This window comes from Mirounga angustirostris, unplaced genomic scaffold (assembly GCF_029215605.1).
Source record: "Mirounga angustirostris isolate CCGP_5_RB_7025 unplaced genomic scaffold, mMirAng1.0.hap1 SCAF_9, whole genome shotgun sequence".
NCBI classification, from domain to species: Eukaryota; Metazoa; Chordata; class Mammalia; order Carnivora; family Phocidae; genus Mirounga; species Mirounga angustirostris.
The window spans coordinates 85,733,000-86,021,357 of record NW_026991717.1 but is presented as its reverse complement, the minus strand read 5'-3'; the positions used below and the strand labels follow the sequence as shown (position 1 = coordinate 86,021,357).

General features: G+C 37.6%; 2 protein-coding genes across 3 annotated transcripts; both read right to left on the bottom strand.

The window, feature by feature from the left end:
• Positions 1-19,483: 19,483 nt before the first annotated feature.
• LOC123862422 (V-type proton ATPase subunit E 1-like) lies at positions 19,484-20,779 on the bottom strand. Its single transcript, XM_064569699.1, is given in 2 exon segments — positions 19,484-20,655; positions 20,658-20,779. Coding segments are annotated over 2 exon segments (678 nt in total). The 5' UTR covers positions 20,713-20,779; the 3' UTR covers positions 19,484-20,032.
• Positions 20,780-101,043: 80,264 nt separating this feature from the next.
• TTC6 (tetratricopeptide repeat domain 6) lies at positions 101,044-282,965 on the bottom strand. 2 transcript variants are annotated; one of them, XM_045901971.3, is made up of 31 exons: positions 282,000-282,965; positions 231,809-231,901; positions 222,655-222,864; positions 214,786-214,919; positions 209,637-209,831; positions 195,736-195,877; positions 188,333-188,437; positions 178,945-179,037; positions 176,755-176,829; positions 168,621-168,991; positions 162,784-163,246; positions 162,322-162,451; positions 161,289-161,461; positions 155,393-155,529; positions 152,081-152,250; positions 149,400-149,520; positions 147,851-148,001; positions 144,820-144,902; positions 141,586-141,662; positions 140,989-141,149; positions 137,170-137,304; positions 135,877-136,026; positions 134,694-134,834; positions 133,354-133,467; positions 130,414-130,533; positions 124,602-124,675; positions 114,137-114,347; positions 111,186-111,338; positions 109,954-110,124; positions 101,622-101,847; positions 101,044-101,180 (listed from the first exon to the last, which is right to left on the bottom strand). In XM_045901971.3, exons 1-31 carry the CDS (start codon positions 282,942-282,944, stop codon positions 101,044-101,046), a joined length of 5,661 nt encoding a protein of 1,886 aa, XP_045757927.1. In that variant the 5' UTR covers positions 282,945-282,965. The 2 variants fall into 2 exon arrangements, with proteins under 2 accessions (XP_045757927.1, XP_045757928.1); XM_045901972.1 differs by lacking the exons at positions 134,694-134,834; positions 135,877-136,026; positions 144,820-144,902; ... (15 more) ...; positions 231,809-231,901; positions 282,000-282,965 and having other exon boundaries at positions 141,586-141,646.
• Positions 282,966-288,358: the final 5,393 nt, after the last annotated feature.

Here is a 288,358-nt window from a genome sequence, read left to right as displayed (position 1 = left end):
TCTGAGGACAAGTACTTAGGGAAACACAAAGTCAGTGTACCAGAAGAATTTTAAGTGTCTGGCATCTTTAGCAACAGCAAATACAGCCCAGATCCATATTGACATAAATCCTCACAGGAGGAGCCTGTTCCCTCAGTTCCTTTTATCCAATACAACACAGATAGCTTCCAAGAAAAATTCCAACCCACACCAAAAGGGAAGAAAACATAGTCTGAGACAAAGCAAGCATCAGAACCAGACTTCGATATAACACTGACCTAAAGAAAATAGAAGCAAAGGGAATATTCCTTAATTCATTCAAAAGCATTACTTTAATACCAAAAAAGGAGATAAAGATATTACAAGAAACAAAAACTACAGACCAATATGGATACAAAAATCCTCAATAAAACATTACCAAGTTGAATCTGACAATGTATAAGAACTCTACACCAACACCAACTAGTATTTATTCCAAATAGGCAAGGCCTGCTCAACACTCAAAAATCAGTCAGTATAATCTACCAAATCAACACACTATGGAAGGAAAATCATACAATCATTCCACTGAGGCAGAAAAAGCATTTGACAAAATTCAACACCAATTAACAATTTTTTTAAGATTTTATTTATCTCTATATTTGAGAGAGAGAGGGTGGGGGGAGGAGAAGAGGGAGAGGGACATGCAGACTTTGCACTGAGTGCAGAGCCTGATGGGGGCTCAATCCCATGACCCTGAGATCATGATCTGAGCAGAAATCAACAGTTAGACACAACCGACTGAGCTACCGAGGTACCCGCCCCCCATTAACAATTTTTAAAAAAACCATTCAGCAAACTAGGAATAAAAGGGAACTTCCTCAATTTGATTACATCTACAAAAAACATAAGTTAACATAACATTTAATGGTGAATTCAGTACTAATCATTTGCCCTTCCCCAAGACTGGGAATGAGGCAAGGATTTCTCTTTCATCATTCCAATTCAGTGTTGTACTATAAGTACTAATCGGTGGAATAAAATAAGAAAAGAAAATCAAAGGTATACAGATTGAAAAGAAAGAAATAAAACTGTCTCTATTCACAGATGAGATTTTTTTTAGAAAATCTAAAAGAGTGAACAAAAGTACTTCTGGGACTAAGAAGCAAGTATAGCAAAGCCACAGAATATGAAGTTAATGCACAAAATTCAACTGTTTTCCTATATGTATGCCAGCAATAAACAACTGGAATTTGAAATTAATAATACAATACCATTTACAATAGCACTCCCCAAAATGAAATATTTAAGATCAACTCTAACAAAATATGTGCAGGACCTATATACAAAAAACTATGAAACAGTGATTTAAAAAAAATGAAAGATCTAAATAAATGGAGCAATAATGCATGTTCATGGATTTGAAGATTCAATGTTGATAATTACAATGTCAATTCTTCCCAGCTTGATCTAAAGATATAATGCAATCCCAACCAAAATTCCAGCAAGCTGTTTTATAAATATCAAAAAGCTGATTCTATATGGAAAGGCAAAAGACCTAGAACAACCAACACAATACTGAAGAAGAATAAGAACAACGTTGGAGGACTAACACTACTCTATTTCAAGACTTAGTGTAAGGCTACAGTAATCAAAATACCATGGTCTTGGCAAAAGGACACATTGAACAGTGGAACATAAGAGCCCAGATGAGACCCATACAAATATAGTCAACTAAACTTTGACAGAGGAGCAAAGACAATTCAATAGAAAAAGAATAGTGTTTTCAATAAGTGGTACCAGAATAATTGGATATCCCTGTGTAAAAAATAAATAAATAAACCTAGACATGGATCTTACACTTTACACAAAAATTAACTCAAAATGTATAATAAACCTATATGTAAAATGCAAAGCTATAAAACTTCTTGAAGAAAACAGGGAAACTCTGTGTGATGTTAGGTTTGGTGATGAGTTTTTAGACACAACAGCAGTAGCATGATCCACAAAAGAAAAAGTTGATAAGCTGGGCTTCATAAAAATTAAAAGTTTGTTCCTCTGGGAAAGACACTCCTGATCGAATGAAAAGACAGGCCATAAGCAAGGAGAAAATATTTGCAAAATACGTATTTGATTAAGAACTTGTATCCAAATTATACAAAGAACTCTTAAAAGTTGACAACAAAAAAACTAAACACCTCAATGAAAATATATGGACAAAAGATCTGAACAGACATCTCCTCAAAGAAGACATACAGATGGCACGTAGCACATGAGTGACCCTCAACTTCATTTGTCATCAGGGAATTTCAAATTAAAACAACAATATGATACCACTAAACACCTATTAGAATGACTAAACCCAGAACCTGACAATACCAAAAACTGATGAGGATGTTGAGCAACAGGATCTTTCATTCATTGTTGAAGGGAATGCAAAATGGCACAGCCAGTTTGGAAAGCAGTTTGGCCGTTTCTTACAAAACTCAATGTAATCTTACCATACAATTCAACAATTGCTCTTCTAGGTATTTTCCCAACTGGTCTGAAAGCCTATGTCCATGCAAAAACTGATATGAATGCTAATAGCAGCTTTATATATAACCAACAAAAACTGGAAGCAACCAAGATGCCTTCCATTAGAATAGATAAACTGTGGCATATGCATAAAATGGAATGTTATTCCACAATGAAAAGAGCTATCAAGCCACAAAAAGACATGGGTGAATTTTAAATGCATACTAAGTGAAAAAAGCCAGTCTGAAAAAACTATACTGTGTGATTCCGATTATATGACAGCCTAAAGAAGGCAAAATTTTAGGAACAGTAAACAGATCAGTGGTTGCCAAGGATGGGTGGGCAGGGGTGATTCAATAAGTAAAGGACAGGTGATTATTTTTTAGGGTGTCAGAACTATTCTGTACTGATACTGTAATGGTGAATACAAGACATTAAAGCATTTGACAAAGCCTATAGAACAGTACAGCACAAAGAGCTCAAAGTATAAACTTTTTAAAAAATCAATTTAGGAGGTCATAGGATCCCAACAGAGAATACAGGATAGACAAAAGCATCTAAATATGTTACAACATATGAAACAACCTCACTGAAGTGGGTAGGGGAATAAGGTGCTGACCTAAGTAACTCTGGAAATGAATGGAGTCTATAAGACTAAAGGCAATAGGAATTGAACATAAGCTCTAGCTGGTGAAACTTTTTTCCCATTGGAATATGGGTTAACAATTCTGAAAGCCCTGTATATGTATACTGGACTTAAACAGTTAGGTAAATGGATGGCAGAGGGTGGAAGGAGGACCAAGAAATAAGCAAGGGAAGAGAGCTAGAATGATCTGTGCAGTAATGGATTAGAGTTGGAAACATCAGAATGAACTCATTAGATGAACTGTATTATATGTAGTTCATTACATACACAAGCATTTTTAGATAAGTGTATATACGTTAGTTAGAATACATACATATAAGTCCTTGTTCTTTCAGCTGAGAGAGCCCAGTATGGAAGAGGATACCCAGTACCCAGATCTTGGTTTTAAATACCATCCTTCAATAAAAGGAACCAGAGCTCCTGGGAGAAATGGCTGATTCTAGGATTGCAGCAAGAAATACATGAGATGAGCCTGGAGCCTCTTTTTGTATCAAAGTTAAGGAGGTGCTTTAAAAAATGATGGCGGTAAGTCAAGGGATCCAGGAACAACTGAAAGAGCCCCCAGTGGAACTCTGAGCAACAAAGCTGGAACAATATAAGCAACAAAATTGATAAAGTAATATTTGTTTATAACTCAAAGTGTAAAATAAACACCCATGAGTACTCATGAATCCATACTGATATAAGTGATTGAATAAGTAAATAAGTTGGGGGAAATAGGCAACTTTCCCCAGCAGAAAAATTCCAAACACTTGTGCAGATATTCTACACTCAAAGAGGTACAGTCTAACATCCCACCCATTAAGTGTGGACTGTGCATATTGATTTCCCTTCTTCCAGGAGGAAAAAGAGTGGAGAAATCTAGAGCCACAAGGAAATTTCTAAAACTCATTTTAAAAAGCCAACACCTGGTTATGGTTATGATTTTTCCAACATAATTTTTCTGGACATAAAGAATACTTTTCATGTCTTTTAAAAATACAAAATATCTGTGCACTTCTAAAAATGTTTTTCAAATGAAAGAAACAAAATATGTAAAATATAGCAACCTATCTCACTGCCCCCACATTCTCTTAATACCCAACCACGCCCACAGAACAGTTGTAAACCCTCAAAGAAATGATCAACACCATGTGTCTCTAGATTTACCACTGAGTAGTGAACAAGGACAAAATTAATTTGGTCAAACAAGAAGTTACAATAAGCATAAAGTCCTCCTTTGCCTAAAAGAAAAGAACATTTTCATTTTAATACTTATCCAACCATTACTTAAGGAAAAAAATTAAATTAGATGTATTGGATTCCATGAGCTTCTCTGTATAGAATATACATAATTTATTCAACATTTTATAAAATGAAAATCTTAATGGATTAAAATAGTTAGAATTATGTATTTATCTTGGGAAACAGAAATCAAAAAAAAAAAAGTTAGCAAATGGGTATCACTGCTGTGCTTTTCCTTTGTTGGATCGATTATACTCTTAAAATGAAATTTTCCATGAATTTTTATGACTTCCTATAGACATACTGTTTAGTGTTGAAACTATTACCCAGGTAGAATTTTATAGCATTCTGTCTCTTTCTAGGGAAAGACTCAAATTGAGCCAGAGCAAAACCCAAACATAATAAAAGGAAAGCTACTAAGGGTTAATAAGGGAGACCAAGCAGTAATTTTATCTTTGATATTCTGCCTGTTCTGTTTTCAGAGTTCTAGCTCCCTCCCATTTATTAAGGCCAGTGCCCTCAGACTAAAATATAAAACCCACTCTTAGGGAAGGACAGTATTGCAATAATTATAATAATAATTGTTATTTTAGCTAATAGTTCTTGAACCATTGGTATCTGCCAGGCAATACTTTAAACTTCTTTAAGCTGGTAACAGCCCTATGAGGCAAGCATGGTTATCATCCCCATTTTACATCATGGGGATGGAGAAGCAGAAAGATGAAGTGACTGGCCAATGGTCACATAGCTAGTGAAGGACAGAGTCAGAATTTTAGCTCAGGCAGCCTAGCTCCAGAGCCATAGTGCTGTCCTGCCATGTATCTGAAACACACCTGAACATGTCTTCTCATTCTGCCACTTTCTATTTGACCACAAAGAGCTTCTCTCCCTCTGGCTCTTCAGTGAGTCCAACACTGCCTACCTCCCAAGCTGTGAGGGGAATTCAGTGAGAACAGGTAAGTCCCCTGCCACAGATCCTGGTCAACAGGAGGCATTTGATTACAGTTAGGCACCAGAGATATGAAGGTGTTAAGACAGGACCTCTGTCCTTGAGCTCACCTTTAAGAAGAGAAGTATTTCCTCAAGGGGGACATATGGACTTGTCTCTATCATTTCCACAACTGCATGCACATTAGATCCATCACTCAAGTGACCATTGCTTTGTTCGTTGACTTCTTCATGAGGTGGGAAGCATCCCTGGATCATTGATTTCCAGGCTTGTTCTTCTGCCTCCTGCCAACTACCCAGTCAGTGACAGCTTCTTAATCTGGTGAAAATATATTAGTATTATGCAGTACTTTAGAAGACTGAAAGATATTGAACATAAACTGAATATAAAGACAGCAGGGCTTATCAGCTCCAGCTTTCAAGTTTAATGGTGTTACACAGTGCTAAACAAACAAGACAATAGGCTCAAAATGGAGTAACTTATGCTGAGCACCACGTCACCAAAACCAAGACTTACAGTTTTGGCTCTCCCAGAAATGGAATCTTAAGCCAGTCAATTAAGAATGTCCTAATCAACACTAGATAAAGAAGCTGCCTGATAGACCCCTGCCATCTCCTAAATGAAAGTATCCTTGTAATAACCAACTTTTTTTTTTTTTTGCCTAGGATAACTTCCTTGTTCCAACTCCCTTCTCCCTCTAAAAGTCTTCCATTTTCTAGAGCTCCTTTCTCTCTGCTAGATTTGATGCTGCCTGATTTGAATCAATTTTTACTCAAATAAGGTCTTAAAATTTTTAATATGGGTCAGTTTATCCTTTAACAACAGAAAAACTCATGGTGGCCACACAACGGGGAATCCATCTCCCACAAGGACTCTCAAAGGGTTTTAAAACATCCCTTCCACCATTAGAAAAACTAAACAGCAACTGTGACAGAGAGAGCTGGTTCCCTTAAAAATAAGCACATATAGAACAGTCAAGATACAGAAGAGGTCAACATCATGAAAACAAGAACCAGCATGTGCAGAAGGTACAGCAACAAATCAAATTTCCTATATAAGTTGTTATTACAAAAGGCAGTGATTCATCTTTGATAGCCTATAGATTCTATTTTCAGAAACCTAGCCCCCTCCCATTTATTAAGCCCAGTGTCTTCATACTAAAATATAAAATCCACTCTTAGAGAAGAGCAGTATAACAATAATAGTAATAACTATTTAACTGATATTTATTGAATACTTGGTATGTGGCAGGGAATATTGTAAACTCATTTAAGCTGATAGCAGGCCTATGAGGTAAGTATTATTATCATTCTCATTTTACATCTTAGGAATGGAGACAGAATTTTGGATGAGGCTGCAGTGATTCGATACGATTTCATAAGGAAATGAAAGGAAACTTTCAAAGTGAATTACTCAAGGAACATTCATGTTTTCTTTTGGCTGGATAGCACTGAACAGAAGAGAAATCTATATTAAAGGATGATACCAGTGTTAGTTAGTAAAACACAAGAGTTTCGCACAGTTGGCAAGACTTTAGGGGGAAACAGTGCTATAAAAAGGAGAAGACCCCAAAGCATTTGTGGTCTTGGGCTCTTGGGCTGAAAGGAGTCTAGACAATGGCACCACTTCGCATTTTAGCAAATTAAAACTAGAAGATACAAATGCAAACAAAGTGATTCAGAATCAGGGCAGAGCCTCAAACGCCACTTTGGCAAAAGACCTGGGCATGATTTAGGAAAGTTTATACTGAAGACAAAGTATAGGATCATAGCGGGGCTAGTCTAGATGTCCATACAGGAATGAGCAGGGCCAGTATATTCAGGACTCCTTAGGTAGTGCAGACCTGTTGTTTCTTTCCTAGAGAGGTCAAAATCAGTAATAAATGTGAAATAATAGAAAAAATATATATTGGTCTCTGGCCCCACTTCCTGACACAGAGCTTGTAATAAAACCTTTGTAATTTCTTGAATGATAGGAGCATCTAACACCAAGCTCCTAAATCCCTTGGAATTTCCTTGGTGATAGGAACATCTTTTGTTCTAATGATGACTCTTCCCAGGATCCTGGAGGGGGGTCAATCACCAGAAAAACCAAGTTAGATGGCAAAACTTTCAGCCCCACCCTCCCATTCTCCAGAAAGGGGAGATGGGCTGGAAATGGAGTTAATAATTGATCATGCCTACTTAATGACGTTTCTGTAAAAATGCCAGTAATACTCGGTTTTGGGGAGATATGTTTAGGTGAACTCTTCTAGCAAATGGTGAAATCCAAACAAAGAGTCGTGGGAATCTCTGATTTGTAACCAAGCTGGATATAAATTATGGGTAACCTGGGGACCTACTATTGCGAATGGCATCTGAAGTGGGGATAGTCTTGTGGAACTGAGCCCTTAACCTGTAGGGTGTGCACTCACCACTCTTAGTATCAGAACTGAAATAAATTGCAGGACACCCAGTTGGTGTCAAAGAACTGGTTGCTGTGGTGGGGAAAAACCCCACACATCTGATGTCAGAGTATTGTATGAGTAGAAGAGAAACACAGGGAGTTTTTCTAGATGATACACTAAATGTTAATGTTTAATGCATTGACTTTGCTTCACCTAGCTCTCCCAACTCCGAGAAGGCTGGGAAGGAAACCCTACAAAGAACAAGGTAGGTGATGTAACAACTCTCAGGACGACTACTTTGCTCTTAGGAAGGTTTCAGATTCAAACAAAATAAATATTCAATATTAAGTATTGGTTAAATAAATAATGGTATATCTAAATAATAGAATGCCGTAGAGCCACTAAAATCAGGTTAGGAAAATACATTTAATCACATGACAAAATAGTCAAAATATAGTGTTAAGTGAAAAACAATTGTTTAATGTATAGCATGACACTGAGGATACAATAATGAATAAAGCTGACTGAAACCCTGCCTGTACATTCTCTAATCACAACAAAATATGAATATTATAGTAGATATTTGGGTAGTCTGCCTACTATCTTTTTGGAAACCAATCCTTCACACTGATTCTAATTTTTTTCAGTCCTTGATATTTACTGGTGGGCCAGATCCTCTCTCTACCCCTCTTCAGGCTTTGAGGTGGGCATGCAACACAGCTGTAATCCAGTATCCAACACAGCTAGAGCCAATCAGAGTAATCAGTCCTCTGGCTACATATTAAGCACATATAACCTAAACCAGGACAATCAGAATCATCACTGAGACTTTTGTCAGAGCCAATGTCAAGGGGATTTTTCTCCTTTTGCTATAATTGTTAAGTTTTTTGTTTTTGTTTTGTTTTTGTTTTGTTTTTGTTTTGTTTTGTTTTCTGTTTTCGCCAGTGTTGGTGTGGAGGTGTCTCAGTCTACCCATGCTCATCATGCCCACTACTTGAAAAAAAAAGCAAACTGAGAAACTGAGAATTGGAAGGAGGAAACCTCTTTTTTTCCTTTTTTTTTTTTTACTTAAATGACTTAAGGTCATTTGAGTGATGTTTCCTGCCACTGCAAAGGAAAAAAAAAATCCTAGCTAAAACAACATATCATGGGAATCTCTGCTTGAGTCTAGGTTTGACAGCAAATCCGATTGTACCGGTAGGACCATAGAAGCATCTATTTGCACACATTATTATGCAGAGAGAAAAACATCCTGCTAGACACAGAGGGGAAGAAATAAAAGGTACCGAAAAGCATGGTGTTGCTCCGCAGGCCCCATACATTTGTGCTTGAGCCTTAAAAAATGACAGATGCTGAAAAAGGGAGACGATTTTGTAAATTCTCTACTAAGCATGAGGGCCAAGCACTTTTGTGTGGGGGCCCCAGAAAGTAGCAGATGGGGCATGGAATTCAGTGTAGTATGACCTTCTGCCACGTGAGAAACTCAAAAACATTTGGTCCATTCTGGCACCTCAAGGTTTTGTGGGTTATGGAGGATCTGAAGACAATGCACTTGGCATTTTATCAAGGAAGATAAAGACATCAAGGCAGCTGAAGAACTGTCATCTGAGTCGTTTTGCAGGTGACCTTGGAGTGTGGAATACACACTTGTTTGAGAAGCCGTAGGATCATTCTTGGCCATGTCCCAAATAACATGGTATGATATGGAAGAAGGCTCAGGCTCTTACATCAGCTGGAGGGAGCAAAAGTCAGTGTGGTTTAAGATAATTACTGTTGCTTGAATTTTTGAATGATGATGTCTAGAAATTTTAAAATATGTTTCAAAGGCATATATCAAAATGCTAATAATGGCTATTTTTAGATAATAGAATTATGAATGAATTATTTTCCTCTATGACCCTTTTCTAACTCCCCCAAATGTTTTATAAATAAATTATATGTTATAATTTGATCAGCAAACACACAATGTTATTAAAAAAAAAAAATTATTGGCCCTTCATGCAGTGCCATTCAAATGCACCTAAGAGCTGGTAAATCTTCTCAAGAAAAAAATCTCACCACTTCAAGTTCAGAATGGAATGAAGAAAACTTAAGAACTTGGATACCCAAGAGTTGGAGGACAATTCTTCCCAGAAAAATACACTTTTCTTCATTTATCACCAAAATCATAAGCAACATCAGCAAACATCATTTTAGGAAGTCATCTGAAGATCAAAGAAATTGGAATTAATTGTATTGAATTCATGGGTCATTAAATTTTAGGTACATAAAATATAATTTATAAAGTTCATTAACGTGATGTCTATTGTTTGAATGACTGTAAATATGTCAATACAGATAGCTATATATGTGGATATAAATATAAGACATGAATGTATACTTAAAGTAGACACAGGCTTGAATTTAGGTATATATTTATCATGGCTTTCAGAACTATACTTGAGACCCAATCATATATTCTCCAGCATATACTCTTTAGTTTCTCAACTCAAACTTATCCCATCCCAAAGGTTTTCAGCATCTTAATCCTAATTCTCAGTGAGGAATTATTACCATCCAGACCCTAGACAATTTTCCATTTCATTTCCTTTTATGTTTGTTATGCATTCATAATAGAACAGTGGTATGCAGAGTTCAGGAAGATTTAAAAGAAAGGACACAAATTTTATTTAAAACACCAAAGATTTACAGCCAAATAAATAGCTGAAGGAAAACTATTAAATACAGTGCATATTATACTTAGAATAATAAATGTAAGATAACTAGTTAACTTTTCTACTTTGAAAAATCTGCAATTTTAAAATACATCAGCAAATGAGATTTAATAGAACTTTATTCGCAAATGAATTTTGTGGACACACATTACATCTAAAATCACCTGTTATAGTTCAATATAACACGCTCTCTGTATATATTATTTATATAAGATATATCTATAGATTAATTCCACAACTTGTAAGGAAAAGTAGTCCCAATCAGTGTCATAGCCAAAGCTTTTGCACAATTTCTAAAAGATACTATATCTTTATGAATTATGTTACACTAAATATCTATTATTTTTTTTAAATGGTATATACCCAAAATGTGCTAGTCTTCTCAAATTCAATTGCATATCATCTACAAATAAGGAAATGGGTTTCAGACTCATGCCCTCTATACAAGGATCTCACTACAATCTCAAGACAAAGAAAAACCCGGACGACTATGTTTCACACTCTGGGTCACCATTCATACAGCACCCTGCTCTAGAGCCACATGGAAACCTTTATAGAGATAGTAATTATTTCCTCAAGGATAGACGAGAATGAGAAACATCCTCTAGTTTAACGTCTGTTGATACTATTTTCCCCTCTTCCCATTACTGACTGCTTATTTTGTGTCTCATTATCTAATTGACCATTTTCTCTGGTCTTTAATAAGATTCTACTCTGTTTCTGGCAAATCATTTGCACTAATAATTTCCGACTCAAGTTCTCTCTGTAGCTTCATATGAATGATGACTTGTTGCTTTGCTAAGAGCTCATTTGCTGGACTGTAATTTTGGTTCAAGAAGAATTAACATTTTGTGAAACAGATGGCAGATAATAATTCATCACACCTTGAAAGTTTTGCTGCTATTGTGGCTGCTGGAATGAAAGCCAGGTTCATTAGACAGGTGTTCCATTGCCACTCGCTATTGTTCGAGGTGTTATAAAACTTTTCTCTCCTGCATGCTTTGAATTTTTTGCAAAATTTGCAATGCCCAAAAGGCTCCCTGAGTGGGGAACAGCAGGTTCTTGCAGGGTGAGTCTTTCTGTGTGAATACCTACCAAAAAATAAAAAGTGCTATTGCTGGACACATTCATCATGTCTTTGGTTAGAGAGAGAATTACATAATTTTTTCTAACTTTTTTATATATTCTCTTTGCCAAATCAAATCCAAGGCTTAAAACTACATTTCTAAAGCAGCCATTCTGACTCAGCAACTAAAAGTAAGGCTGGAAATCTTATTTCTGAAAAGAGCAACTAAATAGGCTTTCCCACTCAGAAAGGTGTTCACAAATTCAAATCTTCAAAAGCGTTACACTGCCTAGCTTTACACAGACTCGGAATATATGGAAATTTGACCTCAAAGCAACCTTTTGAAGATCTATTCTCTTTACCTTCCCAGGTACTATGCACAGCTGCCCACATTGTAGACAATGGCTGCACGAAGTGTTCTCACGCAAGGATGTGTGTGGAGAGGCAAATGTAGGGGGAGGGTTTCCTCCAGAATGATGCATAATAAGGGATAGGTTATAAGGTTTCAGCATTATCACAGAAAGAAGTAAGAGTATACATATGATTTGATCTGTTTTTATCTGTAAAAAAAATCCTTCCCATTATTATTTTGGGATTCAAAAATGAAGATTAAGAGGCGGATCTCACAGAGGTAAAAAGTAAACTAAAAATGCAAGCCATGCAGTCAAGGACATATGCAAGGACAGAATTCCTGGAGGAAGTAAAGGGGCATCTATGGTGAAAAGACAGGTATTCATCCTTCAACTCCCTTCCTCCGGGGAGAAAAGTCTAAGGCCGTCTTGTAGATTATCCCCCAGAGTTCCCCAGTGGGATGTGTCCTAATGTCCTACAGTGTAAACTGATGAACAACATGGCCTGTATTTCCTTCCGTCCCATACCTAACTCACATCCCCACTCCTTCTTCAGCACTTCCTTAGATCATCTTCAAAGAAACTACTTGCACAAATCCTCACCTCAGTGTCTGCTTCTGAGGAAACTCAGCTTAAGATGATGTGTGTGCTCAGGCAACCCTCTGAGCTATAAGAAACCCCGTTTCTCTATTTTCTTCCATGGTAGGCCGTATAGAATAAGAAGCAGTACAAAACTCAGTATGAGCATAGAAAAGAACTCTAGTCTTCTTGCAAAAGGGCTCTTAGTATAAGTGGAGATCAACCCTACATACACCGTGTATTAGTTTGCTAGGGCTGGCATAACAAATAACCACAAACTTGGTTCCTTCAAACAACAGAAACTTACTTTCCTCACAGTTCTGAAGCCTAGAGGTCCAAAATTAAGGTGTGAGCAGAGCAATGCTTCCTCTGAAGGCTCTAGGGTAGGATTCTTTCTTGTCTCTTCCTAGCTTCAGGTGTGGCTCTCGGCAATCCTTGGCGTTCCTTGGCTTGTAGCAGCATCGCTCTGATCTCTGATTCTGTCTTCACATGACACTCTTCCTTGTGTGTCTCCCTGTATCTTCACATGACATTCTGATAAGGATACCAGTCACTGGATTTAGCTCCCCACCCCCAATCCAGTATGACCTTGTCTTAACTTGATTACATCTTCAATGACCCTATTTCCAGACAAGATACCCAGGGTATAGATTGGAGCATACCTTTTTGGAGACGAAGTTCACCCCACAACATGCTACATCTACCAGCTTGACAGAAAAAGCAAGTCAAGTGGCCCTCTTTCCCCACTCATTCATACATGCTAAATATATGTTGGTGATGGTGATGATGATAATTTAAACAATCTACTCCAAACAGGAATACAGCTTCCGACTTCTATCTGCTTTGGATTTTTTTCTAAGCTAGTCATAGTCCATAGTATTTGTGCTCTGAGAATTCAGTGATTGCCTTGGATCTCTCTCTCCCTCTCTCTCCTGAGAATAATAAGAGTAATTTTGACAAGACAGTGCCTTCCCTAGATGATGAGAGAGCCCAAAGCAGCAGGTTGATGAGGTCCCTGACCTTAGCTGAGTCCTGTTTCCATCACTCTGAGAAAACGACAGCCAGGAAGAAAGCCGCCAGGTGACATTTCGCCATCAGCCCCTTGCACTGAGTGTGTCCCTTGTTAAAGACAATCCTTCTGTCATCTTTACAAGCACACCTGCGTTCCAAGTGTTTCCAAATACTCGCAGGTTCTTAAGTAATTCTCAAACCAGTCGTGGCATTTGAGCCATATAAATGTATCTTCAGCTTCTCTGATGCAATTTCTCTTTTGATTACTAATGAGAAAGCATTGCAAAGGAAAGGGAAGGCTAGTTAACAACCAGAGCAAAATGTCCATCACTAATTATCTTAAAGCTCCAAGATCCAGCATCCTGATTAGCACAGGTCTGGAAAAAGCACAGAGTAAAACCGGACATTTATTCTTCAATTAGAGAGCAGAGTAATTACTGCTTTCCAGACATCCTAAGGAGCAACACTTCAACTTCATCACTCCTTGAGCAGAAAAATAATTTAAAACACAAAGAAGTTCCCATTTAGGGTCTGTGAACATAGCATCAAAATGCTCTCGTTTGGAAGGCACTCCTGACTTTTTTCACCTTTTATCTCTTAATCAAATTAGTTGCCTGCTGAGGTAAAAACAAAGAGAACAGTTCACGAAATTATATATGCAGTGCTATCTCAACTATTCAAAATGTATACAACATTTGTAGAAGAAAACAACAAATTATTAACTTCAGTAATCTCTGAGATGTGATTATGAGTGTTTTATTATTTTCTTTTCAATATTACTGTGTTTTCCAAGGTTTTTTGCAATGAGCATATGTTATTAGTATTTTAGCATTATTGGTTTAATATGTGTTGATGTTTGTAATGTTCATAATGTACATGACACTATGTTTATATCGTACATGACACTATGCCAAGAAAATTGTGCATATTATCTCATATACTTCTGACCAAATCAAAAAGAAAAAAAAAAGAACCTAGGTAGAAAGTGCTATCTCCATAGGTAACTTGCCTAAGATCACTTAGCTGTCTATGATAGAGTCGGAATTCAGAGCCAAGTCTACATAATTCCATTCAGTCCCCCATGTGTTGTTTTCATAATCAGAGAAAAGGGGCTATTCTAAAAATAGTATCAAAGACAGTAAAAATAGTGGAATCAACTTGTATGAAACAAGCTTCCTAAAATGCAAATACAAAATAATACACCTACGGAAGATAAAAATCTGTAAAAAATAATGTATCTCAGGTTTACCCGATGTCATTTACCAGTCATTAAGTAGTCTTTCAGTATGAAAATGCATATTATCACCTGCACACCTGATGCGGTGCCCAGAAGTGAGTCAGTGACCTGAGTGAGTCGCCCTCCACCACTTACAATACTTTATGACCTCAATTTTCTTGTTCTGAGATTCCATGTTCTCAGTTGTTCATTCACCTATTAATTCAACAAATATTTCTTTTTTTAATTTTTTTTAAAGATTTTATTTATTTGTCAGAAAGAGAGAGAGAACACAAGCAGTGGGAGCGGCAGGCACAGGGAGAGGGAGAAGCAGGCTCCCCACTAAGCAGGGAGCCCGATGTGGAACTCAATCCCAGGACCCTGGGATCATGACCTGAGCCGAAGGCAGACACCTAACCGACTGAGCCACCCAGGTGCCCCCAATATTTCTGTGTCCCTAATATGCCACACACTATAGTGGGCCCCAGGTGAGTGCAGTCATAAGAGAGGCATGATCTGTGTTCTTACAGAGATCTCTGTCCTCCAACTTTGGTGCCTCACCCATGACTGAAGATAATAGTACTTGCTTTAGTTGGGGTTGTTGCTAGGACTGTATGAAACAAAAGAGAGCACCTGACCCAGCACTCAACATGTGGGAGGCGCTCAGTAAATTTTATTGCTGGTATAATCTCAGTTTTTCCAGCTATAAAATGGAATTTATCTTATTCCACTTGACTGGGTGTGAGAATATTGATCTCTATAATCCTTCAGTGATTATATCTGCCCTAGTCCAGAAAACACCTCAATTTTTAAAAGATGCTTTGGAGAACGGAAGATCATAGGGCAAGATGAGAATTTAGATATTTTATTCTAAGCTTATAGATTGAACTCCACTTACTTTTCAATTTTTTTGTTTTGACTCTCAAAATTTGCAATGCCGTATTTATTTTTTTAAAGATTTTATTTATTTATTTATTTATTTGATAGAGCACGAGTGGGAGAGCAGAAGCAGAAGGAGCAGCAGAGGGAGAGTGAGAAGCAGGCTCCCCGCTGAGCAGGGAGCTAGATGCAAGGCTCGGATCCCAGGATCCTGGGATCATGACCTGAGCCGAAGGCAGTCACATAACCTACTGAGCCACCCAGGCACCCCTGCAGTGCCGTATTTAAAACCCCCATTGTAAAAACTGATAATTCACTAGGAAAACTCCAAGAATATTATAAGTAGGCAAATTCTTATGATCTTAGCTTTCATAATATAAGAAAGTTAAGGGACACGTTTGATAAGAACAACGTTAAGCAAGTTCTTACTTTTTAAAGGCTTTCAGATGGGTATCTTGAGATCTAGGTCAAAGTAAGCTTCTCCACCAACCAGAAATATCTTCATGTACATGTGTCAAATGATATATACTTCTGTAATGCACATTCAATATCTTGTGAGCACAACATTTGAGAATATGTCAAGAGATTTACATAGATTTTCTCTAATATTCCAAACACGCCTTCTAGTAAAGTTAGATCTCTTCCATTAGCAACTGAAGCTGGGAGACATTAAGCAGTTTACCAAGTTATTCTAGTAAATGTCAATGCCTGAATGTGAACCCCCATTGTCTGACTTCACAACTTAACCTTTCTTGATAACACCACACCCATGCTCCAGCAACAGGAAATTCATTACTTCCCAAAGCAGCTCATTTCTTCTTTTAAAAGTGCTTTTAAGGGGCGTCTGGGTGGCACTGTCAGTTAAGCGCCTGACTCTTGGTTTCTGTTCAGGTCGTGATGTCTGGGTCGTGGGATCAAGCCCTGCGTTGGGCTCTGCGCTCAGCACAGAATCTGCTTAAGATTCTTTCTCTCCCTCTCCCTCTGCTCCTCTCCACCCCCTCTCAGATATATAAGTGCTTTCAATTCCCTGAGTTCCTTCCAACGTTGAACTGAAATCTGTTCCCTTCTGAAAGTCACCACTGTCTCTGGTTTCACCCTTCAGTTAAATTAGTTAATCTAATGCCTCTTCTGCACGAAAGCTCTTCAAATGTTCAGAAACACCTTTATTTCACCTCTTCTCCTTCTCTACCAAGTTTTCCTTTCTACAAAACTAAACAGTCCCATTTTTCCACTGCTGTTTAGATTGCATTGTTTTGAGTCCTACCCTCTTTCTACTCAGTTCCAATCATCATAGTCTTGTTTGTTTATGTCACTTTTAAAAGAGGATGCATAGAACTAAAAACAATACCACAGGTGGGATCTGAAGAGTCAGAGTTGAAGTTCATTATTACCATCTTTGTCCCAGATATTATACTTCTATTTATGTTGCTCAATAGCAGATTAGCTATTTCATTCCAGCCACTTCATGCTGCTGACTCACATAGTATTTACTGTAATTATAATAAAGCTTCTAGGTCTTTTTCACACGTGCAACTCCACATTTTCAACATCTTATTCCTGTGCTTTGCTTACATGAGTTTTTTCCGTGTTGAGCTACACCTCTTAGACTGGGAAGGCTGAAATGATGGGCCAAGCCTTTTTTGATTTGTTGCTGTCATTCAGTGGATTCCCTCTCCTTCACAGCTCCATTTTATCATTAACTTGACGTCCCAAATTATTGAGTAAAAATACTGACCACCCAGAGAAGAAAGTAGGGTTTGAAATTCTTCTCCTCACCCAATAGACTTCTTTCTAGATTGACATGAATTCACACATTAGCAGCTTATAGACAGGGTCAGTTTATCTACTTGGTGATTCACCTAATGGTACAAGTCTCTAGCCCATGTGCTCCTCCTGGATTCCTCCTCCACAGTCCTAGGAAAGATCATGACATATTATTCCTTGCTGACATCCAAACACCCCTTGTCTACTGCATGCCTCACACCCCCAGAATGATAACCTGGTACTCTGGGCCATCTCCTCTTAGAGGATGTACAAAGCCGTTGATTTCTTTCTGTTTCCCTTCTTTCCCCTCAAGGAATCACACTCACCAAATGCTTATCTTGGTGCTGGCTAAAGATCTAGACTACTGCTTTCTAGATATGGCTGGCTTCATGGGCATATTACCTGTATGCAGAGCCCCTGACTCAGAGAAGCTTCCCCATGGACTTAATGCCTTCCAGTCAGCCATCTTGAAATTTTTAACAATTTTATTTATACATTAAATTATACATTAAACATTAAAATTTTTATATAAGATTTACATGATGAATTTTATGTATATATTAAATTTTAATATTACATATGAAATTAAGTTTATATATTAAATTATATATTAAATTTCTAGATTTATATACTAAATGTAGAATGACATTAAATAATAAGTAAAAAAATAAAACACCACAAGTCAAGATAGAGACTACAGAAGAAAGGAAAAAGCTTTTATCTTAAACATGTTTAACAGTACTTTTTTCCTGCTTTTTGAACAAGGGGCCCCACATTTCTGTTTTGCACTGGGCCCACAAATAAGATAGCTGCCCTGTTTCCAGAATGGATATTCAAAATCTCCTGCCTAGTTGGCCAGTTACCTACTCAATCATAAATCAGTGCAAACGATATGTAGAACTGTAGCGTATCAGGTGAATATTGGCCTTGCTGCTTTCTGTTGAGTTGACATAGTTTCCCGCAGGAGCATGCAACATTATGGAACACTTTGACATACACTGAACAACCTCAGGCCTGTGTCATCAATTCTGCTCCTTCTCCCCACACTTACCATCTTCAAAACGTCATACTGAATGAATCATGAAACACTGTATCAAAAACTAATGATGTAATGTATGGTGACTAACATAAAATAATAAAACAAATTATAAAAACAACAACAACAACAACAAATCACACTGCAGGAAATCATTCTTGTTCTGGACTTGAAAGTCAAATAAAAATACATCATTTCCAAACAAAACGTAAAGTAAAAGTTCTACTAGAAACTTGCAAAAGTCCTGGAAATCAGTAGCTGATTTCCCGTTTCCCATAGAGACCATACCAATGTCAGACCTGTTGCATTTTCATTTCTTAACTTCATGCCTTGAAGAATTTTTGGTTGAAGACTCTTGGGGCACCAGATGCTTTTCTAAAGACAAGGGGCAGCGTGGGTAAATGTTATAAAATTATTCATGTATCAGTCCTCTGATGAAGGCCATGGAGTTCTACCTTCCAGAGACACTGATCTGTTGGTATTCTTGCATATATAGATTTAGGGATGTTCAATTAAAAAGCAATCACAACTCTGATTCTTTGTCTTTCTGAAGTGAGAAAAATAATTTTTTCCACTGCTCACCCTCCGTAGAGGTCAAGTATAATCTCAGCCTCCAATGCCATTCTTACATACTTACATAAGTACTGACTCACTCCTCAGCCTTGATTTCCATTCTGGCCCTGCCCAGGTCCCAGACCTACAATCACACAGAAAAGTCACATTCTCATCACTCTCAATGTGTGTCTCAACAGTAACATTTCCTTACACTAATATCCCTCTTCCTAAAATATCTCCTCTCTCTCTTCTTTAAGGTTTGAGTTCAAGTTCCCTTTCCCCGTGAAATTTTTCTCCTCTCTACTTCAAAGTTTCCTGCATTACTCTTTTCAAACTTTCCATTTTAAAGCCATATATCTCAACGTCTTAATAAGACCCAATTTACCTGTTTCACATTTAGAGAGCATCCATATGCAGTGAAAGCAGATTAGAAAATTTCTAGTTAGGTACATCTATGAAAGATTGAAATCTTCTAAATGTAATAAAAAGAACATGGCTCTGAGCTCAAATTCTGCCTTTCCTACTTTGTAGTATGTGGTCTTTGAAAATTCATTCACCTCTGTGAACGTGTATGTGGAAAGATAATACCCACCTGATAAGAGTGTTATAAGCATGAAATTCTCCTTTCGTTGATTTTTTTTTCCATGTAAACCTTTTGTTTTAATAAATAAGACCGATTCATGGCTTAGATTTAAAATCACATTTACAGATGAGAAATGCTTCTAGGCCCAGACAGGTTAACAGTGAAGCTACCAGTGCTGGCAGGAATGCATGCTCCCCATGCATCTGAAGCCTAAAGTGCAGAGACTGAATGTCAGAGAACACCATACACATCACCCTCTAGACTCGAGAACTGACAGCAAAAGACGAGAGGAAGAGCAGAGACTCGGGGAAGCTCCAGTAACCACCATCTGATACCCTCACCTTCATGCTACAGAAGCAAATGAAAGTTGTGCTACTTTCAGATAAGCTAAGAAGGACGTTTCCTGATCATAGTAAGTGAAACTTTCTCTCATGTTAACAATTAGGCCACGGGCATTAGCTACAGAGAGGATCCACTGATAAATGCAGAATATTAGAAGAGCGAAGGGGAAGCCACACAGATATCTTGTTTCTTCAAATATCAGAAACTTCCGCATGACAGCAGGTGAGCAGTGGATGAACTCCACCTTGCCCAAAGGTTTAGTCCAAAAACTTCCTGTTGGCATTTGCACCAAATAAGGCTCCCCGTACTTCTGGCAACATCTGCTGGGCTATGAGATCCAGCCGGCTTTCTAGGGTATTGGAAACTTTTATTTTACAATCCCCATTATACATCTCAACTCCACCAGCTATTTCCTCAGGCAGGTAGGCCTCCTGATCAATTTGGACATCAACATCTTTTTTGGTGGCAATTTTGTACATAGGATTTGCTTTTTGCACTGCAGCCTTTACCAGAGGGAAATCCTGCTTCCTGCAATGAACAATCATTCGGGGCTCTAACAATTGGTACAAACCCTGAAGGACCAGTCCATCCAGCAGCATCTGGTACCTGGTTGTATCTTTTACCACTTTGCTGAGTCTCTGTTTTGCTTCATTTAGTAGCTCTGTAATAAGGTCATCTCTTGCTCTGAGGACTCTGAGCCTTGCTTGATTCATCAAATTAGACATCTGAATTTTCTTCTGCTGCTCAATCTGCTTTTCTTTCTTCTCATAGTATTCCATAATCTTCAGTCTTTGGGTTTGCACAAGACAACCTTTCTCGACGTTGAACTCTTCCTCTCCCTTCGCATCTATTTCCTCTGCTTTCTCATTGGCTTCTTGTTAATAAAAGCCATCATATGCTTAATCTGCTTTTGCACGTCAGCATCGCTGAGGGCCATGGCAAAAGCTCTGTTAGGCCGGAGGCCCACTGGCTCTAGCTTAGGTTGGAAGGGGGCGGTGGAAGGAAAGGGACTCTCCTTTCATTTATGACAATCAACTAGTATAATACCTGACACAGAGCAGGCACTTACTAAATAATAGCTACCAATATTAGAAAGGACTCCACCACTACTCACTTGATAATTCATCAGTTCAGTTCAAGTCAGTACTAAAAATAGGTAGTGTTTTCTACCACCAATCAGTTTTATGGAAGATATCTATCTATCTATATATCTATAGATATACATGTATCTATATATCTATAGATATACATATCTATAGATATATATATATGTAGTTTTTGATGCCTCAGAAGGTTGTTGAAGACAATAATATTTGTTAGTGAAACAGAGAATATGTTGGTGAGAACTAAAATGAAAACAACTGCCAAGAGATCAGAAGTGGATGTGTGGGCGTGTTAAGCAAAGTCCAATATGTGCTAGGGTATCAAGAGTGACCTCATGGGTTCTTGGTCTTGGTCCCTATAGCAAGAAAGATATAAAATAATTTACATTTCTTCTGAGGATTCCTTGAGGACTATCTTGACGGCCCCATTCCTGTTGGCCAGATATTTTAAATCCCTACTGACCTGGAGCAGGTTAAAAATTATAGGACACAGATGAGATTTATGTGACAGCCTCATACATCATTTTTCTCACCTCAGTGACCTTAGTCCCCAGAATGCTATTTTTTTGTAAAGTGCATCAACACTCAAGAATTTAACAGGCTGTCTTCATTTTGCTTATCTCTCCAAAATCCTGCTCTACAAACTTTTTGGCCTTTCAGCTCCAGAAATTATATCTCAGGGATACATAAAAGTGTCAATGTTACCAGGCGGTCTGATGATGTATGGCATGCTTCCTGCTAGAGCAAAGGCAATGGAGAAGGTATTGCCTTGAATCAAACACTGACACAGGGCCAAAAATCGTGGCTGGTAATACATTCTCCGATGGAATAGGTTACAAATGTGCAGCGAGTTGTAATGATGCACGCGTGAGATGCACACCACACACCAGGAAGGCCAGGCTGAGCTTTAAGATGAGAATTTGGAAGAATCTCTCAGAATTGTTCTCATGTCAGCTAAGTTAGAATCTGGAACTAAAATGCATTGCATCTATGTTTGAGGCACTCAGGGGCAAGAATAAGGAAACATGCTCCTCCATCATTTGGCTAATTCCTCTTTATCCTTCAGAGCTCAATGCACCAATTATCCTCTTCAAGAAGCTTTTTGTGATTCTCCGCTGCATCCTTAACACCACCGCCCAGCGCGGTGACCACTGGCATCATTTTTGCCTCTGTCACCCACAGCCACCGCCACCACTGCAGCCTGGTCTGCTTAGATATCCTGGGCATGACTCCAATGAGGCAATATCACACGATTTTTAACTGTCACTTGCCACTCCCTCCTAGACTTACTTTTTGGCATCAGGAACTGCTTTTGTTTGTCTTGTCTCCCCGGTGCCTAATAAAGAGAGTTAGGAAGAGGAAAATCAGAAAGTTTTAAAATATATATATTTATAAACCCAACATCCCATCACTCATTACTGTGAAAAACCAGAGTAACTTTGGAGTCCATATCTTTTAGTAATACAAAACTCACTGGCTCTCTCTGGTTCTAATTCTGACACTGTGTGACATTAAGGATGTGACTTCGACCTTCTGCTCCTTTTCCATAAGTCTGGGGGGCTAGTGTTGTTTAACCAAAGGTCCCTTCGTGTTCTGTGATTTTATAAATTTATACAAATAAGTACCCAAATATTCCACTTTCTTATCTCTCTGTTGGTCTCTCAGTTAGAAAACCAAAAGTCCGTGTAAAGGAGAAAAGCATTACAAATAAGCAACTACCCGGGGATCTCAGAGGTTTGTTCGGTTTTTGCTCACTCACACTGTGAAGGCGAAGTTGCTTTATTCCGCTGCCAAGCTCAAGGAGAGTTACAGGTACAATAACCATGTTTGAATTTTAAGTGCTTTATCAATCAAATTCCCCCAGGGTTGATCTCATTCTAATAACTCACACCTTCCAACAAAAAGAAAATAAGAAAGACAGACAGCATTACATTGCTCTCCTGGCTGTATCGTCACATATTCCTTGAGTCAGTGTGTTCCCAGAGAAGGGATAAATACAGCCCAGGAAATATATAAAATATGTGCGATAATAAAATAATAAAATATGTGCAAGTCTCACCTATCCATTTATTTGCCATCCAGCATTCTACCAAGGGGGGAGACTCTAGCCAATCCTCACTGCAGCCTTTCCTCAAATCAGAGAACAAACATATAGGGAGGTGAGGAGGAAAACAAAGGATGATTTTGCTTTTCTGCTAAGCGTTATGTACAATGTGTCACCATCATTTTCTATTTTTTTTCACTTTATTTTTGCTTTTCTAATTCATGTTATTAGTAAAAGTTATTTCTTTTAAAGTTCCAGCCTATTTCACCTGGCAGATTCACTTGCCCTCACTGAAGAACCAAGACCAGAAGTGCATCTCAGAAGTTAGGAGCACAGGGGGCGACTCTGGAAGCTGTGCTGAAGACCCATAGATCTCAGACAGTGAAGAAGTCAGCCCCTACATTGGGACTGATTGTGCTTTTCTCATGTGGGTGTTGCTTTATAGATTTGCTCCTTCAAAGCCAATTTTCTGCTATATTAAATAACTTAAAAATCCTACATGTAAAACTTTTTATGCATTCAGTTCCCCTATTTAAAATTGTATCAATAGTAGAGTAAAAGTGATGGCCTTAGGAAAATATCAGAGCTGTGAGACTTAATAAATTCTTCTATTGGTACTTGTATCATTCTCCATAATAATTTTTTGGAAAAATATGAATACATTTCTGATAATAATGAGGATTTAAATTTTTTATTATCTCATAAGAGGGGGCGTTTATCATCCTATCTCCCAAAATAAGCAAAGGATCCTGCATGAAAATAATCCACCAATAAACCAGTGGTGTGCTGGTCTACCCCTCTCTGATTTGTAGTATTTGCTGTAAATACTTCTACCATGACTAATTTAAAGCTAGCAATATTTTAACGAACAGCTTGCAAATACTTTGTTATTTGAAAATCAACTCTGCAAGTCGGCGAGAACCAATACAAGCTGGCTCCTGCACACCAGTGTCACATAATTAAACAACCTAATAGGGGCGCCTGGGTGGCTCAGATGGTTGGGCATCTGCCTTCGGCTCAGGTCACAATCCCAGGGTCTTGGGATCGAGCCCCACATTGGGCTCCTGGCTCAGCAGGGAGCCTGCTTCTCCCTCTCCCTCTGCCTCTCTCCCTGCTCATGCTTTCTCTCTCTCTCTCTCTCTCTCTCTCTGTATCTCTGTGTCTCAAGTGAATAAATAAAATCTTAAAAAAAAAATTAAAAAAAAAACCCTAATAGTTCTTTTCAGAAAGTAAGCCATTTGTTCAAATAATGTCAATAAGTCAATCAGACTTTCAGTTGTCTGAATTGTTTCAGAATTTCTTACTTCTAGATTGTCAAATACTGACTTCCTGAAGATGTCCCCAAAACAACCTGTTGAAAGAGCAACATTGAGTGTATTGCTTACTGCAGTGCAGGAGATTGCTTCTCTGAATGATTTTTAGTAGCATTTCAGAGGGAGGAGAGCAAAGATAGGCCATGTAATGAAGCTTTAGGGGACTGGTTTAGGCAGGTTTTTTATACAGGTAGACAGAGGGGAACTTGATTAGGATAGGTCAGGTTTTTGACATAAAAGTTTAGGATTGGTGAACACAGAAAGGCAAGGGTTTCAAAGTGAATCTTGAAGAATAAAGTCATTTGATGTTATCTAACATCCTGAAAAGGGATATATATATATGTATACACACACACACACATATATATATATTGTGATGAGGGTAAATTGAGTGGCCTAGTGTTCAGACTAATTTGGATTTGGGGAATGTTCCTGAAACAAACAACAGTTACTTGCAATTTTATCTTCTTGGGCAAGAGTTTCATGGATTCTTAAAAATCATGCTATTGAGTTTGATCAAATAGGAAAATGATTTTCATGAACACAGCCAAATAATAAAGTTCTGTGTGGTTGTATCAGATTTTGATTCCCAGCATCAAAGGTCCATGAATCTGGAGGTTTCTCTGCAAGCAACTGGTGATTTTCCTGTCAAGATTAGGAAGGGGGTATTGGTTCTCCCCACACTCCACCCCCCACAGGTCATGGGAATACAAACAGCTGATGAATGCTTTGAAGACACGCACAGAAACCTGACAAGTATTCTAGAGCTCCAAAATATAAAAGAACAACAGAGTATAGGAAGGTTAGGTATTTGCCAGCCTGATGGAATTAGAGGATTTACAAGTAGTCCTTCCACGGAAGTGTTGCAAAATATCTACCACTGCCCTTTCTCCTCTTTGTGATATATACTAATCTCCTTTAAAATACAGATTTCTCAGCGCAGAGTCCTGTCTAATATTTTAGTGTGAATGAATCATTATTTCATTCATTGGTTCAATCTATCCATCACTCAGTGAAAAAATAAAGTGCCTATTAACTTTCAGACTGTAGCAAGCATGCCGTCACCAAGATCAACACAATTTTTTTTTTAATACCTCAGCTAAGAGGGAAAAACGGGGGGTACAGAATATTATTCTCACGGGTTATAGAATCTCCACTACTTGTGAATTTCCAATTTTAAAACTTTTTCATACGTATGAAAAAGGGAAGGCACCTGGGTGACTCAGTCAGTTAAGTGGCTGCCTTTGGCTCAGGTCATGATCCTGGAGTCCCGGGATCTAGTTCAGCATCGGGTTCCCTGCTCAGTGGGGAGCCTACTTCTCCCTCTGACCCTCCCTGCTCTCATTCTCTCTCTCTCACTGTCTCTCTCTCTCTCAAATAAATAAATGAAATCTTTAAAAAAAAAAAAAAGAAAAGAAAAAGGGAAAAGCATGTCAATCTTGCCCTCCCTTACACAGTGGGCGTACACATTTATTTCAGAATAGGATATTGCATTATTTGTTAGCCGCAGTTGCTTCCTTTTGATTTTCTTTTTGATCAACAGGATGATCTATCAATACGAGTTTTTATGTAGACCTTGTTAAAATTGTATAACTTCAAATTCTTTTTAATTTTATAGGGTTACATCAGAGAATATAACTTCTAAGATGTCTACTAAATCTTTACTTTTTTTGAGTTTTTAAATACTTTCCTGGAGCGCCTGGGTGGCTCATTTGGTTAAGCCGCTGCCTTCGACTCAGGTCATGATCCCGGGGTCCTGGGATCGAGCCCCGCATCGGGCTCCCTGCTCAGCGGGAAGCCTGCTTCTCCCTCTCCCTCTGTCTGCCTTTCTGCCTACTTGTTCTCTCTCTCTCTCTGTCAAATAAATGAATAAAATCTTTAATAAATAAATAAATAAATACTTTCCTTGTAGCCAAATACATGATCAATTTTTGTAATTGTTCCATAGATGAAAAAGTGATGCTTTTTCTCTGAAATGAGGATGCTTATTAATTGTATTCTTGAATTCTCTCTGTTCTTATTTCTGTAATAGGTGTATTGAAGTTTTCCACCCAAACAGTGTTTGGGTTTTTATCTTCTCGAATTTCCAATAGTTTTACTTGCTGCATAGAAGTTTTTGAGAGCTATGTCTTCCACATAAACTGTGCCTTTTATCATAGCAGTTTCCTATTTTTAGGTTTAGTGCCTTTAACATTAAATTCCACCTCTTTTGTTGTTAATATTCCAGTTCTGCTCCTTTTTCTTTGCATTGCCTGATTTTCTGTTTATTCTTTTATGTTTTACACTCATTTTGCCTTAAGGATATGTCTTATAAGAATCATGTGGCCACATTTTGGGTTTTAATTCAATCTAATAGTCTCTCTTTTAATGATAGAACACAGTGCATTTATAGTCAGTCAAATGACTGATATTTTGATCTTATCTCTTTCAACTTTCTTTATGCTCATTACTAATTTTTCATTGACGTTACATCCTTTTCTCATTTTTTTCTGATAAAATCTAATTACTACTCATTCCACTTTTTCTTTATTAATTTGAGATAACTTCCATTTACCTGCTTTCATAATTAGATACATTTGTCTCTACTGATATTTGAAATATGATACCAAATGTCATCCCCACAAACATGTTCTCCATCCGAATAAGAATATACTTCTACACCATTTCCTGTGCCCTCCCCTTGCCCCATGAGACATTTGGAATGCTTTTACTCTGCCCCCTCCAACCCAATTCTTGCTTTTATTGAGATAGTTTGCTACATTTTAGTACTTTTTATTCTAGACTATTGTTTGAATTTTCCTTGTAGTAGGTTCCTCCCATTGCAGGAGACCTGTTTAAGCTCTTACATGTTTCCAGACAACCTATCATTTTCTATTTAATGGAAAATTTAAATTGGTTCTCACTGTATTTTCTCTTCATCTTCCCTTATTTTACTTTCAAATGTGGTTCATTTCTTGATTGGTCTTTTACCAGGTGATTTTCTGAGAAGGAACACATGGCAGATAACATAGTCTTTTTATATAAAACCAAACCTTGTTTATGAAAGGTAGGCATGTCATACCTGATGGAATGAGGTTTATTCTCAGATATGACACTACATGTATGGACTCAGTTGCACAATCAATTTGCCCAATATTATTCTGGTAAAAGGAGGACAGATTTTTTACTGAACCTATGCAAATAATTTTATTGTTATTGAAGTGTATTTAGTGTTGAATATGAAATAGAAGTATTTCCGAATTTTGAGGATCAATGAAAACCAGATACCATTGAAATATTTATTTCATCTAAAAAAAACAAAGTTTACTAAATTGAGAGCTACTAATAGTTTATGAACAAACAGAAATTGTTCATATATCCATTAAAAAATGGGACAGAAAAAATAATGTAAATGACATTTCAAATAATCACAATTTATCTTTCCTTATCAGTTTATTTAGTCCCATGTAATTCACTCTTGTTTCACTGGATCTTGGACCAAAGAGTCTGCCTTCCTCATGCATATCTGCTTCAGGACTAAAAAGAGTCCTGAATTCCTCACTCACGTCCATTGGTAAACTCTGAAAGTTGTCTAAGCATTGAAAGCTCAGAAGTTTATATCTGTCTGTTCTTTAAAGTATCCACAGAGTACCTGGTACGTCCACCCCATGAGGCTCTGAAACTATTTTTCTCTGTTGAAATACATTTTACTAACTGGTAGCTTATAGAAGAGCCCTCAAGAAAATATCCAAAGGAAGCTGAAATTTGCTCAATAATGAAGTTGGATGACAAGGGTCGACTGATTACAGTGACCAATAGGATCAGGATGGAGGAAAATAATATCCTTTAATGGAGTATAGTACAAAACTATTTTTGTAAGGGTTTGATCAATGCTTTTCCTAAGAATAAAAATAATGATAAATCTCAAGGGTCTTCTCATAAAATGTACAATTTCTGAAAATTTTATATTAGAAATATTTGACCTATACAACCTTAACAAAGGAAGATGGAGCATGTCTTCTGATTTGACAATTACTCCCATGTAGTTCTTACAATAGCATCAAAACTAATTGTGAAATATGGAACATAGCAAACACTCCCAATTATTTCTACCATTCTTCTTTATAAGGTAAAATAATAAATCTTTTTAATTTTCCAGAGCCCTTTGGTTATCTCAAAGGTAATTTTAGGTGCAAAAGACATACTGATTTTATTTTTCTAATTTTGGGGTCTGAACCTGAGAAGGCAAAATCAAAAGAGTTATTAGAGATTTCATCACTTCATGAAGATAGCATCATGGATACTGAGACTAGTACTTGGTTATCTAATAATCAAAGTATCAATAAGGTATTTTAAGATACCATTCAACAAGGTAACATGATTGTAAGAAATTTTAACTCTTTCACAAGTGAGAAAGCTTTGTCCTTTATCTTTGCTTTTTTAAAAAATAATTAAGGACATTATAAAAGTACAGAGAAGAGAAAATTATTCTAATGAGATATGGAGTCTCTACTATCTGAATAGATTTCACAGAGGGTGCAGAATAATATTTTACTACCCCTTTATTAGGAGTTCTTAGACTAATTTATCATTTTAACAGGAAGAAACTGAATTCTAGTTTTTCATTAATATGATATTGGGCAGTAAAAACTTCACAAGCTCCTTTTTGTTCCTTAAATTATCATGAATAAATTCTTCAAAACAGGAAAAACTTTGCCAAAATTTTAATACATATCATAGCTTCTCTTCAGACTTAGTTATTATAATTCAAGGCAAATAAAATTCTATTTCCTTAAATTCTCTACAACTTGCTATACACACTCAGATTTTATCCTTCACTATTTTCTCTTATATTCTGGGACAAACTAACATTTAATTTAGGATAAATCACTTTCTTTTTTTCTTGAAAAACAAAAGGACAAAGTACATAGTTTTGTACTTTTCTACAACACATTTGTATTTCTTTCTCACTATGGCTTCTACTATAGTCTCAAGCAACTGTATTAATTATAACTTTTAACTAAAATAACTTGTATTTTGTAGAGCAAACTAGAAGATAGAAAATTGAGAAATGTATCATACTTAAAGATTTTATCAGTCTACAAAATTAATGAATACTGGTAACAAGACTTTCTCCAGCTATACATACCCTTCACAACTTCAGAAACTGGCAAAAATAAAACATTCATTAACATGAAGATCAAAAAGATATAGCCACTTTTTAGTGTATCAAAATCAGATACAAAAGGATATGAACTTGAAATTATGTTTAACAATCAAGGTTTCAGTATCAATAATACTTACAAATTATCTGTATATCCACTGATTATCCTATGGTTAATGCAATTTTTTAAATTCCAAGGTTTTAAGTTGCCTACAGATCTTGGAAATGATGTTCAGACTGACATACTACAAAAATAACTACTGTAATAAAAATGTCCTCAGAGCTATGAAGACAAATTTACATTTTTATAATCTTAAGCATTGTTATATCTGCAATGTTAGTTTATTCGGCTGGTAAGCCAAAGCAGGAAGTTTAGGAACTTCATATTATTCACGTTAAACTAGTCTCCTCATGACAAAACATATCCAAATCATGTTTTTTATATATATGCTGTATTACACTGAACACTGATAAAGAAAATTATTAAACCAGTCTAACTTGTCAAGAATCACCTTCATTATGTGAACTTGGATTCTTAATATGTCCTGAGCTAGCAGTTTCTGAAAGAAGGAATTTTTTTTCCTCAAAAGCCTAGTACATTTACAATAATAAAAGATTAGCTTCAAGGCCTGAGTCCTTTGTTTCATATTCGCCATGGTTCTCAAATTTTTGAGAATTCTAAGTACTTGTTTCATGCAGGTTATATCTATTGTTATTCGCCATATTAGCAGTTAAAGCAGCAATTTAAAAAATTCATTTAAGGGGTGCCAGGGAGGCTCAGTGGTTAAGCATCTGCTTTTGGCTCAGGTCATGATCCCAAGGTCCCGGGATTGAGCCCCGCATGGGGCTCCCTGCTCAGCGGGAAGCCTGCTTCTCCCTCTTTCACTGCCCCCACTTGTGTTCCCTCTCTTGCTGTGTCTCTCTCTGTCAAATAAATAAATAAAATCTTAAAAAAAAAAAAATTCATTTAAAAATAGTAAACAGGTTAACATAAATAGCATTTAAGATTTTAAATGACTCGGGGGGCGGAGCAAGATGGTGGAGGAGTAGGAGACCTGGATTTCGTCTCCTCTCAGGAATTCAGCTGGATAGGGATCAAACCATTCTGAACACCTACAAACTCAACAGGAGATCGAAGAAAAGAAGAGCAACAACTCTCTCATCAGAAAAGCGACCACTTTCTGGAAGGTAGGACCTGCGGAGAAGTGAATCTGAGGCAATATTCGGGAGGATAGACGGCGGGGGAGGGGCCTCTGTCGGCCGCTTCTGGCAAGTGATAGAGCCGCGGAGCACAAAATCGGGACTTTTAAAAGTCTGCTCCGCTGAGGGACGTCACTCTGGTGGCTAAGCGGGAGGTGGAACCCTCCGGGACAGTGTGGTCTCAGGACCCTCGGGGTCACAGAAAGACCGGGGGTGCCTGAGGGCAGCAGAGCTCCCAGGTAATGGAGCAGGGAAGCCGGCTGCAGAGGCGGAGCCCAGGCGCGGGCTCTCAGCTCGGGGTTGCCATAAACCGTGATCCGCGGCACAGTCGGGCCACCGCTCCTCCAGCAGGGACCCAACAAGCAGCAGATCCGGGGAGACTCACCTTCCTCCCCCGGGAGGAGCCACGCGGGAGGGCACCGCAGGGATCTGCTGGGTTTGGAGACTCCACCCGGGGTCGGGTGCCAGAGATAGAAACGCGCGGTCACAGGCCGGGTGAGCACGGAGTGCAGCTGGAGACTGGGGAGACGGGAGTGACTGACTGCTTCTCTCTGGGGGCTCACTGAGGAGTGGGGCCCCGAGTTCTCGGCTCCTCCGCGGCGGAGATTGGGAAGCCGCCATTTTCACTCTCGGCCTCCAAAGCTGTACGGAAAGCTTGCAGGGAACAAAAGCCCCGGAGAGCAAACCCGAGCACATTACTTAGCCGGGAGGGGGCAAGGGCGGGGCAATTCCGCCTCCGGCAGAGACATTTGGAAACCACGGCAACAGGCCCCTCCCCAGAAGATCAGCGAGAACAGCCGGCCAAGACCAAGTTTACCGATCAATGAGAACGGCGGAACTCCAGCGCCAGGGGAATACTGCACATAGAATTCATGGCTTTTTTACCATGATTCTTTAGTCTTTCAAAGTTAATTTTTTTTTAACTGTCTTTTTGTCTTTTTATTTCTTTTTGAATTTTTCTTTTTCCCTTTTTCAACCAACATCTTATCAATCCCTTTTTTTAAAAAAACATTTTTATTTTTCATTTTTAGAGTCATATTCTATCCCTTCATAGTAGTTACCCATATTTTTGGCTTATATATACAAGTTGTTCTCTCTTTAAAATTTTGAGATAGTTTCTTCTAACAGATTAAAATATACCCTAAATCTCTAGTATATGGTGTTTTCTATTCCCTTGCCTGATCACATCCTCTCCCTTTTTTTTTCTTTTTCTTTTTTCTTTTTTTAAATCCTCTTCTTTCTTTTTTCAAACAACTTATCAATTCCTTTTATAAAATTTTTTATAATTTCCATCGTTACAGTCATATTCCATCCCTTCATCATATCAACTCTTATTTTGGTACATATATAAGTTTTTCTTTCTTTAAAATTTTGGGAGGCACTTTCTTCTAAAAGACCAAAATACACCCCAAATCTAGTGTGTGACACTGATCTATATACCATATAGATCATATTTGATCACATTCTGGTTTTTTTTGTTGTTGTTGTTGTTTTGTTTTGTTTGTTTTTGTTTTTATCTTTATCTTTTTCTTTTTCTTTTTTTTCTTTTTCTTTTTTCTCTCTTTCCCCTTCTTATCCCACTGCTTCAGGTCTTTTCTGATTTGTTTAGAGTATATTTTCTGGGGACGTGGTTACTCTGCTAGCATTTTGTCCTCTCATTAATCTATTCTCCTCTGCACAAAATGACAAGACGGAAAAAATCACCTCAACAAAAAGAACAAGAGGTAGTACCGACTGCCAGGGACCTACTCAATACGGACATTAGTACGATGTCAGATCTAGAGTTCAGAATCATCACTTTAAAGATACTAGCTGGGTTTGAAAAAAATATGGAAGTTATTAGAGAAACCCTTTCTGGAGAAGTAAAAGAGCTAAAATCCAACCAAGTAGAAATCAAAAAGGCTATTAATGAGGTGCAATCAAAAATGGGGGCACTAAGTGCTAGAATAAATGAGGCAGAAGAGAGAATCAGTAATATAGAAGATGAAATGATGGAAAATAAACAAGCTGAGAAAAAGAGAGATAAACAACTACTGGATCACGAGGGCAGAATTCGAGAGATAAGCGATACCATAAGATGAAACAACATTAGAATAATTGGGATCCCAGAAGAAGAAGAAAGAGAGAGAGGGGCAGAAGGTATAATGGAGCAAATTATAGCAGAGAACTTCCCTAATTTGGGGAAAGAAACAGGCATGAAAATCCAGGAAGCACAGAGAACCCCTCTCAAAATCAATAAAAATAAGTCAACTCCCCGACATCTAATAGTAAAACTTATGAGTCTCATACACAAAGAGAAAATCCTGAAAGCAGCTCGGGAGAAGAGATATGTAACCTACAAGGGTAGAAACATTAGATTGGCAACAGACCTATCCACAGAGACCTGGCAGGCCAGAAAGGACTGGCAGGATATATTCAGAGAACAAAATGAGAAAAATATGCAGCCAAGAATACTATATCCAGCTAGGCTGTCATTGAAAATTGAGGGAGAGATAAAAAGCTTCCAGGACAAACAAAAACTAAAGGAATTTGCAAACACAAAACCAGCCCTACAGGAAATCTTGAAAGGGGTCCTCTAAGCAAAGAGAGAGCCTAAAAGCAACATAGACCAGAAAGGAACACAGACAATATATGGTAACAGTCACCTTACAGGCAATACAATGGCACTAAATTCCTATCTTTCAATAGTTACCCTGAATGTAAATGGGCTAAATGCCCCAATCAAAAGACACAGGCTAACAGACTGGATTAAAAAACAAGACCCATCGATATGCTGTCTGCAAGAGACTCATTTTAGACCCAAAGACACCCCCAGATTGAAAGTGAGGGGGTGGAAAACCATTTACCATGCTAATGGACACCAAAAGAAAGCTGGGGTGACAATCCTTATATCAGACAAATTAGATTTTAAACCAAAGACTGTAATAAGAGATGAGGAAGGACACTATATCCTACTTAAAGGATCTATCCAACAAGAAGATCTAACAATTGTAAATATCTCTGCCCCTAACATGGGAGCAGCCAATTATATAAGGCAATTAATAACAAAAGCAAAGAAACACATTGACAACAATACAATAATAGTGGGGGACTTTAACATCCCCCTCACTGAAATGGACAGATCGTCTAAGCAAAAGATCAACAAGGAAATAAAGACTTTAAATGACACACTGGACCAAATGGACTTCACAGACATATTCAGAACATTCCACCCCAAAGCAACGGAATACACATTCTTCTCTAGTGCCCATGGAACATTCTCCAGAATAGATCACATCCTAGGTCATAAATCAGGTCTCAACTGGTACCAAAAGATTGGGATCATTCCCTGCCTATTTTCAAACCACAATGCTTTGAAACTAGAACTCAATCACAAGAGGAAAGTCGGAAAGAACTCAAATACATGGAGGCTAAAGAGCATCCTACTGAAGAATGAATGGGTCAGCCAGGAAATTAAAGAAGAATTAAAAAAATACATGGAAACCAATGAAAATGAAAACACAACTGTTCAAAATCTTTGGGATGCAGCAAAGGCAGTCCTAAGAGGAAAGTATATAGCAATACAAGCCTTTCTCAAGAAACAAGAAAGGTCTCAAGTACACAACCTAACCCTACACCTAAAGGAGCTGGAGAAAGAACAGCAAATAAAGCCTAAACCCAGCAGGAGAAGAGAAATCATAAAGATCAGAGCAGAAATCGATGAAATAGAAACTAAAAGAACAGTAGAACAGATCAACGAAACTAGGAGCTGGTTCTTTGAAAGAATTAACAAGATTAATAAACCCCTGGCCAGACTTATCAAAAAGAGAAGAGAAATGACCCAAATCAAGAAAATCATGAATGAAAGAGGAGAGATCACAACCAACACCAAAGAAATACAAATAATTATAAGAACATATTATGAGCAACTCTATGCCAGCAAATTAGATAACCTGGAAGAGATGGATGCATTCCTAGAGATGTATCAACTACCAAAACTGAACCAGGATGAAATAGAAAACCTGAACAGACCTATAACCACTAAGGAAATGGAAGCAGTCATCAAAAATCTCCCAAAAAACAAAAGCCCAGGGCCAGATGGCTTCCCAGGGGAATTCTACCAAACATTTCAAGAAGAATTAATACCTATTCTTCTGAAACTGTTCCAAAAAATAGAAACGGAAGGAAAACTTCCAAACTCATTTTATGAGGCCAGCATTACCTTGATCCCAAAACCAGACAAAGACCCCATCAAAAAGGAGAATTACAGACCAATATCCCTGATGAACATGGATGCAAAAATTCTCACCAAAATACTAGCCAATAGGATCCAACAGTACATTAAAAGGATTATTCACCATGACCAAGTGGGATTTATCCCTGGGCTGCAAGGTTGGTTCAACATCTGCAAATCAATCAATGTGATACAATACATTAATAAAAGAAAGAACAAGAATCATACGATCTTCTCAATAGATGCAGAAAAAGCTTTTGACAAAGTACAGCATCCTTTCTTGATCAAAACTCTTCAGAGTATAGGGATAGAGGGTACCTACCTCAATATCATAAAAGCCATCTATGAAAAACCTACAGCAAATATTATTCTCAATGGGGAAAAACTGAGAGCTTTCCCCCTAAGGTCAGGAACGCGGCAGGGATATCCAATATCACCACTGCTATTCAACATAGTACTGGAAGTCCTAGCCACAGCAATCAGACAACAAAAAGAAATCAAAGGCATCCAAATTGGCAAAGAAGAAGTCAAACTCTCACTCTTTGCAGATACCTAGGAATAAATCTAACCAAAGAGACAAAGGATCTGTACTCAGAAAACTATAAAATACTCATGAAAGAAATTGAGGAAGACACAAAGAAATGAAAAACGTTCCATGCTCATGGATTGGAAGAACAAATATTGTGAAGATGTCAATGCTACCTAGAGCAATCTACACATTCAATGCAATCCCCATCAAAATACCATCCACTTTTTTCAAAGAAATGGAACAAATAATCCTAAAATTTGTATGGAACCAGAAAAGACCCCGCATAGCCAGAGGAATGTTGAATAAGAAAAGCAAAGCCGGCGGCATTACAATTCCGGACTTCAAGCTCTATTACAAAGCTGTCATCATCAAGACAGCATGGTACTGGCACAAAAACAGACACATAGATCAATGGAACAGAATAGAGAGCCCAGAAATGGACCCTCAACTCTATGGTCAACTAATCTTCAACAAAGCAGGAAAGAATGTCCAATGGAACAAAGAGTCTCTTCAACAGATGGTGTTGGGGAAATTGGATAGCCACATGCAGAAGAATGAAACTGGACCATTTCCTTACACCACACACAAAAATAGACTCCAAATGGTTGAAAGACCTCAATGTGAGACAGGAGTCCATCAAAATCCTAAAGGAGAACACAGGCAGCAACCTCTTTGACCTCAGCTGAAGCAACTTCTTCCCAGAAACATCGCCAAAGGCAAGGGAAGCAAGGGTAAAAATGAACTATTGGGACTTCATCAAGATAAAAAGCTTTTGCAAAGCAAAGGAAACAGTCAACAAAACCAAAAGACAACCGACAGAATGGGAGAAGATATTTGCAAATGACATATCAGATAAAGGGCTAGTATCCAAAATCTATAAAGAACTCATCAAACTCAACACCCAGAGAACAAAGAATCCAATCAAGAAATGGGCAGAAGACATGAACAGACATTTTTCCAAAGAACACATCCAAATGGCCAACAGACACATGAAAAAGTGGTCAATATCGCTCAGCATCAGGGAAATCCTAATCAAAACCTCAGTGAGATACCACCTCACACCAGTCAGAATGGCTAAAATTAACAAGTCAGGAAACGACAGATGTTGGCGGGGATGCGGAGAAAGGGGAACCCTCCTACACTGTTGGTGGGAATGCAAGCTGGTGCAGCCACTCTGGAAAACTGTATGGAGGTTCCTCAAAAAGTTGAAAATAGAGCTACCATATGATCCAGCAATTGCACTACTGGGTATTTACCCCAAAGATACAAAAGTAGGGATCCGAAAGGGTACATGCACCCCGATGTTTATAGCAGCAATGTCCACAATAGCCAAACTGTGGAAAGAGCCAAGATGTCTATCGACAGATGAATGCATAAAGAAGATGTGGTATATATATACAATGGAATATTATGCAGCCATCAAAAGGAATGAGATCTTGCCATTTGCAACGACGTGGATGGAACTGGAGGGTATTATGTTGAGTGAAATAAGTCAAACAGAGAAAGACATGTATCATATGATCTCACTGATATGAGGAATTCTTAATCGAAGGAAACAAACTGAGTGTTGTTGGAGTGGGGGGTGGGGTGGGAGGGAGGGGGTGACTGGGTGATAGACACTGGGGAGGGTATGTGCTCTGGTAAGCGCTGTGAATTGTGCAAGACTGTTGAATCTCAGATCTGTACCTCTGAAACAAATAATGCAATATATGTTAAGAAAAAAAAAAGAAGAAGAAGGTAGCGGGAGAGGAAGAATGAAGCGGGGGAAATCGGAGGGGTGGACGAACCATGAGAGACGATGGACTCTGAAAAACAAACTGAGGGTTCTAGAGGGGAGGGGGGTGGGAGGATGGGTTAGCCTGGTGGTGGGTATTGAGGAGGGCACATTCTGCATGGAGCACTGGGTGTTATACACAAACAATGAATCATGGAACACTTCATCTAGAACTAATGATGTAATGTATGGGAATTAACATAAGAATAAAAAAAATAAATATAAAAAAAAGATTTTAAATGACTCTATTTTTTATATTTTTTCTAAAACCAAGAAATTAGAAGAGTGTAATTGTTTTACAGTTTTGAAAATACCTGGCTTAAAAAATTTTTTTAATTTTAAAAATATCTGGCTTTGAGAATGCCTGGCTTAGAAGAAGACAGCTGAGTTCTCATACCTGCTTCTACATTCAATCTGTTGAGAAATGTTTTGGTTGAAGCATATGAAGAAAATCTGGCCTATACAGATTAGGAAAGAGAGGATCTCTCAGACCTCCCGAAGGGTCTTCCCCAGACCACTCTTTGACACCTGCAGCTTTAGAGCATATATCTTAGGCATCATCATTTTTCCATCCTAATCTAGTACATACTTCATATATAAAACAAATAAATATTTCACAGAACAATACTTCCCTAAGGAAAAACAAGATTCATTTTTTTCATTTTCTGTGAATTCTGGGAATATTCAGTTTGTATTAGCACTTTATGTATGTCTAAAAACCAATCAGAGCAGAGTTCCTTTAATTTAATAGACCTTGCAATCTAATGTTTTAATACCCTCCAGAAGTAAGAAGATATTTCATATTCACCCACAAGAGGTAAAGGTTTTTCTGAATCACAAACACACAAACACATAGCTTTTGGCCCAGTTGTATGACTTCAGCTGCAGTTCAAAAGTAAACCCAGAAACACAAAAACTCACCAGTTTAGATCTGAAAACTGCTGCCCTTCCCAATGGTCACACAATACTTTTCAATTGATCTGAGCTTACAAGGAGGCAAACAGAAAAAGATTAACAGATCAAATCTGTCATATCTCACCCTTCAGAGACTGGATCTCCATCATCCATTTGACAGAGATCACCAGTGGTCAGACCATAAAACCAAATTCCCAGCCATTGCCTCCACCAATGGGGAATGATTTTATTGACCATGTTGGAACCAGAAAAAAGCAAAACCACAAAATCAACACAGGGAGAGAGAAAGAAAAAAAGAACGAGAAACAGAGCATCAGCCAAGTTAAACTTGTATTGCTGCTTGGCATTTACTCCAGGGGGCCAAGAAAAGACGGGCATGAGTGAGCATAAGCAGCTCATGAGGTGACTTTTCCAGCAAAGCAGATCTTCTGGTGAGTGCACTTGGGCATTTCAGTGGATGATCTCTAAAATTGTCACAAGGATCATTTTCAAGAAGGTGCATGATTCTCGTGCAATTTAACATGAACATTTGTCCGTGATTTTTTTTAAAACTCCTTAAATAAGGAGAAAACCACCAAAATATGTTTTTTAAAGGTTCAACGAGAATTCAAGAAGGTAACTATCTACAGGTAATTTAATAAAGGAATGTTAAGATAAAATTGCTGGGTAGATTAAAAAAAACCTGTTTAATGTCTTACAGTACCCTACACTATATCCTTTGGGGTTTTCTGTTGCACCACACAGAAATTACTTTCTCTCTCCCAGACAAAAATCAGCACATTGACCTCAGCCACTACAGACCTGCAAAATAGCTCAGTTAAAAGAAAGTCAAGCCCAACACTGCATGGAAAAAGCACCCAACAATCTCTTCTACCCATTTTCAACTTTTGGACTATTCTTTTCTGACAGTTGTTACCATGCCTCAATACAACCTTTTTCATGCACCCTACTGGAATCTGGTGAGCCCTTTCAGTGTGCAGAGTTAGCTCTCTTTTTCAAATCTGGGACATTTCGTTCTACTATTTAGTTATTGACTCTTTTTCTTCAGTTCCTCTTTCTCCTTCTGGAACTCCTACAATGAATATAATGGGTCTTATGGATCCAACCTTCTTTTCCCCAATGATTTCCATTTCTTGATATTTTCCCACAAGTTTCTATCTCAAAAATTATCCTCCAGATCTGCCATTGAATCAATTCATTTCTACTTACAGAAAGTCTTGTTTGTGCTATACTTGAATCTCCTTAAATGCTCTGATTTTTTTTTCTTGCTTGAGTTATCTTCTGTCTCTTCCTACAACTCTGCTTTGCCAAGCAAGTGTTCTATTTGTACTGACTACTCACCTTTCTTCCACAAGGTCCCTAAGATCAGTTGTTATATTGTTATTGTTGTTTATTGATTTCATTGGAGCTCATGTCTGATGCTCTCCCAGCCTACTGCCTGGAAAGACTCAGCCCACTCCTTCAGCTGATTCTTGGCCTGTTGTGGGCTGGAATATCTGGCATATTTATACAAAGCTAATTTTGATCCTCCTTCTCCCTAGTCTGGGCAGAGTGTGAGGGACACAGACTTCTGCAAGCCAAGCTCTTCCCAAGAGCCTCTGCTTCACCCTAGGGGTCTTTAGTGTCACTTCCCAAGTGCTTACCCAGCCCACAGAGAAGACAAGCCCCACCCATTCTCCTCACCTGCATTCCCACAGCCCAAGACCTCGCTTGGATCCAGCGACCCATCAGCTCCCCCCAACCAGGTTGCTCAGGAGAGGCAAATAGATTGGAGTTGGGAGTGGAGGCAAAGGAAGTAGGGTTTCACTCACCATCTTTCAGAATTCTTTACCAGATATAACTTCTAATTCTTCTTCTTCATTGATGTTGCCTGTAGCCCCCTAAAGCTGCTGCTTGTGTTAGCCCGTGATGTTGTGTGTAGCAGTGGGGTAGCGGGGAGGAGGAGGTGAGTAGCAGGTTGTTCTCAAAATCAACTGGAAGCATGTAAAAATTAAACTGTGTTGAACTAGGAAGGCTAAACTATGTCTTCATTAAGCTTGAAAGAAGCAAAGTGGTCATGTCTAGACTCCCTACATTGCCAAATCTCAGGCTGGCATTAGAATTGGGTCACCCTCACTACCAGTTGTGTATCAGTCAGTGAACTTGTTAATCTAGGTTCTTTAGCCATTTTTGTTGAATTTCTACACTTAAGGGATAGGATATTTAAAGAAATGGTCAAGTCTAAAGCCATACTGAGCCATGATAGAGATTTTGGTGAAATGTAGGAAAGTTAAAACTCAGGCTTGACAGAATGAAGAAGCTGTTCTGGATTTGTTCTACTGGAGTTCTTTTGACTTGCTTGACTTTTTCTCATGTGCATCTGTTGCAAGAAATGGACCTGGGGCTACATCATAATGGGCAGGTCCTCATCCTGGAAGGCCTGGATCCAGATGCCATAGACCAGCATGTCTCCAGGCCTTGGAACAAACCCTTCACCTCTCTGATTTTAAGGTAGTCCTACTTTAGTGTCTTTCCTCTTTTTGCCCACTGTGTGCTGAAATCCAGCCAGCTGATTTAGTGTGTGGGTTTAAGGGACAGACACCAATAAGGTCTCTTGGCTATTTTGTCGTGGTCGTTGTGGGTTTTGTGTTTATTACAGTTTATCTCAACCACTTAGGTTTGACTGCTTTGGATTAAAAACATCTTATGACGCATTGTGGTACAGCTCAGCGTCCAAGGAAACTAGATTTAAGTTTGGAGTTAAACTTCCAGGATTTATAGGCTATCTGTACCTGAATTTCTCTCTTACATATCACCTTTGCGCTCTGATGCAGTTAGGAGACCGATCACTAATGATGCTCTACTTAAGATAATAAGCCTAGCTTTGTAAAGGGGGGGAATGACATATCCTTTAGGATTACATAAGGCAGCTCTAATGGCCCTAAAAAGATTTTATAGCTCCATAAAGAAGAGACAAATCTGAAGCATTATCAATATGATTAGAACCTAGAAATGGGTTCAGAGACTTTCCTGCCTTGTTCCCATTTGATGTCCACAATTATTCACAGATGCAATAAGAAGACAACCCTGGCTGAATATTTGAACAGTACCTTGATTCTGCTTTTTACTTTATGAACTGAAAACATTGCTTGCTTTTACTTTGATTTGCAGCTTTACTATCTTTTTGCTGTTTATAAAGATACAAAAACAAAGAGAGAATATAAAAGTCGCCCTTGGTCTCAATCATTGTTAGCATTTGCGGGATTCACTTTTAGTCTTATATATATACATATATCTAAAGAGCTCATTTATACCTATCTTTTCATTTTATTTAATTATTTGGGCAACATAGAGATAGCTTTTCATTAACATAATCAAGTTTTTTTTTCCAAAATCATATGTGAACTTGTATTTTCTAATTCTAAAATCCAATAGTGATATAAATATTAGTTTAATGTTCTTTTACTTCCCATTCTTCTGCCAGTAAAACCCAAGAATATGCACCTGAAATATCATGGTATTGTTTTTCATCCTGTCTTCTCTTTTATTTTTTGTTCTTGTATTTCATTTGGTTACCAATTTAAAACAATTACTTGGGCCCCACTCTACACATGTGTCTGGCCTCAGTGCTCTCATCATGGTCCTTTAGGACAATCTGGCTCTTCTATCCTTGTAAGTAACCTGTTTATTTTTCTTGCTTGAAAACTTTAAATTGTTTTTATATTAGAAATTCACATTTTCACCAGCCTATATGTAGGACTCCTCAACTTAATTTATTCTGCCTGGAACGTTTTCCTCAGTCTATAGTGTCAGGTAATTTTTTCAGATCCAGAAACTTTTCTCTATATATCTTTGGTTATACACTTAATTACAGTTTTTACTCTTCTCATTTGGTCTCATTCTTATGGGCACCAATTATTCATAGCTTCATATTCTATCTCTGAATCTATCATTTCTTTCTTATAGTTTTCTTTTTTTCTACATTACATAAAAGATTCTGAATTAACTAACCCCAATACAGATTTTAATTCTGCAATGGAGTTCTAATTTCTATGACTTCTTTTCTTAATTATGGCCATTCTCTTTTGATCTTTATCAAGTCCCCCTTCAAATACTCTTTCACAGATTTGTTTTGTCTTTTAATAACTGAAAGCACGTGCATCCTAAATTTTCTTCTTTTGCTATGATGGTCTTTCATACATTTTTTTATAACAATACAAATTTATTACCCTTCCAGTTTCTGTGGGTTAGAAGTCCGACATGGTTTCATGGGGCTAAAATCAAGGTGTCAGCAAGGCTGTGTTCCTCCTGGAGGCTCTAGGGGAGAACCGATTTCCTTGACTTTTCTAGCTTCTAGATGCTGTCTGCATTCCCTGGCTCATGGCTTTTCCATCCAACTTCAAAGCCAACACTGCAGGATCTTCAAACCTCCCTTTCACTATTTCACTGAATCTCCTGTTTCCTTCTTTCTGTCTCTTTTTTTGAGTAGAGTTGACACACAATGTTACACTAGTTTCAGGTGTATGACATAGTGATTGCACAAGTCTATGCATTATGGTCACCACAAGTGTAGCTACCATCTGTACCCATACATCTCTATGACAGTATCATTGGCTATTTCTCATGCTGTGCTTTTTATTCCCCTGACTTATTCATTCATAACTGGAAGCCTGTATCTCCCACTCCACTTCACCCATTTTGCCCAACCCCCTCTCCTCTCTGGTAACCATCAATTTGTTCTTTGTATTTATCGGTCTGATTCTGCTTTTTGCCTGTTTATTCATTTGTTGCTGTTGTTGTTGTTATTGTTTTAGATTCCACATACAAGTGAAATTATATGGTATTTGTGTTTCTCGGTCTGACTCAATTTCACTTAGCATAATACCCTCTAGAGTCATCCATGCTGTCTCAAATGGCACAAGCTCATCCGTTTTTATGACTGCCTAATATTCCATTGTGTACATATACCACATCTTCCTTACACATTCATCTATTAATGGATACTTAGGTTGTTTCCATATCTTGGCCATTGTAAATCATGTTGCAACAAATGTAGGAGTGCATGTACCTTTTTGAATTAATGTTTTCCTTTTGTTTAGGTAAATACCCAATAGTGAAATTATTAGATCATATGGTATTTCCATTTTAGTTTTTTTTAGAAACCTCCATACTGTTTTCCACAGTGGCTGCACCAGTTTGCATTTCCACCAATAGTGTAGGATTCCTTTTTCTCCACATCTTCACCAACACTTGTTATTTCTTGTCTTTTTTAATTTAGTCATTCTAACAGATGTAAGATGATGTCTCATCGTGGCTTTGATTTGCATTTCCCTTATGATCAGTGATGTTGAGAATCTTTTCATGTATCTGTTGGCCGTCTGGTGTCTTCTCTGGAAAAATGGCCATTCAGCTCCTCTGCCCATTTAGGGATATTTTTGGTGTTGGGCTATTGAAGTTCGAAGTTCTTTATGTATTTTGGATATTAACCCCTTGGATATATCATCTGCAAGTATCTTCTCCAATTCAGTAGGTTGCCTTTTGGTTTTATTGATGATTTCACACATTTTTTTTAAAAGTACTTTGTAGCAGTGGGTCTTATTTACATTACATAGAACTTTTGTAAAGGTTGTTTGGTGTTTTTCCCCCTTACTTATACATCTTGAAAGAGAAATTTTAACCAGGTCTGGTGATCGCCAAGCAGCAGGGGCAGTTTTCCCTTTGTTCCCACTCATGTTCCCAACTCTGACAGTGTCTCCCTCTCAGGCCTTCCTCTGAATATGGATGAACACAGCCTCTCTACATGTTTATCCGAGAGACTCTACAGAACCTCAAATCCTCTACATAAACTGCATTAATTCCTGAATAATCTGATTCTATGTAGGTCTCTTATGTGCACCCAGAGACAGTGTGTGTGTGTGTGTGTGTGTGTGTGTAAAACCTATATTGAACAAGTATGTTTCATGATGTGCTAAGAAGCCAGCAACCCCACCTTCTCCCCTTTCTTTGGGGCTTGTTCTCCACTGTTTAATATAAACTTTTAAATTGAAATGTAATATACATAAAGTTTACAAATTTTAACAGCAGCTTGATGAATTTTTACATAATGGACATGCCCACATATGCACCAACTAGATGGGAAATGAAAGCACCATCAGCACACCAGACACCTTCCTTGTGCCCTTTCCCAACCATTAATCCCACCCAAAGGTAATTACTACTCTGACTTATATCATCACAGATTAGTTTCACCTATTTTTGAAATTTACATAAATGGAATTACACAGTATGTGTTCTTTTATATCTAACCTCCTTTGTTCAAGATTATGTTTTTGAGATTCATCCATGTTGTAAGTAGTCAGAATATGTTCATTCTCATGGCTCTAGTACAGTATTCCATTATACAAACATACCACATTTTATTTATCCTCCTATTGATACACATTTGAGTTGTTTCCAGTTTGGAGATATAAATATGTTTTGGGGTACATATGCTTAGCCATAAGTTTTACATAGACAGAGTTTTGGCAAATTCTGCCAAAGAGTTTTTGTAAGCCATGGATGGAAGTTTCAGTTACTCCAAATCCTAACTTTTAGCACTGTCAATTTATTTATTTATTTTATCTATTCTTATAAGCCTGTAGTGATATTTCACTGTTTCATTTGCTTATTGACCATTTGAATATCCTCTTTTATGAAGTATTTATTCAACAACTTTCTATTTTGAGCCTTCTTTTTCTCATTGATATGTAGATACTTCTTATATATTATGGATATAGTTAATAGCCAGACATATGCATTGTAAAATATCTTCTCCTACTCTGTGACTGACTTTTTACTCTCTTAAAGTATTCTATATTGAAATAATCTCAGTCTTCAAAAGAATTGCAAAAACAGAGAGTTCCTGTGTACACCTCGTTCAGCATCCCCTAAAGTTAATATGAACATTTAAATAGTTTAATTATAGAAACCAGAATCTTAACATTGATATAATACTATTAACTTATCACAGATCTTCAGCAGAAGTTTACCAAGAGTCCCACTAATGTTCTACTCTAGGATTCATTGCAGAAACCAACATTTAGCTATCATATCTCCTAATCTCCCCTAGTCTGTGACAGTTACTCGGTCTGCCTTTTTCTTTCATGATTTGAAACTTTTGGAGAGAGTACCACCAATTGTTTCTCTGAATTTCCCTCAATTTGGGTTTGTCTGATGTTTTCTAATCATTTTTTTAAAGATTTTATTTATTTATTTGTCAGAGATAGAGAGGGAGAAAGAGAATGCACAAGCAGGGGAAGCAGTAGGCTCCCCACTGAGCAGGGAGCCCCATGCAGGACTCAATCCCAGGACCCTGGGATCATCACCTGAGCCGAAGGCAGACACTTAACCAATGGAGCCACCCAGGAGTACCAAGGATATGCATTTTAACCTTCTGGAGAGAGACTTTCAAACTATGCAAATATCCGGCTCTTCATTACACTTTCACCCATTAATTTTAGCATCCATCAATGATTCTCATATGCAACCATTATGACTTATTTCTGTATCTGTCCATCTTTGTATATATACATGTATATTACAAATCATCAGATCATATTAACATCTCTGATATCTCTGATGTCCACAATCTCTTTAGCTTTCTCAAATAGGCATGTGGCACAATTCTCTTCATGGCTGATCCTCTTGACGCTCCCTCTCTAAGCAAAGCGCCCTGCCACCCCAGAGTAGAGGAGGAACTTATACCATTCTGACACACCAGTTTAGACAGAACTTCAGTGATCCCTTTGCAAAATCCTGTCTGAAGAGTCCAGGAAATGTGGAATGCCTTATAAATCTGTCTCTGAAGAGCTTCCATTTCACACTCACTGTTGCTGCCTGGCATCATGGTACTCAATCAAAATTGAGGCACTGAAAAGCCCAGACAGATGGTATATATATATATATATCTTGTAGATTTTCCCAAGGTCCTGACTAGAGACAAAGGAATAGCTTTAGCCACATTAGAAAGCACCTGTGATCCAGGACAGAAGGAGTCTCCTGACTGTGGCAGTTATTTGAGATAGAACACAGCACTTGGGCAGTTGCTTTTTCCTACTACTTCCTTATGGTGATACACAGATCAAGGTTCTTTTTTTTTTTTTTTTGAAGAGAGCATTGCTCTGTTTATTTTATTTTATTTTTTAATTTTATTTTATTTAAATTCAATTAGTTAACATATAGTGTATTTATTATTAATTTCTGAGGTAGAATTCAGTGATTCATCAGTTGCATATAACACCCAGTGCTCATTACATCACTTGCCCTCTTTAATGTCCATCACTCAGTGACCCCATTCCCCCACCCACGTCCCCCCCAGCAACCCTCAGTTTGTGATCATCCACACAACAGAGGCAATCCCCCCAGATGTTGCCAAATCAGAAAATCATTTTTATGTTTCCATGACATTCTGCCTCAGCAATGGCATGTACTTTCATAAATATCTCAATGGGAAGGTTAGGAGGTAAATCAAATGTAACTAGTTGATCACCATCACACGTTAAAAATCTCTGTATGTATTTCCCCAAACACATAAAATTTTTTTAAAGGTTGTTTTAGGTTATTTTTAAGAAACATCCTCAAGATGGAGGAATATAAAAGGAGATGGAAATAATATCAAAAACATGCATAATTAGCTAACCTTTATTCTCTCCTGGGTAAATTCATCAAACAAGATGTATAACTGTTGGGGTTCCTGGGTCGCTCAGTCCATTGAGTGTCCGACTCTTGATTTCAGCTCAGGTCATGATCTTGGGGTTGTGGGATCGAGCCCTACATCGGGCTCTGCACTCAGTGTGGAGTCTGCCAAAGATTCTTTCTCTCCCTCTTCCTCTGCCCCTCCAACCACTCACCTCTCTCTCTAAATAAAATAAATAAAATTTTAAAAATGTATAAACGTTCCAATATCTGTAAGTGGTTTCTTGTAACTTTTTAAATTAAAATAAAGCCAGTTCACTCAATACTGTACCACAAGTTAGAGGACAAGTCCCAGTGAGTATGGGTAGTCAGTTGAACATTTGGGGGCTGTCAGGATTCATAGAATCTCTGCTTACTGGGACAGTTTACCAACTTTTTGGCTATGATGGAATAAGCCTTCTTCCACACAAGCAACGAAATAGGCTAGCAAACACGGTTACCAGTAACGATTACAAAGGCCAAGAGTAATAAGAAAAACTCTTGTTGATGGGCAGTTTGGTCTTCATCTCTTCCTGATAGACTGAGTTGCTAAAGGATGAGCTCAAACTTCTGTCTCCTTAGTTTTTACCTTGATAGACTTTCCATCCTCTCCTCTAAGCAACCCCTGTCCCTTATTTTCATCATGAATATGATAGACAGAGGAAAAACATCTTCTTAATTGAACACACACAGAGTAGATTGTATTTCTAACTGTATTCTTATGCACAAGAGCATGACTAAAAAGCATGATGTTCTAAATAGAGATGTTAAAACATTGATGAGCTGTTTACTTTCTCATATCATCAATTATCATGGCCAGTAAATCAATTATACTGATTGGCTCCCTACAGCACTGTGTAGGATGTATTTCTTCATACATTGATACACTGCCAGTTATCATTACTCTTTAATTATCATTTCATGGCCACTTTCCAGTGCCCAGTGAATTGGCAATGCTTCAAAAGTGAACTGGAATCAAATTTTCCTGTATCTATTTTTTTATTATTAATTCACTTACTTAACTAACATAATTTCCATTTACTAACCTTTATTCTAAGCACCCTTGTAGGCTTTGTGGTAATTATATCACAGTCCTTGCTTTCATGATAAAACAGAAATAAATATCATTTTAGCCAGTGTTTACAAAATGCTGTGCAAGAAGCATGATAAAATGGCGAAGTGATACAGAAGTAGAAATATGTGCTTCCACCCAAGATTAAGAAAAGTTTCATAGAGGACTTAGTACCTGAGCTTATCTGTAAAAGTAAGTAGGTTTTGAAAAGATGATAATGGGAGATGAGAGGACACTACTAGTAAACGGAATAGAATGGAAAAAGATAAGACTATCCAAAGAATGGCAAATGGCATAATTTGACGGAGGAGTGAGGTACTTAAAGACAGAAGATGTAATTTTGGAAATGTAGGCTTGAACCAAGTTAAGGAAAGCTTTGAATGCCAGCTAAAAGGTCTGGATTTTCTCTTGCAATCTCTTCAGCAAATAAAATCAACTTTCAGACTTTATTTACTTAAAAAATTCTGACTGAAAATTTCCCAATTATTATATCTGAAATTAGTTCTTATTGCAAGAAAAAAAATTGTTTTCAAAATTTACAGAGTTCATGTCCTACAATACCAACTGGGTGTTTTTTTTAAATAAATCGTAATCTTGTAGTTTTATGAAGTACATTACATGTTAGACAGCGACACCTAATGGTAATATGTTATTTTACAGCCAATTCTAGGAATCTGGAAGAACACCAACAAAAGGCAAAGAATGAAGTCCGGAGCGTCTTCCCAGCAGGAAGACTGCCCGGGACCACAGACAGGGATGTGATGAACTTAGCTAAGGACAGTGAGAAGAGATACAGGGTGTTTGGGAAGGGCTCAAAATTTCCTGATTACTAAGTTCCCACACAGCCCCAGTCTCCATCAGCACCTGGGACTCTCCGTGACCATGTTCCCTGAATCTGCCAGATGATGACCCGCTTAAAGCACTTTTGACTAAGGATAGTAAGAAAGTGAAAAATACTGTTTGGTTCTTCCAGGTCCCCAGGTATCAATGCATCCATGCCAACAAGACAAACCCCAAAGGTCCAATGTTTGTCTAACACCACACACAACAGAAATTTATAAGAACCGTCTTATATTCTATTACTGCTGTCTTTCTGAAAAAAGAAATAACGTGGCAAAGTGTCATAAAACGCCTTTGGTCCCCTGATGTTACTGTTCTACCACCTTCCAGTTCAAAGTCCACTGCAGCATCTGCTTGCAGATGGTCATAGATTTGTGCTGGAAGGACTTCTCTTCTGAGTACATCCTTCAAAAAGAGTGGGGAATGATCTCGGCCAGAATAAACTCTTCTGAGTACACGTGCATGACAAATCCAACCTATTAAAGAGGCAGAGTCTGTCACACTCATACATGACTACGATAACACTCAGAGCACACATTCCCTTGCCCATCCTCTAATATTGGCAAACTCAGGAAGTAAATGCTCAGTTTTTTAAAAGAATGGGAACTTAGTTGTCACTTACTCTCTGCCTGTGTTTAATATGAAGATCTGTCATCACTCTGACTAGAACTCCAGGCTGCAATCCAATGTATCCTAGACTGGAGGAGAAAAAGTAAAAGTTAGTGCAAAACCCCTAAGTTATTTTAGGTTTTCAGTTTGTCAACCTCACAGCCTTCCACTCACACTTTCAAGCACTACAAAAAAAGAAACACAAAAGAAGCCTATTTGCTTATATGATTCTAATTGGTACACTTCATTTCAGCTTTTAGCTCAAGTTTTATAATTTTAGCTCACACAACTTTGAATTATTTTTCTAATTAAGATACAACTTTCTGGATATAATTCATTTCCCAAAATGACATTAATTTAATGCCATGTATTGAATATCTGTTCTGGGGCCATCACAGACTTAGGTCCAAGGAAAAGGCTGACAAAAAACAAGCATACTTTGCTTCCAACATCAAGTGTTTGTTTTTCCTCTGCATTTGCATCCTAAGAAAATACTCTTTTTTTCAAGATTTTATTTATTTATTTGAGAGAGAGAGAGTGAGAGTGAGCGAGTGAGAGAGAGAGCATGAGCAGGGATAGGAGCAGAGGGAGAGGGAGAAGCAGACTCCCCGCTGAGCAGGGAGTTGATATGGGGCTCAATCTGGGGACCCCAGGATCATGACCTGAGTGGAAGGCAGTTGTTTAACTGACTGAACCACCCAGGCGCCCCTCCTAAGAAAATACTCGTATGCACATCACGTTTACTTAAATTTCTCAGTTGACTTATGATAGATTTATATTACATAATGGCTAAAGAATACTTCCAAAATTTTCAATTCCTATTGTTGTCTATATTGTAATCTCCCAAGAACATATAAAAGCTGGGGAAACATCAGAGGAAGAGGAGGTTTCATATACTGGGTCTATCCTAAGTTATATGGCCTGAGATTGGACTGGTAACACAAATGGAAATCATGTGTTGGGTCTGGAGGGTTCCAAGAAGAGTAATCAGGGTGGATGAGCCTCGACTGCTTTTCCCAGCCCCCAGAGAGACGGCACTAGAGTAGGTAGAAAGATCTGATGTCTCCCAAGGGGGCCCTGCCTTCTAATGGCCCTGCCGGGACAGGGCCCTTGGTGAGCTGTAAGGGGACCGGCAGGTAGGGCAAATTCTCCCAGAGAAGGAGCCTACCAGCTGCCCCCACCCCCCGCATTCTTTCCAGCTGGTTAGAGGTCAGCCTTCTCCACAAGACATATTCTAGAGAGACCGATTCTCCGTTTCGCTCTCCTGCTTCCCTCACCTCTGGCACAATAATGTTCCCAGCGAGAATCACAGAAAGATAGTGATGCCTTTTGTTCCCAAGTCTGTCCATTTCCTTTAGCATGAACCCCAAGCCCAATCTGTATTCTACTCTAAAACCACAGCTTGATAGCATCCCTCATAAAATTACAGAATAAGCAGCTACGTGAAGTCCATATCACATGACCATCCTGCATCTACAAGAACTTTGCAACCTTTCTTGGCCACTGTGTAGTGCATGTATTTCTTACGGAAAACCTACTGTATATTTTTAAACTCATTTGAACTTTTCTGTCTTTCAATTAAGGATTTTAACTCATTCCCATCTTACATGAAAGGAAATATACATACTTTGCCCCTTTCATCTGACTTTAGGCTTGCTATTTATTATTCTTTTTTGTTATGGATCCATCCATCCATAGTGGCTTTCCAGACACACAGTGGAGAAAAGCACCATCCAATAGAACATTCTGTGATGATGGAAATGCTCTATATCTGTGCTACCCAATTCAGTAGCCCCTGGCCCCAAATGACTATCGAGCATTTGAAATGTGATTAGTGCAACTGAGAAACTGGAATTTGTATTTTATCTTAATTTAAATTTAAATGGTCACAAGTGGCCAGTGGCTACCACATGGGATTGTGCAGCCTAGAAGCTTTTGTTAGGCTGGGGTTCTGGGAGTAGGCACCCATTGAAAGGCAGAAGCCTGGAGCATGGGCTGGTGTGGCTGAGTCTGGCCTGCTTTGTGGGCAGCTTCGGAGCAGAGGAGGGTCTCCAGATAGCAGAGAGGAGAAGAAAACTGCCATCTCAAGGAGGCTCAAGGTTAGTTTTCCGGGCGTCTTCTCTGTAGACCCATGGCATCAAAAGCATTGAAATGTCTCATGTCCAGGACTCTCAAGATTTCCACAGCACCAGAAAGCCCTCTCAGGCTTCAAGGAATTTCTAACTGTTGTCCTACTGCCGATCCTGGGGAGCCAGGCCCCTTCCTGGTGCATACATGGCTTCCTGTTCTGGCTCCTGGCCCTACTCAAGCCTCTCAAACTTCAGGAGACAGTAGGATCAGGCTGTTCAACAGGAACAATGCATAACAAGTAGACAGGCCAGCTCCCTCTCAAGTAGATCCAGAAGCTTCTACTGGCTTGGCCCTAAAGAAGACACAAAAATCTGTCATTTCACCATAATCTTTGAGGAGAGATGAGTCCTTTTCCATTTCTGTCATTCAGCTCTTCCCCAGAGCACCACAGGGCCTTCCAAGTTTTCTCGTTCAGTTGTTATAATACTCCAGAAAGGAGTGGGAATAGAAGCTCTCAAGACTGTCCTATTCCAAGACTCACCCCCAGCAAATTCTCTGAAAGTGTTGCATCTTTGCAATGACTTTGCAAATGACTGCACCAAATGACTAGGAAGTACTAAAAGCTAGGCCATTTTAGCCTGGGCCCCAGAAGTCTTTTTACCCACAGTTGGATGGAACTTTTCTGAAACTTAGCTTTTCTTACATCCCACTTAAGGTTATCTTTCCCTCCTCTAACCACAGAACCACAGGTGACCAAACTCTGCCCTCTGTGGCACCTCCCCGTCCATCTTCCTCTTTTATTTCACTTTTTGGAATATGCCCCATTTATTATGAACATTTTAGAACTACAAGGAGACTAAAGATCTTCTAGTCTAAGCCCCTAACCTTACAGGTGAGGAAAAAGAATCACAGGAAGTACAAACAGAAGACATGCATGCTGCCATGCTCCCATCCTACACACACAGCAGAAATCACCAATCATTTAAAGAAATTTTTTCTACTGAACCTGGACGAGGCCTTAAAATCTTGCTCAACAGAAGGCTCCAGGCAGTCTCTTCATATTTAATCACAAACATAATTGTCATCACACATTAAGCTTATTTGTGGATGTAGTGTTAAATGATGTCAAAGTAATCTGTGGCAGAACTGAAACCGAGACCTGAACCAATGTCCCGTCTCTCAGGCCACTGACCTTTCTGCCACATCACAATGCTGTCATGCTTTACATTTTCCTAGCAAATATTCCATTTGCGTGTAAATTTCCCCAAAATCATCTCATCGCATTTTTGGCTTTTAGCTTGATTAATACACTTACTGGGCTTAGAAATCAAAGCAATATAAAGGCACACCCTGAGAATTCGTGGTCTCACCCCGCCTCCATCCACCCCATCCCTCCACTTTTATTAGTTCCTTGTTTATCCTTCCACGGTTTCTTTGTACAAATACAAGCAAATTGAATATATATTCTCATTTTCTGCCCTGCTTACACACAAAAGGTAACATATACAATTTTAGCACTTCATGCTTTTTTTAAACTTAATATATTCTGGAAATGGATCTTCCTCGTTTTTGAGCAGGTACATAATCCTTTTACCTTTGACATTTAGGTCATTCGAACAAGATCCAATCTGCAGTACATGTCTTCTTAAGCCCTGCTTTTGTTTCCTCTAGGATTTGATGTCTCTCTTCGGGCAGTTCGCATCTAAGTGGTCCTTTCTGCATAAGTGTAAAGATCATTCATGGTCCTCCTCAGAATGTAGGTGAAGTTTTTCTATTATCCATCATGTAATATGGCCCACATTTTTAAAATAAACTTTATTAAAACCACCCCTCTGTTGAGAAACTTTTTTTTAATCACAAAGGCACATATAAAGTATCATAATGGCGTTGATCAAAGCTCAGGATTTTGGAGTTGCCAAGTATAAACCTGGAGGCTTCGAAATTAATTTTGAGGACTGGGCCCTGGTTATTGGCCAACACGCTGTCTGTTCCACTATTAGAAAGCCAGGGACCCCTTTGGCTTTTAGGGCCTTGGCAGAGCCCCTTTGGATCTGTGACTGCCCTAGAGTTGACCCACTTAGACTGGGCTCTGATTAAATGGACCCCAACGTGCTGGCCCACACTCTTCTGTCAATTGCCTCAAGTGAGCAGGCCTGATCTATCAGAGGGAAGTGCGGAGTCTGATCTGCGCAGCATCCTTGCACTTGCTGATCTTTATGACCTTCTATATAGGTACAAATGTGTTTTCCAGTTCCTTTCAATTGCCTGATAATAAAGAATGATCCTCCTCTCCAAGGAAGCCAACATCCCTATAGGGAAACAAATACCGAGGAAATTATATAAAGCAAAGGAACAGATTGGAGGATACATATCCTCATTTCCTTCACAATACTTCCTTGGATGGCAAATTTTGTTGGAAAATTTAGAAAACCAATTTAGGCACAGTGTGGATGGAGACGATGAATTGCAAGACTTTGAAGTTTGTCTTATTGATGCCAGAAAGGTGGAGACACCACGTGGAGATTATTTTTGCCTTTTTCCCCAGCACTGGTCCCTGGAGAGAGACAATCTGGAAGCCCAGTGAGGGGACCACACTGTCAGTGTTGCTGTATTTGCATCCTGCAGGGCCCCTGGATGGGGCAGGGACCAGTAAGTCCACCTAAATGCTAGACAAGAAAATTAGCCTTAACAACACTAATTAGTAATTTATTTCTTCCTCATACAGCTGAGCACCTAATGATCCAAATCTTGGGAGGGAGCAGGGTAGCAAGAGTTCCTTCCTGGACGATCCATCTTGACTTTAGAAATTGCTATTGTTTTCACATGACTCTCAAGTATTATCATTAGGTTGTGAGCAAAACTAATTTTCTTAATCATCCCCAATCTCCTCAACCTTCTCCACTAGAATAATATCATCAACTAGCTGTACAAAGCGGGCATCTGAGACTTAGTTGAATTAGTAACACCTCAAAGATCATTTATAGCTGCAGCAATCAGCCTCCAATTTCATCTAATTAGAGAGCAAGATGATTTCCCTAAATCCTCACTAATATTTTGAGTTGACAAACAATGAAGCAGTCCTGATAAGGAGAATAAATGGGTTTCATAAAGCTGCCGCTCTTTTGCTCCCTTAATAACCTGACCACTATGTCCCACATGCAAATTTTTTTTTAAAGATTTTATTATTTATTTATTTATTTGCGAGAGAGAGAATGAGAGAGAGCACATGAGAGGGGGGAGGGTCAGAGGGAGAAGCAGACTCCCTGCCGAGCAGGGAGCCCGATGCGGGACTCGATCCCGGGACTCCAGGATCATGACCTGAGCCGAAGGCAGTCGCTTAACCAACTGAGCCACCCAGGCGCCCCACGTGCAAATTTAAGTGGCAAAACAGAATATATGAGCATCTGTCACAACAGTCATTAGCCAAGAAACCTCCAAAGAAACTCCCCTGAATCGTCAGAAACACTTAAGCTTTGGGGCCATCATCCACCAGGAACGTTGCTACTGCTTTTATGCTTAAATTCTTAAACACTCAGGGACAGAGATGGATCTTGCTTGGTCCCTTATCATGAGACTACTTAAGTATTTACCAAAGCTAATTTCTGCCAATAAATTATGGCTCATTCCCCAAAGATGTTGTTTCTCGAAGATGCTATGGAGCATTTAAAAAGAACAGTCAATAAAATTTTATGGGGAAGTGGTGACCTGACTAAGCCTGCTCTCACTTGGTAAATGACAACTTCTTTCATCTGAGACAACATTTGTAGATATGTCTACTTTGAGCACACATAGGATATTAAAATAAACATAAAATTGTGGACACAATGTTGGTGAGTGTGCTCCATGGAACAAGATGGGAAATACACTGAATGGCAGGTGGAGAATGGAGACAAGAGCTGACTGAGTGCAGAGAGGGATGTGAATGGAAAGAAGACGGAAATGAAGAGAAAGGTTAAGGGGGAGAGAAACTGCTGAGGTTGGCTTGACAAATGGTGCATGACCATTTACTGCCCCACAAGGGGACCTGCGAGGTCAGGGCTTGGGGTGATTGAGTGTCCCGTGAATGTACCTGGCTTTGTCCCAAAGCTCTTCTTGCAGTGACTCCGGCAGGGTCCTTCTCCACCTCAGCTTACCTGGCAACATTCTGGAAGGAAAACGGAGAACCTGTATTAGAGAAGCAGTAAGAAAAGGGATGTCCAGTGGGATATTGGGAAATGCTGGGTTTCCTCTCCCTTAACAGGAGGTCAGGCAGGGTCCCCTTCACATCTGTCCTCAGCAAAATTAAACATGTCACCCACTCCTGCCATTTGCAACAAAAAGAATACAACAGGCAGGATTTGCAAATTGCTTCCTGGAAACTTAAAAGTGTCTCGTAATTTATCTTAAAGTGAATAGCTCACTTTGAGGTGTGCAAACTTCCATTTCCCAGAAAACTAGAAAAACAACTAACCTCCTTGATTTTCTGAGGGCTAGTAGTGCAGCTTAGGAAGGCAGAGGTCAGCAAAGCAAAGAGGGCCTGTCTGTTGTTTTCTCTCTACCCATAAGTGCCAATAGCGTCCCAGCAGGAGTTTGGAGACCTGTTTGCTTTTCAACCAACAAACGTGATGGCTCTTAAATGGTGGAGCCACATCTGAGCTCCATTGTGTGGGACTCTCTCCGGTTCCACACTTGTTCCCTGACCTCTAAGCCACACATCAGTCAGTCCTTTGTACTCTGATTAATCACTGAACTCTATTTTTCAAACTTCACAGATACTTGAGAAATGCCCAGAAGCTAAAGAGCAAGTCAGGGGGTCGTGCCTTCCTCCTGCTGACAGGAGGCTGGTGGGCTGCCTGCCTCCAGTGAAGCCATCCCTAACCTGGGGGAACTGAGGACCCATTTAATAACTAACCTTGATGAAGCACCTTCACTATATACCAAACAGTGTTCTCAACACTGAATGTGAATCAACTCATTTAGCGTGACTACTCTAGGTAGCTATCCCATTTTACAGACAAGGAAACTGACTCCTAGAGAGGACAAGTGGCTGAAGTCCTCACCACAGATGAGTGGGGGGTGCCTGTGTGTGGACTGTGGTTCCATCTGAACATCCCTCTGTGACATCGAGCCACCATCTGCCTGACTTCTCTCTCTCCTTTCCTAAGCTTGCTGATATTTTTCTTTAAGGTCATAGCCCCAAATGCTTGGTTAAAAAATGTTGTAATATCATTGTCATCTTCTACTAAATTTGTAATTTTTCCCAAATGTTATTGTGTCTTTCCAGTATTTTATTCTTTTTTTTACTTAAAAAAAAAAAGACTCATGTGGTATGCTATAGGATCTCCCTCTTTCCTACCACAGTCTATGCAGATAGACTTAACCTTGGAGACAGCCAGGTCTAAAGGTTTGGGGAGGTTGTGTGCATGCTTCTATGTACTTATCATATTATATCTGTATACTATTTGTATTTATTTATTGAAATACACGCATGCATGTGCGTGCACACACACACCTTTTTAACATAAAAGGATTATATCCAAGATACAGTTCTGCAACTTGCCATTTTCACTAAACAATAGGTCTTGAAGCTCTTTCAAGGCCTCTGTGTATAGATATGTCGTTCTTCTAAGAGATGCAAATAGTCAAACGTCACCTTACTGGTGGGCATCCCCAGCTATCCTATATAAAATAGCAGCCCACTCACTTCTGTCATTCTTGTCCCTTACTTTACTTTGTTTTCTTCTCAGGTTTTATTAAGCCAAGACGTATATTGATTTATTTTCTAGCTCCCTCCACTATGAGAACAGGACTTTGTGTTTTTACAGTTATAAACCAACCCATAGAGTAGCACTGCACCTAGGAAGCCCTCAAGACATATTTTTTGTATGAATAGCTGTGAGATTACCCTTCTAAAAGACTTTATCAGATTACATAACCACAAGAGTGTATGCATGTACCTTGATCTGCACAACTAACATTGTGTATTATACGATTTTTAATTTTTATTAATCTGAGTTTATTTTAATCCACATTCCCAAGAACTTCTTGAGTAAATTACCTGTCCAAATCCTTTTTCCTTTAGCAATCAAATTTGATGTCTTCTTATTTATATGTAGGAGCTCTTTATACACGTAGGCATGGATCTTTTGTTTCTTATGTGCTGAAAACATTTAGTCCTATTCTGTCCCTGTGCATCCCTGGTTAGGCACGAAAGCTTTAGCTGGCTCCCCAGGGAGCCCCGCTCTTAGGTGGAGACCGAAATTCTAAGGACCTGACACCACCACAAATTGGCTTGTTCTGGATGACCTGGACCTTCCAGAATCATTCAGTCAGTATCTACCATTCACTGAGCCCTACCCTGAATAAAGAAGATTCCCTGGATTGTGCCTCTTCCAAGGCCTTGCACAGTGTTGAATTAGCTGCTGTCCATCTCTCATCAAGTCAAGATAAAACATTTAAGGAATATGGTTGGAGGACACACTGCCCATCCAGGCCTTCATCTCTTCTATCCGGCCTAATTATCTCAGAGCCGAATTCTTGGCCTCTGCTCTCTTGGAGTCACACTAGCTGACCTCCACTTATCCAGCTTGCTGATTAACAGATGTTCCCCGTTCCCACTGAAAATGCACCGAGGAAAGCCCACAACCAACTGAATGCTAGCAGCTAGCAAATTTGGGCATTTCTGACTCCCCAGTTATTTGCTTGCTGGGGCTCAGTTGTGTTTTCTCTCAAATCTATTTATACTAGTTACTTTTGTTATTATAATTTACAATTTGATTAAATATTATATAAAGCGATCAAAATGGGGGTGAAAAGAGATCAGTTGTTTCTGTGAAAATTTAGTTGATTGCTTTGATATGCTCAGTAAATCAGGTGCTAAAAATTGTAGTCATGCTAGGTTTATATTAGACAACTGGAAAAAAATTGGGAAATTTCCAAAAATGTAGAAGTCCAGAATCCGTCCTCATTCAGATCACATTGTAAAGAAAAACCCCTGGCTCTACATCAAAAATCGCTAAATGACAACACCTTTAGTTAGAATAAAATGAATATCATATGCACCTTTTTTTCTGATTCCCTGCTTTAAGACACTTCTCTAGCAGCTGACCTACTCAAAGTGCTCTCTGTAGCTGTCAGTGGAAGCTTATTAGCAGTGCAGGACAGCAAGCCCACCCCAGACCTACTGATTCAGGATCTGCATTTTGATTAGTTCCTCAGGTGATTGTATGCACACTGCACTCTGAAAAGCCCCACTCTACAGAGTGTTTTCCTTCTGCTTTTATAAGGGACATTAAAATAAATCCATGGAGGTGAAGAATTTTCTACACACTGCTCAGCCCATGTCAAAAATTTATTTTAAATTTGATGCTAAGAAAAGCTTTTAGAGCTGATAGTGTCTTCCTCACAGACAGTAATAATTATAAAATCAAGCTTGCCTTTCTTTTTGCTTTGACCACAAGGAACTCACACACAGAGCTTTTACTCTGCTATGTCATCTGTTCTCGTCTTCCTATTTTAATTTATAGTTCTCCTAGTGTGACAGTTTTTATTATGTTTTATTATTTCATTGTATATGTTTCTCAAAATTTATTTACTTTATGCTTTCCTTAATATCATTTATGGAGAAAGTGGGAAGATGGAGAGATAGATACTCTTCAGTCTAGCACTGAAGAACCGAATTTAATCTGATCCCTACCTACCTTCCTGATCTCAGCTCCTGTTCCCCTATACATGAACAGCATATTCTAGCCCAACTGTTGACCCCTTTCCATTAACCAAACATTCTCTTCCTTTTTTCTTGAACTCTCTGATCTTTCAAAGTTCAGCCCAGAATTTACACCTCCCTTTTGTTTTTTTAAAAAAGATTTTATGTATTTATTTATTTGACAGAGAGAGAGAGAGAGACAGAGAGAGAGGGAACACAAGCAGGGTGAGTGGGAGAGGGAGAAGCAGGCTTCCTGTGGAGCAGAGAGCCCAATGCAGGGCTCGATCCCAGGACCCTGGGATCATGACCTGAGCCGAAGGCAGACACGTAACGACTGAGCCACCCAGACGTCCCTACACCTCACTTTTTAGTGGTTTCCCCTGGTCATCCTGGAGCAGAGATTCTTTCCCCTCTAAACTCCGAAGAGCGCTCTGTTGGTATCCCCCAATAGAAATTCACATTTAACCAAATATTGTGTCCATTTGCACAGGTGGCTTGTAAGAGTACTTTAAGGAGAGGGAATGCATATCCTTTGGGTACCCTGAAGTGCCTACTGCATGGTAAATGCTACCGTAATGAATGAATAAATAAACGTGTAATAGAACAAATTAAGTACATATGATGAGAATTTCATTTGGTTTAAAAAAAAAAAAAAAGCTTTGACAGAAGTAGCCATTCTGACCAGTAAAATAACCCATTATTTTTACATTTTCTGCTTTACTCATCATCCAAAGGAACTCCTAACCCAGGATCTGAAAAGTTGGGCATCTGAAAAGTTTACTCAATATTTGAAAGACAACAAGCACAAATGATGTGAATTTTAAATCAAGCCAAGTGGGTGTTGAGATGGGAAGTAGAGTGAGTCAGATGTTCCATGTACAGAATTTGGACGAGTAATAGAAGATATTTCCATTTTTCCCAAACCACACTGCTCACCTGGGGCTTCTGGCACCATTTCTAAAGACTCAAGGGCCTTCAGCCCAGATTTTTAGGGCCAAAAGTTCCCCATGGACTGTCTTACAAGGATCTGCCAGGGAATAAAGTGGCTGAGAGGCAGAGCAACACAGCAGCAGACTGACAGGCTGGCATCCAGCCAGTCAAGAAAATGGGACATCTGGGTGTGAGCCAAAACATCCCACTGACCTTGAGCTGAAGGGATGAGCCTCTGGCAAGGACCATTACAAGGCTCAGGCTCCCTAAGCAGAAGAGGAACGGCCCGTACGAGTGCAGGAGAGTGGCCCATGCCATGTTCGCCAGTCTGGGACACAGCAGTAATTAACAAAGTCAACTAACTTAGGGGACACAGGGAATAATAAAGTTGATCAGTTCTCTCTTCTATTGAGATCAATATAGTACTGTCTGAGAGAAATATCATTCAGGTTACAAACGTAATTTAAAAATTTCCAGTAGTCACATTAAAAAAGTGAAAAAGAAACAGGTGACACTAATTTTAATAATATGCTTAAAATAATAAAAATAAGCTATATTTAATCTAATATACCTAAACTATTAGCATTTCAATTTCTAATATGTAAAGTATTATGAATAAGATGTTACATCCATTTTACATACCAAGTCTTTGAAATCCACATCTCAATTTGGACTGACCACATTTCAAGCACTTAACAGGCACCTATGGCAAGTGGTTACAATACTGGACAGTGCAACCTGGGTACCAAAAATACAAAAGTGGTGAATTAAGCACCAATAAACAATGGGAAAGGTCCTGGATCAGTGGGACCAAAGTGTCTGGCTTATATTTCTACTCCATGGCTTAGTAGTTAGCTCTTGGCACTAGAAAGGCCATCTAACCTCGTTGAGCCTCTTCTCATCAGGAAAATGTTGATGAGTAATCTCTACCTTTCAAGTTTGTTGGAATAAACGTATGCAGAGTACCATGTGCAATATAGGCCTCTGGAGGACACTCAATAGTGACAGTGTACTGATAACATACCCAGAAGGACTGTAATGCTAACTGCAGTGAGAGTGAGAAACCCCTCTGAAGGGACGTAGAGCCTCACATTTTTCCAGGTTTAAAATCACAATAGTAGAAGAGGACTGTTTCATCCTAATTTTTCCTAACTTTAAAGTACCTTAGTCCAATAGATTGTATTCCTTTGATGAAAATACACAGATTGGAGGAATCCATATGTTGTTATATTATCATCTTCAAATCAAAGAACCAAAACAGTTTCAATGTGCCACAGAACAATATTTGGAGAAGTTGGAAGATAAATACCTTTCACTAAGAAATGTTTTACCTCATACTATGACTCACACAAAATGATTTCATGATCAAGAAATTTAAAGACAGTGTCTAGGGATGCCTGAGTGGCTCAGCTGGTTGAGCATCTGCCTTTAGCTCAGGTCATGATCCCAGGGTCCTGGGATTGAGCCCCGCATCATGCTCCCTGCTCAGTGGGGAGGCTGTTTCTCTCTCTCTCTCTCTCTCTCTCTCTCTCTCTCTCTCTCTCTCTGTCAAATAAATAAATAAAATCTTTTTAAAAATAAAAATAAGTAAAAGACAGTGTTTATTGTCAAGTGGTTAAATAAAATACCTGAAAATGTTCAGTCTTCTTGGGACCCAGGTCACTACTGAACTTAACATCTCATGTGCTTCATTGTCCTTTTGTCTTTGGTCCTTCATGCGTGTAGCTGGGGTCTTGGGAATTCAGTGCACATTTTTACTTATTAAAAAGTAGTAAAAATGTCTCAGAAGAAGGGGACGTGAGTAAACATTCAGGAAGTAGGAAGTTATTCTGTAAGTGGAGAGTTTCTTTATGTAGATTTTAATTAAAAAAAAAAAAAAAAACATTGTCAAGAGACAAATTGTGAAGAAACAATTTCCTGGCCTTAAGCAAAAAGAGAACAGAATCAACCTGGTAGGTGGAAGCAAGGCTTGGGCAATATAGGAATTCACTGTCCTCCAGAAAACTCTAAGGTCAAAATAATTACTAGAGAGCCTGGGGAAGAATATATGTTATGAAATAAAGACACAGGGTGCAGAAGAGCAATTTCTCAAATCACTGCTAGGGGAAAAAGGGAATAGTTTTCAAAGGACAAGCAGAGCAGGAAGGTAAGCATATGAAACTAGAGGGGAGATACCAGAACGCCTTCCTGGAAGGAAAGAATAATTAGAAAATAGCAGTAATTTCTCTCTTCAAAACAGAAACATCACTCCTCGGATGACCTGGAAGAAGCTGGGTCAAAGTCACTGCAGTCCTTGGGCGCCTGGGTGGCTCAGTTGGTTAAGCGACTGCCTTCGGCTCAGGTCATGATCCTGGAGTTCCGGGATCGAGTCCCACATTGGACTCCCTGCTCGGCAGGGAGTCTGCTTCTCCCTCTGACCCTCCTCCCTCTCATGCTCTCTGTATCTCATTCTCTCTGTCTCAAATAAATAAATAAAATCTTTAAAAAAAAAAAAAGTCACTGCAGTCCTTGGAGAGGTCAGATGTGAACTGTGGCTGACTGCTTCCACATAAGTGAAAAAGAGGGGCTGATGGACACTGAAGGCAGAGGGAACAGAACAACATCCTGTATGGTAAAGCAAAGAGGAATCTCGCTTATGAAGACATTTGGGACAGGGTTCTTATAGGCTGACATCGTTCACTAGTAATTGTTAGATACCCGTTGCATTCCCCTCTCCAACTCTCCACCCTTCATTTTTGCTTTTTTCTTTCCTGGTTGCCATTGACAAAAATTCAAGCACCAGCTCTTGACTCCTAAGAATGAGGAAATTCTACAGACCCAAAATATCAGATGGTTAGATTAGAAGGTACTGCTGGTGGAAGAAAAAAGACACCTTGGGAAAAATTCCTTCCATTTAGCAAAAGTCAAAATAGTATTTCTATAAGATCGATTATTTGCCACCTGTTTTTTTTTCTTTAGGAAGTTTTGAATGACACAAATTTTCCTAAGGACTTGTAAAAGTTGTTAGCCAGTTTTGGAACAAGTTTCACCACATGGCTTCTTGAGGTCAAAAGCAGTAAAGTGTGGCTCTTACAAAGGAACTCCTCTCTCATGTTTTTTGGCACAGGCCACCATGCGTGCCTCTGCAACCCCACAGGATGAAGCCAAGATAAACTCCCCACGCGGTCTCACTCTGCCGTGTTTATAATCTACACTTACTACAATGTCCTGCATTTCAAAATTGCCTAGGGTCTTTTTGGCAAGTTATTATCTATCAGAACATCGGGAATCAGTAGAGGAAGACACCACATAAATCAGTGGCTTTTAAACATTTTTTTTTTACCTTGACCCCACGGTACTAAATGGTTTTTATATCTTGACCTTGCACACACATTTATAAAATAGACAAAAATATTCACATACTGAATCAAGAGAACCACGAAACAGTACTTTCTTATCCTGATACACTTTGAAATTTCAATCCCAGCTCTATTTCATTAAAAAATAAGTAAAACGAACTCATTGCTGCCCACTATATTGATCCCTGCCCTTTAATGGGTCATACACCTGTTTGGAAAACACTGGCCCAAAGGTTGTGATTGCACTTCCCAAGTTGCAAGGCCTTCCACAATCTGGTCCCATCTCCCTGTTTTATATGAGTTCCCACTTCTAACACAGCTTTAAAAATAATATGATAGCTTCCTTTTATTGGGCACCTACATTGTGACAGTTTCTGTACTAGAGATTATATATATATAATCTCTAATACTCATAACCCTGTGATGAGAACTTGATTTCCTCTCAAATGACAAATGAAGAAACTGAGGCTCAGGGAATTTGATCCAGTGAGTGACTGAGCTAGAACTTGAACTAAAATGGGTATAATTCCAGAAGTCCCTTCTCTTTCCACAGGAACACACTGGCCTGTAAGTAGTGTGTCTCCCTACTGTCCCTCTGCTCATTTTGCCTGGAGCCCACACATGTTCATGCTGTTCCTTTATCTGGAAAGCCCTTCCAGCTCCTGCCTCTGGTATTTCACATCTGTCTACTCATATTTCTGGACCCAGCTCAAACCCTGCTTTTTCTTAAAAAAAAAAAACCACCCAAATGACATCAGTCCATGTTTTACTCCCTTCTAATTCTGGCAGATAGTAAATCTTGGAGTTTAGAGCTCAAGCACTGGAACCAGACTGGCTCTTTTGAATGCTAGTTCAGTCCCTTAGAGTCTGGTAACGGTATTAACCATCTGTGTCTCCATTTTGTCTTCTGCAAATGAAGACGATTATTGCTCCTACCCTTTAGAACTTTTGTCAAGATAAATGAGTTAATAGACACAGAGTGATTAGTATAGAAGCTGGTAGATAGTAGGTTCTTAATAAATGTTATCATTACTCCGTTGCACCACAATGAGATTTCCTATCCCTTAATTATTTTCTCAATATGTATATGTCTTACTTCTCTGACAAGAATGTAAGCTCTTCCTGGGCAGGACTGGACCACATTTCTATGTGTAGCTGTATCCCAGAGTTACATAGAACCAGGCATGCCATATGCATTTAACAAGTCAGAGTTAAGCATTTCAAAACTGGCCAATGCCAGATGAAGAACTTTTTTTAGCCAAGGAACAGCCAGTGAGCACCTGCTAGCCTTCATACTTCTGAAGGTAAATATTGGTGACCTTCGGCAATCATTTTGTTTTGGGAAACTCACCAGGATGGTTTTGAAGTTCCCCACATAGAAGAGCTCTTGGGGAGATCTGTGGTACAGATCCTGCTGTGTCCTGTTCAGTGACTAAGCAGATACATATTTCATAGATTATGTACTGAGACTGGGAGATGCAAAAATTTACATCTCTTTATTTTTCCCAAGCTGATGTTATTTTAGCTCTTGAACCTTTATTTCTACTTCATTGACTCTTGTCTCTTCAAAATTAAAGCTGTCATTCTAACTGTGATTCTCTCCCCCTCACTTCACTTTCTCTTCTTCATGACCAGGGTGGTCTAAGTTCCTAAGCCCAACTGGGGCAAGGATGGAGTGAGAAATAGGAAAATAAATTCTGGAGATTTTTGCCACCTGCAGGCTTTAATGAGCCTATGAACATGGCTCTAAGAGGTCAGTGTGTTATATTGGCCCCTGCAGAAAATAAGACATTTTAAATTCACTCAATACAGCCAATTTCCTTGCCCACGGTTTTCTTTTTTAACCTCACCCAATTTGATCCATTCTGCAAACATCTGCCCACCCCCCCCCCCGCCCCCCATAAGCACTTTGCTGTAAGGAAGTGACCTTTACAGCAAAGGCACAGACCTCCAGCCTGGATGACTTTTGCCACTAGTCATAATGGAAACACTTTTTTCTCTTGTACATAAAAGCACAAAACAGCAAACACAGAAAAAGTCACAAAGAGAATTCTCACAGGAAAAAGCATTAGGAACATCTAAAGAAAATCACATATCTTACTGTATTTATTATTTTTTCCAAGAAGTAACAGTGTGAGATCCCTTAGATACCTGCCTGTAGGGAAACCATTTCTGTTCCACTAACAATGCCCTTATCGATTTTGATGGCACCCAAACACTGCCCCCCCCCCTTCTAGAATTTTACCTGTTAAATGCTGGTCCTCAGAACATGGTTCTGCACTCTTAGTCCCATATTTGTTGGTCTGGTTCAAGGAAGATTGGAAGATAAAAAGGAAATATGGACAGAAATGACAGCTCCCTGAGAAGCAGCATATTTTTTCTAGAGAGTGACTTGAATAGGTTTCAGCTGAGGGATAAATCATCCTCAAACTCTCCTGCACTATCGATGGCTCAGGGAAAGTTCTAAAAGAGCCAGGACACTCAGTGGTTACTCAGAATTCTTGGAGTTATAACCTGGTCTGACTGATTGCCTGATTTCACTCCAGAATTTCTCAGTGTGTTATATTGCATGTGCTTATGTTGGTGCAAATAGAAATATATAAATCAGTGTACAATCTGCCAGGTCTGAGGATTTTACAGCATCCTTTGAAATACTGGTAGCAGACTAAGATTGTAAAATCATATTACTGGTAGGTACTGGCGTGATCAGGGTCATGCTAAATGTGAATTTGGAGAAATTTCTTTTAGGAACCACACACCCACTTTGGTTTTCCTTCTGAGACTGGTTCTTCCAGGCTTCTTGGGACATGTCTGAAGACCAGATCTCGTACCACCAGCCACAAGCTCAAGTGGCCAATCAGTTTGGCCTATTGCAAACCGAGCTTAGCTGTCCAATGGGACTTAGGACAAAGACAGATGTTAAGTACTACATGTTGGTATTACTTATGAAAAATAGTTATACATGTTAAGAAATCTTAAATAATGTATTTCACTAAATAAACAATTATTCAGTGATAACAATACAGAACCAAAGAAAACAAAACTTAGAGTAAAAACTTTCTGACATACCAACTTTATCTTGATATCTCTTTCTCACAATGTCCATGTAATTATTTTAAAAGTAAATTCCATTTCCAATAATAAATTAATGTCATCTTTCCTCTACCCTGCTGAAAGTTATAAAATCAGACCGACCTGCTAGTCAGTTTTCAGGGTTTCTAAATAATCCACCTGTTCTTCTAGATAGTATGAGTACTTCCTCCTGCAGTAAATTTTTTTTCAGCAAAATCATACTTTTGAGATTCTTCTTGTCAAAGCAGAGCTTTCCCTTTGAACTTCCTTTCCAGGAATTCTACCCAGGGATGAACTGGCACCAGTGTCTACTTTAAGCCAAGAGAAAACTATCCTTAACTTTTATAAACCAGAGGCTTATTTTCACAGAATAAGCATCATTTGATATGGAGTCAGAATACATTATGAGGAAAGAACTTTAAAGAGGTTACACTAATCTATTCACTAAAGCTTTGAAGCAGGGGGCTGGCAGGTGTGGGGGGGAAAGAAAGGACCTAATTCAGGGAGTTGATGAAATATGGATGGCCAGAAGCTATAGTCCTGTGCTCATGGAAAGTGAGGAAGGAGGAGGACTGGGTGTCCTTTCTCATCTCACTGGGTGTGGTGGGATATGGTCTGTCCTAGAATCCTGGCCTAAGCAGTTTAGCTCCCTGCAAGAGGTCACCACACTGTGATAAGGAGAAGGAGAGTGATGAACCATTCCAAAGGCTCAGAGACTACACTTAAATCAGAGACAGGTATTCCCCAAAATGGCGCCATGGCCCAGAGATTCCGGGTCAGCTTCAACCTGCATGAACAAGAACATGTTTGTATGAATGACAAGATGATGTCATGTCACTCCCTGGTGTTCAACTCTCCAGTGGCTCCCTTTGTTCTCATGATAAATCACCAAGAAGTTCCAAGTCCTATTGAACCTACAGATTTAGCCTTGACATATTCACAGGCTCCCTCTCAAGGGGCCTCCCTCTCCATCTTTGTGCTGCAGCCACGGTCACCTTTCTGGTGCTCCCACTCAGTTCCTGCTCCTCTCAGGACCTTCTCTGCCTAAAATGCCTATCCCCCACCCAGCCCCTCACCAACTCCAATATCATTTGTGTCATTTTTTCCTGGAAGCCAACCTGATCTTCCATCACCCTACACTTTCTCTTTAGGCACTTGATACAACTGCTATTAAATCACAATTTGTCTAATGGCTAAGTCTCCTGCATTAGACTGGAAGATGGATGAACAAAGGAACTAGATCTGGCCTGAATTCTCAGCACCTAAGACAGTGCCTGAGTCACAGGGGGCACTCTGTAAACCTTTGCTGAGTGAATACCTGAGAATGAATGAAGTTGTGCAGGAGAACATGGAGACACTTCAGTTAGTAACATGATGCATTTCTAGCATTCTGTAAAACCCCCGGATTAATGTTTCCTAAATACCCACTGTAATTATATAGGGAGATTTTATAAATTATAAACAAAATAGATCTCTTAACTTACAGAATAATTTTAGTCTATCTTCAAAGCCAAAATGTAGCACTTCTATTAACAATTGTGGGAGGCAAAGAGAAAAATACGTAGAAGGATTAAAATACTGTCCCATAATTCACGTGCTATGCCTTTCCACCATTTAATTTAGTGGATTAAGTCAATTTTAATTTAGTGGATTTTTAAAATTTAGAATTCCATGTGTGCTATTTCCTGTTTTGTTAGTGTAGGCAGCCCTCCTGGCTGAAATAGAGCAAAAAAAAGCAGTTGGGCCAGAATTCATCACGACCAAGGGACAGGACTGGAATAGGTGTCAGAGTGATCAAAGATAATTACCAAGTAGATATGATTGATCCTGATTTTTTCCCAAAGTGTAGTTGAGTTTCATGGAGAACAGCACTTCTCAAACTTTCATGTGCATTTGAAAGGGAATCTACTAAAACTGCTGATTGTGATTCAGTAAATGTGGAGTGAGGCCCAAGATTCTGCATTTCTAACAAGCTCCCAGTAGTCTATCTGGTTAGTTCAAGGATCACGGTTGCAGCAGCAAGCAAGGGCCTAGAACAGATAGGACTGGTCACAGGTTGGCACAGGTCAGATGGCACAATCACACCCTGAAGCAAAGGATTTTCCTCACTGAGAGGTAGTGTCGGAAAGTGCCAAATATAACATATTTTAGAGGCTGGTTAGGCCACTTGGAAGGGTGAACAGCAAAGACCAACTGTCACCAGCAGAGGGAAGCAGAGGGCAGGGTAAGTTGCACAGGACTCTGCAAGAAGCCAAACACCCGGAGGGCAATTCCAGTAAAGCTCCAACAGAACCTAGGTGAGCTGGCAGCAGGAGATGCAGGACACTGAGACTCAGCAGTGTGGAGCGAGGTTCACACAGATCAGAATAAATTCACAGGACCGAGCACTTTGTAACAGTGGAAGGAACACCCATCACTGAGTCAGGAGACCCAGGATTCAATTCAGGCAGAAGCTGAAACCCTTTGGGCCATTCACTCACCATCAGCTGGATTCCTTCGTCAGTAAAACAGGAAGAAGTGTGAAGCGTGGTCTCTAATGGGCCTTTCCAACCCTCACATTCTGTGATGAGTGCTTCTTATTCAGACTTTGAGGAAACTGGAGGGGTCCCTATCCTAGAAGCAGAGGATGGGGAGTCAGAGGGAGGACAAAGCCCGTGAAGAAATGGCTGGTCACCAGGAGGCAAGGCCCAAAGGGCATGTGGATGGGCAGTGATTGGTTTGGTCTAAAGGCCAAGGCTCTGTTGACGCTATGGGTTTTTTATTGTCAGTTTTTGTTTATTTTATTTTTTGTTTGTTATCAAAGATTATATGTAAATTGGTTTAAAAAAGCCAAAGAGGGGGGCACCTGGGTGGCTCAGTCAGTTAAGCCTCCAACTCTTGGTTTCCACTCAGGTCATGATCTCAGGGTGGTGAGATTGAGCCCCACATGGGCTTGGTGCTGAGTACAAGTCGGCTTGAGATTCTGTCCCTCTCCCTTTGCCCTTCTCCCTCCTCACGCTTGCTTGCTCGCTTGTGTGCTCTCTCTCTCTCTCAAATAAATAAAATCTTTTTTTAAAAAGCCAAATAGGACAAAAAGTCTTATAACCAAGAGTCTCTTATCCACCCTATCCTCCTCATCCTTTTCCCCAGAAACAATGTCTTCTATTTTACTATTTCTTCTCCATATTCACCTCCATATTTCCAAATAATATGTATAATATAATTTTATTACTTGACTCAGTAGCCTTTGACTTTTTACTATGGTGGATTAGGATATTAATTCAATCATACCATCTCTTCCCTTTCATTATTCTCCAAATATAGCATACTTATGTTTTAGATTATATCTATATTCACTGTTTCCATTATTATGACTATATATTATTCAATTAACCTACTATGTCAAGTAAAATACTGTGATTATACTTAATTTTTTGTACAACTATCTGTTCTTCCTGGAATTAATAATTGTCTTTTTTTTTATTTGCTTCGTTTCCTTTGACCAGCTGACTAAATTTCCCACACTCTCCAACAGCTCTGTAAAATGTCTTTTTCAAAGACAGTTTTTCACATTGGAGAATTGTCAGATTATTCTCAGTTTCACCTTTTTTGTATTGGATCCTGTTTTGTGAATTCCATCCTTCTTCCTGGGTTTTTTTCCTATTTTAGTGGAGCATATATCCTCTGGTAACATCCACCAAACCTTATGTCAGTGCCTCTCTGGACATTGTGGTTGCCTAAAACACATTCTCTAGTAGCTTTCTCAGGAAGAACTCACAGGGCCAATGCCTCTTAAATTATGGTAATGACAGCAGGTCTCTGCTCTTATATTTGAAGATAAATTTAGCTGGATTAAACACTCCTTAGCTTACATTTTCTTTCCTTGAGTATCTTAATTATCTTATTCCATTGTTTTCTGGCATAATACATTGCTCTTGAATAGTCTGATGAAAACTGATTTCCTTTCCCTAACACATGAATTGTCTTTTAGCCTAGGTACCCCAAGGATATTTTTCTTCATTCTTTCAAATTCAATATGCTTATTAGACTATGTATCAATGGTGGTCTTTTTTGGGGTCAGTTTTCCCAAGTATTTTCCCTTTTAATCTAAGGCTGGAAATCATCTTTTACTTCAAGAAAGTTTTCTTGAGTTATAGATTTTAGTTTTTTTTACTTTTTTTTTGTTTACTTGGTTTCCTTCTTTGAGGATTCCTATCATATGTATATTAGGTCTTCTTTACTTACCCTTTTATCTGTCACTTGCTCTCAAATCCTCTCTCTTCATTTCTGATTGATCTTTAAATTTTTTTTCCTTTTCTCTATTCTGTTTCTCTAGAACAGTATCCATTGTGTTTGTTTTTTGTTTTCCTCCTAATTTTGTCATTTCTGAAATTTTTCTTTTATTTTTACTTCTTTTGTAAGTTATGCTATTTCTCATTTAATGTTCCTTTTCTCCAATTATCTCACTCCTTTTTCTTATTCTGATTTCTGTTGTTCTTTCATAATTTCTATCAATTTTATCTTGTTTTGAAATGTTGGTTTATATTTGTCATCTGCCCTGTGGGTATATTTTTCTAGAATGTTTCATTGAGTGAGGACATTATTCTACTTCTTAGTCTCCTTTTTTTAATAACTTTGTATTATTTCACTCACAGCCTTTTTTTGGTGCTCATTTTTCAGACAGATGAATTTTACTGAACTTTTAGGAAGCAGGGATGAGTTGGTAACTTTTGTAGTTTCATGTAGAGTTCCTTCTTCTGTTGTTTTAGAAGAAATAAATGCACCACCTTGAGCTTTCTGGGATGTGCCTCCTCTGCTCCCCTCTCCCATTTTCATCAAAATTTCTCATTCCTTTGCCATCATTCTTTCTATTCTCAATTTGGATTCTACTCTCATTAGTTTCTCCTCAACGTAAAACTTCACCTCTGAGCGGAGCTTTGGGTTTTTAGTTTCTAAGGTTGGTAGAACTCAGACTATGCTAGATGCTCTCCTGTTAATTGCAGCCTTCAGCTCAAGTCACAGATGGAGCTCAGACTCCACTATGGAAAGTCTAAACATGTCTTTTCACCACCCTTCCCTGTGGGTCAGACAGGCCTGGTGCTGGTTCCATTCTGTATCCTGTTCCTCTCCCAGGGTTTCTTAGCTATAGGTCACTTTTAGAGGTGAAGTCTGAAAGGGAAAGTAACAAAAGCATAATTTATGAATCTCCACATAAAACCTGACAGAGCAGCTATTAACCTTGAGTTTTTAGGTTCTTAACAGTATTATTTCAAAAATTTAGCAACTCATTGGATCCACAGTTTTTGGGTTTCTATACTAGTTGTTCTATCTGAGTATCTGAGTGTGAGGGGAGTTTGTGATCTTGGGCTTCTATAATCCACTATTTCACCATTTGTGAATAGTATAAAGAATAATAGCCACTGAGTTATTGAAATGATAAGATGAGGTGATGTGGAAGTTGAAGCAGATGAAACTGTGATTTAACCTGATATGTAAAAAATTATTTATAAACTGTAAAATGATACAGCATTGCTAGCTATTTCAAAATGGATTTATGAAATATGTGAAAACCTACGGTTTTGTTTAACTGCATTGTTTTCACCTTATATGCTATGTATTTCTGTCTTTTCCCACCAAAATAAAGCTTCATAAGAGCAAAGATTTTTATTGAATTTTGTTCACTACCTAGTACAGTGCCTGACACACCTTAGGCACTCAATAAATACTTAAAGGGCTGGTGTCCAGGATCTATAAGGAACTTCTCCAACTCAACAGCCAAAAAACAAATAATCCAATCAATAATTGGGCAGAAGACATAAACAGACACTTCTCCAAAGAAGACATACAAATGACTAACAGACACATGAAAAAATGCTCAACATCACTAGCCATCAGGGAACTACAAATCAAAACCACAATGAGATACCACCTTACACCAGTTAGAATGGCAAAAATTAACAAAACAGGAAACGAGTGTTGGTGAGGATGTGCAGAAAGGGGAACCCTCTTACACTGTTGGTGGGAATGCAAGCTGGTATAGCCACTATGGAAAATGATATGGAGTTTCCTCAAGATGTTAAAAATAGAGCTACCCTAAGACCTAGCAATTGCACTACTAGGTATTTATCCCAAAGATACAGATGTAGTGAAAAGAAGGGCCACATGCACCCCAACGTTCATAGCAGCAATGTCCACAATAGCCAAACTGTGGAAGGAGCTGAGATGCCCTTCAACAGACGAATGGATAAAGAAGATGTGGTTCATATTTACTATGGAATATTACTCAGCCATCAGAAAGGATGAATACCCACCATATGCATCGATGTGGATGGAACTGGAGGGGATTATGCTAAGTGAAAGAAGTCAAGCAGAGAAAGACAATTTGTCATATGGTTTCATTCATATGTGGAACATAAGGAATACTGTGGAGGACTATAGGGGAAGGGAGGGAAAACTGAATGGGAAGAAATCAGAGAGGGAGACAAACCATGAGAGACTCTAGACTTTGGGAACCAAACTGAGGGTTACAGAAGGGAGGGGGTGGGGAGATGGAGTAACCAGGTAATGGGTATTAAGGAGGGCTCATGTGGTGATGAGCACTGGGTGTTATATGCAACTAATGAATCGTTGAACATGACATCAAAAACTAATGATGTGCTATATGCTGGCTAATTGAACATAATAAAAAAGAAATAATAAATAAATAAATACTTGATGAATGAACTAATCATTTGTGCTAACTTTGCCTTAAAGCATATTATGCAAAAGATAAAACAAATGGGCAAAAATTATATTCTTCAGCTGTTGTTGAATTAGGACTGTGTAACATGCTCTGCCAACCCATTTCCTTCACCATTTTAGTTTGCTTTGCATTCTTGCCTAAAAAATCACACACACACACACACACACACCGTGCTGTAGCGTAGGGACTCCACAACACCCAGAGTGCCAGAAACAGCTACAGCTGAAAGCGTGGCAGCACTGGCTTCATGCCTCCATCCTCTGGTCCGAGATATAAAAAATTTGAAACAATGTGGAGAATAGCTGGGCAGAGAACAAGGAACAGCATTGTCCTCCCACTGTTGTTTAGAGAAGTCTGGCAGTCTGTTTTTAAGTAAATAGACTTGCTCTAATGGAGCAATCTGTCAAAATAAGCTGGGCTGCTTAGAGGGGACAAGAAGGTGCAGCACCGCTTCTCTCTCCCCTGGGAGTTATTTATTTGCAAAGGATGACAAATGAGAGTGAGGCAGAAGCCTGCAGTAATGACACTCAAAGCAAGAAATATAATAGCGTGTGGCTTAGGATGGGCTCTCCCTAACTCAATGTATACATGGGTTTTGTGTGTTTAAATAGCTAGCCTTTCCATTTGCATCTCAAACGCTCCAGAGAAGGAGCAGACAAATGCAGAACCATCACCAGGTGGCTTCTAGTTAGTGGGTTTTGCAAGAGCAGGGGGTGGCACAATGAGCAGATTAATGAGAAGAAGCTTAGTCTCTGCAGGTTGTCTCCCTCTTTACTAATGGGAGGGGACAAAACCACCAATTTGCTTCATCACCACACAGTACTTGACACGAGTAACATATTTACATCGGGAGGTATATGCGGCAGGGGGTGGGGTGCAGAGGGGCGTGGGGGGCAATTACCAAATGCTTACATGAAAACTCATATTTTGGACTTTACCCACAATATTCACTACTGGTGAAATGACACAGTGAAAGGGCCAGGTGTAGGTTAACCCTTTTCGTTTGTGCCAGATCCTTGAATTCTTTGGAAAGAAGAAAAGGATTTAATGTAAACTACAAATGCTTTAATCAAGTCGCTTTCTTCGCGTACCATGAAAGCGTTTTGAAACATTCAAATAAAAAAAAATTCCCTTATTTTCTGAAAATATAACTTCTTAAAACACCAAGGACGCTCAAGTCCCATCAAATAACAAGGCACAATAAGAAGCTTAAAAGGGGTACGGATTAAGTTACATTTGTATGAATAAGCTCTTTTTGTGTTGTTCAGGTCTCAATCCTTAAATGATCCTATCTCGTTCAAGGAAGGTGCCTCCTCATTTAATTACACATTTATATCCTCAGTGTGGGTCCCACTGGGACCCAAAATGTCCCCAGGGCTCACCAACCTTTGGAGACAAACACCTACATCAGTGGTTACAATTCAGTTTGCTGGCCCATTGTCCCCTCCTGCAGGACCCTCCCCTCACCCCAACCAGGTGTTGCTGAGATGCCCAGGCCCCGTGTCACACGTGCAGATGAGAAGCCTGCACCTGCTCCCCACACCTGGGGAGCCACCGCCCTACTGCAGGCACCTTCTGTGGGGATGCCGTTCTTGTCCCGTTGGTGTCCCCAGGCTCCCAAATCTGCAAAGCACACCAGCTGCCTAAAGATGCTTATCAGCTTCAGGCCTCACAGGTCAGTGCCATGCTGGTTCTACAACAAAAGAGTGAGAGGGGCTCTCATTCCAGTGCCACGTCCCACTTTGTTTCTTGGGCCTTGAAACAGCCTGACGGAGGCCCCACATCTCAGAAAAATCTTTCATGAAGACATCTTCTGCCTTCTGCTTCTCTACCTGTCTCAGATTGAGACCAAGTCCCAGGGAATGGATAAACACCATTTTTCCATCACCCAAAAGGGCCCAGATGTCTTCCTTCCCAGAAATATTGAAGTACCCATGCAAATTAATTCCCTGAGGCCTTCCCTCCCATTTTACAAACTTGCCAAGACATATTTGAACTTTAATGTCCCGCCTTACTCTGTCTCTCACACCCAGGCACCAGGTCCTATAAATTTTTCCTTTACAAATCTTCACCCTGACCCTTCCTTTCCTTCTCATCTGCCACCATCTTCATTCAAGCTCTTACCTCTTTACTCCTGGCTTACCTCAGAAGTTCGCTAATTGGAATCACTGCTCTGCTAATTCAGCCTAAAAGCTCCTCCTAAAACAATAATCCGTCTTAAACACATAAACTTTTTGCTGTAGTTTCTGACTTTCAATTGGCCATACAAATCAAGTATGTTACAGTGGAGAGAATGTTAGCCTTGGAATCAATCACCCTGGGTTCAAATTCAAATCTTCTCTCTGTGCTTGAATAATGTCCATAACTTTAATTGCTTAAAGCCTAAATGTCATCACCTGTAAAATGTGGTATTAATATGTGCTTCATAGGTCTATTGTAAAAAAAAATTAAATCATGAACATGAAGTTGTTTTTTTTTACTGTGAACTACAAATGTGAAGAATAATGTTATAAATTCAAGTGCTTCCCTTAGAACTAAAGTCCTCCATAAGCTGGCCATCACCCACTCTTTCAACCTTTTCTCCAATTACTCCCACTTCCAGCTCTCCTGCCAGACTCATCTCACTGTTTCTTGTCCTTCAAATGTGTCTTTCACTTCCAGATAATGCTAGTTGCTATAACAGATGAACCAAAATGTTATTGCCTTAATACGAGAGCAGTTTATTGCTTGCTCATTTAAAATCCAACACAGGTATTCTCACTTGGAGAATCATCACTCCAAGTGATGATTCAGGGATTCAGGATCCTTCTCCTATGGCCCCACCATCTTTAACATGTGGCTTCTGGGATCACTCTAAAAGGAAAGAAAACATGGGGAATCGCACATGGGAGGTTCTTATGGGTCAGGCCTGGAAGGGGCGCAGATCAGAGCTGGGTCACAGAACAGCATCAAATGTGGTGGAGTGGAGTATCCGAGAAGAAGAGGACACAGATTTGGTAGACAGCCGGCTACTCTGTGTGACCACCTAAGATACACAACTAGAGAATATTGCCCAGAATGTATTCCCCAGGCATATCCTTCAAAGACCAGTTTAGACCTCACTTCATTCATGAAATCCTTTTAGAGCAATCTAGCAGATGATCTTACTCTCCAAACTTGAACTCCTGACACATACTGATTATACTATCCTTTGACTCATTAGCCTCCTTTTTGTTAAATCACAAAGATGTTTATCAGATCTCTTTCTTCTCAAACTCTCTGGAACATTTAAATCTGACAGATTTAATGAATCTATCAGAATCAATGAATCTTGATGAGACACCTCTCTACATTGATGTCCATGATTTTGGACCTTCTCCTGCCCCCAGTGAGCTCTATTGCCAGCTCAGTTCTTTTTTCCGCTGCATAACCGTGAGAGTCTCCCAAAGCAGCATTCGTCTGGTGAAAGTGGCTGGGAGGTTGTGGTTGCAGTCAGGCCTCAAACCTCAACGTCAAAGCCAGGAAGCTTCGTTTGGGAAAGAAGCCGACCCCCACTCAGACATCTTCCAAAGTGTCTAAAGCCTCTTCAGCTGTTAAGTTGAGTTGCATGATGTTAATAATTTAGACATAGAACATAATAAAGTTTATAGCTGTTGGTAGCCAATGATCCATGGTAAGACTATAGAAACAGTAGTAATTAAACATTTAAGGAAGTAAGGTGGGGAAGAATAGAAGATGTAAAAAATGTTTGTCCACTTTCTGTAGTGTTCATTAGTCAGACAGTAAAGTTTATATAATGTTTTCTCCCCATCGATGGCAACACGTGTACTATTCACCCTTGTCTGTTCTTCATTGCTTTGGGAGAACAAATGAGACTCTATGAGATGAAAATAAGAGTATGATTTGGAGATGGAAGAAAATTAAGAAGTTGGATTCATCAGTAATTGCTTACAGAACTCTGAAATATGAAAAAAAAAAAAATTACCAGAATTCCAAAAACCCACCTGTAATTGTAAAACAGCCTCCAATTCCCTCTCCTCTCCTTCACCCCCGGCACTCAGATGCCCAGAACTCACAGGACAGTTTGGAAATCCCTACTGTGAAATCTCTAGAGCAGCCCCCGCGGGTGGAGGTCATTGCTCCCCCACTGCTCGCAGCGGCACCTCGGTGAAGCCTCCGGGTTCTCCGGAAAGAGGAGCTGGCTCGGCCCATCCTTTTGAAGAGACACAAGCCTCACTTCTCGTTCCGCTGGTGACAGCATGGAACGGTGTAAACCAAAGGCTCCTTCACATTTACTCATGCAGCTCCGCTCCCGTCCTGTTGACGTTCCCTGAGCAGATGTGCAAGCGCCCAAAGACAATTAAATTATGATTCATACTCCAGGACGCCTGCTAAGGCAGGCTGCCTGGCCGTGAGCGAAAACATATTTTAGCAGGAGCTGATCTTTCCCTTTGGTTGAGGACCACGTCAGACCAGGCACGGCTTTGAAGTTATTTCTGTCTCGGTGGATCAGAGGTATCAAAAGCAGCAGCTCCACAAACCTTTTAACAAATATTTACAATCCTGCACTGAACAACCTCCACCGTACCTTAACCTTTACCGTCTTGTGCAATGCTTGCCAACCCTGCCGCCCAAGTCCCGCGCTGGCAAGAGAGAGGGCCGCGGCTCAGAGCAAAGAAGTACGAAGCGGCAGGGCAGCCGCTCTTCCCGGCGCGGAGGAGCCCGGGGCCTGGCGGCGCCGGCCCGCGGCGGAGGGCTCCCTGCCCCGGCGCCCACCCACCTCCGAGGGGCGCGGCTCCGCTCCTGAGGGCGAGTTCGCCTGCTCAGACCCGAGGGCGGAGGGACGCCACGGTGTACTCCCCTCGGTGAAGTCGTGCGGCTGCGCTGAGGCCGCTTGGCCCAGGTGCCCGGGGGGGGCTGCACGCAGCGCGGGAAGGACACAAAATGCTAGGGAAACTTCAAAGGAGGTGGTGAGGAGGCTGGAGGCTGGAGGCTCGGGGTTTTAGTTGGTCAGAAGGCTACAACGCTTCGCATCGTTTTTAATAGGCCTCCTCCCGTGGGAACTGCTCATCCCAGAATTCTTCAGTTGCTTCCTAAATGCTGTAGGCATTAATTACATGGATGACCGACGTTATTATTATTATTTTAATTTTTAAGACTTCTCACCGTAAGCACGAAGACCTCACAACAACAATAGATGGGAGACCAAAAAGGTGCCCGAAGGAAGCCGGCAGGCGGGATGCCACGGTGATGGAAGGGAAGGAGCAGGGGGTCCAGCCCCTGGCTTATCTCCATCCCGACTTCCCCGGGCGTTGTTGGTGGTGACGCCTTCCCTGTGGAGTCAGGCCCAAGTCGTTAAAGGAAACTCACAGCACTGGCGAGGTGCCCCAGGTGGTTTCAGTCAGCAACAGAGGCCTCCATCTGAGAAATGACCAAAGGCAGAGCTTTAGAGAAACAGATGGCGGCTGCTGACTTAAGAGCCACCGAGGTTTTGTGGTGAAGCCCTGCGACGTGGTGCCCGCAGCCCCCCAGAACTTACTGTGAGACCCTGAAGGGCCCTAGCAGAGGCCTCGAAGCAGTGATAAAGGCAAGAGCGCGAAGTATGCGCTCTACTGGTAATAGGACCCCCAACTCTTACCTCCAGCTCCTATAGCCCAGGAAATGCAAGTTAGAAGCATATGAACTCAGAGGTTTAGTGGCGGAGGTCGTGGCCTGGCATTTCCTTCGCTCATTCATTCGTTCCTTCGTTCATTCATTCATTCATTCATTCAACAAATGTTTATATTTCAAGGCACTGGGGTAAGTGCCTTGTGAAACCAAAAATAAACTACACATAGGTCTTGCATCTAAAAGCTTACACTAATCCCTACGCTAAGTACACAAATAGCTACAGTACAGGTTAGAATGGGTCATTATGTAGTCACAGATAAAGTGTGCATTGTCTCAGGTGGTGAAGAGAGATGATCTCTGTATTGGGGGAATTAGGAAAGATTCTGCGTGGGAGCTAAGGGTTGAGGTAAAATTAGCGCATGCAAAGGCGATGCAGAATGTATTCTCAAGGAAAAGCAGTGCAAGCGACGGCATTAAGGGAAAGCGTGGACTGGCTTAAAAACAAGAGCGAGTGGGTCCATTTGACTGGGCAATAGTGAATAGGAAAGGAAATAGCTGGACAGGTGATCAGGAAAGTGGGATCCTTAGGAAATGGAGGGGGGAGTGTGCCCGCTCGCGGGGAGTCTGATTTTCAGGATAAAGTCATGGGAAGTCACTAAAGATTCTTTAGCAAAAGAGTGACTTGGTAAGATGGATACTTCAAGAAGATGCAGTTTTATTATTATTTTTTTTAAGATTTTATTTATTTATTTGAGACAGAATGAGAGACAGAGAGCATGAGAGGGAGGAGGGTCAGAGGGAGAAGCAGACTCCCCGCCGAGCAGGGAGCCCGATGCGGGACTCGATCCCGGGACTCCAGGATCATGACCTGAGCCGAAGGCAGTTGCTTAACCGACTGAGCCACCCAGGCGCCCGAGAAGATGCAGTTTTAATAGCCAAGAAAACTCTTGTACACGGGACCAGGTTTATGATCAAACTTTGTAGTAGCTGCTGTTACGTAATACTCGGTAGCATCAACAAGCAAGGAGATCATCAGTTTTTAATCCCAGACTCTGTCTTCCTACTGCCCAGAATACTCTCTCAGGCTACCAAATTTTCTGTGTGCTTAGGGAGTAAAAACTCATGGAAAACAAGTCTATGCCAATTATAATTAGGAAGGTCTGCCTGCTGGAGGGAGGGGCAGGGCAGAACACAGTGAAGAGTTAATGATGATACTTAAAATGATTCTTACCCACCATTACCAACAAGGGGCCCAAGCTCTGGGAAGTCTTTCTGAATGCCCTACAATGTCTCCTCACCTCAAATGGATTGACGAGACTTCTTTCATAGCCCGAAACTTCCAGGTACATATTCTGAATTTACTCGGGTAATACAAAGTTATTAATGCACCACCTCGTTCCTGAAAATTGGTGAAAATATCTTTCTCTACAGGGGTATTTTCCTTGTTCATTACATATAAGTAATGGTAATAGCACACAGACATTGTGAGTCTTATTTTTAGGCATTAAATATATGATAAACTCTATACATGTTATTTCACACACTTTAAGAATAAGAAATGGGGGAGGCACCTGGGTGGTGCAGTTGGTTAAGCATCCGACTCTTGGTTTCGGCTCAGGTCGTAATCTCAGGGTCATGAGATACAGCTCCACATGGGGCTCTGCGCTCAGTGTGGAGTCTGCTTGAGACTCTCTCTCCTTCTCCCTCTGACCCTTCCCCTCACCACACTGTCTCTCTCTCTTGCAAATAAATAAATCAATCTTAAAAAAGAAAAGAATATGAAATGGGAACAATGGTCATCACTCTGTAAAATCTAACCGACACCTATTAGTTATATGCAAATGTGGTCATCTTTATTTAATTCCTACAGCAGTTCATAAATATTTGCTTTTAATTTCAGAATTGTTTTATAGTTTAAAAATAAAAATAGGAACTTAAAAATTAAACAAAGTTTTTTTCTTTTAAAAAAAGTAGAAAATACATCATTAATTTAGCAAAATTAGAAAAAATATACATGAGCAAAATAAAGAAAAATCTTTAATCCTTTAATCCCAGCATTCAAAAACAATGACTATTAATATTGCATATATTCTTCTACATACATATGTAAGCAGGAGCCTAGGTGCACATTACTTTGTAGTTATATACTGAAAAATATATTGTGAATATCTTTCTAGGGAAAAATATTTAGTTGTGATATACAGTAGTTGTTAATAGAGAAATAACATTTTATTGTATAAATATACCATAATTTATTTAACCTATATGTTTTTGTATGTTTTGATTGTTTCCAGTTTTTCCACTTTAAAGGCAGAACTTTTATGAGCATGCTTTCTAAATATTTGCTTACATTTGTTATCATTTCCTTAGAACAAATTTGTATAAGTCTAATTTCTTGGTCAAAAGATAGGCATATTTTTAAAAGTTTTGATGACTATTGCAAATCTTCCAGAAATCTTAGGCCAATTTAATTTTCTTCCTGCAATTAATGAAAGTGGTTATTTTCTTGAAAACTGGATAATATAATTATATTTTATCATTGATTTGAATATTTTATAATGTATATTATTCATGTGATTTCTTTCTTTTTGAGTTATGTTATTTGCCCATTTTAGAATTTGTCTATTTGGAATTCTTAATTCTTATGTTTAACAACTCTTCATATTTATGTTGCAAATATCTTTAATATGTTTTAGTTGACCATTTTTGTACTGTTTTTGATATGGTTTAAACTCTGTACATGGTCAAATCTATCCACCTTTCCTTTTTATGGCTTCTGGGTTTAAAAAATCTAGCACACTCAAGATTCTATAGATAGTCATCAAAACTTTTCATACTATTCTTATGAATTTTTGACATTTAAATTTCTTTAATCCATTTGGAATTTATTTTGGTATGTGGTGGCAAAGTAGTGGTTTGTTCGCATGTGTTTTGCAAGTAGCTATCCCAACACCAGTTGGTAAAACGTCCATTCCTTTTCACTGTGTCCCCCCTTTATTTACATACAAAATTTTCATAGATGAATGAGCCAGTTTAAGGATTTTCTATTTTTTTAAGTCATTCCCCAGCCAATACTATGCACTTTAATGATTTAGCTTTATAATACTTTGTAATATCTAGTATGGTGTGGTGAGGTCCTCATGACTGGTTTGTTTTGTTCAAACAGAAATTGAGCTAGTCTCACCCATTTATCATTTAACATTTTTCAATATGTTATGAAATTTTTCAACCATTTAAAGAGGCACATAGAATAATAAAATGAATACCCACACGCCCACCATGCATCTAAAGGTTCTTCTGAATTTATTTATATCCTGACTATGTGCAAATATATACACTTGTTTCTAACTTTTAATTAAAATCATTCTTTGAGGGATCCTGGGTGGCTCAGTCAGTTAAGCATCTGCTTTCAGCTCAGGTCATGATCCTAGGGTCCTGGGATCAAGCCCCATGTCAGGCTCTCTGCTCAGCAGGAAGTCTGCTTCTCCCTCTCTCCCTCTGCCCCTCCCCCTTGCTCATGCACTCTCTCTCCCTCTCTTGCTCTTGCTCTTCTCTCTCAAATAAATAAATAAAATTTTTTTATAAAATGTCTAAAATCATGCTTTGAATATTATGTTTACATTTTTTGTTGATGTTCAATATTATGTTTGTGAAGTTTATGCAACTGATATATATATAACCAGCTATATATATATATATCTAGCTCTATCTTTCATTTTCATTGCTTCATAATATTCCAATGTATGAATGGAATGTATCATTTAAATTATCTATCCATTGCCTTGTAAATGAGGTTTTATGTGCTTTCTTTTGCTATGAACATTTTTGTCCATGTCTCTGTATAGGTATGTAGGAATTTGTCTAGGAGGGATATATACTTATGAGTAGACTCACTGAGTTATGGGATGTATACCTCTTCAACTTTGTACTGGGTATTGTCCTGGTACTCTCCAGAGTGGCTGTATAGTTACTTTGCTACAATTAGCGTGCAAGAGTTTCCATTGCCCCACAGCCTCGCCAGAGTTTAGTGTTTTCAAGTTTTTAAATTTTCATCAATCTGATCAATTTCTTCTTCCACATGAACTTTAGAATTGTGTTGTTGAGTTCTAAAATACCTAGCTCAATATGATTTTTAATAGAATTTATAATTCCTGTATTTATTTGGAAAAAGTAGTACCTCTATATGTAGTGGAAACTCTTTGCATCTCAGAATATGACTTTTCTTTCCAGTATTTTCTTTTGCCTCTTTCTAAAGTTTTGCACTTTTTCATAGTCATGAACATTGCTTAAGTTAATTCATAGGCATTGCATATTTTATTGCTATTGTGAATGAACTTTTTCAAAAGTTGTTTTTTTAAGTCAAAATTTATTTTATTCTTTTATTGACTTTGAATTTAAGTAGATTAGTGCCCCCAAAAGATGGAAAATATGTTAAGAACAAATAGCTGAGCACATCCATAGCATTATCTAAAATGTCAAATAAAAGGTCAGCACTGAAATTAAATTTCAGTACTATTATAAACACTGCTGGTCCCCTTCATCTGATCTGCCCCACTCTCCAGGAGCCCTACTTAAAAAAAAAAAAAGTCACTTTCAATGGTTCCTCCTCCTAGCAGGCTAGTAACCTCGAAATGATCTAGAATTCATCACATGAAGGAGTGAGCAGAGTGTAGGCAATTCCCATGGGACCCTCCTCTCTAGGGCACTTTGCACCATCTTGCAACATCTTACCAAGTTTCACTAGCAGTTGTAAGGACAGTGTTTAACCCTTAGCTATATGTTCAAAACTCAAGGACACAGGGGAAGGTAGGAGTACAGATGGGGTTGTCCTACCTCAGTGCTCCTCCATACCTCTGTGAGAATCCACCTCTTCATCAACAGGAGTTATCAAGCTCCTGCTCTGGACCAAGGGCTGGGCGCAGTGCTGCTAGGGTAAGGGAGACAGTTTGAAAAGAGCCTAAGGCATAGTTCCTGTCCTCAAGGAGCTTACAGTTCAGCTGGAAAAAGAATTCATGTGCAAAGAGAATTAGAGAACAGTTCAGTACCTCTAAAGAGTCTCTCATTTTTCACTACTACTTTCAGCAGTATTCAATGATAGAGATAGACGGATAGATAGATAGATAATATAAAATATCTGGGGTATTTTAGTTTCTGTGTTACTCTGTGAATTGGAACAATGGAAAACACCACAACTGGATAGAGGACCTACTTTAATGCTGTTGTATCTCCTGAGTGACAGCCAGGTACAAAGGATGCCATTATTTCCCTGTGGGCTCTAAGTGTGTCCCACCTGCTATCACCACTCACTGGCCCTCCAGCTGTGGGTTGTTCTGGATTCCTCCCCAAAGATGTTGAGTCCCTAGCTCTGTTTAAGCAATCTCTGGTATGAAACAGTAAACTAACCTGCTTCTCAGAACCTTGAAAGGAGTAGAAAGAAGTCCAGAACTTTGTGTACTTGGGATTAATTTTACCTCTGTTTGAAAAAAAAAAAAAAAGTTCCTCCCTCCAGCCCATTGCCTTAGAATGACACTTGGAGTAACATCTAGTGAGAGAGAGATTAGTCTATTCAATTGTCTTGCATTATGGTGTACATCATTAAAGACCTAAATACAAAAGATATATACACAGTCTTGAAGATTAAAAGGAAATTGCAAGCTATTTTGGTTCTTCAGAGTGAATTAATAGTATCACATTCCTTAATCTTTTGTAGAGGATTTACAAAGTAGTTTCATAAATATGATCTCTTTTAATTCCCACAACAACCCAGTCGGGTAGGTTGAACAGGTAATATTATTCCCATTAAATCCATGGATCTTAAGGCTAGAAGGGACTTGAAGATCTATCCTGCAAATAAGAAAACATGTTCAGAGCAGCCAGGTTGACACAACTGGTAGAGATGGGACTAGAAAATCTCATTCTGACCACAAGACCCATTGCTTTTCTGTTACATCATGATCCCACATCTGTTTCAAGTAGGGAAAACTGAAAGGGATCATTTAGTCTGCAGATGATCACAAGGGAAGGAAGAACAAAGTGTTCAAGGGTTCCAAATAGTAGAACGGAGCACATCAACTGAGACCCTCACATTCAAGGTTATGGACGTGTGAGGTATAGAACCCCTTAGACCATGTGCCAGTGTGCTAGAGGAAGCAGCAGCAAAAAAACCCACAGTCAGACTCTCCAACTCCAAGGGAACATTGGTTTCCAGTCAATGCATCCCACCTGGCTTTCTCAGGGGATGCCTAGGTCTGGAATTTCAGAATCTTTGAGAAGGAAGGGCGTCTCTAAAACTGACTGTGCTACATAGGGCTCCAACTTTAGTCCCAAATCTTGAAATCCCATTAGAACAAATTCCACCTAGAAGGAAACCAAATTGTACAGTTTCCCCCCAGAATCCAAGCCACTGGATAGTTCCAAAGCAAGGACAAATTTCCAGCCCCTGCCTCCTCAGACCAACCCTTGGGTTGGCCCATAGATGTATAGGCAAGACTAGACAAGGTGACAACCCCACTGGGAAAGGGGAGAGGAACCATTTATTTTATAAGGAGACCCCTGCGTCTACTTTCATATTGAACAGCTGACATGGGAGACGCAAGGTGAGAGAGGTTGCCCAAGGATTGTATCGCAACCTCCTTGCCCCTTGTGAGTCAGGGTAATGTGTGGCCGCCTAGCTAAGCTCTTTACTTGGCAAGCCACCAGGCATTTGGAACAGACAACTGGGTCACCATGCCCCTGTGACATCAACACTGTTCAGACACTGGAGCAAGTAAGACAGGAATTTGATCCAAAGATTGGTTTTGGACAACCACACTCAGACTGGAAGGCTGAGCCCCTGAAAAAGATCTGTCTCGCCAGCTGGCCAAAATAAATATGTGCAAAAAGAAAAGAAAAGGGGAGAAAAGCAGATTATGAAAACTTTTTCCAGACGTGCAATTCTAAACCTTAAGTCCAGATATGCACTTTAGAAAAAAAAATGCCCTAGTCTTTTAAACTATTACATCTCTGGGAACAACTTTATTTTACTTTAAATTTCCTTTGATTCAGAAAATTGACATAGAGAGAGATCAAGGAACTTATATGCATTTATGAAGAGGCTTATTATTCGGAGCATTAAAGCACATTAATACCAGACTGAAATGCATGTCAGTTGATTATGACTAATACAAAACATGTGTGAATACCTTCTATATCCTGGTAGTTAGCACTGACTTTTTGTTGTAAATTACTAAAATCCATGTTCACATTTTAAAACGTTTCTTTTTTGAGAGGTTAAATTCCCCCCCCCCATGTTGTTTACTTATTTCAACAAACACACATCAAATACCCACTCTTTGCTGTGTAATTCATTACTGAATTCAAGACTCCTCGGTTTTTATGCCATGGCAAGGAAGAAGAGCCAGAAAATGAAGTTCCCCGTGGGGAAATAGCTTTGAGACCTGACTGTTCACAATGCTAATCTTCATATAACTTAGAAAAAGTGCATATTGAATTTGGAAAGGTTTTAATACTCCCATTAAGATGAGATGGGTATAGTTCTGTTTCTGCTCATAATGAATATTGTCATCTTCTTGTATTTTGAAATGGTAGCATGCATTGGTTGTTTTCAATTCCACAGTCTCAAAGACAACCTCAGAGAAACAAAATTGTCATGAATAATATATTAATTATTATGTGCTAGAAGTTTAACAGCAATGATATTAACTAGTAAGTAGACCCTTAAAATCTTCAATGATAAAGAACTTATCATCAAAGTACTATAATACTATGGAAAATGGAAAAGATATTCCTATAATTAACTGCTGTATTCCCCTGTTCCAGTACTCCTGGGCCTAGGAGAGCAGAATGTTCATAGCCTGTATTAGCATCCATATCCTAAATAGCTTTTTAATTGTTCTTCTTTGGTTAAATTATGTCACATAAAACCTCCAAGAGAAATGGAAAAAAAAGAAAGAAAGAAAACCACAGCAATGAACAAGACATATAAAGTTTCCAAATTCCTTCCATAGCCTTGCTGATACCTTGCCCATTACCAAGCATGCTTTCAAAGGAGCCACTCTGACCTTTCTCATGAGTATCTTTTGAGAATCACAACTGTCATAAAAGAAAAGAGATCTTATTAACCAAGAAAGTTCATGTTCCACATAAGCCTCACACATTAAATATTGCATAATCCATTCACTAGGGAGCAGTAAAGATCAATATTCTAAGTACGATGATCTTAGATAAGCTTAAATGAATGTTGTTTTTTATATTTGAATAATAATGAAACACTTCGAACCCTAAACTATGAGTAAACATTTTAATACAAAGCACATAAACACTTTCCTTATTTTTGACAATTTATTTAACTGTTAATTATGCCCTTGAGCCTGACCCATTTATACACAAGTTATACTATAAATGAAAGTCAAAGAGACACCTTTATTTGGGTTCCACACAGCATAACTAATTTTCCATATCAAAGGATATTTATGCTTCTTTGTGACAAATTGAGATTGATGGGCGAGGTGCTCAGGAATATCAATCTTTATGTAACCTGCCTGGGTTACTGTTGAATACCAAATTTCTCTATGCAAATAAATAGCTAAAAGTATCTTGTTTTGAAAATTCTCAAATCAAAGAAACGTGGATTATAGGGGATGAATAAAACAAAACTTTAAAAAATAAATCCACTCCTGTTGTATTGATGCTGGATCTATATGCTTCATATGTTTAATTATGTCTTAGTATCTGCTTACCCACATCAATCATGTCTGGCTCTATGGTAAAGTTCAGATTCATTACATTTCTTTAACAGCATCTAGCACAGTATGATGCCCATATAATAAGAACCTTTGATGATGGTTACAAACCCCCAGCAGAACTCCCAGTTACCACAAGAGTATCTTCCAAAAAAAAAAAAAGCATTTTTTAACAAACTTATAATCACCAATAACAACAGATTCTCACACTGACTTGTCACTATTAGGTATTCTTTCAGTCAGAAGGAAACTCTTCTGAGTAATGCAGTATTTCTCTAACTTGAAGGCACAGACAGAGCACCTACAGATTCTTTTTCTTTAAGATTTTATTTATTTATTTGACAGAGAGAGAGAGCACAAGCAGGGGGAACGGTAGACAGAGGGAAAGGGAGAAGCAGGCTCCCCACCAAGCAGAGAGCCCGATGCGGGACTCAGTCTCAGGATCCTGGGATCATGACCTGGGCCGAAGGCAGACACTTAACCGACTGAGCCACCTAGGTGCCCCCACCTACAGATTCTGATTCTGATTCTGGGGTGAGGCCCAAGATTCTGAGTTTTTAACCGCTCCCAGGTGAGGCCAGTGCTGCTGGTCCAGGAACCACACTGCACGTAGCCAGAACAGAGAATTATTTCTAGGAAAACAGTAAAAAGCCTCTGTACCCTACTGGAACATGCCTTGGATTTTCCTATAAAGATGCTCATCCCAAACACTACCTACCTGCTAAGCTAAGTTAAAGAACAACTTTCACTGCTGTGACAACAGATCCTTCAAGTGGAAAATATAAAGCATTGGGATGCCTGGGTGGCTCAGTCGGTTAAGCGTCTGTTTTTGGCTCAAGTGATGATTCCGGGGTCCTGGGATCGAGCCCCACATCGGGCTCCCTGCTCAGCCAGGAGCCTGCTTCTCCCTCTGCCTGCCACTCCCCCTGTTTGTGCTCTCTCTCTCTTTCTCTGACAAATAAATAAAATCTTAAAAAAAAAGAAAAAGAAAATATAAAGTACTAACAGTCTAGCCCTCATTTAAAGGAATTAAACATACCCTTCTCACACTGAAATATTCATCCATTAATCAAACATCAATGAAGTGCCACTGTCAGGCAAGGCAGAATAAAAAAGGGCACAAACCTTGTATTTAGGGAGTTTGCAGTATGGTAGGCAAGTTGAAACATCTTAACATCTTCCCAAAAACAGTTAACTATACCCCCACATAGACAGGAATCAGTGTCCCCCAACAAGTGGAAAGCTGAGGGGGGGTTGAGGAGGGGCTGAGGAGAGAGAGAGCTCACAGTTGTGTGAATCAAGACTACCGGAAGGGGGTGGGAGTCACCCTCCGAAAGATGAGCTGAGCTGAACATGCAGAGAGTGGGTGAGTGAGGAATGGTCCCACACAAAGGCACAGAGAGAAATTTGGGTGTTTTTGTTAACATTTTTATTTCTACAACCAAAATATTTGACATTTTAAAGCATGTTTTATTAAAAATGTTTTTTCAGGACTTCAAAGATTAGACTAGAACTTCTTTTTTTTTTTTTTTTTTAAAGATTTTATTTATTTATTTGAGACAGAGAGAATGAGAGACAGAGAGCATGAGAGGGAGGAGGGTCAGAGGGAGAAGCAGACTCCCTGCCGAGCAGGGAGCCCGATGCGGGACTCGATCCCGGGACTCCAGGATCATGACCTGAGCCGAAGGCAGTCGCTTAACCAACTGAGCCACCCAGGCGCCCCTAGACTAGAACTTCTTGAAGCTCTAGAGTTCACCAAGTGGGGTTTCTGAACCAGCAGCAGTAGCAATATCCAAGAACTCCATAGAAATGCAAGTTTTCGGTCCCCACGTGGGACCTACTGAATCAGAAACTCTGGATCGGGGCCTGGAATTCTGATGAAACAAGCCTTCTACAATAAAGTTGGAAAACCACTGGGCTTCAGTATAGATAGGAATCTCTCGGGAGCTTACTGAAATGCAGAGTCCTCGGCTCCACTCCAGAGATTCGAATTTAGTATAATTGAGGTAAGGCCTCTAACATGCATTTTTAATAAGCATTCTAGCCTATTCTGACCCACGTGGACCACAGGCTCCACTTTGAGAAACACAGAGTTAGAGTCTCAGAACAGGGTATAAAGGAAAGAAAAAAGGTGTGAAGAGAGTCAACACACAGGGAGAAAAGAAGAAAAAGAAAGTAAAACAGCTCTGTGTTTATCAGTATGAAACCAGCCAGTAAGGAAAGGGTTTGATACTGAATGCTCTGGAAAAAAAAAAATTAGATCCAGAAAGCTGATACCTAAGTAACTCACACATTTCATAAAGTTTGATGGACAGTTCTGCGAGGATTTTTTCAATAGCTATAAACAATTCCTCTTTTATAAGAGTAGGACTCTGAGTAGGACTCCTCTTGACATTACAAGTGTAGAGAAATCACTTCAGTTCTTCCCTGCTTGATGCCCGAGATAAGCCACTGCTGTTTTTAAAAGACTGTCATTTATTGCTTGTGGGTCACAGGAGAGCTGAATGGCAGAAATTATTCTTAAAGCCTTGTCCTACTTAGAAAGCTGGGTCAGCATTAGCCATTTCTTCTTAGAGCGTCCTTTCTTTTTCTCATAAACTTTCAGGGATAAATCTCAGAGAGACTTAGTATCTAGAAAATAAAGTTCTAGTGTAGCAGAAGCTACAGCCTTATAGCATAGTGAGGTTAGATACTAGGTGTTAAGGTTGAACTGTCCTCTCTAATCTTCCTCATTTTAAAACAAAATAAAACAAGATGAAATCAGAGAGGGAGACAAACCATAAGACACTCTTAATCACAGGAAACAAACTGAGGGTTGCTGGGGAGGGGGGTGCAGGGAGTGGGGGGATCGAGTAACTGGGTGATGGGCATGTGATGTAATGAGCACTGGGTGTTATATAAGACTGATGAATCATTGAACACTACATCTGAAACTAATAATATATTATATGTTAATTAATTTAATTTAAATTTTTTAAAGGGGGGAGGGGTGCCTGGGTGGCCCAGTCGGTTAAGCGGTTAAGCATCTGCCTTCAGCTCAGGTCATGATTCTGCAGTCCCGGGATCAAGCCCCACATCAGGCTCCCTGCTCTGCAGGGAGTCTGCTTCTACCTCTGTCCTTCACCCCGCTCACTCTCGTGCTCTCCCTTAAATAAATAAATGAAATCTTTTTAAAAAAATTAAAAAATAAAAAATAAAAGGAGGGGAAAGCCAATAAATAAATAAATAAAGCAAAATTGTATTGCCACTCTGGGTCTAGGTTATTCCAAACAGAAGATAAGACATGGAATTCCTGAAGTCCTCACAGGTGTCAAGAGACAGTGTTTCCAGGGCACAGATCTCCCCAAGACCTGCAGACCCCTGCCAGGTAACTTCTCTGTATTAGTCGGGGCCTCAGTGTCTGTCCTCCCGTAAGCAGCTTAGACTCCGGTACAGAGCCAAGGCCCTAGAGTCAGATTGTTCGACCCCTTAATTGATGTGTGACTTTAAGCAAATTACTTAATCTTTTTCCACTTCAGTTTTCTCCTCTACAGAATGGGCATGTTAATCACAATAACTTCATGGAGTGCTTGTAATAATTAAAAAGAGATAATACATATACAGCATTTAGAAAAGGTCTTGACAGTTTGTAAACACCTAAATGTTATTATTACACATATTTTATATAGCATATAACAGATCTAAGGAGACATGAAGATAGCACTTAAAATATTAAAATACAGGTACCACTGAAATTTCTTTGAGAAGTGAATTATTCTAGTAAAAAATCCTTTTAATCAGAATCAAAAACAAAACAAAATAAGAAAACCTCAAAGAGAGTAGCTCAGCCTTTTTTATCTGGTTTTCTTGGTATTTTCATTCCGAAATATTCCTGAAACAGCATTTCTCAAATTTCTCAGGTTGCCTGGGTTTGTATTATGGCTCCTTCCTTAAATATGAGACCTTGATGAACCACCTAATATCTCTGGACCCAAATTTCTCCATCTGTGAAGTGGGCTAATGGGCACCTGCTGTGGAGGGATTCTCAGGAACAAGGCTGCTGTGTTATGGTGGTGGCAGTGGTTGCTGTTGTCTCGTGGTCCCCAAGAACATAGAGTGAATGCTGACTTCTATGGGTCGGTGGCACATCCCCAATCAGCCATTCAAAGGGGAGAAATGTCTTCAAGTGTCATTCAAGTCTTGTGTTTCACTGTTAAGATTCATGTGAATTTTTAAGGTTCTATTCCATGACGTAGCTGTATCTTTTCATGTGCAGACGCTTAAATTGCTTTCCTGTTAAATTACTTTAATTTCTCCCTCTCTCCCTCTAGCACTCCCCAAGTAAAATTGATATTCTTTGGCTACCCAGTTATTTCCCCTGTGGTAAAAACATCCCAGGTTCAGAACCCTAGGAGAAAGTTCTATTCAAAATTCATATATTCACAATCAAGCTGCAACGAGAAGCCTAGTCTATTAAGCTATTTTCTGGATTGCCAAGGATTTTCGGTTCTCAAACACTCTTCCTCCACCTTGACGACTCACCATCAAAGATCCAATATAGTAAACGTACAGCATAGGAATTGAAAGCAGGAGATGCAATACAACAGAAGCCAGCGTCCCTCAGAGATGAGAATGTGACGCAGAGCTATTACACAGCTCATACATTATTCAGGGTCAATTACATCCAGAAAAATTGTGTTGAGATGTCTCCCACATTTCAAAGGCACAGAGTTGTACCACAGAATTTGCAAATTTTCTGAATAGGGCTCCAAGACCTGAATAAAATCATTGTTCTGTTATTTTTAAGGAAAGGAGACTTCATCTCTAGATTTTGTGTAATAAATCACCTTAACGTAGACACAAAAATTCTTACCTTGGTCTTCAAATTCAAAAGAGAAATTTGCTCCTAACTTATAAAGCAAACATACCTAAATGGCAGCCTCCCGGTCTAATAAATTCAGAATATTGTGATTTATAACAATATTATAATTTAGATTTATTGTAATTTACAAGTTTTAAAAAAACTTACTACTGTGTAATGGTCATAATGCCATAAATTCTGAAGTTAAATTCCCAATTACCTTTTCTTTCTTTAAACAGAAGTCAAGCTAAGTTGATTCATAGACTTATGAAGGTCTCCTTTGGGAAGGTTATAGAAAAAAAGAAATGTTTCATGCAATATAACTAGGGATTTATTTCTTAGGCCTTAGAACCACATAAATAAAAATCATACTTTAAAGTGTCAAATTATATATATAATATAAATATGTGTGTGTGTGTGTGTATATATATATATATGTATATAGTGGCATTAAATGGAATTGTCTAACCTAGTAGCCAACTGAAGTAAGATTAAGGAAAATTTTCCTATCTGGAATGTAAATGATGCTTTTTCCAGTTAGTGATTTATTCCTTCTAAGTGATGGTTATAAAATTACGAGTATCATCAGCATAAACCACTAGTCAGTTTAGATTCCTTTCTCTATTAAAATTTGTGTCATGAAGTTGACACAAATATGTTGAGGCAAAGTTTTCAGGGATTAAGTTTTTTTTTTTTCTTTTCATCAGAGGCTTTGTAGATCTTTCTACTTGCAGAGAAGCATCTCAAGTAAAGCAAAATCACCATACAAGTAAATTCAAACTAATGCCTTCTCCTTTTGCAAATAAATTAAAATTGTAGGGCTGGGAAGATAAAAGACTTCAACTGAATCATAGGTTTAAAAAGCAAATTTTATATTTTTCTTGGAAATTTAAGTGACTATGATCACTACACTATATATTTTAGAAAAAGATTTTTTTTTAAGGCTAAGTTTTTTCGAAGAGATGGTCATGGTTCAAACATGGACTGAGACGCTTTGTGGGCGGGGCCTGCCTGACGCACGTGGACCTCTAAAGGGGACGTGCCTGCCACCGCCAGATCTAACTCAGAGCCCCCTGTGGGCACTCAGGGAAAAAGAGCATGTACATCTTTCATGGTCTTAACTGTTGCCTCAAATAAGCTATTTAACCTAGGGGGCAGGGGACATAACTTTATATTTTTCCTACTATAAAATCTAGACATGCTCAACAATTAAAAAATAAATCCAAGAATGCGGGAGCCTAGAAAGTGAAAAATCAAGGTTCTCTTAAACCTCCCACGTATCCTCTACCAACAAACCCTACACCAGCAATCTACTCTCCACAGGTACTCACTGCGAAAGGCTGGTGTAAAAAATCATTTACAACTTTTATGAAAATGCAATAGGTATATTTTGTATATGTACAATTTTACAATAAAATGGAATTATACTATAAATGTTCTATATGTCCACATGGGAAGCCAAATTATCACTAGAAAGTTTCTTTGCTAGAATAGAATCTGAAAGAAAAGAAGCAGTTAAATTGCCTCAGTGGTTTAGTGGATTAAAGCTATAATAGTGGTATGCTTCCTTTACTTTATGGGACTTTACCAACTAATAAGAAGGTCAAGGGATGCCTGGGTGGCTCAGTCGGTTAAGGGTCTGCCTTCGGCTCAGCTCATGATCCCAGGGTTGGGCTCCCTGCTCAGCGGGCTCAGCTCATGATCCCAGGGTTGGGCTCCCTGCTCAGCGGAGAGTCTGCTTCTCCCTTTCTTTCTCCCTCTGCCTCTCCCCCTGCTCGTGCTCACACACTCTCTCTCAAATAAATAAAATCTTCAGAAAAAAAAAAAAAAAGGTCAAAAGATCAGAACATTCCTGTCCACTCTCTAGAGCACCCGTTTGGCAGACAGAGCCAAGAGCACACATGTAAATGTTTGTGGTGGGACCATCCCCTCCCCCTATGCTAGGTTCAGTGCACACCATGCCCCCTTGATTAGCACAAACTTTCTCACAGAAGAATCATAATTAAAAATTTGTTATAGTCTCTTATTCATTATCCTTGATTGGGTTATAACTTGATTTGTCATAGCATCACCCAATTATAAAAATTACAATGATCAGCCTGGGATGTTGACACATGATGATTTCAGACATTTCGCCCTCATCACCTTGACAGAGTTGTTTTTCACCTGTTATTTTTACAGAAGGTTGATCTCAATCATTACATCTGGAGGTTTTCTAACGTCATCTTCTAAAGTTATTCATCTTATCTTGTGATTTTGAGGGTGCTGTGGATGTATGTGTGAGTTAGGCACTGTAAAAGCTGTGGAGGCTGAAGACCTTTCTGCTCACAGGAAGTGTTAAGTAAGAGAGCATGATGTCATTGCTTTGACCTTTGAAGAGCCTGGGCTTGCCTAGAATCTCACGGGATGCTCTTGCTTTATCACAGAAATGAATAATCAAATGTAGCCATAGCGTGTTGGGTCATAATGTCCACAGGACACAATGTTCAGGCCTGGATTTTATTTAAGTAAGCTCATCAAATATTTATGAAGCACCTGCTGTGTGCCAGGAACTGTGGTAAGCATTGGTGATAGAGCAGTGAACAAGGGAGACCTAATCCTTGCCCGTGTAGAGTTTCTTACTAGTGGGGAAGACAGCCATTAAAAAAGGATGGACAGATATGAAGCATGTTCCAAAGAGTAGGTAGCAGTGCTGTGGAAGGGTAGAGCAAAGAGGTCTAAGCCACCCCCCAGGGAGGGGAAAAAAAGTCTCTTCCTGAGAATAAATTAGCCAGGCAAAAGTGGGTGAGGAGATGAAGAGATGTTGGACATTGGGAGCTCGGCATGGATGGTCATAAAATGCCTGTTATTTTTGGAGACCAATGATTCTAAGACATTGACTAACATATTTTATGCCATTAGAGAATCTCTCAGAGTAAGACCTTGTTATTACAAAATGCTCAGAATATAGACTGAGACTCTCAAAGCACATGATTATTGCTTCTGGTTCTGCTCTGCCTGTCCAGGCACCAATCAACTTCTGCTTCCGGTTCTTTCTCTTTCTCTCCACTATCTCAACAGGCACTATTTGTTTACCCTCCCTCACTCTGATCACTCTTCCAGATGCACTCATCAACCACCAGTACTGTGGATTACAGCGTGTCCCAAATTGTAATACAAGTTAACACTGGCATAAAGGAAGATTCTTTTAGGTAGAACAAGGACAAACTTTTCATTAGTTACACATTTATTTCTACAAATTCCTTCTTGTTAAGTAAATTCGATTAATAGTAGCAAGCCTATTTAATGAAATATATAGAGTAAAAATGAAACAAAGTTTGGGTAACATCATTATACTAGAGGTACTCTAAATTATTCTTTAACCTTTCTGTACCTCATATTTTTCTTCTATAAATGGGAATAACAAGACCTGTCTCAGTGACAATGGTGAAATAAAAATGTCCTTAAGCCATACCTGAGTTTCTGGTACATAATAGGTTTTTAACAAATGATGATTGCCTTTTTCTTACCTTTCTTACTGCCTACATAATAAACTTTCTACTGTCATTCCTACCTGGCTTTTAATATTAAAGATAAAATGTAAGATATTGTCCATTGACTATATTTCAAATTAAAAGCTCAAGATAACCTTACTCCTATCATGCATTTATCTAAGGCTAATTTAGATACACAGATACATAGACACGTTGACATAGATATAAATACATCCATACATATGCCAGTACAAAAGAAATGTTAAAGACTGAAAATCCTTTCTCTGCACTAATGATCATTAGGCAGAAGGCTTTGATGTCGGCACGATAAAGATTAATAGACTGTGAGTTAATCTTGTTTTACTTCTCTCTAGTGAAAAGAACCGGGAGGAGCAGTGGCTTTTTGCTTTTTTTTTTTTTTTGAGAGGGGATAGAGGGAGGCAGAGAGAGAGAATCTCAAGCAGGCTCCAGGCCCAGCACAAAGCCTGACACGGGGCTTGATCTCAAGATCCTGAGATCATTACCTTAGCCAAAATCAAGAGTCAGACACTTAACCAACTGAGCCACCCAGGCACCCCAAGGAGCTGTGGCTTTTAGAGTAGAATAGAGATTGACTCGCAGCTCCATCTACAGCTATGTGATCTTGATCATAAAATCTGATCTTTTAGAGCCTCAGTTTCCTCATCTAATGAAACCTACTACCTTGCAAGACTGTTGAGATGATAGAGACGAGGTATACGCTTTGCTTAAAGTAAATGCTAAAAATCATGATTATTACAGTTATTATTTTCAACTTTGACCCACAGCCAAACTATATAAATACCTCATTGCAGAAAAGATACTATTACTCTGACTCCATTCATGAGAAAAGAAAAGCTCTACATTCATTTCTTTTAAATCTTCGAAACTGTATCAGAGTTTGGCTATACATAACAGAAGCTGTTCTCATAATTTTAAGCTGAAAGAGATTTCATACAAAAAAAGCAGTGCTCACGTCATTGTTAGAAGGCCTAATGAAGCAGGTTCTAGACTGAGCCATCAAAAGAGCACAACAAAATTGGCCAAACCTGGGGAGTCTGCTCTGCCATAAAGAGAAAGGTAGAAAATCAAGAAATGGGCCCAGCAGCTATTGGCTCCAGGAAAATGTACAATTCACCCAGGATCAGAAAACCAGAGCCATCAGGGTTGGCTGCAGAATAATGTTGCTAGATAAGACACAGGGCGCCCATTTAAATTTGAATTTCAGATCAACAAAAAAAATTTTAGTGTGTGTCCCATACAATGCTCGGAACATACTTAGACTAAAAAATTTGTTGTTGATCCGAAGTTCAAGTTTAACTGGGTTTCATGTGTTTAAGTAGGAGTCCTGAATTACCCCTTCTTTATTTGAAAGTAAAATTCAACCAGCTGTCCTATCTGTTTATTTGCTAAAGCTCGAGTTCTGCTCTAGAGCCCCCCATAGCCTACTGTTTTAGTATCAGCAGAAGGGTGTCTTGCATGACGCTGCTTCAACTCAGCCTCAGGAGATTGTGTCAGATTGGCAGAAACTAAATCACATCCGCAACTCTGGCTGCAAGGACATTTGGGAGACGTAACTCTTAGCTTCTCAGTCTCTGTATTACGGCAGGCATGCGAGAAATGCAAAGGAACATATGACAAGCAAACAATTCACCACAGTAGCTACACGGTAATATTGATTCATTGCATTTGTAATTTCTTTTATTTTTACAGATATATCTTGAACATCTCTTCTTTTTTAGTCAGTATAACTATTAGGGATACAGCACTAAACAAAAAATAAATAAATAAATAAATAAATAAATAAATAAATAAATAAATAAAGTCCCTGTCCTCATAGAGCTTAGATTCTAGTGGAGAAAAAAAAAAAAACACTAAATTACAGAAAATAAAATTGAGAGTAAAAGCCACTTGTAATCCTACTACTCTTCTTCTAGCTTGATGTAACAAAAAAAGGTAAAAAAAAAATCTCTTTATTCTTTTCTCCCTCCAATTTTATTTCCCAAGGATTATCATCAGTAAAAGTTGTGTGTGTATGCTTGCACATGTATTATAAATAAGCTAAATGTGATCACTAAGTCCCATGATGGTGGGAAGGATACGCCTCAGTTCATCTGCAGAAGAGGTCAACATTACTCAAGCTAATAAGAAAAAGACAGAATCCAGATATCTCCTTCCTCTTCCCTTGAGGTCCTCTGTGCCTGATTTAGCTCCCATAGCTTTCTGGAAATCACTTTCTCCCTTGGTCTTCATCCTCTCTCCATCCTGCCTCTATCCTGCTGTCTCCTTTACTCGCCTTGGATCTTCTCAGGAAAGACAGATTCACTTGGAGTCAGAGTGGAGCATATACAGCACAGGGCAAACGTCTCTGCAGAGCCCTGATCAATTTTCATAGGTCCAGTTTTCATCTGGTGACGATAACATGTCCCCAGTCCATTATTGTGAGGATGGAGGGAGATGAAGGGGATAGAAACCTTTCTGTCACTCTCCCCACCTTATACCCCACTCACAGTTAAGTCTTAACTCCTCATTCTGGCTCCTTTGTCTAGCACTAAGGATTTTTCATGTCTGACTCTGATTATGTAAGCATGGTTTCCTGGTACCACTTCCTCACAAAGACTCTGCTCCAGCCACTCTCCAAACATGCTTTATTTTCCCATTTCTATCTCTGTCCTGACATCCAGTCTGTATGGAGGGCCTTTCAATCCAATGCCTCTGCCCATGGGCACTGACCCCTGCTCAGGATCCAGCTTCAGTGCCTCTTCCTCGGTGATGCTGCCTTAGATTCATTCTTGCAGAAGCTGACCCCGAGACCAGGATTTGAGGACCAGAGGTTTATTTGGGAGGAGGTTCCAGCAAGCTGGTGTTGGGAAGGAGAGAGTGAGGCAAGAAAGAGGAAAGCCAACAAAGAGTATGTACTGAGGAGGTTGTATGGTGGGCAACGGAATGGGGTGGGGTGGGGAGGCTCATGCTAATTGGAGAAGTCAGGGAGCAGTACCCCCCCAAGTCAAGAAAGCTAAAGTGTTTATCCCCCACCTTCCATCCATGGTTGCTGAAGGTGGCTCCTAGTGACGTGAACTCCCCTGTCGTTCTGACCCGGCTTATGTGTGGACTGAGAGAAATGCCTCAGGTGGAAAGTGCAGGTGTGTGCAGGACGCTGCCAGTATGCACAGAAGCGGGGTGCCGAGGGGATCTGGACAGGGGGGACATGTAGCGTTTTGACAAGTTAGACATGATTTGCACCATTATACTATTATGGCCTTTGGTTTGTATCAGTCCTGCCTCATCTTAGAAGTATTTGTGTGTGATCAGAAAAAAAATATTAAATTATTCATTGTCTTAGCCTGGGTTAGCCCAGAAAGCAGATCCAGAGGCAAATGCTTCTGTGCTATGACTTTATCAAGACGTGCAAACTGGGGAACATAGGAGCGGTGACAAGAGGGAGTGAGGCAGGGAAGGCAGAAGCAGGGACACAAGGTACGTTTTGAAGTTGGCTGCAGGGAGCATCCTCCGGGAGGCTGTATACAGTGTCTCAGGACACCCCACCAAGAGAAGGGAGGGAGAAGAATCTTTCTTCCCATCATCAGAGGTTCACCTGACAGGGATTTAGGCCCCTGCACATCAGTTGGGCGAGTACTGGCAGAATCCCGCAGCAATCCAACACCTCAGCACCAACACAGATGCCCTGGGACAGGGGCCATGCGAAGCCTGAGGCAAGGGGTTGTCTGTGGGTGCATGAGCTCGGTCTGCATCTCACCTGTGGCCTGGGCTGGGACAAAACTGTCTGGAGACAAGTGAAGGCAAGTGATCCAAAGTGGCTTATTAAATGTGTCTGACTCACCAACCAAAACAACTCACTATGGGTGACCCAATCCTCATTGTGGACCCCACATATGCCTAGAAGATTATCCTGAAATAGTGTGATGCATCTCCACAGTGGCTTACAAATGAAAATCAACCTTCTATTGTGAAAATTTGGTACACCAAACTTAAAAAAAGGAAACTGAGTAGATAGAGATATTCTTTCTGAAATGTCTGATCTCTGTGAAAACAAGTCTCTGAGGAGCTAGAGATATACCGGAAGAATGAAATGAAGAGGAAAATAAGTAAGTGAAGCAAATGTGAATGAAATCTTTCTTGGGCGCCTGGGTGGCTCAGTTGGTTAAGCAACTGCCTTCGGCTCAGGTCATGATCCTGGAGTCCCGGGATCGAGTCCCGCATCGGGCTCCCTGCTCGGTGGGGAGTCTGCTTCTCCCTCTGACCCTCCTCCCTCTCGTGCTCTCTCTCATTCTCTCTCTCGCAAATAAAAAAAAAAAAAGAAATCTTGTTCTTATCAGTAAGATAAAGAGAAGGGGTTCTCTGGTTCACTCAAAGATCCTTTATAGACATTCTATACAGAATTTTTAGCTGTCTTGGGGCACCTGGGTGGCTCAGTCGTTAAGCATCTGCCTTTAACTCAGGTCATGATCCCAGGGTCCTGGGATCCAGCCCCGCATCGGGCTCCCTGCTCAGCGGGAAGCCTGCTTCTCCCTCTCCCACTCTCCCTGCTTGTGTTCCCTCTTTCGCTGTCTCTCTCTCTCTCTTTCAAATAAATAAATAAATAAATAAATAAATAAATCTTGGAAAAAAAAGAATTTTTAGCTGTCTTTAATTTTTACTCATTAACTTCTTTGAAGAACTAATTATAAGTGTATACAAAGTTATTATATATGTTTATGAAACTTTCATCAAAGAGTCAAAAAGAACTATATCAAGGAAACGGGAAGGTCAAAATTTTTATAGATACTGTGCTGGAAGGGAGGAAACATGTAAAAGAGAAACGTGTTCATCTGGTGGAATAGTATAAGTACCAGGAAGAATACGGGTCTGTGTAGACATTGTTTACAGGAAGAGAGAAGAAATGTACTTAATTTCTTTATAGCCATCAGCTCTGTATTTATTTTTTTAAACCTGGATACTGTTAATACATTATGAGTACGTATTGATGAAAAGGTCAATGACACTTTTTCTATAATCATGAAGATTATATTATTTCAAAAGGAATTAATTTACCTTGAAGAAAATATTTTGAATGTTAATATTCCTTTAAAAACATCCCCATTTAAATGCTGCACCCTATGAAGAAATTGTTATTATTAGCTTTCTCAGATATGCAGAAAATGATCTAGATACTTTGTAATTAATATATAATATAAATATATTGTTAAAATGAATTGAAAGGTTATATAGATAACAAAACATAATGAATGCAATAATGGAGATAGCGCAACCTTTTAAACAACAAATAAGTTTCAATTTCGGGAAGAAGAGCTGTGTAGATTGCTGCAGAAACCATAGTCTCTGCAATCATATCACTGAGGCATATTCTTGAAGGTTGAGCGCTTGAATATAGTCAGCCACAGCTTCCTCAGTCAGACCTATTTTACCACGAACGTCTGCTCTAAGCTTATATACTAGGGGATCATCAGGCTTCAAAGACAGAGCTGTAAAAGAAAAACATTTCAAGATACGTTTTATGATAACCCTGGAAAATGGTCTCATGTTTTAAAAATAAAAATTGTATAAGAACTTTAGCATTGCTTATTTGGAAGCATTTTTCTTCAAATGCAAGTATTATTTGGTAAAATTAAAAAGATTAAATCTAAGAAAACTAACTTGAACACAGTACAATGTCTCTCCCTGAAAGGCTGGCATTGTTTATGTCTGGTTTCCCTAATGATTTTCTGTATCTCAGCTTATCCACGCTTTAAATTATTCCATGAAGGAATCTATACTGATGGCATTAAAGATACGCTATATAAAAACATTAATTCTTATGTAAGCTTACCTAGACAGATAGACCTGATGATTTTCTTCTTTTTATTGTCTAAAAACAAACATATCAACCACTGTGATTTTACCCCAAAGTTATAAAACAAAAATACCTTTACTTAGGTCTTCCTCAGCTAGTTCATATTGCTTTAAACAACAGTGTAAGTGTGCTCTGTTAAAATATACCGCAGCCCAGAAGGGACAGCTTTCAACCACATATGCAAAATCTTCTTTTGCTTCTTTGTATTTCTCTAATATTGTATTGGCAATAGCTCGATTCATGGTAGCACATTCATCTTCTGGATCAAACTTTAAAGCCATTGAGAAGTAGTCACTGGCCTATAAAATGTGAAGATGATGATAATTTGAATATATTTTAATTGGCAGCTATATAGCAATCTGAAGCACTTTTGCTCTTAATTTAAAATAAGGACATTGTCGAGGAATTCTTAATCTCAGGAAACAAACTGAGGGTTGTTGGAGTGGTGGGGGGTGGGAGGGATGGGGTGGCTGCGTGATAGACATTGGGGAGGGTATGTGCTATGGTGAGCACTGTGAATTGTGTATGACTGATGAATCACAGACCTATACCTCTGAAGCAAATAATACATTATATGTTAATAAAAAAAGAAGAAGAAGAAGAAGAAGAAGATAGCAGGAGGGGAAGAATAAAGGGGGGGAAATCGGAGGGGGAGACGAACCATGAGAGACTATTTGGACTCTGAGAAACAAACTGAGGGTTCTAGAGGGGAGGAGCGTGGGAGGATGGGTTAGCCTGGTGATGGGTATTAAAGAGGGCACGTTCTGCATGGAGCACTGGGTGTTATACGCAAACAATGAATCATGGAACACCACATCAAAAACTGATGATGTAATGTATGGTGATTAACATAACATAATAAAAAAATGCTAAAATAAAATAAAATAAGGACATTGGCATGCCAAGGAGGAAGTGGAAGCATTTCATCCCAGATAGAGTTGAAAAAGAGGTGCATGGGGCGCCTGGGTAGCTCAGTTGGTTAAGCGTCTGCCTTCAGCTCAGGTCATGATCCCAGGGTTCTGGAATTGAGCCCTGCATCCAGCTCTGTGCTCAGCGGGGAGCCTGATTCTCCCTCTGCCTGTGCCTACCTGTCTGCCTACTCATGATCTCTCTCTTTCTCTATGTCGAATAAATAAATAAGATTTTTTTAAAAAGAGGTGCATTGTCTAGACATTGTAAAAAACAATAATAAAACCAGCCAAAAGTCAGTTTGCTTTTTATTATCACCACGTGTTGGCAAATCTCGATAATGTCAGTGATAAAATACTACTCCTTGCTGAGGCGAAATGCTCCACTACTTACCCCTCAAATCCCACATCCTTATACAGCACCAGGAAAAGGTAAAATATAAATTAGAAAGGAAGGTCATAACAAGATAAAATGTTAGAAAATTAATATTTTTCATATAAAAGCAGAGTATCTAAGAGCTAAAAAGGTAAATGAATTTTCTAAATAAGATTCTAAACCATAACAAAAAGGGATAAAAACTTAGTGACACTATGAAAGTTATGAAGAAGGAAGAGAGGAAAATAATCTACTTGTCAAGAAAATCAGACTCTAGATCATTCTCTACTCATCATGGAGCTGAAAGGACCCTTCAAAGTGTGGTCTGTAGACTGGTTTTGGAGTCTCAGTCTGAGAAATCATTTACTACAGCTCTGTAAAGAGAGTAAGTACAGAAACTAAGAGTAAACCATTAGTACCATTTATAGCACTTTGACGTGGCTATGACATTCCAGCACATGAATATATTTCCACTAACCTGTTTATATTGTGTTTTAGTAACATATTGATGAATAATAAGTTAGAATTTTTAAATGGCCTTTCACCACAAATAGCTTCAGATGCTGATTAGACATCCTACTACTCAAGATAGGAATCTCTTCTCTAATTCCATGATGGATAAAAATTTGGCTTCTACTTTAAAACTTACTTCACTTAAAGGAAAAGTCATTTTTAACAATACGGGTTGTTCTCCGATTTTTTACTATTCAGTTTTTCCCAACACACCACAATCTTGTTTCTATCTATCTCCCCCTATTTTGTGAATTCCAGTCTTGCTAAGGCTGTAGATGTCCTCAAGACCAATGGACATTTTCTAGTTCTTTACTTTCGGCACATTTCTGTGGCATGGACACTTCTGATCTCTCCTTCCTTTGTAAAATTCTCTGTCCTTGGTATAAGAGTGTCTCTCTGGTTTTTCTCTTACCTCTCAGATCATTCTCTCTGTCTCCATCACTGAACTATTTTTCTCTATGTTTCCCAGGGATTTGATTTCAATTCACTTCCATCATGAGTGAAATGGAACACTGGTAGCATGGTGGCCAAGAGCTCAAACCACGGAGCCAGATTTCTAGGTTCAAATCCTGGCTCCACCACTTGTTATCTCTATATCTTTGGGTGAGTAACTTTTGTACCCAGTTTTCCTGTCTGTAAAATGGAAGTAACAAACAGAACTCTACTTCCAGTGCTGCTTTTAGGATTAAGTGAGGTTAATATGTAAAGTATATACAAAATAACCATATATATTCAAAATATCAATTATTTTCAACTCAATTATTATTGATATATCATTTCTTCCTAGTGTCTACAAACAGAGAGACAACATAACCCTAAGGCAATTCTCCATGAATTTTGCTGCCTCTGACTTTCAAGAGGCATTAGATCAAGATTGTATAACCCATCTCATTTTTGGATGAAACTATTCTATATGGCAGCTAAGTGCAATTAGAAGAATCTGTTAAGAGGGTGGCAGAATTGACATCTTTCTGTGAAGAGCTTAAAGAGAATTCACTCCCGAACAGAAGGCTGGATGATCAGAATCATCAGATCATCAGAAACGAGGCAAAGAAATGACTCCAAGTAGGGCCAAGACTTTCTTCAATAAGTAACTTAGGTTTCATTTTAATTAACCAGTAAATGATCAATAAAGGCCACACTATTCTACATCACAAAAGAATTACTTCAATCAGGTAGGAGCCAATGCCTACCTCAGCTAAGATAAAAGAATTCAGTAACACACAATAATATGCCTAACTGTGAATAATATAACTTTCTATTATGGCTTCTAAAATATATTGCTTAGAAAATAAAATCCTATCCATGAATGAAGTAACTTGAAGTATAGGAGTAATGGCTATGAAACAATTAAAGGCCAAAGACACCTACCACAATGATGGCCTTGATTTTTTAACAATTGGTCTAATGCCTTAATATCTCTAATTAATTAAAAAACAGACCCAGTTATTTTTTTAAAGTCACCATAGTTCATGACGCATGCACGTAGCTCATCCAAAAGTGATTTAAAATTATTAAGTCACTAATTAATGATAAAAGAAGCCAGAACATATCTAGATTTGCAGCTTCTAGGGATTATTTGATCTATTGAGGGACCCTTCTTCCTGCCCCTAAATCTTCCTTCCAGGACAGTTAGAAACAAAGGTTGAGGAGGTAGGGAGCAGGGAACAGAAGCCATTTCCTCCCCAAAGAGGCCTCTAGCATACTAAAATATAGCATAGCTGCATAACTACTTGCAAAGTCTGCTTAACTCTGGAGGGCATGTACACTGTGAAGCCCAAGCATCCAGTATATATCAAGACAGAGAGGAAAGAACACAGAACTTAATGTTGTCTGGTTACTACACTTCCCTAGTATGCTCACCGTACTACTCTCTGTAACAGTTACTTCACATTTTCTCTTTTCTCCTCAGAACTCCTAGCCACCCCACCCTCCTTTTAAGGGTTCACGCCACTCTTACTGATAACAGATACTCATATCCCATAGAGAAAATATAGTCAATAAGTAGAAATGCCTACTTGTCAAAATCTGCCTGTCTGCATTCACCTGTGCCCCAACTCTCTGCCTTCCCTCACAACATAATCCATAGTGTGTCCTGCTCCCTTCAGAGGTCACCCAACAACTTCCAGACTTTAACCTCAGTTCTCAAAGATTTCGATCCGGATTATCCCTGCCACTTTCTCCTGCCCCAACAATTTCTTCTTTTCTACTACATTTTTTATTAACATAGGAGCATGAATCACTATCCTTTATATTTACAAAATAAAGAGAACTTCTTACCGCACTCTACCTCATTTCACTACTTCTTGTCACAGAACTTCCTGAACCAGTTGAACTGCTCTAATTCTTCACCTCACATTTCCTCCACAACCCTTACCTACTCAAGGCTCTGTCTCACCACTGTCGCAACAATGTTCTTGCCAAAATCCTCAGGGACTTCCTCCAAGCTCCTCTTCCTTGACCTCTCCCAACAGCGTTTGACTCAGGACACTTTTCCCTTCTTAAAGCACATGATTCTCAAGGTGTTATCAGACTCTGCTGCTTTTCTTCCCATCATCCCGGCTGGATGCTCTCTTCTCGGCCTAGTCTCTGGCGTCTCCTCTCTGCTTCACTCTTAAACATTGGTCTTCCCCCAGAGCTTGCTCCTTGAACCCCTTCTCTCCACTCAGGCACTCTCAATCTCCTAGAGGCCTACACATGTGCTCAGACTGATAGAATAATGCTTATGTGAGACTGTATTCAATGTTCATCACTACTAATATTTTCTTGTTTATTTTCTATTTCTTCCTCCAATAAAAAGTAAGTTCCATCAGAAAAAAAAAAAAAAAGCCTTTCTTATCTTGTTTAGCTCTGCACCCTCAGGGTATTATTAATGCCTCATACGTGGCAGGTACATCATAAATATATGGAGATTGAAGGAATGGAGAGCTAAGTGGTATAAGGAAGTATTTGCTGAACTTTTCCAGCAAAATAGAGATAAGAAGCATAGCCTCTTGGTACATAAAGATGACCCAATGATCATTTTATTAAGGGATATGGTGGCAGTATTAGGTGGCACAAGAGAACACAGAGGTTACAGGTCTCGGAGAATGCAAGCAATAAAAACAGCTTTTTAAAATGAGTATGTCAGGGGCTCCTGGGTGGCTCAGTCGGTTAAGCATCTGCCTTCGGCTCAGGTCATGATCCCAGGGTCCTGGGATCGAGCCCCAGGTTGGGCTCCCTGCTCAGTGGGGAGCCTGCTTCTCCCTCTCCCTCTGCTTCTCCCCCTGCTTGTGCTCTCTCACTCTCTCTCTGTCAAATAAATAAATAAAATCTTAAAAGAAATAAAATACAATGAGTATGTCATCTTAGAAGGCAAGGGTTGTGAAAAGTTGTGAGAAACACAGAGCTTGTGGTAGAAGCCTTCCCAGACCAGCTAGGCTAGAGAGGACATTTTGTAAAGTCCTTTGTCATAGCATCAAAGGGAGAGCAACTTGGACAGTTACCATGGCTCATCACCCTGATTCCCATAAGAATCTCTGCTATTAGGCAAGGAACAAAATTTATCTCCTCCAAATGTGAGTAACGGAAAAGTAATTTGCCTGCCTTCGTTGTAAAAACAAGGATGAAAAATGATAGCTTAATTTTTAGAAAGAGAATAGAAACTCACCAGATAAAAAAGTATTGGTACAACGTAGACAAAAATTATAACATAACGTTTCAAAATGAACTAGAAAAAAATTGCTAAGGGAGCAATTGCCTTTAAGAAAAAATAAATCAGGGCGCCTGGGTGGCTCAGTTGGTTAAGCAACTGCCTTCAGCTCAGGTCATGATCCTGGAGTCTAGGGATCGAGTCCCACATCGGGCTACCTGCTCAGCAGGGAGTCTGCTTCTCCCTCTCCCGCTCCTCCCTCTTGTGCTCTCTCTCTCTCTCACTCTCTCTCTCAAATAAATAAATAAAATCTTAAAAAAAAAAAAAAAGAAAAAAGAAATCAGAAATGAAGGATCTCAGAAATGAGGCAGCCAGGAAGGTAAGACATGGAAATGAGATGAAACTAGAAAAAAAAAATTTATTTTTTAAAAACCTGAACTATAAGGTCCACAGGGGATAATAGAGATTTCAGAGAACAAAGGAAAGATTTAGAGGAGAAATGTGAAAAAGGCAAAGAAAATGAAATAAAAACTAAGAGATATAAAACATGAGAAAAAATAATTGGTATATAGAAGTCAAAGGGCATCTTATATATAATAATTGGCATTTATTCCCAATGAAGAGAATAATGAAATCTACATATTGAAAATGCACACTGTGTACTTTAAAACTGACTCCAAATGGTCAACTCTGAGACATATCTTGGCAAAACTTTTTACTTAAAAAAAGAAATCTTTGGTTATCTTGACAAAAAGAAGTCACTGATAAAATAATGAAAATCAGGTTTCCATCAAAAAGATCATTTTTTGACACCAACATACAAAACCAGAAAATAGGGAAACAACACTTAAGACACTCAAGGAAAGAAAAAGTGACTCAGAATTTTAAACCCAGACAAGCTGCCTTAAGTTGTAAACACTGCAGGCAAACAGCTATGAACATAAAAAAGATTCAAGGAATATTGTTCTCATGAGCCCTTCCTCAGGACTCTGCTAGAAGACCAATTTCAGGCAACTAAGAAATGAGTGGTTGGGAGGGAAACTTTGGCAAAAAGCCTGGTGATGAGAACTGAATATACTTAACTGGAGAACTAAGACTAAAATGTGAAATAAGGGTAACAAAATAGTTTGCAAATATTAAGCCCTTTGGCAGTGGAGGAATAATGAAACTCACAACAAAATGGGAGAATAGAGACAGAGTAGAAGGCTGGCGCCAGCTGACACTGTAAGCTTATACACGTTTAAGAATAAAAATATAATTTTTTTAAAGAGAAAGAATACTATTAACTAAAATCAACAAATGGATGAGGGAAGAGTAAGGGAAGAAGAGATTAAATGGCAATTTTATTGTTGTTCGTAATAGAGAAACTAAAGAAATAAGGAACTAAGAGTATAAAGGTATTTTTATAAAGGTAATCACTAAAGCAAAACTGTAAACCTAATTACCTTTGAAAATAATTAAAGTAGACCACAGAATAAAATATATCAAATACGTGTACAAAGGAAATATGACATTAAATAACAGAACGAAGATCAACCATGCCAAAATTTTATTATTATTATTATTAAAAGCTGAGTATTTTCAAATTGCCATCTAAAGCAAAATCTAACTCTATGCTGTATAAAAGAGATACAAACCTGAAATAAAGGATTCTGAACTGAAAATAAAGGGAAGGGCAAAGGAATACCAGGCAAAAGCAAACCAAATGAAATCAGAGGTTATGATCTTCATATCAGAATTTATTCCTAAGACCATTTTCAAGAAACAGAGGGCATTTGAAATGCATTCACAATTCATATGTAATGCATATGAATATCTGTATAAAATAATAATGTGGCAGCAATTTTCATAAAGTAGAAATTACAAGAGATGTAAAGAAAACACTAATTTTAAGGTACTTACACCTTTTTCACTCCAAAATAAACCAAATGAAAAACAAGTGTGGATATAGGCTAAATTAAAAACATAACTTATAAGCTAGATCTTATATGGATATTTTTAACTTTATATCCTTATAGTAGAAATTCTTTTTTGAAAAGGCTCCTGGAGCATTTTTTTTTTAAGTTGGCATATACAAGACCACATTAAAATTCAATAAACTCCAAAATTAGAAAATATAAAAGCCCTTCCACCTGGACATTTTAAGTGTCCTATTAATTTATTCTTTAGTCCAAGGGGAAATAACATTTCAGGTGTAACATTTTAGGAAAAAAACAAACAAACATTACAGACCGAAATACATAGGATACTGCTGGAAGCAGTACTTAGGGAAATGGCCTAACCTTGACAACTCATCACAGTATAAATTAAAGGGTGACAATAAGTGAAACTTCTGACTCAGAGACAGGCAAAGAACAAGATAAGTTGAAAATAAAGAACAAAAGAGTGAATATAAATAAAAAGTTAAAATTGAGTTTGAATTATGTAAGTGCATTACAGTGCAAATAAAATAAATTCAAAATATAAAAAATATCATCTAATAACCCAATACTTTCATTTCAGACATTCTAAAATGATTAAGATGTTATAAAACCAGAACTGACATCCTTATCACCTCACTCCCAGTCAAATGCTCATGTGACTAAAATTTAGGAAAGGTAGCAATTAAGATGAGTTAGATAATCACATCAGTGTAAAAGAGTCTTGAAGGAAGTCTGAGATTTGTCTAAGTGGGAGCAGAGAGAGGATTCTAGGCCAGAAGCTGGCAATAATGGACAGCAAGGCAATGGCCCACATTTGGGGAAAGTCCAGAACAATGTTTACTGGACAAGTGTTGAATGGTTGATGATAATGAGGAGAATAAATCCATAGAGATGTGAACATGTAATAAATAATCACAAACATTCTTATGAAAGAGAACTTTTTAAAAAAGAGCTAATGAATGATTAGCCTGTGATGTAAGGATTGCTTTTTGAAATTCTATATAACAAAGAAAGCATTTAGTGTCAAAAATAAAATGTTAAGGAAAACTCATTACCTGAGAAAACTGCCTATGGTGAAAATAGATATTTCCTGCATTAAAGTAAGCCAGTGAATACGTGGGGTTTAGAGAAATTGCTGCTTGATAGTCTTTCATTGCATTCTGTTGTTGACCCATAAACTCGTTAATCACACCACGATTTGTCAAGAATTCTGCTGTAGTATTGATCTGCAATATAATAGTATGAGTATTTAGCATCTGGGAACAGTATGTATCTCCAATTTCATGTCTGTAAAAATGAATGTTATGAAATCTACTTGTGGGAAATGAGTAATTTTATAGTGCAGGTGAAACCCCATTAGAGCAAATATTTTGAGAAAGGACTCGGTATGAAGTTGATTCAGTGTCAACCCTTTTGTTGATTTGGTTGCAATAAAACAAATAATCTTAGTGCTTTACTCAGTTCCTTTCCAAAGGATAGACATGGTTGGCAGGAAGCTTATTTGTTTGACTCCGTTACACTGGAGAATAAATTAAATAGTTAACATGCTTATTTGTCCAAGTAGTAGCAATTATCTTTCAGTTCTTTCCTTTTTTCGCATCTCAAAGTTTACAAAATCTGCCCATTTCTACAGAAACAGAATCCAAAAGCTATAAGAAAAGAAAATTTTCTGTCACTGTATACAAAACCTGAGGGTTTTATTTGCCATTTAACTACAGAAGAATCTAGGGATTTGTATTGTTCTTTCTTTAGTTCCTTTGAACCCAGAACATTTTTTTATGTTTTGCATTCATTTTTTATGACAAAATAATATTGATGTCCCACGAAACTATAAATTGCATTTACTGAAAGGAATCAACATTTATCATGAGTTTATATTTTGGATTTTAAATGTACTTCAGTTATAAAATTGGCAAGACATAAAAACTCTTCAGGAATCTCTTGGGAAAAAAAAAATATATATATAATTTTCCCTACAAGTTACTTTAAAAAGTTACAGAGAGGGGCGCCTGGGTGGCTCAGTTGTTAAGCGTCTGCCTTCGGCTTCGGCTCAGGTCATGATCCCAGGGTCCTGGGTCCAGCCCCGCATTGGGCTCCCTGCTCTGCGGGAAGCGTGCTTCTCCCTCTCCCACTCCCCCTGCTTGTGTTCCCTCTCTCACTGTGTCTCTCTCTGTCAAATAAATAACTAAAATCTTAAAAAAAAAAAAGTTACAGAGAAGATACATGACCCTATTCATTAATGGTGTTAATTGATGCTAATGATAATATCATCTAAATGGATTTTTACCTTTATGGCAGCATTAATATCTTGAATTGCAGCAAAATTATCACCCATCTGAAGACAGACCACAGCTCTTCCTTCATAGGCTAAGTAGCATTTTGGATCAACTTCTGTGGCAATGGTAAAGTGATTCCAAGCTTTCTGGAATTTTCCTTGGGCCTAAAAAAATTTTTCATTTACTTGAAGTAGGAAATTGTCCATAACATGACAAATGTTTATGGTTCTAACTTAATCAAATAAAGCCTTTAGTAAGGGTAAATTTATATTGTGCTAAATCTAAGCTATTTTAAACAAGGAAGTAGACTGTACTCTGAGTGCATTCAATTGACTAAATTACCTCTGAGTATTTATGCTAACATATTAATTAATTAAAACAAATCTCATTGTCAGAGTCATCTCTTATGCCAGTCTTGGACAACATACAATCATGGCCACCATATGAAACACCAATACTTCTGACAATCATCACCACAAAGTTTATACTGAACTCCACACACACAGGCAGAGATTGTATTTATTGCCTGGCATTGAATCTTCAGTTATACATTATATATATATATATATATATATAATGAACATAATAAATAATAAATGTGTTGAATAAATAAGAGAACAAACTAATAGTGTGAGACCTATTTTGATAAATTGTACCAGCATCTGGCATTTTAGGGTCATTATACATATTCCACGGAAAATGCATTCAAATCTACCAAGTTTTTGTTTATACAAACCTTAGCACCAACTGGAAAACAAGAAAAAAGTTAGAAGAGGGGCACTGTTAATTGAAAGGTATCTGAATATTTCGTAGAGAAGACCAGCTAGCAACTAAATACATCATCAGTGTAAGGTAGTGAGTTGATAAATCCACTGAGTCCAGAGTCTGTCCTTTATTTGCATAGGCTAAAAATCCAACTTGCCAGAATCTCAGAAGGTGAGAAGCTGACTCACATTAACCAAACTGAGCCCAGTGACTCTTGCATAAAACTAATAAGATAACTACACGCTGTTCTTTAACTGGTAAATCTTCTCCCTCTGGGCAAATTATGTGAAAATCAACACTGTCATAACAAATTCATTGGAGAAACAAGGAATATAAGAATATTAAGCTGCAAACAGCCTCACAATGGGATATCTGTCATCTGTTCCTGAAATCTGTTTTAGCTAACCTCGCTATCCCTAGTGCGAGGCACATAGTAGGAAAATCTGTTAAGTATTTGTTGAACAAATGGTTACTCTTTCCCTTGGGCAGAACTTGGATGAACCTCTTTCTCTTTTCTCAGTCCTTTCTTTCCTGATTCAATCCTTCTTCCTACTGATGTGTTTCTCAATCTTCTTTCAGGTTGATACATACCAAGTAAGATCTTCATAAAACAAAAATCTGATGTTGTTGCTTCGGTTAATTATATTAACATTTGTAACTGGCCCGCAAGGCCTTCACCTCCAGTCATTTTCCAATTCTCTAGCCTGTCCTACAACACTCACTTCTTATCATAACCCTCCATCCACTTGGGCCCTCTGTCTCTTTCACAAGACTTTCTAAAGGGTTGTTCACTATGTCCTAGCTTCAACTCTTAACTGACTACTAGTCTTTCACACTCAATTTAAATGTTAATTTCTCAAAAATTCCTTTCTTACCCCTTAAACAAATCTAGGTTTCCTTGTTATAAATTGTCCTAAAACCCATCCTTTTCCTTTGTATCACGAGTATAATTAAATAACTATTCCTATGGTTGCTTGATACTCATCTCTTTATTAGGTAGTAAACTCTACAGAAGAATCAAGTATATTTGGTTCACTGCTGTATCCCTAGGCCTAGAGCATTTCTTCTCCTATATTAGGGGCTCAGTAAAATGCCTACTGAATGCAATGAATGATGATGCTAACACATTTCATTGTATTGCAGTCAGCTCTTGCAGCTTTGGGAGTCATCCTGTCTCTTCAAGTTGACTGTAAATTTCTACTGTGATCCAATGATGGCTAATTTAGTCTCAAAGGGAAATCTTATTTCCCTTATTAATGAGTTCTTGGGCATATCCCACTATAACCACCAATCCTAACAATCACCTCCAATATTATTAATATTATTAGATCAGCCAAACTCATTTTCAAATTTTAAAAAATCAACTTTAATTGCAGATTATTAATAAGAATTTCTGCAGATTACGGTAATTTGAACACATTTTTTGCCCATTCTCTAAAATTTTGAATATTAAAAAAAAGAAGAAAATTTAAAATCGCTCCGTTCCTCTTCATGGAAAATATAGCACACTTAGCACTGTATTCCAAGAATGTCACTACATATTTATTAGTGCAAATAGGTTGGTGAGTGCATAGGTCAGGTCAGAGTGTTCCAGAAATCACTCAGAGACCTGCTTGGTAACAGACAGAGTAACACTCTCCCATTTTGCTGAAAAGACAAACACCTGGTCTCTTGCCTTCCCAGTATGGGCTCATTGCCATTTGGAAGATGACTTAAATCCCTATACAGTGGTTGTCTGATCCACTGCATGACTAAAGTCCACTTCAAAACTTTCGTACACTGTTTATTCTCTCTAGCTTGTCATTAATTCAACAGGACAATACCTATGGGGCCCAAGTATAAGTTAGTGAAACAAACGTTAGCCACGTTCTTATATATGAAACTCATCAGGCAAATTTCAGAAGTTGTATGTAAGAGTGGGGGTAAGGTAAGGCGGGGTACACGCATTAAGGAAACTCAGGTTCAAAGGGTCCACATCTCACTAGTAGGCCAGGTCCCTGGGTGTGGTCCACAGGTAAGCTCCCTGGAACTAATAAACCCCTGCAGAAGCTCTGCTCTGGATACTGATAGTAAGGGAAAGGTAAAATGTACATGACCAAAGAAATAACATATATCCCAATCACCAGTAAAGGGCTAAATATAGTCTTTCCCTTGTCTAAAAGGTGCTTTTATGGGTTAACATGTTGTTATACGTTACCTGCAAATTATAGCCAAGGCTAATTCTGGCTTTTATATATGTTGGATTAATGTGCAACGCTTTCAGAAAGTCTTTCTGTGCTTGTTTGGTGGCTTTCTCATGACCATATTCCATGTAAGAATTTCCCCGTCCAACGTAAGCATCCAGAAAACAGGGATTAATTTTAAGAGCCCAGGTGAAGAAATCAACAGCTTCTTCAAACTCTTTATTTCTGAAAATAAATGAAAATATTGATCCTTTCTGGTGAATTTTCTAAGTGCTTTTCTATATATAATTTTTTTCTTTTTTATTGTTATGTTAGTCACCATACATTACATCATTAGTTTTTGATGTAGTAGTGTTCCATGATTCATTGTTTGTGCATAACACCCAATGCTCCATGCAGAACGTGCCTTCTTTAATACCCATCACCAGGCTAACCCATCCTCCCACCCCCCTGCCCTCTAGAACCCTCAGTTTGTTTTTCAGATAATTTATTCATGAAGATTTGCATTGACCCTTATAAAAAAAAAACTTTTCATTTTTATTATCCATCATAGGAAGTAAGTTCATATAACCTAAGAAAGTCTGACAGGATCTTTGAAGATTTGGGTGAAAGGAAAAAGGGAGGTAAGAGCCATTTTTATAACAGAATATGTTGGGATGATATTTTAGAGTTCTTTTTTCAGAACTATAAATGTCTGAATGGCATTCCTGAACTTGTTTTTAACAGCTATCAGTGGCCAATACAGAAAAACATATGCTATTATTGATGAAATACGCTATTAAAACAGATTAAAATAAATATATTTATGTACTTAATATTTCCTTATACAATGAAAGGAACCAAATGTTTATCACACGGGAGGCCTTACTTCAGATCTTTTATAAAGGCAAACACTTTTTGTGGATACCAGGAAAGGAGAAAAGAGAAAAGGTAAAATGCATTTGATTTATTAACTTGTGAATAGATGTGACCGAATGGTAACTCTATCTCTCATCCTTAATTATTCTCTTGTGGTGGGGTGAGGGCTAGAGAACGAATCAGATATTTGTTCATGGGCGGAGAGAGTCACTTTTCCATTTTATATGTGTATCTGATAACTACATTCAGTCTCAACAGACACGGAAAACATCTAGGATCTTTTCTAAAAACTAGAACAAGGGAGCTAACATTGAGTAACTGCTTACTTATCAGGTACTGTGCTAAATGCTTTACCTCTGCTATTTCACTCAGTCCTTCCAACAATTCCTAAGCTAGTTATAATTTTCTACATTTTATAGGTTAAAAGAAAATGGCTCAGAAAAAGTTTGCGCACAGTAAATAACACAGTAAACGGCGTAGTGAGGCTCAGCAGTGTCCATATCTAGGATTCAGACTCAGGTAAACCATAACTCCAAACTTCATGCTTTTCCACACAGTCATCTGTACCTCACATTCTTCACCTTTACCATACCTGCTGCAGTTGGCACACAAGATTTGATATCTCAACAGGGTAGTCAGAAGGAAGGAGTGAAGCTCAGACCTAAACCTGAATGTGCAGATTAATACTAATTTTTCAAAGTTGTTATGAGAAACAAATGAGCACGCGTGAAAACCATTTAGCAAAGAAACTCTCAATAAAGATTATCATCTTCTTCCCATCCTCGCCATTACTTCTCAAAAAGGTTTCAAAATTTAATAAGATGCATCACTACTTTGCTAATTTTTCCTTTATAAAATACATGGAAACAAGGGAAACTGTTCTAGAGACTGTCATCTCCTAGATATTATGCAGGAATATCTCTTAAAGTAGTGTTTCCCAAACTTCAGCCCCTCCTTGGTGACAATTGCCCTATGTTCTACCTACGCTATCATTTACTGAATATTTTTCTCTGAGTCAAATCACTGTTTTATTTAACTCAATTTATTTCAAAAGACAACTTAATTTCAATCCCATAAATAGAAAATTAATATTTCATACCATAAACAGAAAGCAACCATAACAATAAACAACTATTGGAGTTGGATACTACAGTAGTCTGCAGAAAACTGAACCTGAGGACTGGACTTCAATTTCTCGCAATGTGATTGAATATTTTTTAATGCCTAAGCCATGAAGAATAATTGAGGTGATTATGATATTTACTCCATGTTTTGGCAAACACTACCCAAAGGTGGCGCATCAAGTGTTCAGCCTGAAGATTGTGCAAGAATCCGCAGTGAATACCAGGAACGCTTGGCTTCTGATAATTCAAACAGGCGGTAAGTGAACATTCACATATACGAGGCAGTTTATCTACCAAATTCTCTGTGGATTGTTACTAAGAAAACACAGGTTTACTTCCCTCAGTAGCTTACAGTGAAATTGTGCTTCTCTCCTGATAACTGGCACTATTGGAGAGGTGAGAGTTTGCTAAATAAGGGTAATAAGGCCTGAGGTTGTGTTCTGTTTACAGAGATCTTTCCCTCTGTACCTCTCAATCCCTTTCACCTATTTTCCCCTTTCCCCACCCCTGTCCTCGCTGGCAACCACCAACCTGTTCTTTGTATTGATGAGCCTGTTTCTGTTTTTGTTTGCTCATTTGTCTTGTTTTTTCAATTTCCACATTTAAGTGAAATCATACAGTTTTTGCCTTTCTATGATCTATTGCACTTAGCATAATACCCTCTAGGTCCATTATGTTGTTGCAAATGGCAAGATCTCATTCTTTTTTATGGCTGAGTAATTCCATTGTGTGCATGCACGGGCACACGCGCGCACGCTTGTGTATGTGTGTGTGTGTGTGTGTGCCCTATCTTTATCCATTCATCTATCCAAGGGCACTTGTGTTACTTCTATATCTTGGCTGTTATAAATAATGCCACAATAAACACACAGTTGCATAGATCTTTTCCAATTAGTGTTTTTGTTTTCTTTGGGTAAATTAATGGAATTACTGGATCATACAGTATTTCTATTTTTAATTTTTTAAGGACACTCCTTAATGTTTCCACACTGGTTGCACCAATTTATATTCTCAACAGTGTACCACAAAGGTTCCCTTTTCTCCACATCCTCACCAACACTTGCTATTTCTTGTCTTTTTGGTACTAGCTATTCTGACTGGTGTGAGGTGATTTCTCCTTGTGGTTTTAATTTGCATTTCCCTGATGATCAGTGATGTCGAGCATCTTTTCATGTACCTGTTGCCATCTGTATGTTTTCTTTGGAAAAATGTCTATACAGGTTCTCTGCCCATTTTAGTCTAATTATTTGGGGGGGGGTTGGTGTTGAGTTGTATAAATTCTTTATATATTTTAGATATTAACCCCTTATCAGATATATCATTGCAAATATTTTCTCCCATTCATTCTCCCATTCTCTGCCTTTTCTTTTTGTTCATGGTTTCTTTTGCTGTGCAAAACTTTTTATTTTGGTGTAGTCCCAATAGTTTGTTTTTGCCTTTGTTTCCCTTGCCTGAGGAGACATATCCAAAAAAAAATGTCACTAAGGCTGGTGTCCAGGAGATTACTGCCTATGTTTTCTTTTGGGACTTCCATGGTTTCAGGTCTCACATTTAGGTTTTAATCCATTTGGAGTTCCTTTCTGTGTATGTGTAAGAAAGCAGTCCAGTTTCATTCTTCTGCATGTAGCTGTCTGGTTTTTCCAACAGCATTTATGAGAATCTGTCTCAAAAAGAGACTGTCTTTCCCCCCATTGTATATTCTTGCCTCTTTTGTAGTAGATCAACTGATCATACAAACATGAGTTTCTTTCTGGGTTCTCTATCCTGTTTCATTGATCTATGTGTCTATTTCTGTGCTAGTACCATATTGTTTTGATCACTACAGCTTTGTAGTATAGTTTGAAATCTGGAGCTGTGATACCTCCAGCTTTGTTCATCTTTCTCAAGATTGCTTTGCATAACAAATTCTTTATCAAGAATAATTAGACAGTAATAATTCTGTATAAAATGCATTTAGCTGATAGGTTGTTGTGCTCAGTATTTCTATCTATGGGTAACAGCAAACTATTTACTTATGATGCATACCTATGGTGATTATGTAAACTGAAATTTCCACAGCAATCTCAGTTCTCTCATAGTTTTCTCATAAATCATTGAAATACTTCTAGTATATTAACATCCATTTGCATCATACACATTGCCCCACTCATACCCAGAAAGAAATTAAAAATCCTTTGTAAGAACATACACCAATATACGGTTTATAAAATACAATCTCACCTTTTGTATAAACTAACCAATTTTAAAAGAAAAAATGAAGCAATAAATTGAAGCTATTTTTCTATACCTATCTAGTTACCATCACTAAAGTTTTTTTTTTGTTGTTGTTGTTTAATTTTAGTTAACATACAGTGCAATATTGGTTTCTGGAGTAGAATTCAGTGGTTCCTCACTTCCATACAACACCCACTGCTCATCACAAGTGCCCTCCTTAATACCATCACCATCTAGCCCATCCCCCACCCACCTCCCTCCATCAAGCCTCACTTTGTTCTCTATCATAAGAGTCTCTTACGGTTTGTTTCTCTCTCCCCTTTTTTCCCCCTTTCCCATATGTTCATCTGGTTTGTTTCTTAAATTCCACATATGAGTGAGAGCATATGGTATTTGTCTTTCTCTGACTGACTTATTTTGCTTAGCATAATACACTCTAGCTCCATACATGTCATGCAAATGGCAAGATTTCATCTTTTTGATGGCTGAGTAATATTCCATTGTATATTTATATATACCCCCTCTTCTTTATCCATTCATCAGTTGATAGACAAATGGACTCTCTCCATAGTTTAGCTATTTTTGATAATGCTGCTATAAACATTGGGGTGCATGTACCCCTTCGAATCTGTATTTTTGTACCCTTTGGGTAAATACCTAGTAGTGCAATTGCTGGATCATAGGGTAGTTCTATTTTAACTTTTTGAGGAACTTCCATACTGTTCTCCAGAGTGGCTACACCAGTTTGCATTCCCACCAACAGTTCAAGAGGGTTCCCCTTTCTCTACATCCCTGCAAAATCTGTTGTTTCTTGTGTTGTTAATTTTAGCCATTCTGACCTGTGTGAGGTGGTGTTTCATCGTGGTTTTGATTTGTATTTCCCTGATGATGAGTAATGTTGAGCATCTTCTCATGTGTCTGTTAACCATCTGGATGTCTTTTTTGGAAAAGCGTCTATTCATGTCTTCTGCCCATTTCTCGACTGGATTATTTTTTCTTTGGGTGTTGAGTTCGATAAGTTTTTTATAGATTTTGGATAGTAACCCTTTATCAGATATGTCATTTGCAAACATCTTCTCCCATTCCATAGGCTGCCTCTTAGTTTTGTTGATTGTTTCCTTTGCTGTGCAGAAGCTTTTTATCTTGTTGATGTCCCAATAGTTCATTTTTGCTTTTTTGTTTCCCTTGCCTCCAGCGACATGTCTAGTAAGAAATTGCTATGGCCAAGGTCAGAAAGGTTTCTGCCTGTGTTCTTCTAGGGTTTTGATGGATTCTTGTCTCACATGTAGGTCTTTCCTCCATTTTGAATTTATTTTTGTGTATGGTATAAGAAAGTGGCCCAGTTTTATTCTTCTGCATGTTGCTGTCCAGTTTTCCCCATACCATTTGTTGAACAGACTGTCCTTTTTCCACTGGATATTCTTACCTGCTTTGTCCAGATTAGTTGACCATAGAGTTGTGGGACCATTTCTGGGTTATCTGTTCTGTTCCATTGATCTATGTGTCTGTTTTTGTGCCAGTACCATACTGTCTTGATGACTACAGCTTTGTACTATAGCCTGAAATCAGGAATTGTGATGATTCCAGTTTTTTTCTTTTTCAAAATTCCTTTGGCTATTTGGAATCTTTTGTGGTTCCAAACAAATTTTCGGATTGTTTGTTCTAGCTCTTTGAAAAATGTTGGTGGTATTTTGATAGGGATTGCATTAAATGTGTAGATTGCTTTGGGTAGTATAGGCATTTTAGCAATGTTTGTTCTTCCAATCCATGAGCACAGAATGCTTTTCCATTTCTTTGTGTCCTCTTCAATTTCTTCATAAGTGCTTTGTAGCTTTCAGAGTACAGATCTTTTACCTCTTTAGTTAGGTTTATTCCTAGGTATCTTATTGGTTTTGGTGCAATTGCAAATGGGATCGATTCCTTGATTCCTTTTTCTGCTGCTTTATTATTGGTGCATAGAAATGCAACTGATTTCTGTGCATTGATTTTATATCCTGCAACTTTGCTGAATTCATGTATGAGTTCTAGCAATTTTGGGGTGGATTCTTTTGGGTTTTCCACATAAAGTGTCATGTCATCTGCAGATCGTGAGAGTTTGACTTCTTCTTTGCCAATTTGAATGCCTTGTATTTCTTTTTGTTGTCTGATTGCTGAGGCTAGGACTTCTAGTACTATGTTGAACAGCAGTGGTGAGAGTGGGCATGCTGTCATGTTCCTGATCTTAGGAGGAAAGCTCTCAGTTTTTCCCCATTGAGAATGATATTTGCTGTGGGCTTTTTATAGATGGCTTTTATGATATTGAGGTATATTCCCTCTCTCCCTACACTGTGGAGAGTTTTAATGAAGAGAGGATGCTGTATTTTGTCAAATGTTTTTCTGCATCAATTGAGAAGATCATATGTCTTTTGTCCTTTCTTTTATTAATGTGATCTATCACATTGATTGATTTACAAATGTTGAACCACCCTTGCAGCCCAGGAATAAGTTCCACTTGGTCATGGTGAATAATCCTTTTCATGTACTATTGGATCCTATTGGCTAGTATCCTGGTGAGTAAATTTTGGCATCCATCTTCATCAGGGATATTGGTCTGTAATTCTCCTTTTTGATGTGGTCTTTGGTTTTGGGATCAAGGTAATACTGGCCTCATAGAATGAGTTTGGACGTTTTCCTTCCATTTCTATTTTTTGAAACAGCTTCAGAAGAATAGGTATTAACTCTTCTTTAAATGTTTGGTAGAATTCCCCTGGGAAGCCATCTGGCCCTGGACTCTGGTTTTTGGGGAGGTTTTTGATTACTACTTCAATTTCCTTGCTCGTTATGGGTCTGTTCAGATTTTCAAACAGTTTTGGTAGTTTATAAGTTTCCAAGAATGCATCCATTTCTTCCAGATTGCCTAATTTGTTGGCATATAGCTGTTCATAATATGTCCTTAAAATTGTTTGTATTTCCTTGGTGTTGGTCATGATCTCTCCTCTTTCATTCATGACTTTATTAATTTGGGTCCTTTCTCATTTTTTTTTGATAAGTCTGGCTAGGAGTTTTTCGATCTTATTAATTCTTCCAAAGAATTCTTTCAGACCATGCTTTCGGTCCTGGGATTCTGCCCCACTTTGCCACCTGAACACTTTAAGCCAGGCACATCCTCCATGGCAGTGGACTACTAAAAGTTCAGATTTTACACTCCATGGCTTCTAATACTTTGTGGTAGCCTCTGTAAGCAGGCTCCCTCCCCACCAATGCATCCAGAGCTATATCTCCCCCAAGTCAACTCCATGTCTCCTACCTTCCAAAAGTGGTCACTTTTCTACTTGTAGACTTGCAGTTTTTGGTTTTTTTTTGTAGACCGCTGATTGATTTCTTGGGTGTTTAGAATGACTTGATAACTATCGAGCTGTGTTCAAGGGAAGAGACAAGCTTAGGATCCCCCTACTCCTCTGCCATCTTAACTCTTTTATCAGCACTAAAGTTTAATGAGCACCTAATCCATTCAGACTAATTAAATAATTATTAAACCTTAAAGTTAGAAAGAGACCTTGAAAGACACCTAGCAAGCTCTTCAAAGCTGACAATGACTAAAAATCAAGCCCAGAGGAGGTGACATTGTCAAAACCAGAGACTTCCCAGCCCCCTGTACAAATAGAAGAAAAAGAAAAAGAAAAGAAAGAAACAGATACCACTATAGAAATAGCAATCTCATTTTTTGAATATGTATATATCACACAATATCCTAGATTGAAGCTCTTGGTTTAATAATCACATGGCAGTTAAACAACAGAAGAATGTGGTAAAGTATCTATGTTATATCAGGATACATATTCAGCAAGACATAAATTGTTAAGCATCAATTACAAATATAAAAGTATATTAAATTAGTTTTTCTAAAATAAAATGTTTCTATAAATCTAAAATAATATGATCACTGAGGAAGGTGCATGATTTTCATCGCAGTGTCCATAACTATGGACCATGTGCTAAGTGTGGCAGCGAGACCACAGACAGAAAGGCCCACTGCATTTTCCAAATTAATCACATACGTGACCAGATGTGCCCTACTGAGTTGTACAAATAAATCATAAATACCTCCCAAAACTAAAGAATGTGGCTTGCAGAGTCAAAGATTCAAAAATATTTTGTGCAAATATAAGAATAGTAAAATAGATATTCGGGGGTAAAAAGTGGATAGGACACGTAACTGAGTAAATCAGGCTCTCCGTCTGTGGCATATTTTTTTTTTCATCTAAAGGTGGCTTTCTCAAAGAGATCTAAAAATTAACTCTACCATAACACTCTTAGTGACCAAACTGGACAAGAAGTAGGATATTCAGCCTAAGGAATGTTGTCTCCTAGCAACCACAAGAGTGAGAGCCAGAGATATACAAAGGCATACTTCAAAAGTATGCAACCCCATGAGTTCAAAGATCAAAGTCCTAAAATTTAAAGATTTATTCCTTTTCTTGAATTTTCTAAATGGGAGAATTTTTACTTTCCCCACTATAAGACATCAATAATGAATCTCAGTACTTAGAAACCAAGCTGCTGTGGTGTAAGTATGTTATAGCTTACCTTGAAAAGCAAAAATACTTTTCCTGAAATAAATATAACCAATCACCAAACATTCCTTATTGTTAAATTCAGTAAAACTCAAAACACATGGAATTGGGAGTGTGAGTTATCAGGGCTTTACTGTTGATTTAAATTCTACTTTTATTAAAGGACAATAGAGATTCCAGTCGGCTGATGAAAGTTGGGTTATTTGGAATTGCAAAGCAGTATCAGCTTAAGGAGGCTCTGCCATATAGACCCAGTGATTACATTTCATAAAAGAGATCAGGAACTGACACAGAGAGAACTTTATTGTCTTTAATAGTTGCTAAACATAGGAATGAGGTTGACAGAAATTTTGCAGTCTTTTTTTTTTTTTTAATTTTAAGAGAATACAATGACCTCAGACATTTTTGGTCTGCGCTCTCCCACCAAAACAAACACGTCAGTCATCATTATTCCATCTCTTTTTAAGAATGACAATTACCTAAAGAGATGAATTGTACAAAGGTTCCTGGATTAACATAGACAACAGTGTGACTATGTTTTGCTTTCTATATAAAATTAGATGTCTGAGACAAGTTTAGGTTTTTTACTTCAATGACACCTTTCACAAGTACCAGTTATTATATTACTATGTTCATAAAATAAAAAGTCTGACTCTCATAGGAAAATGTAGCTATGTCCTAAAAGGGAAAAAAAGAATGCTTATTTCCTAAATAATTCAAACTATGTACTATTCTCTAAATTTGATGTTTACACAGCCTAGCCTACATAATTAATGAACATCCAAATTTCTCCTCCTATTTATTGCTGTTGTTTCATGAAAAATAATGCTGTAAACTATTACTTAATCAAACGTATCTTATCCTACCTTAAAATCTTCATGTGCTGAATCTCTATGCTTTTAAAAGCAAAATAACCAGAAATTAATTTTTAGATGCCAAATGTATATATAGAAATGTAAACCCTATAGTTAACAAAATCTATCTACTCTAATATTATCTGAGTAAATTTTAAACTGATCATCATTTGTACTTGAGCCTATTCTTTTCTCCGCTTCTATAACTTACTTTTTTTTCTTTTTTAAGTAGGCTTCACACCCAGCTGGGCGTGGAGCCCAACACAGGGTTCAAACTCACAACCCTGAGATCAAGGGTCAGGATGCTTAATTGACAGAGCCACCAGATGCCCCATTACTTATTTTTATAATAACCCCAGAAATAGGTAATAATATTTTAAGTAATATGTTTTTTGTAGATTTTATTGTATTTTGTGGATATTTACTGGTATTGTTGTAATTAGTTTTAGATTTAGAACTATGTTTTCTAAATGCAAAATTTTCTTGAAAATATATTATGTTTTGAAATCACTCTCTCTTCCAGGAAACAGGCTTTTTAAAAGTTAGTTCCATTTTATGAACAAAATTAATGAATTTGATTTTGTTCTTAGCTATTTCAAGCTATGCATGATTTTATTCTCTATATTACCAAGGACCTTTCCAGTAAATGGGCTTGTATCAAATGGGTACCCCAATGCCATGATGCAGGTATTTTCTTGAATATTTAATGACACATTCAGGTGTGCTCCCCATTTCTTTACAGGGAATCTTTGTGTCTCTCCCCATTTTTGTACTCTGTTAGTTCCACAACATTTTCCTCTGTTTCTTCTATTCTTCTATCATTATAAATGTGATGGTTCTACCCGCTCTCACATCAACATAAATTGCACTCCATACCTGTGATGGCACATGGCAGTGGCTTGACAAAGGCTCACATTAGTCTTGCTTATCAGTGCAGCTTGTTTAAAATCCTGAAAGAGTTTTATAAGTTTTTGTTAATTTTGCAACATCATCTTTTGTGCTTTCTTAAACTTCCTTCTAACTTTGATTCTATCATGAATATATTTAACACAAGCATTAAAATATACATCTTCCTAAGACTTTATTTTTCCTTTTAGTATCACAGCTAGTGAGAATGCATGGAGCATAGCTGAAAAGTCACTCAGAATCTTATGCTACTGGTCTCCCCTCTTCTTGTGGCTTTGCCCCGCTCTGTGTAATGAGATATTTCATTTGCTTTCATTTTATTGTTTTTTCCCCAGCACACACCACCAGAGACTTCCCCATCTAGATAGAAATGGAAATTCAGGGGCACCTGGGTGGCTCAGATGTTAAGTGTCTGCCTTCAGCTCAGGTCATGATCCTGGGGTCCTGGGATCGAGCCCCACATCGGGCTCCCCAGTCCGCGGGAAGCCTGCTTCTCCCCCTCCCACTCTCCCTGCTTGTGTTCCCTCTCTCGCTGTGTCTCTCTCTGTCAAATAAACAAAATCTTAAAAAAAAAAAAAAGAAAGAAAGAAAGAAATGGAAACTCACTTGGAGAGAAGCTTTGACATTACATGTCATAGGACACATAGGTACCTAGGTCCAGGGAAAGTGTATAACTGGGCCTTTTGGTGTGGATTAGCTAAGGCTGCTCCTACCTTTGGAGTCCACACTTCTGGGAAGTGTGTTGTTTTGTCCAGGGATCCTAGAAGCTCCTGGGAGAGAACAATGTAGACTTTAACCCCAAGATTTTGAGTTAGAGAAGTCAACTAAGATAGACCGGAATGGCCCAGGGGAAGAGGTTGTTAAGAGAATTACAAGTGCTAAGCCTGCAAAATGTCCTGACTTTGTGGCCCTAACACTCACTGTCCTCCCTTAGGCACTGGAGAGGAGCCAACCTTCATAGATGGTCTCCCTCTCCTTCTCCTTCTCCCTTCCCCTTTCCTTCTCTTCTCCCCTCTTTCTTCCACAAACCTTCCCAGGCTGTGCCACAGGGAGGAAGCTGGCTCTCTTGTGCGGGTAGAATGAGTTTTCTGCAACTACTGGCTGGAAGAGGGAGCAGTAGGGTCAAATGAGCACCCTGGGATCCTACTGGGGGAGGAAGGTATTAGTCACATAGACCAATCTGTGAATGCAGACTCCCCATTTAGATTCCTAGAATATATTTTGATATTAAATGGAAATATTTGGGAGAAAATAAAAAAGTTATTGTCTACTCAAATACAATCTAATCAGATATGCTGCCAGCTAACTCCCCTAAAAGGATTGTTTAGCTAAAATAGAAGCAAATTTACAAGTGTGAGATTTGTTACAAACATTCTTATTAATTTGAAGAGTTGTGGGAAGTGACCACAAACTTAAAAGATTGAGAATACCAAGTTTCATTTTGTAATCAGATACAATTTACAAATGTCAACTTGACTTTATATACACAACCATTATTATGCTATATGGTAATTAGGCCTTAATTATCAGCAATAGACATAAATGATGACTTAGCATTACTTAGAATAAAGCTAACAGAATTTTTATGATTTTTCTTATCTGCATGAATCTTTTCTCTGATATGGAGATCCTAAATAACAAACCACACGCAGTCACTCATATACAAAGCAAAATCCCAACTCCCATTCCCTCCACTGATGAATTTATTTGTACAGACCTTCACCCACACTGTCTCACTTTCTGTGTCAGAGAGTGAGCTCTTGACTTTATTCCTTCCTCTCTCCTCTGGAAACTTGCTCCATCATAGTCCTGCTGCTTTCTGTATCTTTAATCGTTGGCTCACTGCTCTGCCCTAATGTGCCTTCCCTCAATCCTCCCTCCCCAAAATCTACACATGGCCTTGTCATTGTAGTTTTTGTCATTACCAATCTCCTTGAAAGTATGGTCAACACTCACAGCGGCCATGTCCCCATATCCCCTCAACTCATTATTCTTGTTTAATAAGGCCAATTTTATTTTATAATTTGTAAACTGCCTCTGAAGGCATTTGTTGTCTATTTTTATTCTTATCCAAAGTAACCTTTATATACAATGCATAGGATCTAATAAAACTAGAAAATGTGCAAAGCTTATAGTGACCCCCCACCTCCCTTCTTGCTCCCCCTCTCCTTACCCAAGTCCACTCCCCAAGGATAATTGTTTTTACAGCTTGCTGGGTTTTGTTCTGCTATTTACCTTCAAATTTCTCAATAACATGAGTATTGTATCATGTTTGACTTCTGACATAGGCTAATATTTAGCTATCTTACACCATCACTCCATGTACTTCCTCTTTTGCCACCATCCCATACACCTATGGGCAATGCATTTGTTTGTTTTAGTCTCTGTTTCACTTCCCTCAAGTGTAGGATCCTTGGCTACCCATTCATTTTTAAGTTTGAGGTATTAAAATCTTGAGTGGTAGTTTTTGGTGCCCTCAACAGCTCTTCTCCACTATCTTTATCTTTGTGGAATTAATACCTTTTTATTCCTTTACTGTTTTCCTGGTAGGTTTTCAAGAGGACAAAGAGATAAATAAATGTTCTCAATCCAACCAGCTTAACCATTAACTTCCTAAACAATGTCAGTCTAAATGTTGCATTCTAGTTCCTGGTCAACGTGTTCCTATGAAGGTAGGACATACAACTTTCAATTAATTAATGGGTTTTCAGTATTTCTCCTACTTAACCACACTATTTATCAATCACTCCCACTAAAAAAATTTCCCTAGATAGGTTTTAAGACTCTGCTTTCCTTGGTTGTTTATCTAGCCCTCTTATTATTAAGTCTTACATTCTTTCACTGGTTCTTCCTCAACCTGCATCTTTTTTTTTTTTTAATTTAATGCTTCAAATCAGTATTTTTTACTTTACATTGAGAAAAAAATCTTTTTTTAATTTTTAATTAGTGTTTGCAGGGCATGCTTTTTTTCTTAGCTTTTTACTTTTATCTATCTATATCATTATATTTAAAGTATGTTTCCTACAGCCAGAATATAGCTAGGGCTTTTTTTTTTTTTTTTAAGATTTATTTATTTATTTGAGAGAGAGGGATGTGGGGAGGGGTAGAGGGAGAGGGAGAGAGAGTCTTAAGCAGACTCCACGCTAAGCATGGAACCTGACTCGGGGCTCAATTTCACAACCCTGAGATCAAGACCTGAGCTGAAACCGAGTCAAACACTTAACTGTGCTACTCAGGCACCCCTATAGTTAGGGCTTTTTAAAAATTCCAATCTGACCTCCTCATTATTTTAATTGGTATATTTTGACCATTTCTATTTAATGTAAATACTAATAGGGTTAGATTTAGGTCTAAATTTTATTTTTTGTTTTCTGCTGGTTTCCTCTGTTTTCCCTTTCCAGACTTATTTTGAGTTATTTTTATTTTTTAAAAAAATTCCATTTTAATCAATCTATGGTCTTTTTGACTAAGGAGGCCACATTTGGGCAGAAATCTGAAAGGAAAGGAGGGTATGGACCACACACAGATCAGTGGGAAGAGTGTTCTATGCTTAGGGAATAGCTTGAATGAGGACTCTGAGGCAGGAAGAGAGCCTGGCATTTCCAAGGAATAGCAAAAGGCCAGAGTGGGGTGACCTGAGTGAAGAAAAGAAGAACATTTGACAATGAAGGCAGATCAGTGGACAACAGTCAGATCATGTAGGGTCTTGGCTGGCATAGTCAAGAATTCAGATTTTATTCTAGATGTTACGGGAAGCCAATGGAAGGTTTTAAGCAAAGGAATAATTCGATCCTCTTTATGTTTTTAAGAGGTCTCCCTGGCTGCTGTGTAAAGAACAGCATGCAGAGGAACAAGAGCAAATGCAGAGAGGCCAGTTAAGAAGCTACTACAGGGGCGCCTGGGTGGCTCAGTTGGTTAAGCGACTGCCTTCGGCTCAGGTCATGATCCTGGAGTCCCTGGATCGAGTCCCGCATCGGGCTCCCTGCCCGGCAGGGAGTCTGCTTCTCCCTCTGACCCTCCCCCCTCTCATGTGCTCTCTCTCATTCTCTCTCTCTCAAATAAATAAATAAAATCTTTAAAAAAAAAAATTAAAAAAAAAAAAAAAGAAGCTACTACAGTAGTCCTGGGGAGAGATGGTTGAGGCTTGAATTAGGAGGATAGCAGTGGCAAAAATGAGAAGTGATGAATTCAAAATATGCTTTGATGGTAGAGCTGACTGGACTTGCTCGTGATTTAGATGTAAAGAAAGGGAAGGGTTAATAATGATTCCCACTAGACCATGAGCTCCTCTGTCTTAGTGATCTCCATGACTTTATGGCCAATGCCAGGTACTTGCCTTGTGAGAAAGAACATAGGATTTGGAATCAAGAAAGATCTGAGTTCAAATCTTGCCCCACTACTTCCTAGCTGAAAGATTTTAAGTACTAAATGGTATTTACTTGTTAGATAACACAGGCCCTGTATTTAATTCTCCAACAACTGAGGTCTTTTGCTCCCAAGCCCCATTTTCCTCACTTGTTCCACCCCAACACTGTGGCCCAGAGTTCCATAGCTTACTTGCCTACTCCAAACAAAGTTCTTTAGCTTCTCCTACCTGAGGGAATTCTGAATGGTATAACAACACCAAAACCTAAAGGAGTTCAACTCTTGAAATTACATTTCATCATAGTGTAAGTTGCCTAGAATAAGATTTCTCAGACACTTCCTTAATAATAAGTATTTCTGTGGGGGCAGAATCTCAAAAGATAACTCCAGGGCACATAAAAATAATAAAAGCCATCTCTAAAAGTGAAAAAAATGAGGGAACACTCACTACATAATATTCTGTCATCATTCCTCAGAAACACAAAAGCAAAACTACCATTATTTAACTGCATACTTGAAAATGCTATTTGATTTTTGCTTCATATTTCTTAATCTTAATTCCAAAATTAACTTAAAATAGATGATACAAATAAGATAAAAATGAAAATGGTGAATTTTGTTTAATTTTAATTAATAACAATTACCAAAATACATTTTAAACAACCTGTTTTTCTTTTGATACACTGCAGATGCTATTTTATTGCAATTCTGAGTGTCTGTTTCCACTATCTTTTTTTTTTTTTAAAGATTTTATTTATTTATTTGCGAGAGAGAATGAGAGACAGAGAGACAGAGAGCACGAGAGGGAGGAGGGTCAGAGGGAGAAGCAGACTCCCCGCTGAGCAGGGAGCCCGATGCGGGACTCGATCCCAGGACTCCAGGATCATGACCTGAGCCGAAGGCAGTCGCTTAACCGACTGAACCACCCAGGTGCCCCTGTTTCCACTATCTTAAAAGTCTATTCCCAGTAGCCTATTTTGAGCAGCCATTTTCTGCCCTATGCAAAATAAACAGATTTATTTTGATATATTTTCAATGGGGAATGAGGAAAATTTTGAATGAGGAAAAATTAGCACTGAGCAGCAAAATAAATCATTACACAAATCATTTTATTTACCAAATAATTGAGTTTTATGTGTAGCTAAGATACTCCCTGGGAGAAGGTGGGTGTATTGACATTTCATCAAATCAGAAACACTTTTTAATATATTAGCTGTAATCAAAACAAAGTAAAAATACACATTTTTTGGCAAAGATTCTATTATTCATTCAAAGTACTTCAATACAATTCTTGCTAAGGTTGTTACTGCTCATTAATACGGCCATTTGATACCAAGAAAAAATGGTTCACTAGTTTTCTGAAAAGAATGTGCAAAATCAAGTGGGTTCATTTTTACAAGTAAACAGGAAGGTTTACCTCCAATGCGAAACTATACTGGTCTAGCTCTATGTAGATGAGTCCACGATTAATGAAAGTGTTTAATGTCACAGTTTCTCCAGCATCAAGAAGAAGCACAATTCCATAATCTATTAATGCCTGAAAACAAAATAATCACTTACAACCTAGATTTAACTCTTTAGAGCCTTACCACATTGACTATGAACAAATGTGTTTATGACCAAACTAGGACCTAACATGGATTCTTTAATTTGACTTACGTTTATGACCAAAAATAATCATTCAGATTTAAAGGGTCCCATTAACTAAATATTACAAACACTATTATGTTTTAATAAATGGTCCACACTGTGCTCACCTTTCACATGTTATCTTTGGATCATCTTAAGCATTTTTATTGTATATGGTTTGGAAGGGGAGGGGTGCAATACCCTTCCCCCACTCAGTAGTTTCACCAAATGACTGTTGACATTAAAGCAGAGCACTTGCTACCTTTTAAAATTTAATTTCTTTTTAGTGTTTTATTATTTTTACCACTGAAACCCTGAAACCTAAGTTTTATGGAGGCAGAGCTTATCTATTTTGTTCACCATTGTAAAGCAAATAACTAGCTCAGTGCCTGCCTATAATAGGCAGTAGATAAATTTTTGTTGAATGAATAAATCATGAATCAATTAAAATGAATTTTAATACACTAACAAATAAGCACTCGTTGGAAAATTACTTCAAAATATTTTGAGGGGCGCCTGGGTGGCTCAGTCATTGAGCGTCTGCCTTCGGCTCAGGTCACGATCCCAGAGTCCTGGGATCGAGTCCCACATCGGGCTCCCTGCTCAACGGGAAGCCTGCTTCTCCCTCTCCCACTCCCCCTGCTTGTGTTCCCTCTCTCGCTGTGTCTCTGTCAAATGGATAAAATCAAAAAAAAAAAAAAAACCACTAGAATGTTTGCAATTTTCCTGTCACAGAATCCCAGAATGTAAAACTTGTAAGATGCCTTAGAGATCTACTAAGCAGCTGAATATGTGACTCAAGAGGAAACAAAAGGTGGGAAATGAGATGTCCTGAAGGTCAATGAGCACGATTTGGATCATGCCTCTCTTATTATTACTACCTCTTCAATCTTGGGGAAATTACTTAACACTAAGCCTCAGTTTCCTCATCTATAAAATTGGAATATTAATAACTTATCATATTGTTGTAAAAGTCCTCTTAAAAATATTTTGATTGTATGTTGGTAAAGCATTTAGCTCAGTGCTTGTCACCCAATAAGCCCTAAGTAAGTGGTAACTGTTATTTATATTAAAATGAGGTGGTAGGAAGCAGAATTCACCTTTTCTTAATTTTTTATGAAAGCATATCTTGGAAGAATGCCTAAGTGCATTTTCTGCACAAAGGTACTTGGGTTTTCTCACTCCAGTGATGGCAGGAATGCTGAGAAACAGGTGGAGGGAGACAAAAAGGGAGGAGGTGACACTGTTAAATGACATCCGGTCCACATGCTGGAGGTCAACTGGTTTTACAAAGCCACATAAAGACTGTTAACCAGAAGCAAACAAACCTGTGAACACCAATACAGGTTTCTACTTTCTGTGACTTGGGTGTGTTTCTAACTTCTCCCTGCTTCCATTTCCTCCTCTGTAAAGTTACTCAGTTGGAGGAAATGTGTTGAGTACCTGGCAGCTCTAAAATAATCAATGTGTTATTATTCTAGTTAGATCTCTAGGTAGTTTTTCATTTTCTCTATTCATAGAACACTGATTCTGCTATATATCAGAGATAACAAAAATGGGAGTTCCCTGCCCCCACCCAGTCCATTGTTTGTGGCTTCAGAGTTACCCGGAAAAGGCAGGAATGGGGGTGGGGAGCCATCAAAGACACCTGCTGTGCAGGTTACTTGATAAATGATCCTTTAATTAGCTCTTAGAATCTTAACAACTCCTGTGTTAAAAATTAGTTATTCATTTGTCAACATTTCTGGAGGAAACTTGATAGACTGGCTACCAGGAATTCTACAGTCTCTTAGGTAGAAACAATGGTTCTCAACTTCTTCCCTTCCACAGCAAATATGTTTCTAAATCTCCAACTGTTTTAAACAGACTTCACTGTCCAAATTTCAAGGAGGTTGGAGGAGTGTGTCCACAGAGAACAGCAGGAATGCAATGTAGTATCTTAGGAGAAAGCTTCATTGACTATGGAAGTAGAGAGAAATAAGAAGGGAAGACAAGCAGACGACAGAGGAAGAGAAGCGAGAGGATGGGACAGAACACTGAGAGACCAAGACCAGCTGACCAGTGAGGAATCTTGACTGGAAAAGGACCAAATCTACAAGGGTAGGGAAGAGAAGAGTAAGATTAGAAAACAGAAAAGAGGGTTTGCACAGGTAGAAGGTGGATCAGGACAAATAGAGAAAAAGATTTACTGCAGCCATCAGATGGAGCTTCAAAAGACACAGGCAACACTCGTCGCTGGTCTGGGAGCTGGAAACCATCATGGAAAACTCCCTGCTGTGTCTGTGGTCCGAGCGCTGTACAAAAAAGTCCCTGGACAAATTGTTCTAGCTAATGTTGAGATTTTGAAGCAATGATATTGCTAGTGATCACTGCTTAAAAATTCTCCAAGCAGTATATCAGTAGAAAATTCACTCAAATGAGAATTGTGTAATATATTTTAATTTATAAATGCCCTTAAATGCTTATAAGAGCATTGTAAAATTAATTTTCATGTGACATTGCAAAGATCGTATAAAAATATTTGCTGAGGACCAATAAAACATTAAATATTCTCTGAAATGGTTCTTTGGTTTCTCAAGTTTGTTGTGTGTGTTTGTGTGTGTGTGCATTTCCACAGGAATTACTTTTCAAAATTACATAACAGAAATAAGAAAATGCTTTACACATGCTTTAAATGTGTTTATAAATGCATACACTAACGTGTAGTTTAGTAAAATGGTCATCTTACCATTCGAAGTTCATTTATCTTGGTGTAACATAATGCTCTGTTATAAAATGCTACATAACTATTTTTGTCCATATTGATAGATGTAGTTAAATCTGTAATTGCTAGCTTATAAGTCTACAAAGAAAAAAATAATTAGATAAGAAGGGTTAATCATAATGGACTGAAATTTAATTGCAAAATATATTCTTGATTCTATCAGAATTTTTGGAACACTCATTTACCTATTCTGTGCATCATCTGGGAAATTAAGACAATTAAGTTAATCTTTCACAGAGTTAATTAAGATCTCTTGGTAGGAATTATTATAATAATGTTTCTCCTACCTGCAAATATAATTCAATATATAATTATATATATAATTTAGATGATTATCTTATTGCCAATATTGCTAATTAAGAAATAAGCCACATTGGCCAAACCTTGCTTGCTTCTGTCACTCATACTGTTATGTAACATAATGGTCATGTTTTCTACCCATGTTCTCTTTCACTTCCTCTTTGATGCTTCTCTGATACCCTAGATCATTCAGTACATGGAATTGACATGTAATACAAGGTCTAACCTTTGCTTTAAGGCATTATTTGCCATATATTTCACATGAAATAGTTACAAAGAAAGGTCAGAAAAGAAAAGTAGGGAGAAACAAAGTATTCCATGAAGTATCAGATATCAATGGTGCTGCTCACACCATTTGAGCCAGTAATTTCTGTTTAGGAATCAATCATAAACTCAAGCAATGACTTTATTCTCAGTGTGTGTAACTGTATTATTTAAGATAGTAAAAGAGTAAAACATTGAACACAACCCAAATGTCCAACAATAAAAATATACTATGGTAGAATATTATTTGGTCATTAAAAATAGTATCTTCAAAGATTGTGAGAAGAAAGGCACAACAAATTTATAAGTAGCATAATCCCAATTTTGGAAAATATATATCATATTTTCAGAGAAAGAAAAGACTAAATGTAAATAAACCAAAATGCTCTCAGGAATTATCATTTGATGGTGGGGATAATAGGTGATTTTAATCTTCTCCTTTATTCCCCTATGTATTTTCCAAATCCTTTGCAATGAATATACACTACTTTCTTAATAAGATAAATAGTAAGTGCTATTTAAAATATAAATATCAAAAATAAATAGCACTATTTTGTGCAAAATTATGAATTGAAATCCCTTTGAAGTACTGTGAAAGTATAAAGTGTTCTATGCAATTCTGCCCTTTGTACCACGGTGATTCTCCTCTCATGGAGAAAAAGAGGAAACAAGTCACAACTTGGCATCTGAGCATCTGCCCACTCTAAAATCTCAGTTAACAAGGCAAGAAACAGCCCTACCTTGTTGTAGTATTTCAGAACTCCTCTGTAGATATAGGCACGCACACTCTGAGGATAAATTTTGATGGCCTCATTACAATTCAAGATTGCTTTGGAGTATCTGCCTTTCAAACCATAGAAGGCTACTCGGCTTAAGTATGCCTTTTCAGAAAAAGAGCAGAGGAAAGTAGGAATGGATATTTTAGTAAAAGCATCAATTCTCCCAAAATATATTGTAGTTTGAACAAATCCATGCCATCCAAAGATGGTATAAAATATAGTCTTTTTTCCCACTCTCTTGTATTAGAAAATATTTCAAACAGGCACCTGGATGTCTCAGTCAATTGAGCATCCGACTCAGTTTCAGCTCAGGTCATGATCTCCGGCAGGGTAGTGGGACCAAGCCCCATGTAGGTTCCATGCTCAGTGGGGAGTCTGCTTGAGATTCTCTCTCTCTCCCTTTCCCTCTGCCCCTCCTCCTACTCATGCACACACTCTCTCTCTCAAATAAAAAAATAAATCTTTTTTTAAAAAAGAAAATATTTTGAATATATAGAATAATTGAAAAGATAGTACAATGAACATCCATACGACTACCATCTGGATTCAACAATTATTATTTTACAGTATTTGTTGTATCTCTTTTTTCTGAACCATTGGAAAATTAAGTTGTAGACATCATAATACTTTGCTCCCAGGTTTTCCATTATGCAAACATTCTCCTACATAAGCACACTACCATTATATATCTAAGAAAATTAATAGTATTCTCTAAAATCATCTAATATTTAGTATATTTAAATTTCACAGGCTTTTAAAATCAGGGTCCAATCAAGCTTCACCTATTGAATTTTGTATTATCTCTACAGTCTCTTAAAAGGCAGGAATAAATGTGATAGCTAAAATCAAAGTAAATAAAATTAATAACAGTTATATAAAATTATAATTGTTAATAGGTACAATAAAATATTAACAATATTTATAAACATCACAATTCACGAAGCACTTTTACATAAAGTATCACTGTTGGAAACAAAATTTTTAGTTCAAGGGGAAATACAGATATACAAATTATCAAAACACAGCTGAAAAGTAGGTATAAGTAACCGATTCTTGCTAACTAATAACAGTGACATATAAAGATTTAATAGTTTTAACAAATTTGACACACTCTCCAAATCACTGAAATTGTTCATTTAAATACCTGGTAATGTTTTGGATTGAGGGTAATGGCACGATTAAAATCCAGGACCGAACTATCCTTATGGAGTTTTACTTTACAAAGCCCACGTTGATAAAAGCCTTCTGCAAAATCAGGATTTGCTTTCACAGCTTTTGTAAAACAATCAAATGCCTAGAAGAGTATTTTGTTAAGTAATGAGTAAAATATAGTGAGTAGAATATATTAATGAGTAGAGTATATTAATTTAAAATGTTAATAAATTATAGTGTGTAATGATTGTTGAAAAGTTTTCACTTATTTTTGGTCATTTTAAATACATTTTTCCTAGTGAACTTTGTGAAGAAAATAAAAGTAATATAAGCAAGTCAGGTTTACTACTATAATTTATAGGTCCATTTAATCCCAGACTAATGTCAACCTAATCCATGTTGTTAGATAACAGTACTTTTAGAGGTATAATTTTAACTGTTATTCTTCATACTGTTTTTATTCAAAGAAAGTACAACCTGTACATTTATTTTTCATGAGGGCCCAAGATACATAGCTATGAAATTTCTTAACAATGGAACTCAAATTTTTCCCAACATTGTAAAGCAAAGGTTGGCTTGCTCTGGTGTCCAAAAGGGCTAAAAACACAGAAAAGATTTATAATTAACCTTACATTTATCGGGATTTCCTAATGGAACAACTAATCAAGTGCAACTCTTTTTCAAGTTTGTGGAGATGCAAGACCCTACGAATACAAAGCCTGGAATGGTGTGCATGTGCGTGCTGGTGTGTGTCTGTGTCTATATGTCTGTGTTTAGAGAGATTAAATTATTAAATATCCAGTATTAACCATTATAAAATAGTAATTATTTTATTTATCACATCACTGACAATTTTAAAATGGAGTCTGCTTGAGATTCTCTCTCTCCCTGTCCCTCTGCCCCTCCCCTGCTCACTCTCTCTCTAAATAAATAAATAAAATCTTTAAAAAAAATAAAAAATAAAGTGCCTATAATTTAATAAGTAAGGTCATGCTAATGTGATTAAAATATTCTGCTATAATAATTTCTTACAGTTAGATTTATTGTTGTGGTAGGAAACAGACATTAGTCTTTGGAATACTGTTGACAAACAAGCCTCAGATAAAATGTGTTGAATAAATAAAACAATAGAGTAGGCATCACAGAGTGCACACTGATTGTAATACGCCAACCTCTGTAAGAAATTTGGTCTAGTCACTCACTATATAGGTCAGAAACAGAATTGAATGCAAGCAATCAATTTCTAAAATCACAAATAATCTATGCTCCTAAATGCACAAAGTACCATTTGTACGTTGCCTTCCTCCATGTAACAAAGACCCAAGTTATACAGACAGTCTGCCGAAGCTGCTATAGCATTTGGTCCTTTATCAGAATGAGAAAAGATATCCAACGCCTTTTTAAACATTTTCACAGCTTCCTAGAATGATTTTTAAAAAAAGACAGAAGAGAATGTTTCTTTCTAGTATTTATTTAACGTGATGAACATGACACCTTAAACGTTAAAGGGAATCCTGAGCACACAGCCTGACTCTCATTTCACCCTAGGTACACAGGCCTGGTAAAGACACAGGCCTTGTCAGTGCACTGCCAGATGAGGACCAAGGAGGAGAATCTGCCGGCAGGGAATCCCACCAAGGTGCCTCCCCTACAATCCGCTACTTAAGCAGGTTTATACACGTGCACTTTTGAAACTATAATTTCTAAATTCTAAAGGTTATTTCCTTGTGGTCTAAAATCAACTTAAATTTATAGACTAGTTTATGATCAATTTTTTAGCAATTTTCCTGGAAGAAATACTGGACAGCTATTAGATGGTAAGGGATTTCCAATGATAATATCTGATGTGGTTTTAATCAACCTTTATTTTGTCCTACTGTGCTCTTAATGGGATTCCACTGGCACCAGGAAATAAACTAATATCAAAAATCACCCATTTACGTGCACCCCGATGTTTATAGCAGCAATGTCCACAATAGCCAAACTGTGGAAAGAGCCAAGATGTCCATCAACAGATGAATGGATAAAGAAGATTTGGTATATATATACAATGGAATATTATGCAGCCATCAAAAGAAATGAGATCTTGCCATTTGCAATGACGTGGATGGAACTGGAGGGTATTATGCTGAGCGAAATAAGTCAATCAGAGAAAGACATGTATCATATGACCTCACTGATATGAGGAATTCTTAATCTCAGGAAACAAACTGAGGGTTGCTGGAGTGGGGGATGGGGTGGGAGGAATGGGGTAAATGGGTGATAGACACTGGGGAGGGTATGTGCTCTGGTAAGTGCTGTGAATTGTGCAAGACTGTTGAATCTCAGATCTGTACCTCTGAAACAAATAATGCAATATATGTTAAGGAAAAAAAAAAAGAAGAAGATAGCAGGAGGGGAAGAATGAAGGGGGAGAACTCAGAGGGGGAGATGAACCATGAGAGACGATGGACTGTGAAAAACAAACTGACGGTTCTAGAGGGGAGGGGGGTGGGAGGATGGGTTAGCCTGGTGATGGGTATTAAAGAGGGCACGTTCTGCATGGAGCACTGGGTGTTATGCACAAACAATGAATCATGGAGCACTACATCTAAAACTAATGATGTAATGTATGGTGATTAACATAACAATAAAAAAAATTTTTTTTTAAATCACCCATTTAAACTATTTAGTCAAAATAGTTGAAATTCATTAATGAAAAAAATATTCAATTTTCCCAATAGAAATGACTTTTTATAGTAAACTAATAGATGTATTTATCTATATGTTTACATAAATATTTATGACTCTTTAGCCCATTTCCTTAATCATATTAAATTACTAAAGACACCATGAGATTTAGCATGGATATGCTAAGTGTCCTCTGTGCCCTCCACTTAGCTTTTACTTCTTCTATTTACAGCCCACCTCAATGTCCACCATTCCATCCTCACTCTCAGCACACGACCTTGCCATAGAAAAAAGACATCACCTTCTTTCTCCATTTCCCTCCTTTTTATTTTTCAATATATCTATATCTTTCTTCATTTCCATCTTTTTTTCTCTCCTGTCTTTGAATGGTTTCCTTTCTTCTCCTTTTCAGAGCTAATTCCTCAAGCTGTGTCCTTGACCTCAACTCCTTCTGCCCTGCATGAACACAAGTTATTTCCTTCCTCTTCTGGATTACTGCCCCTTCACTATCTCTTTGAGTCCATAGAGTCTTCCATCCCATTTAAATTAAAGTGAACACATCTTCACTTCCTCCTGCTTCCTCTCGTAGCTGATGTTCTACCTGTTGCTTCTTAATGACTCTAAAAAAGACCCCTGGGGAAGCTCTGGAGGGGCTTAAGATAAAGCATATTTACATTCTAAATAGAGTACTGCCACTGTTGTGTGGATAAAAGCTTGGAAGAGAGCAACATGGTTGCTATCATTCTAGCAAAATAAAAATATGCTTTTGATTGGGATAGTGACCATAGAAATAGAGAAAGGAAGTAGGATTGAGAGATATTTAGAAAGAACCAAGAGAACATCACTATTGATTGGATAGAAGAGGGCAATCAAAGATTACCCCAGGTTTGTTTCTACAGAGCAATGGGTAGGGGCAGAGGAGGTTAAATTAAGTATATGAGTATTCCAAAAAAGAAATTCAACATCATAAAGGTGTCAGTTTTCCCTAAAATAACCTAGAGATTGAATATAATTCAATCAAAATTCTGACAGAGTTTTTAACAGATCTTGACAAGCTGAATTTAAAATGTATATAGAAGAGTAAAGGCCCAAGAATAAGCAGGAATTTTCTAGAGAAGAATATACTGTAGGGACTAGCTCTACCAGATATCAAGAATTACAATTAAACTATAATAATTAACTATCATAATAATTAAGACATTGTAGGGGCACCTGGATGGTTCAGTCGGTTGAGCATCCTACTCTTGATTTCAGCTCAGGTCATTATCTCAGGGTCATGAGACTGCAATGGGCTCCATGCTCAGCAGGGAGTCTGCTTGAGATTCTCTCTCTCTCCCTCTGCTCCTCCTCCCCCTGCTCTCTCTCTCTCTCCCTCCCTCTAAAAATAAATAAATCTTAAAAAAGACATTGCACTATTGAGCCAGAGATAGAAAAACTGACCAAAAGAACAGAATAGAGAGCCCAAAATCAGATCTGCATATACAGGAATAGTTATGAGAGATGTACTGCTTCAGATCTTTGGGTTGAGAGAACCTCTCAATAAATGATACTAGAACACTTGAATATCCATATGGGGAAAATAGATATTTTATCACTTATCTCACACTCAAAGAAATCAATTTAAGTTAGAGTAAAGTCTTAAATGGAAAAAGCAAAACTTTTAAGCTTTTAGAAGAAAATATGGACCTTGGGATAGGGAAAAACTTCTTAAATGAGAATTTTTTTAAAGCCATGACAATAAAACAAAAAATGTATTTATTCTATTACATTAAAATTAAGAACCTCTATAAAACCAGCCACAAATTGCAAGAAGATACATGGCACACAAAACAACCAACCAAGGATTAATATACAGAATTTATGTTTTTAATGCCTAAAATCAATAAGAACAAGATAAGTAAACAAAAAATATGCTTAAGATATTGACGGGACAGGAAATATGAGTGGTTAATAAACATATAAGAAGATGTTCAATCTGTGCTCAAACAGAGAAATGTGAATTAAGACCACAATGAGACATCAGTCTTTATCTACCAAATTGACAAAAAAAAAGTCTGATAACCAATTATAGTAGAGGATAGAGATCAATAGGCATACACATACATGACAGGTAGGAGAATAAATTGGTACAACCCTATGTAATAATGTGTCACTTTCTTGAAAGTTAGATATTCACATTCTCTACATACCAGCAATTCCACTTCTAGGAATATATCCTAGAAAACTACTCCACATGTTAACAGAATACATGAAAAAGAATATTTACAACAGCCCTACCCTTAAGAGGAAAAGAAATAACCCAAATGTTAACACAAGAACCAATAATAAATGTTACAATTTAGTTTTATAAAAAAAAAGTATGTAAGCCATCATTCTAAACACAATATAAAAACTCAATTAATAGGTTTAGTAAATGTTACACAAGACTTTTCACCTTGTTTCTCTTGGCCTTCATTTGGGCTTTTGCTAATAGAGTATACATGGTGAGCTCAGGCCTGTTCAAAGTGATCCCATCCAAGACCTGGATGGCCTTGTCATGGTTTTCACAAAATGAATAAATGAGTGCTTGCTGTATAGGACTCAACTCAATGAGACCTAAAAGGAAAAAAAAGTTTATCAGTACCTTTGCCAAGTATCTAGGATTTAGATATAATTATTTTAAAGAAGTCAAGCAATTCAATAATTTACCTTTGAAATACGGATTAATAAATCAATACAATACTAACATGTTTACCACCAACACACAATAAGACATTCCAATTACAAACAACAACAAAAATTTTTAAAAAATGGAAGTATAAACCCTGGCATCTCCTATAATAATCTCTCACAAAACTCACTTCATTATGGAGCACTTAATAGTTGACTATGTACACGTGAAACTGAAGATATAAAGTTTCAAAATCTACATTTGATTAGAAGTAAACCTTTCATGTTATCCATACATAGCTATTGCAAACAGTATAAACATTTTTAGGAGGTATTTATTTTTTAATTAAGACAATTATAATTTTGCATTAATTATATTTACCTTTGTTCATTTCTGCTACTTGATAAATAGTAAACTTTGCAAGATCATAACATTTCATCATAAGAAGATATTGTCCTCTGGAAGAAATAATAACTTTTTAATTCTAAGCAGTTAAAAATAATTTTTTCTAAAATAAAATGTCTTATAACATGTCACTTACATTTTTACAATTACAATACTTTTATTCATACTTACATATGTATGATAAAAACAATGCAAAAAATATAAACATTTTATGTAGTCTAAATAGACCAATTAGCATGCAGATGTGATGAAAATTTAGGAAAAGCGAAGCTGAAAGAAAAATACTCAATTTTTTTTCCCCAATGACCTGTATTTTAAATTTTATACTCTAAGCCCACAGCTAACATAATACCTAGCAGTGAAAAACTAAGTTTTCCACTAAGATCAGGAATAAGACAAGAATGCCCATTCTTGCCACTTTTATTTAACACGTAAGTCCTAGCCACAGCAATCAGACAAGAAAAAGAAATAAAAGGCATCCAAATTAGAAAGGAAGAGGTAAAACTCTCACTATTTGCAGATGATATGATACTATATATAGAAAACCCTAAGTACTCCAAAAAAAAAAAACTATTAGAACTAATAAATGAATTCAGTAAAGTTGCAGGATACAAAATGAATATACAAAAATCTGTTGTTTCCATACACTAAATAAGGAAAGATCAGAAAGAGAAATTTTTAAAAAATCCCATTTACAATTGCTTTAAAAAGAATCAAATTCCTAGGAATAAATTTAACCAAGGAGGTGAAAGATCTGTACTCTGAAAATTATAAGGCATTGATGGAAGAAACTGAAGATAACACAAATAAATGGAAAGATATTCAGTGCTTATAGATGGAAAATTAATATTATTAAAATGTCCATGCTACCCAAAGCGATCTAGAGATTCAGTGCAATCCATATCAAAATACCAATGGCTTTTTCATAAAACTAGAATAAATAATCCTAAAATTTGTATGAAACCACAAAAGACCCTAAATAGCCTAAGCAATCTTGAGAAAGAAGAACAAAGCTGGAAGTATCATACTCCCTGATTTCATATTATACTATAAAGCTATAGTAATCAAAGCAGTATGGTACTGGCACAAAAACAGACAACAGACAACAGAAGAGAATAGAGAGCCCAGAAATAAACACACATTTGTATGGTCAGTCAATCTATGAAAAAGGAGGCAAGATTCTACAATAGAGAAAAGACAGTCTCTTTAATAAGTGATGCTGGGAAAACTAGGTAGCTATATGCAAAAGAATGAAACTGGACCACTTTCTTACACCATACAAAAAAATAAACTCAAAATGGGTAAAAGACTTTATCTAATGTAAAACCTGAAACTATAGAACTCCTAAAAGAAAACGTAGACCAAAAACTCTATTATTGGTCTTAGCAATATTTTTTGGCTCTGTCTCCTCAAAGGAAACAATAGCAATAATAAACAAATGGGACTAACTACATTTAACTAAAAAATAAAAAGTTTTGCACAGCAAAGGAAACCATTAACAAAATGAAAAATCAACCTACTGAATGGGAGAAGATATTTGCAAATGTTATAGCTGATAAGGGGCTTATATCCAAAATATATAAAGAACTCATACAACTCATTACCAGAAAAAAACAAATAATCTGATTAAAAATGGGCAAAGGACCTGAATAGATATTTTTCTAAAGAAGACATGTGGATGGCCAAAGGATGCTCAACGTCATTAATCATCAGGGAAATGTACATCAAAACCACAATGAGATATTACCTTATACCTGTCAGAATGGCTATTATCAAAAAGACAAGAAATAACAAGTACTGATGTGGAGAAAAGGGAACACTTGTGCACTGTTGATAGGAATGCAAATTGGTACAGCCACTATGGAAAACAGTATGGAAGTTCCTCAGAAAATTAAAAATAGAAATACCATATGATCTAGGAATTCTACTTTTGAATATTTATCCAAGGAAAATGAAACACTAATTCAAAACAATATATGCACCATTATGTCATTGCAGCATTATTTACCATACCTAAGATATGGAAGCAATCTAAGTGTCTATCAGTAGATGAATAGATAAAGAAGATGCATTATGCTAAGTGAAATAAGTCAGACTGGAAAAGACAAATACCATATGATTTCACTTATACGTGGGATCCAAAAACCAAATGAACAAACAACAAAAGGAGAAACAGACCCATAAATACAAAGAACAGTTGCCAGAGGGGAGGGGGTGGGGGGGTAGGCAAAATAGGTGCAGAGGAATGGGAGGTACAGGCTTCCAGTTATGAAATGAATAAATCATGGGATGGAAGGTACAGCATAGGAAATATAGTCAATGGTATTGTAATAGTATTATTTGGTTGGTAGCTACACTTGTGGTAAGCATAGAACAAGGTATAGAGTTATTGAATCACTATGTTGCACACCTGGAACTAATGTAACATTGTGTGTCAACAACACTTCAATTTTTAAGAAGAATATTACTCAGCCATAAAAATTCCATCCATCCCCTCCACCCACCTCCCCTCTGGTAACCCTCTCTTTGTTCTCTATAGTTAAGAGTTGACTTTTGGTTTGTCTCTTTTTTCCCCCTTTGTTTTGTTTCTTAAATTCCACATGTGAGTGAAATCGTATGGTATTTGTCTTTCTCTGATTGGCTAGTTTATTTTGCTTAGCATTATAACCTCTAGATCCATCCATGTTGTTGCAAATGGCAAGACTTCATTCTTTTTTGTGGCTGAGTAGCATTCTACTGTGTGTATATGTAAATGTGTATACGTAAATATAAATATATATATATTTACATATACACACATCTTCTTTATCCATTCATCTACTGATGAACACTGGGCTGCTTCCATAGTTTGACTATTATAAATAATGCTGCAATAAACACAGAGATGCATACATATCTTTGAATTAGTGTTTTTGTATTCTTTGGGTAAATACCCAGTAGTGGGATTACTGGATCATAGCATAGCTTAAACAGTTGTGTTTTGATGCAAGGATAGAGCAAAGAGAAAGACTTAGTTATTTTATAATATAAATTATCTTAAAATTTAACAAATACAATAGCTCTATCTGACTTGCTAGTTGGAAGACGGCCATTGCTGGGAGATTAAATGTAAAAAGAGGAGACAAGAAGGATCAAGAGAGAAGTAAAGATCCCAATAGCTAGATCATGTGCCACGTTATCCCAAGAAAAACTCCATTTCTATGTTCATACCTTATTATATATAATTGGATTCCATCTGGCTGAAGGTGGATAGCACAAGATAACTCTCTTACTGCCTTTTTCAGTTTATGCAACTGTTGAGTGATAAACAGAAACTTTGCTTGTAATAAATACTGATTGCTTCCCTCCTGATGTTTCCCTCCCACCCTTCAGCATAGAAATTTTGCAATAACATCTCCTAATACACACTTTTTAAGAATCATCAAAGCAAATAAGATACAGAGAAGTTTAAAAAAAGTTTATGATGCAAAGTCTTTGGTTCTTTAAAACCATCTATCTTTAATGTTGAAGAATGATTACACATATATATGTATATAATTTTACATAAATGTGATTATATCATACTTTATAGTTTGTTTTCCCTTTTCATTTAGCTTTTTGGTTTTTCTCCTTCAACCAGAATATCTTTTCCACTAAACTTTACTTCTGTTAATAAACTAGCATGCAAAGGATGGTAAAATAAAAACTAAAAGTAAATTCTACTTAAAAATAAGTGAGGTAAGGGGCGCCTGGGTGACTCAGTTGGTTGAGTGACCAACTCTTGATTTCAGTTCAGGTTATGATCTCAGGGTCATGAAACTGAGCACTGTCTCAGGCTCTGTGCTCAGTACATGGAATCTGCTTGAGATTCTCTCTCTCCCTCTCCCTCTGCTCCTCCCCATGCTTGCATGTGTGTGCTCTCTCTCCCTCTAAATAAATAAATGAAATCTTTAAAAAAAAAAATAAGGGAGGAAAAACAAGTTTGCACTTAATAAGTAAATGAATGAATAAAATAAAATACAAGAATAATGGAAATCATATGTTTAAAATCAATATATAATGCAAAGTAAACATTGAATCTTTCCTTAATACAGGTCACAGGAGAATAATCAGGATTTGTACAAATGTGGGAACAAAAACCTACTATAACTGGGAATATCACAAAAAGAGGAGTATAGAGACCCCAGCAAAATGAATCTGGGACATCAACAACTCCTCTCACAATGCTGACACAGTGATACAAAGAGGAGAATGCATAGAACTAACGTGTGCACAGAAGTAGGCAGTAGCTCTTGAAATGTACAAGCTGGTCGGAGGAAATAGTGGGTGGAGTCAAAAGAAGGAACCCAAAAATAGGGAGTTTGAAATGTGTTTAAATAAATTTGAGAATTTCTGTGGAACTTCTGTGCTTCTCAAGCTGACCCTGCTCCGCTTGGTGTAATTAATAAACCATCTAGTCTTATTATGTCTGCATTGTTCCACCTGTTCCAATATCTATACATTGAGGAACCCTGTTTGGAAAAGATGGAGGCTCACTGTCTGATCTTTATCAGCCCTCCTGGGTGGGACTTCTCCAGGCAGCCTTAGATTAGGTTCACTCTGGAGGCGAACCCACCTAGTAGCCATATGCGTTCTTCTATATACAAACACAGGGTTTGATCTGCAATTGTTTTATTTACATGGGATCATATTGTACACACTTAACACTCTTTTCTGAGTCTTGCTTTTCTTATTCAACAATATCTCATGGAAACCCCTCTAAGTCGACGGTATTGTTCTAAGCACTATTTTTATTGACTAAATATTATTCTATGGTGTGAATACAACACAATTTATTCAACCATTACCACGTAGAGACTTTTTCCCCCTCAGAATAATGAGACTTTGAATAGATGTCCTTATATCCTGATACCATGCTGGTGCTTTGGGTTATAAGTGTGCCCAGAGGGAGTTCCAACTTCCCCAGAAGCCATCAGCTCCATCAACATGGAGTTAAGCAAAAGGACCACACACCACAAGTATGTCCATCCCTTCCCCAACAATAGTCAAGAGCAAACTTTCCCTGGGGACAATACTAAGTCTGCCCTGGGTCTTCTACCTCCATCATCAGGGTGGGAAGGACTTTGTGTGGGACTCTAGTCACACTGGGTCCTGAGATGTGGACAATGGAGAAGACCCTCTAACCAACTCTCAGTGGACAAGCAGTGTGAGCAAGAAATAAACCTTTGTTATTTTATTACCATGATTTTTTAAGTGTTTTGGAGTTTTTTGGGGATGTGTGTGTGCATGTGTTAGTGTATGTATGTGTTTAACCATAGCACAAACTAGACTATCCTGACTGAAACCAGTGTGACAAGAGGACTTATAGAGGACAAGAGTAGAAAGGTAATAAGGAGCCAATTCCTGTGACTCTTATAGGCCTTTGGCTTTTGCAGGATTGGCTTTTATTCTGAGTGCAAGGGAAGCTATTAAAGGGTTGGGCAAAGTGAAATAACCTGACTTATGTTTTAACAGGATCATTATAGCTGCTGTGTTGAAAATCCATCAAAAAGTAGTAAAGAACAGAAGCAAGAAGACCAAGAGTTCCCTGCAATAATCCTGGTGAGGAATGACAGTGTCTTGGACAGGACGATTAGTGGTGGAGTGGTAAATAGGGATATCTATCTTGAAAGGTAGAAACAACAGTAGTGTTTATCTCTGAAAAGCCAGATTTGGTTGGAATCAGGGAGGATTTTTCTATTTATTCCATTGTTTGACTTCATAACACTAAAGATAAATTACATTTTTTATTTAAATAACTTATAAAATTTAAACAAAATTTAAAGGTAAGTGTGAATGAGTAGGATCTCATTATATGCATGGATCCCATTCTACAAACCCACCTGCTCACTATAGACATACACACACACACAGTCTAAACCAAACGTTAACAGTAGTTGTCTCTAGAGAATAAAATTATGGATGGTTTTCAACTTATTTGCATACATATATTACATGAAATAAATATATATTGTTTTTGGAATACAGAAAAGGTTATTTTTTAAAAAATGAAAGACAAAAATCCATGCCTTATAAGTAGAGGCTTTATACATAGGTAATTATAGTTAACTACATCTACTTAATATTTATTGCTTGAAAATGCATCAGTCTCTATAATTAACTGAAAACAAATACATTAATATACAAAAATTATATTGAACAGGTGGATATCCAGAAAATTAAAACTTTTTTTTAAAAAATCAAGGTTTTCAAGACTTAATACCTTCTGATAGGTTTCTGCTCGACAAATATAGCTTTGAATATGTAAAGGATCAAGTCTAATAGCCTCAGAAAAATGCCAAGTGGCTTCAAAGTAGTTATCCAAGTACAGCAGATGTATGAGGCCAATATTTATGTAAGCCAAAATAACAGTTCTAAAAAAAATGAGAAAACAAAATCTTGTTAGACATTTTAATTATTCCAAATGTTTCCCAATTTTGTATGAACCTAGTGAAATGCATACATCAATATATATCAGGTTTTTTTAATGTTTTACTAAAGCAAAGTAAATCAATTCACGATTCTCTATTAAAAACTATAAACACCTTTATAAAATCCTTAGTACAGAATCAACATGTGTAGAGTCTATGCTAGGAACAGAACTCCTGAAGTCCCCAGGCAATACTTTACTCTTCCTTGACTTAATCTTGACTTATCTTGAATTACAAGCTTAGTTTTTCTCAATTTAAAAGTTTCCACTTCAGGCTATGTTGCATTTGCCCTGAGTAACAGAGAAACAGTAATATTCCCAAAGCCTGGAGTTAAAAATCCTCTCCATGTAGGTATAACTCAGCTTCTTTTCTATGTCAAATAACTGTATTTTTTCTCTCTTACAATCAAAAAATTTTCAATATAGAAATGGTCTTAGAAATTACTTTGTCTGATGCCTCTATTTCAAAATGAGGAAGACTATATATCCTATAGCCCAGCTTTATTAGAAGCCTGGACCCTTTGCCTAAAAGACATCAAAGTTCGCGCTGCCCATTTTTTGGCTTTTTTGCAACTGAAACTCTTTTCCTTCCTTTCCTGGCTCAAAAATACCCAAAAGAAAACTACTGTGGCCATTCTGGAGCCATTCTCCATGTCTTTCCTGAGTCAAGCTTAAAGTTTACCTTATCTAAGCTAGATAAACAGTCTGCTGGTTGGCATGGAATTGGCATGCTTTGTTACTTTCTTGACACCTTTCATTTTAATGAATGCTTCACTGAAAAGAAAGGAAATTAATTCTGTGTTTTAGAGCTGAGGTTTCTGACTAGTGTGTGCAACTTTCAGTCTTTGTTTCTTACTGAACCTATGTTCTAATGGAATTGGTTTTTTTCTTTGGCTTTACTATGCAAAATGGAGTCGGAGGTTCTAAATAGAGAGTTCTTCCTATTGAGTCATATGTGCTGTGCATAGCAAAAACAAGCAGAATATTTTCTCATTATTTTAAAAGCTGGTGACAGTCTTTCATGAAGTTAACTTCAAAAAGCCCTAACCTGGGCATCCCCACACTGCTGTAAATAATTTTATGTTGTTATCTGCGGATTGGATTCCTCTCAAATGCATTCGATCTCTAAAATTTGCAAAAGTATCTGAAACAAGCCGATGTTGGAAACAGGTCTTATTTTAGAAGTAGTCTTATTTTCAGAAGTAGTATTCTGTTTCTAAGATGGCTTTACAATTATCTCATTTTACAAGGTTATTAATGATGTGGGGAAAGGACTTCTTCTTTCATTTTTTTCTTAACTTTATACAAAAGTGAAATCAATAAGACTATAAGGAAAACATACCTTTCTAGAGAAATAACAGTTTCAAAGTCACAGATTGCCAGCAACCAAAGTTTTAGATCTGCATAGAGTATGCCCCGATGTAGAAAACAACCAAGATTCTCATAGCCATCATTTATGAGAACTTAAAAATAAAAAATATATAGTTTATTCAGGTTCTGAACAAAAATATCTGAGTTATATTTTAGTCTTCACCCTTCCTATCACTTATTCTTCAAATTTTTTTTTAATTTATTCATTCGAGACACAGAGATACAGAGAGAGAGAATGTGAGCAGGGGGAGAAGCAGAGGGAGGGGGAGAAGCAGGCCCCCTGCTGAGCAGGGAGCCGGATGTGGGGCTCGATCCCAGGACCCTGGGATCATGACCTGAGCCGAAGGCAGACGCTTAACCATCTGAGCCACCCAGGCGCCCCACTTATTCTTCAATTTTAATATTTTATAAAACAGGTCTGTGATGAGTGTATTTATTTGATGAGTAAGAAATAGCATTCACATAAAAAATGTTATGTGCTATAAGTAACAATGTGGCTATCAAGTTTCAAAAACTCATTAAAACTGGAAGAAATCCTGGTGGTAATCTAGGATAGTCCACTCACTTTGTAGATGAAGAGATTAAGGTACAAAGGTACACAGTCATGTTGCAAGTCAATGGCAAAGATGGAATCTAACCTCTGATTGACTTCAGTGGATGGCAGTCAGAAGGGCACCCTTGCCCTTGATGGCCTGTTAATTATCAGGAGGGCATTGCTATTGGCCTTAAAACAGGCTCTGGTACAACTCCAGACTGGGGCAGATGGCAGAGATCAGGACACTACTCATCAACAAGGGAAGGGCAGCTCAAAGAGGCTACTCCAAGGCCAGCAGAACTTGGAGTTAAGGCAGGTAACTCATCTGTGCTTGTCCCAAATAATAGGAGTATGGGGCAAAAAGAATCCTCTCTCAGTTCTCCAGGTGTGTGTCTCTCATCTGTAACTGGTCTAGAGGTCATCTCATGTCTCTTCACTTACTAATTTTCCCTTCACTTTCAAAAGCATGTTAGTGAATTATATGGGTTTTCCACAACACTTGATCCATATCTTCTAAGCTTCTCAGGCCCATTCTGGCTGAGAAGGGAAAGTTTTGCCAAAAATGTGCATAATGCTCACAGTCTGGGATACAAATATTCACAGTACTAGACTTTGGGAAGTATATCTAGTGTAAGCAATGATCATATAGATTAAATAAATAATCACATGAAGGCAATCTGACTGCTCCATTCACAGTATGATTGGCCAGCAAAGAGCAAGTCAGCTGCAGTTTTGGTGGTTGGTCTAGGAAAATTTAAAAATTATTCCTAAGGAAAAAAATATTAGAATTACTTCACTTCTCTGTGCCTCCATTTCTTCAACAGGGATGAAAATAATACCTACCTCATAGCATTATTCTGCATATTAATTGAGACACTCCATATACAGCATTTAAATAGTGTTTGGCAAGTAGTAAAATGCCCAATAAATGTTAGATATTATTATTACTTGGAAAAATATCTTAAGGGTCCTTTTTGATTGTGGAAGATAAAACTCTTTAGGCTAGCTTATAGAAAAGGATTAAAGTAAAAAATCAAGCTGGTCTGCTCTGAATAGTTAAATAACAGGGATTTTGTATTCTTGTGATAGTCTAGAAAAGAGGGAGTGAGGAGTCAACAACTTGGAGAAGAGGGAAGTATGAGAAAGAGACTTTTAGAGATGACTGAAGAGAAAGGAGGTTGGCCAGATGGCAGATGGACAGGGCTGACAGACAGAAACAAACTTCAAGAAATAGGGGTGTGCTTGACCTTCAAATTTAAATGTCTCTGCTAAATTTATCCTTTGAACCCCAAGGTGTTCATGAACAGTAAACACAAGAATTGTGTGGATGAGCAAAAATGGAGTATCAATCAGGGAGCAGAAATTAGATGCAAAGATTATACAAGAAACAAAAATTTAACTTAGTCCTGCCTTCCAAAAATCCTTAGAAATAGAAGGGAGAGCACCAGAATCCTCTCAGAACATAAAATGGACTTTGAGTTACTTTATTTGAATATTCATGGGAAGGGTGGCCTCAGAAGGCAATCATCTTATATTGCCTTCCCTGAGGAGCTGTGCAATTCTCTTTATAAGAGTCTAGTTGTCTCTTAATCTCTAGATACTGCCTCATCTAGAATGATGGAATTCTAGTGCTTTGCACCCAGGGGAACACAGCCATGTTTGGAATGCTGGTCTCTGGCTAGAATTATCCAATCACAATGGGCTAATTTATTCAGCTGGGAACTGTGTACTGAGAACTTACTCTATGCCCAGAATTGTGTGGGGCATATTTATATACCAAGAATACATTGCTATAGGGTAAAGTGGAAATGGTTACTTTTAGCTATTGGCATCCTATCACTAAGGATTCTCAAAGTTCATTTTTAGTGTAAGTTACACACACATGTAAGTACAAACACATTCACATTCACTAAAACGGCATATAGGAACACTTTTAGCTAAACCATTGTAGCTTGTAAATACATATGAAAAAATATATATATATGTTAATATATACCTATATATAACTACATAAAAATATACATAGTTTATTAATCATCGCATATTAGTAGTACATTCTATGAAAGTGAACTGCTGAACTTCAAATTCTTATTTATGTGCAGTTGAAGGTGAAGTACCTGAAACGCTATAATCCTGTAGTGCTCTAAAAGGGCTACTCTTTCTAAATAAGCAGGCTCTATAATACAAAGCTAACCAGTTATTAGGATCTAAGTGAATTGCAACAGAAAAATCTTGAGTTGCTTGCTTATAAAATTGCCGTTTAAAATATGCTCTTCCTCTGTATGTCCTAGAAAAAGAAAAAAAAAATCATTTTACTATCTATTGCAAAATACACATTTTCTCTTTTTGGTAAATGTTCACAACTAATTTTGTATTTGAATAACAATCTGTGATTATTTCCACTTGCTTCCCAAAAAAGTTTAGTGATGATGCTAATAGCAAAAAAAAAAAAAAGAACTTTTTATAAATAATCCATTATACTTTATTGTACATATAATTATATGCTTATTAATAATATGCTATATGCTAATTATATGCTTAGTAACTATATTATATTTCTTGCACCTATCAGAGAGGTGTGTCAAAAAAGTAAATATGAGATTTACTTATTTTTATTATTTGAGTACCCAAAATGTTAGACTTTAATTTGTATAACATTGTTCTCTAGAAAAACCAAATAACCCATTTTGAAGGAAACGGGCCTCAGTGAGTGGAGTTGTTAGATTTTTCCCTGGCACTGAAGATACACCCAAATAAATGGGAGGCTGCTTTACATGGATGAAATGTATTTCATCACTTGTGTGATTGGATTTTATCTCTATTAAGTTCTGACTCCAATTCTGAAATTATCATTGACCTATATCAATTCCTGAAAATTCTATTTTCAGTCATTTAATAATGTAAAGCAAATCAGCTTTTAGAAATAAAATAGACAATTAAGGAAAAACAGGAAGTAGGTTACCTGCTGTGAAGAAGTTAAATCCAGTTTGGTGAGGTGGGGGTGGGGTGTGGGTAGGAGATAAAGAGATGTTCAAGAAAGTTATATTATGAAACCAATGATAATTTGGAGAAAAGAGTGCATACAAGACAGGTAACAAAGGTCTTTCAAAAGCACTAAGCATCTAGAGGGACACCTGGGTGGCTCAGTCAGTTAAGTGTCTGACTTCAGCTCAGATCCTGATCTCCCACTGAGCCTCAAGAGGGGACCCACCCCAGCTCAGCAGGGAGTCTGCTTGTCCCTCTCCAACTCCCCCTCCCCTTGCTCATGTTCTCTTTCTCTCTCTCAAATAAATAAACAAAATCTTTTTTTTTTTAAGATTTTATTTATTTATTTGAGAGAGAGAGAATGAGAGAGAGCAAGCACATGAGAGGGGGGAGGGTCAGAGGGAGAAGCAGACTCCCTGCCGAGCAGGGAGCCCAATGTGGGACTCCATCCAGGGACTCCAGGATCGTGACCTGAGCCGAAGGCAGTCGCTTAACCAACTGAGCCACCCAGGCGCCCCAATAAACAAAATCTTAAAAAAAAAAAAAGCACTAAACATCCTGAAACCCAGGATATTTTATCCTGCAGCAAAATGTTTTTTGCCTCATCTTTAAGAGATGTCTTATTTATTTTCTAATGAATACAAGAATTTTATATTTATTTTTAATGATTTCTGTTTGCTAAGAATAACCCTAATATTTTTCAGCATATACATAATTCTGAACTTAAAATTTACAGAATAAACCTTCAGTAATATTTTTGTAAGATGCCATTAAGTCATGTCAATTCTTCAAACACACTGACTTTTACATCCTTTCCTTATTTTGTTTCCATTGCCTCATACTTCAGATCCTCATCAACTCACATCTGTGCTACTATTTTACTCCATTCCTAGCTCTAGAGTAATAAGATTTATCAATAGGTAATAAAGATCTCTTTTCTCAAAAATTTTCAACAAACCTCTATTGACAATGGAAGAAAGCCAAATTCTATATAGTCTTCTGTAAGATAGTACCATCTTACAATATCTTGAATTAATCTTCTTGTTCTTCTCCAACTAATTTGATGCTGTTTGGTGCAAGAGTTCCAGCACCACAGTTAGCGAAGTTGTGAGTACAAAGGAAAAGTTCTTGAAGGAAATTAAAAGTGCTACTCCAGTGAACATTATGAATGATAAGAAAGTGAAACACCTTATTGCTGATAATGGAGAAAGTTTGAGTGGTCTGGATAGAAAACCAAACCAGCCACAACATTCCCTTAAGCTAAAACTAATCCAGGGCAGGGCCCTCACTCTCTTCAGTTCTGTGAAGGCTGAGAGACAGTGGGAAGCTGCAGAAGAAAAATTTAAAGCTAGCAGAGGTCAGTTCATGTGGTTTAAGGAAAGAAGCTCTCTTCATTACATCAAAGTGCAAGGTTACTAGACATAAAAAGAATATCACCACATTATTCTACTTAAATAAAGTTTAAAAAACGGGCAAAATTAAACTAAGAATGTTTAGTGATACACATACTTATGTGATGAAACTATAAAGAACTACAGGAGTCATTAAAATGGAAACCAGGACAGTGGTTACCCTCTGGGGGAGGCAAAGGCACAAAGGGGTCTCTAGGGTGCTGGAAATGTTTCTTGACCTGGTAATAGTTACACGGGTATTTACATTGTGATAAGTCATTAAGTTGTACATTTGTATACTTTTCTGGATGCATGTTTCATGTTACTATAAAAAATTTCAATATTGAACAAATTGTGAGTGAAAAAAAGAGCAGGTATGACTATATACACATTTTAAATCTCTTCAAAACAAAATTTAGATTAAAAGAAAAGCAACAGGGGTGCCTGGGTGGCTCAGTCATTAAGCGTCTGCCTTCAGCTCAGGTCATGATCCCAGGGTCCTGGGATGGAGCCCCACATCCGGCTCCCTGCTCCGCGGGAAGCCTGCTACTCCCTTTCCCACTCCCCCTGCTTGTGTTCTCTCTCTCGCTGTGTTTCTCTGTCAAATAAATAAATAAAATCTTAAAAAAAAATTAAGAAAAAAAAGAAAAGCAACAAAATGAGAATTGTATTATGCACCACAAGGTTGGAAAAACAAAGTTTATTATTGAAGTTATGATATTACAGAAATCTACATAAACAGTTCTCTGTGCTCAGTGAATAAAAAGGATATGAAAAGAAATTTAAAGAAAAAATATAGGTCAATATTTTAAAAATTGATAATGTAACTAGCATTTAGGAAATACAAATGAAACCACTCTAAATTGCCACTTTATGACTATTAAATTACCCACTACTGTTAGGATATAGTTAAAGATTTTCATTCACTGGTAGCAGTGAAAATTGACTTCACTATTTCTAGAGCTGTCTGATGTATTTCAAGCAATTTTCTTTCCTGGGAATGAATTTTTTAAAAATAATAATTTCAAAAATCACATCTAAAATAATTCTTACCTGGCTTGAGAATTTTGGGGATCTATATTTAATAGAGCTGTAAAATCTTGTATGGCTGAAATCCAGTTTTCATTTTCATAGTGAAACGTCCCACGTTTCAATAATGCATCTGTTCTTTTGGGATCATAAAAAATACACTACATGGGGGGTAGAAGGGAGGCACAAAAACATAGCACATTATGAAAAAACAAAAAACACAAGAAAAGTATATGATCTCATAGCAAATTAAGTGTACTACAACTACATTTTTAAACTTCAGATTACATAAAAGCAAACTACTTTAAGATGTCTAAACTTTCAAATTTGCATTTAAAGACCACGTCTTTAGTCTTTAGAGGTGCTTGGGTTGCACAGTCTGTTAAGCATTTGACTCTTGGTTTCAGCTCAGGTCGTAATCTGAGGGCCGTGAGATCCAGCCCAAGTGGGGCACTCATTTGCTCTCTCTCTCTCTCTCTCAAATAAATAAATAAATTTTTAAAGACCATGTCTTTAGGAAGAGCATTTATCATCAAATTCTAAAAAGGGGAGGTTTTCTGAGGGAGAAAAAAAAAAAACGCATATATAAGGAGCCAAGGCTTTTGCCCACTGAACTTTTTACTGATAAATCTTCTTTGGGGTGTGTGGGTGGCTCAGTCAGTTAAGCGTCTGACTCTTGATTTCGGCTCAGGTCATGATCTCAGGGACATGGGACCAAGCCCCGAGTCAGGCTCCACACTCAATACAGAGTCTGCTTAACATTCTCTCTCTCCCTCTCCCTCTGCCCCTCCCCCTGCTCTCTTGTAGTCTCTCTCTCAAATAAATAAAATCTTTTAAAAAACAAGATATGATAGATCACAGCATTTATCCTAATTAAAGATGATACATATTAGACCACATCAAGGCTGACTCAATCAAATCAAATATGTATTAATCTAGTCCCTAAAATGGTGAAAAGAAATGAATTGGTATTGGTTTATTCATTTCACAATGACATACAAGACAAGAGCAAACAGACTAAATCATTGTGTACTCTGTTGTAAACTCCTTGCCTATTGATAGTGGGGGTGAAAAAGTGAAGCACAAGGACTACTGAGTATTTTTAAAACAGGAGGAAAAAAAAACCTAAAGATTTTGAAGATTGTTTGACCTCAAGTGGCTGCATTAGTCAATGCATGGAGGAAGTGAACAGGAATAGATAATCTAGTGATTTCAATATTTTCAAAAGAGATTTTTGGTCACTTCTAAAGTAGAAGTGATCAAAACTTACAAGCTTCTCCTGAAGCAAAAGAATGTCAAGTATGTGGTTAACCATCATGGATTAAGAAACAGGGCAGCTGGCTGTTCCCTTGCTGTACAGAAGCTTTTTATCTTGATGAAGTCCCAAAAGTTCATTTTTGCTTTTGTTTCACTAGCTTTGGAGATGTATCTTGAAAGAAGTTGCTGTGGCTGATGTCAAAGAGATTACTGCCTATGTTCTCCTCTAGGATTTCAATGGATTCCTGTCTCACATTGAGGTCTTTCATCCATTTAGAATTTATCTTTGTGTATGGTATTAGAGAATGGTAGAGTTTCATTCTTCTGCATGTGGCTGTCCAATTTTCCTAGCACCATTTATTGAAGAGACTGTCTTTTTTCCATTGCATATTTTTTCTTGCTTTGTCGAAGATTAGTTGACCATAGAGTTGAGGGTCCATATCTGGGCAAAACAAAGAGGCAACCCACAGAGTGGGAGAAGATATTTGCAAATGACAGTACAGATAAAGGGCTGGTATCCAAGATCTATAAAGAACTTCCCAAACTCAACACCCAAAAAACAAATAATCAAGTCAAAAAATGGACAGAAGACATGAACAGACACTTCTCCGAAGAACACATACAAATGGCTAACAGACACATGAAAAAATGTTCATCATCATTAGCCGTCAGGGAAATTCAAATCAAAACCACACTGAGATACCACCTTACACCCGTTAAAATTGAGAAGGCAAGAAACAACAAATGTTGGAGAGGTTGTGGAGAAAGGGGAACCCTCTTACACTGTTGGTAGGAATGCAAGCTGGTACAGCCACTTTGGAAAACAGTGTGGAGATGCCTCAGAAAATTAAAAATAGAGCTACCCTATGACCCAGCAATTGCACTACCGGGTGTTTACCCCAAAGACACAGATGTAGTGAAAAGAAGGGCCATATGCACCCCAATGTTCATAGCAGCAATGTCCGCAATAGCCAAACTGTGGAAAGAGCCGAGATGCCCTTCAACAGATAAATGGATAAAGAAGATGTGGTCCATATGTACAATGGAATATTACTCAGCCATCAGAAAGGATGAATACCCAACTTTTACATCAACATGGATGGGACTGGAGGAGATTATGCTAAGTGAAATAAGTCAAGCAGAGAAAGTCAATTATCATATGGTTTCACTTATTAGTGGAACATAAGGAATAGCATGGAGGACATTAGGAGAAGGAAGGGAAAAATGAAGAGGGGGAAATTGGAGGGAGAGATGAACCATGAGAGACTATGGACTCTGAGAAACAAACTGAGGGTTTTAGAGGGGAGGGGGGTGGGGGATGGGTTAGCCCAGGGATGGGTATTAAGGAGGGCATGTACTGCATGGGGCACTGGGTGTTATACAAAAACAATGAATCATGGATCACTACATCAAAAACTAATGAATCATGGAATACTATATCAAAAACTAATGCTGTAATGTATGGTGATTAACATAACATAATAAAAAAAACTAATGATGTATGGTGACTAACATAACATAATAAAATAAAATTTAAAAAAAAGAAACAGGGCAGTTGGGAACATGGAAAAGCTAAATTATTTCAATAACTTCTAAATTCTCAATTGTACTACAAACTAGAATTTAGAGTGAAGTCAGGAGATGAAGATTACAATTCTGCTGCAATCAGGGGAATATTTTACCGGACTCTAGCCTCAAAGTACAGTTCGTCTATTTACTTCTTCAAGGGGATTCCCTGATATTCCCCAATATAAATATATAATTAAATATCTCTTAACCCCTCCATCATCTTTATTTCCTTCATGGCACTCATAAATTGTAACTATGCATTTATATATGTATTTATTTCTTTAATATCTGTCCTTTAAACTATAGGCTCCATGTAAGCAAGAAACATGTATTTTTTCTTATTATGTTACATTAGTCACCATATAATACATCATTAGTTTTGATGTAGTTTTCCATGATTCATTGTTTGCATATAACACGCAGTGCTCCCTGCAATATGTGCCCTCCTTAATACCTAACACCGTGCTAGCCCATCTCCCCATTCCCCCTCCCCTCTGAAACTCTCAGTTTGTTTTCTGGAGTCCAGAGTCTCCCATGGTTCATCTCTCCCTCCAATTTCCCCCCCTTCATTTCTCCCTTCCTTCTCCTAATATCCTCCATGCTATTCCTTATGTTCCACATATAAGTGAAACCATATGATAATTATCTTTTTTTTAATATTTTATTTATTTATTTGACAGAGAGGGACACAGCAAGAGAGGGAACGCAAGCACGGAGAGTGGGAGAGGGAGAAGCAGGCTTCCCGCAGAGCAGGGAGCCCAATGCGGGGCTGGATCCCAGGACCCTGGGACCATGACATGAGCAGAAGGCAGATGCTTAACAACTGAGCCACCCAGGTGGCTTTCTCTGCTTATTTCACTTAGCATAATCTCCTCCAGTTCCATCATGTCAATGCAAATGGTGGGTATTCATCCTTCCTGAATGCTGAGTAATATTCCATTGTACATATGGACCACATCTTCTTTATCCATTCATCTGTTGAAGGGCATCTCGGCTCCTTCCACAGTTTGGCTATTGCGGACATTGCTGCTATGAACATTGGGGTGCATATGGCCCTTCTTTTCACTACATCTGTATCTTTGGGGTAAATACCCAGTAGTGCAATTGCTGGGTCATAGGGTAGCTCTATTTTTAACTTTTTGAGGAACCTCCATACTGTTTTCCAGAGTGGCTATACCAGCTTGCATTCCCACTAACAGTGTAAGAGGGTTCCCCTTTCTCCACAACCTCTCCAACATTTGTTGTTTCCTGCCTTGTCAATTTTTGCCATTCTAACTGGTGTAAGGTGGTGTCTCAATGTGGTTTTGATTTGAATTTCCCTGATGGCTAATGATGTTGAACATTTTTTCATGTGTCTGTTAGCCATTCATATGTATTCTTTGGAGAAGTGTCTGTTCATGTCTTCTGTCCATTTTTTGACTTGATTATTTGTTTTTTGGGGTTTGAGTTTGAGAAATTCTCTTTAGATCTTGGATACCAGCCCTTTATCTGTAGTGTTATTTGCGAATATCTTCTCCCATTCCGTGGGTTTCCTCTTTGTTTTGTTGACTTTTTCCTTTGCTGTGCAGAAGCTTTTTATCTTGATGAAGTCCCAAAAGTTCATTTTCGCTTTTGTTTCCCTTGCCTTTGGAGACATGTCTTGAAAGAAGTTGCTGTGGCCAATGTTGAAGAGGTTACTGCCTATGTTCCCCTCTAGGATTTTGATGGATTCCTGTCTCACATTGAGGTCTTTCATCCATTTAGAGTTCATCTTTGTGTATGGTGTAGGAGAATGGTCAAGTTTCATTCCTCTGTATATAGCTGTCCAATTTTCCCAGCACAATTTATTGAAGAGACTGTCTTTTTTCCGTTGCATATTTTTTCCTGCTTTGTCGAAGATTAGTTGACCATGGAGTTGAGGGTCCATATGTGGGCTCTCTATTCTGTTCCACTGATCTATGTGTCTGTTTTTGTGCCAGTACCATGCTATCTTGGTGATCACAACTTTGTAATATAGCTTGAGAACAGGCAACGTGATGCCCCAGCTTTGTTTTTCTTTTTTAACATTTCCTTGGTGATTTGGGGTCTTTTCTGGTTCTGTACAAATTTTAGGATTGTTTGTTCCAGCACTTTGAAAGATGCCATTGGTATTTTGATTGGGATGGCTTTGAAAGTATAGATTGCTCTGGGCAGCATAGACATTTTAACAATGTTTTTTCTTCCAATCCATGAGCATGGAATATTTTTCCATATTTTTGTGTCTTCTTCAATTTCTTTCATAAGTGTTCTGTAATTTCTAGAGTATAGATCCTTTACCTCTTTGGTTAGGTTTATTCCAAGGTATCTTATGGTTTTTTTTTTTTAAAGATTTTATTTATTTATTTGAGAGAGAGAGAATGAGAGAGAGCGAGTACATGAGAGGGGGGAGGGTCAGAGGGAGAAGCAGACTCCCTGCCGAGCAGGGAGCCCGATGCGGGACTCGATCCCGGGACTCCAGGATCATGACCTGAGCCGAAGGCAGTCGCTTAACCAACTGAGCCACCCAGGCGCCCGGTATCTTATGGTTTTTGGTGCTATTGTAAATGGAATCAATTCCCTAATTTATTCACCAACATTTGTCCACTACATTGTACAGCGCCTTAGTTGATAAATATTTGTGAATGAATGAATGAATGAGCCAATGAGCACAGCTTCTTTAAGAGCAGATAGGTTTGCTGCAGAAAAGAATCAGCCATGTCTCAAGAGTAAGAAGTGGAAAATAAGTTTCTCTCTTGTTTGAAGGGAAGAAGCAATTTTCAAAAGTTTCTCTAGCCACTATTTCATGCTTCAAGAGGAGAGAGCTGGAAAAGTCATGCCCCCTCCCTCCCAGAGTTGTCTCAATGCTCCCACACCCAACTCTTTGACATAAATTCATTCATTCACTAATAATTTTAAAAAATCATTGACATAGTGTTAATATCAATCCCAGTACTGAGTGCTCTAGGTCCTAACATAATAAATTAGTTTTGATTATATAATGTATATAAATGAAATTCAATGATTCGCTATAATATCAGGATGAGAATATCATGATCTAAAATATATAAATGTCAGCATTATATGTAATACAACTTACTTTAGAAAAGTCATCAATGGCCAGTACTTTGTTTGATATTTCATACATCTCACCCCTCCTGAAATATATATCAGCATCCATGGGCTTGCACTTAATTGCCTGGGTATAGTTTAGAATTGCTAAAGTAATGTCTTTTCTTCTCCTGAAAATTTCCGCCTTTGACAAATATGCCTCTAAAGAAAATTAAAAAGGTAAAATTTAGTGTTACGGTCCTTTTATTAACTATGAAAATTTTAATCTCTCTCCCTCTAAAAATGTAGTCTTAGAGTGATGTTTCTCTATTATACTTTCTTAACCATTTCATTTAAGGGTTTTTTTTTTTTTCTACTTCAACAATGCAGAACTTGCTCTCAAAGGCTGATAAATACTCATTACTGTTAAAAGTATTTTCAATTTCAATCCTAAGTAACAAAAATTACCTTTTACCTTTTTGTATATCTGAAGTGTTTCATACTCTTTTAATGTTTATAGTAAAACAAAATTGTATGGACTTTGGCAGAAATAGGCATAGATCAAAAAATATTTATGAAGCTCAAGTTATATTCTAGGGGTATGTTGTGTATGCTGGGGATACAAAGATGAATGTGACATTTTCTCATTCCCAAAAGGTTCTATGTTTTTGGGTTCCATTCAAGCTGGTTAGAGGATGGTACATAAAGGCAAATGTACAGATTCCATCCAAGAAGTCACGGAACACTACAATGCTTCAGGGATTTGTAGTCAAGAAAAGCTTTATGAATCATGTCTATAACTAAAATTTTTAAGTTCATATCCTTCTTGTGGGATGAGCAGTAGGAACAAATTTATTGTAATGTACACAAGGACATTAGCCTTTCAAAGCATGATGAGTATTTTGGAAATAGTATAGGATCATACAAGTCCAATATATACAATATCAAGAGTAAATTTAACTTTTAAAAGCTATGACCATTTTTGGAGACTTATATCTATTAACTTATATATCTTTATAACACCACTAAATGACCAAAGCTTAGATAAAGATATAAGTAATATAAACGCACAGACAACCCACCTGCATTATTTTTATTATATTTATTTATATAATTCAAATCATCCAAAGCTTCATTAATTTTGTCTTGGAAAAGATAAATGAAATGTCGGTGCCAATAGGCGTTGAGAAACAATGGCTCCAAAAATATAGCCTAGAAAATATATGTATATAAATTCAATTAAAGTTGTTTTATTAAAGGAAAATATCCTATCAAATAAATTTTGCAAACACTATTGATCCAAGTGGCTTTCTATGTATATAATATAAAATGATACTTCCCAATCTGACAAAATGTAGTGTTTTTAATATCAGTTATTGAAAATGCCAATAATTATAGTTTCACAATCCCACATGTATACTGCAAATATTCATGGTTCAAAATTCTAGTAGAAATTATTATATAAATTATTACATAGATAGAATTATAATTATAAATATAAGTATAAATTGTTAGTATTGTTATTCTGATTAAATAAAACTTACTTCCTGTAGATCTTTCATGGCACTCTGTAACTTTCCCAGTTTCCTATAAATAGCTCCACGCCTACAATATGCAAATGCAGGATATTTTTTCTTATCATTTATTTCTTTAGTCAAGATCTCCACTTCGGATTCATAATGTTTAATAACTTCTGGAGAAAGACTAGACTTCAAAGAATCACTCAATTCTATTTTTGGTGGTTCTTTCATTCCTTCAGACAAGCCTTCATGGATAGATATTTTAATAACTTTCTTTTCTGTGGTTGTCTTCTGATGTTTATGATAAGAGAACATATCAAGAGCCCATGTTCGAAGGTCACAATTTTCTGGAATTCCTCCCTTACTTTGGACAAATTCATCAAAATTTAAACACATAGGTAGACTGGGACAAGGAATTTTACGTTCATATAATGGAACTTTGAGTAAATATTTCTTCTGTCCAGGAAGGATTCCATGAGATGTTGATCTGGTTATTAAAAGAGTGATTTTTTAAATTATAGAAATATAATTATTTTTATAATCAATAAATCAACTCAGCCACACATGAAATTACTATTTCTCTATTATTAAAATAAAATTACATGCTATTTTTATGCAAACCAAGTCCTCTCGTTCATCAAAACTGTAACACCATATGAAGAATCTACACAGAAACTCTATAGAGTTTATTAAAGCAGACGATTGTTATCTAAAGATGTAGCCTTCTTACAGTACTGAAATAAGGTGTTGATGCTCCTTTCAGATTTAATTTATACCCCTGCCCCCAACCAGAGAAATTACAATGGGGAATTGAAGAGGTAAACTGATGTAAGAAAGGAAATGCCATCCAAGAGGTTGGAGAGCACAGGAACTTGAGGAAATGGGAAGAAGGAAAGATTTGACTAGACAGTAAACTACTAAATTAACATCCCAGACTTCACCCTTCTTTAGTAGACTATGAAATTAGAGAATACCTAATACGCTTTCAATGGACATTTCCACCTCCACATTCATCTCTACCCATCTCTACTTTGCCCTCTGCCCAGGGGACTAATCTGTACAGATTACATCCATAAGATCCCTTATTCTCTGTCTTCTAATGGGGTATGTCCAATTAGAAATCCCAAAGAGGTAAGTAGGAGAGTGAAATCAAGGTATTTATTCCTCTGGTTCCCTCCTGAAGAGTTGCCTGAAACTGGCTATGATCCTTGACCAAAGATCAAATGACCAAAGATCACTACTTTTTTTAAGGAAACCCTTTCTACACAATTCCTCTTGAAAGTTCTGGTAATCACTCCTACTTTTTGTCCTCTCAGCCTTAGGAGTAGATAATGGCTCTGTTATTTTTAGCCCTGGATACTACATTATCATTTTTGGTTTCCCTGCCCTGACATTTTTGTAAATTGTCCTTTTATTATACTTTCCTAGAATTATCCTAAATTGAGAGTGCTCTTTACTGGCACCCTGACTGATAAAATAATTGGTACCAGAGGTAGACTCAGGAAATACACACACAGAAGGATCCTAGGATAAACTTCTTGCCAGGATCAAATAGGACACAAATAATCCATGGTATGTGGTGCTATCGAAGCTCCTCAAATTATCACCAGTGTTAGCAGGGGATGGTGTTCAGGTGGAAGGCAAGGTATCAGGAAATCAAATAGCTACCACTTAGTCATGACGATAATAGCAATGATTATAAAAATTGTGGAATCATTTTACTTCAGACCAAAAGAGAAGAACAGTACCTATTAAATACCCAAATTCCCTAAACCTTGTATACCAAGGTAATGAAGCTACTAGGAAAGGAGTAGGAAACTGAAATATAGGATGTGAATATTTGAGCAAGCATAAATGAGCCTGACAATTTTGAATCTCCAAATTCCACTCATCTTCTCTTAACAGAAGAGACTGGTTGAGGGACTGTCAGATTCCCCAGTCTGAGAGACTAAACCTCTCCTGTATAGATATCTTTCAGTGAGTACACTGAGACATTGCTTCATATGTTATATTAAATTTAATTTAAGCACTCCCCAAAATCACTCAGCTGTGACCTCCCGAACCCTTTCATGGAGCTACAACTACCACTGATCCGCCTCCTGCATACCTCCTCCGCATAGGTGGCCTTGGATCGGTGGCTGCTAACCCTAACCAGTGCAGCCTTGCTAGAACTTCCAAATATACTCTGAGTGATCCCCCAACTTTAGCATCAGTCACCTGGAAGACTCGTTAAATATACATTTCTGGTGTAGATTTCTAGTGAGATTTGGTGGACAGAATTTTTTAAAAGATTTATTTATTTATTTATTTGAGAAAGAGAGAGAGCAGGGGAAGGGGTAGAGAGGGAGAGTATCCAAGCACACTCCTTAGTGCAGAGCCCAATGTGGGGCATGATCTCAAGACCCATGAGATCAGGACCTGCGCCACAACCAAGAGTGCGATGCCTAACCAACTGAGCCACATAGGTGCTCCAGACAGAATTTGAAGTTATAGGGATCTGTGGCAATAACTAAATGACTGCCAAGTCCTCAGAAAATAAGGTAGATGGGCAGCCTGCTAAGGTGTTCTTTGACTTACACAGATGAAAAACTTTTAGGTCTTCTGGGCATAAGCCTAACCAGCTATAGTGGGGTTTTACAACCTCTTACGCAGCTCTCAGACCTCAGCCAGTTCATATCTAAAACCTCTCAGCTGACAGGAAGGCCAGACCAGGTTCCGCTGAGGAAGGATCTTGCAATGTGGCCTTGATGTATTTAAGGAATTTTCCCCAAAAGTTTCCAGAGGTCTAGGAAAGAGGAAACACCCAAACCTCCTGGGAATTATTAGATACCCTAAACTTATGCTGATCCACAGATACCCATTGTGGATGCCACTGAAGTCCACAGACAAATTAGGGAATTATGATGGTCAAGTGATATAAAAAATCTTGGCCTGAAACCATCTAACAGAATCTAGTGAGACATGGACCCATTCTGAGATAATTTCCCTAGTCCCAGAATGTGTAGTAGGAATGAATCAACTTCATAACTGCATAAACTATATACTGAAGAAGATAATAGTAGTAAGGATCAAGTGGAAATCTCTGTAACTGCCCCATTCCATCCTATACCACCATCCACCAAGATAGTATATCAAAAGCAATACCAGACCATCAGGGAAATTACGGATTAACAGCCCAAGGAAAATATGTCATCTCCTGCTTGTGGGGGAAATAAATTCCGCCTCTCTTGGGGGTGTAGCAGTGGCAAGATGGGCCAAGAAAATCAGAACTGAGACCACAGATTCACTTTCAGGAGCTAGTCAAGTTTGGAAGCTTTGATAGTGGAAGTCAGGACCACGGCCTGACTTATTCTAGAAAGGGAAGAGGCAATGCATTCACAGAAATAGGAGAGCCAATAGCAAAAGGGCTGGCCTGGATCTCAGATCAAGTATGTTACTCAATCCTGGAAGACAGAACATTTGCAGAGATCCGAGAGGCTAACAATTCATAGAAGTCCAGGTCAGAGAGAAGGCAATGAGTACAAGGGAGTCAAGGTGGGCCAGGAGCCATCAACAAACACAGCTTCCTGCCACATCAGTGAGCTGCCAAAGAAGGTCTCTGCTAGTCGCTGACTGGCTGGTCCACCAATACTGGGATCAGAGACCAAAGCAGAGAGAAACTTCCAGAGAAATGGTGAAGCAACTAAGTTACTGCAGACACATGGCATCCTGCCATGACCTAGATGAGGGGCCAGGCAACAGGGATAACCTATAGTAAGGGGACTGACAGAAAATGCATGGGTCTGGGTTTAGCTCAAATAGACTTTGGCAGGAGTTACTTTCCACAGTCAAGCTTTGACTTGATATATGAGTACATACATAGTCTGTTTTTAACCATTTAAGGGAGCCAGCAAGAATGAGGATGATTAAACAAGCTTAAAGGTCAGATATAAAACGGTAAGAAGGATAATTCTGTTTTAACCACAATAAGATTAGTGAAAAAAGATCTCAAACTATAGGAATAAAATGATTTTTAAAGTTTCTCCATAAACTTGTTTTAAAAATAACAGTTTTTTCATAGCTATACTTTTATGCTAAATTAGTTTAGATTAAGATATTTTTAAAAAGTAGTTAGGGAAGCTGTACTAATATATTATCCTAGACAAATACTCCCGTGGTTTGTTTTACTGCCTCCACCAAAAGGTGCATCCTATTACACCTGTTGGCAATATATACAAATATCAAATTCAGTTGTTAAAAGGCAAATAAATCTCTTTATAATCAAAGTGATAAAGAATCAGAATGAAGTAAAATACCACACAAAAATAGTGCTTCACCTGCTTATATCCTTTAGAGAGACAGAGTCACTTAGCTCATGGCCAAAATGGTGCAGTATTTTATCCTCTCTAGGACAGTAAAGATTCATATGCCTTGAAATCAGCAAATATATCAAAAATGTATAAGCAAATTTCTGGTTCTTATCAAAAACATTTGCCAACTTAAGAAAAACCTATCTGAAGTCTTCTAAAGATGAGCTAACAAAAACAGCTCCACACTTTTGTTGCAGGGAAAACTCAGGCATAAGTAGCGTGTAGGGTACTCAGGACTTGAATGGCATCCTCCCCTAGGGTCGGTCTCTGTTCCATCATGCTTACATAGGTTGTTCCCAAGTCTTTTCAGGGACAATAAGTCACCACATACCAAAACATCATTAATTTAACCGTTTTTCAGAACCAGCAAGTCTTTATAATAATGAAGTAAACAAAAACACTTACGACTCTCTTATCAACAGGAAAGTCTTTACTTTTCAAAAAGGCATAAATTTAATGAATTCTTTGTCATCTGAGGATATCTAGAGGAATAAAGCCCAGAGCTTTTTGCAAAATATTTTGTACAACCCTTCAGTTATAAGAAAGTTATACCCTGAACACTTAAATATGAGCATACCTGGAACTTCAGTTGCTGTCATCTTAGGTCCTTGCACATTTTTTAAAGATTTATTTATTTACTTTAGAGAGATCAAGAAAACAGGGCAAGGGGCAAAGGGTGAGAGAGACTCTTAAGCTGGGGCGCCTGGGTGGCTCAGTCATTAAGTGTCTGCCTTCGGCTCAGGTCATGATCCCAGGGTTCTGGGATCGAGTCCCACATCGGGCTCCCTGCTCTGTGGGAAGCCTGCTTCTCCCTCTCCCACTCCCCTGCTTGTGTTCCCTCTCTCGCTGTCTCTCTCTGTCAAATAAATAAACAAAATCTTAAAAAAAAAAAAAAAAGAGACTCTTAAGCTAAGTGGTGAGCCCAACACCGGGCTCCATCTCACGCCCCTGAAATCATGACTTGAGCAGAAATCAAGAGCTGGATGCTCAAAAAACTGAGCCACTCAGGTGCCCCATGTCCTTACACATTTTTAAACATACTAGATACTATTACTTCTAAGTAAGGAGAAAAATTATTTCTATATGTTGATCCCTGAATAAGGGCTCACACAACATAAAAAAACAGTTTGTCTATCTAGATTACTCAATTCATTAAGTCCAAATCTAAAAACAGTTAAATCTCAGCAATCTATTTCAACTTCTGAATGGGTGATATTTGTTTGGAGCAGAGGTTGTTTTTTTGTATTGAAAGATTTCATTTAACTATCAAATTGACTTAGTTTTACTTCATGTCCTTAAGTCAGCCCCAACTTTAAAATATAGTTTAAACCAGTCATATATTTATACTATTGAATACCCATATATTAAAAAGGAAGGGATTCTCCTTCAGCTAAGACTTTAACGTATTTTCAATGCTGAATAAAATAATAACTTCAGTTAGTGAAATTATAAGATTAAGACCAAAACCACAATACATTTCGTGAACTATAACAATTATTGATTAAACAAGACCTTTTAAGAACTTTTGGAGACTTGGCTAATTCATCATACACAGCTGTAAGTTTATTGTGCTTCAATCTTTTCTTCAGTCTTATCTTCTTTTTCTTGGGATAAACAATATAACTAATGCCAGCTTTTTTAGATGCTTCAATGAGAGAGAGAGACAGATCTCTCAAACTCCTCTTCTCCTGCATGTTATCTAAGATGGTATCTATATTTTCTTTCTCAGAGGGTTCCTCAGTTTCATTTTGCTGAGTCATCCAATGCTCCAACTGCTTTGCTTTCTGAAATATCATGTCTTTTATATTGCTTTGCATGTCATCCTTAATCTTTATTGGAGCTGTGGCCTCCTCTTTCTTCAATTCAACTGCAGATTTTACTCTCTTATTAGCAAGGAAACAAAGATAGAAAAACTTAAAATCAAGCTAGTTGCTATATGTTTTAAACTAATTCAGTTATAATTATTATTAATGTAGTTTGAAAATTTTAAATTGTATTCTTAATGTTTTTCAAAGTCAGCTTATAAAGTTAATAGTAAGTTGGTTAAAGCAAAGTACAATAATTTGGTTATGTGACATTTTGTTAGCTACATAAAAATAACACTATAAAGGAGATATGCATTAACTGTGATTTTATATATTCTTAATTAAAAGACAATGCTTTTTACATATGCAAATAAAGTACATACTCTACTTTTATTCTTAATGAAAAACAAATTGGTAGAATGGGTAAAAACTATTAAAATGCCTTATCCTATAAAACCAATTTGTGAGTCTATTTTCAAAAGCACTTTAACAACACTGAATTTCTATACAGTAGTATTCAAGTATCCTCTACAATAATTTAATTCAATATTTATAAGCTTAAGAACAGAATTCCAGCCTAATATTTTTATCTAATCATCAGAGAATCAACTTAACTTTTAATAATAACATCAATATTATAATGTACTAATAATTATAAATAATTTGCAGTAACTATGCATTAGTACTTGAAATTCTAACAACTCATTATTAATAAAAGAGATTAGTTCCAATCCTTTGATATAACATTTCCAGCTTATTGAGCCATTGTCACTAAATTAACTGCATTTAAGTTTGCTAATAAATAATCATTTGTTATACAAATGTTTTTCTTTATAGTGAAGTTAGGCTCAAATTCCAAACATAACAATTTCACACAAGCTAGTTGTATTCTTTAAGATGTACTAAAGTACAATAGAGATATTGACCCTCAGAACTTATCATACTTCCCCCATCTCAAGAAACTATATGTAACTCATTATATAATTAAAAGAGAATAGGGTAATACATAGACTATAGAATATATGTATGTATAATATAGGTATATATCAAGAAATATAGGCACGGGGTGCCTGGGTGGCTCAGGCGTTAAGCTTCTGCCTTCGGCTCAGGTCATGATCCCAGGGTCCTGGGATCGAGTCCCACATCGGGCTCCCTGCTCGGCGGGAAGCCTGCTTCTCCCTCTCCCATTCCCACTGCTTGTGTTCCCCCTCTCGCTGTGTTTCTCTCTGTCAAATAAATAAATAAAATCTTAAAAAAAAAAAGAAATATAGGCACATATGTATGTAGGTGTGAGATATATATATATAGAGAGAGAGAGTGCGTGCTGAGGAAAACACGTGCCTGAAAAAAAAGGCGTGATATATATATCTCAGGAAAACATGTGCCTGAAAAAAAAGTAGAACATAAGATACTCATACTCCCCACTTGCTGGCTAGATATGAATTACACGAAGAGGCCATATGCAGCTCTGTCGAACACTTGGGAAGGAATCACTGACAGAATCTATAATTATAAAGCAGAGCTGCCAGAACAGGCTTGGGGTTCTTTCCCACTTTTACTGAAATATTATTGACACATAACATATGTAAGTTTAAGGTATACAGTGTGATGATATGATACATGTATATATTGTGAAATGATTACTACAATAAGGTTAGTTAACACTTCCACCCCCTCACATAATTACCATTGTTTTTGTGTGGTGATAGCATTTAAGATCTATTCTCTTAACAACTTTCAAGTATATACAGTATTGTTAGTTATAGTCACCATGCTGTACATTAGAACCCTAGAATTTATGTATCCTATAACTGGAAGTTTGTACCCTCTGACCAACATCTCAATCCTCTCCTCTCCGTTGTAGCCCCACTGTCTACTCTATGTTTCTGCAAGTTCTGCTTTTTTAGATTCCTAATATAAATGAGAACAGACAGTATTTCTCTTTCTCTGTCATGTTGCATAATTTCCCAAAAGGGGTTACTTACAAAAGGCAAAATCTCCTTCTTTTTTATAGTTAATATTCCATTATTTATATATGTGTATATATGTATGTATATGTGTACACACACACACACACACACACTGCAAGAAAAGAAAACTGCAGCCCAACATCCCTGATTAATACAAATGGAAAATACTCAAAAAAATACTAGCAAACTGAATTCAACAGCACATGAAAAAGATCATACAACATGATCATGTGGGATTTATCCCTCAGATGCAAAGATGATTCAACATACACAAATCAATAAATGTGACATACCATATTAACAGAATGAAAGACAAAGACCATGTATGATTGTTTCAATAGACATAGATAAAGCATTTGACAAAATTCAACATTCTCTCATGATAAAAACTCTCAATAGATTTGGTATGGAAGGAACATACCTCAACATAATAAAGTCCATGTATGATAAACCCACAGCTAATATCATGATCAACAGTAAAAGACTGAAAACTTTCCTGCTAAGATCAGGAACAAGACAAGAATACTCACTCTTGCTCTTAGTACTGGAAGTCTTAGCCAAAGCAATCTGGAAAACAGGCATCCAAATTAGAAAGAAAGTAGTAAAATTGTCTCTATTTTATTTGCAGATGACATAATCTTATATAGACAAAACTCCAAAGGCTCCAGTGAAAAACTGTTAGAACTAATTAATGAATTCAGTAAACTTGTAGGTTACAAAATCAACATACAAAAGTCAATTGCATTTCTGTACACTAACAATGAATTATCTGAAAAAGAAATAAAGTAATTCCATTTATAATAGCATCAAAAATAATAAAATTAGTTAGGAATAAATTTATTCAAAGAGGTGAAGCATTTGTATACTGAAAATTAAAATACAATGATGAAAGAAACTGAAGAAGACACAAATAAATGAAAGATATTTCATGCTCATAAATCAGAAAAATTAGTATTTTAAAATGTCCACATTACCAAAGCCATTAATAGATTCAATACAATCCCTACCAAAATTCCAATGTCACTTTTCACAGAAATAGCAAAAATAATCCTAAAATTCATATGGAACCACAAAAGACCCTGAATAATCAAAGCACTCCTGAGAAAGAAGAACAAAGATGGAGGCTTCACAATTCCAGAATTTGAACTTTATTACGAAACTACAGTAGTCAAAACTGTATGGTACTGGCATAAAAACAAACACATAGACAAATGGAACAGAATCAACAGTCCAGAAATATCCCATGCATATATGGTCAACTAATATTTGACAAAGAAGCCAAAATATTCAATGAGGAAATGACCATCTCCAATAAATTATGTTGAGAAAACTAGATATTCATATGCAAAAGAATGAATTTTCCTATCTTACACTACTCACAAAAATTAAAGACTTAAATTTTAATTCTTAAAAAATAAAACTACTAGAAGTAAACATAAGGGGAAAAAAAGAAAACATAAGGAAAAGCTATTTCATATTGGCCTTAGTAATAACTTTTTTGGCTATGACACTTAAAGTACAAACAATAAAAGCAAAAATAAACAAGTGGGACTACATCAAACTAAAAAGCTTCTGCACAGCAAAATAAACAATCAGCAAAATGAAAAAGCAACCTATAAAATGGGAAAAATATTTGCAAACCATCTATCTGATAAGGGGTTAATATCCAAAATATATAAGGAATTCTTATAACTCAATAGGAAAAAAAAACAAAAAATCCAATTAAAAAATGACCAGAGCAACTGAATAGGGATTTTTTTCCAAAGACATACAAATGGTCAATGGGTTCATAAAAAGCTGAACCAGCTCTGCTCTCTGCTCTTGCTCTCCCTTGCTATCTCTTGCTATCTCTGTCTGTCTCTCTCTCAAATAAAAAAAAAAAAAAAAAAAAACCCACGCAATGAGATATCACCTTAAACCTGTTAGGATGGCTATTATAGGGAGGGTTTCCCATCCAAGATGACAGCATAGCAAGACCCTGAACTCACTTCCTCCACAGAACACACCAAATTACACCTCTTTTTTTTTTTTTTTAAGATTTTATTTATTTACTTGACAGAGAGAGACACAGTGAGAGAGGGAACACAAGCAGAGGGAGTGGGAGAGGGAGACGCAGGCTTCCCGCTGAGCAGGGAGCCTGATAATGGAGCTTAATCCCAGGACCCTGAGATCATGACCTGAGCTGAAGGCAGACGCTTAACAACTGAGCCACCCAGGTGCCCCCCCAAATTATACCTTTTTACAGAACAATTTCTCCTGAAGAACTGAGGGCCATCTGAACAGCTTCTGAACAATCAAAGATAGAATGACAAAAAAAGAACAGCAAGAGAGATGGAGACATGGTAACAGAGGGAACCTCCACCCCTGATCCTGCAAACAGCAGTGGGGAGGGATAGTACTGAGGAACTGGAAACAGATTCATCTATCCTTGGACACAGAAAAAAAGCCATGGTTTAAAAGAACAACTAGCATATAAAAGAGACAACACTGGAACTGTGCCAAATGGAGGAGGAGCATTGGGAAGCTCTCCAGTCAGAGGAACTAGAGAACAACACAGTTTACATCCATCCTCCATCTTAAAAGCCTAGACAGGAGCAGGGTCTGGATACCATAACTGTTGGGTCCAGTCATCACAGTGAGCTTATTACCTCATAAGCCCAGAGTCCACAAGTCCACACCAGCCCCTGTGGTGCTGGGGCACAGAAAATAAACCAAGATTCTTGTTTGTTTCTTTTAGTTTTTTTTTTTTTAATTTTTCATTAATTTTTTTAGTACTTTTTATTTGTCTTGTTTTGCTTTTATTTTTGTCCTTTTGGGGTTTTTTCTTTTTTCTTCTTTTTTCCTTCTTTTCTCTTTTTCCTTTTTCCTTTTGTTATTTTATTATTATTTTCTTCTTTCTGTAAAAAGCCATGGTTTAAAAGAGCAACTGACATGTACAGCCACGGATCCAGCCAGCCAGCAAAAGCCACCAAGCACACACAGTCAACACAGGGGACACTGTACACAAGACCATTCCCTCAAATTTAGGAGAAGTAGCTGTTCCATCTAGTCCATAGAAACAAAGGCAGAAAGTCAAGCAATATGGGGAGACAGAGGAATATGCTCCAAAAGAAAGAACAAAAAAAAACCTCAGAAAAAAATAAATAAATGAAACAGAGATAAGCAATATGCCTGATAAAGAATTTAAAGTAATGATCCTTAAGTACTCACTGGGCTGGACAAAAGAGTGGAAGAACTCAATGAGATATTCAATAAAGAGATAGACAATATAAAAAAAGAACCAATTAGAGTTGAAGAATACAATAATGGAAATAAAAAACATCGTAAAGGGAATCAACAGTAGATTAGAGGATGCAGAAGAATGTATCAGTGATCTGGAAGACAGGGTAATGGAAAGCATTCAAGATGAAAAGCAAAAAGAGAGAAGAATTTTCAAAAATGAGGATAGATTAAGAGATCTCTTGGACAACCTCAAGCAAACACACATTCACATGATAGGGGTCCCAAAAGAAGAAGAAGAGAGAGAAAGGTGTAGAAAACTTATTTGAAGAAATAATAACTGAAAACTCCCCTAACCTAGGGAGGGAAATAGACATCCAAGTCCAAGAGACACAGAGAGTTCCAAACAAGATGAACCCAAGGAGGTCCACACCACAGCACATAATAATTAAAATGTCAAAGATTAAAGATAAAAAGAGAATCTTAAAAGCAGCAAGACAGAAACAAAAAGTTACCAACAGGAGAAAACCTATATGGCTATCACCTGATTTTTCAGCAGTAACTTTGCAGGCCTGAAGAAAGTGGCATAATACATTCAAAGTGCTGAAAGGAAAAAACCTATAACCAAGAATACTCTACCCCCACAAAGTTATCATTCAGATTTAAAGGAAAGATAAAGAGTTTCCTAGACAAACGAAAGATAAAGGACTTTATCACCACTAAACCATCCTTGCGAGAAATGCTAAAGGGACTTCTTTAAGTGGAACAGAAATGGCCAGAATTAGACATAGGAAAATTATGAATAAAAAGATGTAAAATATGGCAACGTATGCATAAAATGTGGAGGTGGGAGTAAAAAGGGAAAAGAAAGAAGTTATTTTTCTTTTTCTGTTTTTTGTTTGTTTTTCAGAATGTCCTTGAACTTAAAAGGCCATCAAATTTGTATAGACTGCTATTTACTTTGGGTGTTATATATGAACCTATAGGTAACCACAAACCCAAAACCTATGACAGATACACAAAAAATAAAGAGGTAGAATGGCTATTATAAAAAAGACGAGAGATATCCAGTGTTGGCAAAGCTATGGGGAAAAGGGAACCTTGTGCACTATTGATGGAAATGTAAATTGGTGCAGCCACTACAGAAAACAGTATGGAGTTTCAAAGAATTAAAAATAGAACTACCCTAGATCTAATCCCACTTCTGGGAATATACCCAAAGGAAATGAAATCAGGATTTTGACGAGATATCTTCACTCCCTTATTCCTTACAGCATTAGTCACAATAGCTAAGATATAGATACAACCTAAGTGCTCATCAATGGATGAATGAATAAAGAAAATGTCATATATATATACATATATATATATGTATATATATATGCATAATGAAATATTATTCAGCCATTTAAAAAAAAGGAAATTCTGCCATTTGCAATAACATGGATGGACCCTGAGGACATCATACTAAGTAAAATAAGTAAGTTAAATAAGTCAGACAGTGAAAGACAATTACTACATGATCTCACTTATATGTGGCATTTTAACAACAACAACAACAACAACGCATAGATACAGAAAATAGATTGGTGGTTGCCAGAGGCAAGGAGTGGGTGATGGATGAAATGGGTAATAATAGTCAAAAGGTACAAAATTCAATTATAAAATAAGTAAGTCCTGGGGATATAATACACCATAGTGACTATACTTAAAATACTGTATTGTGTATTTGAAACTTGCCAAGAGAGTAGATCTTAAATATTCTCATCACAAGAAAAAAAAATGTGTAATTGTGTGTGGTGACGGATGTTAACTAGACTTATTGTGGTGATCATATTGCAATACGTACAAATACTGAATCATGGTTTACACTTGAAACTAATATAATGCTACATGTCACTTATAGGCCAATAAAGAATCTTAAGGATAGTGTGATTGTATAGGGATATAAAACAGAGGAATCAAAAGGCCGGTAAGAAAAGAGAATCTCAGAAATGACATAGGAAACAGGCTAACGTGAAGCAGGTTAAAAGCAAGTTACAAGCAAGTAACAAAGAATCAGGAAAGATTTGTAAGATTTCAGGGAGAAAACAAAAGCTGGAAGCTAGATGTCAATGCCATGGAGGTAAGAACCAGCTGTTCCAAAAAGCCTATGGATTATTGGTGCAGAGGAAAGTACATTGCATTTAGTAAGAGGGGGTGTGGGTCGAAGGTCTAGCTCTGCCATTTATTACTTTCTGACCTTTGCTTTTTCACACATGAAACAAAGATAATATCTGCTCGCCTTCCTTCTCTCGGAATGTTGTGAAGCTCAAGACCAGACTGGAATAGTGTCCATGAAAATGCTTTGAAATTGGGAGCCCAATACAAATGTAGGTCAATGTTATAATGACTTGACTTATAATATACCAGGTAAAGTCAAACTATGAACATGAGATACTCCCAAGAGCTGTTGAAAATCTTAAATTGGCACGACCAACCAATTTTACAGTAGCTACCAAATACACACTTAAATCCAAACTTTTAATCAGTTCTGAATGAATCAACTGACTACATTATTTCAGGAAAGCAAACAAAATAAGCATCAATAGTGATTATTACTAAAAATAGAAACATTTCCTTTGAATAATAAAAACTAAAAAATTATCATACCTTTAATTGTGGAGATGATGTGCTGAAACATTTTTGGATATTTTCAAATGATGCAGATTTTCTTAGGAAAAAAAACTGAAATAATCAAATGATAAATATGCATTGACTATAGATACTATTTGGTAAAGTAAAATATCATATGACAATTGACTGATAGCTGCTTAGGTAAATTAATGAAATGCTTAGGTAAATTTAATGAAATGCTAATTAAAATACACGTTCTTATTGGATGGATTTACTGAAAATCCATCAATTAATTTAGAAAACTGTATAATAATAGAAACTATCTTAAATTTTAAAATTCAACTTGATACAACAAACACTTAGCAAAGTGTTCTGGTTAGTGCAAGTGGCATATATGTATAAATGTGCCATAAATATCCTGATCCATGAGTCCCCTTAGCACAGAGGCTGCACAAGTGGGACCTGAAGCAGCTACTGTCCTCTGAACAGTCACCTCTAATTATAAGCAACCTCAACATTTTACTCCACCAGACCATACAAATACCATCACTTACAATGTGAGCTATTATACTGAAAGAGCTGGGAAATACTACTATACTAAATAGTGTAGAAAGTACAGAAAAAATTGATATGTTCCATATCCTCAACCAATATAATGGTGGAAACAGAAAGAAAAGAAGTAACTATAATCCAAAGCAGCTGTGGCACTGACTAAAGAGGGCACAAATGGACGCAGCGTGAAGAGAACATAGGGTAGGGAGAGGTCAGTTCTCAATGGGATGGCACCTGGATAGACTGGTTGGAAGAGGTGACACAGGGCGGGCCTGTGAAAGGTAGCAACATTTCCGTAGACTGAGATAGAGCTGAGAATATTCCAGGCCAATGGAACAGCCTAAACAAGCCCAGAGAAATGTCAAAATGCAGGGGGTTTTAGTCCCCAAGGACTTGGATGCAGGTGGAGTACAGGGTAGGTGGGGGCGACACAAAAGCAGAAGTATAGTGGGAGATAAGACAGAAAGTATAGTTGAGGCCAGGTTATGAAGCTCAATGAAGCACTTTGACTTTATTTGGTAGGTGGAGTTACAGTTTGAGAAATGAGTGACATAAGTATGCCTGTGTTTTAAGAATACAGCAGGAGGCAGTAGGAGGATGGGTTGGAAGAAGCAGCTACTAAAAATGGGAATATGTGACAGGTAGGTGTATGTAGTGCTACTACAATAGTCCAGAAAGCGTACATGGCATTCCAAACTAGAAAGGGACATTCCTTGGTTCAGCTATTTTTTATGTGATGGCTACTACTCTAGGCGATATGGATAAAACAGTGATGAAGAATGCTGTGACCCCAGCCTGGTGAGGCATAAAAAGATCAAACACACATAAGGACAAATATTTAGTAAGTGCTATAAAGAAAAGAGAAAAAAAAAGTGATCTGTATTAATTAGAAACATTATCCCCTCCAAAAAAAAAAAAAGGTATTAAACTGTATGGGGGATAAAGGAGGAGGCATAGACATATCTTTAACCTAGTTAACTAACTAGAATAGGATTTGATTTGTCCCACTGCCCTAAGACTTTGTACTATGTGCCATTCAGCATCAAGGGGAGCCATCAAGGGGAGCCGAGGCCTGAAGGCACTAATGGGAGAAAAATAAAACTGTTTTTTATTTGTCCCCCATAAAGTTCAGGACATCTATCAAACCAATTATGTATACTTCCAACTTTTCTTCTTCTCTCAACTTCTCTCAATCACTATCTCTTTTCTCTCCAATTATGTTTATTATTTAATTAACTTACTTGGATACACTACAATGATAACAAAATCATGAGCCTGAGTCTAATCACTGTTTAGAGAATTTAGTTTTACTGTTTCATGGCCATAACCAATCCCCCCATTTGGCCCAAACATTCACAAACATGTTTCTTTAATCATTTAAGACCTAGGCAAGAAGTGATAAATGAGCGCAAGACCAGAAATTTTCAAAATTTTAGGAAAATCAGATATTCTGCTATTAATTAGTAAGTAACATCTTCTAAGTGTCACAAAGGCAACATATTTGAAAAAGAGGAAATGTGTCCTCAGCAAAGACACCAGAAGTGAATGTTCTGAGGCATTTCCCTGACTGAGGAAGCACCAAGAAATAATTTCCAGAACTACTAGAAATAATATATCTGAGCTATAGGCAGATAAAGCAACCAACCCACAATTTAGAATAAAAATTGTACATACCCTAGTACTTCTGCTATGCTGATTTAAAATAATGACACTTTCCTTGGTTTCAGCTGAAAATCTCTCAGTTAAAATTTTGCTTGCTTGAATACTCTGTAATAAAAAGATAACAGTTTTAAATTATACTTTAAAAAGCTTATGATCGCTGTTAGTTCATAGCACACATTATTACCCAAAGAAAAATGTATAGAAAAGGTAGAAGTATAGACAACATTTACCAGACACATCAAAAGCCCAGCTATAGCCTTAGTATTTGACCCAAACCCACAATTTGGCTTCCGTGTTGACCGTTAGCCAAATAGATACTTCTACCTAATTTCTGGCATCACTAATCTTACAAGCAATCCGTGATACTGTGATCTCATAGGTAGCATTGAATCGATTTAGTATACAAATATCAGAATTATGTATAAGACTTATTTGGATTTATTGTCAATATAGGACTATTCACTGTCAAATACAGGTAAGCATTCTAAATTTTTATTGGACTGAAATTCTCTTTAAATGCCTTATAATTCAAACTCCATCAATTAAGTTATATATGTGTATTTATTGTTGTAAGGATGAACTGCTGCAATCATTACAATTATTATTAAATGTGTTATTCTTCTATCTTATAATCAGTGATTTGGATATAGAAAAACAACTAGAAGATCTAAGTTTGACATCTTGGTGTATTTATGATGAATTAAATCATGCTGCTACTTTGCTTAAATGTTTAGGTCTCAAACAACTAAAATTTCAAATTCAAAAAATATTTATTCAATAGAAAATTAGCTTTTTTTTTTAAAGATTTTATTTATTTATTTGAGAGAGAGAGAATGAGAGACAGAGAGCATGAGAGGGAGGAGGGTCAGAGGGAGAAGCAGACTCCCCACTGAGCAGGGAGCCCGATGCGGGACTTGATCCCGGGACTCCAGGATCATGACCTGAGCCGAAGGCGGTCACTTAACCAACTGAGCCACCCAGGAGCCCTAGAAAATTAGCTTTTAAAAATACCATGAGGTGGCTCAGATGATTAAGCGTCTGCCTTCAGCTCGGGTCATGATCCCAGGGTCCTGGGATCGAGTCCCACATCAGGCTCCCTGCTCCTTGGGAGCCTGCTTCTCCCTCTGCCTCTCTCTCTCTCTCTGTCTCTCATGAATAAATAAATAAAATTTAAAAAAAATACCATGAAATTATCACTGAGAATGGAGCAGATATGGAAAAGGCTATGGGTAATTTAGGAATCACCAGCATTGATTTTTATTCATCTTCTATTGTATTTTTATAATGCAGCTATAGCATAGTGTAAGGTAAGAGAATTACTAAACATAGCAGAAGGATAATTGGTCACTGTTGCTCTTCAGAGATAAACTACGTGATACACAAGAGACTATGGAACTATTTTGTCATATGTTTACACAAAATATTCAAATATGACGGAATAGCAGCTATTGTATATTTAAGGAAATGCTTTTAACAATAACAAGGACAAAAGCCTTAATACTGTATTTTACAGATATCAAAACAGCAAAACTTGCTAATTATCAATGGTTGCTTTTTTTTTCTTTTATTTTCTTTTTCCTTTTTTTTAGAAAGAGAGAGATGGGGAGGGGCAGAGAGAGAGGGAGAGAGAATCTCAAGCAGGCTTCATGCCCAGGGCAGAGCCCAACATGGGTCTCAATCTCACAACCCTGAGATCATGACCTGAGCTGAAATCAAGAGTCAAATGCTTAACCAACTGAGCCACCCAGGTGCCCCAATGGTTGCTTTTTAAAAAGAGAACATGGTTCATATGGAACCTTATCTTGGAAACTGCCAAGATAGTGACCAAACTAATGTGTCTTGAGAGAGCAACCATTGCTTATATGATATATGATGTAAAAATCCTCCTGCTCCACTCCAGAGATACTGCTAAAACTGGTATGCACCCAATAAAAGCTAGGATGCAGATAGAAATGGAACCAGTTTTGCTACTTTAAAAGTCAGTTATGACTCTGCTTCTAATTATGGCAGGCTAGGTAATTCTACTAAGGAAAACTAAGAAAGCTACTTATAATACAAAAACTGCAATCTTCAAAGCATCAAAAAGCCAACATGATGATGAAGAGATACTGAGCCAAAATCTAAGAAAAGGCAAGAACCTGGAAAAGTAAGCCCAGTATTCAAGATGCTTTTGTTCTCATGATGTTTGCCAAAGCAGCTGCAAGTCTGAGCTGCAGACTGACAACTTCTTGGGGCAATGGTGATAGAAATTGAAGCCCAAAACTTACCCGTGGCATGGAGACTGATTTATTTATATATATTTACATATATGTAATATACTGTATAACATTATACATATACAAAATATGCAAGTATCCAAGGCTACAGGATGCTACACCATCAGATTAAGATGAATAGATGTAGGGGTGCCTGGCTGGCTTAGTCAGTAGACCATGTGACTCTTGATCTCAAGAGATCAAGTCCTGAGTTCAAGTCCCATGTTGGGTGTGGAGCCTGCTTTAAAAAAAAAAAATTTTTTTAAACCTCTTAAAAAAAGAAAAAAAGAGTGAGGGGAAGTAAATCAGCCTTTGTGTAGACTTTCAGCCTCGGTTCCATCACAAGGGTGGTCAAAGAAACTCAAGCCTCAGCCTTAGACTAAGACTGTTTCTGAGTACTAAAAAATTTGACAAAAAATTTCTCTGGAGAAAGAAACTGTCATTCTTGGTCTCAAAGGTTTCCTAAAAATAATGTTTTAAATACAATAATAAACATTTAAAGACAGACACATAAAGAAATAAAACACCAAAACAAAATAGATTTGGAGAAAAAAATAAATATTCTAAAAAGAAAAACACAAAAGCAAATTTAAAAATACAATAAACAAGTTTAACAGTATCTTAGACACAACTGAAGAAAGAATTTATAAACTTGAACTATAAGACAGATCAGAAGGGAAATTATCCAGAATCCATCATCAAGAGGAAAAAGGTAGCTAATACCTATGACTAAAGTCCCAGAAAATGAAAGAGAATGAACAGAGGCAACATTTGAAAAGATAAAGATTAAAAATTCTCCACAGTTGATGAAAGACATCAAGTCACATATTCAAAAATCCCAATAATTCCAAAGCATAAATTTTAAAGAAATCTGCAGCTAGCCACATCATAATGAAAATAGGGAAGAAAAGAGAAAAACTTAAAAGTAGCCAGTTTCGGAGGAAGCAAGGAATCTGTTATCCTCAAAATTTCACATTTAAGACTTACTTCCCAATAGCAACAGTGGATGCTGGAGAATAAAATATCTGCAATATACATCATACCCAGGTATAATCTCTCTCAAGAATGAGCTAATATAAAGACATTCGAAACAGAAAAACCAATATTTTCATTAATTGCAGACTTCCTACTTCCCTTAATGCAAATTCTAAAGATATATTTCAGGCAAAAGGTAAAATGATTCCAGACAAAGTTCTGAGATGCTAGGGGAAAAAAAAAAAAGAAAAGAAAAAGAGAGAGGGATAAATATATGGGTAAAATATAAGAAATATTGTATAAAATGTAATGTTTTGAGGGTTTTAAAAGATAAAGATCTAAGAATATAACAAAGTAAAAACATATTAAGGCAAAAGGGGTAAATGGAATTGAAAGGTTTTAAAGTCATTGTATTTTCCTGGAAGAGTATAAAGATACTGATTAACACAAGATTTTGATAAGTTAAAGATGTCTATCCAGGGAAACCACCATAAGAATAAGAAATAGTATATAATCCAAAATAGGGTTAATAAAACACAATTTATCAAAATAGTTGAAAAAGTAAAAATAAAACCTGAATATATATCTAGACTACTGAATTTTTTTTAAAAAAGGAACAACAAAAAAGATAAATTTAAGAAAAGGAATAAAAGAAGAAAATGAAACAAACAAAGGCAGAGTTAATAAAAAACATAAATTATATGTCAGGATAAAACAAAAAATATCAGTTATCACAATATATATAAACATTTTAAATTTACCTTTAAAACACAGGGCATACAGACCTTTGTATCTACATACTATTTCCCATTCAAAGGAACCTTTGAACAAAGGATTCTTTGAACAAAGGTCTGATTCCAGTTAGGATGCATGAAAAGTGTCCTGGGCCATCTCTTTATGCCAGAAGTCCTTTTGGATCCTTTTTCTTCTAGTCATTGGGTATGAACAACCACCAGCACTGACTGACTTTTGGACCATCTTTCTAATGGATTACTCTGTCATCACCAGTTGTAACCAGTCCTGGTTACAAACCAATCTGAGTCTTGCTACAGTTCTTACTTCTGTTCAGAAACTTCTTTCTACTTTCAATTCCCTATACTCACATTTTCTAAATACGAAGAGAGAAAAATACATGCCCCTACTTATAAACATAGAATTTGGAAAATATTGTACTCACTACAGTATATTGAGTAATATTACATATTACTCATATTACCCCCCAGCTGGGTCAATTCAGTTAGAAGCAGATGCTACCAGTGGAGGCGACAAAGAGAGGGAGCAGTAGGAAACCTTCAGACCATGATGCAGCTGACACCTGTGAAAGGCGAAGAGAGGAAGGAGCAAGCAGGAAGAGCTTCAGATCACATTCAGCCAGGCAGATGGAAAGTTCCTGAGCCAAAACTGCCTGTTGAAACAATCCCACATCAAGCAGGTATGGGTCACCTCTAGCAAACCTGTTGTGTTCAGTCACTGGCTAGAAGCAGCCCAGAGGAAAAATGGCCTTAGAGCAAATGCCATGATAGATCTACAGGACAACAGCTGGAGGATGGCAGTCAAGATTATGTCAACAGATTCTCTTGAAGGAGATATGAGCATCACATTTTCATGGATGCCATGCCTACTTATGCAAATTAATATTCACCAATCTTACACTAAGGCAATCTTTAATATACTTTATGTTATGAACCTTTTTCTTTTAGCTCATTACATATTCCCCCCCAAAAATATTATCTTCTTAAATAAATGAAAAGTTTAGATTACACTTAAGAAAAGGAAATGCAAATATACACAATAATCTTTCAAGATTTAAATTACACATATACTTTCATCAGGAATTCCAAATAGAAAAATACACATCTGTATACAAAGATATATGTGCAAGTGTGGTTTGTGAGAAGGTTTGTCTTTGTTTTTTTTGTTTTTTATGATGCAGCCTCAGCTGAGATCCTAACTAAAACCACATGAGAGATCTTGAGCCAGAACCTCCTACTTAGGCCAGAAACTGTGGATTCCAGATCCTCAGAAACTGTGTGAGATAATAATAGTTTGTTTTAAACTGCTAAATTTGGGGATAATTTGATCTGCAGCAATAAATACAATATACCCTTCTAAACTGGGTTAGTGACTTTTAGCACCAGGAAGAGGTAAGGAAAAGGGTAACAGAACAAATGGAGAGAAGGGGACTTTTTTTGATTGGGGACAAAATTAGTACCTCTCTGGGTTCATAGGAGGGTCAAATGAAATAATACAAGTGAAGTGCCTGGCACAGTGTCTGGCTCATAGTAAATATTCAATAAATGAGAATCAACAGAAGTATGTTTTAAGCAAAAAACTCAAGATGCAGAATAATATAGATTACATGATTCCACACATGTAAAAATATTAATTTACATACACTTGCATTACATAAATGAAAAAAATGTCCGAAAGGATACATACAATACATTTAATATTAGTAAACTTCAGAGAAAAGAGAACTGGGAAAGGATAGCATTCAAGGTGGGTAGTGCTCTTTATGCCATACACGGCTGTATCATCTGAATTTTTTCTACACTAAAGTATTCATATACTACTCATGCAAGTTCTTAAGTAATTTATTAGGCCTTGTTACTCAGAACAGCAAAAACAATAATATTGCTAAAGAAAATAATGGTGGTTTAACAAAAGACAGAATAGAAAGAAAATTTTTAAAAGATAGAAAGCACAAAATAATAATAATAATAATAATACCAATAAATGATATGCTACTTAGATGGTTCATCTGAAACGAAACAAAAACAAAGAAAAACAACAAAGGATTAAAATGAAAATATTCCTGAACACAGACAGAAAAGAACAGAGGGCTAGCCATATTACAGTAGAATTCCAGCATTAAAAAAGCCAAAGTACGTCACTTAAAATTGATAAGAAAAAGAATTCATAATAAAGGTAAAACACTGCTAAATTCATAATAAAGATAAAACAGCTTCTAATCACCTAAAGTAAAAACTACTGGTACCACGTGGAGAAATAAATAAAACACAACCGCTGAAAAATCCCCAACAGTGTTTTTTATTTTTTATTCTTATTTTTTTAAGTTTATTTATTTATTTTAATAATCTCTACATCCAACATGGAGCTTGAACCCACAACCCAGAGATCAAGAGTCACATGTTCTTCCAACTGAGCCAGCCAGGCCTCTCCCCCCAACACACACACACAGTGTTTTATAGATCAAATGAAAGAAATATGCCACAGAAGAATGGAATTATATGACAATATAACAGCTATATCTATTCTTAATTGAGCACTTATTATTCATTAGGCAATATGCTATATAGTCTCTCACTAAATTCTCAGAACACCTATTTTACATAAAAAAAAAAAACTGAGACTTCAAGAAACTAAGATACTAGTAAAGATTATCCAGAAAGTAAGTGGGATTCAAATCCAAGATGGATTGGAAAGCCTATGCTCTGCTTAGTGCTGCCACAATGTAAAAATGGTTACAACTTATAATACCATTGAATTAATAGACAATATTGGAACATACAGAAAACTGGAAAGCAAATACCAATAGTACTTGGATGGGAAACTGGTATTCTAAAGAATATATTTTCTTATGTTAATAAGGATAAAGAATAAAATTAAAATAATGCCAAGTCAAAACAGTGTTTAAAAACTGGAAGGACCTCGGGGCGCCTGGGTGGCTCAGTTGGTTAAGCGACTGCCTTCGGCTCAGGTCATGATCCTGGAGTCCCGGGATCGAGTCCCGCATCGGGCTCCCTGCTCGGCAGGGAGTCTGCTTCTCCCTCTGACCCTCCTCCTCTCATGCTCTCTGTCTCTCATTCTCTCTCTCTCAAATAAATAAATAAAATCTTAAAAAAAAAAAAAACTTGAAGGACCTCAAGATCAAATGACCCATGAGGCATAGGTTGCCCTCATCCCAGCTGCTGGGGGAGGGGGTCAGGGAGGCTAAGGATTGCTTTGCTGAATGTTAACATACAGTGTAATATTATAGAAAAGAAAAAATTCTAATTGTCAAACAATTACCTTCCCAAAAGGTTCAAATGTTTCCACTGAGTTCTTCCGCATTTTCTAGATTATTTTTATGTTACATTAATTTCAGGATATTTAAAAAAAATGAAATGCTACCCAATTACCTTTATGAAGCAAGAATAAACCTAATAGGAGAGTCCAACAAAAGAAAAAAAAGATACTACATACATATTTCACCATGAATATATATTAAAAATAAAATATTGCATAATATTTAAGCATAATGCACCATGACCAAGTAATCTAAAAAACGTAAAGATGTTTCAACATTAACATTCAGAATCGATCAAATATTAATGTGATTCCATCCCTGCCTTGGTTGCAAAGAAGCTAAGAGGTAAATTGATTATTCCACTTCAAGCAACAGCATATATGGACAGAAATTTTTAATTTAATTTTACCTCTGACTCGATTACACTATTATCCTTCTTATGTTCTCCCTATGATTTCTTCAATGTTTTGTTTTATTGTTTTCTTTTTTTAATTTTTTTAAGATTTTATTTATTTATTTGACAGAAACACAGCGAGAGAGGGAACACAAGCAGGGGGAGTGGGAGAGGGAGAAGCAGGCTTTCCACTGAGCAGGGAGCCCGATTCGGGGCTCGATCCCAGGATCCCGGGATCATGACCTGAGCCAAAGGCAGACGCCTAACAACTGAGCCACCCAGGTGCTTCTGTTTTATTGTTCTCTGATAGGAGTTTTAGTAAGCTACCTAAAATCCCATGCAAATAAAATAATCCAAAATACCATTAAAAAATTATGCACAATAAAAAAAATTATGCATAATAATGTTCATCACAGAATTGTTTTAAGAGGAAAAAAACTAGGGCACCTGGGTGGCTCAGTTGGTTAAGCGACTGCCTTCGGCTCAGGTCATGATCCTGGAGTCCCTGGATCGAGTCCCGCATCGGGCTCCCTGCTCAGCAGGGAGCCTGCTTCTCCCTCTGACCCTCCCCCCTCTCATGTGCGCTCTCTCTCTCATTCTCTCTGTCTCAAATAAATAAATAAAATCTTAAAAAAAAAAAAAAAGAGGAAAAAAATTAAAAGGAAGAAGAAAGGGGAGTAAAGAGAAAAGGAGGAGGAAGAAAAAAAATTTTTATTATGTTATATTAATCACCATACATTACATCATGAGTTTTTGATGTAGTGTTCCATGATTCATTGTTTGCGTATAACACCCAGTGCTCCATGCAGAACGTGCCCTCTTCAATACCCATCACCAGGCTAACCCATCTTCCCACCCCCCTCCCCTCTAGAACCCTCAGTTTGTTTTTCAGGGTCCATAGTCTCTCATGGTTCGTCTCCCCCTCCGATTTCCCTCCCTTCATTCTTCCCTTCCTGCTATCTTCTTCTTTTTTTTTTTTAACATGTAATGTATTATTTGTTTCAGAGGTACAGATCTGTGATTCAACAGTCTTGCACAATTCACAGCGCTCACCATAGCACATACCCTCCCCAATGTCTATCACCCAGCCACCCCATCCCTCCCAACCCCCATCACTCCAGCAACCCTCAGTTTGTTTCCTGAGATGAAGAAAGGAAGAAAAATTTTTAACAATGAAAGAAAATGGACCAAAAAAGCAGACAGTAATTGTCTGCAGAAGAATAATAAGTGAACTTGGTTTTCTTCTCTTGACTTTTCTAAGCTTTAAAATAATCAATATAACATAAAATGAGAGCAAACAGTCTTTAAGGGAAGAAGAAAAAAAGAGCAATAACCGTATTGGGTGATGTTAAGCTTTTTTTAACATTAAATTAACTAAGAGTTCACTTTATTTTTTTAAAAAAAATAAGGCAGGCACTTAACAACTAAGCCACCCAGGCGCCCCTAAAAGTTCACTTTAAAAGCAAATGAAAATGACATGAAGATCTTCTAAACAACCTTAGTAGTTCTATATCTTGGAACCTCAGTCAAATAAAGTATTTTTTCAAAAAGAAAACAGAATAATCCTCTTGACTGGCTAAAGTAATATGGATAAGTGCAATGCTATAGTATCATCCAGTCATTCTCAGTTATGGCAATAGTTGTCTGGCAATTTACACAGCAACTGTCCAGTACAATTTAATGTCATTATCAATTATACAATTTAATTATTAAACAACAACAGAGAAAAGTCATTCTGTGTGTTACCTCATATTTTGGATATAGAGTTTCCTTCATAACAGATACTGGAACAGAGAATTTGGGTGGAGTTAGATTCCAAAACAACTTCGTACATCCTGGATAAGCAGACACCTTTGAAAATAAAATAAAAAGCTATTAGAAACTAACAAATGATCTCTAGTGTAAAAACCCCAACTCCCATCAAAAGTGTTTCTAGTGGCCTAGATAGTGAGTTGATGGTACCACAGCCCCTGAAAGTCTGGGAAAGACAAATTTTCATACCCATCAGATTAGCAGAAATGTAAAGTTGGCAATTCTAACTGATGCTGAGAATGTGGGGAAACTACTAGAACGACACTGGAGGCAAACTGGCCGTTTCTAGGAAAAGAAAAAATGTACATGCCTTATGACCCAGTAATTTCAATTCCAGCTATATATTTTAAGAAAATTCTTATACATTTCATGAAGAGATATGTACAAGGATGTTCATACAGCCATATGAAATAGCAAAAAACAAAGCCCAATCCAAATGTCCATTAATAGAAAAACAGATGAATAAAATATGGCATAGTCATATAACTAATACTATAAGGTTATTCAAGCCCAAAAATTATAAACCACAGATGGATCTTAGAAGCATACTATTGACAGTATAATAAGCAAATTTTAGAAAGATGCATACAAAATAGTGTCCCATATATAAATGTCTCTAGAACATGCAGAACTATAGTATTTATTGTTTAGTGTCACAAATACATCTATTAAAGTATAAAATCATGGACTAGAAAGACTGCAACTGTAACAGTAACTGCCCTTGAAAGAGAAAGAAGAGAAATGGAATTAGAAAAAAGTACAAAAGGACTTCTTATTTTTTAAATTTCTTTTATTTTAAAAAATCTGAAACAAGTATGACAAAAAATTAGCATCAATTCTTGATAAAGTGTCCCCAGGTGTATGTTAGTTTGGTTTCTATAATTGTTTTTTCAAAATAAAACTTAATCAGGCATAGGTGACTTTTTAGGGAGGTGAAATTATTCTATATGATACTGGAATTGTGGCTCTATAACATTATGCATTTGTCAAAACCTACTGAACTTTAGAGCACAAAGAATGAATTTTTGTGTACGTAAATTTTAAAAAATCATTTAGGAAATCAAGAGGAATCCCAGGATGGAATGCAGAATATAACAAAACAATCTAACTGTATTATAAAAGTATGAAACCACCTCACTGAAGGGGGTTGGGGGAAGTTGCTGACCTTAGTAGCTTTGGAAATGAATATAGTCTACAAAAGTAAAGGCAAAAGAAATGGTACATAACACTGTACTTTAGTTGCTGAAGTTGTATACCACAGAAATATGGGTTAATAATTCTGATACTTCTACACTGGAATTGAACAGTTAAGTAAATGGATGGAAGATGGTAGAAGCCAGGGTTATCGCTGTTTGGGAGTTTAAAAGAAAAGCAAGAGAGGAGGTTAGAATGATCATGTGGTAATGGATTAGAGTTGAAGATATCATTATGAACTCATGTTTAGCTTAATTTAGACATAGATGATTACACATGGAAATATTTACAGGAGTTAGTATACCATACATATTTCCTTGCTGTGTCACCTGAGAAGGCCTGGAAGCAACATTGCCCTGGTACCAACGAGTACACTGAATGCCTAGATCTTGGTTTCTAATCACATTCTCCAATAAAGGCAACTAGGGTTTCTTATATAAATGGCTGATTCTATGGACTGGGGCAAGAAATATACAAGATGAGCCTGTTTTTAAAAAAAGATCCCACAGTAATGGGATATGTAGAAGGGACATAGGAGACAACCAAAGGAACTCTTAATAACCAAAGCTCAAAATATATTAACAAAATAATAATAATAATGAAGTATTATTGGAGTATAACTCAAAGTACAACATAAATATCCATGAGTCATACTGCTATAAATAATTGAATGAATAAATAAATACGAATAGACAAATTTGCACAAATACAGATTAATTTTTTTGTTATACTCTGCCCTCAAGAAGGTAGAGCACAACTCCACATTCCAAAGACTACAGTATGGAAACAGGGAAAAAGGGAAACTACACAATGAAGAAACTTGGCAAACACTACCTTAGATGATTAAGGTTAACATCAACAGTGATAACAATGTTGATAATATGTACCTTTGATATGATGTGATTAAAATGGCACTTTACCTTGGTTGTCTTAATTCCAAAATCACATCAGGCAAATCCCAATTGGAGGACATTCTACAAAATATCTGACCACTACCCCCTCAAAGTCTCAGAAACTGTCACAGCCAGGAGAAACCTAAGGCAACTAAATATGACAACTAAATATAATGTGGTGTCCTGGATGGGATCCTGTAACAGAAAATGGACATTATACAAAAACTAAAGAAATCTGAATGAAGTATGGACCTTAGTTAATGATACTGAATAAATATTGGGTCATGGTACTGTAGGCTGTATTAATCTCCTAAGGCTGCCATAACAAATTACCACTGGGTGGTTTAAACTAACAAAAATGTATTCTCTCACTGCTCTGGAGACTAAAAGTCCAAAATCAAGTTGTAGGAAGGTCCATGCTCCTTTGAAGTTTCTGGGAAGAATCCTTCCTTGCTTCTTTCTAGCTTCAAGTGGTTGTCATCAGTCCTTGGCATTCCTTAGCTTGCAGCTGCATCATTCCAATCTCTGCCTCTGCTGTCACACGGTCTTCCTCCCTGTGTGTTTGAGTGGCATTTTCCTCTTATAAGGACCCTGTCCTATTGGATTTAGGGCCCACTCTAAATCCAGGATTCATCCCAAGACCCTGAATTATATCTGCAAAGACCCTATTTCCAAATAAGGTAACATTCACAGGTACTGTGGGGTAGGACTTGAACATATCTCTTTGGGGCCACTATTCAATCCAATATTATCATATTAATAACAGGGGAAACAGGATATGTAATATATGGGAAACCTCTATACTACCTTTGTAACTTTTCTGTACTCTAAAACAATTCTACAAAATAAAGTTCATTAACAATAAATAATAATAAAGCAAACAATAAAAGACAAAATTATTTTTAAAAATAGAGGCATTCGGGTGCCTGGATGGCTCAGTCAGTTGAGCGTCCAACTCTTGATTTTGGCTCAGGTGGTGATCTCAGGGTCTTGGGATTGAGACCCATGTTGGGCTGCGCACTCAGTGGGGATTCTCCTGGAGATTCTCTCCTCCTACCCACTCCCCTTCCCCTGAACATGCATGCATGCGCTCTCTTTCTCTCTCAAATGAATGGATAAATCTTTTTAAAAAATAGTTGGAGACATAAAAATTAATCAGGCATTCATGACAAAATCTTCAAGAAAATGTGGTAAGATTTTAAAAATAATGGCTGCTTGAATGCATGGTATTATTGGTAATTATATTTCCATTGACTTTTAATAACACTTAATTGGACTATTCATTTTCCCCAAAAAGATTTTTCACTAGAAAAATGACCTCAAATAATTTTAAAGCATTAATTTGCAAGCATTACTATAGCATTAACTATGAAACCTTAAGAGTGACATCTCCTAGAGTATGGATGTTACAGACTTTTTAGAGTAATATACAAAGACCTAAACACAGTAAATAAAGATCCACAATTACAAGGTGACATTGAGTCTTGACCACTTTTATTTCTAGTCAGGTATACTTAAACCATTCCATACACTTGATCACATTTCCCAAGTACCAACAGAGTATTTAGCAAAAAGCAGATTTTGCAGTTGCCAGGTTAATTTGTCCACCATATGAATTCAAAATTAAGTTTCCATCTCACTTGTCCTCTGTTTTGCTGGGCACACTGTATCACTTTATGCTGTATAGACCTAGAGCCAGGAAGTCATTGCTAAAAGATGAATAAAATCTTCCAAAATCAGCTGACAACTCTTCTTCCAAAGATGACCTAGAAATTAAGACAATCTCAGGCATTCAAATGATAGGACACATACAATACAGTAATTCCTTCCATGTAGTAGATAGATGTCCAGCAGGGTAAGCCTCCAGAATAAAATGATTTCCCTAGAAGTAAGCAAGATACAACCCTCCAAGTGGGAAGAGAGGAAAATGTATCACTAAGCAAGCAGAAACTTTGCTATTAAGGAAAAGCACAGGTGCACCTTCAGGAGAGAATTTATCAAATTAAACTAGTGAAGAAACACTCATTGTGGTAAATTGACTTCCCCTGCAATTCTCAGAACTTTCTAAGAACTAGGAAAAATGGTTAGAAATGACAGGGTTGGTAGCTGCTAGTACTTAACAGGAAGATCGAGATTGCACATCAAACTGAATTACTATTAAGCAACAAGCTTGACTTAGTGTAGTAACACCTGCACAACCCCTATGGTTACTATGTATATTACAAGCCAATACAATAACTCATGTTCACATTGAAGAGCAAAAATCAGAATATTCTGTTCACTAAGGGAGAGAGACATGCAAATTAGTTCCTAGGGGTAAATTAAGCTTCATATAAGTGAAACATAAGGATGAATGAGACTTTTCAAAATGTGGTCTGAGACTCTAAATAGCTCAAGACCTTTATAAGGGGCTTTTCAAGACCTTTTCAATACCTTTCCACAATTGAAAACTATTCACTCAATAATATTTAGAGGCTATTTGCCTTTCCTCTGTGTTGAAATTTGCACTGATGGTAAAAAAAAAAAAAATTTGAACAAAACTGATGGCACCTTAGCATGAATCAGAGCACCCGCTCCTTAAAAGTGCCCACCAGAAAGCAGGAAAGATTGTTAATTTTATTACATCTTAACTTTTAAGCACACATCTTTTTTTAAGTATGCATCAATGCAACTAAATGAGAAGTACACATAAAGTGTTCCTGTGGCCACAGTGAAGTAGGATGGTGGTTTTGAGGAAAAACCCATGTGCTACTGTTAGAGTTGTGAACTGAACTAGCGACCATTTTCATTTGAGAGGACAAACATCAAACTGTTCATTCAGATGAATATATGGCAAGCATTATCTTGAAAATGAATGAAGCAATCCTGTCATTTCAAATAAAACCCTTGAGAGTATTTGTGCCAATGAAAAAATTTAAGCTGTTAGCAAAAATGAGAAATTTGGAAAATGTGTGTCTCTCACCATGAGTCTGTCAGGTTCCCAGTGTGTAGGAGTGTTGACAACACCGACTCCATGTTTGGCTCTCCATCTTGTTCATGCCCACGCGAGGACCTCCCTCAGTACCACATGTTCCAGGTCCCATGGAACATAATCCTACTTGTTCACTTTTGTTTCTGTTGCCTTTGCTTTTGGTGTTAAATCCAAGAAATCATTGTTGAGACCAATGTCAAGGAGCTTACCATCTGTTTTCTTCTAGGGGTTTTATGGTTTCAGGTTTTACACTCAGGTCTTTAATCCATTTTGAGTTAATTTTTATGTATGGTGTAAGATAGTGGTACAATTTCATTCTTGTCCATGTCACTGTCCAGTTTTCTTAACACCATTTGTTGAAGAGACTGTCCTTTCCCAACTGTATATTCTTGGCTCCTTTGCCATCAGTTAATTGGCCATGTATGCATGGGTTTATTTCTAGGCTCTCTATTCTGCTCCATGGATCTATGTCTGTTTTTATGGTGATACCACACTGTTTTGATTACTAGAACTTTATACTATAGTTTGAAATCAGGGAGCATGATATCTCTAGCTTTGTTCTTTCTCAAGACTGCTTTGGCTATTCAGTATCTTTTGTGGCTCCACACATATTTCAGGATTGTTTGTTCTATTTATGTGAAAAATGCCATTGACTCTTGATCTTATTTAATGCTTCTGTTTTAGCTGACACTCCACTAGGCTTCCTCTGATACCACCGCAGTAGGGAAGGGGAGACGTGGTCATTACTACTACTTGAGGATAGAATTCCAAGATCCCCATGTGTTGCAAATGACAATATGGAGGAGGAATCTCATTAACACTCTGTTAAGATGAAAGTCCCAGCTCCACATTCAGCCTTCTTTGATTCCACCCTGGCAGGGTGTAAGAGTGCCTCATTATTTTCTGGCAAGAGTAAAGTTTCAATTTCCCACTAAGCTTTTGATGGTGGGGGTGGGGCCACTTTTTTCTGTGGTATTTAGCTGGAATGGAGCAGTTACTGTCTAAAAATTTTTCTGTCTTGCTTGGCTGTCCCTTTCCTGGTTTTTTGGCTAAAGAGAGTAGATTTTTGTTGCAGCTTTTTTTCCTTTGCCAATTTTTTGTTTCTAGGTTAACAGATTTCTCAGCGCCAAGTCTAGTATATGTAGCAAAAAAGAAAACCCAAGGAACTAACTCACTGCCATGTCATTTCTTGGGTGCCAAAGTTTCTAGTTAATGTGCTTTGTTCTCCACTTTTCAAGAGTCTTTTATGTTTGTAAATCCAGCATTTTTAGTTGTACTTAGCAGGAAGAACAGGGAGGAGTAAAGTACATTTTCTCCATCTTCCCCAGAAGTACAAGGCTTGCAACAACTTTCAAGAAACTACTACTTGTTAAGTTTTGGCATATTATCAAAAGAAAATATCCATAATTACATTAAAAATATGTTAAAATAATATTTTCCAACTACACAGCTGTGTGAGACCAGAATTTTCCTCATATATTTCAACCAAAACAACCTACCACAAAATTGAATGCAGAAGCAGACAGCTGTCTTCCAGTAAGCCACACATTAAAGTGATTGCAAAACATGTGAAACAACCCTAGTTTTCTCCTTAAATTTTTTGTTTTCAAAAATATAATTATTTTTCATAAAAACACATTTTATGTTAACATATTATTTTGTTACTGTTATTTTTAGTAAATAAACACTTAGCATTTTCTCAGTTTTAATTCCCAATATTTGTAAATGTCAATAGATATAACCGACACAGGGGCACCTGGGTGGCTCAGTTGGTTAAGTGTCTGCCTTTGGCTCGGGTCACGATCCCAGGGTCCTGGGATCGAGCTCCATGTCCAGCTCCCTGCTCAGCAGGGAGCCTGCTTCTCCCTCTCCCTCTACCCCTATCCCCCACTCATGCACGTGCTCTCTCTCTCTCTCTCTCTCTCAAATAAACAAATAAAATCTTTTAAAAAAATATATAACCCACACAAATATATTTTTTAAAGATTTTATTTATTTATTTGAGAGAGAGAGTGAGAGAGAGAGTGCAAGAGGGGGTAGGGTTAGAGGGAAAAGCAGACTCCCCGCTGAGCAGGGAGCCCGATGTGGGACTCGATCCCGGGACTCCGGGATCATGACCTGAGCCGAAGGCAGTTGCTTAACCAACTGAGCCACCCAGGCGCCCCACATAAATAATTATTGAGGTCCTCAGTGACTCCTAAGATTATAAAAAGGGTCCTGAAACCAAAAAGTTTGAGAACTGTAAGATAGAGAAAAGTGATATTTAAAGAAGTTCTTACTTCCTCTCCCAAGAGTTGTAGGTATGGTTTGTGAGCAAGCTGTCTAGGTCTTTGTGTCAAGTGAGGTAGTACCACTGATGGTGGTGGGAGGACGGGAACACATTCTTGATTGTGATCCACAACAGGAATTCCTTGCAGTATTCTATAGTATGATAAAAACAATATATTGGTTTTTGAGGTCACTGATGAGTCTCATTTCATATCTCTGCTGAAATAAACACGTTAACATTTGATATCTGTACTAGGCAGAAATTGTGCAGAAGTCAGATAATCAGAAATGGGAAATAATTCAAAATAATTTCTCTTTGGTTCTGTATACATTTTAGTAGTAACCTTTATGATGATTTTATTATATTGAAATAAGAAATTCACACTGTGAGGGGCGCCTGGGTGGCCCAGTCGTTAGGCCTCTGCCTTCGGCTCAGGTCATGATCCCAGTGTCCTGGGATCCAGCCCCACATCGGGCTCCCTGCTCCGCGGGAAGCCTGCTTCTCCCTCTCCCACTTCCCCTGCTTGTATTCTCTCTCTCACTGTGTCTCTCTCTGTCAAATAAATAAAATCTTTAAAGAAAAAAAGAAAAGAAAAGAAAAAGTCACACTGTGGAAGCTTAATTACAAAAGAAGTAAAAAGGTCTCTACTTTCTGATCGCTGACCTGTTCCCCACTCCAAGCCCACAGGAAATGGTCTCATCTCTTAGAGTGAGATGAAGTGTCAGCCCAAGCAGAACTGCCTTCTCACAGTGAAGTTTTCTCTTCTTGAATCATATCTTGCCAGGATGAACCAAAAAACTATGGCATTAAGTCTTCCCCTCTAGGCTACACACTATATATATGTTAGGATATACATGAGATACAAAACTTATAAACAAAGGCCTTAATTAAGCCAAAGAGATGAGTTAAATGAAAATTTGAAGGCAAAATGTGTTATTTTTAATTGACTTACAAACTGCTTTAATTGTGTATTAAATTGTGTATTAATTTTTACTAATTTTTGCACTTGCTATAAAAGAACTATAAAATGAGTACAAAATGGGCCTGCACCGACTATGGCTGTATCAATTTCCCATGGAAGTATTTAGAGCCAATGGTCCCTCTTTTTGATATACCATTATATGAACAATCACTTTCTGAGCCATGAAATGTGAAGACTAAGAGTACACAAAGCACCCAACTGACTAGTTACTTAATAAGATGCTGAAACCCTCAGATCCTACCAGATCCTATCATACCTCCTCTTAAAGAAACAGGCCCACCCAAAGCTAGGCTTGTGGAGATAGGGCTTGCCAAAGTAGAGTCACGGAGAAAAGCCTCCTAGCTCAACTCGTCAAATATTTTAATTCAAAGAGAAGATAAAGTTCAACTGCCATTATGGTGAATATAGTAGACTGCCCCTCAACTCCCAAATTATCCTCCTTCTAATGTGCTTTCCTGAACTACTGAGGTAAAACTCTCCTGCAGCCAGTGTCCTAGGTGTGATTTAGGATCCTCTAATCAGATGCACTCACTTACAATTTGGAAGGCAGAAGGTTCCCATGTTTTTGTTGGCAAACAGTTACAGCAACATTGAGTTCTACTGTAGCAGTGTTTCAGTTAATAGTACTTTGTAGGTTGCCTTTCCTTTTTTGGTGGGCGGGGGTGGGGGGTGGGGGGGGCGGCAGTGAGCATATCAAACAGAAATACTGTGGTTCCAGAGTCAAAAGCTGGGACAGTAGAGGCCACTGGATCCCTGAATCACAATTAAGATGTTATGTTGCCAGTACTGGCTGGAAGATTTACCACCTTCCTGACTATACTAGAAGGAGCAGCTCCCTTGGCAGCCAGTTAAGCGTGTTTTGTGAGTAATCTCTGGAAGCCCTTCCTGCTTAGAGCCCATTTTCCCAATCTTTCCATTGATTTTATAAGCATCAAATTCTCATTACTAACTCCCTTTTTGCTTAAAATAACTAAAAATATTTCTGTTTTCTTCAACTGAATCCTGACTGATACATATAGGAAAAACAAAGAACAGGGCAAAGTCTATTGGTTGCAATAGTGAGCCAAGAGAGCACATACATCAAGATCAGTAAAGTATTTCTAAGATCAGGAAGGAGAGGTGTGAACTTAAGAAGCCATCTTGAGATACTGCTGTAATTTTATCTAGCTCTATACCAAAAACAAGGTAGTAAGAGTCATTCCCATCTTATTGTCTTTTTACATTCCAAATGTGCACTAAAGAAACAGACATTCTGGTTGACAGGAAGAGAAGTGAAAGAAGTCATTGGACATTTTAGAGTGCATAGCTGTGTTCTGGTAGACATGTACGGAGGACCTTAGTGAAAGACTATGCAAGATTAGCAACTGTTCTATATGACAAAGATGAATCATTTACTTTGAAAATTTTCTCCAGACTTTCCCTACTTCCTTCTTTATTTCTAGAGAGAAGAACTTAATCCTTTCTAGAGTTCTCCCCCTTTGGAAAACACCATTTCAGATTGAAAATCTCTTCATAACCAACCTCTCCTTCACTCCCAGCAGTAATCACTGGTTCTGCTCCTTCTCCTTCCATGGTGTCTGTCCTGTCCATTCCATTTTCTCTCATCTGAGTCCTATGATATCATCTTTACTAGCCCCTTACCTTAGACTCTCCCTCCTCTAATCCATGCCATATATCCTGCCAGAGGTGTCATCAGTCACCCCTTTTCCAAACACTTCAATGACTACATACACTGTATAAACTCAAGTTCCTGAGCCTCGCATTCAGGGTCCTCCACAGTCTGGGCACCACCTACTTGCCAATCCCACTTCCCTTCCCTAACTCCTGGCCGAACCTACATTCACTATGCAAAAGGTGCCTAAGGGGCCGAGATTACTAAGGGGCAGTAGGGAAGACAGGCAAACCAAATGACAATACAGTGTGGCTATAAAAAATGATGAAAAGAAGGCTTTCAGATCGCACCTCCCTCATGACACCTTTATAAATCCCCCTCTACCCAGTCAAAATTCATCTTTCTTTCCCTAGTTTTCCTGCTGCATTTGATCTGATCTTTCATTGTAGAATATACTACTTCTAATTCTGTGTATCTTTTTCACAGTAGACATAGACTGGTCTGAAGAAAAAGGGATTCTTACTCATTTTCTTTCTTCTGTGGAGGCAAATGTAGTAGGTACTGAATAAGTATTGTTGTATATGGCTCAGCAAGAAAAGTTTCACAGCCAAAGCCAGTCCCACACTCTGTCCTGGGGCACTGAGAATCACAGGTACTGTGGTGGCTCTCAAAGGGTGATCCCTAACCAGCATCATTAACATCACATAGGAACATGCTAGGAAATGCAAATTCTTGGACCCCCATTATGCATAATGAATCAGAGTCTCAGGGTGGACCCGGTCATCTGTGTTTTAACCAGCCCTGCTGCAGACGATTCTGATGTACACTTAAGTTTGAAAACCACTGATGTACTGCAATCTTTCCTAAAACAGCCTGATCATAAGAATATTCTGGGAGCTTGTCAAATCTATGGCTTCCCAGATTCCTCCTCTAGAGATTCTAATTCAGTGGGTTAGGGATAGAGCCTAGGAATTTATACACTTTATCATAGGCTCCAAGTGATCCTTATCGGGGGGCAGGGAGCCTAAAATTCACTGATATAGTGAGAAGAGCTAGCTTTTGGAATGAGGCTAAAACCCAGGATTTTCGCCCCACTTGGGCCACTCGGTGTTCTATGTAGGGTAGGTCACTTTTCCTTCCTAGGTCTGTTTCTTTCTCTATCTATAGCAACAGTGATCAGGTCTTTCAGGGTCTAATGCTTAGAAATAACATATGTGAGAGTTTGCACATAGTGCATGCTCAGTAAGTGGTTGATATTACAATTTTATTGCTATCATTGAGGGTATTGAATGAAGGAAACATGCCCACCTCTCTCAGAGTGAGTTAAACCTCTTTCCTTGTCTCCTATGGACCAGAGATATAAAATGTATTTCTTATTGTAGATTGCTATCAAAGAAGCTTAGAAAACATTTGCTCTAAGCTGTGAGTACTCTTTTAAAATCTCTGCATACTGGGGCACCTGGGTGGTTCAGTGGTTAAGTGTCTGTCTCCGGCTCAGGTCATGATCCCAGGGTCCTGGGATCGAGCCCCGCATCAAGCCCCACATCGAGCCCTGCATTGGGCTCCCTGCTCAGCGGGAAGCCTGCTTCTTCCTCTCCCACTCCCCTTGCTTGTGTTCTCTCTCTCTCTCTGTCAAATAAATAAAATCTTTAAAAAATAAAAATAAAAAAATAAAATCTCTGCATACATACTCTATGAGCTACATAAAAGTGAACATGAGCTCCATCCTATGAAGCATAGAGAAAGGTTCTCCCTCCAGCACCCTTCTACCCTCCTTGGTACTCTAACAGAGAAGTCCCCCCACAACATCTTTGCTATCCCTTCCTTAGTGAATTTATCTTGCTCCTTGGGGTACAAAACCTGGAAGAGGCTTCACAGGATGGAGCTCACAGTTGCTTCTATACAACTCAAAGAAGATGTGTACAGGGATATTTTAAGAATGCTCATGCACAAAGTTTTGCCAAAATAATACTTACATGCAATAGAGTATTCTATTCGACACAACAGTTTTTTCAAGTGCTTGCAGCAAGCCACAAAATTGATTTCACAGCCCCTTATTGGGTCACAATCTACAATTTAGTTAATAGTAACTTATAAAGAATGTTGTTTGCAAAGCAAACTCCTAGATCTAGAAAAAACTTTTAGAGTTTGTCTTCTTGAAGATTACAAATAATTTTCTTTAGTATAGTCTTCAAAATTTGTAGCAGAAGTAATGAACACTTGGAATACTTTTTAAAAATTCAGGGACTGTAGGCTTAATAAAATAATAAATCTAAAGAAGAATAAGAATAAAACTATATAGATTTTCTTTTATTACAAAATATGATTAAGGAAGTGGGGGATTTTATTTTTAATCATTGTAACTTCATTGTTACATGCAAACAGTGACATCTGGTGGAATGACATTGCTTTGCTTTAAAAAAATTTCAGCTTTCACATATTGAGTTATGAAATCAGATAAATGTCCAAATAATTCCTTTTTTATACTTCCATATAAAATCAAAAATACACTAATCTAGTATCTCATGAAACATGATTTATTTATTTTTTATTATGATAGTGCATAATAAAATGACTTCTGTAATCCCAATCTGTATTTTTTAAAATATGCTTAAGGCTTACCTAGGTATAAGGGTTATTTATTAAAAAATGGATATAATAGAAGTCTAATTGAGGTTACTATTGATTCTACTTCTAACTCTGCCACCAACTGTGATTTGGAGTGTGAAATTTACCTCATCCATAAATATGAGAAGGTTAGGCTAGAAGAAGGGTAAGATCCTTGTGCTTCTGTGACATACCCCCAGCTAGACCTCAGACAGGAATTAAGTCTTATGTGCTTTGTGTATCTTGGGTCATTCCCTGGATTATGTAGCAAGGAACAAGGCCAACTAAGGGATGGGGGTGGGGCCAGGATTAGACCTAACCATTGAGGAATGGAAGACAATGCAGGAAATGGGGCATAGTGGGGGAAAGTCAGTTCCAGATACCCACGTTGGAAGGAAACATAGAGCAGAAGATAGAACACAATATTCCAAACATAGTAGGACAGACCACAGGTGGTAGTGCACTAGAAGTGGCATCAGAAAGTTCTGGCTTCAGGGGTGCCTGGGTGGCTCAGTCGTTAAGCGTCTGCCTTCGGCTCAGGTCATGATCCCAGGGTCCTGGGATCAAGCCCCGCATCGGGCTCCCTGCTCCGCGGGAAGCCTGCTTCTCCCTCTCCCACTCCCCCTGCTTGTGTTCCCTCTCTCTCTGTGTCTCTCTTTGTCAAATAAATAAACTCTTAAAAAAAAAAAAAAAGAAAGAAAGAAAGTTCTGGCTTCAGATAATGACATATTCTAGTGGGGAGCAACCAGTAATGGGGAAAACAAAACCAGGCAGTATTCAGTGGAATACTGCAATTTCAGTAATTAGGCAATTAATATCAGAGAAGTCCACCACAGTTAGCAAGGCCCCAGCCTTGGCCCAGTACTCAGAAATAGGATTTCAGTTGTCAAGAGGGAACAAGCAATGTAAGAACCTCCACCCTAATATAAGCAGAAGCCCTGCTTCCAATGCTGGGTCACAATGGATCAATAAAATAAGAATATCTCAAATTACTCAATTAGAGCTTCTCAGATTCTTTCTGGCTTATATCAAGACTGGTTCTGAAAACAAGATAAGAACAAGTATTCAAAATGAAGCACGAAAAGAAAAAGTGAGAGAGGGTCTTCACAAGTTCACAAAACAGTGGGATATAATGGAAACCACATTTAGAATCAGAGAATCTAGGTCTGAATCTTAGCTTACCAGCCCTATATATACATGGACTAGTCATCGAATCTCTGAACTACATTTTCTTCATTTGGGAAATGGAATGGTTTTATCTGTTTATATAGAGTTGTTGTTAATACTAAATAATAAAGGGGCGCCTGGATGGCACAGTTGGTTAAGCAACCACCTCTTGATTTCGGCTCAGGTCATGATCTCAGGGTCCTGGGATGGAGCCCCATGTCAAGCTCCAAGCTAAGAGGGGAATCTGCTTGGGGACTCTCTCTCCCTCTCCCTCTGCCACTCCCTCCATTCACGTTCTCTCTCGCTCTCTCTCAAATAAATAAATCTTTAAAAAAATACCAAATTATATAATAAATGCATCTCAACACATTTTCTATTAGATAATTTTCTGTTTTCATGTTCAAATATCACTACAACATTTAGAAGATTCAGATAAAATCTTTGAAATGCAAGCACACTTTATATAGGTCGTTTGTAAACTGTAAGTAGTAGAGATAGTAATCAAAATAATTACTCATGTGTCTGTATTTCAGTTTTAAAATAAAAATCCTCAAAGGAATATAAACTGCAAAAACAACATCTTTAATATCATTTTTGTAAGATGTATGTATATATATTATATGTGCATGCACAGAAAAAAAAAAGCCTAGAATTATCTTTATCATATAGAAAAACCAGTGGAAAAGGCTGGCCTCTAGTATAATAGTTAACAATCACAGAAAAAATATGTAGAGGCAAAATTCTCAGAACCTGGTGCATCCCACCCCCCAACACCTTTCAGGATTCTGAATGACTAAATTAGTAATATAAAACTGCATCTTCTGGTACTCCTACTTAAGACCTAAACATAGTATTCTAATGCCTCCAAGATGAGCAGTCAAGAAATGCCAGGTAAATCTATCTGATATTAACTTTGGGCAACCAGAAATGACCTATCTTCATTCAAAGTGAATACACAGAAAAATCAAATATAAATTCTATGAAGAGAGTCTGAAATGTATAAGAAAGAAATATAGCATCCAAAAGTTATATGAAGAACATCCTTTTGAAAAAAATTTATTATAGACCTCAAAAAGTATTTTTTAAGATTTATTATTTGAGAGAGAGAAAGCATGTGAGCAGGGGGAGGGGCAGAGGGAGAGGGAGAGAAACAGACACCCCACTGAGGGGGGAGCCCAACTCAGGGCTCGATCCCACCACACAGAGATCATGACCTGAGCCAAACTCAAGAGTCACTGCTCAACCAACTGAGCCACTCGCTATCTCTCTTTCTCTCAGATAAATAGATAAAATCTTTAAATAAATAAATAAAATGGTAGGTAGAAGAAATTTTTAAAATTTATACCACAGAAAATGAAACAATTGATTTGGAACAAAGGTTTGAGAGATGAATGTAAGCAAAGTGATGATAAATGTAAAGGACAGATAATAAAGATCCAACATATGGCTAATTGATATATCTGAAGAAAGTCATTAGATAAATAGAATGGAAATACTACTTAAAATAAAATAGAAAAAGTCCTAAACTGAAGAAGTGTATTTGCGTATTAAAAGGGCTTTTTGTGTATCAGGAAAAATTAATTAAAAAGCAATCCACTCCCAAACATGTGTTAGTGACATTATTTAAGGCAAAATTTAAAGTCCTAGAAGCATCTAGGAGGAGTAGAGAGGAAACAGATTACTTGCAAATAAAATAAAAACAGGCTGGCTTCAGATTTCTATTTCATAATGTTAGATATCAGATAATGATACAAACAAAAAAAAACACATGGATAAATATTGGCTAATATGATAGATTATAGGAAATAGCAAGAGAAAGAGAATATAAAGTAAGATGACAAGAATAATATCAAGTATATCTGATATAATAATAAATGAATAAGGAGTGATCCAACCTATTATAAGAAAAATTTTGATTGGCTTAAGAACTATTCTAGTCTATGCAATCTACAAGGGACACAACTAAAAAAGATTAAAAATAAAAGGGCAAACATATACCATATAAAGCACACAAAAAATAGGACAGAGTTTCATTTTTTATGGAATTAGTATACAATCTATAATGAAAACAAAAGGACCACAGCTAACAATCTCTTCCTTCCACACACATGCACAAATTTGTATATAATCATATATCTGTTTATATATTTAGTTCTACCTCCTTTCAGCACACAGAGCACTACCTTATTCTTAATCAAGGTTGCAATGCATCTCATCACTGGATGTGCCATAAAAAAATCTTCCATTGATAAACACCCAAGTTGTTTCCAGTTCTTAACTATTATAAGGACAATGAACATCCTTCTGCATGTATCTTAGTAAATGATAGCATCAGCATATAGACAGTATTTAAAGCCATGGTCTTGGATAAGATCATCTTGGTAAGTAGGGGAGAAAAGAGGTCCCAGTATAAGTTTGGGCACTCCAATATTTTGAAGTCAAGAGATGAGGAGACACCAGCAAGGGAGACTTGAGAAGACATAGTCGGGGAGGCAGAAAGAGAACCATAAAACAGTATAGTACCAAAGGTCAAGAGATTAAAGTGTTTTAAGGAAGAGTTAATGCAACTGTGCAAAATGCTACTAAAAAGTCAAGTTGAGGACTGTGTATCTTAACAGTAAATCTGATCATGTCATTCTTCCTCAAAAAACTCTATCAATGGCTTTCCAATACACTGTGATTAAGAATCTCTCCCCCAAGGCTCCATATACATGCCCTCACACACACATATAGGGCATCTATGAAATCCTACATGATCTTATTTGTGCCTCCACTCAGCCTCCATTGCACCACTGCTCCTCCTGTTCTCCAATGCTAGACTTCTTTCCAATTCTTAGATGAGCTCCAACTGTCCACAGCAGGGACTCTCAAACTTCAACAAGCATTCAAATCATCTGCATTTCTGACAAGTTCCCAAGTGATGTTGATTCACTCTTCAGGTTGCAATGTAAGTTATCATTTCCTCAAACCTCCAAGATAATCAGGAAATCTTCCAAGTTTCCACAGCACCCTGCACATCTGCATATTAATTGTTACATTCCTGATAAGTAATTTACCACTGTTCTTTTCTGCTAATCTCTACATTCCCTGAGGGCAGGGATTATGTTAGCACATGCTTCCCTAGTGCCTAACTCTATGCCTGCCACACAGTAGGTACACAAAAAATATTTGCTGATTGATTTAAGTGATTATTCAGATCTGTTTTCCTTGACATGAAAAGATAATTACAACACAGTTTAAGAAATCAGGTTACAAAACATTAGGTACACAGCATTATCCCAGTTTTGTTCTATGCTATTTATTTGCATACAGAAAAGTCTGGAATCTGAACCATGAGAGACTATGGACTCTGAGAAACAAACTGAGGGTTCTAGAGGGGAGGGGGTGGGGGGGATGGGTTAGCCTGGTGATGGGTATTAAAGAGGGCACGTACTGCATGGAGCACTGGGTGTTATTCGTAAACAATGAATCATGGAACACTACATCAAAAACTAATGATGTACTGTATGGGGACTAACATAACATAATAAAATTAAATTAAATTTTTAAAAGTCTGGAATCATATATTTAAGAATGTAAACAGTACTATCTCTGGATGGCAAGATTTTGAATAATTGAAGGGTTTTTTGCATTTTCTTGCATATTTGCTAAAGTACTGTTTTTATTATTATTTTGTAACAAAATAATAAATGAAATTAAACATTAAATTCTGACAATTAACTTTGGTTTTCCAACTGTTGCAGTTGCCACTGTTTTAATGTATAGAACTAATAGTCTGTCCACATTTTTTCAAAATGTGACTAAGATTTTCTCTTGTAATTTGAAGCCAAGTGGAGGGTTAGGTCTGGGATCTATAGCCTAAGCGCTGCTTACCACGAGGAAGCTGGCTATAAGGTGAACCTGACTTGAGAAGGTCAGCCAATGTTTGTAGGACAGCATTTTTAGCCAGCTCTCTCTTTATTGATGGTGGATCAACAAAATACACAAGCAATTTTACATAGACAAGTCAGTGAAATAGAACGTAAGTCCATAAATAGACTCAGTAACACACAGGAATTTAAGGTATGAGAAGTTGGCATTTCAAATTAGTAAGGAAAGAGGATTTATTGAATAAATGATATGAAATTGACTAGTCATTTGGGAAAAAATAATGCTTATTCTATCAAATTAATTACAGATGGATCAAGGAAAGCTATGGTATTACCTGAAGAAAATATGAGAAAATACATTTAAATTTAAGTGTAGAAAAGCCCTTTCTAAGAATTATACCAAGACTAGGGCACAAGGAAAATAATTGCTATAGTTTTTACTACATAAAAATTAAGACTTCTGGATAGCAAAAAATACCATAAACAAAACTAGAAAGCAAACAACAAATTAAAAGAAAATGTCTAATATCTATGACAAATAATTTAAATCTTTAATATAAAAAGATCATTTATAAATCAATAAAGAAGAAATGAATGATGACTCAACAGAATATGAATTGATAGTTCTCAAAAGGAGAAAAATAGCCAAAAGACATCTAAAAATGTGTTCACCTTCACTAAAAGTGAATAAAAATATGATAATAAAAAGATATGTTTCTTCATCGGATTAGAAAAAAAATCAAGAAGATTGACAATTAGCTGTCTGATAAGGATGAAAGGAAATGAACAGCATCATAAATTATTGAAAGCAGTATAAGTCCATATAATTTTTCTGGAGAGAAGTCTGGCAATATGCATCAAAAAGTTTAATAAATTTTTCCACATTTGGAGTCTTCTTACATTGCAGCTTGGTTAAGTTAGTGAATAATATGAAAATATTTAAATGTTTACACATAACCTTGGGTGAAAAATCAAATCTATAGAATGCAATACATGGTTTAAACACATGCACATACAAGAGATGTTAGACTATTCACCAAACTGTTAACTTAATCTAAGGGTTTAAACACCTTTATTGATTTACCTTATTTTAAAACCCCAAATCTAAAATTCCATGCTAATTCTAACTAAGCAACTATAAACTTCTCTTTAGAATATAGAAACTTTAAAAGCAAAATTATAGGGCGCCTGGGTGGCTCAGATGGTTAAGCGTCTGCCTTCGGCTCGGGTCATGATCCCAGGGTCCTGGGATCGAGTCCCGCATCGGGCTCTCTGCTCCTTGGGAGCCTGCTTCTCCCTCTGCCTCTCTCTCTCTCTGTCTCTCATGAATAAATAAATAAAATCTTTTAAAAAAATAAAAAAATAAAAGCAAAATTATAATCAATATGAAACATTTTTATAGTTCTCATCAAAATTGCTATCTAGCAAGATAAATGTAAGTTTGAACAATATATTGCTATTTTAAATAAACTTAAGTGTGTACCTATGCTCGTCCATTAAAATATCCCTGGCGTTTGCCACAAATAACAATTACTATATGCAGAATTAGGAAAGCATTAAAACTATATTACCACAAATATTGTTATGCTTTGTAGTTAACTGTTCATCTCACAGAAAAACCAAAAACCACCAAATGAAAGGGTATTCATTTTGTGTTTACAATTACCTTTCTTGAGAACACTTATTAGTGCAGAAAAAATCATACATTTCTCCAAACTTGTAGGCTCAGCAGACAGATATATTTTGAAAAGGTTAAGCTATGTTTAGAAAGGTAATCCTCAAGAGATGGATGCCAGAGAATTAAATATTCAGTACTTAAATTAACTTCTTATTTGGTACTTAGGAACAAATTGCCAAGAATTATCATCATCAAATAGAACATTTATTGACTCTGTTGGAAAAAGAACGATCTACTTGAAGAAAAAAAAATTTAGAATTGGAAAGAAACCAGTATTTTTAACACTTTGCATGACTAATAGAAGCTATAACGCCTCAAAATGTTGCTTAGCTTACAGTGCTAATGGAAATTACTCAAAATAGTAGTTTCATGATTACTAGATTATGTTTATGTCTTTATTTTCCACTCTCAGCTTTAGCTTTTAAAAGATATTCCAAAGAATGTCATACAGAACTGTTACTTTCTACCAGAGAAGCAGGAAGTTTTGAAATTTCCAAAATTCTTCACATACAATTTGTTTCAAAAATTTCAAAACACTTGCTAAATCAAAACTAAAAAACTTACATGTATAAGCTTATGAATAGCAAATAAACCCTTGAAAAATATCTTTGCCTAAATCGAAAATAAACATGAGAATGACCCTCTTATAGGAATTCAAATTGAATTTCATTGTGATTACTGAACTCAGGGAAACTGGATGATTTTAAATCATGAAAGAATGCAGTAAAGTGTTACAATTTTTACTAAAAGTCAAGTTTGAGGAAATGAGCTCGGAATATACCATGAAAAGAGTGGGTAAGTTACCAATAATTCTGTGATAGTTCATGTAATTAAAAGTGGTCTTTTAAAATATTCTCATATTTTAATGAAATACTTAAAATACTTAAAATAGTTCTATTTATATTTAATGTTTTCAATATTCTCAAATGTGTCATAGATGATTTTTCAGGATTCCTATGAGCTCTTCTGAAAGGCAAGAGACTTATGAATATGCATTTTCAATGGGCAGGTGATATTACCCCCAAAGGAGTGAAAGTTGGTGCCTGGGGAGGGGGATGATGAAAACTTACTCTTTCTATGTATATGGCATATATATCCACACACATATATATGTGTGTGTAAATAGATATAGTACTATAAAGAGATGCAACGTATATCCAGGATATTAAAATTTAACGGGGAAAGGCAATTAGGAGGAAAAGTCTAAAAGTCTTCCTTAAAGGGATGGTAGTGAAGAAGAGTTTGAGAAAAACTATGTTAGACACATCTAGATTTTTATCATTATCCAAAGATGAGAACTTGAGCAAGCAACCTGATATTATGGAGTGTACGCTTCTTAAAGAATAAAATGGAAATTATGACTTCTTACAGTTGAAGATTTAAAAAGAAAAGATGCAAAGCACACAACACAATGCTAAATAAATGTGACCTCCATTCCCTTTTCTCCTCTTTTTTGAGGGTGCTATAAATTACATAATCTCCACAAAAGAATGCTCAGATGCCAAAGGAAAGTGAGACATGAAGAGAAATGGAAGAAACTCCAGAGGCAATGACTTTTGTACATGATCCCTGGACTCAAGTATGCCCAAAGGTGGTGTGAAATCTAAAAGACTGACTTTGAATCTCAAATCTGTGATTTTCTTAATTGTATAAGCCTAGCAACATGGCTTGATTTTTATGAGCCTCAATTTTCACATCTGTACTCCACAGAGTTGTTACAGAGAACAAATGAGCTAATGTATGGGACACCCGTTTGTAACTAGACACCACTAAACTAAAGTTACCTTATGATAGGCCACGGTTCATGTTGTTAATAGCAGGAAATGAAGACGGTGTCCTAGACTGTGTATGTACTGGGAAGGGATGAAAAAGGACAAAAACTGCTTCTCTCTAGTGTCTAAAAACAGACTGAGTCTTCAAAATCTAAACCTCAAAGGCAGAATTTCTTTGACAGTTTAAATCTAGTTTAAAAGAAAATTACCAGTGGAACTCTTACCTGTCTCTTCGTTCTTCATCTGTAAAGTGATTATCTAAGAAAGAGGTTCCCAGTATTGCAAGCAAAGTATTATGACCTTTCTTGTCAGCTGTATGGTACACTCGAGAAGCCAAGTGCAAGTTAACAGGCAGCTCCTGGGCTGGGACAGTGGTGCACAGATCATGAAGGGTAGGAGAGGGGTAGTCTTGCAGAATTCTGCAACAGAGCAAAGAAAGTGGGCTTCTTTGATCATTTTCGGTCTTTTCGGTATAAAATACATTGACATTGACAGTTTAATTTAGGCTCTAAAAGGGGTGTCTAAATGTATAAGATTTAAAACTATAATGCTGGTTTATAACAAATTTAATATCACCATTGACCAGATCTTCAAAGTTATACATCCAACTTTCTGCTGAAGATCTCAATCTATATGACTTACAGATACCTAAGAAACAACAGGTCTAAAAGCAAACTCATTGTCATCTCACCCCACATCTCTTCTCTCCTGATTTCGGTAACTCAGTTGGTGACATTATATCCAGCCATCATGCATTACATCTTTGCTACTCTGCTCAAATGCTAATGTCCCTGAAGAAGTAGAACGATGTAGTGCATTATCCATTAACCAGCATCAATGGAACCCAGGTCTCTGAAGTTTATGCAGCATCTTCCTTCCCACTATGCTAGAACTTGCCTGTCTCCTGCCTTTCCAAAGTAGAAAAGAAGGCATGAAGAGCTTTCTTTTTTTTTTTTTTAAAGATTTTATTTATTTATTTATTTGACAGAGAGAGAGACAGCGAGAGAGGGAACACAAACAGGGGGAGTGGGAGAGGAAGAAGCAGGCTTCCCGCCGAGCAGGGAGCCTGATGTGGGACTCGATCCCAGGACTCTGGGATCATGACCTGAGCTGAAGGCAGACGCTTACCAACTGAGCCACCCAGGTGCCCATGAAGAGCTTTCTTAATTACCATTGTCATTTGCCATCCAATCAACAAATACGTATCAAGCACCTATCATGTACCACTAATACTATTCTGCGCTAGATGATTTATACACATTCTAACTCCCACAATGAACTTATTATATGGGAGGTATTATTATCCTTATTTTAGAGCAGGCTTATTTTGGAGAGGTCATAAAATTAGTAACTACTAGGATCTAATACAATGCTGCTGACTATAAGCCAATATTTTTTCCTCTTACTGACTGTTAATGGCCCCTGAGGTGGAAGTGGCCCCTATCTAGTATGACTCCATCCCTTGGGGCACCTGAGCGGCTCAGTCGGGTAAGCATCTGCCTTTGTCTGCCTTCGGCTCAGGTCATGATCCCAGCGTCCTGGGATCAAGCCCCGCATTGTGTTCCCTGCTCGGCGGGGAACCTGCTTCTCCCTCTCCCTCTGCCTCTGACTGCCAATACCCCTGCTTGTGTGCTTGCTGCTCTCTCTCTCTCTCTCTCGGTCATAATAAATAAATAAAATCTTTTTTAAAAATTTAAAAATAAATAAATAAAATTATACTCTTCCATTAACCAAATGATGACCTTTTCATCAAATCAAATCAACTGAACTTTAGATCATGTTCTCTAGGACCTCCAAGACACAGCTGACAATATCGATGACCCTTCCTGAAATTGCTCTTTCTTTGTGAGATTTTTTAAATCTGTGCTGTCCCAGCTCTCCATCTACCTCTCAAATTCATCATGATTTGATTTAGTCACTCGATTTTCTTTCTCCATCTTCCAAACAGGGGATGATTTCTGAGGTTGAACTCCCCTTTGTACATGGGCAAAGTAAGTTTCAGTGTTTCTATTTGCTCTTGTGCTGAGACCTCCCAAATTTCATCTCGGTGGCACTATCTCACCTAGATCCCTGGCCTGAAAGATACAAAACGCTGAGCCATCTTTGACTCCTCTTCCCTTCACTTGCACATCCTAAGAAAAACTGAGCCTCTCCAGTGCCCAAGGCTGCTACTTCTCCCTCCTCACTTCCAACACACTTCAGTCCAGGTCCTCATCACTTCAGCTTGCATTCACAAGGGTCTGAGAGTTGGATTGAGCACTGCACACTCTGTCTCTTCCTCTCTTCAATTCCTCCTGCAAAATTCTATTGCATTGGTCTTTAAATTCTCCTTTGCCCGGCACAACACTTCTCTGTTGCTTGCTGCATTCATCTAACTTCCTCTCTCTAAGTTTCAAGGCTCTTAATATCTGGCTGTACTTCTAACACAGGGGTTAGGGTCAGACTGTCTCTGTTCAAATCCTGTTTAAAATTATCACTAGGTCATAAGCAAGTCAATTTATTTATACCTTGGCAAATTGGAAATAACAACATTAGCACATCCTGGATAAAGTTACTTTAAGAAGGAAAGGAGTTGAGAACAAACTGATGGTTGCCACAGGGGACGGGGTGGAGGGGTGGGCAAAGTAGGGGAAGGGGAGTGAGATATACAGACTTCCAATTATGGACTGAATAAGTCATGGGAATGAAAGGCACAGGAGAGGGAATATAGTCAGTAGTATTGTAATAGCGTTGTGTGGTGACAGATGGTAGCTACACTTGTGGTGAGCACAGCATAACATACAGAATTGTTGAATCACTAGGTTGTATACCTGAAACTAATGTACCATTGTATGTCACCTATACTTCAGTTCAAAGAAAAGAAAGAAAGGATTGAATGCATTTAAAATAGTGTCTCTCACATGGCAGATATTAGCTATTATTATCTGTCTCCAGGACAATTCATGGGGACAGCAATACCTGTCAGTTCCTTCAGTTATGGATCAAATGCGGCCTATCCTTTTGTCCATGTTTAAACATCCTTCAAACAATACCTCCAAGACAAACTTCTCTGCAAAATTTGCTGGGTTTTTTTTCTTTTTTACAAATATCTCTTTTCATACATCTCCTTCTTCTTGTGCCACCCCTTCTCACCCTTTATCTAATGGGTTAATGCTGATCTGTCCACCAACTGCTCCATGTATTCTAGATAGTAGCATAGTATAAAGAATTTAGACTTTAGAGTTGGCTGGGCCTGGATCAGAATCTCAGTTCTAATACTTGCAAGCTGTATCACTGGCTTCTCTGAAGGTCTTCTATAAGATGAAAATAAAAATCCCTAACTATTAAAAAAAATTCCTAACCATTGCCTTTGTAAAATTGATAATAATAAACAGTCCCTGGCCTGTGGAAGTCTCAAGAAATGCTTGTTTTATTTTTATTTCTGTTGTCATTAATTTGTATTGGGCAGCACCTAACCCATCGCTATGCACAATATGGACATTATTGAATCACTAATATGAGTAGCATAGGGCTCAACAAGAACAGACTAAAATCTGTACACGTTTGAGTAGGGTGGGGATTGGGAGGAGGTAAAACCAAAGCATTTGGAAATGCCTGAGACAAAGAAACCTAACTAAAGGAGTGAAAATGGGGGTCCAGAAAGCCAGGGATCCTAAGAAAGTCTTAGGACTGGGGGAAAAAAAAAAGGGGGGAGAGAGAAAGGTGAGCTCTGAAGTCAAGCTCATCTACATCATCATTGAGTCTAGAACAGTCCTGGCTAGTGGAATGTACTTGAGATTACATTACCAATTTTTTTTCCTTGAAAAAGCACCACAACCAATCTGAATTCCTATGCTCCCATCATACTCTAATAACAGATTTGCAAGTGAATCTCCCTAGGTCATTGAGCTAAATAACATTATATTTCCAAGAGATGGCTGAATTTCCAAGAAAACAATTTAATTTGGGAGCTAGTCACTGGTGAGAAAAGTGAGGTAAAAAAAAAATTGTTTAAAGAAAAAGGAGCAGTGACTAAAAGATTTTCAGAAACATTTTTCCAAAATTCTCTTTCATTATACAAATTTCTTAATTCTCAGGTTTTCATTCCTCTGCATCTTATTCTTACTTCTCTTTAATGGAAATTTCTCATTTCAATTTTAATGAATTAACACAGTACTATATATATCAAAAAGATCTACAAATATTTTTGGCATGCTCGACAAAGGCTATATGTTTTTATAGCACACTCTCCTTCAACAGGACTATTTGTCATTCTTTGAAACACTAAGACATAAAAAAGAAAAGACTCTGACTCTGTGTGTGGCCACACTACTTTGCTTAATGCACTAAATGCAAGGTTTTTTAGGAAAAAAAAATCAAGAAGTTTCTGCTTCATTGATAATCTGACAGTAACTATTTATTGAAGGTAAAATACTTGTTGTCTGCTGTCACTATTTGTTTTAATACATAATCTTGCTAACTAAATGAGCTTAAAGCAATGCAGATAAGCAATGGCATGTACAGGGTCACTTAAATGCCAGTTCGACTCTTTCATAAACTTTGGAATTCTTTTCCCATGAGTCTATTCTCAGCTACTAAATTGTGAGTAATATCCATTTACAAAGTTTAGGCTGGCCATAAAAAGGTTGTCTTCCATGTCCAGCACACCTTTCAATGCCCTAAGCAACAACAAAAGCTAATAATTAAAGCTTCTTTAAGCCCCAATAAAGGGTCAAATGCAGAAGAATCTAGAATAAACCAACCCATAAAAACCTAGTGGTAAAATAAGGAGAAAACCAGTTTCAACAAGGTGATTGGCAAAAGATAAACCCCTAAATCTAAATTGCATTCACACATATTATTCAAAATTGTGGGTGTATCCCTGCATAAGAATCTCCATTAAAAATTGGGAGGAGGGAAAATAAAACATGAAATGACAGTAGAGAAAAATAAGGTCATCTAAATTACCAAACTAATTGGCCTATGAACATTTTGTGTTGGGTTGAATTTTATTTTATTTCATCATAACAAAATTAACCAATATAGTAAGCAGTTAATCCAAATTAGTCATTACTGTGACCAAAAATATCAGATCTAACATTTAATTTTCCTTAGTCTCACAAAGAGCTATTTTTAATTCTAGTTATATCATTGTTATATCATTAAACTAAGTACATTGGCCAAAAAGAGTAACAGAAAGAAGTGTGAAGTAGAGAACATATATCCCAACCATAATATCTCACACTAACTCATCCTGTGGGAAAGTTTAACTTAGACCTCATATATATGAATTTCTAAAATATTTAATTTTCCTTTAAAAATGCATTTTCAGGTATCAATGCTATTAAATAACTTCTCTTCAGGCAGTAAAATTTGTAAACTTAAGGAAGTTACTTGTTTTTAGGTAGTTTTTGATCCCACTGGGGTTTTGGACACCTTCCTTGTCTCTGTTGTGGAATTTCTAATTTACTTTTTTGTGTTCGCTTAACTTCTTTTCCTCTGATTTGCAAAAATTCTGATGATTTCACCTTTAAGAAAATATAAAGTAGGCTGTTAATGAAAGTTGTAACATGAGAATTAGATCTTTCTCTCATATTTAATGGTCTATCTTATATTTAAACTCCTAATTTCTATGTATGTTTTATAACATAATATAAATCCTAAAGGTGAGTTGGTATTTTCCTCTAAATCCTTTTCTAAATTTTTACATATACACCTTCATAGCAATAAAAATATTAGTACCATATTTATCTATAATATTTTATTTATTGCCTGGGGCACCTGGGTAGCTCAGCAGTTAAAGCGTCTGCCTTTGGCTCAGATCATCATCTCCAGGTCCTGGGATCGAGCCCCAGAGCCCCATGTCTGGCTTCCTGCTCAGGAAGGAGTCTGCTTCTCCCTTTTCCTCTGCCCCTCCACCCCACACTCTCTCTCTCTCTCTCTCTCTCTCAAATAAATAAATAAAATCTTTTTTTTTAAAGATTTTATTTATTTATTTGAGAGAGAGAGAATGAGAGAGAGCACATGAGAGGGGGGAGGGTCAGAGGGAGAAGCAGACTCCCTGCCGAGCAGGGAGCCCAATGTGGGACTCAATCCAGGGACTCCAGGATCATGACCTGAGCCGAAGGCAGTCACTTAACCAACTGAGCCACCCAGGCGCCCCATAAATAAAATCTTTTAAAAATGTATTTTATTTATTGCCTTAAAACTATTAAAGAAGAAATATAAGATTTTTCCCTCCATAGATCTACTCTTGTTTTTTTTCTAAGATTTTATTTTTTTAAGCAATCTCTACACCCAACGTGGGGCTCAAACATAAAACCCAAAGATCAAGAGTCACATGCTCCACCAACTGAGCCAGCCAGGTTCCCTTTGGTTGGTATTTTTAATAGAATTTGCCCTTAGTCTTAAAAGTTTGGCATGACTGGTGGTTGCAAGCACAAGCCAAAATGAATTTTAATGTTTCATATAACTGTTTTGAGGAATGTTTACCAATTTGTACTTCTTAGAGTTGTACTGTTTTCTATTTCTACTGCTTGGGAAAAATCAAATGCATTTCTGTCTCTTAAATAATTGCCTTTTAATCATTATAGGTATTAGGAGTATTGTTTTCCTAGATTTCTTAGAAAATTTGCAGAATTCATGGTAATAGGTCATCAAAAGATTTTTTTCTTGGTGGGATGTTCTGTAATTTTTTTTTTTTTTTTTTTGAGACTAGATTTAAGGAGGAAAGCAGGGAAGCTTTCCTTGGGGAAAGTGGAGAGATATGGTTGAATAAATAGGAGGAGGCCAGATAAAGGGAGGTTCTCGTAAATTAGGTAGAGGGTTTGGGCTCCCAGCAGCAGAAAGGAGAGAGCTATTGTGATTTCTTTGGTAAAGAAGTGATGATGAATAAGGAAAGTTCAGAGTACAGACCATCTATCTCACCACCCAGTTAATGTTTGAATTTCCCCTACAGTTTCTCCACCAAGTGGTCATCCACCCTGGCTTGAACATGGTGGGGAACAGGGGACTTGGACACATCCAAAAGCAGTCATTTTCTCTCTGAAACTCTCCCCGTTGTTTTTTGTTATAGAGCCTCACAACTTTCATCCACCAGTCTCAGTTCAAACCATCATACAGGGACAGTCTAGCTCCTTCCATCTGACTGACAATCAAATATTTGAATACAGCTGACTCTCCTGGGCCTGCTTTTCCCCCAGATAAACATCACCAGTCCCTTCAATTCTACCTTATGTGACATGTTTCTGAGATACTGTGCTTTGTCATCTTGAATGCTCTCTTCCAAATGGTCTCCAATTTGTCAGTGTCGCTCCTAGGATTGGAAACCCAGATCTGAACATGACATGTGAGGTGTATGTGATCTGGTCAACCAGGAGAAAGATGATCCTCTTTTATGGTATTCGTCAATCAGTGCAAACTATGATTGCACTTGTCTTCCTCTCACAAAACTAAATCAAGGCCTAAAACTCTGAAGTCTTTCACATTTGCTCTGAGTCATGTCATCCCATATCTATGCACTTAGCTTGTGGATCCAAGGGCAGAATCATACACACATTTATCCCAATTAAATTTTATCTGAGGTCTGACCAACCAAATCTTACCATCACATTTGGATGTTATCTACAAATACAATCAGTAAATCTTCCATATTCTCACCAAATTATTGGGAAATATGCTGAAATGGACACAGTCTTATCACAGTCCACTAGGGACTTTCATGACTAGCTGTGCATCCTTTACATAACTAATTACAAATCCATCTAGCAGTTCAACTGATTGCAGTCTTGTCTACAAAACTGTCATTGGGAGGCTTGCATAAATGGATTGCTGAAATCCAAAGGCTAATAACAATAACTAATGTTTAATGAGCTTTCTTGTAGGCCAACCTCTTCGCCATGATAGCCTTGCACTGAACTCCAGGTCTGACAGTTTTCTGATGCTCAGTCTAGTAAGTCTAAAAAAGAAGTAAGATTGGTCTTTTGTGGCTTATCCTTAGGAAACCCATCCTGGCTCCAAGTGATTACTGCTTCCTCTTATAAGCCATATATAAAGTGTTCTTCTAAAGTTCTTACAATTCTTTTAGTGATTCATTTAATCATTCCAGAGTTTTGTCCAAGATCAGTGCATACATTACAGAAACCATCACCCTTATCCTTAAAAAAGTAAATCTCAGATTTGCAGTTGCCCGTGCCCAGGCTTCTAGCTCCCCTCCCATTGTAGCATCTCCTCAAAGCTGCTGCAGGCAGGGGGGCAACAGGCTTCAACCTATCTATCTGAGCTGACAGGCTCAGATACCTAAGTTAACTCTTACAATCTTTTACCAATCTGGGGCCTCAAGTTTCTTTTATCACTTCTTTTTCCCTTCTTTCTAAATGAAAGATTATTCTCCTTGTCAGATTTAAGAGAAGCAAAGTACAAGTTTATCAGCTTCCTTTTCTCTTTGTCATATTTCTGTTTACTTAAAACCTCAACCTTTTTTCAAAATTAAATTAAGGCAACTCTGTCATCTGTTGTCATCACACTATTCATCCATAATGATGGGGTTATCCTTCCTTTTTTTCTCTCTTTGCTCTTAAACTAACATGAAAAAAAAAACTTTTTTATTCTTAGCATGATTCACAGGTCTCAACCCATTCTGGATCTTAGGCTTTTGGATATAATTATTACAGCCACATGTCACTTTTACGTTTATCTATGAATGTGTATTTCTTCTTTCATCTTTGTATATTTTTAAAACTGTGAATGCAATAGATTACTCATAACTGTTTTTGTGAGAATCTGAGGGGATTAAGGGCATCCCGCATCTCTTAAACTTCCTTCCATTTAGAATCTCAAGACATGTGGTATCTATATTTTTACAGACTTTTTAACCTTTTCCCTCCTAATATGTTCAACAATCCTCTCACAGGCCCTTGTGTCAGACATTTCTTCACGGTCACCATTACCTCATTTCTCTTTTTCATTTAATTTATCTAAGTCATGTTGGTCATGACTGAGAAGAGAGTTCCAATAACCTTTATTATACTAATGAGCTTCTAAGAAAGAGCCGAGATGCCCTTCAACAGATGAATGGATAAAGAAGATGTGGTCCATATATACAATGGAATATTACTCAGCCATCAGAAATGGTCAAAAAAGACTAATCAAGGGTGCCTGCGTGGCTCAGTTGGTTAAGCGGCTGCCTTCAGCTCAGGTCTGATCCCAGGATCCGGGGATCGAGTCCCATATCGGGCTCTCTGCTCATCGGGGAGCCTGCTTCTCCCTCCAACTGCTGCTCCCCCTGCTTGTATTTTCTCTCTCTCTGTCAAATAAAGAAATAAAATCTTTAAAACAAAACAACAAAAAAAAGACTAATCAAATTCTCTGGTGTCTGCTGAATGAGACCTTCTGGCATATATCTGAGCAGTGGAAGTCCTGCACTACTCCTTTAACACACCCCTGTGCTAGTTCCATTTGCTGTGTCAAAAGAGGTCTTCTTCATACAAATGGCTAACAGACACATAAAAAAATGTTCATCATCATTAGCCATCAGGGAAATTCAAATCAAAACCACATTGAGATACCATCTTACACCAGTTAGAATGGCAAAAATTGACAAGGCAAGAAACATCAAATGTTGGAGAGGTTGTGGACAAAGGGGAACCCTCTTACGCTGTTGGTGGGAATACAAGTTGGTAAAGCCACTTTGGAAAACAGTGTGGAGATGCCTCAAAAAATTAAAAATAGAGCTACCCCATGACCCAGCAATTGCACTCCTGGGTATTTACCCAAAGACACAGATGTAGTGAAAAGAAGGGCCATATGCACCCCAATGTTCATAGCAGCAATGTCCGCAATAGCCAAACTGTGGAAAGAGCTGAGAAGCCCTTCAACAGATGAATGGATAAAGAAGATGTGGTCCATACATACAATGGAATATTACTCAGCCATCAGAAAGGATGAATACCCAACTTTTACATCAACATGGATGGGACTGGAGGAGATTATGCTAAGTGAAATAAGTCAAGCAGAGAAAGTCAATTATCATATGGTTTCACTTATTTGTGGAACATAAGGAATAGAATGGAGGACATTAGGAGAAGGAAGGGAAAAATGAAGGTGGGGAAATCGGAGGGGGAGACCAACCATGACAGACTATGGACTCTGAGAAACAAACAGGGTTTTAGAGGGGAGTGGGTGGGGGGATGGGTTAGCCCAGTGATGGGTATTAAGGAGGGCATGTACTGCATGGAGCATTGGGTGTTATACAAAAACAATGAATCGTGGATCACTACATCAAAAACTAATGATGTATGGTGACTAACATAACATAATAAAATAAAATAAAATTTTTTTAAAAACCTAAAAAAAAAAGGAAAAGAAAAATTCTTGCTCTTTGCTGTCCAAATGCTCAGCATGTTAAACCTCACTTTGAATCAGTCTCTCAGACAGATAATGAGGTGGTAACAAAATACAGGACTGTAATAGATTGAGTGAAAAAGAATTTCTCAGGATATGAGCTGAGATATGTATACAAAACCAGGCAGCAATCATTAATAAAACTCATTCTTTGGCCTCAAAAAAAAAAAAAAAGAGGTCTTCTTATACCCCCAGTCTGGCCTGCCTTGCTGGAGTACATTATTCCTCATTCCTGTGCCAGGGATGCTAGAGACTAATTTTATGGCCTCAAATGTCCAAAGTAAAGTTCATGGATTATAACTGATCTTGACATGTTAATGCAAATAAATACAAGACACTTGGTGGTATGAGTCACGGGACTATTGCCTTTCTATGGCATTTCTAATATGTCCCACACTATGCCAAAACAATAAACCATAAAGTCTCTTATGGTTTTCTTTTCTCCTCCTCTTGAAACACTTCTGGTTCTGGTTTAGAGCTCTCTTAATCCATTCTCCCAAGTCTTTCTTGTCCAACATTCCTTCTGGTTTTGTGAGGGACACTCTATCCCTAGTCATTTTTGTTTGTTCTTATACTTAACCAGATACCTGTTAATTGTTGTTATGAAAGAGCACTGTTACAAAGGTTTGTAAAGAGTAAAGGTTCCAGAATTAGACCATCTCATTTCAAGTCCTTCCTTTACAACTTAACTAGATGTTTGTACTTGGACAAGTTATTTATCTTCTTTATGACAGTTTCTTCAAATGCAGTCTTGTTAAGAAATCTATTTTTAGAAAAAAGTAGGATAATATATGCAAAACACTTAGCAAAGTGGTTGGCATGTGGTAAATAATAAATGCTAATTACCTTAGGGAAGGGCTGCCTCTTTTTACTAAAAATAAATTTCTATAACTTCTTAATAATATTTAACGGCAGCCACAACAATCCAAAAGAATTAATGTGGAACTTTTCTAATGAGAGATTTGAATTCCTGCCAGGCCATCATTGTTAAATCACTGTCCAGAAATCCAGGTCATTTTTTTACACATTTAGTAGCTAACTATTTGCCTCTCATGCCCACATTTTATTTCCAAAGTCCCAATGTTCAGATAGAAGTATGGGTGAAAACACTGTCTACGCTCACCAGCCTAACACTTTTTCATCAAGATGCCATGGTCTTTAAAGATACTGTTTAAGGGACACCTAGGTGGCTCAGTCGGTTAAGCGTCTGCTTTCAGTTCAGGTCATGATCTCAGGATCCTGGGACTGAGTCCCAAGTTGGGCTCCCTGCTCAGTGGGAGCCTGCTTCTCCCTCTCCTCCCCACTCATGCCCTCTCTTGCTATCTCTGTCTCTCTCTCTCTCTCAAATAAATGAAAAAATCTTTTAAAAAAAAGGAAAGAAAGAAAAAGATGCTAAGGGCTCCACACCTAGAAGGTGTCAGGCTGAAACACAGGATTCACCTGGAGTAGTTAGCAAAGAGTGGGTTCACTTAGCCTTGGCAGGATTCATTTCATACCCCCAAGTGCATGCTTTAGAAAGATAGCATAACTTCTGATGGGGTCCATAACCCATCACAAGATAAGTCCCTTCTCCTTCACAGCAGTCGTGGATTTTCTCTGGTCAATTATTATTTGTGCATCTTCCTTATTAACCATTATTCCCAATAGATCAATATGCTAGCATCATGCAAGATGAACTTAAGAAAGTAGGACTTGAGAAATGAAGAAAAGCCAGGAGGCTACTGCATTAATCCAAACATAAGGTCACTAGGACCCAGACTAGGATGAAGGCAACTGGAAAAGAGAAGGAAAAAATTACAAGCAATAATGTTAGGAGGAATCTAAACCTTGGAGACTAATTGTGGGTGAAAGGCAAGGGAAGGGGAGGTCACAGATAAACCCAAGGTTTCAGAGTTGGGAGTTTTGGGCACAAGTTGAAGAATGGCCAGTTGACATGGGTGAAACATTTTAGCAGGAACATGGTCTTCAATGGGGAGAGGGGACCCAACAGAAGAGGGAAGGTTGTTTACCCAAGAAGTTGTATCCATTTGAATCAGTTAGAGAGAGGACCCGTGGTGATAATCCAGATAATATTTTGTGGTTCAGGGAAAAGTGGCTTTTTTTTTTTTTATCCTAATAATAATGCACCATTTTAGGGGCGCCTGGGTGGCTCAGTTGGTTAAGCGGCTGCCTTCGGCTCAGGTCATGATCCTGGAGTCCCTGGATCGAGTCCCGCATCGGGCTCCCTGCTCGGCAGGGAGCCTGCTTCTCCCTCTGACCCTCCCCTCTCTCATGTGCTCTCTCTCTCTCATTCTCTCTGTCTCAAATAAATAAATAAAATTAAAAAAAAATAATGCACCATTTTAAATAAACTCATTAAAGTCAAAAGGTAACTCAAATTAAAGAAACGTACTAAGTGAATAGCAGTAAGGCAATACACAGATATGGTAAAAAATTATTTAAATTATACATATATAAAATGAATCTGAGAAACATTCTCACAATAGGAAAAGACTTAGGGTTAGGATAAACCTAAACAGGGCAAAGTTTTAAAATATACAAAATTCACCCAGTCCTGGTCTCTGGGTTACAGTTTCTGACTCCCTCAAGATGGTAATGTGAGGGCTCTTGGTCAATTTCTGAAAGCCCTGAGGTTCCTTCCCTCCTTGCAAATGTGTCTTCTCTCCCCAGAGTTGTAATTAGGGTTAAGACTAAAAGCCCTCAACACAGGGATGTCCCCTTTTCGCAAATGAGCAATTTGCAAATAGAAGGCCCTTTTTCAGGGTGAACCCACCTCCATGCTGTGGCCCTTGCCTGGTCCATTTCTTCACACTTGCACATCCCCAACAATCGTAACTCTTTCCAACACAAATAGTGCTTTACCTTTAAAGATGCCCGTTTGGCTGCTTTGGAATCACCTGTGGGCTGTTCGTCTTTCAAAGGTTTACTGGATTCATCTGCTGGTCGAACTTCCAGAGTTTCCTGAGATTTAAATACTGTGCTTTCTGCTTCGGAGACTCCCCACTCTAATACATCCTCTTGTTCAAGCTGGAAAATACTTGAGATAGCTTTGGGAAGTTCCTCAAGCACATTCTGTGGGAAAACACAGATGTACAAGAATGTTCTTCTTATTGGTCCTTCCAAAGTTTTAAGTCACACAATGTTTTTTCTAACCACAAAATGATGATTAAAATGCATGATTGAAATTAAGCAAAGGTAGTAAGTTTCCTCTGAAGATTTAGAAAGAGAAATTCAAATTGACTTAAGAACAATGTAAAGCCTAGCAAATTATTTTCTCTGGCTCGTGTCTCAGAAAATATAGCTCCCCCACAGTTACTATGCACCAACTCTAAGGAAATCATAAGACACCAATCTTACCCTGACTTCACCCCATACTCACATAGATCAAGGCCCACTGAAACATCTGACCTCTGAGGTTCTTTGGTCCTGAGAAATGGGATTTCTGCTAATCAGATGCTCTTCCAGAAGCCTGACTCCACGTCCTCAAAGAAGAGCTGACCCAGAGGCCTCAAGAAGACCACCCAGATATCCCTGCTCCATACCAAGCCCTAATGAAAAACTCTCACAAAATATCACTCTTAAAACTATTGTGTTCCTTAAAAATGTCTCACTGACTTAATCTCACCAAGTCTTAGGTAAAGTATCTTTATAGCCATATTTGGATATTACCCAATTTTAAACCAAAACAATTTGGGATTATGGAGTACTGGCAGTTAAAGCTTTACTGCCTCAAATTAACAGATGATAAAACCATTCTGATTTATATAAAAATCTGAATTCTAGAGAATGACTTGAAAATGCAATTACATCACTTTGTTCTTTGATACATTCATTTGCGAATAAGTAAAATAAAGGGTAAAGATGTCATACAGCACCAAATACTATATATCTTTATTATGCAAAAAGGGATGGCTAAACCAAGAAATTTCCATTTGTAAAATGAAACTTTAAGCCAGAGCTCATATTTCTATAAAACTACTTATTGGATGCTGCTATGAAAAGAGTAAAAGCTTTGCAACTAGATGGGACACTATTCAAATCCTGGATCTGTCAATTAATGAAAGTGTGATTTTGGTCAAGTTACTTACCCTTCTTAGCCTCATTCTCCTCATCAGTAAAAAGGGGGTTTAATAAAATCTTTTTCATAAAATAGCAGAATAGATATATTTGGGAAATATGTGTTTTGGGCCCTGTGCTTTCTATGGCAAGCTCATTCATGACATGCTCCATAGATTTGGCCCTGTTAATCACTCCCTTCCTTTTTTTTTTTTATTTTATTATGTTATGTTAATCACCATACATTACATCATTAGTTCTAGATGAAGTGTTCCATGATTCACTGTTTGCGTATAACACCCAGTGCTCCATGCAGAACGTGCCCTCTTTAATACCCATCACCAGGCTAACACATCCCCCCACCCCCTCCCCTCTAGAACCCTCAGTTTGTTGCTCAGAGTCCATAGTCTCCCATGGTTCTTCTCCCCCTCCAATTTCCACCCCCCCTTCATTTTTCCCTTCCTACTATCTTCTTATTTTTTTTAACATAAAATGAATTATTTGTTTCAGAGGTACAGGTCTGTGATTCAACAGTCTTACACAATTCACAGTGCTCACCATAGCACATACCCTCGCCAATGTCTATCACCCAATCACCCCATCCCTCCCACCCCCCCAACTCCAGCAACCCTCAGTTTGTTTCCTGAGATTAAGAATTCCTCATATCAGTGAGATCATATGATACATGTCTTTCTCTGATTGACTTATTTCACTCAGCACAATACTCTACAGTTCCATCCGTGTCATTGCCAATGGCAAGATGTCATTCCTTTTGTTGGCTGCATAATATTCCATTGTATATATATACCACATCTTCTTTGTCCATTCATCTGTCAATGGACATCTTGGCTCTTTCCACAGTTTGGCTATTGTGGACATTGCTGCTATAAACATCGGGGTGCATGTACTCCTTCGGATCACTACATTTGTATCTTTGGGGTAAATACCCAGTAGTGTAATTGCTGGCTTGTAGCGTAGCTCTATTTTCAACTTTTTGAGGAACCTCCATACTGTTTTCCAGAGTGGCTGCACCAGCTTGCATTCCCACCAACAGTGGAGGAGGGTTCCCCTTTCTCCGCATCCCCGCCAACATCTGTCGTTTCCTGACTTGTTAATTTTAGCCATTCTGACTGGTGTGAGGTGATATCTCATTGAGGTTTTGATTTGGATTTCCCTGATGCCAAGCGCTGTTGAGCACTTTTTCATGTGTCTGTTGGCCATTTGGATGTCTTCTTTGGAAAAATGTCTGTTCATCTCTCTGCCCATTTCTTGATTGGATCATTTGTTCTTTGGGTGTTGAGTTTGATAAGTTCTTTCTAGATTTTGGATACTAGCCCTTTATCTGATATGTCATTTGCAAATATCTTCTCCCATTCTGTCGGTTGTCTTTTGGTTTTGTTGACTGTTTCCTTTGCTTTGCAAAAGCTTTTTATCTTGATGAAGTCCCAATAGTTCATTTTTGCCCTTGCTTCCCTTGCCTTTGGCAATGTTTCTAGGAAGAAGTTGCTTCGGCTGAGGTCGAAGAGGTTGCTGCCTGTGTTCCCCTTTAGGATTTTGATGGACTTCTGTCTCACATTTAGGTCTTTCAACCATTTTGAGTCTATTTTTGTGTGTGGTGTAAGGAAATGTTTGCGAATTCCTTTAGTTTTTGTTTGTCCTGGAAGCTTTTTATCTCTCCTTCTATTTTCCATGTCAGCCTAGCTGGATATAGTATTCTTGGCTGCATATTTTTCTCATTTAGTGCTCTGAATATATCACGCCAGTCCTTTCTGGCCTGCCAGGTCTCTGTGGATAGGTCTGTTGCCAATCTAATGTTTCTACCATTGTAGGTTACAGATCTCTTCTCCTGAGCTGCTTTCAGGATTTTCTCTTTGTCTTTGAGACTCATAAGTTTTACTATTAGATGTCGGGGTGTTGACCTATTTTTATTGATTTTGAGGAGGGTTCTCTGTGCCTCCTGGATTTTGATTCCTGTTTCCTTCCCCAAATTAGGGAAGTTCTCTGCTATAATTTGCTCCAATATACCTTCTGCCCCTCTCTCTCTTTCTTCTTCTTCTGGGATCCCAATTATTCTAATATTGTTTCATCTTATGGTATCACTTATCTCTCGAATTCTGCCCTCGTGATCGAGTAGTTGTTTATCTCTCTTTTTCTCAGCCACTTTATTTTCCATCATTTGGTCTTCTATATCACTAATTCTCTCTTCTGCCTCATTTATCCTAGCAGTTAGAGCCTCCATTTTTTATTGCACCTCATTAATAGCCTTTTTGATTTCGACTTGGTTAGATTTTAGTTCTTTTATTTCTCCAGAAAGGGTTTCTCTAATATCTTCCATGCTTTTTTCAAGCCCAGCTAATATCTTTATAATCGTCATTCTGAACTCTAGTTCCAACATCTTACTAATGTCCATATTGATTAGGTCCCTGGCAGTCGGTACTGCCTCTTGTTCTTTTTTGTTGAGGTGATTTTTTCCATCTTGTCATTTTGTCCGAGGATAATAGATGAATGAGAGAATAAAATGCTAAAAGGGTAACAATGACCCCAGAAAAATATACACAAAACAAATCAGAAGAGACCTGAAACCAGGGGAAAGAGAAAGAAAGAAAAAAAAAGAAAAAGATAAAAAAAAAAAAAGAATATGATCAAATATGATCACGCTGGTAAATAGATCAGTGCTACACATGAGATTTTGGGTGTATTTTGGTCTGTTAGAAGAAAGTGCCTCCAAAATTTTAAAGAAAGAAAAGCTTATATATGTACAAAAATAAGAGTAGGTATGATGAAGGGGTGGAATATGACTGTAAAGACGAAAATTATAAAATATTTTATAAAAGGAATTGATAAGATAAGAAGTTAGTTGAAAAAAGAAAGAAGAGAAATTTTAAAAAAGGGGGGGAGAGAATGTGATCAGGCAGGAGACTAGAACAAAGCCATACACTAGAGATTTAGGGTATATTTTGGTCTGTTAGAAGAAACTGTATCCCAAATTTTAAAGAGAGAACAACTTTTTAATATATATATATACCAAAAATAAGGTTAACTACTATGAAGGGATAGAATATGACTCTAAAAATGAAAATAAAAAAGATTTTTTTGAAAAGGGATTGATAAGATGTTGGTTGAAAAAGGGAAAAAGAATAATTCAAAAAAAGAAAATTAAAAAAATTAACTTTGAAAGACTAAAGAATCAGGGGGAAAAAAGCCATGAGTTCTATGTGCTGTATTCCCCTAGCACTGGAGTTCTGCCATTCTCATTGATTGGTAGACTTGGTCTTGGCTGGCTGTTCTTGCTGATCTTCTGGGGGTGGGGCCTGTTGCTGTGGTTCCCAAATGTCTTTGCCAGAGGTGGAATTGCCCCACCCTTGCGGGGGGCCGGGCTAAGTAATCTGCTCGGGTTTGCTCTTGGGAGCTTTTGTTCCCTGCAGGCTTTCCGTACAGCTTTGGAGGAGGAGAGTGAAAATGGTGGCCTCCCAATCTCCACCCTGGAGAAGCAGAGAACTTGGGGCCCTACTCCTCAGTGCACCCCCAGAGAAAAGCAGTCAATCACTCCCATCTTCCTGATCTCTGGCTGCACTCTGTGCTCACCTGGCCTGTGACCGAGCGTTTCTATCTCTGGCTCACCACCCCGTGTGGAGTCTCCAAACCCAGCAGATCCCTGTGGTGCGCTCCCATGCTGCTCCTCCTGGGAGAGGAAGGGGAGTCTCCACAGATCTGCCACTTGTTGGGTCCCTCCTGGAAGGGCAGTGGCCCGACTGTGCCACGGATCATGGTTTATGGCAATCCTGAGCTGCGAGCCCACTCCTTGGCCCTGTCTCTGCAGCTGGCTTCCCTGCTCTGGATACTTGGGAGCTCTACCACACTCAGACACCCCCGGTCTTTCTGTGACCCTGAGGGTCCTGAGACCACACTGTCCCAGCAAGGGTTCCACCCCCCACTTAGCCACTGGAGCAACGTCGCTCAGCTGAGCCAATTTCTAAAAGTTCTGATTTCGTGCTCCGCAGCTCTATCACTTGCCAGAAGCGGCTGATGGAGGCCCCCTCCCCTGCCGTCTATCTTCCCAAATATTGCCTCCGATTCACTTCTCCACACATCCTACCTTCCAGAAAGTGGTCACTTTTCTGTTCAGAGAATTGCTGCTCTTCTTTTCTTCGATCTCCTGTTGAGTTCATAGGTGTTCAGAATGGTTTGATCCCTATCTAGCTGAATTCCTGGGACCAGATGAAATTTAGGTCTTCTATTCCTCTGCCATCTTGCTCCTCCCCCTCCCTTTCTTTTCAATTGCCCTTCTTCTCCTGGCTTCAACACACACTCCCAGGGTTCTGGTTTGGGAGAGTGAACAGATGAAGGTACCACTCCCCAAAATAGAAAATGGAGGAAGAGGAGCTTGAGGAGAGGGCAATGGCAATCCTGTAGCTGCAAATGACCCTTTTCAGGACTCTGCCCAGCCTTCCTTCTGCCACCAAACCTTTACTGATCCTGCCATTACTCTGTGCCATGCCTCTGTTTTAGCATGCATCACACTGTATTGTAATTGTCTAAGTAATCATTATCATAATCATAATCATTGACATATATGAGCATTATCTCATTTAAGCTTAATCTTCACCACAACTCCATGAAGCAGGAACTGTTTGCAACCCCATTTTGTGGATGAAGAAACTGAGGCTCAAAAAGTTAAGAAACCTGCCCAAAGTCACACTGAGAGTAAGTAGCAGTGCTCTGTTTGAACCTAGACAACCTGAATCCAAACTGCACTCTCTTACCCTCTTTCTCCTATTTCCAATCAACTAACACTTCTCAAAGTGTGGTCCACAGACTCCTGACAATCTTTGAGACCCTTTTAGGGGATCTGCAATGTCAAAGCTATTTTCATAATAATACTAAGCCTTATTTGCCTTTTTCACTGTGTTGACCTTTGCACTGATGATGGAAAAGCAGCAGTGGGTAAAATAGTGAACCAATACTTTTCATATGATTAGAACATGAGATTACAAAAGTATGCAGGGGTTAAAGAGCCATTCAAAGAGCAAGGTAGACCAATGCACTTTACTGTAATGATATACAATAAGTTAATTTATCTTGTTTCAGATTCCTCATTGCAACTCATCTTTAAGAAACTACCACTTGCACAGTTTGGGTGTATTAATAAAGAATAGTATCCATAATTATGTTAAGAAGCTATTAAAATATTATTCCCTTTTTAATCTGTATGAGACCCGGCTTACATAGTATATTTCAACCAAAAGAACATACACAACACATTTAATGAAGAAACAGATCTGAGACTCTAGCTCTCTATTAAACCAGGTATTATACAGATTTGCAAAAAAATGTTCTTGCTAAATTTTGGGGGGATACTATTTTTTTCTAAAACAATATATTATATGTTCATATGTAATTGGCTTATTATTTTAAATGAATGAATAAATATTTTATATTTCTCTCAGTTTTAATTTCTATTATGGTAAACATTGGTTGATACAATCCACATAAACAAAAACTCCTTTGAGTCCTTAAAATATTTTTCAAGAGTTTAAAGGCATCCTCCAGTAACTGGGTGATAGACATTGAGAAGAGCATGTGTTGTAATGAGCACTGGGTATTATATAAGACTGATGAATCACAGAGCTGTATCTCTGAAACCAATAATACATTATATGTTAATTAATTGAATTTAAAATTTTTAAAAAAGAATATTTAAACTCTAAAAAAAAGTTTAAAGGCATCCTGAGACCAGAAAGTTTAAGTACTTTAAAATGTTAAAGTCTGAGAATTCCTTAAAAAAGTAAATGTGTCTTACCCATCTTTACTTAGTGCATTTATACCATCTGCAAATATCTGTGAGTAAGTGAATGAGTAAATAAATGAAAGAAAATTATATCCATTTTTTCTCTGCTAGGTACTTAGTCTCTATTTAGAATAATCATTAAACAGTATTATACTGTGTCTCTTTATATATTAGTCTACTCCATAAAATGAGTTCTTCAAGGTCAAGAACTGTCTTTTCTATCATTGTATTAACCATGTCTAAAACAATGCTTACCACATTGTAGGAAAAGGAATGAATGAATAAACTCTTTGTTTTTTTAATAAGTATGTGAGGCAGTCATTCTCCATGATGATTCAAAAACTATTATATTTGAAATGGTGGGTACTTAAAGAAAATAAGTTGCATCAAAGAACTAAGAGCCCTCTGACCTGTGGCACTGAGATGTTCACAAGTGAGGCTGCCATGCTCTGAGGATAGGATGCCAGCACAACCAGATGACAGCATGTTGGCTCGTGTTCCCCAGATAAATCTCAACCCAGGAAACTTCTAGAAGTCTAAGGGACAGGTAGGATGGACAGATAGAGTTCTGCTCTCTGGCAGAGTGTCTGGAATGAAAGATATCACAGAGAAGCCTTTTTACCATGGCCAGGTAGCAAGTTAAAAGGTATTTTACCCCTTAAAGAGCCAGTGGCCAGGAGTGCCTGGGTGGTTCAGTCAGTTAAGCATTTGACTCTTGGTTTCAGCTCAGTTCATGATTTCAGGGTCATGAGATCGAGTCCTGCATCAGGCTCCATGCTCAGTTCAGAGTCTGCTTAAGACTCCCTCTCCTCTCTCTCCCTCTGTCCCTCCCCCATGCACTTTCACTTTCTCTCTCTCTCTAAAATAAATAAGTAAATCTTTAAAAAAAATAAAAATAAAAAGCCAGTGGCCAGAAGAGGTCCAGTGATTGCTTGTAAATGTCAAAGCTGAGAGAATGGTTCCCACAGAATTACAAAGAAATCAATATTTTTGTTTAAATCTTTATTTTAAATAGTCAAGATGATGTCTAAGCTAGGTAACTGATATTTGGCCTTTTTCATATTTTCCTGAAAAATGTTATCTTTTCTTATACTTTACACAAGTGTAGTGAATGGTTTTAAGTCAGATGGTATTAATGAAGAATTTCTATTTTTCTATACCTGATTAATCTTTTATTTTCAGTTTACTATACCTATTAGAAGCTTACATATCAGAGGTTTCGATATCTACCTGTAAATGGTGTTCCCTAGAGGAAGCTACCCCAGTTGTCAGTTTTAAGTCCAAAGCATATGTGGGAAGGCTTCAAAATTGATGTACATACATATTAGCATCACACATGCGGGGGTCCTGAGGTAAGAGATGAGAATACAAAGCAGAAAAAGGCATGGTCTCAACCCAGAAGCATTTCAAACTCTGGTAGTTCAACCAGTTGCGGAAACTCTAACATCATAAGATCCATGGCTTTTGTGAAAAGATTCCATATACTTTCTAACCATAACATATGATGATAAAAATGAAGTATAATCTGAATTTTTATATGTGTGGACTCATATTTTCAGGAACTAAAGGAGCTTGCTATTTAACAATATTTTACAAAGGAAATGATCATGGTGCAATGATTTGTTTTATGTAAATGTGGATTTCTATACACAGGGAGACATGTTCTATCCATAGGGAATATATTCCAGATTGCTTTGAATCCTATAAATACTTTGCCAATGATGGACAAAAAGGAAGCTTTATTTCTGAAACAAACTTCAGTCACCAACAGTCCATATTTCTCTACAAAATTTTCCCTCATCAATGCTATAAACAATTTTGCTAGCTGAATAAAAAATAAGGTGATGCTTTCTTACAAGCTAATAACCTTTAATTAACTCTCCAACTACCTTCTGAATCTAAATGCCTAGACCAGAGGAATTGTTAAAATCTTTCCCTTCAGAAATGAATTTGAGGCCTTAGCTCAGAAGGTCTATGATACGCAGCAATGGTGAGCGAAAACAACCAAGAGTCCCGATGTGATATTGGATTAGATGTTCTTACAGCTAAACACACTTCTAAAATAAATTAGGGGAGGTTTTGTTTTTTAAACTATCTAGATAAGCATTCAAGCAACAAGACACAGACCACCACTTCAATATAGGCAAGGAGGATTTTTATTAAAAACTTTACCATTTGAGGTTCCTCAAGATTTATCTGTAATCCTTGTTCTGCTTGCACTTGAGACGGCTTGTGACAGTACACTTTCCCCATTAAAGATATATCCTTAAAGAAGAAAAAGAAAACAATTAAAATAATGCCAGTTTTTAAAATCATAGAGGTGTATTAGTCAATGCAGCAAAATTCCAGGCATTTCATCAGTGAGGAATATATAAAAGAGAAATTTAAGCTAGGTAATATTATGTAGTAAATAGGAAGTATAAAACAAAAGATACAATAAAAATATTTTGTCCATTATTCCAATTTCATGGCTTTTTAAATTATTGATATCTATAGATATAACATCAGATTTAATAAGACAATTAGGTAAAGGTACAGATTCTGTAAAACACTGCCATTAAATGGCTGCACAGAAAGAGAAAATCAAAACTAAAATTTAATCTAACCCAAAGCAAGAAGGAATATGAATATACTTTAAATTTTAATGAGTATAACTGTTAATATCATTTTTATCATTACTAATGCTAATTGCTATGATAAAATCTCATTTAGCTGAAGTGGTAAGAAGACCACAACATCTAACAACGAATAGAAATAAAGAGACCCAGCTCCTGCCCAAACTGTAAAGTCACAGACCAGGTATCAACAGGCAAGTTATTTTACTCCTCTTCACCTCAGTTTTATCATCTTTAAAATGGGGATTCAACTACATAACTTTTGACAGCCCCTTTCTCCTCTAGACTTTAATAACATCAATAGCAAGATATAAACATTCATTGTAGTTTAACACACTACTTTTTCTTTGCTTTATTGAGAAGATCCAACTGAGGCTGTTAGCTTCTACTTCAGCCTTTCTAACACAAATAACTATAAAATTGGGCAAAATATAAGAACAACTCTTTTTGGACTGGACAACAAGCAGTGTACAACTATAATGACTACGATAACGGAAACCAAAAAAGGTTAAGAGGAAAATCAACCCAGATTTCTGCCCTTCACAATTCCCAGACCACAACACAAGGTGGGGGGAAACAACATAGAATCCAAGTATCTCACTAAGTTGAAGAAACAGATATTAGAGTGAGGGAAAGACAAAGAGGATAGAATCTGTAGGACATAGTATGGAGAGGAAGAAACAGCATAGAAAAAGAGCTCCAGAAATCTGCATCAGGTATTCAGTTATTGACTGAATACCAATCTGTTCATACAATAGTGAAACCCATGAGGGCAGACTGCGGGGGGGGGGGGGGGGGGGGGAGGAGACAATTACCAAAGAACTATAACCACAATTTCCAAAGCTCACACAAGGCTGGGAATCATCAGCTCTCCCACCAGACAGGCTGAATACATGGTACATTCATTATAAACTCAGAAGGGTCAGACATTAATAGTGGTACTAAATTAGCTCTAGATTAAAGGCTTCTTAGGACTTTAACAACATTATAAAATTATACTTGAAAATATCAAGCCAATCTTCAAGGAGTTTAACAGACTATTAGAACAAACTCCAACACTTTTTAAAGGAAGACAACAAAATCCCATATTCCACAACGTAAAATTCACAATGTTCAGCACTCAATCAAATTTTACTAGTCACACAGAGAAGCATAAATATGTAGCACATAACCAGGAGAAAAATCATTAGAAAAAAACCCAGAAATGATAGATATACTGGAATAAGCAGATAAGGATCTTGAAATTTCTAATATAAATATTAAAGTGTTCAAAGATGTAAATATAATGAGGAGCAAATGGAAGATATAAAAACAGAATCAAATGGAATATCTAGATAAAACACATTATCTGAAATAAAAATATCACTGAGTGGCATTAATAACACAGTAGAATTATAGAAGAAAATATTTGTTAACTTGAAGACATAGCAATAGAAACAACATAAAATGAATCACAGAGAAAAATAAAAACTGAAATAAAATTAATACTCAGTCTAACATAATATTTAATTAGAGTCCCAGAAAGGGCAGTGTGAAGGGAGCAGAAAATATTTCTACCAAAAAATGGCCAAATTCTTCCAAATTTGATGACAGCTATAAACCCGAGGCAAAGATTTCCATGAATTCTAAGCAGAAATACACAAAGAACACCATGCCAAGCACATTATAATCAAATTAAGAAAACTAATAATAAAGAAAAAAATCTTATAGGCATCCAGAGAAACATTAACTACAAAGAAACTAATAATTCCTGGCAACTAATTACCACAAACTAACATTGCAGGCTCCTATCAGAATTACGTAGGCCAGAAGACAATGAAGCAAAAATATTTAGAGTACCTATACTGAAAAATACTGTCCACATAAAATTCTATATCCAGCAAAAATATCTTTCAAAACTGATGGTGAAATACTTTTTCAGCAAAAAAAGGTGAAAAAAATCATTGCCATCAAACCTACATTACAAGAAATGTTAAAGGAAATTCTTTGAGTAGAAGCAAAATGATATCAGATCAAAACTTGAATGCACACAATGGAAATAAGTAATAGAATTATTAAAAATGTGTGTAAATAAAAAAGATTTTCTCTTTTTAAAGATTTTTAAAAACATAATGGATGGTTTAAATAAAATTAATAATGTATTGTTTTACAACATACATAGATATGAAGCATGCATTAATAATAGCACAATGATGGGAGAAAGGAAAAGAAATATATTTCTGTAAATTTTTTATATCATATGTGAAATGGCATATTATGTATAAGGATATAAGTTAAATATGCACAGTGTAAACTCCATAACACCCACTAAAACAATAAAGAGGTAAATAAGCTAATAGTACAAAATAGCATAAAATGCTTAAAAATATAATTAAAAGAAGGCAGTAAAGAGGAGAAAAAAAAACATAAACAAATGTAACAAATAGAAGCCAAATAGCAAGATAGTAAATGTAAACCCAACCTTATCAATAATTACATGTGAATGGCACTCCAGTTAAAAGACACAGACTGTCACTGCAGAAAAAGACAAGATCCTGCAATACGAATGCTATAGGAAACCTACTTTAAGTATAAAGACACAAATAGGTTAAAAGTAAAAGGATGAAGGAAGTTATAACATACAAACATTAATCATAAGAAAACTGGAGTGGCTATATTAATATCAGAAAAGGCAGACTTCACTTCAAACAAGAAATACTAGCAAGATCCTTTCATAATAATACAAGAGTCAAGTCTCTCAGAAGACATACAAGTATGCACTAATGACGATGCTTCAAAGGACATTTTTTTAAAAACTAACAAAACTGAAAAAATAGAAAATTTCATTATTATAGTTGGGAATTTCAAACCAAGACTATCTGGCTCCTGAAACTTAGCTTTTCATTAATATACTAACTAAAGACACCTGGGTGGCACAGTCATTTAAATGTCTGACTCTTGGTTTCAGCTGGGGTCATTATCTCAGGGTCCTGCGATTGAACCCGGAATCAGGCTCCACACTCAGCATGGAGTCTGCTTGAGATTCTCTCTCATTCTCCCTATGCCCCTCCCACTTGTGTTTCCCCCACCCTCAAATAAATACAGAAATCTTTAAAAAATAAATAAAATAAAATAAATACACTAAATAACTAGTAAATGTGAAATCCTGCAAAAAAAAAAAATTCTTTACAACCTTTTAGGTTTATAAATATATCATTAAAGTATAAAAATCCAACAATAATGAACACCAAATTCAGGATATTGTTCACATCTGAGGAGGGAGAGATTGATTGGAAAGATGTACATAGGGGATCTCTACTTTACTTGTAATTTTCTATTTGTTTAAACAATCTGAAGTGAATATGACAAAAATATTAAATTTTGAAAAATCTGAGTGATGAGCACTTGTTCTACAATTGAAAATATTTCATAATAAAGAAATTTCTCAACACATTTCATGTAGGTAATGTAGCAATATCAAATGTGGATTAAAAATATCTTAATAAAGAAACCTATAGTTTACCTTACTTGTGAACATAAATGCAAAAATCCCAATTAAAATATTTGCAAATGAAATTAATCAGCATATTTAGAAACAATAAATCTGGACCAAGGAAATTTTTTCCCAAAACTGCATGGATAATTCATTCCTAGTTTATAAAATTAACAGATTAACATGGAAATTCATATGATCAACTCAGTAACTGCTGAGGATAACCTTCAATAAAATTCAACACCTATATCTGAGTAAAGAGTAACTAGAAATAGAAAAAAACTTAACCCCACAGGAGATATTTGCAGATTCCTGCAAAATATATTTCATGATAAAACATTAGACAGATGAGGCCCAATGCAACATGAAAAGAAATAGTACATGTATAAATAACATAAGGGAGAAGACCAAAATGTTACAATTAATAGATTATGTAACCATATATTTGGTGGAAAAAAGAAAATTAACTGAAAAAAAAACTAGCAGGCCAAAGCATATCCAATAAATTCAAAAAATAACATTTCATACCAGCAATAACCAGTTAAGATTCCATTCTTAAAATAAAAACAAGCTACTAATATACAAAATGAGTGAATCTCAAAAACTTTATGCTAAGCAGGAAAAGCCAGGTTAAAATGGCATCAGAATAGCCAAAAATAGCATCTCCAAACCACCCAATAAAGTAAATATAAAGACAAAAATATATGAAAACCTAAAGTATTTGTCTAGTTAAAATCCAATGCCTGGGCTTTTTCAAGAATAGTTTCTTCTTTTCCATGGGCCATACTTCCTTGTTTATTTGCATGTCTCATAATTGATTGTTGAAAGACTTACAGCAACCCAGGGAGCACTTATTCAATGATTACTAATGAATGTAAGCAAGAACAGTGAGTATTTTTAGTGTTTTAACTTGCCCTATTCCCATAATCTGCTATCCAGCTAAACAGTAGCCTTGAAAAATAAAGATAACAAAATAAATATTTTAGTAACTTTCAGCCATATGAATGTGTATTGGTTGTTTAGGGTCACTCTCAACCTATCAATAGTGATGTTATCAACTGGAAATGCCTGTGGGCAACCACCTGGGCCCACACTATTTGTGGTGGGCCCCCACAGACATTTCCCCAGCCACAGCAAATGTGGCAGGACCAATCCTATAGTTCTTATTATGACTACAAAATGTTCCTCAGCAACAACTGTCAGGGAACTTTGAAAAAACAAGGTTTATTACTTATGAATTCTAAAGGGTACATGGCATGCTCAAGAGCACACAGTGAGTTTGTGAGGAAAGAGAGAGAGAGGGAGAGCGAGCGAGTGCATGGACCTGGGGTTCTGACTTTACTGGAGTTGAGGGTGGGATACCCAAGGTTTAGCAGGTTCACTCTTTATCAGTGAATTTAAAATATAAGTGTGGGAATTAAAGCACGGGAAGGAAAATGCAAGCAATCAGTCAAATGGTTATCTAGGCAACCAGAACTTTCCAAAAAAAAGGAAATTCATGAGGAAGGTATCCTCGCTCTTTATTTAGTTGTGTAGTTGGCAATGTGTTTATTCAAGATGGATGTCTTTGAAATGAATGCCTCAACAATCAAAAGCTTAATGTCAGGTACTTACATTACAATTAAAAAAACCTAATTGTCAGGTGCCTATAGTACATTGATATGCACACCACAGGCTGTACACATGCTCAGAAAAGACTAGAAGCCCTAAGTTTTCACCTCTAACAACACTGAGGTTCTAGGCAAGCTGGAAGTTAGGACTAACGCGGGGTTGTAAATTGTCTGCCTGAGTAGTAAGGTATGTCCCAACACACAAAAGAACCCCTCGGCAAAATCTGAGAGACACTGGTTCCAGGCATTCAAGAAAACCTATATTCAGTCATTACCTGACCACTAAGCTAACCAAGCAGAGACTTCAGTGGCCACACACAACAAAGAAAACAGACTTTACAAAATTAGTTCAAGAAAGTCACTAATTTTTTTAAATGACAACAATAAAAATAAGAACAAGAGAAAACAGTAATAATAACAAACCCTGGGGAAAAGAAGGATCTTATTTCCACAATTATCACATTACATAATTTTAAATGTCCAGTTTAGGGGTACCTGGGTGGCTCAGTCAGTTAAGTGTCTGCCTTCAGCTCTGGTCATGATCCCAGGGTCCTGGGATTGAGCCCTACATTGGCCTCCCTGCTCAGCAAGGAGTCTGCCTCTCCCTCTCCTTCTGCCCCCCCCCCCAGGCTCATGCTCTCTCTCTCTCTCTCTCTCTCAAATAAATAAATAAAATCTTTTAATAAATAAATAAATAAATGTCCAGTTTATAACAACAACCAAATATATATATATGTACATATATATATATATATATATATATATATATATATGAGACATGCAGAAAAACAAAAAAACTAGATCCCTGGACTCCTGGATCATGACCTGAGCTGAAGGCAGTCGCTCAACCAACTGACTACCAAAACAGTGCCTTAAGAAATGTGAGAAAAACTAAAAAAACTTTGCCAAGATACAAAAATGGACTTGAATCAGAAATCTTGGATTTGGGACTAAGAAAAAATCACAGAAAATTTTTAAAAGAAATACAATTACAGTAGTCCCTACTTATCCATAGGGGATATGATCCAAGATGCCTAAAACCATGGGTAGTACATACATATATATATAGCGTTTTTTCCTATACAGATATACCTATGATAAGGTTTAATTTATAAAGTAGGGACCATAAGAGATTACCAGCAATAACTAATAATAGACCAATTATAACAATATACTGTAATAAAATTCATGTGTATATGGTCCCTGTCCCTGTCAAAATATCTTACTGTACTGTACTACCCTTCTTGTGATGATATGAGATGATAAAATGTCTATGTAAAAAGGTGAAGTGAGGTGAACAACGTAGGCATTGTGACACAGCATTAGGCTACTATTGACCTTCTTTTTTTTTTTAAAGATTCTGTTATTTATTTGAGAGAGAGTGAGAGAGAGCATGAGAGGGGAGAGGGTCAGAGGCAGAAGCAGGCTCTCCGCTGAGCTGGGATCCTGATGTGGGGCTCGATCCTGGGATTCCAGAATCATGACCTGAGCTGAAGGCAGTTGCTCAACCAACTGAGCCACTAGGTGCCCTACTATTGACCTTCTGACAATATGTCTGAAGAAGGATCATCTGCTTCCAGACTGTGGTTGACTGTGGGTACTGGAACTGCAGAAAACAGCCCCCAGGAAAAGGGGAAACAGCTGTTGTCTTTTGCCTAACATGTATGGTAAGTTCTATCTCATCTCCCTGGGTCAGAAACGACATCAAGTAACATATTTCTCCATCTCTTATGTGGTCTGGCACAGTGTTGAGCAAATTTTTAAATACCTGAAAATTTACAAGGCCATGAGCAGTCCAACTTGACAATCTTGGATGCATTTTTCATGTGTTTCACAGAGCAGTTTCTACCTCTGGTGTCTAACTTAGAATCCAGAATGTCAGAGCTGGAAGGAACTTGAAAAGATCAGTGAAGTCTGAAGGAAGCCCAAATTTCAGCCACTGAAACCAGAGCTCTGAGCCCCAAAGTGTGCTGAGTAGTATTCAAAACAAACAGAGTCCACGGCCTTTCCCCTAAACTGCTTCAAGCAGATGGACCCGCAACAGAAGCAGCAGGGTTCCTCTGGCCTGTTAGGCAGGCCCAGTATTTTTTTCAAACATCTTCAAAAGAAGAGAGGTGGGGAGAGCAACTTCCAGCCCTCCCCCCCCCCACTCTTCCTCCTGCAATCCAGGTTCTTCCCCCAAAGGACATTGGCTGCAAAGACATGGACCCAAACAGTGTTTTTAACACTGTTTTTAACCCTTTCACAATTACATCAGCATTTATTCAAGGTGCCCTGCCTTTACTATGAAGTTCAAGTTTCAGACAGAAGGAAAGAAAAGGCATTTTTATGGCCCTAAACAAATACTTGTCCACACAGGTTATTCTCTTGAGAAACTGCCCTGATTTGCATTGACTTTTTCTTGCTTCCCGCAGGCAAAACCCTGCCGGCATTGGCCTGTAGAATCCTGCTTACAGGCCCAAGAATGTGTCAGGGCTGCTTTGCAATCATTCTCAACCACATTTGACTTTTTTTAAAAACATTTTATATTATTGTTCTGGATGGCTGGACCCTGTATTCAGTAAACTGCCAATTCTAAAAAATATGATTAAAAAACCAGAATTTGAATGGCTGCCATATAAATTAAATATCAAGATTGCTACAAACACTATAACTAAATATGTTGCTAGCTTTTCCACAAAGTCCTAACAGAATATAGTCCATCCTTAAGCCTATTCAAAAAACAAAACAAAACAAAACCTACAAATATTTCCAGAATCACTGTGTTTCCAGTAGATTTCCACTTTTTATATCACTTTTCTGATAGGTGCCCTATGCCATAAAACTATACAGAACTTTTAGAAAAAAATTACTGAAGCATTCATGAAAAGCTTGTTTAATCCAGGTCATTCAAGACAGATGCAATCAGAAAAATATTTCCAAAATATGATCAAGCCTGCAGGTCAAACAATGCACTATCCTTTACTCCTCGACATTCATATCAAGGAAGGCAACACATACCTGGGATTTTTTTTTTTTCAGAAACCTATAGATAAATTTTAGTGAATATGCCTGCTTCTAGGTTATGGTATCTACCATATCAGATATGACATTTCCTTTGAATTAAGCACTGACTATTTGGTGAATTAGTACCAGCTATGTGACCTCCATTGTGCTACAGTGCTTTAGGGCCAGGAATCCAAGAGAAATATGAGGGAAGGTTCTTTTCCTCAAGAAGTTTACAATCTAATTAGGAAAACTAAAATAATTGTTTTAATCCAAAGCAATGTATTCAAGCAAGCATAATTATTATGCACAGGATCCAAGTTCAACAGGGATTCATTCAGTTTATAAAGAGAGATGAGGTTAAGAGTATAAATACCAGAATATGCACCAGTTCCAATTATGCCATGAAAAATAAATTTGGGGAAGAGATGGATTGATGCTTGGGCTGGAGGCAGAGAAAGAGGGAAGGAAGAACAGTGGTTCTCATTTCATATCTTACTATAAGACCACCTGAATAATTATATGCCTGTGTCAATTGACTCTGGAAGTTCTTATACCTCTTTAGTTTATTTAGTTAACAGGAATTTGTAATACTAAAAATTCCAAGACACAATCTGAAGAAGGATGAAAACATTTTTCTTATCGTTTCTCAAATGACACTAAATCTGAGAAACTATCAGTTTTTGCTATCCCTAAATCAAATAATAAGTTCAATTAATTTTCTTAAATGTCTTCTATTGTAAAATCATTCAAAAAATTTAAAACTCAACAAGTTAACATACAACTAACCTATCTTAATATTCAGCAAAAAATTTGTAGTAACATACATGCAGATCTTATTACAAAAAAGTTCTGGCAGCCAGTGTCCAAGATGGTCCCCAGTGATTTCCACCTCCTGTTATGCATGCCCCTGAGTAGTCCCCTCCCTCAGTGAATAGGGTTTACTTGTGTAATCAATAAGATATAGCAGAAATGATAGTATATGGCTATGTGATAAAAGATACTGCAACTTGCACCTTGCTCTCTCTTAGATCACTCACTCTAGGAGAAACCAACTGTTGTGTTAACACTCAAGCAGCAAATGAAGAGGCAACATGGTAAGAAATTGAGATCTGCTGCCAACTACCAGCACCAAATTGCCAGTCTTGTGATTGAGATCCTTCAGCCCCAGTCGAGTCTTCAAATAATGGCAGCCCCAACAAGATCTTGATGACAACCCCATGAGGACCCTCAAGCCACAATCACAGTTAAGCTGCTCCTGGATGCCTGACCCATAGAAACTATATGAAATAACAAATGTTCATTATTTTAAGCTGCTAAGGTTTGGGGTAATTTGTCACAAAGAAACAAATAACTGAAAGGGTTCTCAAGGTAAAACTCTAGCTCTTCAGGTATTTCATGACATTTCCTAGAGAACCTAAGATCTCTAGATCACATAACAATTACCATATTTTTAGGCAATTATGTGTTTTCTTCCTTATTACCTATTATTGCATAATTTTTGTTAGCCTTTTTGTTTAAGAAAATCCATTAAGACGTGAAGTATTTTGTGCTGAATTTTTAATCAAAACAAAAATATGTGCATTAGCAACATATACTTAATATACACTTCTTTGTCCCACATAATTATTCCACAAACATTATGAAATATTATCATCTAACATTTCATTACACATGTTAGCAACTTTAAAAGACATAAAGACATATGCCATTTCACTCACACCTGTCAAAATGGCTAAAATCAACAACACAAGAGAAAACAAGTGTTGGTGAGGATGTGAAGAAAAAGGAACACTTGTGCACTATTGGTGGGAATGCAAACTGGTGCAGCCACTCTGGAAAACAGTATGGAGAGTTCTCAAAAAGTTAAAAAGAGAACTATCCTATGATCCAGCAATCTCACTACTGGGTAAAGAATACAAAAACTAATTCAAAGGGATACATGCACCCCTATGTTTATGGCAGCATTATTTACAATAGCCAAGATATGGAAGCAACCCAAGTGTCCACCGATTGATGAATGGATAAAGAAGATGTGGTATATATATAATGGAATATTATTCAGCTATAAAAAAGAATGAAATCTTGCCATTTGCAGTGTGGCTAGAGCTAGAGAGTATAATACTAAGTGAAATGAGTCAAAAAAAGACAAACACCATATGATTTCACTCATATGTGGAATTTAAGAAACAAAACAAAGGGAAAAACCAAGAGAGAGAGAAACCAAGAAACAGACTCTTAATTATAGAGAACAATCTGATGGTTACCAGAGGGAGGTGGGTGGGAGGATGGGTGAAATAGGTGATGGGGATTAAGGAGTGCACTTGTGATGAGCACAGATGATGTATGGAAGTGTTGAATCACTATATTGTACCCCTGAAACTAATATAACACTGTATGTTAACTAACTGGAATTAAAATTAAAACTTTAAAAAAAACACATCCCATGAACCGCTGCTACAGTAGTTGTAAAAATTACTGAATCACAGAGAAATAAAGAGCTTACTAGAAGCAGGTGCCATAAGCCCATACCAAGAAATGGTTCTTTGTCCTATTATGAAACAAAGCCAATGAAGGAAATTCTGTAAGTCCCCTAACACAAGTCTATAAATAATAACATCTAATCTATGTTTATATTTTAGGCAATATATACACATACACTTTCATTAGTTAAGATGAATAACTAATATCACCCACAAAGGAGCATTAATTGTCAGCCTTAAGTTATCCTTTCTCCACACTAAATTCCAGCTCCTCCAAAATTTTCTTGTATGGATCTGGGAGTAAAAATGATAAAGTTTCAGAAGAAATATACCCATAAGAAAAATATCCATAAGAATATTCTTGAACCCTCCTAATCTCACACATGATTTAATAACAAATAAATACTTCAATAATAAAATTCAGGTCTCCAAGAGTAAGAATATTTTAATTTATATCATTCAACAAATATTTATTTAAGGAATGACTACTAAGTCCACGGAATTATGCAGGGTGATGTGAGGAATAAAAAGGAGTAACCTTGCCTCCAGGTTGTTTATGATCTGATAGGACAGATTCAGCATTCATTTGATCTATGCTACTAAAAATAGAAAGACAAGTAAGACTTGATTCTGACCACTTAAGTATTCATAGTCTGGACAAACATATATATTGGCATGTACATAAATAACAATAATTCATGACATAAAAGACACAGTAATTAAATTTGCACCATGGAGTTAGAGTGAGAGGGCAGATTAAATAGATTTAAAATAGAAGGCAGTATTTCCATAAAATAGGCCTTAAGAGAAATGTAGTAGTTAAAATTTCCCAGTGGATGCAAAGGGCATTTCATGTGGAGAAAGACTCCTTGGTCATATTTTCAAGTCCTTTCTCTTCCCCTGGGGTAGGCACACACATGCCATTTACTACAGATAGGTAAGATGAGGATGGAAGGTATCTTCGTATTTGTCCCTTCACTCCCTACAGCCAAGTCTACTTCCAAGGGGTGGTGGTGAACTCTATGTTTGTGCATACTTGCTTCTCTAATATAGCTGTACTGACAGCCAGATTCCAATTTAAAGGGGAAATCACTCTATTCATTTGGTTTATATGAAGTTGTGATAACTTGTACCACATTACCTATGTCCTTAATTTTCCTCCTCTCACTTTTTCAACCAATAAAATTCATCTCTGGGTGGAAGCAAAGAGCTTATCCAAGTCTTCAAGTGATTTGATCAATGTTCTCAGTTGGGAGCATCAGAAACAGACTCTTTTCATGTAGGTGGCATTGAAAGGCTGGCAAGACTCATAGAACCAGTGGGAGAGAAACCAAAGGAGTCACAGGATTAAGAAGCAGGAAGCATCATAATAATGTTATAGCAAGAATAGACTTGCCAGCCTTCCTCATGACACAGTGGCTCAGAATGAATCTTTACAATCCCTTTCTCAAGCAGACGTGGTATGTTCAGAAGTTTTTAAAAGTTCAGTGGATATCTGGTGTGTCAAATCATACTAATGGCCTCAATTATTTACCTCTCACTCTATCCACACACTTTGCTATGTAACCTTCCAGTTTTCCTATCAAGAAGCAAAATATATTTTCCTATCTCTTGACTCTATGTGACTTGCTTTAGCCAATAAAATGAGGCAGAAGTAATGCCAATTCGGAATTTAGGGCTCAAGAGCTCTTGAATGTTGTTCTCTTGAGCTTCTATTGTCACTATAAGGAAGGTATGCCTGGGGGCACCTGTGTGGCTCAGTCAGTTGAGCATCTGACTCTTGGTTTTGGCACAAGTAATGATCCCATGGGTCCTGGGAACAAGCACCTCATCAGGCTCTGTGCTCAGTGGGGAATCTGCTTGAGATTCACTCCTTCTGCCCCTCCTCCCACTCATGTGCTCCCCCCACCAAATAAATAGATAAATCTTAAAAAAAAAAAAGTGTGTCTTGTCAAACCAATGGTTCCAGGGTGAAAACACACATGGAAGTGCCTGGTCTATATGTGGGTTCCAGAGGGGAGACACATGAAACAGAGCTGTCCTACCTAAAGTCTCCAGCTGAGCCAACAACACATGAACAAGCCAAGTGAACCACAGACACATGTGCAAGCCCAGCCTAAATCAGCTGATTCCAGCCAATCCACAGATGTGAGAGCTATAATAATATTGTCTTAAGCCAGTGGACTTGGGGTTTTGTTTGTTATACAGCATTAGCTGACTGACACATCTGGTAAATGTCCATTGGATGGCAAGGGAAAAGTATCAAGCTAGTAAAGTCAAATCATGAAAAACCCTCTATGCTATCTATGTTTTGGAGTTGGACTTTATCCTGTGGTTAGTAGGGATTCAACCAAATTTTTAATGAGAAAATAACACATTACAAGTGTTTGGTGAATAAACTTTTGTGGAGGTAAGAACTGGAAGTTGTTCCTGAAGATGATGAAAGGATCCAAGTGAAAGTTGATGAGGGTTTAATTTAAGGTACAGTCAGTATAAATAAGGAGAAGGTTTAAAAGAATATTCCTTACTGGCATGCCTGAGTGGCTCAGTTGGTTAAGCATCTCTTGATTTTGGCTCGGGTCATCATCTCAGAGTCATGGGACTGAGCTCTGCATTGGGCTCCACACTAGGCATGGAAGCTGCTTGGAATTCTCTCTCTCCCCCTGCCCCTGTTCATGCGGGCATTCTCTCTCTTTCTCTCTCTCAAAAAAAAAAAAAAGAAAAGAATATTCCTTATTAATTCTCATTCTCCATTCCTTAAGGCTATTATTACAGATCAAAGGAAAAGATTAATAAAAATAACCCTCAAGTTTTTGAAATATAAGTAGCCATATCTTGAGTCTAAATGGGATTCGGATATGTTTGGATGTGTCTGACAAAGTCTAATGGGATAGACTTCCCAAAATCTCATTTGCATAAACATGGAGAGTTACATGGGGAATGAAGAAAAAATCCCAAGGAATGAAAGAGCTAGGCATGATGCATGGAACCCCATTAGAAAGCGATGGTCTTCTGAGACAGGTGATAATTCTGCCTCTCAGATTTGTCTCCTGGTCCAGCCCAGTGGGATTCATGTCTGATGCATAGTAGGTATGTGATGGGGGGTGGGGAGGGAAACCAGAAAATGAGGATGGATGCTATAAGTAAACAATGAAAGAATTAACTAACTTAACATATTCCACTAAGGAATGAAGAAGAGTCGTCCTCCCCCAACCCAGTCCTCTTGTCTTAACCAGGGCTGACTTATCCAGTAGACTCAGTGCCAGGGGGTGGGGGGGGCTGGGAAGAGGGGCATGATATTTTAAGGACCTACAAAGATGTTTTCATTTTAATTCTTTTAAAATCAGAAGAAAAAAATAAATGTAATAGTGATGAACATGTAATAATGAATTCAGCCTTTAATATTTTTTATGGCATAAGCATCCCCAAAGGCAAAAGTATGTAGGGCTTATAAAAGTCATAATGCAGCTCTGGTGCCACCACAGTGTAACTTTGGAACCCTGAGAGCCCTAAACTGTGGTGGAGATTATCAGGATGGGGGTTGGGTAACTGTCCTTCCCCCACCTACCCTCGCAGAAGACATGAGTAGTAAATCACAAGGCAAGAGGTGGACAGGGAATTTAGCAGATTGAGAGCAAAGGAGTTTGGGATATCTTTTCTCATTTCCTCTTCCCTTCTCTCCTAAGGGAGCCTCTGCCCCAAAACAAGGCATCCCATGAGAAGTATGACAAGAGAGCCACCACCTGAGAGAAGGAAGCAATCTGCCCCGTAGCTTGAACAGGCACTCCACCTGCATTGCTTGAGAAAATGGCTATGGGGTGATAGGCACTGGAGAATTCACACTATCAGAAATGCTCTTTAAATCAGTGGTTTTCAACTTTTTAAAAGCAGGATCCTTTTGTCAAACAAATTCATACTTGGACATTCAGCCTATAAAGTGGATCAATAGGAAATGTTGCAGTAAGGTAAGGGCTGATGGGAGGACCAGTGTCCTGCCCACTCATTCCTTCCCCCCCCTCCACAGGACCTCAGGATTCTCTGGAACACTAGAAATCACTTCTTGTACTAAGTTAATAATATAGATGGGCTCATCTAAGAACAAATTTACATTTGGAACTCATTTCATTTGTAAACTGCTTTGTAATCAGATGTTCATTTTGCTCCCACAGATTCAACTATTTATGTGGGGAAAGGGGGAAGAAAAAAAATAAATCTATTTAAACCAAGGCTCTGGTGTGTCCATGAGATGACAAGCTTGACTCGTTGCTGCCTGGGTCAGTCTCAGTTGCTGGTGCAGCCTGGGAGTATGAGCATCTCACCTAAGGAAAATGATTCTGGTTTTAAGGTGTTGTACAGCCCCAAACATAAACCAGCCAGGTCATCTTGGGCTCAGTCTAGCTCCCCTGGGCTTGCTTGGAGATGATGTAGTTGCCTCACATGGTCCCTTTGCCTTAGAGATGTTCAACGATAATTTTGACTGTTCATCATTTTCAGCTTATGTGCTGATTTGGGAACCTGCACCCCTCATAAGATAAAACTTCACATTAACTTCCATCACGGCCACTCTTTGATTTTCAGTAGTGCCACAAATGCCACCGTTTTCGCAAGCCTTTATCTATGTTAATACCATGAATGTCATGTCTGACGTAATTAGCATAAGTAATAAAGTAAAAATTTTTTTATTCAATAATATGAATACGAGAGGTAAGAATTTAGATTAACACTTGAAATCAACTTGTAAATCTTGGTAATAATCATCATATAATTTACATTTCAAAGAAAAACAAACTCTGCACCACACAATGATTATAGCTTTGTGAGACTAATACCTAAATTTCAGAGTGGAAACACAGATATATTCTCAAAAATTTCATGAGTTTCCACAATCATTTCATTTTACCTACATTTCAAAAGTGGAGATGAAATAAGAACTTTTCAGACATTTTCTTTATCCAGGGCTTTTATAAAAACAGAAAGCCAAGACTAACCAAACCAAAATTACCTCCACCAGAAGCTCCACCACCTCACATACACTTTCAAATAACAATGCCAATGTTCTCGAGAACAATGTTCTCACTTTTATTCAAAAGAGGAAAATATGATCACATAAAATGACTGACACACTTTCACAACATGATATAAATCAAGAGTTGGCAAACGATGGCCTACCAACCAAATCTGGCCAGCTACCTGTTTTTGTTTGGCCCATGAACTAGGAATGGTTTTTACATTTTTCAATTTTTTTTTTCTAAAAGGTCAAAAGAATATTTCATAATAAGTGAAAATTATATGAAATTCAAATTTCAACATTCATTATATCATTTTTAATTTCATCAATAAATACTTGTGGAAATTTGTCTTCTCTCATTATATAAATACCTATATACTATCCTTGATTTTGCCTGTTGGCTCACAAAGCTTAAACTATTTACTATCTAGTCCTTTACAGAAAAGTTTGGTAACCCCTGATGTAAATGACTGATAAGTAATAAGAAATCACAACTCTGTGGGAAAAATGCATTGCTAAAGAAGACCAAAGGAATGAATTTTTCACTCTGGAATTTCAGACAAAGCAAATACTGTTAAGAGTTGGTACATATCACAAAAAGAAATCAAACTATTTCCTTATGTAGAGTTACATGGGTTACACTGATTTTATCACCTCATTACATACCATATTGTCTGAAAAACAAGATAAAGTGGGATCTCCTCTCAAAATTAAGTTCATTGAAAGTTTAAGCCTAAGAATTCAGCAAGCACTATATTTTATCCTTCCACTTCAATTTAAGATTTTTATTAATGAAAATAATATCTTACAAAATTAGTATCTGTGAAAAATCTACTTACTGACAGGTAATATATTATGTAATTTTCAATTCATGAAGCATACCAATGAACATTGTATTTTTCTTCATAAATTGCTCAAATCATTCATACTGGAATAGTTTCCCAAATACACTAGGCCCTTTTTTGTCTCAGCATCCTTATGCTTGTCCTCCATCATGAATTCTCTGCCCAAATAACCCCCTACAATAGTTTTCTTTAGGTAGCACAGGTAGATAAGCAAGATATTTTAGAGTTTGTCGGAGGAAAGGAGAGGGGTCCTTTTTTTAATTAGATAGCTTCCAAACTTTCTAAATCTTTTGAAAACTATTTTTTTACTGAAATGTCTCTCCTTGAACATTCACTCAGAATTCATTGTCTCCACATTACTTGTATTTCTATTTATTATTTATGCCATTATATCCAACTGGAATGTGATTTTAGAATCAACCACCTAGTTCTTTACAGATTTCAAGAAGCTGGTTATCTTCTGGTGTTCCTCACCTCTGGAATGGTACTGTCAAGTGCAAATGCCAGATAGGAGGAGCCATCTTTGACACTTCTCCTTCCCTCACCTCCCAAATCCAATTCATCACCAAATTGTTAAACTGCTACCTAAATATTTCTGGAACCCCCACTGTAGCCTCTTAACTATTATAAAACACAACCAATCTAACCACCTCCCACTATAGCCATTGATTCCCCACAAAACAGTCGGGAAATCCTCTCAAATCAACTGTCATAAATACACACATATTCCGACATCCCTGACTAGTTCGTTTAACCATAGCCCAAGCAATCATAGCCCTATGTGGCTCAAAAAATTATATTAGAGTTTGAAGCCTGTACTCCCACCATAAGTGGATCATAAGTGTATAACGTGTACACAGTAGCTGCTCAAAGATATTTCATGATGGAATTAATGCTGCACAACATCTTATTATTCTTTGTATTCTCCGGGTTGCCAACTACTTTAAAGGAGTCCATTTTGGAAGTTGTACACTTAATTCTCTGATTTTTGGAATATCTTTTAGAATTGCCTTCAGAGACTATATACCATCCACATGAGAAAAACTGTCTTTCTTCTTCATTGCTACACCTGAATTTTTTACCCAGAGTGGTTTTACTCCAAAGTGTTCACCCATTTGATTCAAAAGACATTGCCTGACATATGGTTGTTTCAAAAAATTCAACCCACCCCTGAAGGCTAGATAGTTGACAAAAGATAAGCAAAAGAATGTACCATGGATGATGAATGCTAGCAATTACTGAATGCTTGCAGTATGCCAGGTATTGGTGAATATTTTACAAATATTATTTCACTTAGTTCTCACAAAAAACCCATATGATAATGGCTATTATCATTCCAACTTCACAGATTAAAAAAAAAAAAAAAACATAAGCTGTACCAGACATTCAATGAACAATTAAAAGCTATTCTCCTCAGATTATTTCAAAAAATAGAAGAGAAAGGAAAGCTTTCAAATACACTCTATAAGGCCAATATTACCCTGATGCCAAAACCAAAGACACCACAAAAAAAGAAAACTATAAGCCAATATCTCTGATGAACATAGAAACAAAAATCCTCAACAAAATATTAGCAGACTGAATTCAACAATACATTAAAAGGACCACTCATCACAATCAAGTGGGATTTATTCAAGGGATATAAGGATGATTCAACATTCTCAAATCAATCAACACGATACAACGCATTAACAAAATGAAGGATGAAAATCATATGATAACCTCAATAGATGCAGAAAAAAACACTTGACAAAATTCAGTATCCATTCATGATAAAAAATCAACAAAGTAGATTTAGAGAGAACATACCTCAACATAAGAGAGGTCATAAATGACAAACCCATAACTAACATCGGATGCAATGGTTAGAAACTGAGAGCTTATCCTCTAACATCAAGAACAAAGATGTCCACCTTTCCACTTTCATTAAACATAGTATTGGAAGTCCTAGCCACAGCAATCAGAGAAGAAAAAATAAAATATGTCCATATTGGTAAGGAAGAAGTAAAACTGTCACTGTTTGCAGATGACATGATACTATACATAGAAAACCCTAAAAACTCCACCAAAAAACTATTAGAAGTAATAAATAAATTCAGTAAAGTTGCAAGATACAAAATTAATACACAGAAATTGGTTGGTTAGTATATACTAATAATGAAGCAGCAGAAAGAGAAGTTAAGAAAACAATTCCATTTACAATTGCTCCAAAAATAATAAAATACCCAGGAATAAACTTAACCAAGGAGTGAAAGACCTGTACTCTGAAAACACTGATGAAAAAATTGAAGACAACACAAACAAATGGAAAGACACTCCGTGCTCATGGATTGGAAGAATTAATATTTTTAAAATATCTATACTCCCTTAAAAGATCAGGGTCTGGGAAGATCATGGACTAGAAGGACCCTAGGCTCATCTCATCCCATGAATACAACTAGATAATTCGATGTAATAAATAGCAGGCCAGATGAAACAGAGGAACAAATTAATGACCTAGAAGACAGAGGAATGGAAAGTAACCAACTGAGCAAATGAGAGAAAAAAATTTTATGTAAATTGAGAATAGTCTTAGGGAACTCATTGACTCCATCAAGCATAATAACATTTGCATTAGAGGGATCCCAGAAGAGGGAGAAAAGGGGGCAGAAAATTTATTTGAGGAAATAATACCTGAAAACTTCCTTAATCTAGGGAAGAAAAACAGATATCCTGATCCAGAAGGCACAAAGATCCCCAAAAAAATCACCCTGAGGAGGTCCACACCAAGACACATAGTAATTAAAATGACAGAAAGTACTGATAAAGAACAAATTTTAAAAGGAAGAAGAGAAAAGAAGACAGTTACATACAAGAAAAACTCCATAAGGGTATCAGTGGATTTTTCAGCAGAAATTTTGCAGGCCAGCAAAGAGTGGCATGATACATTCAAAATGCTGAAAGGGAAAAATCTGCAGCCAAGAATACTCAAGGCTATCGTCAGAATAGGACAGATAAAGAGTTTCTCAGACAAATAAAAACTAAAGGAGCACATGACCACTAAACCAGCCCTACAAGAAATATTAAACTCTTTGAATGGAAAAACCATAAGTGAGAGTATAAGAGTAAAAAACACAAATGCAGTAAAAATAAGTATCTCTGTAAAAATCAGTCAAGGAATTCATAAAATAAAAGGATGCAAAATATGACACTCTATGCCTAAAACATGGGAGTGGGGGAGAGGAGTAAAGGAAGGGTTCAAACTTAAGTGACCATCAACTTAATATAGACTGCTATATGCAGATGTCATATACAAACCCAATGGTCACCACAAATCAAAAACCAGTAATAGATATGCAAAGAATACAGAGAAAAGAATCTAAGTATATCACTAAAGAAAGTCAACAAACCATGAAAGAGCAAGAGAAGAAAGGATCAGAAATAAACTACAAAACAACCACAAAACAAGTAACAAAATGCAATAAGTATATTTCTATCGATAATTACTTTGAATGTAAATGTACTATAATCCCAAAGCAATCTACAGATTTAATGCAATCCCTACAAAAATACCAACAGCATTTTTCATAGAACTAGAACAAGTAAACTAAAATTGGTATGGAACCACAAAAAACCCAAATGGCCAAAGCAATTTTGAGAAAGAAGAACAAAGCTGGAGGGATGTACTGATTTTAAGATAAACTACAAAGCTGGAGTAATCAAAACAGTATGGTACTGGCACAGAAAGAGACACATTGGAGCAGAATAGAGAGCCCAGAAATACACCCACACTTTTTAAAAAAATATTTTATTTATTTATTTGACAGAGAGAGACACAGCGAGAGAGGGAACACAAGCAGGGGGAGCGGGAGAGGGAGAAGCAGGCTTCCCGTTGAGCAGGGAGCCCGATGCAGGGCTCGACGTGGGGCTCGATCCCAGGACCCTGGGATCATGACCTGAGCCAAAGGCAGACGCTTAACAACTGAGCCACCCAGGTGCCCCTATATCCACACTTTCATGGTCAATTAATCTATGACAAAGAAGGCAAAAATATACAATGAGGAAAAGAGAGTCTCTTGAATAAATGGTGCTGGGAAAACTGGACAGCTGTATGGCTAACTACATGCAAAAGAATGGAACTGAGTCACTTAACACCATACATAATAATCAACTCAAAATGGATGAAAGACCTAAATGTGAGCCCTGAGACCATAAAAATCCTAGAAGAGAGCACAGGCAATAATCTCTCTGACATTAGCCATAGCAATATTTTTCTAGATGTGTCTCCTAAGGCAAGGGAAAACTAAAGCAAAAATAAACTATTGGGACTACATCATAATAAAAAGCTTTTGCACAGCAAAGGAAACCATCAACAAACAAATGGTGACCTATTGAATTGGAGATATTTGCAAATGATATATCTGATAAGGGGTTAATATCCAAAATACATAAAGATACATACAGCTCAACACCCCCCCAAAAAAAGAAAAAACAGCAACAAAGAAAATGGGCAGAAGACCTGAATAGATATTTCTCCAAAGACATACAGATGACCAACAGACATGAAAATATGGTCAACATCACTAATAATTAGGGAAATGCAAATCAAAACCACAATGAGTTATCACCTTACACCTGTCAGGATGGCTAGAATAAAAAAGATAAGAAATATCAAGTGTTGATGAGGATGTAGAGGAAAAGGAACCATTGTGCACTGTTGGTAGGAATGTAAATCAGTTCAAACACTGTGGAAAACAGTAGGGAGGTTTCTCAAAAAATTAAAAATAGAAAATATCATATGATCCAACAATTTCATTACTATTTACCCAAAGAAAATGAAAATACAAGTTTGAAAAGATACATGCACCCCTATGTTTGTTGCAACATTATTTACAATAGCCAAGATATAGAAGCAACCTAAGTGTCCATCAATAGATGAATGGATAAGAAAGATGTGGTGTGTATATATACACACAATAGAATATTACACAGTCATAAAAAAAAAAAGAATGAGATCTTGCCATTGCAAGAACATAGATGGACCTAGAGGGTGTTATGCTATGTGAAATAAGTCGGACTAATAAAGACAAATGAGTTCACTTATATGTGAAATCTAAAAAAACAAAACAAACAAAAAGCAGAAACAGACCCATAAATACAGGCAACAAACTGACGGTTGCCAGACGGGTGGGGGTGGGAGGACGGGCAAAATGGGTGACGAGGAGTAGGAGATAGAGGTTTCCAGTTATGGAATGAGTAAGTCACAGGAATAAAAGACACAGAATAGGGAATATAGTCAATAGTACTGTAATAATTTTGTGTGGCGATGGTTGGTAGCTATACTTACGGGGAGCATAGCATAAAAATAGACTTGTTGAATCACTATGTTGTAAACTGGAAACTAAAAAGGCAGCCTTCAGTTTTGGACTCCAAAGCAGAGCGATTTTGTAGTAAAGTCCCTTATAAATGCCCATAAATAAAATGTTGAATGGTGGTAGGATCTATTGGACTAATGTTTGTCTTTGCATTTCCCAGGAATCCATAGTCTTACTTCATTATCTTTTGTTGGTCCCTTTTCAAAGTATTTGGTGTCCTTCATGATGCTGAGTCATGCTGAGTAAGTCTGAGAAGAATTGTTAGAAAAAGAAAAACCTAGGACAGGGGTACCACATGCCTTCTTTATAGATATAGTATATAGTTCAAGGGAAAGCAGGTTACTTCAAAAATTGACACAAAAGTAGTTCTGGAAGGAAAGATCAATCCTGGTTGGTTATTCATATTCTATAAATTCAAGATATCATGACTCATATATAAATAGTATGGTAGCAAAGTAGCAATATAGAAATTAAAACAGGAGGTTTTATTTTAAAACTGCTGGAAATATCTTAAAATACAAAAAGTTAAAGTGAAAATAGAATTAATGTGAGAGATTATCCATTCTATATTTAGATTTTTTTGTTTTCTAGTCTTTGCTCTTCTGGGTATCATTCAGGTTTTCTATTTAGATAAACATATTTCTCAGTTTATGTTTTGTCACAAATTTTCATCTGTAACAGTATCAAAAGTCAAGGGTGGTGTTTGGCCATGATTCTTGTTTTTCCATCCACAGGATGAAACTGATCATATATGCAGTATTGATCCAAAAGTTATTTAAGGAGCAAGTTGATAAATGAAAAAGTATAATCTCCAGATTAACATTAATAGATTACAGTCAAGTATACATCTAACATCATTCTCTGCGGATTAGAAAACAAAATTTTTCAATAACTCAAGTACCTGACTTACCCCTATTTCTGGGAGCACTATTATTCCAATTTAACTTTTGTCTAGGTACCAACCATCCTTTCAAAGAAAATTCTTATAGATCTTCTTCCAGACTAAAAAAAAAAACAGGAGAAAAACTATTTATCCCTGAGCTGCTTTACTCCCTGACAATTCTATCAGTTCCAACTTCATTTTCTTAAAATTATTTTCACTATCTTCTCAATAAAAAGAGGATTTCTAAAAAGTATCTGTAGAAAAAGTTATCTTAGACAAACTTTAACTATAAGAAGACATTGCTTTTAAATAAACATTTTTCTAACTGGGAACAAATATAGTAGAAGTTTACTTTGGACATGATTTGATAGACCATAAGAACCTCAAAATATATTCTACAAGACAGTTATTTATTATTATATCTCACTATTATAATGCATATAGTTAAGTTGCCAGTATGTAAATGTGTGCATGTGTGTAAAAAAATAATAAATATTGATAAACTGACACAAGAATGTCTTGTAAATATTTTACTATTTCATCAAAAACTCTCTATGAAATGTAACCACAGTTTACAAAAATAAAAGCCCAGAAGCAAAACAAGTCATACTGTAGAACCTCAGAATGATTTAGGAGTTGGAGGCAACAATCTCCAAAAGTTAGGGTACAACTGAGGCTGAAAATGCCTCCCTAGATTCCCCTCCATGCAGCCAAATCTCTCTCCCACACCAGAGCAGAAGACAAAAAGGGCTGAAAGTAAAATATATCGACAGGAATGTTTACTTCAAACACAAAGAAAGAAGCAAAAATTGAGAAAATTCTCCCAGAAGAAAGAGGAGACAATGAGGAGGAAAATAAGAGAGAAATATAAAAAATTAAAAGAATTACTCCAGAGGACCAACATTCAAATAATAGAAGTTCCAGAAGGAGAGAATTGAGAAATCAGAGGGGAAGATATTTTTTTAAAAATAATAAAAAGAAATTTCCCATCAATGACAGAAATGAATCACTGGAATTGAAAAGGCTACTGAGGGCTCACCACAAGTGAGTGATAAAAGAACCACATCATGTCATTGTGAAATTCCAGAAAACTTGGGGTAAAAAACTTTTAGAGAGAAGGTGGGGGAAAGGTGACTGAAAAGGAACAGAAATGAGAACATCATTGGATTTCTCACCTGCAACCACAGATGTTAGAAGATGAAACAATACTTCCAAAGTTCTGAGTAAAATGATTTCCAAACTGGCATCCTGTGACCAGCCAAACTATTATTTTAAGTGAAATTAAAATAATAAAATTTTCAGAGGTGAGATCTTAAAAAAAAACAAGTACCTCCCACCTATCCTCTCTTGATAGTAAATCAAGAAACGAAAATATGGGATGCAATCAATCTACAATGAAGGCAAGTGAGAGGGCCACAGCTAAGTAGTGGCCCAGAGGGCAATCAATCCTGGCTACACCAGGAAAGCAAAGAGCTCCAAAAGGAATGTCTCAATAAAAGAACATGAGGGGTGCCTGGCTGGCTCAGTTGGTAGAACATGTGACTCGATTTCAGGGTCATGAGTTCAAGCTCCACATTGGGTGTTGGGCCTACTTTAAAAAAAAAAAAAAGAACATGAGAGATTATTTGATGTGTGTAAACATATTAAGAGGATATTTATGCTTGTATCAAAGAGTTTAGGGAATGGGGGGCCTGGGTGGCTCAGTCAGTTAACCGCCAGACTTTTGGTTTCAGCTCAGGTCCTGGTCTCAGTGTTGTACAATTGAGCTGGGCATCCAGTTCTGCGCTAGGCATGGGGCCTGCTTAAGATTCTCTCTCCCTTGGGGTGCCTGGGTAGCTCAGTCGGTTAAGCGTCCGTCTGCCTTTGGCTCAGGTCATGATCCCCAGGTCCTAGGATCGAGCCCCACATTGGGCTCTCTGCTCAGCAGGGAGTCTGCTTCTCCCTCTCCCTCTGCCCTGCTCCTGCTGTCTCTCACACACACTCTCTCTCTAACAAATAAATTAAAAAATAAATAAATAAATAAAAAGATTCTCTCCCCCTCTCCTTCTGACCCTCTACTTGCTCTCTCTTGCTTAAAAAAAAAAAAAAAAAAAAAGAGCTTAGGGATAAATTAGTAATGTATACATAGAAAACTAACTGAAAGAAAAAAAAAACCTTTGCAATCATTAACTCTAGCAAGAAGCAGTTATTGTATAAAGGAAATGTTACTCGTGATGTCTTCCTAGATATAATACTACAAATACCAAAAATTATGATTAAATATATTGAGAAGATACGAAACTGTATGTACCATGGGGTACAGGGGGTAAGTAGTAGTAAAAGCACTAAACTGTCATGTTCCATAAAGGAAATGATAAATGCTATCTAATATGAAGAAAAATTAGGGGGCACCTGGGTGGCTCAGTCAATTAAGCATCTGCCTTCAGCTTAGGTCATGATCCCAGGGTCCTGAGATCGAGTCCCGCATCAGGCTCCCTGCTCAGTGGGGAGCCTGCTTCTCCCTCTACCTGCTGCTACCCCTGCTCGTGCTCTCTCTCCCACTCTCTCTCTCAAATAAATAAATAAAATCTTTTTTAATTTTATTTTATTATGTTATGTTAGTTGTCATACAATAGAGCATTAGTTTTTGATGTAGTGTTCCATGAATAAATAAAATCTTTAAAAAAAAAAAACTAGAAATAGAAGCATTTAATATGATTTAGAAATATAAAGATATATAGAAGGTGAAACAGGTAAAAAGTTAGATAGTAATTTTCTATGGGGAGTTGGAACGGGAGGTATGGAAAGGTTTGCAAAGGAACTGCTGTTATAAGCCTAGTGGTGCTATATGACTTTCTAAACTATATTTATGTATCACTTTGACCAAAATTAAGTTAAAAATGAAACAAAACAGTAGCATTAAGCCCATTTCTTCTCCCATCTTCAATTTTTCTCTCCCCTAGGTCTTTCCCCTCAGCACACAAATATCCTTTCAAAGAGAATCCTTATAAAACTTCTTCAAATATAGTCCAATTTCTTTTCTTTCCATCACAGCCAATATTACTACAAATTATTCCCTAAGCAGGTCCTCACCATCACTCCTCCATCTGCTGCAATGGGATAAGTTGAACCACATGAAAGGCTGATTTGGCCATTTTTTACCTATGAAAAGAGCATTTCATATGGTTCAACCTAGTGGTTTACTGTCATTGCCACCACAAATTCTGCAGTGTTTACAACTTGAGGCAGCTTGTCTGGGTTTAAAATTCTGACTCACTTTTTCTTTCCTTGAGTGTCTTAAGTGTTGTTTCCCTATTTTCTGGTGTTGTATGTTGGTGTCAAAAAATGATCTTTTTGATGCAAACCTGATTTTCATTCTTTCATCCATGACTTCTTTTTGTCAAGATCACCAAAGATTTTTTTTTAAGTAAAATAAAAAGTTTTGCCAAGGTACATCTCAATACACAGTGTGCATTTTCAATATGCAGATTTCAGAAAAGTCTTGGTGAATTCAGTATAAAAATTTTTTTGTTTCATTATTCTCTTCATTGGGAATAAATGCCAATTATTATATATAAAATGCCCTTTGACTTCTATATACCAATTATTTTTTTCTCATGTTTTTTATCTCTTAGTTTTTGTTTCATTTTCTTTGCCTTTTTCACATTTCTCTTCTAAATCTTTCCTGTGTTCTCTGAAATCTCTATTGTCCCCTGTGGACCTTATAGATTAGATTTTTTTTAAAAAAAAATTTTTTTTCTAGTTTCATCTCATTCTCATGTCATACCTTCCTACCACCTAATTTCTAAGATCCTTCATTTCTGATTTATTTTTTCTTAAATGCAATTGCTCCCTTAGCAATTTTTTTCTAGTTCATTTTGAAACATTATATTGTAATTTTTATCTATGTTGTAGCAATACTTTTTTATCTGGTGAGTTTCTATTCTCTTTCCAAAAATTAAGCTATTATTTTTCATCCTTGTTTTTACAACGAAGGCAGGCAAATTACTTTTCCGTTACTCACATTTGGAGGAGATAAATTTTGTTCCTTGCCTAATAGCAGAGATTCTTATGGGAATCAGGGTGATGAGCCATGGTAACTGTCCAAGTTGCTCTCCCTTTGATGCTATGACAAAGGACTTTACAAAATGTCCTCTCTAGCCTAGCTGGTCTGGGAAGGCTTCTACCACAAGCTCTGTGTTTCTCACAACTTTTCACAACCCTTGCCTTCTAAGATGACATACTCATTGTATTTTATTTCTTTTAAGATTTTATTTATTTATTTGACAGAGAGAGAGTGAGAGAGCACAAGCAGGGGGAGAAGCAGAGGGAGAGGGAGAAGCAGGCTCCCCACTGAGCAGGGAGCCCAACCTGGGGCTCGATCCCAGGACCCTGGGATCATGACCTGAGCCGAAGGCAGATGCTTAACCGACTGCGCCACCCAGGAGCCCCTGACATACTCATTTTAAAAAGCTGTTTTTATTGCTTGCATTCTCCGAGACCTGTAACCTCTGTGTTCTCTTGTGCCACCTAATACTGCCACCATATCCCTTAATAAAATGATCATTGGGTCATCTTTATGTACCAAGAGGCTATGCTTCTTATCTCTATTTTGCTGGAAAAGTTCAGCAAATACTTCCTTATACCACTTAGCTCTCCATTCCTTCAATCTCCATATATTTATGATGTACCTGCCACGTATGAGGCATTAATAATACCCTGAGGGTGCAGAGCTAAACAAGATAAGAAAGGCTTTTTTTTTTTTTTTCTGATGGAACTTACTTTTTATTGGAGGAAGAAATAGAAAATAAACAAGAAAATATTAGTAGTGATGAACATTGAATACAGTCTCACATAAGCATTATTCTATCAGTCTGAGCACATGTGTAGGCCTCTAGGAGATTGAGAGTGCCTGAGTGGAGAGAAGGGGTTCAAGGAGCAAGCTCTGGGGGAAGACCAATGTTTAAGAGTGAAGCAGAGAGGAGACGCCAGAGACTAGGCCGAGAAGAGAGCATCCAGCCGGGATGATGGGAAGAAAAGCAGCAGAGTCTGATAACACCTTGAGAATCATGTGCTTTAAGAAGGGAAAAGTGTCCTGAGTCAAACGCTGTTGGGAGAGGTCAAGGAAGAGGAGCTTGGAGGAAGTCCCTGAGGATTTTGGCAAGAACATTGTTGCGACAGTGGTGAGACAGAGCCTTGAGTAGGTAAGGGTTGTGGAGGAAATGTGAGGTGAAGAATTAGAGCAGTTCAACTGGTTCAGGAAGTTCTGTGACAAGAAGTAGTGAAATGAGGTAGAGTGCGGTAAGAAGTTCTCTTTATTTTGTAAATATAAAGGATAGTGATTCATGCTCCTATGTTAATAAAAAATGTAGTAGAAAAGAAGAAATTGTTGGGGCAGGAGAAAGTGGCAGGGATAATCCGGATCGAAATCTTTGAGAACTGAGGTTAAAGTCTGGAAGTTGTTGGGTGACCTCTGAAGGGAGCAGGACACACTATGGATTATGTTGTGAGGGAAGGCAGAGAGTTGGGGCACAGGTGAATGCAGACAGGCAGATTTTGACAAGTAGGCATTTCTACTTATTGACTATATTTTCTCTATGGGATATGAGTATCAGTTATCAGTTAAAAGTGGCGTGGACTCTTAAAAAGGGGGGACAGGGTGCCTAGGAGTTCTGAGGAGAAAAGAGAAAATGTGAAATAATTGTTACAGAGAGGGAACGGAGGGGAGGAGAGGAATCTGGAAAAAATGTGTCACCTCAATTTTACAATGTAACAACTACATGAAGAAAATTTGTAAATATCACAATTAATCTGTATGCTGAAAATTGTTCTCCATTTTCCAAAAAGTGATAAAACCAGGGCCCTATGGTTAGCCTTAAAGAACATATGTACTAAGTATTAGTACCTCCATGTACTAATACTGGTGAAAGAATTGCATCATTAGGTTTTAAAAGCTGTCCAACCAGTTCTCAAACTAGCACCCCATCCAACAGAAGTTTAATTAGGTTTGGAGTTTTGTTTAAACTGACAGCTGTGGTTCAAAAAGCCCCCAAGGTCAGGGTATAATTTGCATCTTAAATAATCAAATTGCCCAAAGGAATTCTGTGGTTCTGTGGTGGTTATTTTTTATTCTGATTTGCAACGAATCTAGTTAATAGCTCTCTTCTACGAATATGGTTCTTTCAAATGCAAAATATTGCATCATGTGCTTTAAGAAGGGAAAAGTGTCCTGAGTCAAACGCTGTTGCGAGAGGTCAAGGAAGAGGAGCAGTTATTCTTCAACTGTTCACCTTGCAGAAATCCTGCAACCTGGCGGATCTAGCAGACCAGAAGCAGGATATAAGCAAAAAAGGCCTTAGAGCAGGCAAAAGAGATGTCAGCAAAGGCCCACACAGAGGAAGCTCACACAATATCCCATAGGAAAGCTTTTGAGGCCCTCCCTCAGAGGCTATTTACTCTCACTTTACAAACAATATTACCAGGCTTATTTATCTAGTTTCGAAGCCTAGGGCAGAATAGAAATAAGATATTAGGAAGAGAGCTATGGGAGAGGGGCTACTTACAACACACTGAAATACTGACTGCAAAACAGAGACAGCTGTCAGCCTAATGGGAAGGAGGAAACAAAAATTATAAAAAGAAAACAAAAGAACTCAAAGCACAGCTGAATCTAAGGTGTAGGGCAAACACTTCACTCACCCAGTAAGACCCTGGACATCACTAGATCATAGGCTAGTGAAAGGAACTGACATCCAAAATGGTGTCCTTTGTCCTCAAGAAAAGGATTAACTTAGCACCTGAGCTAGGTAACTGGAAGGCAAGGAGAACAAATCACACCTGCTTTTACAAAAGGAAACAGTATAAAAGATTTTAGAAAGTGTTTCTTCTGAAAGAGTAAAAATTAAAAAGGGCATATTTATCCTTAAGGTATTGAACACGTAATTATTAAGAAAATGATTCATTTGCCAAGGGACCCTTAGATGGCAATTATAACGTATTTAAAAATCTAGGTGAAATAACTATTGAGTATTTACCCAAAGAAAATGAAAGCATTCATTTGAAAAGATATATGTATCCTATGTTTATTGCAGCATTATTGACAATAAGCCAAGATATGGAAGCAACCTAAGTGTCCACCAGAAGACAAACGGATAAGAAAGATGCGGTGTGTGTGTGTGCGCACGCGCGTGCGCATACACGTGCATGCGTGTGTGTGTACAATGGAATATTACACAGCAATAAAAAGAGATGATATCATGCCATTTGATACAACATGGATGGACCTAGATGGTATTATGTTAAGTGAAATAAGTCAGACTGAGAAAAACAAATACCATATGATTTCACTCATAAGTGGGATCAAAACAAAACAAAACAAAAACCATGAATAAACAAGCGCAGCCCTGGAAAAGAGAAATAGTTGGGCTTTGTTCTCTGATCTGAGGCCTTCATCTTTCCCAGTTTTCTGCTAGGCTCCTTCCTTCTAAGCCACCACCAGTTAAGGAGAAGTCCCTAAGCAAAGTCACTTCCGTTCTTCTTATCTTGGTCTAAGAATTTCCAACAGAGCTCAAGAAATACTATTTGCATAGAAAATAACACTTAAAGGGTCTTATTATCAGAAATAATTTTGGTATTAAGGAGGGCACGTATTGCATGGAGCTCTGGGTGTTCTATGCAAACAATGAATCATGGAACACTACATCAAAAACTAATGATGTAATGTATGGCGATTAACATAACATAATAAAATAAAATAAAATAAAATAAAATAAAATAAAATAAAATATGAAAATAAACAAGCAAAAAGCAGAACCTGACCTATAAATATAGAGAACAAACTGATAGGTGCTGCAGGGAAGGAGAGACAGGGGTTGGGCAACATGGGAGATACAGGCTTCTGGTTACAGAATAAGTCATGGAACAAAAGGCACAAGCATAAAGAATATAGTCAGTGGTGTTGTATAGTGACCCAGGATACCTATACTCGTGGTGAACACAGCGTAACGTATAAAGTTGTCAAATCACTATGTTGTATACCTAAAATTAATGTAACATTCTGTGTCAAATATACCCAAATTAAAAAAAAAATCTAGGTGAAATATATATTGGGTTATAGAACCTAAACTCTATATGTGTTTCAAGTAACCGTTATACAACTTATGGCTTCAAAGAGCCCAAGAACAGGGGCACCTGGGTGGCTCAGTCTGTTAAGTGTCTGACTCTTGGTTTGGGCTCAGGTTATGATCTCAGGGTGGCAGGATCAAGCCCTGCATCTGGCTTCTCACTCAGCTGGGAGTCTGCTTGTCTCTCTCTCTCTGTTCCTCCCCTGCTCATGCTCGCTCACTCTCTCTCTTAAATAAATAAATAAAATCTTTTTAAAAAAAGAACACAAAAGTAGTAGTTAGTGTATCTGGAGTTTGGTCTCTCTGCTCCACCACTAACTGTATGTGGCCTTGGCAAATCAGTTACTTCTCTGAGACTGTCTCCTCCTCTGTCAAACGAAGGGTCTGGAGAGATAGCTTTGAAGTATCCACCAATGTTTCCCTCCAACCCACACTCCCAATATTCTCCCTTAACTCAGCTTGGCCATTCAGGGCCCATGGACTCAGGTAAAAAGTGCCATCCCAGAACATAAAATGATAAAACAAGAGTCTTTTTCTGGCTTTCAGGTTTCAATAACCTGAGAATCTTTTGGAGCCAAAGAACACTGAACAATGACAACTGATCTGGTAAAAAATTAGATGAGTTTATTTGAGTAATATATCCTCACTCTGCAGCTAGAAATTAATTGAATTCCTGGGACAGAGAAAGCTGGTGGGGAGGTGATGAAAACATAGATGCTGCTGGGTCCCTGTGAGGTCTCATACCCAGCTCTCCATGGCTAAGCCACTAGAAAACAGGAGAAAGTGTTCTGAATGGAGAGAAAAAAAATTGGGGGGCCATTTCCCATGGAGAATCCAAGAAGCAGCAAGATCCCAGAGAAGACATGGCCATGTGGGAGTACTGAAGCAGATGGAGCATTATATAACCTTGCAGAGTTTACCAGGCCCCAGCAAGTCTTGAGAATAGCAAAATGACTTCTGTATGCCCAAGAGTGGCAAACACAGATGGGACAGCTAGGGAAACTGAAGGAGCCTCAGAGATGGGAACAAGAGGCAACTTAGCAGGGACCTGTGTGGACTGACAATGGAGGGGACACCTATCAAGCAAGTGGCATCTGTTGCCTGTCACCAGGAGTAGAAGTCCAGATACTTTTAACCCTGTTTTTTGGTATTAAAGACACCAGAAAACAATGCAGTCAAGCTCTGGATGGAACAATGTCACATAAAGAAGACACAGAGCAAGGTCAGCTTCAGTAGTGGCCATCAGTCCATCCTGGCCAGCAAGTCCCTCTGACAGCCAGTGCAGGACCAGTGGCCTTCACACTCCCCTCCTGTGATGCAGAACTAAGGACCTCATCCCCTCCCTATAGGAGATAGATATAGTACAGGACTGGCCAGGTACCATATGACACACATACTAAGCAAAACAAAGATGCACACATTGAATCTGAAACAGGAAAACATATTTCCACAAAAGGCTACCAGCCCAGCACTAGCTGTTGGGACTCTTTATCTCTTGGTAAGGAAGTGTTCCAGGCCTAATGGGCCAAGTGGGGGTCAAAAGACTGCATGCACAAGACTTCCTTTCCCAACAAGACCTAAGTGGACCTCCAGATGGAAGTATGGATGTTTTAGCAGAGGTCAGCATGGCACATGAGCTTAAGGAACTCTGTAAATATCCCAGGGATGGAGAGGGGAATCCCCAAATTGCTTAAGACCAAATTTCTGTGGTCCTGATGGAATGGGAACTCCAAATAAAGACTAAATTGAGTTCTAGAGAAATAAACATATTTCTTGCACATCTGTGTTTGGAGATTAAGATTCATGCCTACTACACACTGAGACAAACTCCACAGCTATGAAATCAAAAGATTAAGCAAAGAATAAGAAGAAATAATCTATGAATGGCATCATGCCAATAAATGTGGGAAAACTTGGATAAAAAGAATTACTGTCTAGAAATACATGTCACAAAATTGACCTAGGGTTAAGGAGGGGATTGAAAGCCTGAAAAAAATTAATAATCATTAAAGAAACTGAGATAATTTTTTAAAATCTCTCTTTACCCAAGTAACCAGCCAAACAACATAACAGATGAAAATTACCAAACTTTCAAGGAACAAAAACAATTTTATACAAACTGTTCTTAGAGAACAGAAAAAGAAAGCATCCATTTTTAGTGGTTAGTAGAACCTTGATACCAAAAATGAACAAGCACCAAAAAAAATGGACAAACACATTAGAAGAAAAAAATAGTACACACCAATCTCATGTATAGACACAAATGCAAAAACCCTAATAGAAATCCTCAGTGTATAAAAACATACTGTAACATAACCAAAAACATTTCTCCCAGATTGCAGAGACAGTTCAGATGGATCAACATTATGACAATAGATTTAAGAAGCAGAAGTATTCAACACTCATTCGTGACTTAAGAATTCTTAGCAAGCTGAGAAAGGAAGTGAACCTAATAAAGAAATCTATCAAAAAGCTATAATAAATGTCATACTTAGTGGTGAAATTAAGAACCAAGCCTTTGTTTTAAAGTCAGGAATAAAATAGGGATGCTCACTACCACCACTTTTATTCAACACAGATTTTATTAAACAAGAAATTCTACAGGCAAACTATTGGAACAGATAAGAGAGTTCAGAGAGATTATGGGATAAATGGTAAACATTGGTTAAAACCAATATGGTAATAAGCAATTTGAAAATGTAAATAGAAAAAAATCTCATTCACCAAAGCAATAAAATCTATAACATACGTACATGTGTGTAGTTAAATATTATAACTCTATGGTTAAACCTTACAAGTCCTCATCTTACTTGATTTAGCAGGATTTTACACAGTTATCACATCTTTCTAGAAATACTTTCTTCACGTGGTTTCCAAATCACCATACACCTTCTCCTAGTTGTACTTCTACACCTAGCACTCCTTCCCTTTTTTTCATTCTCTCTTCCCTCTGCCTCTAAACAACGGTGTGCCCCCAGGCTCCTGGTCCTTAGATTTATTCTCCTTTCCAGATACACTCTTCCTCTTCATCATCTCTTTCAGTTTAATGAATTTTAAACACCATCTGGTCACTGATGACTTCCAATCTTTCTAACCCTAACCTCCCCGCTGAACTCTAGAATTATAACTAAATGCCTATTCAATATCTCCACTTGAGAGTGTATTAGGCATCTCAAACTTAACATGTCCAAAATGAACCCCACAACCTGGCTTACCTATGGTCTTCACCTTCTCAGGAAAAAAAAACCCCTATATTCTATATTAGCTACACCCACCAAAAACCATGGAGTCATTCTTGATTTCTTTCTCTTTCTCTCTCTCTCTACACACACACACACACACACACACTCTCTCTCTCTCTCTCTCTCTCTCTCTCAACCCATAAGCAACCTTCAAAATGTATGCGGAATCAGACTATTTCTCATCTCCTTATCACTATAGTTGACCCAAGCCACCATCATCTCTCACCTGGATTATCATAATAGGTGCCTAACTGGTCTTCCTTCCTTCCCCTAAAATCTATTGTCCACACAGAAGGTAGATGATAATTTTAAAACAAGATCAGATCATGTCATGCCTCTGCTCAAAACCCTCCAATGTCCTCCCACACCACTCAGGGTGAAATCCAAAGTTCTTAGCATGGCTACAAGACAACCTATCAGTGATTCTCAGCAGGGACAGTACTGCTCCCTAGGGAACATTTAGAAATTGCCTGGGGGAGGAGAGCAGCATTTTTGGTTGTTAGGATGGGAATGTGCTACTGGCATTTAGCAGGCAAAGAAGGACCAAGGGTGTATTAGACAGCCTGCACTTCATGGGACAGTCCCACAAAGCAAAGAAACACCTCACATTAGCTTGAATGTCAAATGTCCTAAAAGGCTTTTATATGGGTAAAAGACATTTTACAAATGTCTGAGACCAGAATCTAACTCCATTCTATATATTTAAGCACAAAATACTCCCCCTCATTTAATCCACATTATATTTTCCAGGAATGCAACTACTGTGTAAACAGAGGGAAGACTATACTTTGTTTTCTTGGAAAATTCAATAAGAGTTACTTATTATCTTAAGATATCAGGTCAACCAAGGCAACTGCACAAGCAGTTTATCCACCAAAACAACACACCTGTTTCATTCTGCGTTGGTAGCAGTTGCATGCAGAGATGAACAGAGGATATATGAAATCCATTCCATTAACTTTAGAACTAAACACAATAAAGCAGACACATGTGAAACACAGGAATAATGAATATTTAATTATAAAGGAAAAGTTTTAACTACAGTATTGCCAATCTGTATGATTTTTAAATATTTTAGCAAAATAATAAATTTGTCATGAAAATTACATATTAAAGTTATTTAGTTTTGTTTTGCTCTCAGACTGTTTACAGAGGTCTATTTCTCCATACCTTCTCGGATTACTCTTTTTTCTGTAGTCTCATAATCTATCAAAGGAGATGGTTTCCAAGGTCTTCTTAAGTTCCAGAGACTGAACATATACTGACATATGTTGAGATTTCAACTTGGAAGATATGGGGGGAAGGGGTGCGGCTGATACTTTTTCACTTTGTTCCATGTTGAAACAGAGATTTATTTGGACACCATCCTTATAAAGAGGCTTAGCTCATTTTCTCCATTTTAGAAGTCCTTAATTGGTCTTAGCATGCATCCTTATTTCACTTGTCATTTCTCATTTTCTTTTACCATATACACAAAGATCTAATCTGCTATTATTTATCTCTACATGCATTCTAGTGCCACCTGCACTCTGTTTCCATTTTCCGGTCCTTCTTATACATTATAGCTGCTTATATTCCTACCAAGAGCACATTCATTATCGGTAGACAAAAGCAGCTAACAACTTCATTGTATCTTCCAGTGTAGTTGTTTATAATTATGATTCAATTACAAGTTACTCTCACTTTTCCTTTATGTTACAAATAAGGCATTATATCAATGTTTGACATTATGTGGGTCGGGAGATGATAATTATCTATGAATTTTATTTCAGGATAGTAAAAGGGGCAAAATACATGCAACGTATGTACAATAAGAAAGGAGCACTGAGTCTGATAGTATTGAGAACCACTGTCCTGGCTGACCTGGCTCTGGGCTACCTCTCTGACTTTATCTCCTACCATACCCCCATTCAAAGCCCCTCCACCTTGCTGTTCCTCAAGCTGCACAAGAACATTCCTGCCTTGGAGATTCGCAACGTTTCTTCCCTCTGCTTGGAATGATCTTTCCCTTTATAGGAATTGCACGGCTTGCCCCATTCTTTCAAGACCTCTGCTTAAATGTCACATTCTACGGTACATCCCTGACCATCTGATTTAAATACCTCTCCACACCATCACTGTCTATCTCTCCTATCCAGCATTATTCTTTTTTATGTCACTTATCGCCACCTGAGACATTACCAATTTGTTTATCCTCTGCCTCCTCTTCTAGAATGTAAACTCCAAGAAAGCAGGAACTTCATTTGTACATTGTTGTTTCCCCATATCTAGTACAGGCATCCAATAAAACTGAATGGACAGACAAATGTCTTAATGGCCAAAGAGTGTGCTGATGTGAGCCTGGATCCAGCAGGTAGTTTCCAGGTCCCTCATTCCCTACTGAGACACTGCTGCCATGCTATTAAATTCTTGGGATATTTAACGTTCATTGAATATTTCATTTGAAGAAAGGTTCCCCAACTGAAAAGCATTGGAAAGCCATTGGCCTTTCAAATTAGCGTAGACTCAAAAACACAATAAGGTTGTGGGCTGTAGGGAAACAGATTGGTACTCACTACTGGCGGGAATGTAGGTGGTTCAAACTTACTGAAAGGCAATGTGAAAGTATATACTAAAAACCTTTAAAAAATGCAGTGTATTTAACATGTGTTGCTTTATTTAAGATCATTTTACTCTCACAATATTATAAGACAAATATAAACTCTAACTGCATGGATGAGAAAACTCACACACCAATAATTTTAAGAAACAAATAAATTACAAACCAAGAATCCCTGTCAAAGTCATCAAACCAATCCCAAGGCTTTCTCCACCATTTTTCATTGTCAGCCAACTGTCTTGTTGTATTACCTAACTGCTTAAAGCTAAAAATTGGGTCACAAATAAAAACTTTAAATTCTTAGCCCAGCACAATGCTAAACACTGCAGATGCTCAATAAACTGCTGGAAAGGTAAAGTCTCCATAGAAGATGCATCATACATAGAGACTATGACAGAAACTGCCCCCAATACCTCTTTTACCCTCTTCTATAGTAATAGTATGTGAATCGTGGTACACAGCTGCCCAGAATAGTGACTTCATTTTTCATCCTTTTTTTGTAGCTAGATGTGGTCATGTGGCTATGTTCTGGCTATTGAAATATAAACAGAAGTGGCGAGCAAATTCAAGCACATGCTTTTCTTATTTTATTTACACCTTCCTGCTGACTGGAATGCAGATGCGATGGCCGCAGCAGCCACACTGGATCTTGAGATGACCTTGGTAATGAGGGTCACAGTCAACGAAGCAATAAGATGGCAGGTAGGATTCCTGACTCTGCAGAACATTATATCAGTCCTATATTACCTTTTACATGACATTTTACAAGGGAGAAATAAACTTCCATCTTATCTAAGTCACTTTTATTTGGGGTTTTCTGATTATCTGCACCCATTAGCTGCCCAGAATAAGTTCTATTAAGACTGCTACTTCCTCCCATTTCCTTGTTACTTGATATTTGGCTAAACTAATTTGGCATTGTACTGGTGACAGCCTATATGAATTATGCATGCTATTTAGCACTTTCAAAGATTCCACTGTAAATGGATATTTAATAAGCTTTCTCACTTAACCCTAAAGAGCAACAGAATAGTCATGCCTAAAAAGCCGTAATTTAGTGAACTGTTTAATAATCACTTTCCAAAGCAATAATTGATTGTCAAAGACTGTACATCTAGGCAGGTCTCAACAGCATTATGAAATCAGAACAATGAAAAGTGTCTCAGCTGTCTCAATCTTTCATTTCTTCAGAACCTTATTTCAAATGATTAAGAGATGAAGAGCTTGAGACTGGAGATGTTCTTGAGGGGAAATCTGGCTGAAATGATGAGGTCTAGCTTTATTATAATCTTCTCTTGTGTGCCTAATAAATTTGCAGTAAGCCAAGCAAAGAATAGGAATTTTATTTACTGCATTATCTGTGAGATCTACAGAGAAGATAGACTACCAACTTAAAAGGTGCAGAAGGGGTGGAGGGTGCAGGGGATTTTACTTATTATCAAGACTGGTCAAATTTGATGACCAGTATGCCAATTAATACTTACCCACGTGATCATGGCAATCCTGCATCCTTACTTAGATAATATCCAAAGCACTGGCGCTTCATCCTAGCTTTTAAGGGAATTCCTGGTAAGGCCACTGACACACTTCATTCTCTCAAGTCAAGGGTTCTCAACAAGACCCCAGAGCACCACAGATAATAAAATTTCAAGTATGTAAAAAGTTCCCCAAAAGGATGGGGACTCCATCTATACCCACTGGGCTAAGAAGAGAAAGTGTTTGAGGGCATTTTTTTCACTTTGAGAATAGCTCAAAGATTTAAAAATAAAATAAAATACAGCTAATAAGATGAAGTAGAAGTGGGTCAATCTGTTACTCTGCCTTTATTTGACGTGAGAGATGGCAGATAACGGAGATTTTATCTTTTGTTCCTATTAACAACAACTTAAATTGGCAGAATCAGTGGTACTTGGCTGACTGTAACTGGCTAATGTTATATAATCAACTACAAGTGTTGTCAATACCTGTAATTCATCCCACCTCTATCCTTTAATGTTCTGACTCAATATGAATCTTAGGTGTACATTCTGAGCCCCATCCCACAGCCACCATCTCTACCATCACCACAGGGCTCTGTGAGCAGTAGATCCTTGCTTCTTGACCTAAATGTGCTGGGCTCAGAGGTCACCAGGGTGACCATCCCTGAACAGGAGAGTGTGATGGTCCTCCCACTAATGCAGTCAGCACAGAAATCTGAGAAGGGAGAAATCATGGTGAAAAAAGATTCTCGATACCTGTGGTCTAGGTCTTATGATAGTGAAGGAGAAAAGGAAGGGACCGATGGGGGGAAAGAGAGAAAGGAAGTGCCATCAACATGATGTAATAAGAATAAAAACAATTCTGGTCTGGCTGTTAGAAGAACTAAAGGGATCCAGTCTCAATCATGCTAATTAGCTATATGACCTTGCAACAGTCACTTACTCTCAATTGGTCTCAGTTTTGTTATCTAAAATACATAGTTAATTAGGTTATCTTCCAGCTCCAGACACTATTTTACTGAAAAATGAGGGTAAGGAAACACTATGGAAAAGTTTATCACCAACACTCTAAAAGTTCTTTTCCATATAATAAAAACACAAAGTAAAACATGTCAAAGAAAATCTATTAAATGAGAATATATTATTTCCAGTTTCAATGCAATAAACTAAAAATTTAACCTTTTTCTACTGTGCTCATAAAAACTCATAAAGATAATAAATATGACAGGGGCACCTGGGTGGCTCAGTCATTAAGCGTCTGCCTTCGGCTCAGGTAATGATCCCAGGGTCCTGGGATTGAGCCCTACATCGGGCTCCATGCTCCGCAGGAAGCCTGCTTCTCTCTCTCCCACTCCCCCGCTTGTATTCCTGCTCTCACTATCTCTCTCTCCATCAAATAAATAAATAAATTCTTTAAAAAATATATTAAAAAAAAGATAATAAATATGACAGATTTTGTCAAGCCATTCTTTTCCACTATGGTGGGATGAAGATTCGGTGCACTTTTTAGGGGACTAGGGAAACCAGATACTTATAAAGTAATATCCTCCCAAATGAAATATATATTCAGTACAACTAGATAATGTGCTACACAGTCTAGTAGGCTGCCTTGATTTGGGATGAGAGATGTTCAGACATGATTGTGGTTTGCTAAGTCTCAAGATTTTGATTTTAGGGTCAAAACTTTAAGGATCTACCCAACCTTAAAACCAAATGTTTACCTATTATGCTTTAAAACAAGGATTGTAAGGAACACAGCTGCCTAAGTTGAGGCTGTTTACAGCTACAGAATAATGGACTTAAATCACAACCAAATACTATACTTTTCAGTAATAAAAAAATAAATGACTTCCATGTATGATAAGTCAACATATAACCTAACTGGGATATTCAGTTGGTTCAATTTGCTGTCAAGGCAGCCATATTATTCTAAGCCCTGATATCAACGTTCAATTTCAAAAAAAAACTGTTTAAAATTACATAAACTCTTCCCTCTCATTTTACCCAAAATAGATGAAAATCATGACTTGAAGATATTGCAAGAATTACCTTTAAAGTGGACTAAAACTCTAAAATGTTAAGGTGGCAATTAGTGCTGGATTTTATATGTGTAGTTTATCAGAGCATGTCCACCTCACATCCTACTGAAAGAGAGTCTAAGCCCTTGAACCAGTCCTTAAAATGTTAAAGCATTAAAAAGGTCTACATTAGGAAATCAAAACATAAATTGAGTTATGTATTGAAATGACAATCCACAGAGGGGAAATGTTTTTATCCCAAATATCCAAATAATTATACCTGAAATAGCAAGAAAAGGCAATTATTTTGCCAACATTTAAAATTTCTTCACTTTTCCTCACATGTCCTTAAACCCTGGTATATGTGAAAATGGATCACTTTCAAGATTCAAATGCATTTGTTCTATGCAGTCTAAATTAAGGGACGTTATTATACAAACAGGCAAAAGAAAAAATTATTGCTGAGTGGCATCTGTGCTAAGAATCAGAAAATAACATCTGAATTCTACAATAAATTAGCATTTCATTTTTCAAGTAACTTGGTATTCAATCTTGAAAGAAAATCCTCATGGAAAATAAAACTGCACTTATATCCAAAAATAATAAGCTTATTTTGAAGGTACAACTTCTAACTTGGTTCAAGATCATGACTACAATCAAACTGACTAAAGGAATAGGAATTTTCCTTCAAAAACTAATATAATATTTTCCATCTTCTAAAAATGAATGTAAATTAAATACATAAGCATTTGGTACTTATTGAAAGTACCCAAATGTTATCTGAGATTTTAAAACTTCACAGAAAAAAAAGGTGTAAATCAAGAAACTTCTTAATCATTATTTCATTTGTACTAGCTTAAGCTGTTATGTCTATGAGGACAAAAAGTACTGCACAAAAGGAATGTGTAAGAGAAAAATGTAATAAATGTGTCTGTCATCTTGAATAGAAAAGATTTGTCCAAACTAGTCCCTCCCAATTGTATTATGTCATTCAAACAATATAAATTGCTTTTCTTGCCCCAGATCCTGGTAGGTTCCCTAATTTATACCTCCAATGAGCAAAAATTTATTCCTAGGATAGGGAAAGATGAAATTTGAAAAGCAAAGAGCCAAAGAAATGTTTAAATATTATGAAATAATAAGCAGCTCTTTAAAGGAACAACTTAGAAGTTATACATATTGATATGTGTCACAGAGTATGTTGCAGAATAATGTATACCCTACGTTCTTATTTTTGTAAAGAAAAAACTTTGTGTGCATGTATGTATACACATTTGTACTAAAATATTAAAATAAGTGTAGAAGGATAAACAACAATAAGCATTGGTTACTATGGGGAGCTAAGGAGGGCTTAGAAGGGAATATATTGTTTCCTTGTGTTTCTTCTTATAATTTATAAAAAGAAACACACATTTTTATCAAGAATCTGATAACATTTTAAAGTTTTTATTTTGAGATCATTGTAGACTCATATTTACTGTTGCAAATAATACAGATATATCCTAAGTACTCTTTGTCTGCCTTGCCCCAATGGTAATATGTTGCAAAACTCTAATACAATATCATGACCAGAACACTTACACTGATACAGTCAAAATACACACATTTCCATCACCACACGGATTTCTCATGCTGCCTTTCTCAAGCCACACACACTTTCCTCCCACCCTCCCCTACCACAAGCCTGTCCTTAACCCCTGACAACCACAAATCTATTCTCCATTCCTATAATTTTGTCCTTCTCAGAATGTTATATAAGTGGAATTTTACAGTATCTAATGTTTACAGATTGTTTTTCTTTTGGGGGAGGGGGTGTTGTTTTTTGTTGATTTTTTGTTGGTTGGTTCGTTTGTTACCTCAGCATAATTTTCTGGAGATTCATCAGCATAATTTTCTGGAGATTCATCCAAGTTTCTGGAGATTCATCAGTACTTCATTTCTTTTTATTGCTGATTAATATACCCATTTACTCCATGAAAGACATCTGCTTTGTTCCTAGTTTTTGGTTACTAAATAATAAAATCTGCTACGAACATTCATCTCGGATTTTTTATTTGAATAGAAGTTTTCGTTTCAGTGGATAAATACTGCTTTGATTGTGTCCCACAAATTTTGACATGTTGCATTTTTATTTTAACTTAGTTCGATGTCTTTTTTTCCCCCTAAGACTTCCTTGTTGATCCATGGATTATTTAAAACTGTGTTGTTTAGTTTCCAAGTGTTTGGAGATTTTCCTATTACCATTCTGGTATTAATTTCTAGTTTTGTTCCATTATGGTCAGAGAAGACACTCTGTATGATGTCAGTTCTTTTAAATGTATTGAAGTTCATTTCTATGATCCAGATACGGTCTTAGTATATGTTCCACGGACAGTTGACAAGAATGTGTATTCTGTTATCGTTGGGTGCAGTGTTTTATAAATATTGATTAGAATGGTATTGTTGAGTTCTTCTATATTCTTGGGGAATTTCTGTCTAGATTTTCTACCAATTGTTAAAAGAAGGATGTTGAAGTCTTCAACTATAATTGTAGATTTTGGGGCACCTGGGTGGCTCAGTTGTTAAGCATCTGCCTTCAGCTCGGGTCGTGGTCCCAGGGTCCTGGAATCAAGCCCCGCGTCGAGCCCTGCATCGGGCTCCCTGCTCAACGGGAAGCCTGCTTCTCCCTCTCCCGCTCCCCTTGCTTGTGTTCCCTCTCTCGCTGTGTCTCTCTCTGTCAAATAAATAAATAAAATCTTTAAAAAAATAAAAATAAAAACAATTGTAGATTTTCCTATTTCTCCTTTCAGTTTTTATTTCACATATTTTTCAGCTCTATTATTTGGTGTGTACATATTTAGGATTGCTTTGTTTCCTTGGTGGATTGACCCTCTTACCGTATTGTAATCCCCTCTATGTCTCTGGTAATTTTTGTTGTTCTGAAGTCCACTTTATCTGAACTTAATATAGCCACTCCTGCTTTCTTTTAATTAATGTGTGTATGACATATTTTTCATCTTTTTTTTCCAACCTGCCTATATCATTATATTGGAAGTAAGTTTCTTGTAGACAATATATAGTTGGGTTATGTATTTAATCACTTGCCAATCTCTTTCAATTGGTGTATTTAAACAATTTATATTTTATGTAGTTATTGATATGTTAGAATTTGAAGCTGTCACTTTATTTTTTTTTCTTTTTTCTGTTTTTTTCTCTGTTTACCTGCCTTCCTATGAGTTAACAGTTTTTATAACTCTATTTTGACTTATCTATAGTGTTTTTTTAGTGAATCTGGGTATAGCTTTTTTAGTCACTGCTCTAAGCATTATATTATATATACATAACTTGCCACAGTCTACCGGTATTGTCATTTTCCAGTTAGAGTGAAGCATAGAAACGTTCTCTCCCTTGATATCTGTTTACCCTCCCCTCTTTATAATTGTCTTAAATTAAATTAAATTTCCTCTACGTACATTTAGAACCACATCAGGCAGTGTTATAATTTTAGCATCAGCCATCAGACACAATTTAGAAAGAGAGGGAAAATCTGTTGTATTTAGCCATAGTTTTTGTTTATTGTGTTATTCCTTCCTGGCGTCCTTTTTTTGAATAATTTCCTTTCTGTTTAGAGAATTTATTTTAGCCATTCTTTAAGGTAGGACTGCTATTGATAAATTCTCTGAGAAAGTCTTGATCTCCCCTTCAATTCCTGAAGAATAATTTCACTGGATACAGAATTCTGGGTATACAGCGCTTTTCTTTCAGCACTTGAAAAATACTGTACCTATTTCTTCTGGCTTTCATGGTTTCTAAGGAGAAATCCATTGTCATTCAAGTTGTTTTCCTCCATAGGTAACACACTGTTTCTCTCTCCACTGCTTTAAAGGCTTCATTCTTTTCTTTAATTTTCAGAAGTTTGACTATTATATTTTGGTATGGATTCTTTTGGGTTTCTTTGGTTTGGGGTTCACTCAGCTTCCAGGATCTTGATGACACAAAGTTAGATCTTTTGTGATAGTCCCATAGGTCCCTCAGGTTGTGTGCATTTTTTTTCTCAGTCTATTGTCTCTCTGTTGTTCCGATTGAGTAAGTTGTATTCCATCTTCAAATTCCATCTTCAAATTCACTGTTTCTTTCCTGTGTCCTCTCCATTCAGCTGTTTAGCCATCAACTGGGGTTTTGTTTCACTTACTGTATTTTCAGTTCTAAAAATTTCCTTTGATTGGGCACCTGGGTGGTTGAGTCCGTTGAGCATCTGACTCTTGGTTTCAGCTCAGGTCATGATCTTGGCGTTGTGGGATTGAGCCCTGCATTGGGCTCCATGCTCAGCACAGAGTCTGTTTGGGATTCTTTCCCTCTTCTTCTCCCTCTCCTTCTGCCCCTCCCCCTGCTTGCATTCACGTGCTCGTGTGCTCTCTCTCTCTCTTTCTCAAATAAATAAAATCTTTAAAAATTTCCTTTGGTTCCTCTTTATATCTTTGATTTTACTGAGACTTTCTATTTCTCTGCTCTTTCTATTTTTTCATTGTTTCAAGTGTGCTCATAATTGCTCACTGAAGCATTTTCTTGAGGGCCATTTTAAAATCTTTGTCAGATAATTCTAACATCTCTGCCATCTCAGTGCTGGCATCTATTAATTATCATTTTTTCTTTCAAGTCAAGATATTCCTGGTTCTTAGTATGACAAATGATTTTCTACTGAAACCTAGACATTTGGGTATTATGAGAGTCTGGATCTCATTTAAACTTCCTATTTTAGCTGGCTTCCTATGGCATTACTCTAACAGGGGTAGTTGGGGGACGGCATTACTGCCAGGTAGGGGTAGTAGTCCAGGTTCCAACTTGATCTCTGTTGACACCAGGGGTGGGGGCGTCCTTGTTATTGCTGAGTGGGAGTAGGAGTTCTGGTCCCCACTAGGCGTCTACTGACACCATCCTAGTTGTAAGGGATAGGGGTATCTCATTACTGTTCCCCAAATGGCCTCCAGTGACACAGGGAAAGTGGAGAGGGCAACCTCTTTACTGCTGAGCATTATTGAAAGTCTTAACTTTCCACTGACACCACCTCACTGGGGAGAAGGTTGGGGTAACTTGTTACAGCCTGGTGAGACTGACAGTCCAGGATCCCCATTCAGCAATGGCTGGTGGGTGTGGGGATGGGGTCATAGATTTTTTTTTTTTTTTCTGCTGTTTCTGGCTTGAGTAGCACAGTTATTGTCTAAAAGTTTTGTCTTTCTAGTCTTCGCCTTTCTTGATCCCTTGGCTAAAGAGAGCCGGCTTTTGCTGGAGCATTTTCTGCATCCATTGACATTCCTAGTTTGCCAGCTTCTTTATCTCAAGTCCAGAGGATATGAGGCAAAAAAGAAAGCCCAAAGAAGCATCACTATGTGATTCCTTGGAACCCAAAGTCCCTAGCCAGTCGGTCTTCCCCTCTCCACCTTTTGGAGTACTCTCATATTTGTCTTATATATAATGTTTTTAGTTGTATGGAAGAAATGGGGGAAAGTACATCTATTTCATCTTTCCTGAAGTGGAAGTAGGTATAAATTTCGTGATATAACATTTGTGGGCTACATATTATTTGTTCATGAAAGATCTTGGAACATGAATTCTTTCTTACCTAGGTCATGTTAAAGTCATTTTTTCTTTAGAGCTTTGCGGCGAAAAGCAGCTACACATGAAAGGAGCAAGGATGGGATGGTTCCTTCATCCTCAATTAACATCTGGAAGGTAGTCTCTGAACTTTAGTCTCATATAATCAGAATGTATGTTGTGAGTAACTGATTCCTCGGTAAAGCAAACATAGGACCATATAACGTTTCTATTCTTCCTGCCATGGTGTATTCATACTGTTTAGGCCAGTGATTCTCAATGTGTGGAGGGAGGGTGCCCTACTCTCCAGGGTCTCATTTAGCAACATATATATGTTCTGATTGTCATGACTTGGGCAGCGGGCAAGGAAGGGGAGCAAGAGGATTATGCTACTGGCAACCACAACCTATAATTCACAGATCAGCCACCCACAACAAAGAATTATTTAACCCAAAATGTAAATAGTGTTGAGGATGAGAAAACTTTGTTTAGATGTTTAACCTACATTTGACAGCTAAATTTAATCTTCAGGTATTCTGTGCAACTTTTGGCCTATTGTTTGTGAAATTCTGAATGTCAGGTCTGGAATGGCCTTGCCCAAGCTCTAAACAAAGACAACGCAGCCTGCCAAGATTGTCTTTACCTCCGGTTTTCCCTCAGGATTGCTGTGTGATTCCAAGGTAAAATATCTAAAGTGAAGAACCATATTCCTTGCTTATCCTGGAAAGGATGTTGTTTATATAAATTACGAATGTTTCAAACAAATGTCCTTATTCTAATCTTAGGAATTTTTAAAATCATAACTTAGACACCACTTTTACACCTGTATTTTTTATTACAATCTATCACCTACCCAGGCAGCCACAGCCATTTCTTACCCTAATAAAACTTTTGAAAGCACTTTCATTCAAAATAATGCAGAGCTCTGTCTTCTGGAACTGTTGGGGTGGAGAAAGGCAAAATTTAAAAAGGAAGAATGAAATCACCAAAGCACTAAAAATCATGAAAGCACTAAAAATCAATATAATGAAAAGCAGGGATGGACTAAGGCATTTGATACAGGCTAAGTCCTGTAACACAGCGCTAGTGCCCCCGGCTCCTGACTCTACTGCCCCGGGCCCCTCCTCTACATTGAACAATTCAGGTGGCTGTAGCACCACAAACAGATACACAAAACAAATAAAATGCCAGAAAGAACAGAACTCACTGTCCTGGTATTCATTCCTCATTTGACACTCTTTCTTCTTATATTTTATTCTATTTGAACCCTTCAAAATGGATTTCAGAGCAAGGGCATTCCTCTCTTATGGCCCTTGCTCTGAAAAGGTAACTTTTCCCAACTGTGCAGGACTCTGAGCCAGTTTCTAATACGGGCGCCTCCTCGTGTCAAGTACCTTGACTATGTCACAGAGTTACTTCGTACAGGGGCAGGCACTGAGACCTGTGTTCTCTCTATTAAGGCTCGCCAGTGCACATCCCTAATGCCTTTTTTCTGTGAGACCCACACAAAAGCTAATTAGAAATCCCCATTTTGAAACTTCATCAAGATAAAAAGCTTCTGCACAACAAAGGAAACAGTCAACAAAACTAAGAGGAAACCCATGGAATGGGAGAAGATATTTGCAAATGCCATTGCAGATAAAGGGCTTGTATCCAAGATCTATAAAGACCTTCTCAAACTCAACACTCAAAAACAAATAATCCAGTCAAAAAATGCGCAGAAAACATGAACAGACACTTCTCCAAAGAAGACATACAAATGGCTAACAGACACATGAAAAAATGCTCAAAATCACTAGCCATCAGGGAAATACAAATCAAAACCACAATGAGATACCACCTTACACCAGTTAGAATGGCAAAAATTAACAAGACAGCAAACAACAAATGTTGGCGAGGATGTGGAGAAAGCAGAACCTTCTTAAACTTTTGGTGGGAATGCAAGCTGGTACAGCCACTCTGGAAAACAGTATGGTGGTTCCTCGAGATGTTAAAAATAGAATTACCCTACGACCCAGCAGTACACTAAGGTATTTATCCCAAAGATACAGATGTAGTGAAAAAAGGGGCACATGCACCCCAATGTTCACAGCAGCAATGTCTGCAATAGCCAAACTGTGGAAAGAGCCGAGATGCCCTTCAACAGATGAATGGATAAAGAAGATGTGGTCCATATATACAATGGAATATTACTCAGCCATCAGAAAGGATGAATACCCACCATTTGCATCGACATGGATGGAACTGGGGATTATGCTAAGTGAAATAAGTCAAGCAGAGAAAGACAATTATCATATGATCTCACTCATATGGGGAACATAGAGAATAGCATGGAGGACCATAGGGGAATGGAGGGAAAACTGAAGGGGGAGAAATCAGAGAGGGAGACAAACCATCAGAGACTACGGACTCCAGGAAACAAACTGAGGTTTTCAGAGAGGAGTGGGGTAACCGGGTGATAGGTATTAAAGAGGGCACGTGTTATGATGAGCACTGGGTGTTATACGCAACTAATGAATTGTTGAACACTACATCAAAAACTAATGATGTACTACACAGTGACCACCTGAAAATAATAAAAAAAGAAAAGAAAAGAAATCCTCATTTTGAAACAGCCCTAAAGCAGCCACACTGACCTGTTGAGTAACTGTGAGGAGATGTGGGTCTTAACTGAAAACATTTGTCCTACTCTGCTAACAAACATTAGGTCAAAGACGACACGGGGGACTTTTGTCCTTACATGTTTTTGTTCCCTAATGGGCTTTATGATCACATTCCTTATAGCCTAGAGTGTATTTTGGGGCTGAAACTTTTTTAAAGACATAATGTGGCAGCAGGATTCTGTGTACTAACAAGAAGTTTCGTGCCGCAGCCAAGAACAGTAACAGAATCTTCTCTCTTACAGTCATCCTCATTGCCATTCTCAAAAAAACTGCGTCTCTTTTTTCCTTTTTCCCTCCCCTTCCCTCCACTCTCCCCCCTTCCCTTTTCTTCCCCTCCTCCCTCTCTCTGTCTTTCTGTGGGACTCAGATTCCCTTGTTGCTATTTTTGCTTTGAATGTCCCTGCCACAGCAGTCTATGTAATGGACAAAATATCATAACCTATAACCCTATCTAGTTTTGCTCCCTCCTGGGGACATATCACAAACAAGAAATGGACAGTTCTGGCATGTTTCCAGTCCAGTCTCTGGGGTGTGTCCACCTGGGGTAGAATCCCAGCTCTGCCATTCCTTAGTTTGGATACCGAGCCAATCCTTTAACATCACTAAAGCTAGGAAACATCCTATGTAAAGTGGGGCTTTTATAGGTATCCATCTGATGAGGTTGTTGGGACAAAATGCACGCAAACTGTGTCTCATTTTGCTTGGCACACAAGAATCACTTATAATCTCTATAACTAGGAAGGCCTAGGAAGTAAATTTTTTTAAATATTTTAAGAGAGGGGCGCCTGGGTGGCTCAGTAAGTTAAGCGTCTGCCTTTGGCTCAGGTCATGATCCCGGGCTCCCTGCTCAGCGTGGAGCCTGCCTCTCCCTCTCCCTCTCCCCCTCTCTCTGCCCCTCCCTCCTCCCTGCCTCCTGCTTTCTCTCACCTCTCTGTCAAATAAATAAAATCTTAAAAATATATATATTTTAAGAGAGTGATTTTCACTAAAAATGACACAGAACTACAAATTCAACTTCTTAGTAGTAATATATTGATCTGCTTAGTATAAAAATGTACTGCTAATGTGAAGTTATAACAGAAAATGACCGAGTGTTCCATATAAAACATCTGTTCTGTTATTTCAATACTAGATAGTCACAAAGACTTTGAAACGAAAGGTTACCAGTGACGTCTTACTCGGGTCTACAACCAATGTGCTTTGAGCTAATTTTTGAGATAACTTCTCAATTTCTTTCACGGAAAGAGTAGACACTCCCCCTCGATGGAATATTCAAAAATTCGAATTCCAAATTCAAAGCACTTGAGTAACACCCCAGTGTTTTGTCTAGCTTGTCCAGCTGGTAACACTCCACATGCACTTAAATATGCTATGAATGTTTCCTAAAGCTGCATGTACCCAGGAGAAATATTAACTCTTCTTCTGGTTCACCTACTTCCATTTTCATGTCGTAGTTCTGGCCGAGGACACTCTGTATGAGCTCTTTGATAGTCTGGTCGGAGGCCAGCTGGGCCTCCGACTGCAGTGAGGCGATGATCTCCTCTATGGTCGTCGGGATCACTCGCACCCGCTGCGCGGCCTGCGGGGCGGCCTCCCGCGACTCGCCCAGCCGGATGCTCCCCGGCTGGCTTTCGGAAAGTGATCCGCGCGCTTCCCGCCGCTGGCCGGCTGAGCCCGGGCTCACGGAGGGGGCGTGACTCCTGGCTCTCCGCCGGCCGCCCGCCTCCGCGTCGCCCTCCTGGCTGGAAACGGAGCTGCCCTTCCTGGGCTTGGCCCGGCGGGCCTCTGCGAGCGCGGCCGTCTCCCGTTTCGCGTCGCGCTCCCGGCCCGGGTGCAGGGCGGGCTTGGGGCCCGTGGGCCTCGGGCTCCTCCGGCCCAGGCGCGCCCCGGGCCTCTCCCTTGCCGCAGGGGGCGGCATCAGGACTAACGGTCTCGACGTGCCAGCCCTGGAGGCGATGACCGGCGGCTTTTTCTGGGGCTGGTACCGGAGGAACGCAGAGCTCCGCAAGTAGAAGTCGTGGGGGCGGAACGGCCGGGTCCTCCCGGGAGCGGCCGCCTCGCTCGGGGCCGGGGGCCGCGCTGCGCCTCGGGGCGCCTGCTGCAGGGGGGCCGCAGCGGGGGTCGTAGGGCCTTTAGCTCGAGGGGACCCTGATGGCTTTTGGGGTCCATCGTAGGTGGCCCTGACCTTCTCCCCAGGAGGGGCAGGGCCGGGGGCCTGGAGGCCGCACACTGAGGCTTCATCCACAGCGGGCTTGGAGGCCAACTTCTGCTTGAATCGGAGAAGATCCTTTTTAGTTTCCTGTCTCATCTTCTCCAGCTCTTTAAAGATGTACGATTCTTCTTTGTGTTTCAGTCCAAAATGCTTCGAAACTGCGGACATCTTGACTAATTTGTCCTGTGAAATAACAATACATTACATATCTATAACAAAACTCATGTCAATAAATGCAAGTGCCAGCTCAAAAAAAGCCTCTTAGGGTGCTCCCAGAGGCACAAGTGGGTACTATTAGTTTTTATCATTTTAAATCCGACTATGGCCTTTTCACAGGAACCATGGAAAACCTTTAAAGCAGTAACCTTTTTACAGTGGGAATTTTTGAAACTCTTATTGGATTTAACATTTCTTTAGACTATAATGTAATGTCCCAATTCCAGACAAGAGAGACAGACATAGAGAATCTAAAGAAACCCTGCCATCAACTGTGACATGGATCTAGCCCACAGACAGATTTTTCAATTGCTCCAAGTTTTTCAAAGATACTAATTTGTAACAACAATTTTAAATTGAGAGATTTTCACATAAAATTCCAGATTAGCAGGTTCTCTGGGGAGAAAAAAAAATGAAGGCTCTGGCAATGCAAAGGCCAAATCCTTATTCTTTGGGCAAGATGGCAGTTCCCTTTTCCTTCTCCAACTGGTCCTGGGTGTCTCCATCCCTTACCCAGCCCACTTCCCTCGATATGTCTCCTGAGCTAGAGCAGACTGTATGAAGGGAGAGAGGTGATCAGCAACAAGGGAGGCTACAGCCAGATCATGAGGCCTTGAATGCCAAATATTTGTACTTTTTCTCTTGGCTACTGAAAACCATTCAAAAACTTTTTAACAGAATATGGCTTGATAGGATCTGGTGCTTGGGGGATATTGAGTGGGACAAAAAATAAAGGCAAGGAGGCAAGTAAGAGTCTCCACAGCTTGAGCATAAGGCCTGGCCTTGGTAATGGAGCAGAGTGAAAACAGAGACATAACAAGGTAAAACTGATAGGATCTGGCCAATGAGAAGAAATAAATGGAAGCAATTAAAGATCATTCATAAAATAGGAACTTTGAATCATCTTGATGAAGTCTTGGTCATAGCCAAGTACACAATAAAGCTTCTGCTATTCAGTGACTTGTACACTTAAAAATGGTTAAAATAGTAAATTTTATGTTATGTGTATTTATGACCATAATTTAAAAAAAAAAAAAAAACTGGTATTCAGCAGGGACAGTTCATCTATGATCATTAAGTGGATTTTCAGATCCTGAGCGATCTGAGGTCATTAACAAAAGCCAGGCTAACAGGAAATATAAATAGAGAAGGAAGGGCCCAATGACAGATTCTTTGGTAGGTGAGATTCATCTCTGGGAGGTGGGGTGAGCAGGAGCAACACAGAGGAAAATGGGGAGAAGAGTTCCACAGAAGCCAAGAAGAGAGGAGTTTTAAGAAATAAAACAATGAAAATAAAAGCAGAGAATAATGAATTAGAAAAACTAATTTGTTTATTTTTAGGAAACCCAAGGCCAAGGTTCTTTGAAAAAAAAAATAAAGCAGAAACACCTCTGGAATATCATTATTATTTGCAAATATGATTATCTACCTAGAAGAGCTAAACCAAAGAACTATTTAGAATTATAATCGATTTCTGCAAGGCATTTAAATTTTTTTAAATTTTATGCAAAAACCAATAACTTCCTTTATACCAAAAAGATCCATTCAAAAACACAGTGATAAAATTCCATTTATAATTTTTTAAAAGAGTAAGTATCTAGCAATAAACATAATGAGAAATGTACTGAAACTGCATGAATAAATTTTTACAATTTTACTGAAGGACATAAAAGAAAGATGTGACTAAATAGTTAATCTCCCCTGGTGAAAAAAATCAAATATTTTAATTATGTAAGGTCTTTCCAAAATACTGTATTGATTTAATGGCATCATAATCAAAATCTAAAAATTCTATTTTTGAACTCTGAAAAGTAATTCTGGACTCATTTGAAGTAATAAACAGGATAGATTAGGGCGCCTGGGTGGCTCAGTCGGTTAAGCGGCTGCCTTCGGCTCAGGTCACGATCCCAGGGTCCTGGGATCGAGTACCGCATCAGGCTCCCTGCTCAGCGGAGAGCCTGCTTCTCCCTCTCCTTCTGCCTGCTGCTCACCCTGCTTGTGCTCTCTCTCTCTCTCACTATCTCTCTCTCTGTGTCAAATAAATAAATAAAATCTTTAAAAAAAATAAAAAAATAAACAGGATAGATTAGGCAAAATTTTGAAAAAGGGAAATGAGGGAACACTTGTCTAACAAGATAATTAAAACTTACACAGATAAAAGAATTAAAATGGACATACTACTGCTAGAATCATCATGTAGACTGAGCAAAAGAATTAAAAACACTACGAGTTATATTGTAAAGACAGCATTAAATTGGCAATAAGAATTATTCAGTAAGTTGTACTGAGGCAATTGGTTGATTATTTGGGGGAGGGAGGGAATTATACCTCATTTTATGCCATATACCAAAATAAGATGGATTTAAGATTTAAATGTGGGAAAAATTTTATTTTACTTTGCATTTCTTTGCTTATCATCTTATCCACATTCTTGGTTGGACTTACATTAATTCATTAAAAAAATTACCTTCACAATTAGATTTATTTACATTTACCATGCAGTATGGTCAATATGAACAAAACATCTTATTTAGCCTCTAAGTAGAATCATATTGCTTTTAATCTCTAATATCTGCTGGTGATTCTCAAACAGAAGACCCTGCTACATGGCAGAGCTCTCACCTGGGAACCAATAGGCTTTCTTTCTCTACCCATCTCCACCAATGCCTAGACCATGAAGAGTTCAGTTCCATCCATAACCAGATTTCATATTAAAAAGTGAAAATAATATACGGTTTGCTCTTTTTTGCACCATAGTATATGAATATTAGAAATGATTTCTAAAACCCTTAAGGAAGTTTCCCTTTTTATAAAACATGCTGTATAATCATCCTCATAGGGTTTTGGCTATTATTGTTTGCACAGGTGGTAATATGCTCACACTGACACCATCTGCATTTCTTCCTACAAAAGGCTATGCTGGAAGAGAGCACAGAACAGAAGCACATTAATACCTGATGAGAATCTGCCTTGACTCTCCCAACTGCACTTCCCTTTTGTTTCTTAGTTCCTGCTTTGTATTCCCATCCCAACTTCTCTCAGGCTCTTGGTTTGCTATTGAGGTTTATCAAGTGTTCATTGTTTAACATTTCTCAGTACATTCCCTTGAGTTCTTCAAAGGAAAGTTGCTCTTCACATGTAAAAATAAACCAATAGGATATAGAACTTCTAACTTTGACAGGAACTTCTTTTGTGTTTCCAAGGTAGGTGGTATCTCAAAGCTAAATGGGTCAGTCCATCAAAGCTTGGTGCCTTTCTCCCCCCCACCCACCCCTCAACACTACAAAATATGTAAAATGACTTTTAAACATCCAATCTCATGGGAAAATAACATGTTCTCTTTTTGGGGTAGCAATTTATTAAAAGTAAGGGACTAGTTCTGGTTTGGAGATTCTCAAGGAAAAATAATGTAGCTGTCCCCAAAAGTTTTAAGGTGTCAAGCGTGCTGCTCACAATCCAGGTTAAGTTTACTTTACACTTTAAAATGGGACAGAACGTGCTTGAAATCTTGACAACCTGAGCAGTAATTTCACTCTTGCTTCTTTCCCAATTATTGGAACTCTGAGCCTTTTAATTTTTCCTCTCCCAGGAGGTTCAGTGCCTGAACAGTGAGGTAGTCAGAAAGGCCAAGAGCCAGCCTTCTTTCCTCTCCTACAAGGTGTGATCAGACATGAGAATCAAGTTCTCCGACCACAAACGGCTAGAAACCCAAAGAGAGCAAACTAGTGGATTCTCTAGATTCTGGGGCAGGCTGCTCTCTGGTTCTTGCAGGCATGGCTATTCCTCCTATTGTAACAGAATATCCATATTCTGCTCTAGACTTCAACTAAGGTAGAAATGAACAGAGCAGACCACCAGATAATTTGGTTCTAAGCTACGTGGAACCACCTCACACAGGGAAAGGAATCCTTCATATGTTGGGCCTAGTTCATCAGATTATTATACTGAGAATCAAGCCAAAGTGCCAGCTGGTTATATGGAGGCCTTGATCTCTTCTATATATAGTCATGGGCACCTCAGTGGGAGGAGTGACACATTAAGGACAAGATTTAGGTTCTCTTGGGTCCATGGGCAAATATCATCTCAATTAACTTCCTAAATTTCATATCAACTTCAACTTCCAATGCACACGAAAGTTCCAAAAGAAACATCTAAGTCCAAGGAAAGTCTATCACATCTGGTAAAATCTTCACATTGCAAGAAAAAAATATTCTGAAAACAATTACTTGTTTTTGAAATAGCAGTGGTAGAAGTGAGATCTGTTTTTACACTGATCATAATTTATGAAAAAGCTTAATAGGTAAGATATAATCATTTTAACAACTTTGCTAAAAGAATAAGATAATGGTATTTTTTTCTATTTTTTGATACTTTCTATAATATTTGTTTTGCTGTCTTTAATCTTAATAATATCAATAATAGTAACTCACATTTATATTGTGCTGGTTAAAAATGATATAGAAAATAGACAAAATCTGTTTTCAAACTCACAAAAAGCTCTTTTCTAAACTATTCAGAAGCCCATAGAAATTTCAAGACTCTAAAAACTTATTCTACTGTTAAAACCAGTACCTAGAATATGCCCATAGCCTTTGTGATATACATATATACATACAAACATAAATACATAACAGACAATGAAACAACAAAACATCTCCCTGCCTTTTTCTTCTCCCCATGTTCTGTCTTTCCTTCTTGAACTTCCTTCTTCTAATTTGCTTAGCCAAAATAGGAAAATAAAAGAGTTTTATATATTATTATCATCATGTTTTTGACATGTTAAATGTTGCATGCTTTCAATTTCAAAATAATTTGTTGGAGTTCCACATCTACACCTATAGAAAATCCCCCACTAACAACAGTTGATAAACTCTGGGAAAAATATAAAAAACAAATACCTGAGGATTCTTAGAAGTAAACAAAAGCAGGCAGATTGTGGAGGAGAGTAGACACTTGTGGAAACACTGGTCTGGAGGCGAGTTTCCAGGTTTATTGTAGCCTTTCCCTAAATGCCATCCATACTGTAGAATGGCCTAGTGCAGGTGGCAAAAACTTTAATGGAAAGCCCTTCATTATTCTAGCCAGACAAATCAGAGAAAAGGCCCCTGGCAACAACCACCACTGAGGAGTGAGAAAAAAATCCTGAAAGAGAGAGAGTCAGAAAATGTACTCCCCTAATTCTGTATCTAAACCCCATACAAGTCTAGACTGACCCCTGAACTATGCATATATAAGACAAACTCAAAGCAGCACAACGGCTTAAAGAGCTAAAGTGAGATTTAACTGAATTTAACTTCCAATCATAGAGAGTGAGATAGAGCTTACAGTGAGTGTAACCTGGTGACTTGCCTGCCAAATGAAAAACA

What these genes read in the sequence shown, in the direction of transcription:
- TTC6 (XM_045901971.3), bottom strand. Translation starts at nt 282,944, where the DNA reads ATGTCCGCAGTTTCGAAGCATTTTGGACTGAAACACAAAGAAGAATCG. An exon ending in CCATGAAAGATCTACAGGAA is followed by an intron (nt 162,452 to 162,783) that starts GTAAGTTTTATT and finishes TATATTTTCTAG; the next exon opens with GCTATATTTTTGGAGCCATT. An exon ending in TGAAGGCCAAGAGAAACAAG is followed by an intron (nt 137,305 to 140,988) that starts GTGAAAAGTCTT and finishes AAATCATTCTAG; the next exon opens with GAAGCTGTGAAAATGTTTAA.